Source organism: Aedes aegypti, chromosome 1 (genome assembly GCF_002204515.2).
Source record: "Aedes aegypti strain LVP_AGWG chromosome 1, AaegL5.0 Primary Assembly, whole genome shotgun sequence".
In the NCBI taxonomy this organism is placed as follows: Eukaryota; Metazoa; Arthropoda; class Insecta; order Diptera; family Culicidae; genus Aedes; species Aedes aegypti.
Genome location: NC_035107.1, coordinates 246,173,532 through 246,459,023, shown reverse-complemented (window position 1 = coordinate 246,459,023; position 285,492 = coordinate 246,173,532). Strand labels below are relative to the sequence as shown.

At 39.9% G+C, this 285,492-nt stretch overlaps 6 protein-coding genes across 8 annotated transcripts; 3 read left to right on the top strand and 3 right to left on the bottom strand.

The window, feature by feature from the left end:
• Positions 1-22,333: 22,333 nt before the first annotated feature.
• Positions 22,334-39,511, bottom strand: LOC5566480. Its single transcript, XM_001650817.2, has 5 exons — positions 39,390-39,511; positions 39,262-39,322; positions 38,203-38,568; positions 23,060-23,561; positions 22,334-23,001 (listed from the first exon to the last, which is right to left on the bottom strand). The coding sequence occupies exons 3-5, from the start codon at positions 38,411-38,413 to the stop codon at positions 22,533-22,535; spliced, it is 1,182 nt and encodes a 393-aa protein (XP_001650867.1). The 5' UTR covers positions 38,414-38,568; positions 39,262-39,322; positions 39,390-39,511; the 3' UTR covers positions 22,334-22,532.
• Positions 39,512-45,896: 6,385 nt separating this feature from the next.
• LOC5566481 (kelch-like ECH-associated protein 1) lies at positions 45,897-130,684 on the top strand. The gene is made up of 5 exons (XM_021837401.1): positions 45,897-46,033; positions 116,293-116,619; positions 123,926-124,183; positions 124,277-124,959; positions 128,646-130,684. Exons 2-5 carry the CDS (start codon positions 116,317-116,319, stop codon positions 129,760-129,762), a joined length of 2,361 nt encoding a protein of 786 aa, XP_021693093.1. The 5' UTR covers positions 45,897-46,033; positions 116,293-116,316; the 3' UTR covers positions 129,763-130,684.
• Positions 130,685-139,297: 8,613 nt separating this feature from the next.
• Positions 139,298-179,475, top strand: LOC110674056 (Werner syndrome ATP-dependent helicase-like). Its single transcript, XM_021837400.1, has 3 exons — positions 139,298-139,897; positions 162,494-163,288; positions 178,359-179,475. Exons 1-3 carry the CDS (start codon positions 139,516-139,518, stop codon positions 179,300-179,302), a joined length of 2,121 nt encoding a protein of 706 aa, XP_021693092.1. The 5' UTR covers positions 139,298-139,515; the 3' UTR covers positions 179,303-179,475.
• A 13,748-nt stretch (positions 179,476-193,223) lies between these two features.
• Positions 193,224-220,870, bottom strand: LOC5566482 (BTB/POZ domain-containing protein KCTD3). Of its 2 annotated transcripts, XM_021837399.1 has the most exons (7): positions 220,473-220,862; positions 206,698-207,023; positions 205,617-206,630; positions 203,194-203,313; positions 195,216-195,233; positions 194,410-194,678; positions 193,224-194,351 (listed from the first exon to the last, which is right to left on the bottom strand). In XM_021837399.1, exons 1-7 carry the CDS (start codon positions 220,526-220,528, stop codon positions 193,779-193,781), a joined length of 2,376 nt encoding a protein of 791 aa, XP_021693091.1. In that variant the 5' UTR covers positions 220,529-220,862; the 3' UTR covers positions 193,224-193,778. The 2 variants fall into 2 exon arrangements, with proteins under 2 accessions (XP_021693091.1, XP_001650869.2); XM_001650819.2 differs by lacking the exon at positions 195,216-195,233 and having other exon boundaries at positions 220,473-220,870.
• A 90-nt stretch (positions 220,871-220,960) lies between these two features.
• LOC5566483 (28S ribosomal protein S11, mitochondrial) lies at positions 220,961-222,643 on the top strand. The gene is made up of 4 exons (XM_001650820.2): positions 220,961-221,279; positions 222,042-222,273; positions 222,343-222,408; positions 222,466-222,643. Exons 1-4 carry the CDS (start codon positions 221,098-221,100, stop codon positions 222,571-222,573), a joined length of 588 nt encoding a protein of 195 aa, XP_001650870.1. The 5' UTR covers positions 220,961-221,097; the 3' UTR covers positions 222,574-222,643.
• Positions 222,644-226,620: 3,977 nt separating this feature from the next.
• LOC5566484 (protein CREG1) lies at positions 226,621-239,387 on the bottom strand. Of its 2 annotated transcripts, none has more exons than XM_001650823.2 (4): positions 239,244-239,387; positions 238,287-238,602; positions 227,087-227,446; positions 226,621-227,026 (listed from the first exon to the last, which is right to left on the bottom strand). In XM_001650823.2, exons 2-4 carry the CDS (start codon positions 238,501-238,503, stop codon positions 226,776-226,778), a joined length of 828 nt encoding a protein of 275 aa, XP_001650873.2. In that variant the 5' UTR covers positions 238,504-238,602; positions 239,244-239,387; the 3' UTR covers positions 226,621-226,775. The 2 variants fall into 2 exon arrangements, with proteins under 2 accessions (XP_001650873.2, XP_001650872.2); XM_001650822.2 differs by having other exon boundaries at positions 238,287-238,598; positions 239,244-239,375.
• Positions 239,388-285,492: the final 46,105 nt, after the last annotated feature.

The following is a 285,492-nucleotide window of genomic DNA, read 5'->3' as shown; positions in this document are numbered from 1 at the left end:
TTCACGGCATCTTACCGTTCTAAAGTTGTTTAAAATGCGCTCAAAGCAAGACATAATATATTTATTTATAACCAAATTGAATTTACTATTGATTCAGAAAATCTTTTCCTGGTGAAACCTAAATCTATGCTTTGATTATCATTGTAGTTCATTGAGATCTGAACGGGGCGTTCGAGTTCAGCAGTGTGCTCTGGCTCGGAAGTTCACTGTCTACTGCGTTCTCGAGCAAAATTTGAACTTGCTCCGTTCAGTTTTGGCTCGCGTTCAGTTCAAAATGCATCACTGCCATGCTGCAGCATTGCAGCCCACGCTGCATTCTTCTCCTCTAAAACCTCCTGGCACTCCTCGTCGAACCAATCGTTTCTTGAACTCCGTTCCACATATCCGACAATGCTTTCGGCAGCGTCGTTAATAACTGCTTTGACTGTCCTCCAGCGGTCCTCAAGAGGGGCCCTATCGAGCTCGCCCTCATCCGGCAACGCTGCCTCGAAATGCTGCGTGTACGCATTGGCGTCATCCGGTTGTTTCAGTCGTGGTAGATTGTACCGAGGTCGGTACCGTACATCGTTGATGACGGATAGTTTTGGGCGCAGTTTGACCATCACCAGGTAGTGGTCGGAGTCAATATTAGCGCCACGATAAGTTCTGACGTCGGTAATGTCGGAAAAGTGCCGTCCATCGATCGAAACGAGGTCGATTTGCGATTCAGTCTGCAGAGGTGATCTCCAGGTGTACCGATACGGGAGGCTGTGCTGGAAATAGGTGCTACGGATGGCCATATTCTTGGAGGCGGCAAAATCTATCAGTCGTAGGCCGTTCTCGTTCGTCAGCCGCTGGGCGCTGAACTTTCCAATCGTCGGTCTGAACTCCTCCTCCTGGCCAACCTGAGCGTTCAAATCTCCTATGATTATCTTGACGTCGTGGCTTCCCGAGGAGGAAAGAATAACTCGCCAATAACTTATGCATACCATATTTTGGTATCATACCAGAATTAGGTATTGTTCAGTTATCAATACCTCATTTTGGTATTATAATGGTATTTTAAAAAATGTTTAAAACAATTAAAAATACTTCATTTTGGTATTCGACAGCTATTGAGGACTGCTGGAGGTATTGAACTAGTATTGAAAAATTTCACTTTTATATGAAAATCCATCAAGTATTATTTAGGTATTACAATACCTGATCTAAGTATCAGCTTGGTATTTGTAGAATATGCAGAAGGTATTATTTGAGGTATTTTACCTCTTATGCAGGGCTCATTCATACCTCATTCAGGTTGTAAGTATTGGAAATTATCTGGTATGGAATACCTCAATTTGGTATTCAGTAGTTATTTTCTTCTGCTCGGGACGGTTGGCTTGCAGGGCCTGACACCAACCCTCTAGATTTCCGAAGGACCATTCCCCCTAAATGTTCGGAGGACCAGGCGTTGCAGAATTCGCTCTCATTTGAGAATGAAGCACGATCAAAGCAAGCAAAGAAAAACATCCCATCTGTTGCGGTCCACGATCGTCATTGTATCGCAAGGTGTAACAAGTCTGATAAATGGAAGCAGCGAGCGAGAGCCCCAACGAGAGAGCGATGATAAAATCCATTTTTCTCGCTTGTTTACCGTTGGGGATAGGTGTTTTTCTTTACTGGCACGATAAACAATCCACGAACTTCCAATAACAACAGTCTCCCCCAGGCTTGGAGCATGTTTAGAGGGGTTTTATCATGCACTACTATCCCCCCAATCTGATCAAACTTGTAGCAGTATACGATAAACAGTCTCTCATAATGTGCAGCATGTTATGATAGTTACAGAGAGCGATACGTGAGCGATTCTCTCAATTTTCTCAGGATTCAATCCCTGTCGGAGGACCATAGTGCGCAGTTTAGCTTAGAGTCCTTCTCTGGCACTCGGACGATGATCAACCGCTCCTAACATGGAGTACAGACGCTCCAGGTTTTCAGAAGCAAAAGAAACCCTCCCCCCCCCCCTTCCTTCATGTACGCGAGGTACCAATGGTACGCCATGCCCAGCCATTTACTGTGCCTTGTATCTAGTAAATGCTTGCAGTAGTGATGACATAGTCTTTTGTCAAACTACATTTAGTCTTTAAAGATTTTGAATTTAGAGACTAAATCTCCCCACCTAGACTGTGCTATACCACCTGCTTACGCAGATTGAGATAGCTGTGTATATTGAGGGGATTTGAGAGAGGGCCACAATTGAATTCTGAAACCCAGTAGGAGCGTAAGTGGAATTGTTAAGTATTGTACACTTGTTTTTAACACCTTCACATCCACCGTTGCATTCTAACCCCCTAGACATCATTACAATATAGTTTCTGCCTTTCGGTGCTTTCTTCCTTTCGGGTATTGTGATCTACTGACTACCGCTGCTGGTTCAGCCACGATTGACCTCGAAGATTGTCACCGGATTGGCAACAACGTGCAGGTCCTGTGCCGCACTGAGAGCGACGTACTCAGCTTCACTTGAATCACTTGAAGACAATGGCATGGTAGATTGCTTCTTGCTGCTCCATGAAACGGTGCACCCATACTTCTCGAAGATGAAGTTCAAGGTAGCACAGATCCGGCCTGATACAGAGCATTCTGTACATAAGGCTACCGAGCAGTTCCCGATAGGGTTTACCGGCAGCAGGCGTGATAATTGGAGACCCTTCTCCATTGGAGTTCTAGTCGGATTGCACCCGTTTATCCCGAAGGGATTCAGGACCTTTTCGATGCTCGATTCCCATGACAGCCACAGGAACCTTTCATTACAATTGTAGTCGATCCGTATCCCGAGAAAATGCCGCAACTCATCGCAGTCGGTCATTTGGAACACGGCAAGCTTCTTCTTGATCAAGCTGATGATGCTCAGGTTTCTTCCGGCAATCAGCAGATCGTCGACGTTCAAAATTATATACACCTAATTCTCGTCACGGTGTCCCACGTACAGGCAGTAGTCCCTCTTCGATCTTACGAAGCCCAGTTTCTCGATCTGGTTGGTGAACTTCTGGTTTCAACACCGTGGCGACAGCTTCAGGTCGTACAGGGACTTCTGCACGTCATTCTCGGTGCTGTCTTCACTTCGTCGGGGACGCAGATATAAATATGCTCCTTCAGCTCGTCATGAAGAAAAGCGGTCTTCACGTCCATCTGGTGGAAGAAGAAGCTCTCACGAACGCCCACCGCAACAATGATTCAGATCGTCGCAAGCTTGGCACGTCGTAGTCCAGTCATGGTCTCGAAAATTGTGGCGACGATTCGAGCCTTGTATCGCACTACCCGTCCGTTCTCATCATCCTTGATGGGAAAAGCCCATTCGGTTTTCAACGGCTTCACGTTGGTAGGGCATGGTATCAGCTGCCACGCCTTGTTCTTCTCCATCGACTCCAGCTCGTCCTGAATGGCTTTCAGCCACTCGTCATGGTCTTAACGACTCAAGCCCTCCCGGTAGGTCTCAAGACATCTACAGCAGAGGAAAATGCGGCAGAGGTTGCTCGAAAACCAGTGAAAAAGTCAAGCAACCCTACCTGGTAACTTGCAGTCCCGTCCGCTGCGCCTCGACGACTCGTCCTAAGCATCGCGTCTATCTGTTTCCGAAGGGAGCGCAGCGGTAGTTGGGATAGCAAGCTCGTACTCCTCAGAATCGTCGGTATTTTCCTGGTAGCTGTCCTCATCATCACCGGTAGGCTCTTCTGACACGGTGTATCTGCTGGTCCAGCTTTAATCACCAGCTCGTCTGTTCCCCCTCTTGCTCTTACCATGGTAGCACTATACTAACGGTTTCTCATTTTTCCTCATTTCAGAAGTGTGTGGGAAACAGTTCTCGTCGAAACGAGAGTCACGAGCAATCACACCCTTCCTGGATTTTCGGTTCCAAGGGCGATATCTGTTGAGAGCGTAACCGATCATGATGGCTTCCTGACCCTTTGCGTCTAATTTCTTCCGGAGTTGAGTTGGGATCTACGCGTATGCCATGCATCCATCCGAATATGCGCAACTTGTGGTGTCTCCCGGCAACTTTCCTGTTGGACAGCGGTTCACCAAGTTCACCGCCGTTAGTGCTGCTTCACACCACATGGCTTTCGGCATTGACGAATCAATTAGCATGGCCCTCACTTTTTCCACCAGTGTCCGATTGAATATTTCGTCTTTGATTGCATCGCTCGGCCACTTCATTCTGCTGGGTTGTGTAGGCGATGGCGGCTTCGATTTGGATGCTCTTCTTCTTGTAGAAGCCTTTCTGCGCTGTGGAACCATACTCATGGCCTTGATCTACGGTGAGTTTCGAGATCTCCAATCCAAACAGTGCGGTCACATTGACCGAGATGCTCCAGGCGACGATGCCACAGATCGTTTCGTTCTACCTGACACGCGTTTGCAGTTGCGCCACTCACCTTTATTTCGATCTCGTACAGGTTGCCCCTCATCGGTGCGATAGCGATGATTTCTCCATCCTTCTTTAGCACCAGCTTTTTCACCAACAGCAGATTGTCTCGAAGGTCCGACACGTAAAGTACTTTACCCATGTTCAGGGGGTCACCACAATTGCTCATGCCGTTAATCACGCCTTCTGCTTTTGCGATCAGACCTGCGCCGTTCTTGACCACGTTTATCACCACCAGGCACGGCAGCTTATCCACCACGTCGAAACACGTCTTAACATTCTCACCAAATGGTCGCCCGCCCCGGAGTCCAATTTGGAATTGATGACGTTGCGGCGTGGTTGGCGCATCGGGGTTGGCCATGAAACTTACACGTGGTAGCTTGACCTTCCTTCTTTTTGCAGTCCTTTTTCATGTGGCCGGTTGCACTTTTCCCTTGAATTTGCCACCATGCTTGTTCCACTGGTGGCCCATAAACGCCGCCGCCGGTCGATCCTAAACGGTTTCGCCCTGACGATCAGCACGTTTTAGCTCTTCCGCTAGGAGCCGTTCCTTAACCAAATCCAAATTGTGGTCGTCTTCATTATTGTTTTCCAGCGCCGTCACGAGGGTATCCTACGAATCCGGCAAGCTTAGGAACAGCTGGGACACCAGATCTCCGTCCTCCAGTTTCGCACCGGCCGTTTTGAGTTGCCTTACCGAATCGTCGAACGACAACAGGTGGGACCGCATCGATGCTCCCTCCTTCATCCGTAGGCGACCTAGCTGTTTCCGCAATAGCGTCTAACTTTTTGGCGAAATCTCCTTCGTACTGCCTTTGTCCTGGACGACTTCCAAAACCTCATCCGCCAGGAATCCGACGATGAAACTTTTCGCTTTCCAGTCAGCCTCGTCGAAAATCACTTTTGCTGCTTAGGCTTCTGGCTAATCTTCCGTCAAGGTCCGCTGTACACCAGCTGCACTTTGCGGTAAGCCTCGTCGAAAATCACCTTTGCTGCTTAAGGTGGCAATGGGCCACTACCCAACGGTGTTCGCGGAGATTTTCGCAATCACGAAATGTGCAAATGTTTGTTTGAAAAGGAACTATAAACATGCAAATATCTGTATTTTTACAGACAGTCAAGCGGCACTAAAAGCATTGAGTAGTTATAAATGCTCTTCAAAACTTGTCTGGGAATGCATTCTTTCACTGCGAGAGGTGTGCCAAGAAAACTCCGTAAATTTATACTGGGTTCCGGGACACTGTGGCATTGAAGGCAATGAGAGAGCAGATGAGTTGGCAAAACAAGATGCAAACTTACAATTGATTGGGCCTGAGCCTTTCTGTGGTATATCAGATTGTGTCATAAAAATGGAATTAAAAAGTGTGCTCAGTCTAAGAGATTTATAATTCCAAACCCTTATATCAGCAAAAAGCTACTAGAGCTCAACAAGAAAGTTCTATGTACATATACTGGCCTAGTAACCGGACACTGCCCGAGCAGATATCATTTGAAAAACATCGGCCAGCTTGAGAATGATATCTGTCGTTTCTGTAACTTGAAACGAGAAACCTCGGAACATCTGCTCTGCAGTTGTGGTGCTTTGTACAAGCGCAGATTCAAATTCCTGGTTTCAGGGTAGTAGTGAAATTTAAGGCTAAGTAGCCCGTCATTCGTTTTGGCAACAATGATGACTTTTCAGCTTATATTTTAAAGTGATAAAACTCAGTCTTGATAGTTTATATTGACTTGAAAAAGTATCACTGTACGCGCTTACATGCGTAAATTATGCTGATACTTTTTCAGCTGTGTCAGTGCAAAACCAACTGATTTTCTTTGATTTGAAATCGTGAATTAGCAACAATCATCAACGACGCATACACATTTCAATGACGGCCTACTTCGTCATCAAATGTATATCGTTGCCAGCAGCGTTGGTTGGTAAATGGCTGGGCATGGCGTACCATTGGTGCCTCGCGTACTTGAAGGTATAAAATAGACCCCTCTGTGCGGTCCTTAGCCTTTTACCCAGCAACTACTATCCCTACCTCCTCACGGTACTAGCCGGGGTACGAGTAACCTTAGGGAAAATCGGGTAACCAACCCCCGGTGGGAACTTTGGTCGTATGCTGACAGGGAAGGGGGGGGGATTGCTTTTGCTTCTGCAACCTTGAGCGTCTGTACTCCATGTTAGGAGCGGCTCACAACAGCGTCTGTTCCCCATGTCAGGGGCGGCTGATCATCGTCCGAGTGCCAGAGAAGGACTCTAAGCTAAACTGTGCACTATGGTCCTCCGAACATTTAGGGGGAACGGTCCTCCGGAAATCTAGGGGGTTGGTGTCAGGCCCTGCAAGCCAGCCGTAAAAAAATCAAGCAACGAATAATTAACGAGAGAATACGAACCGGGACAATTGGCGAAGACCACAGCGACGTAAAGGGACTAGCGATTGGAAGCTCGGTACGTGGAACTGTAAATCTCTCAACTTCATCGGGAGCACACGCATACACGCCGATGTGCTGAAAGACCGCGGATTCGGCATCGTAGCGTTGCAGGAAGTTTGTTGGAAGGGATGAATGGTGCGAACGTTTAGAGGTAACCATACCATCTACCAGAGCTGCGGCAATACACATGAGCTGGGAACAGCTTTTATATTGATGGATGATATGCAGAGGCGCGTGATCGGGTGGTGGCCGATCAATGAGAGAATGTGCAAGTTGAGGCTCAAAGGCCGGTTCTTCAACTTCAGCATGATAAACGTGCACAGCCCTCACTCCGGAAGCACTGATGATGATAAAGACGCTTTTTACGCGCAGCTCGAACGCGAGTACTACAGCTGCCCAAGCCACTACGTCAAAATCGTCATAGGAGATCTAAACGCTCAGGTTGGCCAGGAGGAGGAGTTCAGACCGACGATTGGAAAGTTCAGCGCCCACCACGTTCTGATTGATGGACGGCACTTTTCCATCATTATCGACGTCAGGACCTATCGTGGCGCTAACATCGACTCTGACCACTATGCTGCCCATAAATGCATACCAGTCTCACTAGCAAAACAGCGCACCTAAGAAAAACGCGATGGAAGTCGTGAACACTTTCATGCTTTATTCACTCCAATTAAATTGAAAATGCAATGTTTTCGCACCCGAATTTGCACTCAAATGGTGCAATGAACTATTAATTACAGTATTACATACATTTTGTTCAATAATTTTGTCAAATAATTAGTTATTATACGGGAAAATGTACGCGTGACTGATATGCGTTTATTTGCTCTTGAATGTACGAGAATAAACGCATAACAGTATCCGTGCCTACTATGATGCATCAGTCTGAATTATTGTTGTTTTGAAAGTTTGGTGTCCGCATTCAAAGTCGCGAAAATGCCTGCTCTCGATTATTTGAAGAGTTATGGTACTTCTGATTGTTCCGAGGATGAGTGCAGGAATTTGGCCGATGGCGACCCGTTGGACAATGACGCGGGATCTGAAGACAACTTCGCTGGCTTCGATGATAAGGACGGCTGTGACGGCAATGCTGGCGGCGACGGCAGCTTTCTGTTTCCACCGAAGACGTACCTGAGCATTGGGTAAGTTATTTAAAATCGCTGGAGGACCCTGAATATGCGACGGGGACTGATGAAATGGACTCAGACGGAAGTTATACGGCCGCAGATGAATTCGCCATAATATAATACCAGGCGGGCGGAAGGCAGCGCGATGTAACTCGACCCAAGCCCGAGGATGGAAAACAGCGCGCTTCGACGGCGAAGTATTCACTGAAGCCCTGAGGCGCGAACGGAACACTTTGGACCTAAACGGTGAAGAGCTAGTTGCTGTGATATCACGAGCGTGTGATGCTTCCATGCCGAGAAAAGCCCCTCCTAGAGAGAACAGGCCGCCGGTGTATTGGTGGTGCGAATCAATTGCAAATCTTCGAGCAATCTGCCTTCGGGCTAGACGAAGAATGCAACGCGCACGCACAGAAGCACAAAGAGAGGAACGCGGTGCAGCATTCAGAGAGGCAAAGTTGGATCTCAAAAAGGAAATCAAGAGTCGGAAACGGGCATGCTTTGAAAGCCTATGCGAGAGTGCCAATTCTAGTCCATGGGGTGACGCCTACAGAGTGGTAATGGCTAAGACCAAAGGAGCCATAGCGCCCCAAGAGAAATCGCCCGAGTTGCTGCGATCGATAATCGATGTACTTTTCCCGCACCATCCCATAAGCCCATGGCCCCCAGCGCCGTATGCGGCAGATGAAGAAGAAGAAGTGGCGAGAGTGACGAACGAAGAGCTGGCAGAAGTCGTGAAATCATTCGCGTCAAACAAGGCACCGGGACCCGATGGTATCCCGAATGTTGCCTTAAAAGCGGCAGTGAACACGGATCCGGACATGTTCAGAACCACGATGCAACGCTGCATTGATCAAGGAATCTTCCCGGATGTATGGAAGCGACAGAAATTGGTGCTACTACCAAAGGCGGGGAAACCACCAGGTGACCCGTCGGCGTATAGACCTATATGTCTACTAGATACGACGGGCAAGTTATTGGAGAGGTTGATTCTCAACAGACTAGTACCGTATACGGAGAGTGCGGACGGCCTGTCCAACAACCAGTTTGGATTCAGAAAAGGTAAATCTACTCTGGACGCCATCCAGTCGGTCGTTCAAACAGCTGAGGTGGCAATCGAGCATAAAAGGAGCGGCATCCGTTACTGCGCGGTTGTCACTCTGGATGTGAAGAATGCGTTCAACAGCGCAAGCTGGGAAGCAATAGCACACGCGCTTCACCGCCTCAAGGTACCGGTGCAGTTGTGTAAGCTTCTAGAAAGCTATTTTGATGGTAGGATTCTACTGTATGACACAGAGGAGGGGCGTTCGAATTACCGCGGGAGTACCTCAAGGTTCAATCCTGGGCCCGCTGTTATGGAATGCGATGTACGATGACGTACTGAGGCTGCCCCTTCCGACGGGTGTTAAGATTGTTGGCTTCGCCGACGATATCACCCTAGTGGTCTATGGTGAATCGATGGAGGAAGTAGAGTTGACAGCAGCGCACTCTATTTCCCTGGTTGAGGAATGGATGAAGTCTAGGAAACTAGGACTGGCCCGTCACAAGACTGAGGTGGTGGTGGTCAACAACCGCAAGTCCGAGCAACGGGCGCTTATCTCGGTAGGTGATTGCACCATAGAGTCCAAACGATCCCTTAGGCATCTTGGGGTAATGATTGATGACAAGCTGAGCTTCGCTAGCCACGTTGAATATGCCTGTAAAAGGGCATCTACGGCTATAGCGGCGCTTTCGAGGATGATGTCTAACAGCTCTGCTGTAATTGCCAGCAAACGCAAGCTGCTGGCAAGCGTGGCGCTATCCATACTAAGGTATGGAGGACCAATCTGGTCAAAAGCGCTTATAACGAGAAGAAACCTAAAGCGGTTGGAAAGCACGTACAGGATAATGTGCTTAAGAGTAGCAAGTGCATACCGGACGGTATCTAAAGAGGCCGTGTGCATCATAGCCGGGATGACGCCCATCGGGCTCATCATCAAGGAAGATGCTCAATGCTTCAACCAAAGGGGTACCAGAGGAGTCCGCGACACGTGTAATGAGGAAACGCTCAGAAGCTGGCAGCAGGAATGGGATAACTCCACTAAGGGTAGATGGACCCATCGGCTAATACCAAATGTGTCAGATTGGTATGGTAGAAGCCATGGGGAAGTGAACTTCCACCTGACGCAGTTTCTGTCAGGACATGGTTGCTATAGACAGTACCTGCATAGGTTCGGGCACTCAGAATCTCCTGCGTGCCCCAATTGTGCTGGTGTAGAGGAAACAGCGGAGCATGTCGTGTTCGATTGCCCCCGTTTCATTGTTGTGAGAGGTCGCATGCTCACTACATGCGGAGGGGACACGTCCCCCGACAATATTATAGAGAGAATGTGTGCGGATGCCGAGTGCTGGAATGCAGTAACTACGGCTGTCACTCACATTATGTTAGAATTGCAGCGTCTATGGCGCGCCGACCAAGAGTTGGCTGCAGAGGATTAGCCCTGCCGAGGCTGGTCCCTTGTAACATTGTTTAAGTCGGCTAGGAGAAGCAGTTTGCCTAGGCTACTTCTGCTACACGTGTTGTGCTATATGCACTGGTCCCTTCCCGAAGAAATACCGTAAGGTGGTTCCGGGGAGATGAGGGTCTGAGTCCAAGGGTCATGTCGATGCACTGTTCACCACTTGAGCAATTCTAAATGAATTGCTCAAGCACAGTGCATAGGCTGGTTTTAGCGGGTCGTCGTTGGTGCGTCATCCCCGCATTCCCTGAGTTATCTTCTCAGGGGATCTGTTTGCAGATTTCCCCCTTGTAAAAAACAAAAAAAAAAAAAAGATGAATTCGCCAAAAAACGCAATAGAACGAAAAAAGAATTGAAAGCGAGATACAACGCCAAGAAGCGCCGTTTATTGCACCAAGTAAAGCTTGTCGATTGTGGGTGTAAATTGAACTGCGGGATTCAAATCTCGAAGGAAGACCGTATTCGTCATAACACGGTGTTCTGGGCATTGGATTCACGAGAGCAAACCAGCTATATTCGCCAGAGCGTGCAACGCGTGGATGTTCAAAGACGGCGTCGCTACAAGTACGAGGAAGATGATCCAAAGAAATTCAATAGCTTTGTGTTTCATCTGGCTGAATCGAACGGTTCTTCGGTCAAAGTGTGTCGGAGATTTTTTCTGAACACTCTGGGTTATGCCAACAATTGTTGGTAAGTATATTTCCCTTACTTGGCTTATAAACACAATTTGAGATTTTTTACTTGTTTAGCAACATAATTTATCGGTGTGTTGAACAAGATTGTAATTGTAATTGTAATTGCTCAATCCACACCCTGGCAGACAATTGTCCGCCAATCTAGACACGGGCTGGGTGAGGACCTACCAAGCCTCCCCCGTTAACATGTCCTATACCGTTTAGCACACCGGGTTCTTCCACAAGCAGGCGCCGGAATTAAAGCGGTCCCACGAGTTTCAGATACATTAAATAGATATAGTCCCTCTGGCACTAAACCGAATAGCGCCCTCCACCTCATCACCAGCACTACCCATCCCGCACGCCAAACAAAATGCCGGAAGTGGCGTGCCGTGTAGCACATCAGATGTTCTACAGAGCACACCACCTCCGACACCATGCTCAACGTACAGCAAAGACAGCGCTAATAAAAGCGGAAGGCGCACCACTCGGTTCAGTGCCAGAGGGACTATAAGTATAACGAAGAAGAAATGAAAAGATAGTAGAGTTGGTTCGGTTGTTTGATTGCTGAAACGAAAAAAACAGAAACAAAGTGTTAACATTAAAACGGGGTTTTATAATTGATAAATGTATCGATAGTTTCTCATCTGTTACGTTTCCTTATCGTAGCGCTGTCGATTTTTTCCATCTCCAGGGTGTTCATCTCCGCTCGAGCAATGAGGACCATGATGAAATGAGAATATAAAAATATAAAAATGTGAGCATTAGTGTTGATCTACTAATAGATTAATTTAAACTGCTTTTCATGTGCTTTCAAGTCCCTAAGTAACTTGTAAACTCCTACTCAATTATGTTTTGTTGGCCTCCACGTTTTATTTAGACACAATTTTTATTTAGAAAACTATTTGGATCCGAGATTTTAGGTGCAGATTGAGTATGTTTAATAAAACAAGCATCCTGTTTTCCTGTTGATGATTCTGTTATTTATACCAGCTGTATACAAGAATTTATTAATGTAATATATGGATATTGAATAAGTTTCAACGCGCGATTATAATACTTCAGTTTTAGTGCTGTTGTATTGGTGTATGTAGTGGGAAACCAATCAGTTTGGTGATTCTAACGGTAACAAATAGCACGACGAAAGGAAAGTTGATAATCTATCATCATTATGATTTCAGTCCTAATTTCATAATCCGTTTAATAAATTCCGCGTATGCTTCGGCAATTTTAACAATTTATACATATGTATTCGAAGAAAACAGACTACGAGCATTTATTACCTTGCAACACATTCATAAGTGATCAGATATTTATCATTTTCTACAGCCTAATTTAATAATACCTACATTGGGTTGTAACAAAAAAAAATTGATCTTGGGATGTTGATTTGCCTCCTAATCATAGTTTCGACAATAGTCACATGCTTACTATCCCTTATGGCAGTGTTGTTGATTCTATTGTCTATCGCTCATCAGTTTCGCGCTACCCGGCAGGGACTTGGTCCTATGTACCCAATACTCTGCTATGTCTTAACTTCACGCAATACATTCTGTAGATGTGTGATACAGTTTACGGAATATTATGATTTATCACTTCATCCAGATGAAAAATTCTGTTATGGTACCATATTCACATATCAGATAACTCCCACCTGGAACGATGTAATACATCGGAGACATGTAGATTCAGATGTATGTAGACGATCTATGCCTAGTTCGGCTCTGATCGACAGGCAATCAGTGTATTCAGTTTTTCAACTAGCTTGAAGCGATGAACGTATCAAGACAAGCTCTCCACTATATCTGCTAGCAATCACCGGTCGTCGATAGACATTTCGGTTCTTTTCTGCTAAAGAAAGATCCAATTGTATGCCAAAGACTATGGCTCATGCTTTTCAATACAGCTGGAAAAACAAGAACTACACCCAGCACCAAATAGTACGTAACTATGAGGCGGACCGGAAGGTTTGATGAGCAATCCCCACCCCACAATTTGAGATTTTTTACTTGTTTAGCAACATAATTTATCGGTGTGTTGAACAAGATCCCCCAAAAACATCACAACGCGGAAAGTATAAGCGAAGCACGGAGAAGCGTGATGCAATCCAAAAGCACATAATGTCGTACGGTCCAACGGTTTCCCATTACCGCAGAGCGCACGCGCCCAACCGATTGTACTTGTCATCTGATCTATCCGAAAAAATATGCATCAAAACTTCCTGGACACGCACAACATTACAGCAACGTACGCTCTTTACTGCAGAAAAATGCGAGAAATGAAAATCTCGTTAGTAAAACTGGGAAAGGAAGAATGTGAAGTTTGTGTTTCTGCACTTCAGCATCGCAAAACCTCATCCCATCCTGAAACGATCAGCACAGACCCTTGTTCCACATGTACACGCTACGACAAACATTTGCGAATTGCTAAAATCTCTCGTGATGCCTACCGATCGGACGGCGAAGCAGTAATGGAGGATACCTTGGTATTGGCAGTGGATCTCCAAAAGGTAACGTTAAATAAAAATATAAGCCACTGTATTAAATAAATCTATTTTTTTTATTATTTTCATCTCCTAGGTCATTCAGCTGCCCAGACTCGATGGTCTCAAATCCATTATGTTTTCTCAACGGCTTCTGGCATTTAATCAAACATTCGCTCCCGTAGCGAAATATGCAAAATCGTTTCCAGTTATGGCGTGTACATGGGACGAGTCTACGGCTGGACGGTCGGCGAACGATATAGCAAGCACTTTTCATAAAGTAATCCTGCGATGCTACAAAAAGCAGATCATCCTTTGGCTTGACAATTGTGTCTCCCAAAATAAAAATTGGGGTTTGTTCCTACATCTGATACTTTTGGTCAACTCCAAATATACTCAAGTGCAGGAGCTTACCCTAAAGTTTTTTGAATCGGGACATACATTTATGGCAGCAGCTATCCATGCAGCTGTTGAGAAAAAAAAAATGAAAAGTAAGCCACCGGTAACTTTCCACGACTTCAAGGATGTGTTGTTTTTTGCCGAGAAGAAGGTAGAGGTACTTGAAATGCAACCGCAGGATTTTTTTGAGTCACAACTGCAAATCTCGCAATATACACTCAACAACCTGAATCCCCGGCCATACATGGAAAATATTAAACAGGTTGTGATTCGAAAAGGAAGCTTCGTATTGAACTACGCTGAATCGTTGGACTCGGATGCAGTATTGCATAGTGCCATGCTGTTCTCGAAAAAACAGCTTAAAATGGTAACATTGCCCAATTTCGATCTGGTTGCTGGTCTAAAATTTAAGCAAGAACCCCGAGGAATTGAGCCAGAACGGAAAACAGCTCTTCTGAAAGTAATTCTCCCAGTAATTGACGACGAAAAGAAGGAATTTTGGCGCACCTTAGCAGAGAAGGCGATTTTGAATGACTCTGATGATGATGATGATGATGAATATGATACAATCTAGAAATTCTTCGAACCTTTATATATGAAATCGACGTAAATCAATAAAACTTCCTTTAAATTTCTTTGCTTGTGAACTGCGACATTAATCTAGTAGCAATTCTTTTTTTTTCCTTGTATTAAATATATATATCTTGAGTCGCGAGACTGACATGCGTTTATTAGTAACGTGGGACAGACCAAGTTCGATGTTGTTTTCAACATTTCTAGAAGAAACTTATTATTTTCTCATAATATCATGAAAGTGCATGCAATTTAATGAAGTTTCCTGTAACACTGCGGAACACGTTTTTGTCTCCAGCACCAAAATACCGCTATTCACTTAATTAAGGGTTGCTGAATCCATTGCCGTTTTCAGAAATATCATAGCACGTCTAGGTTTTGAGATATCGACCGTTGAAAATGCAAAAAATGACTGTTTCAGCCAACTTGCATGCAAGTTTGACAGCTTGTACGGTAATATATTGGCTTAATTTACCACAGAATTCAAACTTTATGTGTATAACAATACTTATCATTAAAGTTTGTAATACTTTCGATACGGAAAAGTTATTTTTTGATGGTTTAGAGAATTGTTGTATTTTGCCATATAGAAGAAACGAAGAATTTTGTATGGAGACTGCAAGCATGTTGAAAAAATCGATTTAATCGAAATTTAATTGTGCAATTTCAATCGAATTATGTCTGAAATGAAAGTTCAAGTTCTATTTGGCATGTTTGGTGGATTAGATTACAAAAAAGTTTGATAAATTGTACTTTGAATTTCATGTAAACATTAATAAAACCAGTGTTTTATACAACTTTGGCGGCCTGTAGCTAAAAATTGTGACGTGCTGGAACATTTCTGAGAATGGCACCAGATTCAGCAACCCCAAATCTACTAGAAACACATAATTTGATCCTTGAGACACGCAAAAATGTCATTTTTGTTACGCTGTGTAATTAACTAAAAATTGACGAAAATTCACGTGGGACTGTTATGCATTTATGGGCAGTATGGGTGATGGTGAAAATGCGCCCAAAACTCTCCGTCATTAACAACGTACGGTATACCGACGGCCACCCCGGTATGACCTAGAGCGGCATAAGCAACCAGATGTCGCAACTGCGTACGCGCAGCACCTCGATGCTGAATTACCGAAATAGGGTGAGCTGGTTGAAGCCCCTCTTGAGGACTGCTGGAGAACAGTGAATGCGACCATCAACAATGCAGCTGAGTGAGAGCAACGTCGGGTACGTGGGACGGAGTCGACGGAACGATTGGTTCGACGAGGAATGTAGGCAGATTCTGGAGGAGAAGAATGCAGCGCGGGCGGTCATGCTGCAGCAAGGTACCCGACAGAATGTGGAACGTTATAGACGGAAACGGCAACAGTAGACCCGCTTCTTTCGGGAGAAAAAACGCCGCCTGGACGAGACGGAGTGCGAGGAGATGGAACAGCTGTGCCGGTCTCAAGAAACAAGTAAGTTCTATCAGAAGTAGAGATGTACCGAATAGCACTATTCGGCTTTCGGCCGAATACCAAATAGTTGAAATATTATTATTCGGCCAAACGAATATTCGGCCGAACATTCGACCGAATAATGACTCAATATTCGACCAAATAAAACCTTAAAATTTGACCAAATGACACCCATATGTTCGTACAATTTCCCGAAAACTATATTTTTAATTTTGATCTACAACAAAAAAGCTACTTTTTTCAATAGGAAATGCTCCCAAGGTGAAGAATTGAACGGAATGATCGTTTTATTGAGCTTTTAAAATCGTTTGAAGAAATTACAATAATCGTATTGTGTATTTCTTTCCCTACTGGGCTGCGAAGTGTGAAGTGTGGGGACGAAAGTGTGAATAAAAGTGCGGGATTGCATCGAATCATTTTGCTATTCTCTGATTTTTACGAAAAATAAGTCCCCCGAAGACACCTATCCATTTTGATGCCATTGCGCACTTTTAATAGCGTATCCGCACTTGTAAAAACTTTTGTTATAGTCTTAGACTAGTGGTGAAATAAAGTTCTGATGATTTGTTTTTCTGAAGTTAGGTTGTTGTATCTTATTATTAATTAACAATTGATGGTATTTTTATGCATTTAATTTTTTTTAAGAAACTCGGTTTGTACTTCACTTGATTCCTATAGAAATTGGAACAAATATACCGCAGACCACTGACTCGCATAAGGGGTCATGCACAAATTACGTCACGCTCCGAGGGTATGGGTTGAGGGGGGGTGGGGGTTGTAGGGGGTCAAGCCAAGCGTGACAAGCCTTACAAATATTTCGGAGGACTCATACAAAAAACGTGACGAAGGGGGGGGGGGGTGGGGGGCAGGGGGTCAAAAATGTTGAAATTTAGCGTGACATAATTTGTGTACCATCCCTAATAACGGAAGAACGTGATCGTGTGGGCTTCGTGGCCGTTTGGTTAGTGTTACCAAGCATATTGCCGTATCGATCCAAGGAGTGTGGGTTCGATTCCAGCTTCAGTCCGGAAAACTTTTCGACAGCAACGTTTTCCGACCGTTCCACTGGTCGTTGCATGCTAGTTTGTTGTCTCGTGTGGTGCTTCCTTCAAATGTTATGTCTACTGGAAGCATTATTGTGTTCGTGTCTTTGAAGTGTCGCAAAAAATATCAAAAGTATGGATAGCCCTGACCGTAGTCGCTTTAATGCCGTACGTAAAACGGAAAAATTCTTCATGGAATCCAACAAATTTAAATTTTTTACGTTTTCCTCTGTGTGAAATGTAATGTTTTCTTACATTTTATTTTATTTTGTTAATATTCGGGCACTATTCGGCCTATTCGGCCGAATAACGGAATTCACTATTCGGCAGACCGAATATTCGGCAAAATCAAAATAATCGAGATATTCGGCCGGCCGAATATTCGGTACATCTCTAATCAGAAGCTAAACGAGTCCCGCAACGGCTTCGTGCCGCGAGCCGAGATGTGCAGGGATAAGGATGGGAGCATTTTGACGGACGAGCGTGAGGTGATCGAAAGGTGGAAGCAGCACTTCGACGAGCACCTGAATGGCGTTGAGAGCACAGGCAATGAAGGACGGGACAACGAAGGAAATGCCTTCGTCAGTACTGCGGAGGATAGAAACCAACCAGCCCCCACTTTGAGGGAGGTTAATGATGCCATTCTCCAGCTCAAGAACAATAAAGCTGCTGGTAAGGATGGTATCGGAGCTGAACTCATAAAGATGGGTCCGGAGAGGCTGGCCATTTGACTGCACCGGCTGATAGGCACAATCTGGGAAACAGAACAGCTATCTCAGCGGTTTTTTTAACCGTCAGAATAGCGTCTACGGTGGACTTCTCTTTCCGGAAGCCGAACTGGTTGCTTGAGAGACCATTTACACCCTCAGTGTACCTCAACAGTCTGTTGAGGATGATCTTGTCGAGCACCTTCCCCGCCGTGTCAATCAAGCATATTGGTCTATACGCCGACGGGTCACCGGGTGGTTTTCCCGCCTTTGGCAATAGTACCAGGCTCTGCCTCTTCCACATATCTGGAAATACTCCCTCGTCCAGGCATATCTGCATAGCAGATCTGAACATCCCGGGAGCCTCCAAGATTGCGACTTTGAGGGCCAGGTTTGGAACTCCGTCCGGACCTGGTGCCTTCCCCATGCTGAGGGATTTTGCAATCCCTACAAGTTTCTCATCGGTTACCCTATCCTCATCGCCAGCCCCAATCCCTGGCTGTCCTAAGAAAGGAGGCTATGGGCTAGGGTTATGGCGCGGAAAGAGCCCCTCGATGATCCCCTTCAGCATCTCTGAAGATTGCTCTGTAGGAGCCATTGCACCTCTTGTCTTCGCCATAACGATCCTGTAGGCATCACTCCACGGATTCGCGTTGGCACTCTGACAGAGTCCCTCAAAGCAGGCCTTTTTGCTTGCCCTTATCTCGGACTTCAGCGCGACTTTGGCAGCGACACCGCCCGTCGTTCTTCACGCTCCTGCTCGGTACGGGCTCGCTGCATCCGCCTCCTGGCTCGTAGGCAGGCACGGCGCAGGTTAGCAATTGCTTGAGTCCACCAGTACGTCGGTTGTCTCCCATTCCTAGGGTGGACTTTACTAGCGAAAGCATCGCTACCAGTTCGTTCTCGCTTAGGCCGAGTAGGTTACGCTCACAACGGAGCGCCTCTCTAAGTACTTCGTCATTGAAGTACGATGTCTTCTACCTACGAGGGCTTGGCCTTGACCTAGCCGCTTCCTCAACCCGCTGCCTGCTGTTGTTGTAGTCGATACTGTAGCGAACCGCCAGGTAGTCACTGTGAGTGTAGTCATTGTCTACCCTCCAGTTCGAACTACTCGTTAGACCAGGACTACAAAAAGTAACGTCGATAATCGACTCCGCTCCGTTTCGGCTAAAGGTACTTTTGGTACCAACATTAGCCAGATCGACATCTAGCACGGCCAGTGCCTCTAGCAGGATTTGACGCCGCTGGTTCGTGATACAGCCCCATTCCACGGCCCAGGCATTGAAGTCACCCGCTATTACTACTGGCCTTCGCCCTGTCAGCACGGTCGTCATACAGTCCAGCATCTGCGTGAACCGCTCGGTCGACCAACTCGGAGGCGCATAGCAGCTACAGAAGAGGACCCCGTTTACCTTGGTGATCACGAAGCCCTCGTAGGTAGTAGACACCAACTCCTGGACGGGGTATTTACCCGTCGTCCATATCGACGCCATTTTTCCGGATCCATCCACGACCCAGTTGCCGTTGCCGGCGGGTACTCGGTATGGGTCCGATATGATGGCGATATCCGTCCCCCACTCAGCAACTGCCTGATACAGCAGTTGCTGAGCTGCGTCACAGTGGTTCAGGTTCAGCTGCGTTACTTGCTCTGTGACTTTTCGATTATGGCTCTTTTGAAAGTCGGACACCTTGAGCCTCCCGTTGGATGCTTGTTGTTCACGGACTTCCCGGAACAAATCAAGCACTTGGGAGGGTTCTTGCAGCCTAGTGCCTTATGACCTTCCTCACCACATCGCCTACACAACTTGGTCCTATCAGGGCCTTTACAGCCCCAGGACTTGTGTCCTGGTTCCCTACACCACCACCCAAGCAGATCACCGGTTGCTCATGTATGTTCAGTGAGCATACTGACCAACCAACATTGATCTTACCTACCTTAGCGGACTTATTTGCGTCCGCCACAGGTAGGTGTACTAAGGCCACCTGAATTCCTGCCGGACCTTTCCGTAGCTGAACGGCAGCGGTGGGCACCTGAATCTCGCACTGTTGCCACAGTGCAGTGGCGAGCTCTTCTGCGTTGGTGATCTCGTTAAGGTTCATCACCTTCAGAGTCACTGACTGCGTTAGAGCTTTCACCTCGACACCCTCGCCAAGGACCTCTTCCGTCAAACTTTTGTAGGCGGCGCCCTTGCGCTCCTTTTCGCGCTTAAACTCGAGGATCATTTCACCTGTACGAGAGCATCTGACACTGCGTACGTCGGCTCCTAGATCTGTGAGCTTCGCGTCACTGCGCATCGCCTTCAGGACTTCCGAGTACTTGGACTCTTCCGTCTTCATGATGATCGCATCACCCTTTTCGCGCTTGGCACCTACCTTTCTTTGGCCTGATATCCCTGCGCTCCTGCACTTCCTGCTTCTTTTTCTTCTTCTTCCGCTCTACGGTTGTCCAGGGGGCGTCCCCCCCCCCCTGATCCGCCCTAACCTGTGGTGATTGAGGACCTCTCAATGGTCGCAACCCCCTGTTCCCATCAATCCGTGAGGGGCCAGCCTTTTTGGGAGCACCCTTCTCGGCTTTCCGGGACGCCTGGCTGGGGTCCGATTTTCCGGCACTTCTGCCGACTTTCGGGGTTAATATTCGCCTGACCTTGCGAGCGCCGCCGGGTAGCTCCTCCCCTGACGGCTGCCTCGCACGCTTCTGCGATTGCTTGATGTAAGCATTTGCTTCCGCACTTTTGGGGCTACCCGCGAACACGGGTTCTGCCGCTGCCACAGTCGCCATGGGTTCAGCATGGTTCTGCTTGGCCGCCAACATCGACTTGCGAAGTCTGAACAGGGCCTGCTTGAGGTCCTTGCTGATGTTAGACTTCGAGGACGCAAAGTCAATGATGGAGTCAAGCTGCTGTGCAGCCACTTCCATCGCAGAGAGCCCATCTCTACTTTTATTGATGGCCCTCATCAACCACGCTCCATCCATAACCTCACCCAATGCGTTAGCCGGGGATGAAATATGGTGTCCAGCACTGGCACTACGTGCACTGCTGCCTCCTCCTGCTTCCGCTCTCCTCAACGGAGACCTAGCTAACCCACTTCTTGCGAAGGGGTTCGCTTCCCTACTACTGCTAGTTTGATTTGAATTTGTACTCATTTTGGATCCCACGAGTAGCACGGAAAAAAAGGTCCACCACGCCAGAGCCCTGCATTAACGCGGTAAGGGACAAATTACTGTGAGGGGTGCCCAGGTGCCCCACAGGCTCCGTTAATGGCCGAACATCTTTTTCACCCCCTCGACCACTCATTCCTCAGCACGGTTTTTCGCTTCACACCTTGAATTGGGATTACCCTTTTTGGTGGACTCTTACCACCGGAACAGGTCACCCGTAGTTCTATTCTATAAGCCGGAAACTACACAGCAAAGCACAGGCAATGAAGGACGGGACAACGGAGGAAATGCTTTCGTCAGTACTGCGGAGGATGGAAACCAACCAGCCCCCACTTTGAGGAAGGTTAATGATGCCATTCACCAGCTCAAGAACAATAAAGCTGCTGGTAAGGATGGTATCGGAGCTGAACTCATAAAGATGGGTCCGGAGAGGCTGGCCGTCTGACTGCACCGGCTGATAGGCACAATCTAGGAAACAGAACAGCTACCGGAGCAGTGGAAGGAAGGGGTAATATGCCCCATCTACAAGAAAGGCGACAAGTTAGATTGTGAGAACTTTCGAGCGATCACCATTCTAAATGCGGCCTACAAAGTATTATCCCAGATCATCTTCCGTCGTCTGTCAGCTGTAGTAAACGAGTTCGTGGGAAGTTATCAAGCCGGCTTCGTTGACGGCCGATCGACAACGGACCAGCTCGTCCAACTCTACGGCGAACCCAGTATCCAGAAGGTGGGCAAAGCCGGAAGGATACGATGGGCAGGGCATGTTGCAAGAATGCCGGACAGCAACCCTGCAAAGATGGTGTTCGCTTCGGATCCGGTTGGTACAAGAAGGCGTGGAGCGTAGCGAGCTATGTGGTCGGATCAAGTGTGCACAAAGATTGGGCGAAATGAGCATTCTCTACCTGCCAGTGGTGTTGGTTTGGATAGTTGTTCATTCATTTGCTCAGAAATAACGAGCTACACACGTGGTTACTCTCAGGTGGTTACCAATGGCTTTTGAGGCGTTATCTCAGATTATGCGAGATTTGTTCAGCATAATCTCTCGGTCTTGTTTCCCACAGGAGCAGAAAAAAATAAGGAAGTTATGGAATTATGATTATAGTGCCAATAGAGCATATCATTGAGCAAATAAGAAATCATCTTGCTTTAATCCACAATATTACTATTACCTATTTGCACAATGAAATTCAATGATATTCACTAATGGTGATAAGCTCCATCGAAGTTAATACGCCAATCGCGTATTATCCTCGATTTTACTATAGTAAAATCGAGGATAATACGCGATTAGCGTATTAACTTCGATGGAGCTTACCACCATAAGCCCCAATGAATCCTTTGCTACGAAGATGCTTTCCACTTGAGCAAGGAAGTTCGGAAAAGAAAATGGTCGTACTTATTAAGGGAGTTCATTGCATGTGTCACTATTTAATGTAGCAATAGATACAAAACGATCACTGTTTGGGATTATGTACACGCCGGACTATCAGTCCCGGAAACAACTATGAGATAATTTATTATAACCAAAAATATGTCTGTCCAGTAAAATCCAAACTGGAGTCAGATTAACTTACCACAAATTAAAATCAAACGATACTCTAATTCGCACTGTTGCTATCGGTCAGGATGATCGTCGGCATCATGATCAGGAATATGGTAGTGGTCACAATCAACCCGATGGTCGAGTTTAGATTGAACAGATGCCCGTAGTGGAACCGACAGTACCAACAGTAGGCAATCGCCGCAGAAAACAGAAACGTCCCGATATAGATGAAATAGGTTCCATACCGGGTGGAATTGTCGCGTCTGGTGGATTCGCCGGAAATGCCCCCACCGGTTCCGTAGCCACCACCACCGCCACTATCGGTGGTTCCGTTGTCTCCGACCGTGCCGGAGTCCTCCCCGGTGGCACCCATCTGAGGTTTGGGATTGTGGATCAGACAGTGCACGACGCAGTTGTCGAACAGCCCACACGCGGCCAGCGTCTTGGAATCCGGTTGCAGCACATGGCCGTTGAACACCAGTCGGACCAGCTTCTTGGCAGCGAGTTCGATGGAAAAGTTACGCCTGGAAAGAAGGAATTGTCTATAAATTAGCGTCTGGTCACAAAATGCAGACAACTTACTTTTTGAAATCTCCAATGCCTTCGTTGAGGTTGCCCTCCACCAGTTTGGAATCGTCGTTCAGATATTTCAGCTTTATTCTGATTTGCTTCGACGGTAGCTGCTCTTTAGGTTTGGCCGTTTCGCCACCCGCCAAAGTTGAGCCATCCGACCCTTCATTCGGAGTCGTTTGGCCTGGGTTACGGTTACGTAACCCGTTGGTATGTTCACTGCCTTGAGCCGACGTCGAAGCCGGCACGTCGTCTAAATCGCGATCCATTTGGCGTATGATTTCCTCGGGACCGAGATCCACCTCATCCAAGCTGCTCCGTCCTCGGCCGACAGCCGATGTGCTCGGGTACGTTTCGGAATCGCTGATGTCTAAACCGGTGGCCGACTCTGATGCCTCAGTTAGAATGGATTGTGTTATATTATCGATCGACGATGCAATGCTGTCGTTTTCCAAGTCCAACTCTTCCGTTTCCGTAACGTTAGAGATGTTGGACTGTTGTGATGAGCTTCGAACTGAAAAAAGAACACGAAATCAAACTTATTATTAATTGAAGGATGCTTTTGACATATTTTTCCGACCAGCAAATCGAAGCAGCCTCTAGCCCAGACCCTTCGATTTCAATGAGGAAACAAACGGTGTCGCCTAACGTGATCAGTTGTTCCGAATGTCTCCTGCCTTAATGGTGATCTTGAATTCCATTATTGGAATCAAGGTTCCCTTAAAGATCGTGAATCGCAAAGTAAAACATCTTCAAGCTTAATTTGTTCACTTATGACGATAAAACTGAACGTTTGTTCAAGGCCTCCTTGAAAAGTCTCTCAAGTAACTAAAAGTCGCCTGGACAGATCAATAATGGAAATAAATGATTTACTAGGATTTTCCCCAGTCTATGTAATCATTATGAAAAAGAGAATCCAATCTGGCATTCTTCGGAAAGGGCTTTCTCAAGAATATTTTTTAGTTCACTTTAACAAAAGTATAGACGGGGTTGATGGAATGGCTACCGCTTCTGCTTCATATGAAGAAGGTCATGGGTTCAATCCCAGGCCCGTCCCTTTCCTCGTACTTTGTACTTGTGTTTTACACTTGCTTCTATCTTCCACTCTCAATCTATCATACTCACACCCTACTCGTTCATAGCAAAAACACTAGAACCAGAAACGGACAAGAAACCGTTTCCCTACGATTCACTCTATCTCATCATTATAGCAAGCCTTTCCTTACGCTAGATACTTAAGCAGTCTGCTAACCAAAGAGCAAGCCTCTCTGCCATGCCTTTCCCCCAATCCATACACTCCCGCATGAATTGGCGTAGAACAAAAGCGAGATTTATGTTCGATGTTCCTGTGCCATGGGAATATTTCCAGAAACCTGGATGAGGTTTCCAGAATCACACTCTGAGCCGTCGGTGCCAAAATTGGGATCGTGGTACCAAACGTTGCCGCATGGATACTGAATGCATGATTGGCGGAGGTTCTTCTCACGCTAAGGACGTCTGTCCTGTGAAGGAAGATACCAAAAAGTTTGTATGCGAAAATTGCGGGGCAACCATAAGTCAAACTTTTGCCCTTCGCGCTAACGAATCGTTGAGGCAGATTAATGGCAACGTTTTTCGTAGCCGGAGTTCTCTAAGCAAAACCTCCAACAATTCTGTTTTTTCAGTTAACGATCGCTTGCTTCATAATCATACCCATCAGGTAAATGATCAGTTGTCAGCCAGCGCTCGATCGAGTCGGTCGGCTTTTTGCTTTAGCGCAAACATTCGGTAGTTAACACTGTGAAATTCCATTTACAATGGCTACCACACGAAAAAATACGATAGTCGTCGATTTCAACGTGCTTCCCGCGCGGCCAAGTGCAGGAGACATTCACAAGTTTCTGTGCAATATATTGGAAATTCGAATGGCTTCCATGAAAAATCTCCAAATACACAACATTCGGAATTGTGTCCTCATTGAGATGAGCGATTTAGAAACAGCAGAGAAAGTAGCTGCTTTACATCATTTGAAGCACTCAATGTCCTCAGAAAACAAAAAGTTCAACATTCCTATCTACATGGAAGATACTGCGACGAATGTCCGCATCCACGATCTCCCGCCAGGAATACCAAATGCAGTTGTCGCCGATCACATGAAGCAGTATGGGAAGGTAGTGTCCGTAGCTCGTGAATTGTGGAAAAAGTTCTTCCCCGGAGTCCAAAACGGCGTTCGTGTCGTGCGGATTGAACTTCAAAAACACGTACCATCATACGTGCGAATTCTAAACCAGCTTACGACTGTGTCTTACCGTTCGCAAATCCCCACTTGCCGGCGGTGTGAACGAAAGGCACATCCCAAACAAAAATGCTCTGAAGCAGCAGCAAGCGAAAAAGAACAACAAACTACAATGGAGTCTTCATGCGATACCCAACAAGCTGTATGTGTGGCTGACAACCCAACACAGATAGATGTCCCAGAAGAAGCAGACGCGAAATGTAAACGAACGCAACATCGGCTACAGCAGCAGACAAAACGGAATGTTCGTGAGCTGAGTCCATTGGATAACTCACCACCGCGAAAGAAAACAGATCCCAACGCAGAGCCCATGCCGGCCGTGTCTCGTGAAATCGGCAATAATGATAACGGAATAGAAGCAGAAAGAATAGTTGATACGAGTACAGACTCTGACTCAGGTTCAGATCCAGAACCAGATGATGTAGCCGGGTGGAGAATTAAATTCGACAAGCGGTCAAAACGGCAAGACAAATTTATTGCTAAGTATTGTAAATGAATTGATTTTTTTATGTATGAAATTGAATTGTGAATTATTGATTTTTACTCTGACACGAATGCACCTGTTTGGTGTAAAGTGTCGTTAATAAAACAAACAAACAAACAAACAGGTAAATGATAATCTTGCTCAATCACAAGCTAATTGGGTAATCTGGTAACCGTTCGAGTCTATTAACTTCGAATGGATTTACCCAAATCCTATGCCAATATTGCTATCATCATTTATAGGCGTATAAAACATCAACTTTTTCGTCATACGAAACTGTTCGTAACGGTAACGGGGAACGAGGTTGTTAGTGAACTGTAAATCCGGCGATGGGTCGAATGCAGTGGTCAGGTTTGTTCTCAAATTTCATAACGCCAAAAATGGCAACTTTCGACACCCACCCATCCCCTCGTAAGGCAGCGTCCATTTATTACGTAACGCTAAAATTGGAAATTTTTGACCACCTCCCCCCCCCCCTCCGTAACGCTTTTTGCATGAAAATTTTCAAATTTTTGTATGAGCGGTAACGTTTGAGCCTACTCCCCCTCCCCCTAGAGCGTTACGTAATTTGTGGATGCCGCCTAACGCATTTTGTATGAATATTTTTAACCCGGCTGTTCCCATTGCTCAACGAGTGGAATACCAAGCAGTTAGTTCAAAAGTTAATAACTACAACGTGGGTGTAGTGGTGCTGTACAACCCGTCTTGCAACAACCAACTACTAATCCAAAGATATGAAAGTCTTCTGCTTGACCTGCTTGAGTACAACCTCAACAGGGTCTACGTTGTCGGAGACTACAACATTAACGTTTCTTCCGCGCAACCTTCCGGTAATCGTACCGGTTTGCAACGACTGCATAACACTTTCAACCTGACTGTCCTGAATACTCCCCCTACTCGGATTACGGAAACCAGCTCTACCACAATCGACCTTCTGGTCACCGAGTCTCCAGACTCAATTGTGAAGTCTGCGACATCTACTGGAAACTCCATTTCTGATCACAATATTGTCTATCTTATCGCCGATATACAGGTACATAAACCGCCTGCACAAAGACGAACCTTCAGGAATTTTCGTAGAGTAGACCAAGTTTGCCTTCAGGCGAATTTTCAAGCAAGAGACCACCAACCCATTCTGAACTGTTCTGACGTCGCTAGTAAGGCGGAACTGGTTACTGCTGAACTACAACTTCTCCTTGATCGACATTTGCCTGAGCAAACGATCACAATACGTGATCATCGCACGCCCTGGATTAACAGCGACATCGAACAAGCAGTTAAACTCACAGACCTAGCATTCCAACTCTATTCGAGGAACCCCAACCAACCAAGAGGCGATATGCAATGGCAAGACTACTGCGCAAAACGTGACAGAGTAAGCACGCTGATCTCAGCCGCGAAGAAGAGGTATGCAGACAGGAATTTCTCTCCTGAGCTACCTGCAAAGAAACTCTGGCGTTTCCACCGTGTCGTTGAACGTGACATCCCTTGGCAATTGTGCGAGGATGTAATTTAGATACCGACTGTGGGATGTGGTATCCAATTTTTGCAGCAACAGCCGAACTTTGGCTGCGTCGTCCAAATGGCGTGCGTCGCTCTTGAAAAGATCCCTACATCAAGCGAACCACTTCACACAGCGGATTCAGGATACTTCTCAATACCCTGGTACCCCTACCTGTTTTTTTCTCTTCTAGAAACCCTTCTACGATTGATTTGGTCTTAACCGACTCTAGTCACCTTTGTAGCCAACTGATTACTCATGCTGATTTTGATTCTGATCATGTCCCTGCTACATTTCATATATCCCATGAAGCAATTCTCAATTCTATCAGCTACGTCGATAGTAATCTTGATGTCAGCATTTCTTTGCAACCAAAACTTGAACATTAGAAAATTTCATTGTTGAAGCAAGGGTATAATTTTAAACTCTTGATCCGATTTAAAAACGTGAGGAGAAGGCAATTTCAACACACCCGCAATCCTGCTATGAACATTATATGACAGGATCTACAAAAAAAAATTAAAAATGTTTAAATGTTTTACTCAATTAAGGAGCAATTCTCGCTGAAACCAGGCCGCCATCGGCACCCATCGTTAGAATTCCAATTTTATGTCACTGATCGCTAGCTTTCGATAAAACTTAAGGGTGGTCCTTTTTGTTTTCTCAAATTGGTGGACCCCTCGTACGCCAGCTAGCTAAACAGTTTGCAAAAAAGCCCATTTTTTGATAAATCTTGGGTATTTCTTCACGTGATATGTCTCATATTTCCCTTGGAACACATACCAAACATAATGGCATCGTAAAGAGAAAGGATATAGCTTTCATTTGAAGTTAAAAAAAATCCGGCGGCCATTTTGAATTTGGCCGCCATCTTGAATTTTGTTAGAAAAATCGTTTTTTCACCATTAGCGCACCGCTCGTTTTGAATTCTGAGATCACCATCAGAAAGCTGAGGAAAAATTGCGTAAGATAGGCTACAGAAACTAGGTGTGCAATGGTATTTACCCTATGAAATGAACGATTTTCTAAAACATGTTCCACGATTTTGACGTATATGGCGAGTACAATCAATGCAAACATCATTTTTTGTACAACAAAGATACAAGTTTTCAATAGTTGGTGTATTTTTCGAGTCAGATGAAGAATAGGAGTATTATTTAGAGTGATAAAATCTGGCGGCCATCTTGGATTTTGACGCCATCTTGATTTTGACTAGTAAAATGAATTTTTCACCTTGATAGCACTCAGCATGTCTAATTTAGAGGTTTTTCCTGACGTTACGTCCCTAGTGGAACCGAGCCTGATACTCAGCTTAAATACAGGTTATTAAATAGGAATTTTTAATAACAGAATAATTCTCGACATATCTTTGAATTCAGTTATTATGAATAAATAAATTTAATGAATAAAAACCGTCCAAAAACATTGATTGAAATAAACAAATATTTTTTTTTACCATATGCTTTTTTTGTCATCGAATGAAGTTTATAAATTGTTGCGACATTAGTAAGTTTTGTGGTAATATCTGTAGTTTTAACGTAAAACATTTCCGAAAGTGCATTAATTTAGAATGGAAATCTTAAATTTTTAAGCAAAAAATCCTTGATTTTCTGAATCATAAAGTATTGTTTTCACTAACACCCAACATGCATGTGAAAAATAGCGAAATTGAAAGGTGAGAAGCAGGCTTTGTTCTAATGTGGACGTGATGCCGAAACGCAGGTGAATCATTTTGAGTTTGGAAAATCTGGTGGCCATCTTGGATTTCGACGCCATCTTAGTTTTTAGCAGTAGAATGATTTTTTACCATCTCAGCGCTCTTCATGTTTAATTAATTAAAGATCTCCGTTAAAAAACAAACAGATTCTTTATTTCTTATCTTATTTTAGCTGTTCAACAGATTGTTCATTTCTATCAATGGTTTTAGACCAAATAAATGAAACAATTAATGCTATTTTTCAACTCGCAGATATGCAGAACAATCATTCAGGTGGCAAATAAGCGTTAAAAAATTCTACTTGTTAATTTATTTTTGAAGCTTAGGGGCTGGCTCTATTCCAGTAGGGACGTAACGTCAGGAAAAAAAAGAACAAGAAGAATAGTAAGTGCAACGGTGGCATTAAAATTCAACATGTTCAGTGTTATCAAGGTGAAAACTCATTCTACTACTTAAAACCAAGATGGCGTCAAAATCCAAGATGGCCGCCAGATTTTTTCACTCTAAATAATACTCCTATTCTTCATCTGACTCGAAAAATACACCAACTATTGAAAACTTGTATCTTTGTTGTACAAAAAATGATGTTTGCATTGATTGCTCGCCGTTCATTTCATGGGGTAAATACCATTGCACACCTTGTTTCTGTAGCCTATCTTACGCAATTTTTCCTCAGCTTTCTGATGGTGATCTCAGAATTCAAAACGAGCGGTGCGCTAATGGTGAAAAAACGATTTTTCTAACAAAATTCAAGATGGCGGCCAAATTCAAAATGGCCGCCGGATTTTTTTTAACTTCAAATGAAAGCTATATCCTTTCTCTATACGATGCCATTAAGTTTGGTATGTGTTCCAAGGGAAATATGAGACATATCACGTGAAGAAATACCCAAGATTTATCAAAAAATAGGCTTTTTTGCAAACTGTTTAGCTAGTTGGCGTACGAGGGGTCCACCAATTTGAGAAAACAAAAAGGACCACCCTTAAGTTTTATCGAAAGCTAGCGATCAGTGACATAAAATTGGAATTCTAACGATGGGTGCCGATGGCGGCCTGGTTTCAGCGAGAATTGCTCTAGATAAAAAATAAAATGTAATTTTCCCATTTTCACTCTGGCTTTAAGTTCTTTTTCGGATCTTTAGGTTTTCTTGTGAATTATCTAAAATTTTGAAAAACCTCAGGAGCCAATTCCGGCATTGAAAGAGTATAGGTAACAAAGTATTACTAACTAAGAAGTTCAAAAACTTGCAAAAACTTCAATTGAAAATCAAGTTTCTCAGGATTTCGGAAGCATTCGCAACCAAGAGAACGTTTTCAAAAATTCCTGGGATACTGATGTAATTATTTACATTCTCATCAAGAAACTTCCACAAAGTAGCTTATTGGTTGATATATTTAACAAATGTTTTCAGTTGGCATATTTTCGTAACAAATGGAAAATGCCAATGTTGTACCAATTTTAAAACCAGACAAAAATCCTGCACAAGCTTCCAGCTATCGTCCAAACAGCTTGGTTTCCTCCATCAGTAAACTGTTTTAAAAGGTCATTTTGAACAGAATGATGGTCCACATCAATGAAAATTTATTTTTTCGGATTTCGTCATGGACATTTGACCACTCATCAGCTTTTGCGTGTAACAAATGTCATTCGTTCCAACAAATCTGAAGGCTATTTTACTGGTCTTGCTCTTCTAGACATAGAAAAATCATTCGACAGTATTTGGCATGGAGGCTTGATTGTAAAAATAATCCTAAGCTATCTATCAAATAGGGCTGCAAAATGGTGAGTCGACGGAGTCCTCACAAGTTCCTACCTCATGCTTCCACGGGTCGACGGATGACAAATGACCGCCAGCTAAGAGTTGCGTGCTTAGCTGGTAGTGCAGCCTGGGTCCTGTAGTCCTTCTGACTTCAGCTAGATTGAGGAGGTACGTCCACCGAGCGTCTGTTCACCAAGGAGGTGCGGCTCAAACAGCGTCTGTCTGGCATCCAGCGGCATAATAAGAAATGCTCTTCCCCGGAAGCTACACCTAAGATGGCAGCCCCATCACGGCGGATAGGGAACCTTAGGCTAACAACCTACTGTCCCCGAAACATAAAAAAATGTCCAAGAAACCGATAGAGAAAGATTACGAACTGATTTAACGGCAACGACTTTTAGCGCGAAACAACGGACACGAATTGGAACATGGAATGTACTAACCCTAGCCCAGCAGGGTAAACTGGCACAACTCGCCAACGAGGCGTGTCGCATGAAGCTGGAGATCCTAGGACTGAGCGAAGTCCGTTGGCCAAACTTTGGAGAACACAGAATACCATCGGGACAAATTCTGCTATATTCTGGCCTGCGAGGTGAACACGCTCCTCGGCACCGTGGGGTTGGCTTTTTGCTCAGCGCCCAAGCTTACGCCGCGCTTATGAAGTGGGAGCCTATAAATGAGAGAATAATCGTCGCCAGATTTAGAACACGGGTCCGAAACCTTACCATAGTCCAATGTTATGCGCCAACCGATGCTGCCGAATTGCAGGACAAAGAGAACTTTTACAGTCAACTCAATGCTGTCGGGGATAAGATTCCGAAGGGTGATATCAAGATCTACATGGGCGACTTCAATGCGAAGATCGGATCCGACAACTCGAGCTATGAGCCTGTCATGGGACGCCATGGTCTCGGAGAAATGAGCGAAAACGGAGAACTGTTGGCAGAGTTTTGTGGCAATAACGACATGGTGATCGGGGGATCGCTCTTCGTCCATCCGTCCATCGTCTCCATCGTCCGGTTCACAAGGTCACGTGGGTCTCCCGCGACGGCTTTACCGAAAATCAAATTGACCACATCTGTATCAGCCGAAAGTGGAAACGGAGCCTTCTTGATGTGCGGAATAAACGTAGCGCTGACATCGCATCCGACCATCACCTCCTCATCGGCGAGGTGCGTCTGCGCATTGCGCGGATTCGTCGACAGGAGGAAAGAGTCGGACGTCGATTTAACACACGCCAACTGGAAGATGCCACAGTGAAAAGGTCCATCGTCGAAGAACTGGAGACTCGTGCTGCTAATATTTCGGAAGGTGGCAGCGTAGAAGAGCAATGGACCGCCATCAAGAATGCCTTCATCACTACCAGCGAAAATAATCTGGGTGAGCTACGCACTCGGAGAAAACAGTGGATTACCGATGAAACCTGGAGGAAGATAGAGGAGCGGAGAGAAGCCAAAGCCGCGATAGAGCGGGCGAAAACCAGAGGAGCCAAGGCACTTTCCCGTCAACGATACTCGGCTCTAGAAAGGGAAGTTAAGCGCTCATGTCGCACCCGGCCACCAACACCTCAGCATGATCCGCCTAGGGTTCGGCGTATTTGTCGCGTTAACACCGAAGCTCCATCACTGCATGAGATAGAAACAGCCATCCAAAGTATGAAATCCAACAAAGCCCCTGGGGTCGATCGCATATCAGCCGAGATGCTCAAAGCAGACCCCGCAATATACGCTCAACTGTTGCATCAACTATTCTCCGCAATATCTGGGACACCGCGACTTTTCCGGCCGACTGGATGCAAGGCGTGTTAGTGAAGGTACCCAAAAAGGGTGACCTCACTGTATGCGATAATTGGCGGGGCATCATGTTGCTATGTATTGTTCTCAAAGTTCTATGCAAAGTGATCCTAAACCGGATCAAGGAGAAGATCGATGCGACTCTCCGTCGACAGTAAGCGGGATTCCGTGCCGGACGATCCTGTGTGGACCATATTGTCACGCTCCGTATCATCTTGGAGCAAGTCAATGAATTCCAAGAGTCCCTGTATATGGTATTCATTGACTACGAAAAAGCTTTCGACCGACTCAATCACGAAAATATGTGGGGTGCCCTGAGACGCAAGGGTGTTCCTGAGAAAACCATCGGCCTCATCGAAGCGCAGTACGAGGTCTTTACGTGCAGAGTATTGCACAACGGGGTCTTGTCTGAACCCATCCGGGTTGTAGCTGGAGTGAGGCAAGGATGTATACTATCACCACTACTGTTCCTCATCGTAATTGACGAGATCCTGATAGGCGCCATTGACCGTGAACAAAACCGTGGGCTGCTGTGGCAGCCTATCACTATGGAGCACTTAAATGATCTCGATTTGGCTGATGATATTGCTATACTAGCTCAACGGCGCTCTGATATGCAGAGTAAGCTAGACGATCTTGCCGAACGCTCCTCAGCGGCAGGTCTCAACATCAATGTCAACGAGACCAAATCGTTGGATGTAAACACGGCCGGCCCTTCCAGCTTCACAGTAGCCGGGCAAACAGTGGAGAACGTCGAAAACTTCCAATATCTTGGTAGCCAACTGGCGTCTGACGGCGGTACCAAGATCGACATAGGTGCACGGATCAAGAAGGCGAGGGCTGCTTTTGCGAGCTTAAGAAATATTTGTAAGAACAGTCAGATTAGTCAACGCACCAAAATTCGAATATTCAATTCCAATGTCAAATCTGTGCTGTTATACGCCAGTGAAACGTGGTGTGTATCAGCGGAGAACACTCAACGGCTGCAGGTGTTCATCAACAGATGCCTGCGGTATATAATTCGGGCATGGTGGCCACACAACTGGATTTCTAATGCTGACCTCCATCGTCGGTGCCACCTGCAACCGATACAAACCGAAATTCGACAACGAAAGTGGGGGTGGGTCGGCCACACTCTACGTCGCACAGTGCTTCGAACGTATGGCACTTGGGGACAAAAGTCAGAACTGGATGTTTTATGCGGTTTTGCCCTACGAAGTTGAGGAGAAAGTCGTTATACACAAAAAATCTCATTATTGGCATGAATGACACATATTACATCAGTAATGGCATAAGTGGCTTATACGCCACGTTTTACATTTGACACCATAGAACAGTGCTCGATTTTGAATTAATGTTTAAAATAAAAACGCATGAAAAAGTACTTGAGTCGTTTGCATAAACGATGTATGTGGTATGCGTAAATGTAAAAGTGTCTCAATAACCAAATTTTTATTAACATATTAAAGCACGGATTATTCCAATGACTAAAATCAAACCCAATAAAAAAGGTTACATAAAATTTATTTTTATTAGCAATACAATTCATTTACTAGCTATTAATCATCCAAAAACATATCAATCGAATCATTATCTTCTTTTGTACAAAGAAAGTTGAAATGTCGTGGGTTTCTGTTTGATGATTATTAGAAACAATTTGATACATAGGCTACGAACGCGAGCTCTTCAGGTTCATTATTGTTGATAAGATATACACACTTAATTATCGAATTTGAGTTCGGTAAAGCAAATTAACGAACTCAGCCGGTAAATCACAAATTTACTGAGATCTCGTTGAAATTTGACACTTGATCAAAGTTGGCAGATGTGAAGTGCCGAAAATCGGTTATTTATATGTTTTACCGAAATTCAGTATTTTATTTTGCTACAGCATTCGGCAAACAAATGAGTTTACCGAGATTTGGCGAAGTGCATCTGTCAAAATGCTAGAACACGTGCAATCAACAAAAGGAAAGCCTGATTGGTCATGTAAGTTATTGGAAACGAATTTCGTTAAATATTTTTTGTTTTTATTAAAAGTTAATTGGAGCAGTGATGACTTTCGTTTCAATTACACTTCTCTTTTCAGATACAATTGTATTCCGAGCACTTAATGAAGGTCCAAACGCGATGCGAAAATTATTCTGTGGCATTCGGAGGATTTTTGCTATTGCCTTGCAGCTAGCATCAACACTGGCTGCGTCGCTTCGAGAATATTTTTATTTTGTTGAAAAACTCAAATAAAAAAGTTTTTATTTATGATCATTTTACTCGTATACCTATAAAAAACAACAATAAACATTTTCAGAATTTCGGTAAAAATATGCCGAAAATTTCCGCAGAGCTTTGCCGATCTGCTCAGCAAATTTTGACAGCCGGATGAGTTTTTAATTTTGCAGTGGTGTTTGGCACTTTGAACTTTTACCGAGATTTTCGCCGAGATCTCAGCTGTTGGGTTCTCGGCAATTTATTTTACCGGCCTCGGTGAAACAAATTAAGTGTATATATAGGTTTTTTATGAACATTCATTGAACGGTATAAAAGGCCTTCCCATGCCAGCCTTTACAGCCGAATTGGAAAACTCTGCATCGTCAATTTTCTGTTTGCGCGGAAGCAAAACTGGCTATGCTAATCAGTCGGAGTTTTGTTTCACAAAAATATCGTATGATCTTCAATATTTAGCCCATTTTGGTGTATTTTGTAGCAATAAAATTTACTAAACGTTTTTACTGCCCCTAAAGGCATAACTGCCCCATATTGAATTAGTAGGCATTGAGAAAATAACGCTCAAAGTTTGAGTTTATTCTTCTCATACAAATGTTCATAATTTTCTAGTACATTTCTACATGCAATATTCATTTAACACAATCGCACGAATAACTCTTTTTGCTTATATTGGTCAGCAAAAAATATAAACTTGAACACAATTCACGTTTTGCAGTTGCTATTTAAGTCAAAAGTTTATATAGAGACTGTTATGCCTTTATTTTTCAATATGGAACTGCATCAACTTCATATTTTTCCACAACTTTTTCGAACAAATTGTGTTAATTTTCATATGCATTGTAAGGTATGTATTAAAACATGGATGTTGCGACGAAAAAAGGTGTTGGATCGAAAATCCATATGGGACAGTTATGCTTTTATGGACAGTTTAGCTTGTTTTCAAATATCTGGGAGAAAGAATCATTGCTATAACAACCGTACATGAAATTCACAACATGATTTTTGCGAATACGTGGATTGGCAGAATACCATTGCTTGAAACAATCTTTATTGATGATTGTGGCAGCATAACCTAAAAATCATAAAATGACATACAATCGGCAAACATATGCAGCTGGAATCACTTTCAGAATTTGAAAAATATTTCAAATTTTATTTTAAAGTGGATTTCAGAAAGGTACTTTGAGGTACTTTTTTGTATGGGCTAGAAGAAGATAGGAGTTTTAATTTTCTTCTGTATTAAAGAGCTTATTGTTCAAAAGCATCGTTTTCTGCAATTTTTAAAATATATCACAGAAAATTAAACGGAATGACTCCTACTTACTAGTTTCAACACGATCCTTAACGGCTTTCGCTTTGAAAATGTGATTAGTATGGGAATAGAGCGTATTAAAAAGGGATTTGATTGACACAAAAACAATGAATTATATATAACGATGAAACCACTTGTCAACACGTGGGGTTTTGGTTTGTTTTGATAAGCGCACGAACTTTCTAGTATTTGTATTACACGCTCAAAACATATGTCAACATCATGGCCTACTTGATTCTTTCGAATATGAAAGTTGATTTTTTGACTTTTGTCCAAGGGACGAAGCACTGTGCGTCGGGGCGGAAACGAAATCTGCAAACAAGCGCTGGAATGGAATCCAGCAGGACATCGCAGCAGAGGCAGACCCAGAGGATCATGGCGGCGCAGCCTCAACAAAGAAATAGAAGAAGTCGACGGCAATTTGACCTGGCCGCAGGCCAAGGCGATAGCTGGTAATCGCCCAGGATGGAAATCTTTCACGTCGGCCCTATGCACCAGAATGGGTGCCCAGGACCCATAAGTAAGTAAGTAAGTATCTGTCAAATCGTGCATTTCAGATTCTTCATCGCAACTCCTAGTCTGAAAGACTCTCTGTAAGAGCTGGTGTTCCTGAAGGTAGCATTTTCGGACCAATATAATACAATATTTTCACATCTGGCTTACTTGAGTTACCTCAGGGATATTGAAAATCTTTGTTCGTGTATGATACCGTGGTGAATCAAAATCCGGACGGTACCAATATCCGGACACTTTAATTATATTAATTAATTACAGTTAAAATTAAGTGAATATATGTCTGGTTTTCATTCATCCCCTTTTAAATAAACAATGCTGATCATTTTACATTTATTTCTGATCTAGTAACCATTGCTAAATAATTAATAAAAATAAAAACAAATTATTTGTTCATGTTGGACGTCATTTCGTCGCGATTTAACTTCAACTCGAGTTGAACGATCGATGCACGCGCGAACGTTTGTTTGAAGTAAAAGTTAGTAAAATATATATTTATAGAATTTTTATCCAAAACTCTTCAAAAGAAGATATTTTGGAAGTTCGGTGACTCCACTATCATAAAATAAATTGGAAATATACATTTATCGGTGTGCAAAAAGACTGTCCGGGATTATGAGCCGGTGTTTTCAGATCCGGACATCGTGTAATGGACCACCGTTTTACTAGTGTAAGTGAGATTCCCGAAAGAAGAAATAAGTGAAAATTTGAAAAACAACTGTGGATAGTGTAGTGAGTATTCGGAGTGCAATTGATTATTAGATATATTGTATTTATCTTCAATAATAGCTGTTCGAGCCGCGTCGAATGCAGTTCAAGCTACGCGTGCTTTAGCTCAGGTAATCAAACCAGTTTAATTACAAACGTGTTATTTGTTTTGCCATTGTGGGACAATCGTGGACATCAAGTTCATTAAAGATTGTTATTTAATTGCGTGTTGACATTATTTTCATTGAAATTTAACGGATATTGCATGCTATAACACCTGATTTCGATCCAAAAGTGTCCGGAATTAAAGACATCATTTGTCTAAGGTGTCCGGATTTAAAGACAAGACATGCTTCAATATTTGATTGATTTTTGTGTTAAAATCATGATTTTTATCAAAAATTTCATCACTTTCATGAAGATCTGGCTTGAAACAATCTATCAAGTAATATTACATCGAGGATTTTCTAAAACAACACGCTCATATTGAAGTAAGAACATTTGTGGCACCTTAAGCGTCCGGGTATTGATGAAAAACGGTACAGGCCTCTCCGCCAAAGGACGAAGCCTGCGTCATCTGTAGTAGATTGCAAAAAAGTTTGGATATATTTTTTCATACTTGCAAAAACGAAAGATTTCTGCTAATGCTTCCAAAACCCAACTTATAATACTCCTACATAAACCAAAAGCTCTTTATTTGAAACTTTCAAAAAGGCAAATCTCAATAAGAGGGACCCCATTGATTGGCCAGATGAAGTAAAGCATCTATGACTGATGCTAGATAAAAATTAAACGTAACTCATAAAAAAATGAATGTACAATTTGAAATGATAAAAAAAAATATTGTGAAATAATTAATCTACTTACGAATATTGATGGTGACCGGTTGCTGAGTGATCCGGTTCAACCGCCTCAGGTTGTTTTCGATGACTAGAACGGCGGCCTGCGAGCTGGGACGATCCTCCCGAACGTACGTCGAGCGCCACGCAAAGTACACCACTATCAGGGCCAAGAAACCAAATGTCCAACTTTTGAGAAACTCTTCCGATTCTTCGTACAGGGGCAACATATTAATCATCTGTAGGTATCGATCCGGAACCCGTTGTCACCAGTCGCCGCCTTGTCCAACGATTACGTGAGTGGCCCCTCCCAGCCAATAATGTCCTCCAAGCCGAGACGGAACTACTGTTCGATGATATCCTGTTTGGGAGTGTCACCTGGTGTGACCATTCTCTGAAAGATTGGAAAATGCTGTAATCAGTTAACGAAGAGCTGATAGCGAAAGGCACTCAAGGTTTCCTCAAGAGTTCAGGATATCTTTTAGAGAACATTTTGGGAGATAATCAAGGGATATTTTTCAACTCAATCAGAATTCATTGAGAGTTTTTATAGAATTTTCTTCTGTTTAAAATTACCTCCCGGATAAAACCAAAAATTACATTATTTTTAACAAAAATCCTTGACATGTTCCTGGAGACACCTCTGAAAAAAATAATTGAAAAATCTTAAGAGAAATCTCTTGGGAAATTTCTAAAAGTATTCTTGCAGAAGTTTGTGATTGGAGGATTCCTGTTTTATTTATTTTTTCAAGCAAGAGGTCTCTAAAGTTCGTATTTTGGAGTCACTTAGTCGCCACTAGCCCTGCTACTGGAACAATCACTTTTCACTTCAAAAATCACTACAATGAGAAGAAAAATTGTGACTTTGGAGACCATTTTAGTTAAAATAGAGACTTGCTTTATAACATAGACCTAGTCTCTAAAAAGCGACCTGCTACCAGCCCTGGTTAACGTCATACAAAAAGCAGAAAGATAGCTGAACCAAATTCAAACCACTCCTCATTAGATACCACTAATCGCACCCATGGCCTTAAACGGGAACCTTCTGGACGAGGAAGCAGAATTTGAAAACTGAAAACAAACTTACATAATGCTGTTATTGCTGGTCCAAACATAAACAGCAACAATTCCACGATCCGCAAGAATCCCTGCAATCAAGAAAAGTATCGATTAGAATCCGCAAACAAACAAAAATCATCAAAAATAGTCACTCACCTGAAACTCTGCTCTGCAGCACCACGCAAATTGGAAAACAAATTTTTCCTTACTTTGATTTTTTGTCGTCTCGTCTGACGTATCCTCGCCTCGCGCATCACCAGATGACAACGGGCCACGCACGCACACACATTCACAGTGCACAGCGAAACGAAAGCAAGTTGTTACGAAAAAGCAGGGGAAAGGGAAACGATGATAATGCCACAGTTGACCAATCAGGTTTGGTAACCGAACGAGGGGTGATCATTAAACAAATCGAGAGGGATTCGTGATAAGGGCCTATAGCCTGATTTACTGCTAAAAAGGAATTTCTTGCCAATTCCTTTCAAAAAATTTCTACAGCGACTCCCGTTTGAACTGATATTTCTTTTCAACTGCGTACTAAGATCAGAAAAAGGTGCTTTCTTGATCGATTCCTTGAAGGAATTTCCCAAGCATCAAGATATGCCAAGAAATTACTTCAAGCATGATTTTTCAAATAGGCGTAACTAACATTCGGAAGGATTCGAGAAAAATGCAATGCAAGATATTGTTAAGCATTTTAAATCCTATTTAAAATGTTATGCATTTTTTCTATTACTGAATCTACTATAAGTTGAAAAAAAGAACATTGTTTCTAACCACTATTAAACAATTACGATTCGTTTTGAATTAGATTGAAAAACTGGTGAAATTATCGAATAAACCCTTTTGCTTTGTGCTGCTCACATACACCATGATGATTCGTCGATACCATACCTTGATTGATACATACACCTTGCTTGATGCGTCGGTTTGACAGTTCGTTTTTCACATGCGTCACGTCATATACACCAGTATTGTTTTGTAGTTGCACATACACCGGTTTGCAAATTCCCATAAAACTTAATAAAGTTAGTTCTTACGTTCAACTATACAACGAATATTGGTTTCCGAATGTTTCCAATTTCATCTTAACTAACAGGAGCACCTGACGGAGCCGTTAATAAGAAAAGTAGATGGAGAACAGTTCAACAGAAATTTGGTAAGAAATATTGTCTAGTACCGAATATTGATGGTGTTCCATATCAGTTTGCCAACGCGTTAGCTAGCTGCAGCTGTGGAAATCCGAATTTCTCGATTTCCAACATGTTTAGTGATTCCCAAACAGTATGACGTATCTGCTGATTAAAATTGTATGTATTGATTTTGCATATAGGTCGCTTTACTATGAGCATATGTACGGTGTATGTGCTAGAATGAAAAATGTTGACAGTTGAGTCGCTCTAGAAACGTAGGGTGTATGTAGCCAAATTAAAACACTGAGTAAAGTGCGCATAGGGCAGAATTGAAATTTATTTCAAAAAAGCGAAAAATGGTTTTAGGAATACTTTTGTAGGCTCAATATGTAGATTACGCGTTTGTCAAGCCCATGCGAAGCATATCTCGATTTGTTTATTTTTGCAGATACGTCGGATTGAAGAATTATGCTTGACTTGTCAGCAGCGAATCAGCCTTAAGCCCCAAACACAATGTGAACGGCAGCACGGTACAACGGCAAAAAGGCAAGACCATTTAGTACCGTGAACACCCGCTAAGGGCCCATTCACAAATTTCATAACGCTGAATGGGGTGGGTGCAGGTCCGTCCCACTCGGGCTCAAAATCGGTACCACTTCTAGTACTGCATTTGGTCCCTCGGTAGTGCAAAAGGTACCCAAGTTTAACAGATCGCAGTACACTTTGAACGGCATTCTAGATTACCTTATGAGCCATAAAATTTTGGGCAACTGCAAGGGACATGGGGGTCTTTAATTTGTCTTTGGTGGGTGGGTGTCCATGTGATGTAACGGCTTATACAAAATTTGTAAAATATTCATACAAAAAGCATTACGAGGGGGTGGGTGTGTGTCGGAAATGACCATTTTTGGCGTTATGAAATTTATGAATAAACCCTAATTTGAACGCCTCCTCATGCAAACCATCGGGGTTTGTTTTTAATTTGAACAACTGGTTACTGTTTACTGGTAAAACTAAATGACGTTTGAACCTGGGAGGGAGGCACCGATACTACACACGAAATATAGAACAAAGTTTGTTTGAACTGCAAGATAACTCCAGCTTGCCAACAACAATCAAGGCAGGCTTGGGAAAAGTCGCTAGTTTTCTTTTGTTGTGTACTTTCGATCTTTCCTGACAAACATGGAAAAAGGGCCACAGTTTTCTATGCACCAAATATTAATTTTCATTGGAAAAAGTAAAACCATGCGTTCTTCAATACTTTATATTCAATCAGTTGAAAGGTGCTCACGTGACATTACTTGCATTATGTGCATGAATTGATTTTCATTCAATTTTTGTCACTTTTGATGAAATGCGAAAGTGTGTTTTAATCAGTTACGCGCTTTTTCCATGTTAGTCCAATGTTTGAGATCTGGGCTCACTGTGACAGTTCGTGACAGCGGAATCCCGGCTCACTATGACGTACAGAAATTTTGAATTGGTTTCTCCCTCCCAGGTTTGAACCATTTTTAACACTTCAGTCCTCGCGCTGTTGTATTTTGTACAACAGTGGTGAAAAAAACCTCGCTTTCTGCACACAGCATCAGCGTGGTGGTTCTGACGATGGAAAACCGCTCGACGACTGAAGGATTAATCTGAACGACGTGCAAATTAGCGAGGTACAAATTAAAAAGTGTTCAGCTTAAAGCTAAGTATGCTGTTTCGCTCAAGAAAAGTAAAGAAATTCCTTGACTGAATGGGTAAAGAAACTTCCTATAGAGAGCCCCCTTTGAAGTGACATTTCTTCTCAACTGCGTACTGCGATCAGAAAAATGAGATTTTCTTGACCATTTCTTGGAAGAAATTTTCCACGCATCGAGATAGGCGATTCCTTTTCTTGTCAGTAGCAAACCAGCCTTAAAAGTGGTCAAACCAACGGGGGTACCCGGTATGCTATTCCGCTCTAAAGCCTGATTCGCTGCTGACAAGTAATTTCTTGGCCTATCTTGATGCATGGGAAATTCCTGCAAGTAACCAATGAAGAAAATTCATTTTTCTGATCGCAGTATGCATTTGAAAAGAAATGTCAGTTCAAACGGGAGTCGCTGTAGAAAATTTCTGCAAGGAATCTGCGAGAAATTTCTTTAGCGATTCCTGTTCAGCAGCAAATCAGGCTTAAAGAAAGTAAAAATTTCTGTCCAAGAAATGGTCAAGAAATTTCCTACAGTGGGCTCCATTTGAATTGACTTTTTGATAAAAGAAAAATGCTTTTCTTGAGCATTTCTTGCAAGAAATTTCCCACGCATCGAGATAATATTTTCAAAGCTAAACGATCACTTCGACATCTGGTGGCTGGTAGGAGAACCGTCAAAAAAGAGGTTGAGTTGAGAACGCACCGTGTACAGTATAGGAAGGAGCACACAATTTACATCTTTTCTCGGAATAGTTATTTTATAGACGACCAGAGAGCATTGAAAAACATGATTAACTTTTTTCCCTTCGAAAATGTACAGTTCCGGTCAGTGCTCATGTACGATTAGTGAGATTAGATTGGAAAATTGGTGTTTGGCAACATAGGTTATAAACTTCTGGATTCTTTGTTAGTGGTTGAATTTGTTGTGTAATCACGCGTCTCGTAAGAATAAAGGGTTAAAATGATTATGCCATTGATAATGACCTAATTTTTGTGTTGAAAAATTGAATTTTGGACGTGAACAAACATTTTCAGTGACATTTCTCGCCTTCTTCCCCTGCGACCTCTATGATGGTGGCGCATTATATTTGCCTATATGCGATTACTTTTCTGTTGAAGTGCGTACAATTACAATGAGAAAATTACCAATGAAATTCTCATGTGAAATTTTTAATCCCAATGGATTACCTGTTTTGCTCTTGTCCACAGTTGATTAGCAGAAGTTTTCTCGTTCCATTTTGTATGGAGAAAGGCATCTAACTTCAAATATCTCGTAATTTGAAGCATTAATCGAAAATAAATATTTGGTAGGCGTGATAGTCATTATCATTACGTACCACCGGTACCAAATATTTTTTTCAAAATAGTTCCCAATTTTGAGAAATAATTCGTTAGATGCATTTCGCCATACAAATATTTCTACACACGATTCTAAATTTCTCAAACCTTCAACAGAAGGGCTTATTCACAAATTTCATAACGCTGTAGGGGTGGGTAGTAGAGTGGTTCAAAAAATCCACAATAACTAATTACTGGGCGTCCAATTTAAAAACAGTCTTCGGCAGAGTTGCAGCTGATTACTGTATCTCACAGTATCAACATAGTTCTAATCCCCACGAGCACATGGGCAAAAATAATGACCAATTGGATGAATTGGGTCCTAAAATTTGTAATGAAATCTTGTTTTTATTTAATAACACGAAAGAGCATGTTACTGTAACTACTTTAGCAATTTTTCCCGCTCAAATAATGGCTAATCATGTTTAAACTTTAATTTAAAAATTTGATCTATTAATGAACCTTGACACTTTTGATCATGTTTGACGTTCGCTTAGTCGACAAAAACACCACAGGGGTTTTAGTTCGACCACTAGGGTTGTTCCTATCTGACATATCGTAAGGAACACGGAAAACAAAATACACCCAATATTTGAGTTTAAGCCAAAGGATGTGACAAAATCTAAAAAAAAATTTTTTTGATCTTAAACCAACGGAAAACATTAGAAAATTGAGTAAACATGTGTTTTTGGCCTAAACTTAAGCGTTTGGCACTAAAATTGGGACAGGTCTTTAGGACCCTATTGCTTGCTTTTCCCATAGTAATTCCCATATAAACTTTAAAGGGCTTTTGCAGTCTCAGTTTTCATCCAAATGAGCTCAAATTTTGGGAGGACACTCAGAATTTGAACTAGAATCGAATGAGCGGTGTGGAGCAAAAACGATTTTTTGAACCACTCTAGTGGGTAGGTGTCCACATGTTGTTACGGCTTATACAAAATTGGTATAACTTTTATTTCCTAATTTTATTTTATTTCCATTGCAACATCCATTCAAAAAGTGTTACGAGGGGGTGGGTGGGTGTCGAAAATAATCATTTTTGGCGTTATGAAATATGTGAATGAACCCCAAGCGCATGGAAGAATGGTAGTCGAAAACTGTCAAAACGTATGGAAAATAATGAAAAACCTAAATTACTTGCAATTTAAAAACTGGATCGGAAAAGTAGTGATTGAAAATCAAGTGTAATTTGAATATATAACTTTTTGTGTTTAGTTTATCTTCCGTGGTGCTTTCTATGCTTCATAATTTCGTTTTTACTACCATTGGTAAAGAGTCATCTATTGCCTTTTCAGTTTTGAATATAGCCCTATTCCAAACCTCCGGGGAGTCTATTCTGGCACACACAAACTGGCTAAGCAAGAAATTCGATTTACAAACGAAATCTCGACTGATAGCTAAAACTAATCACGGATTGTTTTTGATTAAGAAAAAACAGAATGAAACGAAACGAACCGGCTAGACGGTGCACTATGACAGATGATGACGCGTATAATACAATACTTATATCATGGTATTTTTTATGTTGATTAGTACAATCTTTATAAATTTAGTGATTTTAAAGCGTACTTGCGCATTGTTTTCGCTATCTTATGAATGTATTCGGGGAGGATTGAATTCTGAGCGATTATAATGGAATGCTCAATATCAAAATTAAGATATAATGCGCAATAAAATCGTGTTACACTTAGAAAAATGTGCTCTTTCAATCAAACTACAAAAAACTGTGAATTTTCCATCACTACATAAAAGACCGAATTGTTAATGAAGCAAGATATAGTGATTCTTCATCCTACAGCAGAGCACGTGTTAGATACGAAAAGATAATCAGTTTTCTGCAATAACGCAAAGAGAGCAACGATTAAGAGAAATCGATGAATGCAGATAAGCCCTTATGCATAAATAATGTGGTGGTTTTACATCAGTGTACCTTTAGGGTTCATTCAAATATTACGTAACGCAAAATTTGTTAATTTTAGACCCCCTCCCACCCCCACGTAACAGCTTTTGTATGGAAAATTTTAAATTTTTGTATGAACCGTAACACTATGTTAGACCCCCTCCCTTCCCCTGTTGCGTAACGTAATATTTGAACGAACCCTTAACTCATTTTGTTTGTCAGTTACGCCGCTACGAAAAAACGTACAGATTTCGTAATCATCCATCGAATATTTATCTACTGATTGTTCAGCCGGTGAATGTTCGTTCACCGGATGTTTGTTCAGATGTCATTTAATGTAAAACATGGCTCGCATTTAGAGCGGAAAAGAAAAAGAAAGTTGAAAATAGAAGAAGACCGTGAATAAATCCATGCATGGAATGCACCTTCACCTTAACTACCCCTCGCTCACCTTGGTAGCGGCTGGCTACCAACTTACGCAAGCTGTCATCCACCCATCTGACATTTCGCTTTCCCCTTTCGCTTTATCGCATCGTCCTTTTGTCGTTTTTCGTTCGCCCGACACGAACCACGGTCCGATCGGGTTTCGGCAGCCGAGTGTGTTGAGAAAGATGCGTGGCCATCTCGCTCAGTTCGATATTTTCAGTGTTGCGAAAAAGGTGTAAACAAGAGTGCTGCTTCCCGGGCGCATATATTAAGAGCCTGTATTTTGGATTTGATCCAATCACTCGTGCTTCACGTTCGATCCGATTCAGTAAGTATTTCGCTAGTACTCAGGTTTCGATTTCGGAATTGCTCCTGGTTCTCGGAAGCATGAGAAAAGCAGATAATCGAAGCTATTTCGCTTATGCGAAGGAATTGCGTTTGCATGGAGGGAAATGGATGACAACTTCCGCCATGAGTAAATTTTGCTCCCCCCGGAAGGCGATAAATCGGCAATAGAGAAGACATCAGTGGTTGTGGTGCTTGACGAGAAAAGAAACGAGAAATTATGTCAGTGAACGAGAGCAAATTTAGCCCCGGTCGTCTACTTCTTAATGTAAAAATAGAGTGGCAAGAAAAGTGCACCTCTAAGCGAAATCTAAGCCACTCAAATCGGGGGGAACTTTGGCAGCAAAAATGACGGTGCACAAAATGTCCGCGTCGAAACGAAGAAAGAGATATCACCGCGATGGGGTTAAAGTCGACTGTCGGGTGGCCATTTCTGTGTGTGACCTACAAAAGACGCACGAACAAGTGACCATTGTGTCTGGCCGCCGTTTTGGAAGCTATTGTTTCGAATCTTTGAAGAGCAATGGCCGGAGGTTCAGGAAGATTGTCCTCCCCGATCGAGTTGAGAAGACTGTTTACATTCAACAACAGAACTCTGTGCAATAAAACCACCTTTTTCGTCTTTCGGGCGTTATTACGAATAACAAGACGCAAGTGGATGGCCAATAATTTGACCACCTCACGCTCATTCAGTAATTTTTTCGATTTTTTTTTTGCTGTTGCTTATTTGCTAAAAAGTGGATGGACAGTAATGCAAGCTCCTCGATCCAAGTAGGTTTCGATTTTGACAGAGGATTATCAAGTTGTGACGTTCACACGTAAATTATTTCGTCATCTGTGGTTGCTTTGACCCAGGTTTAGTCCAAAAGCTCGAGCAGAAATTGATCAATCGTCTCTGCTTAGCCTGCTTAGTGCTTATACGTAGGTGCTTATCTTAACCAGATGTGTAAACATGTTGGTAAATAAGAAATTGCAAAATGTTGTGTTCACACGGGAGAACAAACGTAACTTTTGCTTTACTTTGTTTATTTCGCGTGCACAATGTTGCCGCCAGCCATAGTCGTTCATCATTTGATCGTAATGAAAGCATTAGACCTCATTAGACACCCTTTCTAAAACTCTAGCATTACATACCTAAAAATTGGTTACACATCACTCAGTCTAAGCGATCTTAGCTGTGTCAATTTTCAATTAAGTAACTCGGTTGGTTACTTGGTAACGATGCCGGTTTCACGCGTGTAAAGTTACTGGCCGATGCATTCAAGTGAGCTCCATTCGAATTATAAACAGCGTACTATGATCAGGAAAAAACGTCTTCATGATCGATCACTAGAAAACAAAAATTATTACAGCCTAAAAAATACAGAAAATATCAGGGAAATTAAAAACAATCATGAGTTTAAACCTAGTGTGCTAGATTTTTGTCTATTTATCCAGAAGATTTGTCTATTCATCTATCCAAACAATGATTTTCCTTTTCTATTGTTTACCTTACCGGTTTCTCACATAGGTGATACACATCGATTGCTTGCATCACATTTGAATTTATAAGCATAACGTGCTTAAGGGGGCAGGATCCGTCATTGATTTCGGAATTTTCAAAAGCAGTTTTTTCGTTCAAAATCAAGAAAATTTACAGGAAAATGTGTTCACTGCATTCTGTCCCCCTACCAAAACACATTTTCATCGAATAATTTTTAGTTTTGAACAGAAAAACTGCTTTTCAAGTTTTGATGATGACGATGATTACGATGACGGAGCGTTGATCGTTAACAGGTGTCATCTATCGATCTTGTGTATTTTGATCTTTCTGGGCTCTATAGCAACTAATTATGTTATTCATAAAGGTCCATCAATCTGGGAAGATGGGAAAACTACAAATGACTTTGAATTATAGGGGAACCGGGTATTTGGAGAACGCACCGGGAAGTTGTATTTCAAACATTTCTATGTTCGTTACTTTATATCGAAGCATTTCGTAGCTAGTGGTCCCGGCAAACTCTGTCTTACCATCAAGTAGGCTGTTGTAAGACGATATTTATTATTCTCTCATACAAAGTGACAGTTTGTTTTTTTTTTCAACGGAGACTAATCCTTAACCCTGGACGAATGTGACACAATCAGGTAAATCTGTTGACTCGTTCTTAAGCCATTTCATGATATACAAACATCATTCAAATTTTATTTACATAAATTTTGTTCAACGGGTATTTTTTGATGGGAAAATGACTATAAAATTAATGTTATTCACCTAGCAGGCGTTTTCATTCTTTCTTACATTTCTTTTTCCAATATTTTCTCTGTTGCGCCGTCCACAAATTATGTAACGCTCTAGGGGAGGGCTCAAGCGTTACGAATTATTTTGTCATTCAAAAATCGTTACTAAGGGGGAGGGGGGAATTGTCGAAAATTGTTAATTTTAGCGTTGAGCGAAGTATGCACTTCAACAGAAAAGAAATCGCCTATCTCGATGCGTGGGAAATTTCTTGCAAGAAATGCTCAAGAAAAGCATTTTTCTTTGATCGCATTACGCAGTTGAAAAGAAATGTCAATTCAAATGGAGCTCACTGTAGGAAATTTCTTAACCATTTCTTGAACATGAATTGTTACTTTTCTAGATCGGAACAGCATACTTAGCTTTACGTAATAAATTGACGCAGCCTGTTCTTTTTATTTAATTATTTCTGGAAACTTATTCAAATAGTCTCAAGTCAAAAAAGTGAACAAACTTACTTTATTGCTCCTACGTGTTTCATAGACGAAATTCCACACGTTCCGGTCTTTACCCAACTAGATTTTTCACTTTTAGAACGTTTAATTGAGGAATTACAAAACGGTGTAAGTAAGAATTTAAACTTTCGCTACCCAATCGCTACTTTCACCGCTCCGTTGTGGAGAGACAAAGTGACTTAACCACGAATCAAAACAAAACACTACTTGAGCCGATTTTACACTGGTACAAAAACGTCGAACGTAACTGAATGAAACGGCTTATCATTTTGTTATATTATTTTTTGTGAGAAATAATAGAAACTACCGTTCTGATTCAAATTCCGGACAGCTTTTAATTCCGGACACTCAACTTTGTATGGGAAAGGTTTCACTTGAAATTTTCCAAAATTTCCCGTTCAAAACTTCCCAACTTTCAGGCTTATTTTAATAAACATTTTCTATAGCAAGCCATGAAAAATTATTATACGCATTTAGTTTTGACGTTTTTCTAACGCCCTCAGCCGTTCAATGTGTAATTTTACTAGCTTAATTTTGGTTTTCGTGTGCTGTCCGGAATTCGAATCAAAATGACCGTAATTTGAAGCAAAAGTAAGTTTGCGTCCAGAATAAAAATCATGGAAAAAACATTAATTTCTTTTTATTTTAGGTTATTTGAGCTGCGAAACCCAAATTTTCATTCACCATTCGAAAGTTAAGTGTGTTTGAAGCTTGATAATGCAGATGTATCATACAGAAAGTGTTAATTTTTGTGCTTTTTGCTCGGTTATACTTCACCGCGGCCTTAAGTGTCCGTAATATGAATCAAAACGGTACCTAGTTTTTGAACGCGAGCTGATTGTATGAAAAAAAAATAAGCGATATACACGGCGAAAAAATGTTAAATAGTTGGTTCATTTTAAAACAGTTTTAGAAAACAGGTTGTGATTCTTCCGAATTAATTTTCTCAAAAGTGTATGAAAGTTACTTAAGTCGATTTAAAAAGTAATCGAGATTTTATTTTTTTTAAGCGTCGCTAGGGTATCCGTCTTATTACAGTATATTCAATGCCACACAATGTTCCAGCATTGAAATTATACTCTTTTCATGTTAATGACATTGCACGGTACTGTCAGTTTGTGTGACTTTGGACGTTTCTATAAAGAAAACTAATTCTCACGGTTAGTATCATACAGGCGTATCTGCAGTGGTAGATTTCACTTCGTCGATTTTCTCTTTAGATTAGTACACGAAATTCAATCGATTTTTATAACATTTTACGGTGCTGCATGACAAACAACGATTAGAGCCTTCTATTGAATCAAAAATAGCAGTCAAAAATATTCACTCGGCCAAGTTATTAGCTAAAGAGAAAAACGATGAAGAGAAAAAATCGGTCATTGCAGTTACGCCCTTATGATACTGAACGCGAGAATTGATTATATTACGATTCGAAAACAAATCAACAGAATCGAATGATTTTTGACCGGTTTCGTCTCTTCTTCCATAAAAGTTGGACAATGTTAATGAAACTAGACTAGGCTTTTCCATCTGAGACCACTAATCGTTAAGGTGAAGATGAATCGAAGCCAAAACTCAAATTTTCAAGAGCACAAATCTGGAGAAACAAACATCTGTTTTAGCTGAAAACTTAATAGATTGGTCACTAGCTGGTGATGACCAATCGATTAAGTTTTCATCTCAAACGAGTGTTTGGTTCTTCAGATTTGTTCTTTTAAAAATTTGAGTTTTGGCTTCGATTTATCTTTACCTTAAACAAGAAATGAATTTGTTGACTTGAGTATTTACCCTTTGATTTCGGTGCCTTTAAATATATTTTCCACCAATTCAATGTAATTTTAAAAGATTGCTTCCCTACGATTATCTTGTTTCATAGTTTTTCAACACAGTTTTAGCATGTGCACTGATTTTCAGTGCATGGTGATTCGTTATTAATACATTGTGTACAGTTGAAATATATTTGTAAATAAAAGAAACAACAGAGTAAAGATACAGAAAAATCTTTTGTCTGGATGAATAAGTGTATGAATGGCACAAAATAATGTCACAAGATTAGGGGCGATCCATTAATTACGTAAGACAATTTTGGCGGTTTTTAGACCCCCCCCTCCCCCCATAGTAAGATTTTTTGTATGAAAATTAAAAATAATTTGTATGGCGCGTAAGAAATCTCAAACCCCCCTCCCCCCATAAACCCTTACCTAATTAATGGACGACCCCTTATATGTTTTTTCTCAAAAATATAGTCACAGATAACAGACGTTGGAGTCCGATTGTAAAACTATGTAAGACAATTCTCGAAAACTTATTCAAACAGACTCAAGTCATAAAAGTATGCAAACTTACATTATCGATTCTACGTGTCTCGTAGACGAAATTCTACACATTTTGCTCTAAACCAACTCGATTTTTCACTTTTAGAATGTTTACTTTTCGGATTTACAAAACGACGAAAGTAAGATTTTCAACTTTCGCTACCTAACCACAACTTTCGCCGCTCCGCTGTATGGAGAGACAAAATGACTTAACCACAAATCAAAACAAAACACTACTTGAGTCGATTTTACACTGATACAAAAACGTCGAAAGTAATTGAATAAATCGGCTTATCATTTTGTAATAAAATTTTTGTGGGAAATAACAGGAACTCCCTAGTTTTTGTATGCGAGCTTACTGTATGCAAAATTTAAGCAATGTACATGGCGGAAAAATGTCAAAAAGGGTATTCATTTTAAAACAGTTTTAGAGGACAGGTTGTGATTCTTCTGAATTAATTTTCTCAAAATCGTATGGAAGCTACTTACGTCGATTTGAAAAAGTAATCGAGAATTAATGGTCATTTTGAATGGCAACACAAGTAGCAACATCGTTGTGGCGTTGTCATCGCTAAGTTCCCATGACGATGTCAGTGGTGAATATGAAATATTTCAAGATACTGATATTCACCACTGAATGACGCAATTCGCTGTGTGGCGGCGCTAGTGATTGCAAGGAGTTTCAAATTGAATATTTACACAGATTTTCAGATTTTTTTTTGTTCTAGCATAAACATCTGTTATCTGTGATACAGTATTTTTCTTCAAAATTCAGTATCTATGTATGTAATTACATCCATCATGAACTGATAGAACTGCAGCATGTAATTGTTTTGATTCAAAACTAAAAAAATACGCTTTTGAAATCCATTCCGAAGATAGAGGGACTGGTTAAAAATATAGGTTCTTCTTTATGCATCATTTAAAACTATTCTTCCTACGATCAAAATCGTTTAATTTGGAAAGCGTTCATTTAGTTCACCTTGCGAATATTATAAGCCTTCATTCATCATCAATAATAACAGAGTGTCCGATTATTAATAAGGGTTTAATTCTTATACCGCAATAATGACAAATTACCCTATTAGAACAGAGCATATTTCAAGGCGAGTTAGAGATTTTTGGAGTATCATTGGTGAAACAGCTTGGATTCAAAATTCAATAGTGGTTTCTGCGCTCATGTACATACACGGTACATGTCACCAACACTACTTAAAAATTGCTGGTGGAAAATATAAACAAAGATTAGTTGTTCCCAGCAAAATCAAATGACAGTATTTTCAACCAGCAAATTTGCGCTTGTGTTCGTAGCACTGCTCGGCGAGAGCTCAATAATGTACCAAAACTTTGAAGGCACATATTTCGCGAAAGAAGCATCGAACTACAGTGCAATTTTTATTTTAGTTAAAAATAATAAGATCGACTTTGTACGTTAATTATTTTAGCAGATTAGTGCCTTTGAAATCGTGAGTAGGGGCACAAGCCGGCCATTGTGTCAGCCATGTTTGGATTCCGACATTTGTCACCTTGAAAAAATGAGTTGCAGCACTCCGGGAAAAACCCTTGGAGGAATCTTTTACTCGAAAAAACATTAAGAAAAATACCAAGATGAGGTTTTTCAGGAATCCTAAAAGGTTGATGAGCAGCCATGAAAATTGGTAGTGCATTATGGTCAACTTCGACCAAATGTATTGATTGGTTCTCTGAATAATTTGCTGCATGAGTCCTGGAAATAATTGTGAACGAGTCAATTAAGGAGATTCAAGAATAATATAAATTCATGCAAGAATTCAAGGTAAAAAGATCAGTTTTTGTAGAAAACCCTGAATGTTTTTGTAATATAAAATTCCGTGAACAAACCTCTGGACAACTATTTTAAGAATTAAGAACCCAATGAGAACTTTCTTAAGAAATAGCTGTTAGAATCAATAATTAATAGTGTCCACATGAACTCATTGAGGAAATTCAAGTAGTATTTGATTCTTGGATAAATCCTTGGAGTTTCTGCAGAAATTCATAATGAAATTGCTAGAGATATTACGAGATGCCTGATGCCTGATAACACTATCTCGGATCATAACTAATTGTTATTGATTGTTAGAAAGACAGTTAATTATTCGACAGATTTACGTGGATTTACCTTACATATTTTTATCTATTTTTTGTGTTATGGATTGTACATTTCTGGTGGCAAGATATTGAACAAATTTTTAAGGAAATCTTATGGAACGTTACCATTTATCGCCAATTTCTCATGAGATCTATTCAGGGATCCTTACGGGAGTTTTTCTATTCTTCCATCATTATAACACGCCTTTCCTTACGTCTGATACATAGGCAGCCTGCTAACCAAACAGCAAGCCTCTCTGTCATGGAATTATCACCCCATACACCTTCCCGCATGAACTGGCGTATGCGCAAGGGTATATCCGGTCTACTGTGGACCGGTTATGGACACTGTGCGTATTATGGACACCTTACAGAAAAACATAAAATGAACACTCAAACCAATCTTATTTTTATGAAAATTCACCGGGGGAACTTCGATTGCATTGTTAGTTAGCAGTTTCAAGCAAAATGTTTGGTTTGAGGCGCATAAATACAGATATTTGAACAGTTTTGTAAATGAAACCACAAAAGAGGGTCCATAACTAGCATTTCCAGGTGGGTCCATAAAATGCACGCCGGCAGCGAACCGGATGGAAATCAAATGGAGGGCCCATAATAGGATACGTCAAATTTGTAAACATTTCTATTATAGACCCCCTGAAGGGTTTCACATTTTCAAACCTGAAACCGACCCCCGTTTTCGAAACCCCGAAACCCGACCATCTCTAGGAATTAATGAAAAAGATCGCATTGCTGGCAACATTGCTCGTCCTTTGGTGCTGGAGGAAGACCAAAAACCAAAACAAAACAGTGAAAGACAAAGGCAAAATCAGTAGCAGATGACTTTTCATGACATTTCTCCTTGTCGAAATGCTGTCAGATCGCAAAGTTGCACTATGCCGTCACACTTTCAAAGTGTGCTGTTCGATTTGGTGTGAACAGCGCAATATGATTCGTCTGCTAAAACGCACAACTTACTAGGCGAGGTTCATGCAAAGATAATGAAACTGTGTGTTGCAAATAAGAGGGTCGACAATTATTGGGTTTTCAGGGGTACCCGATTGATAACATATTCTTAATCTACGTTACAAATCGAACAACAATTCTAGATTACTTTTTCAAATTGACGTAAGTAACTTTCATACGGGTTTGAGAAAATTAATTTAGATGAATTACAACCTGTCTTCTAAAACTGTTTCAAAATGTTTCACCTTCATTCGCCGTGTACATCGCTTACATTTTGCATACAATCAGCTCGCGTTCGAAAACTAGGTAGTTTATATAATTTATATTTATAAAAAATATGACAAATTGATAAGCCGTTTCATTCAATAACTTACGACGCGTTTTAGTAACAGTGTAAAATCGACTTTTGTTTTGTTTTGATTCGTGGTTAAGTCACTTTGTCTCTCCAGATAGCGGAGCGGTGAAAGTAGCGTTTAGGTTACGAAAGTTGAAAATCTTACTTACGCCGTCTTGTAAATCCAGAAATTAAAATTCTTAAAGGGAAAAATCGAGTTGGTTCAGTACGGAACGTGTAGAATGTCATCCGCAAAACACGTAGGATCGGTAAAGTAAGTTTTCCTACTTTTCCGACTTGAGACTGTTTGAATAAGTTTTCGAGAATTCACATTTTAAACATATTTATGTCCTAAAAGTCTTCTCAAAATGCGTTTGAAAACTACTTTTGAATGACACGTCGGCGATTTTTTTCTACGGAATCAGCTATCATTATGTCAATAGAGCAATATTTAAAACTGAAAAGGCAGTAGGGTGCCGGTGCCATTCGTAGACTACCTAAGCTATAAGAAATCATAACAAAATAACGAAAAGCCATAACAGAGATCTTTTGGCCTCAACAGAAAGGTTTTAACCTCTACTATATGGAAAAAAATATAAAAAGAGTGATAAAACTATTGTTTTAACATAAAATCGCTTGAGCCACTATTGGTACACGTGTTCCAGTAGTTGCGCTAGTGCTCCAGTAGTAGACGTTCGGGAATGATACAAAGAATTTTAAATGGTAAAGTTTTACACAGGTTAAACATTTTTCCCTAGGAACGGCAACTAATATCTTTCGAATGAAGCATAAAGATCATCTCTGGGGCTTTTCTTCAATTTTATACATCCATTTTAAAAACTGCTTCCATACGTTGATCCACTACTGGAACACGACGACAACTACTGGTGCAAGGGAGCAAATTTTTTGCATAAACTTAATTATTTATAGAACTTTTTGACAAAATAAAAAGCTGAAATTTGGCAAATCGTCTAAACTAGAGACGATCTATCCAACAAAAATATCACATGTCGTTTTTATCGAAAAATGTACGTTTTATTCCATAGTCCAATCTACTAGTACATTACAACCATTGGTACCGGCACCCAATATGGCTTTTTTCAGTGGCAATTAAAACGAAATTAGTAAGCAAAGAAAGCACCATGGAAGATGAACTAAACACAAAGTGTATTATGTATTCACATTACACTTGATTTCAAGGCACTACTTTTTCGAATAATTTATGCAAATAATTTACGTTTTTAGTTATTTTCTATACTTTTACGGCAAAATTTTACAATTTTAGCGTTACGTAATAAATGGACGTTTTTGCCTGTGTTGGTGAGCCAATTTTAGGCTATCCAGTACTTGTGTATTAAGGACATATAGGAAGGAATCCCTGTCATGGCAGTGAAGATGGCTTCCTCACATATACAAACACATTTCTGGAAGTCCAAATCATTTCATCAAAATATTTCACTTACCTACACTAAGTCCATTCCCAAATTGCTAACGAGACATCAGAACATTATTACCTTACAATTTCCATAGTTTTAACACTAGTAGCTAGTAGAAATTTCAAGAACCGTGCTAATTTTCAACACGGACGTTTAATTTTGCTACAAATGTTTACACATATCAGCCTGCGAACGAAGAACACTTTTCGCCGAATTTTACCACTTTTGCTAATCGTAGAACTTACAACACAATTTACTTTCACTACTTGTTCATTAAAGAACAATTACTGGTTGATTTCTGATGAAAACAACTTAAAATTTCACCAAACCGTGCTAAAAACAATCACTTGACCACAGCATTTCGCTTTTTTATTTTCCTAATTTTACGCCGGCTGCTCGCTTGCAGGGCTGTCAGTACGTTGATGGTTACGTACGACATCAAGCAATCTTATTTATTCGAAGGGCGATTACTGGCAACAACGTCTTATCAATTAAAATTTCACTATTACCAACAATTAGAAGAATATTTTTTGTGAACCACTACTTTTATACAGTTGTTAGTGGATTCAAAGGAGTTTCACCTTAAAGTACGTTGGCCGGCTCCAACTGTTAGCATTTAAGAACGACGTAAAAAGTCGTTACCCTATTATGGTTTGTTTAAACTTTTTTAGTCCCGTCTTCAAGTCATCTAGTCAAGCTTCATTGCCGTCTTTAAACCAGTCTAATATTGGTCGTAGTTTTTTTTAATCACGGTATTTTACAATACTGCATGGCTCATAAAAATCGTATCTGAGGTCGTACTACTAATCCGTACTGAAATGTTAAGTTAGGTTTAAGAAGTTGCACATGTTATATTTAAGAGTTATTCTATCACACTATTTTGTTATCTTTGCCAACTTTAGATAAAGCGTGCGTTATAAAGTAGCTGTGAGATTCCTGCTATTAAATCATTATAATAATGCGGCACTTATGGACACTTCATGGTAATACCCTTCTCGATTGTAAAGATAAATTAAATTCGCGATAATGATAATGAATTGCGCAATCATAACTAATTCACATATGGTCGGTGTACTTGTAGTAGTCAGTCCCCTATAGCCGCACTAGTGGTTCTTTGACTATAATACCCACGTATTTTTGTACATAGGACATGTCCTACCTGTCCTATCCACTTCTCGCGACACTAAGAATGATACTAGATTTCCTTTGGATGGTCAACTATCAGTACTAGCGATTTGCTTCCCTTTATGAAATTTATGGAGGGATTATTAGAGTATGTTAAAAAACATTATTTGAACTTTAACACTTCACTTTTGCAAAAGAAAAAAATAAAATACTTAAAATCACTAGTAAGATGAGCAAATACCTTTAAAGTTTAATATATAGTTTATCTTGACAGATAGGCCTATTTCCAGGCCCGGATTTGGGGGGGGTGCCAAGGGGGAAAATGCCCCGGCCCCCCCGATTAATGGGGCCTTCCGAGCAACCAAAATTAAGTACAAAACACATTTTAAAATTTCCTCTTTAGACATTTGGACATATAATTCTAACGCTAAAGTCAACTTTCCAATATTCGAGTATATTTTTTTTCTTCATCTAATATCTGAATCTCACAGTTTGGTTTGGTCAATTATTATCCATCAATATTGTCTGTTTCGTGGATAACAAAACGCGTCGCCAACAGAACGACAATATCGTTGCCAGCAAACTAACCAAAGGAGATGATTCACCGTTCATCGCGTTCGATAAGTTGCAAAATTACAATACATTACAAAAAAATATGAATGTTACGCAAAAATTCGTCTCTAACTAGTTTTCGAAAAATGTTGAAAGAAAAAATGCGCTTAACCCTTCTGCAGGATCTTAAACAATACGGTTAAACCTTCAGTGCCTTAAAGGTTTAGCCATATTTTTCATAAAATTTATTGGGTTCCTAACAGAACTTTAAAATTTAAACATATTTGCAATTCTATAAGAAACTTGAAGTGAAGGTGAAGATGAATCGAAGCCAAACCTCAAATTTTCAACAGCACGAATCTGGATCTTTGCAGTCGATTATACTTATCGTAAATTGTTTGTTTCCAAAATAGCTTAGTATAAAATTTTGGGCATTTTTGTCATTTGAATTGAATTTGATGATTTATCCAAACATTCAATTTGAAGTTACAGTCATCTCTCCCTTACTCGATATTTCGTATCTCGATATCGAGTTAGAGAACCATAGTAAAAGTTGGTTTTCATGGCTACCTCGATGGTCCCTTGGATCGCAGTTGCATTGATTTTGTGTTCTGTAACTCGATACCTCCCTAACTCGATGGTCCCTTCAATATCGAGTAAGGGAGAGATGACTGTATTTGCAACATGCAATTCAAATTGCAGGTCAATTGGTTTGCTAGAAGCAGAGATGCGGGTCTCCAAACTTGACCAGTTTGTATGAAAATCAGGCGATTGTTGCTTCTATTCTATTCTTGCTAGTACTGTAATTACTTTTTTTTCAATCAGATACAAATTGGAAACTTGTACTGAACAGAATCAAAAGAAGCTTTGGAGAAAATGACTTTAAAGATTTTTCACTCTATACAAATTATATATAAGCTTAAAAACGAGCCAATCTTCTAGGAATTGTTATATTTTTCCCATTGGACGAAAAAATCATTTAAAACACTATTGAAAAGCTGGAAAACAGTTAAATGATGTATATAGCTCACAACCGAAAATGTCAGTTGCACCACTTTGCATTTGGGTCCCTCATATCTTTAGACCGACCATCTTGTTCAAAACTCAAATTCAATAGGTAGTTTGTGGAATCCCAAACGTGCTGAGTTTTGTATAAAAGGGCCCCCTTTATGACATCTGACCCGGGCCCCCCGAAGCCAAAATCCGGCACTGCCTATTTCGTATGCGACTTAAAGACTTTTTCAGTGTTGAGCACTCGGCGTCTTCGCTGAGATAAAAGTTTCTATGATACGATTAAATAGTGGGATCTCAATCAACTTTTCAAACAATCTCTTAGGAATCAAACCACGAACGGTACAGAAATCGATACTTCTCTTCCTGTCTATGGACATGGAGTGATGCGGTATGCATCACAAAAATACGGAAAATGCTACAGTAGTTCGAAATAACGGTCACAGTGGCTCATCCAAACAGCAGAAAAAAATGCTCCATCTACAAGAATTGCTTCGAATTAGAGTGTTAGAATTTCCGAACGAACATCTTCCTAACTGCGATATTTAAAGAGTTATCTCAGATCAATGTCGTCTTCTACCTGTAATAAACGAATTCGTGGAAAGTTATCTAGCCGGCTTCGTCGACGACCATCGACAACGGATCCGTTTTTTACTGTACAGTCAATTCTTCAAAAAGTGTCGTAAATACCAGATCCAAACGCATTACTTTTTCATCGATTTAAAAGGGGCATACGATAGCATTAATCGAGTTAACAGCTTACCCTTCCCGGGAAAGTTAGACTAATAAGAGCAATGATGGTTAATTGGAAAAACTGAATGAAAGTAGTCGAATATCGCAGAGAAGCAATTTTCAACCAGTCCAGTCAACTTGTTTGCTTCGCGGATGATATGAACATTTGAAAAGGTGGCAGATCTGTACATCCGCCTGGAATGTGAGGCATAAAAAGTCGGATTTGTGAAAAAATCAGGGGGGAATCAAAAGACGATTTCTTCGTAGCTCACAACAAAAACACGTTGAAGATAGTTTCTCCTTTCATTTAGTGGCTTACACAATTGTTTACTCATTTACTTGCGTATTTCTAGAAATCGTGTATTTTTTTAGCAATAACACACTAAAATCAATTTCGTCATTATGCGCCTTACCCAGCTTAAACCCACGTTAATGAGTAGTTGTAAGTTAACGTGCACAACCCAAAATTGTCAGATTTCCCAAAAGTGTCAGATTCCCAAAAATGTCAAAATCATGTTGGCCACGGTTCATGTATATGTGGTTGACAAGCTTGAAGGGCCCGTGGAAAAAATAGAGTGCATGGCAAAATTCTAAAACATTACTTGAGCCAAATAGTCAATTGTCATTTCCTTTGATCTCGTGAAATATAAAAATAAGTTCAACATCAGCAAAAATTCAGACTCAGCCTTTTATTTTTGAGGATTTTGTATGGAAAATCGTAAAAGTTGTATTATTTTGTCCAGTAATGTAGGAGTAAAAGAAAATTTAAAATATTACAATAAATTGACAAAGCGAAAAACGCTTCTTGTTTACAGATATTCGTCACGAATAAGCATGCAGTTTGAATGGTTAAAATTATCACTAGTATGCTACTGTTCGGATACGTCATCGATTAGGTACGCACCAGAAACCTTCACTGGACGGGTGCGAAAAAGATTCATATTCTTAGGTTGCATTCAACGAAATAGAGATGAAGTCATTCTAAATGACATTGGTATACAGCTAGAAAATTTAAGACACAATTCCAAGAAACAGAAATCCCTTATCAAACACTATACTTTCCACGCCAACATAGCGATACATTCCACCTTTCTGGGACCTTGCATACGTTAGTCTAGCCACGTTTCTTGCACTCGAGACAGTGACACCTTGATACTTGGTATACGCAGCAGCGAAGCGACGACAACGGTGGCGGTGACCGACGTCCTCTCCGAAACAGTCGTAGTCGTCGTCGTCGTCGTCGTTGCTTGCTTGCCCATTTAATGTCTGATGAATCAGCATGATTGATATTTCTCGTTCCTCTATTCGCAGTGCCGGTCAAACGCCAAACGCAACAACCGTTCGCTACACATACACTGAGCTAAAAGTTAGGTACGAATTTCATAAGAGAACGCTTGTGATTTGATTACTTGGAGGTCTTAAGATTCAAATTCTTTTTTTTCAAATTCTAAGAGCAATTCTATGGATACATCAGGGTGTCTACTACCTGGAAAAACCTGGAAAACCTGGAATTATCAGGGAATTTTATTCAACCTGGAAAAAAAACCTGGAATTCTCAGGGAATTTTGATCACAATCAGGGAAATTACTTTGAGGCAGTAATTCATGATAAAATATGTTCACGACAATGGATTTTTGCGTCATAATCCAGAGCTACCATTATTTGCCAGAAAACTCTCTTCATTCGAAAAAAATTTCGGCTGCGCCGCTCTCATGAGCACTATATGAGCTATTCAATGAAGATCCTTTTAAGTATGAATTTTTATCAGCTTACCATGGTTGATGTTTTTAATGTCTCTTTATTTATTTAGTGAAGGATTAACATATCAAGGACTGGTAGCAGGTTTATTTTAGATGCCATTTTTATGCAAGTCTCTAAAAAGTCTTTATTTTTGATAAAAGGAGTCTGAAGTCTCTATTTTAACCAAAATAGTCTCTAAAGTCTCTTTTTTCCATTATCTTGCTTGCAGATAATTAAGATACCAAATTTCTTCTCATAATTCTCGAGAACAGTTCCAGGAATTATCCTTGTGGTTGCTCCAGAGATTTCATCATTCCTCTACCAATTTCTTCAGCAATTTTTCGTAGGATGCTTACAGGAATTTCTCCAGAAATTGCTTCAGCATTCAGCATTTCAACGTTACTACTTCTAGTAATTTTCTCAGGGTATTCCCTGAGAACAAAGTCTATCCTAGAACTTCTTCCAGATACTTTTTCACTAACTTTTCAACCGAATTCTACAGTCGTTAATCTAAGAGATATCCAAAGTTTCCCACAGAATTTCTTCCAAGAAAACCCGACAAGAATTTCAACGCCATTTCATCTACGGTTATTCCAAAGAATAGCTCCAAAGTTCCTCGAGGGGTTATTCGAATGAATCTATTAAGAACATTACAAATAATTCCTTATATTCGACATTTTTTCATTATTAAGTTTCTTAAGATTTCTTTCCAGCGTTTATTTCAAGGAATTTTGGAGTTCATCCAAACGTTTTGAATGAATTCCCAAAAAATTCCCATGGAATATTGAAAAGTTCATTTAAGGTTCCACACCAGTTAACACTCCAACATTTTTTTTATAAGATCCTACGATTGTAGTAATTCCTTCACAGTTTTTTTAGGAATTTCGTCCTCTTTTTTTTCAGGAGATCCTTCACAATATCCTGCGAGATTTGATTTTTTCTTTTAATTTTTTCAATTATCTTAGCAATAATTTAGCAATAAGAGTTGTGTTTCATCCTTCGACCTTGACGCTTGCTCCTGCCGTGGCCGGCGATGAGGACAGGATCAAACATGTCGCGCGTCGATCGAGTAAAGTGAAAAAGTGCCGCGTCGATCGAGTAAAGTGAAAAAGTGCCGCTTACGATTAGTTCTTTTTGATCTTCCGACATTGACGCTTGCTCCTGGGGAGTGCGTCAAGAAAGCCCCAGCAGTCGTCAGTTGTTTTCCCTCACGGGTTGCGCGCCTATTTTCTCTGAGTGCTTTTATATAGCTGAGCAAACGAGTGAAGCTGAAAGAGGATTGTTGCTGCTCAAGGATGACGGATCAATTGGTGAGCTCGTTTCATGCTATTGTTTCTAATCCATAAAATATGTATGACTGCACCATTAATCGTTAAAACAGTGAGACGTAAATATGATTTTTCAAAAAAATATGAATGGTTCGTCACTGTAAGTGTCGACATAAACTCTGATTCACAAATTATTTCTGCCTAAATTTTTTTTTATTAAAAACACCTTCTTCTTTTTACCTTTAATAGCCATGTATAGGCATATTTATATCTCACAAATAATTATTTATCATGGTCTAATCCCTTATCAAAGTGAATCCTGTGACCCAACGATCCTTCCCATTAACAAACATCCCTCCCAGTAACCTTTGTGGAGATGCAGAGGCAAACACGGTCTCCAAATAGCAAAGATTACACACTAACAGTCCTTCCCCCAATCCCACCTGACTGTAAGGACGTGGCCGGCGCCGTTATTGACCATGTATAAATAGAGGCACTGAATTATGCACACTGAAGAAGATTATGGCCAATCCCGGCCAAACTTCTAGTTGATTCTTTGTGCATTTTCACTGACTTCGGTCAATCACGGAATAGCAACCATTGATATGTGCAGTCAGTCTAAGCTAAGCTAAGCTAAGCTAAGCTAAGCTATCTTAGCAATAATTTAGCAATAATCTTGGAAATCTTCTAATAGTTCTTCAAGAGTGACTCTTTCTATAAACCTTTTTCATCAAAGGTGACCTAAGAAATTACATAAATAACTGTAACAGAAGGTACCCTAAAATTTGCTTTAGGAATACGTCACAAATTTTTATCAACAATTTCTCAGCATACTGGAAAATTTCATTCAAATTTCCACGAAGAAAACTCCTGGAAGAATGTTCGAGAAAAAAGTTGTGAAAACTTCCTTGAGAAATCTTTTAGAATTAATGGAGGAATTTCCGAAGAAATCTTAGGAGCAATCTCTGGAGTAGTTCCTGAAGGTATCTTCAGAGAAATATGCTGTTAAATTCTTTAAGCAAAAATCTAAAGAACAATGTTGTAGAAATTCTTGAGAATTTGGAATCATCTGGAGAAGTTTCTAGTTGAATATTATAACATGTTTTAAACGAGAGTCTTGAAGGATGTTTCTAGATGGATGATTGGAGAATTACCGGATAAAATCCTAGAGGACTAAAGGCTTTTTCGAAAAATATCTGAAATAATGGAAATAAATATAGGAATTTCTGATGGAAGACCTGAGGTATTGTATGTGATATTTTTTTGGAAAAATCTTGCTTCTATTTTGAGAGACCCAAAACAAAATATTTGGAGGAATTCCTTAGGAAATTTTTGGAGAGTGAAAATCTCAAATAAAGATATCAATCAATCCCCATCGTAATGTCGTCATAATACATGTTTGTCATTTACTGGCATATACCAGATTTGTTGGTCACGAGAAATTTGAAAAAAAAGTTTAAAATATTCTCCTGTTAGGTCTCGTTTTGCTTTTTGATTACTGTTTCGTCTCTTTTTGACTACCTTTTAGTGTCTTTTTTTCTGGAAAGAGGTTTCTAAATTTCCTATTTTCAAGAAACTCAGTCACCACCAGCCCTGCTTCATGCACAATTTTTAAAATTATTGGAAAACATTCGATTTTAGAACAAACGATTTTCGAAAAGAATTCTGGAATTTGTACAACTTTAATCTTCCAGTCGTCGCGCGGTTTGCCACCGTCAGAACCACCATGCTGCTGTTGTGAACGAAAAGCGAGGTTTTTTCAGCGGTGTTGTACAAAATACAACAGCGCGACGACTGAAGTGTTAAATTGAAAATTTCGTAACAATCATGAATAATTAAGAACTTTTCCGAAGGAAATGCGAAAATTCAACATTTATTTCAATTATCACAGTGATATGTTATACGGTCGAACGCGATTACCCAGGGGCTTGATAATTCGTGTTTCTATTTCCGAAAAAAATGGATCGAGATCCAAAAGTTTTACGAATTATTTGTATTAATTTAGATGGGTATATGTATATCTACTTGAATATGTAGCAGATGATCGTGTTAATGTTAAGATATTTTAAAGAATTTGGCTTTTATGCAGATCAAAACTGTATGATTGCTTGCTAATACATCGATAAACTTAGTATTTATTGTAAAATATTACCACAAATCCAAATAAAGTTTTACTTTTGCGCCCATGAAGTTGTCTTAGTTTTTTTTTTCTATTTCATTTATTTGAGGCTCAATCGCGTTTAACGCTTTACGGAGCCGAAATTCATTTTTTGTATTGTTTACAAATCATTCACTTTTTTGTACTAAGATTAGTATGGGATGGAGCCAGGGTACTCGTGGCAACTCGAGGTTAATGGTCACAATTTTTGGAAGGAAGGACATGGTGAGGATTGGGTTTAGGGTTTTCTGCAGCACATCCGGGAGGTATATCGTGGTATCGCGATGAACGTGTAGTGGCGTTGGTACCAATTTCTTGCCGGTATTCGTCTGCCGGATGGCCAGGATCCTCAATCCAACATACAGGGGACAAAACACAGAGAAAAAAAAAAAAAAAAACTGGAGAAGAGAACACAGGAGAATTAAACTTTTATACTGGACAAGCGAAGAAAATCGTAAATTGCGACCATGTAAATGAGATCGCGGGTGCCCAACACATCTCTAACAGGAACATAGGGTTGTCTACCTCGGGCCGCAAGGGTATCCAAAAGTTGCGCTCTGGAGGCGTCCATATCCGGGCATTTCCAAACTACGTGATCGATGTCATCATAACCATAACCACACCTATTACAAACATTGCTCAGCGCGAGGTTAATCCTGTGCAAATGTGTACCTAGCGAGTAATGGTTGGACATGAGTCTTGACATCACGCGAATGAAATCTCGACCTACATCCAAACCATTCCACCACGCTCGCAAGGAAACTTTAGGAATTATGGAATGTAACCACCGTCCCAATTGGTCATTTAGCCAATCGCTTTGCCAACCGTGAAGAGAACTTTGACGTACTAAATGAAAAAATTCATCGTGTGAAATTTGTCTATCATAAATCTCACCTTCCTCAGCGCCCACCTTTGCGAGAGAGTCCGCCTTCTCATTGCCATAAATTAAGCAATGTGAGGGGACCCATACAAAGGTAATCTTATATGATCTTTCGACCAGTGCACACATCTGCTCTCTTATTTGTGTAAGAAAGTAAGATGCATGCTTAACATGTTTCATCGATCGAAGTGCCTCAATAGAACTGAGGCTATCCGAAAAGATGAAGAAGTGGTCTGCGGGCATGTTTGAGATCATCCCCAATGCGAAGTTGATTGCTGCCAGCTCAGCAACGTAAACCGTGCAAGGTTCCTGAAGTTTTCGGAAGGCGGAAGAGTTTTCATTGAAGACACCGAAGCCAGTGGATCCATTGATGCGGGACCCGTCAGTGAAATATCTCCTGTAGAAATCGACATTCTGGTACTTTGCGTTAAAAATACGTGGAATCGTTATACATCGAAGTTGATCTGGGATTCCATGAATAGCTTGTTTCATGGACAGATCGTATTCAACAGAGGAACTGTCATTGGTGAAGCGTACACGTGGAGGGTTATAACATGGAAGACTTATGTCAGATGACATGTAGTAGAGATAAACTCTCATGAATTTTGACTGAGTATTCAGTTTGAGCATTTCTTCGAAGTTTTCGATAACGAGTGTGTTGCTCACCCCACACTTAATAAGTATTCTTAGCGAGAGCTCCCAGAATCGGTTCTGTAGTGGTAAAACCCCTGCCAGCACCTCCAGGCTCGCATTGTGAGTCGAATGCATACAACCTAGGGCGATACGCAAACAACGATATTGAATTCGTTCCAATTTAATAAGGTGGCTGTTTGCTGCTGAGAGAAAACAGAAAGAGCCATACTCTAGAACAGAGAGAATTGTTGTTTTATAGAGTTTTATGAGGTCTTCCGGGTGAGCACCCCACCATGTTCCGGTAATTGTTCGTAGAAAATTGATCCTTTGTTGGCATTTTTCCGTTAAATACCTAGTATGGGTTCGCCAAGTGCCTTTTGAATCAAACCAGACCCCAAGGTATTTTGAAGTCAAAGACTGGTCGATGTCTGTTCCCAATAGCTTAAGCTTTAGTTGGGCAGGATTCCGCTTCCTTGAAAATACAACCAGTTGAGTTTTTTGCGGCGCAAACTCGATCCCTAAATTTCTAGCCCAAGTGGATAGATTATCAAGGGAATTTTGCAATGGTCTTTGCAAGATTTCCGCTCGTGGGCCCTTCATAGAGACCACAGCATCATCTGCAAGTTGTCTAAGCGTGCATGGTTCTTCCAAACAGTTGTCAATATCTTTAACATAAAAATTATAAAGCAAGGGACTTAGACATGAGCCTTGGGGAAGACCCATATAGCTAATTCTGGAAGTTGTCAGTTGACCGAGAGTGAAGCTCATGTGTTTTTCTGACAACAGATTGTACAAGAAATTATTCAATATTCCAGGTAGTCCACTATTGTGCAGGCTTTCTGACAATATCTCTATGGAAACTGAATCAAAAGCGCCCTTAATATCCAAGAAAACCGAAGCCAATTGCTCCTTGTCCGCAAAAGCTAGTTGAATATCTGATGAAAGCAACGCTAGACAATCGTTTGTTCCTTTGCCCTTGCGAAAGCCAAATTGAGTACTGGAAAGCATGTTGTTTGATTCGACCCAGTGATCGAGTCGGGATAGGATCATTTTTTCTAACAATTTCCTTAAACATGATAACATAGCGATCGGGCGGTACGAATTATGATCAGACGCTGGTTTCCCAGGCTTTTGAATAGCTATTACTTTGACCTGTCTCCATTCAGATGGAACAATGTTGTGCTCCATGAATAAGTTGAACAGGTCAAGCAACCGTCTTTTAGCGATATCAGGGAGATTTTTAAGAAGATTGAACTTAATCATATCGCGTCCCGGAGAGGAGTTGTTTGATGAAAGAAGAGCCATAGAAAATTCCAGCATAGTGAATGGCCTGTCCAACGCATCGTCTCTCTGGGTTTCCCAAAATGGCGGTTGAGCTGGAACTGAGTCTGGACAGACCTTTTTTGCGAAGTTGAATATCCAACGATTGGAGTATTCGTCACTCTCATTTGAGGATGAGCGGTTTCGCATGTTGCGAGCCACTCTCCAAAGCGTCGTCATTGAAGTTTCTCGTGAGAGGCCATCGATGAAATGTCGCCAATAGCTACGCTTCTTCGCTTTAATAAGATTCTTCAGTCTTTTTTCGAGCTTCGAGTACTCTAAATAAAGTTCTGAGGTACCGTATCTACGAAAAGCTTTAAAGGCATTAGATTTTTCTCGATACAACTGAGTGCATTCATCATCCCAACCAGGTGTGGCTGGTCGTCTTTTGAAGGATGCACTTGGAACTCGTTGCTTTTGGGATTCTAATGCACTATTATAAATCAATTCTGATAGGAATCGATACTCATCCAACGGTGGGAGAGTGTTGAATGATTCGATACCGAAAGTTACCGCTGATGCAAATTTTTGCCAATCTATATTCCTAGTGAGGTCAAAAGGAACCTGAATTGACTGTTCTGACCTTTCAAAATTATTTCTGATATAAGTTATTATGGGCAAGTGATCACTACCATGGGGATCATCGATAACCTTCCACATGCAATCGAATGATAGTGAACTTGAACCCAAAGACAGGTCAAGGCGGCTTTCTTTGCCGTCGGATGAAATACGTGTCACTTCACCTGTGTTTAAAATATTCAAGTTGAAATCATCGCATAAGTCATAGAAAATAGCCGCTCTATAATCGTCATAAGATTCGCCCCATCCAGTACCATGGGAGTTCATATCACCCAGTATTAAAACCGGGAATGAGAGCATAGAGACTGCATTCCAAAGATGACGGCGGTTTATTGAAACTCTTGGAGGAATATAAACAGAAGCTACGCAAAGATCTTTACCCTTTACGTTTATTTGGCAAGCAACGATTTCTATGCCTGGATGAGTCGGGATGGGGATTCTGTAGAATGAATGGCACTTTTTGATCCCTAAAAGCACACCCCCGTAATTATCATCTCGATCCTGGCGTATAATGTTAAAGTCGTAGAAGTTAAGATCATCTTCAGAAGAAAGCCATGTTTCACAGAGTGCAAATATATCACAATCGGAATTGTGAAGCAAAAACTTAAATGTGTCTAATTTAGGTTTTAGACTATGACAGTTCCACTGTAGCACAGTGATCATATCTTGTACCTCACTTGATGAATTAGCCATCGAAAGATATGATCGAAGCAAGGAGGGGCCACGAGATAGTCAATTCTCGGAGATAGTCTTCTATTGCGGGGAGAAAAAGGTCGAGTATGCCTCTGAATGAGTCTGAAACTCCGAGAGCATTACATATGCGATCCACCAGGGCCCTAAAAGTTATCAGTCCTCGCTTAGCCCGGGGCGTTTTCGAGGAAGAGCGAGGGACTTCAGTAGCATTTCTTTTGCTTTCTTGTCTAGAGCTTCTTTTCGAAGTGTATTTTATCTGTGGAGGCGGGGGCGGCAGATCTTTACTGCAACACGGAACGGAAGCATCAAAGACCTGTTTCTTCGGGTTTTTCAAATTTGCCCCACCTCCTTTGGAATTAGGCAAACTTCTGAGGGAAGATTTCAATACCTTACGGCGCAGTCCCGGAGAAGATGGAGACTTTCTTTTACCGGGTGCGTGTACCTCCGAAGAATCTCCCCCATCGGTTTCGTCGTCGTTCGCTTCATCGGAAGACAACTCTTGAAAAGAGTTACCAACTGGGATGGCTGATGAAGACTCTTTTGCAGGCGGATTCAAAGCTTTCACCATTTCCGCATACGTCTTCTTGGAGCGCTTCACAATTGAGCGACTCTCATTTCGAATGCGCTTTTTGTATGCCGGGCATTTTTGCAAGTCATGCAGATCCTTGCTACAGTAGCTGCATTTTTCAGCTTCCTGTGTGCAAGCATCTTCCAAGTGAGCTTGGTTGCATTTGCCACAACGGGGCTTGTTGTCGCAAAAGCTAGCACTGTGGCCAAGCTGCTTGCAGTTGGTACAATTGAATACCTTCGGCACGTAAAGACGCACTGGGTAAAAAACACTATCAATGCAAACAAATTTCGGGAGGACGGAACCAGGAAAAGTCACTCGAAACGAGGCTGACGGCGAAAAAACTTTCTTATTTCCTTCCATGGAAACTGATTGCAATTGTTTGCAATCCAGTATAGCCACATCAGGAATTGACCGGTTATCAAAAACACCTTTGCCAGTCTTAATGTCCTCACATGTCAGACTCGCGTCGATGATTTTCCCTTCCACCTCGACTTCTCGTGCCGGAATGTAGGTAAAGTATTCCACAGCAAAAGCCTCATGCTGAGCAATCTCATTCGCTGCTTTGTAACTAGGTGCAGTTACACGCAGCTTGGATTGCTTCACTTGGTGAATAACGGTCCCTGGATATTTACGCGTCAGCTCTCGAGAGATCGAGAGCACGTTCAAAATCTTATTTTTGCGCCGGAAATAGACAACCCAAGGCCCAGCCGAAGACGGTTGGTAAAACCGCGTTCGAGCAACGAGATCTTTTGGAGGCGTATCGCCTCCATCCGAATCGTCCATGCGGGAATAAATCCAACCGCAACCAAATCAACAAAAAATAAAAAAATGTGGAGAAAAAAAAAACGTTTGAAAAATATTAATTAATTAGTGGACTATTTTGTACACACCTCCCCTATACGGGCAAAAAATAATAATACTAATTAAAGAAGAAAGAAAAAAATATATAAAAAAAAACTTAACCGATCAGTGGGCTATTTTGTACAAGCCTCCCCTATACGGGCAAAACTTGCACCGGGAGAGAGACAGAGGTGAAGCGAAAAACAACCTTGAACTTGTTTGTTCGGAAATGTAGAGCAATTCAATAGATATACAAATTGATACTTATCCGTATAGCAGCAGAACGTCCAAGCACCGTAGGTAGCAGACTGACCGAATCGCCTTCTGCTTCGATGTTGCTCTCGGTGCGGGAAAAAAAGTCAATCACCGTTGTGCCGGTGGTGATGACTTTTTTTTTGCGGTGGAACGATACTAGTTACACTAGTTCGCTTCCTTCGCAAAGCGCGATCGCCTAAGCACTTAAATGCACTAATAAGATTATTATTAACCGTCGAAACTAGACCAAAAACCCACGCGGTCGGTGGGAGAAAAAGGCCAAATAAACTTTGCAACTTTGTGCCGTGCGATGAGACCGGGAACCTGTCAACCGACTCGTGCAAGCGCTAAGCAAGGAATGAAGTTGTCTTAGTTATCTAAACGACCGATGGAAATGATATGTACCATTCATCTGTACTAAAAATACTTTCAAGAAGAAGCATACTGATGTACTTGAAAGTTTCGTTTAGTTCACGGAGCTCTAACAAACGAAATATAATACATCATCATTGGTAAATACAATTCATTTGAATAAAATTTAAGCTTTGGTATTGTTAGCATGTTCATATTGTAATATTGGATATTGGAATCGCTTCAGCATGCTTTAAATAATGTTCAGAAGTGTATAAATAGCCATTAAATTGAAAATATTTTAAAATTTGTTTGTTTTAGGGCCCTTTTCTTCACCTTCGTTTAACCCGTAAACCACGTTAAACCCATATAATAAAACTAGATTTAAGACCTAAGTGGGGGTGAAAAAAATCATAGACATATAAAATTAGAGTATTTCTGGAACCTGGATTTTTTTTTGTAAAACCTGGAAAAACCTGGAAATATCAGGGAATTTCATTTCGGTAAACGAGTAGACACCCTGTACATAATAATCCTAAGAAATTCAGTAAATAATATCTTTGATTCTTCATAAAAGTAGATATCTGATTATATTCTTCTTCTTCTTTTTGATATTACGTCCTTACTGGGACAGAGCCTGCTTTTCCGCTTAGTGTTCAATGATCACTTCCACAGTTATTAACTGAGAGCTTTCTTCGTATATCGTGGTGGCAAGTAAAGTTTCTTTATGAAACGATTCAGCATGGCTTTGCTTTGTAGCCGCGGACTCTATCCACACTAAAGTATCATTCCACTGATACTTTAGTAGTGATAGAGTGATGTTTTCGGTCGGTTGTGGCTCGGTGTGTTCATCCGTGGTAGGCACCTAGCACTTCCACGCACACCTTCACCGCGTGGTCGATCGCAATGATACGGCTAAAACTGCAGAGGCGCGGACACAGCTGATAGTTGGTTGGGTTCATGTGATCGGTCTGATAGTCGCTCGCGAATGACGCAGTGACTGGCTGCTAATCCTTTTTCGCACCGTCTGTGTATCGGATTCTTGCCTTGACCATAGTCGAAAGCAGAGTATGTATACCAATGTACCATGTTGAAAGTGCTGAGATGTCTATTGCGCAGTGCCATGACCTATGATACCATCATAAATTATTGATAATTAGTTCCAGATGATTGAAGCATTCGTACTTAATTCTTAATAATAAATTGAAAAATTTACAGTATTGGACAATAAATTATAACCTTTTATAAAACTTTAGAGTTATTTACCTTCTGTACCTCATTTATGAGTCATTTCTCCAATCACAATTTCAGAAGCCCCTGGGCTTGGAATTATATATTCCAGGGAGTGATAATTTTGGATATTTGATATTTTTTTTAAAATTTCGTTATTAGTATCATTCCAAACATTACATACATTAATTTCTTATATCTAGGTGATCTGTGTAAGAAAACACTATCATCCTAATATGGTAAAACTAAATTAAGCTTTTATTAACTTTTTTAACAACATATTATATTTCACTTACCATAGCATTTCAGAATTCTTACAGGTGAGTTGATATCACCTGCTTATAAGAGAGAAAAAAAACGCTTTTAATTAACTTAAACTAGATATATAACGCATTTGATAAAGACATCTTATATATTTGTTACATTTGGCTTGAATGCTCTCAATGTGATTTTTGTCAATTCATTCACTATGCACGTATGCAATGTAGTTGTAGTATTTGATGTGTTGAACCCTCCCGATCACGCTTACGCTGACGGTCTGTCTCTCTACAGCATATTTGTCTCGATAAACACGCCGTTTATTGCCGAGTCGCGCATTACCTCACGCCTGATGGGTGAATTAAAGTCTGTTTGCAAAAAAAAAAACGAGATTTTGCCAACATTGTTGCGCTTCGCGCTCTTCATTGGCTGCATTCAATGGTTGCTGTTGATTTTGTTTCGTCGCAAGATGCATGTTTATAATACTTGGGGAATTTATTTGCAAATGACAATCGAGATTCGTCTCCGAATGTAGAAACGTACCATATAAAGCATTGATCGTTTGATATCGTCTTGTATTCAGCCTCAATAATTGAGATCGTTTTCATTAGTTTCGTTTTGATTTACATTATCTCTCTTTGGGTATCCACCGAAATAGCGGTCCGTAGCATTTTGGCATCGTTCACATATCTATCTAGCGGAGAGCGTCAGTGTCATGTTTTCAGTGCATGTGTACTCGGAGAGTATGTCTGAGTCGGCACTCGAAGTAATGTTCACTATGATTTCCGATGGAAAGGTATCTAAACTTCTAAAAGTGAAATTTGCCTAAAATGTGTACTTGTTTATAACCTAATTTAGCCCACCTTTGTAAGGTCAACGAACTTGAAGCATTTTAATGTTTATGACACACTTAAAAAAAATACGGATTACGGTGAAATTTCACCGTAATCTCAACAGCTGAAGCTTCGGTGAAAAATCACCGAACAATCTGTACAATATTTGAACAAAATCATAAAGAAAAACAAGAAAACGGCTCGGACCGAGGAGCGATCTCACGACCTACCGATCAGGAAGCAGACTTGCTACCACTAAGCCAGCTTGCACTGCTTGCTAGTGGTGTGCAAAAACTGAAACAAAAGGAAGCTCATGCCTGCCTGAGTGACTGTCACACGATTTCACAGAAGTTCGGTGAAAATAATGATGTTACCGAACTGTTCGTTAGTATTTCACAGGGTTACAGTAAAATTGTTTGTTTCACGGTTTTTCTCCGGTAAAATAGTTGATTTCACGGATTTTGTCGGTAAAATAGTAGATTTCACAGGAAAATCTGTATTTTTGTTGTTTACAGTTCAATTTCGGTGATTTATTTCACAGTATACTGCGAATTATTTTAAGTGTGAAGTATTTCATTAGGTTATTATCTGAGAAAGAGGAGACAGCTCACTGATAGTTGGCATGTTTTCTTGCTTTCTTTGATTCTTCTACACCATTTTAATTACGTGTACTTGAATTTTCATGGGTTTTCACGCCCTGCGCTTCCAATGTGCGGTTTTCTAGTGACAGTTGATGACAGGTTCCCCTGACTTTTGGGAGCTCGCAATCTAAGCCAGCTGTCTCCTCTCTCAGGTTATTATTACCTTTTTGAGGTTATTATTACCTTTCGAGTATTACCTTTTTTCTATTTAGATTGCGATTTCTTCTAAAGGCGGCATAAACATATGTTTTACAATGTTTTATATGTTTATTTGTTGGTCATAGAATTAAAATTACTTAAAATCACAAATCAATCGCAAATGAATCGCAAGTCAGTCCCATCTGTAAAAAGTAGGCATTGAGAAAATGAATTTTAAGTTTTTGAACTCATTTTCCATACGAATATTCAAAAATTCCAGAAGAATTAAACATGTTTGAATTTCAATGAACAGTAGTGTTAAATGTAAATTTCATCTAAAACCAAATTATGATCTAAAACTAGACGCTAGACTAGAATTCCCATTTTCGCATAGTCGACGTAAGCGCCCATATGATAAACAAGTTTGAATTATATGAGGAAAATGAATTGACATGAGTACATACACCAACTTATCCCAACAAACACGCATTTTGTCTAGCGTATAAACCTGGTTGCTATGATAGTGATCTGATGTTTACATCAATACATGCATATAATCGTTCATCAAACTGGCTGTTTGGTCGGATTCTGAGACGAAACTTGCGGAGACGGTCTTCTTTTTCTGCGATTGCTGAGTTTTTTTTCTTATTCTACTCAGTGTGTACATCAATTTTGCGCAAGCCGTTCAAGCTCTCACATGACCATCTCAGCAAAAAACTATTGCGTTTGCATCACACCGAAGCATAAACAGAATTTTGAGTCAAATTTCGTATCAGCATCTGTGAAAAAACTGCTCCGTTGACTGAGGTTTTTAATAATAGTTTATTTCGAATACAATACTTATCACTTTTTCAGCCATAGAAATGACGGACTGCATTTAACGTTTCGCGACAGCGGAATCTGGGCTGCATATGACGTTGATATTTTTCCTCTTCGCGAGGTCGGATTAAATTATGTAACACTGATTGGAATGACCAAGTCCAAATCAACATTTTTCGAAGAAATATTTTCAAAATATGAATGGTGCTTTTCGTTTCTGATCTTAAGAAAATTAAGTTCTGCTCATGCGTAATGTTTTTAATTTTTGGAATCAATCATTTCCATGATTACGGACTACACAACCGAAGATTCATGCCTATGCTTTTACTAAAAATAGCATTTCCGAAAACGATAACGTTGCACAATGGTCGGAAAAAAACGAAGTTTGGCCAAAACTATTTTTATCGCCTTAATCGATGAAATATGTAATCTTAAAATGTTATTTGGCATTTTTATTGTTTCAGAAGGGGTTATTCACACATTACGTAACTTATTTGTAAAAAGTTTTTTTTTTATTAGAAATACAATCAAATTTGGCTGAAATCACACATTTTATTTGTATTTTAACGAGTTTGATCAAAATATGTATGAAGAGTGGTTAAATATATTTTTTATCAACTTTGTATGAAAAATATCGTCAAAATGTATGAAAATATTGAATTATTCAAATAGCTGTAACTTGCAAATCAGCAAATTTCTGCAAAAAATTTAAACGTTTTTTGTAAGATCTAAGGATGCATTTTAAAGTGCAATATTCGAAATGGCGGCGACATGACGCGAAAAGAGTTGTTTTTCATGTTCAAAATCATCAAGATTACTAAATTGTAATATTGAACAGTATTAAAGCTTCAACAAAATATTTGTTTCCATTCTTATGCTCGATAAAAGTGTTGAACCATAAGCTTTCAGATAGTGCGTAACTTTGGGAAAATATTGCATTCCTTAAATATGAATTTTGTACTTTATTTTATTGACACATTTTTCAATTTTTTGACTTCACTCAGTTTGACGTCATGAAAGTCAAAGAAATTCAAATTTTAGTTTAATTTCAATTAGGAATCATAATAATATAATACATGAGGTATATTATAAAATGATAAAAACCATAAAAATCTCAAAAAAGTGTTTTGGTAGTTTTGGCCGCTCCTTTATATGGAGCCCGACCATTGTGCGTTGTTAAAATTCTTATAAGTGCGTTAGAATTCACGAAATTAACGTATTTCCTTAAAGCAAGCAGAACTCTCTTAAGGGATTGTCTACCTTTAGGCGTATTTCGCGATTTATCGTGTTTTGAATTTCAAAATATCTCAAAAAGTTTTAGAGTTTTGTTTTTTAAATTCGACATTAGAGGTCATGATTTTAGTGAGTAACGACATTTTCAATATAACCAAACATTGTTTACATGGGTGTTCAATGTTATCCCATATCAGTAAAATAAAAAAAAACCACTCGAAACATTTCTTTGAAATATGATTAACAATTTAGGAAATCAAAAATCAGTATACAGTCACAAGCGATGGGTACCAGTACTTGTTTTAATGAGTTTTTTGACGTAGAAGTACGTCTTTCTTCTCTATACAGGAGTGAAATTGGAATTTCAAAACCAAGAGCGTTACGTTGGCATGAAATATTTTAAACGTTTATAACTTTGCGCTGGCTTAACGAAATTTCTTGATTAGCACCTCAATCGAAAGCCAAGACATCAAAGCTTCATGTCGTTTACTTACTGAATTCCACATACTTGTCCAAATAGTCTAATAACTGTTTTAAAAGAGAACGTTGATTTCAAGCAAATCTATAAATAGGGGTGGCTAGAGAAAATTTCACGTCATTTGCTTTTCACTCTCCGATTGGCTCGCATCTCAGCAGGCGACAGATCGGCTTGCTCTGACCGGACGTGCTTCTCAGGCACAGACATCGATAGCGAAGGACGCCCCCGTTTGTCTTGCTTCGCTCAAATCAAACTGTCGAGCGAGCGAGAGAAGATGCCGTCCGAAGCTAAAGCCATCACCGCTGCCGCCGCCTAGAAGAAGAAGAAGAAGCAGTCGGGCGAGTTATTCTCGCTTTGTGGTTCACCGCTTGTTTGCGTTCACCCAGCCATCGTCATCGCCGCCGCAAATTTCATCGGCCAAGGAGCTGTTGGCCCGCACTTCAAGATTTCGACTCGTGATAAAATCAGCATTGGTGGTCAAGAAGCAATCCCGTTAGGAGCAAATACCAAAAGCCCCCTGAGTTTTGCTGGTCCGAGCAGTGTTAATTATCCGTAACAACATCGAAGCTAACAAAGCCATCGGTTCTTTTCAGAGCCATCAAATTAGTGGAAAAGAGTTAAAAGAGAAATATTTCCGATTTTATTTATAACTTCTAATATTCCTAAATCAATTTCACGGCTTCATACAAAATTTCATTTGTCACGAATAATCTATGACTCAACCATTTGAGATTGTACTCGCGGACGCTGCTGCAGTGCCGTCGGGGTGAGTGTTCAACATTTCACAACGATTGCAAAATAGAGTGGCTTTTCCAACAGCGCCTTTTTTGTTCCATATTTTATGGGAACACTTAGATTAGGAAAATTATCCCATGTGACAAAATTGCGACATATTTAGAATGCTTTTGAAAAGACATTCTCATTGAACAATTGTAATAATTTTGGCACCCACTAATCAGAAATTTACCGTCATAATAAAGAAAACTATTAATTATCAATAGCTCGTATTGAATATTTAGGGAATGCCAATCATTCCAACAATTCATGTTCGACCAATTTCTCACGTATTAGTATTCTCCGCAATTTTCAAGTAATTCCAAGCCCAACACATTATTGGCACATACCCATTTCCCAGATTGGTCGATCAGAAAGCGAAGAGCACAAAAGGGAGGAGCATCATCTGCTATTCCAAGGTTATAAAACATGCTGCCTTCGTTGGATTCAGTTCCATTCCATTTCCGCTTACGAGCTAGTAAGAGCTCCTCCGAACTTGCTTAGCGAGAAGTACCTCGCTGCTAGAAGCCTGCTGAGCTGGTAATCCAGAATCGCTCAAGATTTCAAGATTGAGCTACGTTTCCAGATTTAAACTAAATCCCTGTGATCCGCTACCCTGTTGCTGTTGTGCACCCATGAAATATTCAGCTGGTTTATCGAATAAACAGAGAACTTATTCACATCTTCTTCTTCTTGGCATAACGTCCTCACTGGGACAGAGCCTGCTTCTCAGCTTAGTGTTCTTATGACACTTCCACAGTTATTAACTGAGAGCTTTCTTTGCCAAAGTTTTCATTTTTGCATTCGTATATCGTGTGACAGGTACAATTATACTCTATGCCCAGGGAAGTCAAGAAAATTTCCATTACGAAAAGATCCTGGACCGACCGGGAATCGAACCAAGACACCTTCAGCATGGCTTTGCTTTGTAGCCGCGGACACTAACCACTCGGCTAAGGAAGGCCCCAACTTATTCACATGCATTTGCAACTTTTTCTATTTTCCATACAAAATGACCAACTTTGGTAAGTTAGATCTCAGTTATTTATGGAAATATTTTCGAATGAAACTTTCACAGAACATCAGATGTAACTTGAATTTTAACATATATTTTTGAATAATTTTTCCAATCACAAGTTTATAAGTAATAACGGTTTGACTAAACTGTAATTTTCGACGAAAAATTCAAAACTTTTTATCTTAAAATTTGATAGCCTTACACAAAAACTTCAGCAACCTTATTCATCTCGTCAAAATCTACAACTTTGCTGAAGATACCATGAAGCTATTCCTTCAATATGTTTAATTATATCAATCATAAAAAAATCGTCAAAAAATTCACTTTAGCCGTAACTGCTTTTCAACGTGTGATTGGAAAAATCACTCAAAAACATATGTTAAAATTTAAGTTATGTCTGATATTCTGTGAAAATTTCATTCAAATCGGTCCATAAATAACTGAGATATAGTTTATCAAAGTTGGTCATTTTGCATGAAAAATCAAAAGAGTTACAGTTTTTTTTTCTCAGCGAAGAATCACACCATCAATGAAAATAGCGCGAAAGCAATAACCATGCGAGTAGCGAGCGGAGTGACGAAACAACCAAGCGAGAACCCCACCACTCGCCATCGGTGAACGGAGCTCGAGCAAATAAAACCACTGGTTGTTCTGCTCCCAGCTCATTCACAAATCGAACGGCATAACGAACGGATCAAGCAGCGGAGCAGCAAAGAAGAGCGCGTGAAAGCCACAGCAGTGTGCGAGTAGCGAACGGAACCAGAGAGCGAAAGCAACAACTGAAAATCATTCAGTGGACGGATTAGTAGTCAGCGCCAACCGGCGACCTGTTGGAAAGTAACGCCAGCGAAATATACACCATCTGCCTCTCCTTACCATTCATATTCTTGTACATGATGAATTCAATGAAATGGTTTGGTTTGGCGATGGAGCAAAGAGTTATTAAGGATGATTTTACTTAACAAAGAGTTGTTGATAAATATTCCAATCAATAAGAGTTGTTTTGAAAAAGTTCACTTTTATCAGAATTTTCCTCGGAAAATTTCTGCTTTACCAAAGAGTTGTTAATGAAATTCCTGCAGCAAAGGGTCGAGTTTCTCCCCACGAATATTTCCAGCCAGGACCAGTCATGGAGGACAATCCATCCAGAGCATCACGGCCCCCGCTTCCAAAATTCTCGAGTACGGAAATTGGAAAATTTATTAAAATTGCGACATTAAAATCAATAAATTGTTTCTTGACCAATTATAATGAGCAACTATTGATCTGAATTGATTTTTCTACATGTTGTCTATTGCGTTAATCTGAGAAATAGGCTATATGAAATTGATGTCTTGGCAAGGGATGTACAAGATGAGCATTATGCTGTTATTGCATCCCGACGGCACTGCAGCAGCGTCCTCGGAACATCCTCAAATTGTCGTATTGTCGATTATTCGTGATAAATCAGATATTGTATGATGCTACGAGATGAATTAAGAGATTATAGCAAGTTTGTAGTAAGCACATTAAGAAATATTACTAGCTATACTGTGTTTATCACGAGAAGTTCTTACTATCTCGAAAGTGTAAATGAAATGAACCGAATCCTGTTGTTGTTACAGAGGGATTTTAATCCGAAGGTCATTCGTCCCTTAAATGAACCGAATCTGTCGAAGATAGTATGTTTTACATAATTTGAATTGCAGTCGATGCTCCTCACTTTCGTATTCTTCGCCTTCTTCTGATTGACCAATCTAGGATAAGGTACATGAAGTTGATGTCTTGGTTAGGGATTTACATATCTTGGAAAATTCACATGCGCGTTCGTATGGACAGTAAAAATATCAACATTATTTTAATAGCTTACAATAAATTAAAATCACGCATGATATTCAATAGTTATCTTTATTATGACGGTAAATTTCTGATCCATGGGTGCCAAAATTATTACAATTGTTCAATGAGAATGTATATTCAAATGCATTCTTTAAATGTCGCAATTTTGTTACATGTGATAATTTTGCTAATCAAAGTGTTCCCACAAAATATGGAACATCAAAGACGCTGTTGGAAAAGCCACTCTATTTTACAATTGTTGTGGAATGTTGAGCACTCACCCCGACGGCACTGCAGTTGCGTCCGCGATTACAGTCTCAAAATGTTTAGTCATAAATTATTCATGACAAATGAAATTTTGTATGAAGCTGTGAAATTGATTTAGGAATATTAGAACTCATATATAAAGTCGGAAATATTTTTTTTAATTCTTTTCCACTAATTTGATGGCCCTGAAAAGGACCGATGGCTTTGTTAGCTTTGATGCTCTTACAGATAAATAACACTGCGGGATGTTATCAGTTGATTGCCATGGTCAAACGGGGAATCCTCAACTCAAATGTATAAATTTGAGCAAGTTATTTGCTTATACGACGAACCGAAAGATTCGTGGCGTGGATGACGCACAACAGTAACAGGTAGTGGATCACCGGGCTTAAGTCGAAATCTGATGATGGCGGCGATGACGATGGCTGGGTGAACGCAAACAAGCGGTGAAGCACAAAGCGAGAATGACTTGCCCGACCGTGTTCACAGTTCGACCGCAAATTTTCCTGTGGACTGCTTCCTCTTCTTCTTCTTCTTCTTCTTGGCGGCGGCAGCGGTGATGATTTTGGCTTCGGACGGCATCTTCTCTCGCTCGCTCGACAGTTTGATTTGAGCGAAGCAAGACAAACGGGGAAGTCCTTCGCTATCGATGTCTGTGCCTGAGAAGCACGCCCGGTCAGAGCAAGACGATCTGTTGCCTGCTAGGATGCGATCCAAGCGGAGAATGGAAAGCAAATGACGTCAAATTTTCTATAGTTTGCTTGAAATCAACGTTCTCTTTTAAAACAGTTATTAAACTATTTGGACAGTTATGTGGGATTCAGTAAGTAAACGACATGACCCTTTGATGTCTTGTCTTTCAATTGAGGTGCCATTCAAGGAATTTCGTTAAACCAGAAAACAGTTATAAGAGTTCAAAATATTTCATGCCAACGTAACGCTCTTGGTTTTGAAACTCCAATTTCACTCCTGTATAGAGTTTTTATTTTACTTTCAAACTGTGCGGCATAATCAAATGCAAACGCATTCAGTTCCCGATGGCCTGTGCTTTTACTGTTCATAAGTCGCAAGGTGGAACTTTCCCCGAGGTCGTGTATGACTATGACAAAAGCCAGGATCAGCAATTGGTATATGTTGGTTTGTCGCGGGTAACTTCACTGCAAGGGCTATTTTTGACAAACTCTTCCAATTTTTTGACGTTGGATAACGTCTTACGGCAACATACTGGGGTACAATTTCGAAAAACGAAAAATCGCTCGCGTCACGAAAAGTGGTTAGATTTTGACTGTTAATAACTTACTAACGCCCGGATAGATTTTCAAGATTCTTGCACCAATCGATTGGAAAAATTTCGAATCTACTCCAACAATGAAAACTATTGATTATCATGACTAAACTATTGAAAAATTGGGAAATATCGAAGCATGTCTTATTTTTCATAGAAAAGCACATTTTGTATGTGTAATCCTGACACAGACATCATTGCGCGATATCTTAGCCACTTTCGTCATTCAAAGGGAAACTTCTCTTACTTACTCTTACTTCTCTTTATTATCTCGTGTTCAGTCGAAGCCAACCAAACTCGACTTCACGCGCGCATTAGTCAATCGTTGACCAGCAACCGGAGAAGGACTCATATCGGAATAAAATTTACACGTTCGTCGCTGCTGCTGCTGTTTATTCCCAAGCTAAAAGCTGCGGGTTCCGTGTAATCGCTCATCATGGCCCTTGGCATCCAGCTAGCCCATAGAATTCGTGGAGAATGCGTCCAGAAACCTTGATAATAACCGTCGGAGGAGTGAGCAAACCATCGAATACTAGGATGGACAAGGAAGCACAAAATTACCGACCGCATTTTAATTTAATCGTTTTTGGTGATCTTTTGGTGTGTTTCTGTCTAACAATGGAATGAAAACCCAGTTTGATCGTCACCGTACCACCAACCGTCCTTTTCAGGACGACAATTTCATTTTAAAAGAGTTGTGAGAATTTTCCACCGTGAAGAGCGACATTACTGATGATTGGATGTGATTGATTCAGATTTTGGTCAGTCATTTGCACGCAACCATAAATGGGAAATAAATTTCCCATTGTGCGCGCGCGGGGCGATCCTCGATAGTGTGTGCATGAGTCGGATAAATTGCGAACGGCACTTGAATGAAGAATCCCTCCCGGTATGTTTCGCATTTAGAGATGATCGCATAATGCCGTTGTCGCCGTCGCTACCTAAATGATACTAGAGCGATCAGTATCAACTCGTCGAACACAGAGCTAAAACTAATAAGCAACAGCTTTGTTGACGTTTCGATTTGGTAAGACATTGTCGATCGAATGGAAATACGCACACAGAAAAGACTGCGAAAATGCTACCGCCGCCCGACCCGAACGACGGGAACCTATGTTAAACTTTGTTTGCCATTTATCTCCGTTGAAAACTAATCGAAATCCGAAACTATAATTGATAACTAAATAAATTATTTAATCAATTGTGGCCCTGAAAAGGGCAGTTGTTTGAAATTGTGCTTCAATGCAATTTCAGCACGTTCGCCACGGATACGACGAGTATCGAAAGGCTTCGGAACCCACTTAAGCAATCAATCTTAGTGGATCATGCGTGGACCTTCAAGCGGAATATTTGTTTGTTGAGCAAAAGTTATCGCTTATGCTTCTTCTTCCATCGACCGGTTGAAGAGTTAATCGAACCAATTAAATAATAACACAAAATGTTCATAAGGTCAACAATGGCATGCAACAAATAGTGTGAAAATTGATTAGAAGAGCACTTATTTTCGACCTACAAGAATTCTGTGCCAATTTTCGGATTTTCATACAAAGTAGGCCAAAACCGTATCAAAAATCGGTCGAAAGTTAGTGTTGGGTCGAAAATTGGTGCTGTTCTCTCAGAAATCTTTCATAAGTTCGTGACGGTCTCAAGCCAGGAAATAGAAGATGCTAATGTTATCCAACGTCACTTTGGCGGTCGTATCTCGGAAACAATCTCTTACTTTTTAAGTTCCATCACGCCAAAGGCAGCAATTCTCCCAAGAGGGTTGACTTGAGGAATGAGCTGCAGCGCTCAGGCAATTATCGATTAGTGACGCTTTGAGACGAACTGCGTGAAATACTGGGTCATAGCGGCCAAGCCTGCATATTGATGAGTATCAATGTACAGAGCCTAAATGCTCATGCAATGGATATTGCTACAGACCAAAGCACTGGACCGATTCTATCGATTATCACGATCGAAGCACCCGAGCTATCAAACATCTAATCTACTGGAGGAGTTTGGCGAACTACAGCTGGAGCCAGAAACCGATCACCCAACCAAGCAACACAAGGAAGCAACGACCAAACAAACAAATTCAATCATCTGGCATATTCCTGGAACACCAAACACTGGTTCTCGGAACCACAGAACGACAAATGGTTCTTTTCAGGACTACCAAAATGAATCCAAAAAGAGTTAACTTCTGAAAACTTCATCCGATCAATAACAACACAAAACTAGTACACTTACAAATTCATACACATGACAAATCAAATTATTAATCATCGTAGTTCTACGTCAACCCCGCGGTAATGTAATAGACATTACCCACCCCAAATTTTTTTTAAAGAAATTTAAAGCATGGCATGAAAAATATCTCCCCCAAAAATGCACAACTTATTGAATCTAAATAGTTAACGGATACAAAAATGCAGCCGGGAACACGTAAACGCAGTTTCACAGCAATGGTAGTGCTGGTGGGCAGAATAGCGGTAATATACCCCTTCTAGCACTAAACTGAATAGCGCCTTCCGCTTATTTTACTTTCCCTGTACGTTAAACCTAATGTTGGAAGTAGTGCGCTGTTTTGATCATCTGATAATCTATACAGCGCACTACTTCCGACATTAGGTTTAACGTACAGGTAAGACAGCGCAAGTAAAAAAGCGGTAGGCGGTGTTAGTTTAGTGCTAGAAAAGCTACATATCCTTGCGTTGACGATTTACAGCCGACCTCAAATTCTTTCGAATACTGGAGCAAGCGTAATAACCTTGAGCTCTGCGTAAGGAAATGCAACTCAACCATTTTTGTCTGGTCAAACATTGGAACGTAAAAACGAATTAAGGATCTCGAAGTGACACTGGATAAAGAGCTGACATTCGGGCCACACTATGAGGACTTTCTTTCTACAGCAAACAAGCCGCTTGGTTTTGTCTTTAAGATTCGCTCTATTTTGGAAGTTGCTGTAATAGTTTAATGCCCGTACAATAGAGTTTGGATCGATCGTTTCGAGGCTGTATAACGGAAGTTCGTGCGATTAGCTCTCAGGAATCTTCCGTGGCGTGATAGAATTCATCTTACTCCGTATGAGCACCGATGTATGCTGCTTGGGCTGGATACTTTGGAAAGTAGGAGAGTTTCAATGCAATCAAGTTTTATAGACAAGATCTTGAATGCCGAAATTGATGCTACAGCTTTACTCTCCGAATGGCGTATATATGTCCCAAAATGCCCTTTGAGACGACGCAAATTTCTCAGCATGGATTAGATAATAAGTTTGCTTTCCTGTAATTTGTTGTGTTACTTGTTTACAAAACGACTTAAGTCAGATTTTCAACTTTCGCAACCTGACCACTTATTTCACCGTTCTGTCAAAGTGACTTCGCCATCAATCAAAACAAAACACTACTTGAGTCGATTTTACACCGAGAGCATGTGCATGAGCATGGATGACCGCCTCGTAGTTGCACTCCGTGATTGACCAGAACAATCGAAGTTGCACAGAGATTTAATGAATGCGGCTTAAGATTAGCTCAATATGCACAAATTGAGAGTTCAAAGCTTAAAAGTCAATAACGACGCCGGTCACGCCCAATACGCTCATCGGGGAAGGGAAGGAATGTTAGTTGGACAACACTAGAGACCGAATATACCTCTGCATCTCCACAATTGTCATATTCATTAGAATACAGGGATGAGATGGAATCCATGATAAAATCACGCCGAACCGGCGATATTAATTTCTCGAATACGCATTGCATACCAACCGAGTGTGCTTCTGGTCCAATCGCTCGCTCCTGCAGGAGCAAGCGATACAACTGAAGGACCAAACACTACTGACTCGATTACGACTGATCCATATTGAATATCCATATTGAGTCGATTTTACACCGGTACGAAAACGTTGTAAGTAACGGATTGAAGCGGTGTATCATTTTTGTCACAAAATATAATAGAAATAATAGTAGAAATGTCTTAGTTCATAAACGCGAGCTTATTGCATGCTAAATTTAAGTGAATTACACGATGAAAAAAATTTAAACAATTATAGATGACATTTTGTGGTACTTCTTATTTATTTTTTTCAAAATCGTATGAAAATTAGTTACGTCGATTTGAAAAAGTTATAAAGAATTTGAAATGCGCATGAACATAGATGACCGATATATGAACTAATTAACGAGTTCGTTGATTTGACGTTTGAGCGGTTCGTTTCCATGGTTTGCGTTCATTTCTTTTCATGGTCAAGTAAGTAACGCGACACCTCTCGAACGTCAATGAGCGAACTCATGCCTTGGTCCCATTGATGGTTTTCAATAATGGCATGGATTCTCAACCCTCCATATAACTCCGTGGGTCCCAACCTCTTTGAGACTGCGGCCTCCTTCAATCTACAAACATCTCGCGGACCATCAAAAATGGATGTTGTCGAAATCTTCAAAAATGGATCTTGATCAGATCGATCAAAAATGATGCAGCACAAGAATTTATTTCTGAACCATGATTCACTTTGTCTTTGATGATCGAATTGTTTGAAACTCGACTGTGAGATGCATTTCTATACGGGGCATCAGATACGTCACCATACTGGGGAGCACTGTAACAACGAGTTCACTAATTTGACGTTTGAGCGGTACCATGTTCACTATTTACCATGGTCACGTAGATAACGAATGAACTCGTGCATCGGTCCATACCGCCAGAAATTCTACAAACATATTCCCAGGAAAACATTTTTTTTAATGCATGAGAATCGAAAGGTTTGCTTAAGTAAGGTTTAAACTGAAAACCCTAAAGAACCTTCCAAAACAATTCTTCAAGAATACTCCAGGTTAGGTCAGACCCTTTGAAAGCAGCTATGAATAATGGGCTTCTCAATAAGGGGCCGTCCATAAATGACGTAGCATTTTTTCACTGATTTTTTACACCCCCCTCCCCCCTCATAGCATTTCGTCACAAATGCTGGTACTCCCCCTTGGAAAATACGTAGCACATCGAGTAACCCCCCCCTCCCTTCAATATTTTTTTTTATTTGTTTTCCTTAGTGACTGGGTTGAAACAAAAAATTGGAATTCTGAAGTTCAATACAAAGTTTGATATTAATTACTGACTGAAATGTAAGGATACTTTAATCTAACAGTTTGATATACAGTAGCGCTCAAAAGTAATTTGGAAAACAGATTTAAATAAACATTTTCGTGTTTAAGTTACATAATTTTGGTTTCCAGTTTCATATAGGCTAAATATTGCTGATGTTACCATAAAAACCAGGTTACCATAGAAAGTGTGAAAAAGTGTGTGATTAGATTGATGAAACTAGTTGCTGTCGGTGCAATACTTTTTATAATATATTTAACAGAAATTTCGTTATATTACAGTATTGTTTTCTTTAATTATTTGTTTTAGGAAATAGATTTCAATGAAAATGATCAACAAAATATATAAATTTGAAATGAATTATCTTCATTATTATCCAAATTCAAATCCATTTAGTAATCAGTGGCCAGATATATAAAATATTATACTTGAAGTATTTAGAATGTTTAGGAAATTTTAGCGATTATTATACAGATTAATCATATCTATTAATATTTCAGTTGAACTTCGTTATCGTTTCCATACTGAAATAATCTTACACAACCTAAAATGAAACAGTTAAATAATAAAAATTCTTCAAATTACCGAGTTATTAAGAAAATTGAATGATAGGGTAATTTCGATAACACTCGAATATGTTGTTCTCATTAATATTCATGCTATTCCATCAAGAGATATCAATGCTCAAATCAAATCGATGAGTTGATCGGGAGGAGATCTCCTGCAACATCAAATGCATAATTCACGGAATAAATATCTTGTTTTAATGTAGTATTTGCCAAAAAGAGCCTATTAAATTCTCTTGAAGAAATAAAGCCCCAACAGAAAATACGAACAAAACTAAATCGGCTGCTTTATGTCTTGTTGACAAAAGGCAAAACAATGTACTCCAAGAAGTTAAAGCATTGATTTTTAAATATTTTATTAACTTATTTTGTTTATTTATAAATTTATTAATTTAGACACGAATATAATATAATATTTACATAATTATTTAAAGCTTCAAAACATCTTGTTTGATTGCAGAAAATCTAAAATTTCATAGATATTTTTTTATTCCTGTCATATGAATGAATACTCATTTTATAACCCAAGTTTTTCAGCGCCTCTCTTTTTACTGACTTGATTCAAAATGCTACGTCCACTTGTTAGAACCCCTCACTCCCCCTAGTCACAAATTCGTGAAGCCCCCCCTCCCCCTAAAAAGCCACATCATTTATGGACGACCCCTAACCAGTTATCGGTTGTAGAAAAAAATCGACCAAAATTTCGTCACTAACTTTTCGAATACCTGGTCAGAAATCAAGGGACCAAAGATCAGAATTGCAAATCTAAAAATCAGTATTACAAAAATTCTTGAGATTCCGTTGTTTCGTTCGGGTTTCGTTCTACTTCGTCGTAAGCGCTATTATTCGTCGTATCAAACTTATAATGTTCCAATACGGTGGATATTCCAACTTATCTGCAACATAGATTCATTTTCCAAGTGTAATTTTGTGGAAGCTCTTATGATTCGTACACTTGTACACCAAAAATGCAATAAAACTATGTATTTCGATAGATAACTTCAGTTCAATTATCCACTTTGCGCTTTTTCACCGAAATCGCATGGACGAACACAATTTGAAAGAAATGCTTAGCGATCGACAATGAGCTACACCACTTTATGAACAAGTTTCTTCCCGCACCCTGTGTGACTTATTCCGCCGGCACAGATTTTCACTATCGAAAACCTTCGTACTTCTTCACTAATGAATTTCATTCCAATCACACGCCGTAAAACTTCTATAATTTACGAAATTTCTCGAAAACTTATTCATACAGACTCAAGTCAAAAAGTATACAAACTTACTTTATCGATTCTACTTGTTTCACAGACGAAATTCTACACGTTTTGCTCTAAACCAGCACAATTTTTCACTTTTAGACCGTTTAATTTCCGGATTTACAAAACGACGAAAGTAAAAGTAAGATTTTCAACTTTCGCAACTTAACCACCACTTTCGCCGCTCCGCTGTATGGAAAGACAAAGTGACTTAACCACGAATCAAAACAAAATACTACTTTAGTCGATTTTACACTGGTACAAAAACGTCGCTAGCAACTGAATAAAACGGTTTATCTTTTTGTCATAATTTTGGGAAATCATAGGAACTGTCTAGTTTTGAAAGCGAGCTCATTGTATGCAAAATTTAAGCAATGTACACGGCGTCAAAAAGATGATTAATTTTAAAACAGTTTTAGAAGACAGGTTGTGATTCTTCTGAATTATTTTCTCAAAACCGTATGGAAGTTACTTACGTCGATTTGAAAAAGTATTCGAGATTTTATGAAATTTCCTCAACGATCGCGTATAATTGAGAATGTAAACAAAGTTCAATCCGTTGTACTGAAATAAAAAGCTAATGCGCATCAATGTGTGCGCGGTGCTCGGCGTAAAAACCGATTTTTTACTGTGTTGTCAATGTCATCATTTTTCGAATGTCATCATTTTTCGATCAAAAGGAATTGTGTTTATATGTTTGAGCTGAATTTTAATGGCGAAAATGAATTTTAAAGAAAATTAATATATTTCAGCATGCTGAAGGAATGGAGGGAGATGCCCATAGATCTTTATATTCTAGTTAAACATTCTATAATAGCGTTGATGTGTTGTATTTTGACCACTCACTATGTCACAGTGAGTCGTAAGTTGTGAGACGAATCTGAAAACTGACTGCGACGGAAAGGAAAACGATACGACGAATTGAGAATACGGCAAGATGCAATAGGGCGATATTCAAAACTGAAAAGGCAATAGATGGCTCTTTTTCAGTGGTAGTAAAAACGAAATCCTGAAGCAAAGAATGCACCATGGAAGATGAACTAAGAACAAAAAGGTATCTATTCACATTACGCTTGATTTCTAATCACTACTTTTTCGATCCAGTTTCCTAATTGCTAGTAATTTACGTTTTCCACTATTTTCCATGTGTTTTGACAGCTCTCGACTACCATTCTTCTATGCGCTTGTGTTGGAAGTTTGAAAAATGTGAGAATCCAGCGTAGCGCGATCAGTGAGTGGAATACAAACATCAGTGTCGCTGCTCGGCGGCCAGTGCGAGAAACTGAATGTTCGAAAGGTTGTTGTCTGTAGTTTTTGACGCTGGCGCCAACTGTTAGCGCTTATGAACAAAAAAAAAACAGTCCTTACCCTATTGCATCGCATTATTTCCAAAAAGACGATCAAGATTTATCAAAATCGTATTGTACAATGCGAAAGCCGTTTTGGAAAAGAATTGTTTGGCATCGGTTTGAATCAGCATCATTCACCGCAATCCTGGGAAAATTGCTGGTTTTCACTGATCAAAGCTCAATACGATGGATACTAGCGGCGAGTGGTTTGAACGGAAATAATTTCAAATTTCATCAATTTTGTCGATAACTTACAGGTTCCCAATAAGTTTATTGAGGATCTCGCCAGAAAGCTTACTAAATCATAGATGGCTGATTAAAACATCTAGGAACGATCTCACATCCATTTTTAAGCTCACACTACACAAACTTTGAGCAACTTCGGTGAGGTAGAATTAGAAAGGCTATAACGCAGTAGAGCGCCGAATTATTATACCTTAATACTTGCAATCTCACATTGACAGAATGATATCAAAACTATTTTTTGCAATTTCTCATCGTATTAGCGTAGCGAGAAAGTTCTTAAAACACACACGATTACTTCATACAAAACTGCCTTTCATTTAATTCTCATTTAATATAATTATTAATTCAACTTTACAAATTTATCTCTTAACACTCTGATTCAAAAAACTTGTACGGTATATTGGTTAGTCCACTTCAATGACGTCACACGGTGTTGCAGCAGAAAGAAAGCTTCACCTTGTGTCAGTCCATCTTTTATACCCAAGATAAGGCGGAAGAAGGTACAACGCCATTGCACCTTCATTGGTAGTATTCTGGAGTTTTGGGCAGGTATGACCAATAAAATATATGTATTAAATACGTCTGAACTAAACTACAAAGACTAAATTAAAAATAAATCACAATATTTCCATTAAACTTATTATACCAATAGGTACATACCAATATCTAATGCTTCTAGTTTTCCGATCTGACCCACTGCGTGGCGTTGCATCTTTTATGGGAAAAACCGAATGACAAAAATCAACTTTGGGTGCTGTAAACGCGTCTTCGCGCCATGACGCGCACAATTCATATCATTCTAGCTGATCGAAACGATTACAAGCTGGAACTATCGAGATTAGTTCAATTTCGTTCGGCAGATAATACATTGAACTTTTGCGTAGCGGAGCAGAGAAGTAGGTAAGCCACCACCAGAGAAAGCCCCACTTTTTTTTCGAATCGGCCCACAATGGCGCTTGGCAGAGTGTGAACATTGCCTGTCTACCTAGTGCCTATACCTGGCTGGGTGTGGGTCTTTCACGCGCGCCAACGTGATCCACCTGATTGCCATAGTGGCGCGATTTCATACAAAGATCGAACAAGAGTTTACTATGCTGTCTTTTTACGTTACCCAATGAACAAACTGAAAATTGGATTTTCTGGTGAAATTTATCCAGAATATTTTTTTTTTTCATCATATGAGATAAAAAGGCTATTACAGACAGTTTTCTTTTACCGTAATCCGGGGTAACATTGATCATTTTTTTGAATATTTCTTAAATATTTTGTTTGAAAATTCAAATGTTGCAAGTTTTATATTTTGAAAATAAGTACTGCCACCCATAGCTCGTGACTATATACTGCATTTTGTTTTTTGAAAGATTTAAGTATGCTTAAAAAATGTTTCAAGTGATTTTTTGATTTAGCTGATATGGATATTGATCACCTATGTAAATAACGTTCGGTAATATTGAAAATATCGTTACTCACTTAAATCATGGCCCCCGCAGCCGAATATGAAAGCCAAACGCTTACAAGTCATTTACTTTTTGAGTTATTTTAAAATTAAAAACAACTCGAACCACGGAATACGCCTAAAGGTAGGCAGTTTCTGAAGGGAATTCTATATTCTTTACAGTAATTCGTTAATGTTGCTCAACTGAGCATATTTATGAAAGTTTTGACAACGGAATCGTTTTCAGCGATGCCATTTTTAGTAAAACCGCATTTTCCTTGCTCATATCGTTTGCAGAACTTATGTGAGACATGAATCTTCGGTAGTGTCATCCTTACCCATTGAAATCATTGTTTCGAAAAGTTGACAAATTTACGGATAATGTTAACGGAATTTTCGCAAAAATCCCCACTTACATTAGTTTATGAATATAAGAAAGAGAAGCACCATTCGTGATTTGGAAATGTTCCATCAATATAGGATGATACGAACTTTTTACGAGATGAGTCATTCCGATGAATGTTACCCCGCTGATCAATGATACCCCGGATTACGGTACTCGATATTCAGCATCTCGATAGCGAGTTAGAGAACCATAGTAAAAGTTAGTTTTCATGGCTATCTCGATGGTCCCTTCAATATCGAGTTATGGAGAGTTTAATATTACAAAACATTTGCTTGTACATACCTAAACTTTAACTAGAGATACAAATTCAACTTTTTTTTTGTAATTTCAGTTAAATTTTAAGGAGTTATGAAACAGAATGCAAACGGAAATGAAATTTTCACCTCTTAGGGCCAGTGTTGATCAGACTCATTTCCCCGAAATTCGAATTGTGAAGCCATGAACTGTTATAACTGTGCGTTGTATTCCTGAGATGGAGGGGGAGGTGGTTGGGCTTGAGTGTTGCACATGGGATCCGACAGTTTCGATCTCGGTGGGCCGCAATTCAAGTTTCGGTGAAATGAATCGCACTCACTCACTCACTCATTTCATTTCACCGAAACTTGAATTGTGGCTCACTGGGATCAAAATTGATCGATTTTGTGTGCAGTACTCAAGCTTAACCATCTGCTTTTCTATCCTAGGAGGATAGATCATGGTTGTAGTAGATCGTGGCTTCGTAGTTCGGAAAATGTTATTTTCGGGGAAATGAGTCGGAACAACACTGCTTAGGGCAAAAAGGCACAAGAAAAACTTCTGATCTTTTGAAAGTATGGATAATTTGATGTGTAATGACATTTTCAGACAATTTTTCACATAAAACAGATGGTGTTTGAAAAAGATTGTGAAATAAAACTTTTTTTTTGTATAAACTACAACTTTACATGTTGACATGTTCAAATACATGTTTTAGAACTAAGTTTTTAAATAAAGCCTATTGTCTGATATCGGGTTTGATTTCGTTGAGATGCAGCTATCTGAAGTTTGCTAGATGAACTACAGTTGATGAATTTAAAGAACTCCAATTTTGCTGACTTCTCCAAACTCAGATACTGCCAAAAATCGAAAGCAATACGGATCAGTCGCAAACTTTGGAAAATTGTGTATCAAAGGGAAATAAGTCTATACCAAATGTTAACAAGTGATTTAGTGATTTTGAGAACACAAGTTTTTGAGGTTTTTATCCATCCATGCGCCACTGTGAAAACGGTGCAACATATGCGCGGCGCAATGCTAAACCAAACCGTCGACGGCGGCATTAAAAGTCAGCATGACTTGCAGAAACGAATTTTCCAAACGAGAGAACGCGGCAGCACGCGGCTATTGGCTGGTTGCTGGGCTGGGGCAAATTCAACCACCGCGCAACGGCGGCGTACTCGTCGTCGTGCTTATTGCTGAGGTCCTCCCATCTATAGAAGCAGAAGCAGCGAGCGCCCACGACACGACAGAGGAGACACTCGGTCGTGGTGTACAGTGCCGGATGGAGGTGTGGCGACGACGCTTGATTCTGTGCTCGCTAGTGGGTGGGAAATATTTGATTTTCTGATATGATCGCAGCAAGGCAGGCGCTGGCCGTCGAAGGGATGGTGGAGTACCGATAGATATACAGTCAACTCTCGAATACTCGATATTCTGTAAATCGAAATATCCTCTAACTCGATGGAATGCCTGATCCATTCAATCCTGTGCAAACTTTGACTTCTCTTTAAATCGATACATGTCTAACACGATGTTCCCTAACTCGACGCTATGTTTTTCCTATGAAAGTTTACCTCTATAACTCGATATTTTCTTGAAAAGTTTGAAACATCGAAAATCAAATGTTAATAAATTTCATGAATTTGATTATTGATTATGCTACCACTAACATTAAGGTTGGTAATCCATTTCAGGGTTATACAATTTCAATTTTTTTAGTAGTAAATGTGTTTAAGTTTTAATATTTTTCACGTAAAAATTACAACTTTGAAAGCCTTTGTTAAAATAATGAATTGTACAACAAAATTATTTATCATAGTTCTGCATGTGTTCTGCATCTCGATACCCCCCTAAAACTCGATGGTTCAGTTCAATATCGAGTAAAACTTCTTCAATTTCATAAACTGAGAAAGATCAATGGAGTACTGGTTTTGTCGAAATCTGTTTGACAATATTTGAATTCTGAAGGATAACACAACAAAAAGTTGTAAAATAGTGATCAATTTGCCCCCGGTTTACGGTACTCGTTCGTTTGACCTTTTGTCGAAATAAATGAAAATCGAATAAATCCAAAGCACGCTGTAATCCAACGATGGCACATTGTTGAATGAGGTTCTTTCGTTGAAATGGTATCCTCAACATCGTACTATTTCGCAATGCCCTCTGACGAACATTTCTCGATTACTTTTTCAAATCGACGTAAGTAACTTTCATACGGTTTTGAGAAAGTTAATTAAGGAGAATCACAACCTTTCTTCTAAAACTGTTTTAAAATGAATCCCCTTTTTAACTTTTTTACCGAGTATATCGCTTAAATTTTGCATGAAATCGGCTCGCGTTAAAACCCTAGGTAGTTCCTATCATTTCCCACAAAAAATGTATGACAAAATGATAAGCCGTTTCAATCGATTACTTTCGACGTTTTTGTACTAGTGTAAAATCGACTCAAGTAGTGTTTTGTTTTGATTCGTGGTTAAGTCACTTTGTCTCCCATACAACAGAGCGGCGAAAGTAGTGGTTAAGTTGCAAAAGTGGAGAATCTTACCTTCCTCGTTTTGCAAATCCGGAAATTAAACGTTCTAATAGTGAAAAATCGAGTTGGTTTCGAGCGGAACGTGTAGAATTTCGTCTGCGAAACATGTAGGATTGATAAAGTAAGTTTGTGAACTTTTCTGACTTGAGTCTGTTTGAATAAGTTTTCGAGATTTATTCCTATTGAATTCAGAACAGCAGGAATCGATCATGCCGTGTAGCATATCTTCAACAACCATTGCTCGTGCGACGTTTCTGCGTAACCGGAGACTTTCCAGCTCAATTAACTGGCAGAGACTCCTGTAGCTTGGTAACCGGAACGGATCACACCATGGTTGCCGGCGAAGCGCAAAACGGATAAAGCAGCGTTGAACAGATTTGATCCTTTCTAAACCGTTTTGATTTTTTTAAACAGTACAAATTGCTGAAGTCCTCAGAAATACGGAAGATAAAGCCAATGATTCTAGAAGCCTTCTCGATTACATATGAAACATGCTGCTTAAACGTCAATTGAAAGTCCAGCACAGGTCTGTCCCCGAGCTAACACGTTGAATTACAGTTCCATTCAGCTCGTATGCGAAGATAACTGGATCCCGAATCCGTGCAAAGATGACGGAGCATTTAACTGGATTGACGAACACCCTGTTTAACATGCACCATTCCATGAAGATATCCAGATCTTGTTGAAGGTTATTTGCATCTGAAGTAAAGCGAAATCTTAAGTAGACCTTAAGATCATCTGCAAATGATAATCTGGGGCCTTTAAGTAAGTTGAAATAGATAAGAAATATTAAAAGACCCAAATGACTTCCTTGAGGAATTCCAGAGGCTGACAGGAACTCATTGGATTTGAAAACTCCGACGATAACGGTCAATATACGAACGACGAGGTACGAACTATGCCAGCGCAGCAGAAAACTAAGAAATGAATTGCGTTAACGCAGAGGGGTTCATCAATCTGCGTTGAAACCAAGCAATTAGTCCGATTTAACATTTTCTAACCACGGAGATATTTCGATTAGCGAGCGGTGAGAGAAGGAACAACATCAACAGCAATATATGACTATCAATGAAAAATATCTTCTAGGAATAGTGAAAGCAAGATTTGGTAGCAAGACAAAACGTTCACAAACACAATTGGGCTTTATTTAACAATTTTGACTTAGATGTCCTACCTAAACGGTATCACGTAATTGGGAAATTATTCAATGACTTGTTTTTGACATATCACATGTATTTTTAAAACATAACAACTTACCACGACTTATGCGGACTAAATGCATTACGACGAATGCTTATTTTACCATAAAATGACAATACTTTTCAGTTACCCTCGGTTGAGTGACAATCGTTCTGATATGTAAAAGGGCTCCTCAATCACGCCAGCAACTTCTATTGGCTCGTTACTTTGCTCGACAATGAGTTTCTTCCCTCGCCTTGCTTATATATAGCATTACATCTCGCCTGATCAACATGAGTTCTTTCCTGGAAGATGTACTTGAACGAATTTGATAAACTTCACAGCAAGGTTCACATTACACTGTATACGACACATGGAGATTCTTCTGGAGTGCCTCAAGGAAGTAATCTTGGGTCAATACTTTTTGCCATATTTTTCAATGGTGTTTTATTTTTCTACTTCCTGCTGATTATAGATTAATATATGCCGACGACTTGAAGTTATTCTTAGCTGTGAGTTCAGTCGAAGACTGGAAGAATTCCAAAGAATAGTGGATATGTTCGTGGACTGGTGCACACGCAATCGTCTGATCATCAGCACATGCGAATGCATGGTTATTTTTTTCAGTAGGGAAAAGCAGCCGCTCGCTTGGAACTACAGGATCAATGATGAATCACTACAACGAGTATGTACTGTGAAGGATCCGGGCGTCCTCCTCGACACAAAGCTTCTCTTTAACAAACACTATGCCAGCATTCTTGCAAGAGCAAATCGCAACCTGCGAAATTGAAATTTACTAATGAATTTAGTAATCGCTATTGCTTGAGATCTTTGTATTATTCGTTGTTGCGATCAATACTTTAATCTACGGCATCATTCTGGAGTCCTACATCGCTTATTTGGATAAGAAGTATCGGAGGTGTTCAGCGAAAATTTATAAGATTTGCGTTGAGCTGATTTCCTACCTATCCTGATCGCTGTCGATTTTCAGGTATGAACATTCTTGAGAAGAGGAGAAACATCATGAGAAATGTGTTAGTAGCTTTAATGAGAAATCGACGCACCAGCCATTCTAGAGGTCCAATAAACATCAATATACCAGTAAGGATTTTAAGGAATTCTATCTTTAAAATTCTAGATCACCATCATACGGACTATACTCAAAATGAGCTGATTAAAGCCATGTGTATAACTATGTACCTACGAAAACAATCACTTATTTAATTTTAATATTTCGACCAATGTTTTTAAGAAAAGGCTTGTCTTAAATGATATTGTATAAGTTAAGTGTGTTCAATCTTAAACAGGGATTGGACCTGAGAAAATTTATATAATCTCTCACTTATCGCGCTCTGTAACAATCATGATATGCAGAACATGCTGTCGGATGTTCGTAAATTGTTTATCGTGCTAGTAAAATAAAACACCTACTCCTAATGGTAAACAAGCGAGAAAAATTGATTTTTTCATCGTTCTCTCTTTAGGGCTCTCGTTCGCTGCTCTCATTTACTTCTTAAACTTGTTACAACTTGCGATATTTTGCCGATCATGCCACACATGGGATGTTTTTCTTCGCTTGCTTCAAAACCGTGATCTGAAAATTTATGTAGTCAGTTTTATGTACACTCAAAGGAGACCAAATGAAGTTAAGCAAAAATTCAAATACAAATTTTGTTGAAATATGCATATTCTCAGAGAATAAGGGGGTGTCCATTTTTAATTATCCCCCTAAACCCCCTACGGTTTTCTCATGGTGCAGATCTGATGAAGGTGGCTCGATACCATCGATGCACGAACAATGCCATAACTACGTGATAGCGACGCTTGTTCAACCACAGATATATGTGCTTCAACTGGAGGTTCGTTAAACCGTTGAGGCACACCGGTTGAATAACCAAGTTATGAACGGCGAACAACATAGCATTACAAATGTTCACATTTGATAACACTAAACAGCTTTTAAAAACATTACAACCTTTTTAAAGAGGGTAGCATACTATAGATTTTTGCAGCATGATCAATGCAGTATAGTTGGAGCATATACTTCAGCAATTCTACGTTCTTTAGTTAGTCAATAAAATTACCACATAGTTTTACGCTCCTCAAATCCGTTAACTTGTGACTATCCTTGATTGATATGCTAGTTAATGCAATGATTGCAGTAGTGTCTGCTGGTGTGAAAATTAAATTTGAAAGCATCCAGAGAAGTTTACTTAACCCCTCCAGCAGCAGCTTCATTTTTTTAACCACAAAAAATATTCAACTCGCGATAACTTTTTTGTTTGCACTATTTTTCCACAAAAAAAACTCGTATATTTTCAGAATCTATGTCGGTATTGATCATTGGCCATCTGGTTTTAAAGATTTTCCGATGTTCCTTGGGGAACCGACTGGGGTCAGGCTAAAATTTCTTTGTCAAAATTTTGTTGTATTCAATATATTAAATAAATTTAAATACACAATGTCAGGTAATTAGGAGCCTCTGAAAAAAATCATACAAATTGGTTGAGTTGTCGCCAAGAAATCTTTAAATTACAATATGATGTTTTTTGAAGTATTCAAGATCCTAAGAGATCGTTCAAATGTTACGTAACGCAATATGGTGAGGGAGGAGTCTACCGTAGTGTTGTAGCATTGTTTCGAAAAGTGAATAATCGAACTAGGAAAAAATCTGTAGGCTTTGATATTTACGTGGGTGATTGCTACGCGTCGATCCCCCAAGGAATTTAGCAATATCTTCGGAGCTAGATGACCAATGATTAGTATTGACGCAGATTTGACGATTTTTTGAAGAAATCCGTATGAAAATGTCTTGAAGAATAATAGAAAAAATCATTATAAAAACTTCTGGAGGAATGCTTTTAAGGTGAAGATGCATCGAAGTCAAACTCAATGGTCACTCGCTGGTGGTGACCAGTGAGTTAAATTTTCAGCACGATTGTCTGGTTCTCTAGATTTGTGCTCTTGAAAATTCGTGGTTTGGTTTCGATTTCCTGGAAAAAAAGTACTAAACGAATTTTCTCAATAACTATGGAACAAACCTTAGGGATTTTCTTGGACGAACGTCAGTAGGGATTTTTGAATGATCTAGTCTAACAGTCTAGTCTGTTGGTGAAATCGATAAAAGAATTGATGAAAAAATCTTTGGATGAAATCCTAGCAAATTCTGAAAAAAAATCCTATAAACATCACTTGAAAAATCTGGACAAACTCCTATGAGAATTAGTAGGGAATCTGTAGAGGAATTCCAGTATCTATGTACATCAGATTACTAGAAGAACCTTTGACGCTTGTCCTTGAAAAAGCTGAGAGTAAGTTCCTGTAGAATCTGTGTAACAATCGTGTAAATGTCTGAAGATATCTGTGCAGCCTCTTGAATTTTGCACTACGATTTAATAAATGGTAAAAAACAATTTTAGAGACCATTTTGGAAGAAGAGATTAAAAAGTCTTTCCATCGAAAAAAGAGACTTGCATTAAAATACAGTCAACTTTCCCTTTCTCGATATTCCGTATCTCGATATCGAGTTAGAGAATTACACAGCTTAAAAAAAAACTTCATTTGCCCCGATGGACTTTTCCGTAACGTATTCTAAACATTCATGTAATCTTTATGCCAACGCAAAATAATCGTATATTTCAATGATTTTATGCATCGTATGTACACATCAGATTGAGACAAAATTCTTTTCATCGTTGAATTTAAAATTACATTAATTTATACACAGAAAAAAATCCGTTCTCGTATCCGTGAACAGCAGGCGTGAACTCGTCAACAACAAAAATACACCGTGAACTAGATCATGTATACGAGACCAATCATGGTAGTTCACGGTGTATTTTTGACAGTTCACGTTTTCCAGAACGCTTTTTTGATCGTGTACGTTTCTTTCCGTCCAAACGCTAAATGTTGAATATATCATGAGATATTACTATACAATGCGAAATATTATTTGAAAATCTTAATCATTTCAAAATCGTGGTCTCATACTTTTGCCCGGTACTGTTGTTTGCTGTCACGATCAACTAATACGTTCCAGAACACAAAACAAAACAACTGCGACCAATACGTTTGGATGCCATAGCACGTGCACTCTCGTACCTCGCCCGCACAGTCACAAGTAGGTACACAGCGGTGTAAGTGCGATCTGCAGCGGCTGCTTAGCTCAATGCTAACCGGCACTATCCACAGGATGAACTCTGTCTGACCAATGGCCATGCTGTGGAGCTGCAATGGAAGGCGTGAGCAAAACCGGTGGTGATCTCGGGAGTTTCGGTAATGCGATGGTACATAAGTGCTCGCGTACTTTAGCCACGACGCAAATCTGAGTTAGGCCTTTGAAAGGTGAATGAGCTTTATTCGCCCCTTTTATAAGATTATGCCAGATCTAAGCAATCGTGACGACAAACATCTTCTGTATCATCAATCGAAACAAAGACGAATTAAAGACAAAGTAGTCGGTCTCAGAATTGATTACACTTCTAATACAGTCAACCCTCCCTAAATCGATATTTCGTATCTCGATATCGAGTTGGTTTTCATGGCTACCTCGATGGTCCCTTGGATCGCTGTTGCACTCGTTTTGTGTTCTATAAATCGATGCACCCCTAATTCGATGGTTTCTTCAATATCGAGTTATGGAGAGTTGATTGTACTAAATTCGGTCCCTTGATACCCAAAATTGAAAGATCACAATAAACTTTTCCCAGCATTCTAGCATATGGATCTATAACCTTGCGCGCCATAAAATTTTGTGTAACTGTTTGGGGCATGCCTTTTTTTCGTATTTGATCGAAGGTCAACCGAACCAATGATCATAACGATCATTTCTTCGCACATATCTATTCATTCAAATGAGAGAAGAGCATTTTGTCACGTAGTTTGGGACGAAGCGCTAAAATCAAGTCGCTACTTCCACATTTATTGATTGAGTTTCGAAGCCTATTTATCGGTAACAAGCTCCTGTTCGATTCTTCTCAACAGGTTCAAAAAGTTCACGATTTCTACTTTCTAGTGGATAAGCCAACTCATTTGTCCTAGAATCTACAGCCATACACACAACGGAGATAAAACGTTAAAGGTTAAGGCTGTAGTCATTCTTGAAACGAATCTACCTTAGATAACGCCTATCACCATACATCAGTTCCAATGAAATGGAAATCAAGCAAAGAAGGAGACACTATGCGTAACCCACTTGGCGTAAGGTCATATGGTCTCCGCCCCCCATTGTATATATGAAACATCCTTCCTTGATCTTTAATTCTCGAACATTTGCCCTCTCCGCTGGCTTGCTAAAGGGTACGTGCGTCTCATATCGTGGTCGACGTCATTTGCGAGGCTCGTGGTCATCCGTCACGATTACACAGATTCCCAGCGATGATAAGTTGCAGCTCTTAAGCGTTTGTTTGGGTTCCCCCGCCAGATTCCGCTCGCCTCTCTCGTACGATAACAACTTTCGGATATTTTGCCGACTCACGCTTATTACGGATAATGGACGGCGTAGTGTGAAAGCCCGATGCATAAGCCGGTCGGTAGCCGTGTGTACCCATGGGCATTGGTCGATAAATTATCGCGATAAAGAACGTAAGTTCTGGTGACGATTTTGTGTGTGAGATTGCTTCTGAAATAGACATATTAGAATACAATGGAAACTTCTTGCAAACAACGAGAAAGGTAAGATAATATGCATTCATATTCATGGTCACCAAAGTGCGGCCCGCGGGCCGCATGCAAGTACTCTTGAATCCAAATAGAAAACATTTACAGACCAATGATTTCTGAACATCCTATTGTGTTTGACTATCCTTAAAATTTGAAGAGGTATCTCAATCTTCTTGGAGGGAAGTTCTAATATATCAGACATTTCCTTAAAGCTCTTATTTTCAAAAAATAACTTTTTTCACATAATATTGAAATTTTACCTAGGTTAAAGAAATCTCTAAAATCAAACTCAGGTCTTTTTAAACGCTGGGGATACATACCACGTGAATTCAAGACTTGGTTCAATTGCGTGAAAAAGTTTATGTGGTTTTCAACGATTCATCTGAAAACGAAGACCTTCTGTTTTTTATATGGTCCGCGTAAAAATAGATTACTGCACTATTTTGACCATGATATCCTCCTGGAGAGGGCTTTGCTGATAGATTTTAGCAATATTATTTTGAGCCATTAATACTTATCACTAGGCTGATACACATATTAATTTTCTTGTATACCAACCCTTCTTTGGAAAGTTGATAATTTTGAAGGGAAGAAAAAAAAAAACAGATCCACTATTTTCTTGACTTACCTAATAGTTCATATAGTAAAAAACTGGTAAAATGATGATCCAGAGGACGATGGAAAATAGCGCAAAAATGAAATCAAATTCTAAAATTACCGTTTTTATTTTCGTTGTTTTTTTTTGTATCCCCTCCCCTTGTACCTTCCAACTGGTTTAAGACATTAAAGACAGACATTAAATTAATATTTATATCAGTCTTACTAATCTTGTGGCCCGCGCCATGATTTGAATGCATTGAGATGGCCCGCCCATTAGGCTGAGGACCACTGGATGTATATATATCGCAATTCTCTCACCACTAATCTATCGCAGAAGTTTTTACAAGTGCGAAAACGCTAATAAAAGTGCGCGATTGCAGTAAATTGAGTCGATATCTTCAGCGGACTTATTCTTCGCAATCCATAGAACTAGTGCTCTGAAGATACCAACATGATTCAATGCAATTCCGCACTTTAATTCGCATTTTCAGACTTACTTAAGTAAAATAAATACTCAATATGTATTTTGTTTTAGATGGCTTTACATTACAACTGGGTAACAGTCTGTTTATCTGATTGATGTTAACATTCTTCTTCTTCTTGGCATTGACGTCCTCACTGGAACAGAGCCTGCTTCTCAGCTTAGTGCTCTTATGAGTACTTCCACAGTTATTAACTGAGAGCTTCCTTTGCAGAAGTTGCCATTGTCGCATCAGTATATCGTGTGGCAGGTACGATGATACTCTATGCCCAGGGAAGTCAAGGAAATTTCCATTACGAAAAAATCCTGGACCGACTGGGAATCGATCCCAGACACCTTCATCATAGCTTTGCTTTGTAGCCACGGACTCTAACCACTCGGCTAAGGAAGGCCCCTATTTAGATGTTAACATCTTGAATCTTAACATCTTGAATCTAATTATGAAGTAAAGTGATGAATATTTATGCTCATACTGCCTAACAATACTTATACAATCTGAAATTTCTTTGAGTTTTCTATTACCATATACACATTTTTATCAGACTATTTAAAACAATTCACGGTGTCTTCCAAACGCATGCGATGAACGAGTGCAATGCCCACGATTTTCTCAACATTTAGGATAAGATGTCCGTTTCGCACTATTAATCTAAACTTGTGTTTTAATTCGACCTATGTTTTGGGCGCTACTCAACCAACAAATAAACCTGCCCAATTATTTCAGATATAGACACTTTTTCCAATAACTGCACCAGCCAAATCTAAAAATTTGCGGAGACGATAAAAACGTGACAGATCAATTTTCAACACATCCATTCGCGCGCGCTGCCTACTGCGTTCCTCCCAAAATATGAACTCAAACATAAATACAGTACATCAACAAATAGCCATAACTGTTCTCAATATATTTGTATGATACTTGTAGTGAAAGTCTCTTACTTGAATAGCATTCGAACAATCTTGACATTTTTAAATTTTGTTTTGAATTGGGTGACAACTCTTAAAAAGAAACTCTTGCTCCACGCGAACTTTCGCCCCACTTTATTCTACTTGTTTTTTGGCTTCACAGTAGGGTGCGGCTTATTTTTCAAAAGTTCTCAAACCCAAAAATTCGTGTGCTCTACTGAATTCAAATCACATTAAAAGAGAAACCTCAAAATCTGAACTAAAAAAATATTACCATTTAGAGGTAGCGCTAGCGTCTTGAAAGTGAATTTTCAGGTTATAAAAAATGACCTTCAGTGAAGTAAACATAACTTTGTTATGTTTCAACCGATTTTAAAACTTTTAGCATCAATACCTTCAAAATTTCAAATTTATTCAAATTTATGAAAACTTTGTAGAACACCAAATTTGTCTAAAATCAAAACAAGTTTTAGTTAAAAGTAATTTATTCCACATTTTTCCTCATTTTACTAAAATTTTCAACTTTGCTTGACCATAACTTCATGATCACTCAACCAATTCCAAATATTTTAACATACTTTTGAAGCTAATTCAATTGTTTTCAAGCCTTTCATACATCATATTTCACTAAAAAAAATATCTTGACCAAGTTATTCAGCAAAAACTGCACAAAAACATGATTTTTAACGAAAAATGTTAGTTTTTTCATTTTTTTTCCAGTTAAATACTATCTCTAAAGCTGAAACTGGTTTTTCTCATTTGTTAAACCTTTAGGAAAGACTTTGCAACCATTTTTAAATAATATTGAAACAAAATTACGTTTGAAAATTTAAAAAAAATATATGCACTATTCAACTCGTAATTAAGGCAAGATGCTTCATATATTTAAGTTTTATAGAAAAAAATGCAGCTTCCGTCGAAAAAAACTTAAATAATCCAAAGAAATTTGTTTTTTTTTTTTCATTAAAAAATCATGTTTTTTGGGTAGTTTTTGTTGAATAACTAAGTCAAAACAATTAAAAAAAATGTGTTGTATGAAAGGTTTGAAAACAACTAAATTTACTTCAAAAACATGTAAAAAGATTCGGAATCGATTGAGTATTTATGAAACAGAAACTATTTTTTTAGTAAAATGAGGAAACATTTGGGTAAAAGTATTTTTAACTAAGATTTGTTTTGATTCTAGACAAATTTGGTGTTCTACAAAGTTTTCATAAATTCAATTTTGAAGATAATGATGCTAAAAGTTTCAAAATTGGTTGAAAAATTATAAAGTGTTTACTTCACTGAAGGTCATTTTTTATAACCTGAAAATTCACCTTCAAGACGCTTGCACCACCTCTAAATGTAAATATTTTTGGCTCAGATTGTGAGATTTCTCTTTTAATGTGATTTGAATTCAGCAGAGCACACGAATATTTGATTTTGAGAATTTTTGAAGAATAAGCCGCACCCTCACAGTCATTAAAACAATTGGCGACAAATTTCTTTGCCTGTCTAGTGTTAGTAGTTACCAACACTACAACATGTAGCCGTTTGTGACCAGGACGTTAGGCAACGATTTGTCGTTTCGATTGTGTTGTTCACACATATGGCCCTCTGTTAAAACACATTTTCAACTTCTATTCATTTCTCTCGTCGCTCGCTTGCGATTCTATCTATCTTGTCATTTCATTACTTTCGTTACTCCCTTTCACTCTGAGTATAGGTATCGTATTCACCGAAAAAAGCCAATAAATTTTCATAATAATAAAGTCATCCGGTGATTAAACCTTATAAATGTATTATAAATATATAAAGGTATATTTATGTTCTACAGAGCGTTAAGATGCATCTGATTGTCAAAGGTTAAGGTAATGCATCTGACCAACATGGAATAAGGCCAAATTACTTCAGGGCTTTGATGCAGCTTGGAATTTTCAATTGATGTCCTACAAAGCATTGAGATGTTTGAGGATGCTCCTGATCTACATGGAATTAGGTCAAATTAATCCAGGGCGTTTATACATCTGGATCGATTGATGTCATACAGGGCGTTAAAATGCATCTGATCTACATGGACTAAGGTCGAATTACTCCATGGCGTTGATGAAGCTTGAAATTTTCAGTTGATGTGCTATACGACGTTAAGCTGCACCTGATCTACACAGGATAAGGTCAAAATGCTCCAGGGCGTCGATACAGCTCGGAAATTTTGATAGTTTGTGAAGATGCTCCAGATCTCGTAAATATCTGTGTAGAATAAAGTCAAGCTACTCTAGGGCGTTGATACAGCTTGATCGATTGATGTCATGTCATGAATTATATGCTATTCTGTCGAGTTGTACTGTTTCAGTTATAACTGTCAAAAAATTCGACGGACACAACTGTATTGAGCGAAATTCAAAGTTGACAGCGACTTTTGACGAGTAATCTTGAAAATAAGCCCCTGCATCACTTGTCTGTATTAAATCTTATCAGTATTACAATTTCCAATAAGAGATTTGTCTTTCTTTTAATAATCGGATATTCTTGCAAAGTGATAGTTGGCACATAATTATTAACGTTTTTAGCAGTGTTTTTTTTTTCATCTTTTATCATCGACTGTTCTTTAGTGCGGTAAGAAAATTCAGGCTTATTGTCCGTTCGGGAAAATGGTATTCGGTATAACGGACTATTCGGGGTAATGGATTTCGGGGTATTGGTATTCGGGATGATGGTATTTGGGGTAATGGTATTTGGGGAAATGTTATAGGATCCAGGGTGTTTATACAACTTGGAATTATTAAATGATGTCCTACAGGGCGTTAAGATGCAGTAGATCTATTTGAGACAAGGTCAAATTACTCCGCGTTTATACAGGTTGACACTAATTTCTATTGATGTCATACATGGTGTTGAGTCGTATGTGGTCTTCATGAAACAATATCAAATTACTTCAGGTCGATGATACATCTCGAATTTCCATTTGAGGTCCTACAGCGCGTTAATAAAATATGTGAGTTTCTTAGTCGTCAACTAAGAGCAACTAAGCAGGACGACAGGGCTGATTAGGAGTATGGGAGCTATAATTAAGAAAAATGAATTATTTTTTTGGTTTCGAATAAATTCGGACGTGTAAATGAATGAAGCTCTCTCATGTAAATGTGATCCTCTTCTGCTTTTTTATTCTTCTTCTTATCCTTGGCATCATGCCCTCACTGTGCCAAAGCCTGCTTCTTAGTTTAGTGTTCTTATTAGTCCTTCCCCAGTTATTAATTGAGAGCTTGTGAATGTGATCTACTGAACACAAAAGGTGCGGACGTCACCAAGTCCATTTCACCCCCATTTCATGCAAATTTAAAATTTACGAGTTCTTCTAATGTTCTTCCATGCTGCATATGGGAGGTACTATTTTTCCAAAATAAAATAATTCATTCATCATTCCACTATGCGTCATGCATTGCCATAGGTCATTCGTCGTGCATTCTTCTCCTCTCTTCTGATGATAATCAGCGAAACGCTTTCTAACGATCCAGTTTGGGAATATGTATCGGGAAACAAGTCATGCTAGGCAGCATGACCTGTCGTTTTTTTTTCCTACGTCGATGGTCACGTAGCTACCTACATTTAATTGATGAAGGAACGCACTGTACCTACCTAGATAGTGGGGAGGGGGGAATGTTTGGACACTTGCTAGCTTAAAAGTAATGACAGTAAGTGCGCTATGTTAGTTCGAGGTGGATCGTTCCGTGAAGTTATCAATTATTGTGCTGTTCTATTTTTCGGTTAATTAATTTTGGGGCATAGTTCGATGTAGCAGGTGGAGCTGTGTGAAGTGCTAGATACATATATCAAAATTTGATAGAAGTGTAGTGCAAAATGATGATTGGTGTGTCTATAAAAATGCACAATGTTTATTTCCAAATACACCAATCCTTTGAAGTAAGTATCTGTAGTTTTGTGTGATGTTAAATTTTGCATTGTCATTTACAAATTTTGTTGTAAAGTTGTCCATCAAACGATTATGATGTGATTTTTGAAATTTTTTTTATCTAGCATGAGCCCTATCTGACCAATTTATTGGTACCCCTCTCATCCTGACAACATGTCTAATTGAAGGTTTCAAATAAAGAGCTTTTGGTTTACGTGGGAATATTATTAGTTGAGTTTTGGAAGCATTAGGAGAAATCTTGCATTTTTGCAAGTATGAAGAAAAAAATATCCAAACTTTATTGCAATCGACTACAGATGACACGCAGGCTTCGTCCTTTGGCGGAGAAGCCTGTGTCACCCGCAAACAAAGATTCTTGACATCCCTGAGGTAATTCAGGTAACTCAGATGTGAAAGTATTGTATAATATTGGTCCCAAAATGCTGCCCTGGAACACCTAGCTTTTACCGGAAGTCTTTCAGACCGCAAGTTCTGATAATTATTCTGAAGTGTACGATTTGACAGACAACTTTGAGTTATTCTAACAATGTATGTTAGAAAATTAAAGTTTTTTTTTAATGTTACAATCAAGCCTTCATGCCTAACACTGTCGAATGCTTTTCTATTTCTAGAAGAGCAGAACCAGTAGACTAGCCTTCAGATTTGTTGGAACGGATCAAATTTGTTATACGTAAAAGTAGATGAGTGGTCGAATGTCCATGGCGGAATCCGAACTGTTCATCGGCAAAAATTAAATTTTCGTTGATGTGGACCATCATTCTGTTCTAAATAACCCATTCAAAAAGTTTACTGATGGAGGAAAGCAAACTGATTGAACGATAGCTAGAAGTTTCTGCAGGATTTTTGTCTGGTTTTAAAATTGGTACAACCTTGGCATTTTTCCATTTATCAGGATAATATGCCAACTGCAAACATTTGTTAAATATATCAACTAAAAATAATAAGTTACTTTCTGGAGGTTTCTTGATGAGGATGTAGAAAATTCCATCATCGCCAGGGGCTTTCGTATTTTTGAATGTTTTTAATAATAGTTCTCACTTCTTCCAAATCAGTCTCCCAGGAATTTTCGAAAACCTTCTCTTGAGAATGTTTTCGAAGTCCTGAGTACCTAACTTGATTTTCTATTGGACTAGTAAGTGCTAAACTGAAATTGAGCGCGCTTTCAAACTGCATAGCAAGTTCTTTCAATACCGGTATTGGCTTCTGAGGTTTTTTCAAAATTTTAGATATCTTCCGAAAGGGCTTAGAGCCAGGATTCAATTCAGAAATCTGATTTTCAAAATTTTTGTTTCTTAAGTGGAAAACGTTTCTTGATTTCTCTCTGCAAATCCTGCCATATAATTTTCATAGCAGGATCACGAGTGCGTTGAAATTGCCTTCTCCTCACGTTTTTGAGGCGGATCTTGAACTCTTGATCATCGTCTATAATCTCGGATTCAAAATTTACTTCACATTTTGGAATTGCAATGCTCCGGGCTTCAACAATGGAATTTGTTAAAGTTTCAAGAGCATTTTCAATATCAAGTTTTATTTGTAAAGAAATGTTAACATCAAGATTAGAGACAATATTTGTTTCATATACATTCCAGTCAGCTCGAAAATAATTGAAAGTGAAGCTGATAGGATTGAGAATCGCTTCATGGAATATTTGAAATGTAACAGGGACATGATCAGAATCAAAATCAGCATGAGTAACTAATTGGCCACAAAGATAACTAGAGTCGATTAAGACCAAGTCAATCGTAGATGGATTTCTAGAAGAGGAAAAACACGTAGGGCTATCAGGGTATTGAATTGAGAAATATCAAGTCAATTTTCGCAAGTCAGTTTGGAGCAAATTAACTTGCTGTCCAGAGCATTGAAAATGCAAATAGGCAGCTATGAAAGTATATTTACCAAGCTGTGTTTCAACAGAAACACCCGAAGTTTCAAAAACTTTGGGTTTGAACAACGAAAAAAGTTGATGTTTTATATGCCTATGAATGATGATAGCAACTCCCCCACATGTCCCATAACGATAAACAAAAAAGTTTGGATCTCTTTTGCGTTTGGACCCAAGTTACAAATAAGTTTCAGCAATAATTGCTATATGTATGTTATTAGCTGTTAGAAAATTAATCAGCTCGTCCTCTTTACCATTCAAAGAACGAGCATTCCAATTTAAAATATTTAAATTATTATTTATTAGATCCATTACAAAAACGTAATCCAATTACAATTTGATTTGTAAATTTTACACAAACTTGACTGCTTTAGTCATAGCGGTGGCTTTGAACATTGCATCAATCATTTGATTCAATTGTTCAGTTAGAAAAAATAAAATCAGAGGAAGACATATCACTTGAAGTGGGTACATTATCCGATGATTTTTCGTTAGAATTTTCGGTAGACGAAGAGGCGGAGTAGAAGTTTCCTGTGGCGGCAGGGTTTTTTTTTCATTTGATTTTAAACAATTAGAACGGGTACTCGTAGTATGAAAAGGGGAGGAGTTCATATTACCTGCTACGATATCAACAAAGGATTTTCCTTGGGTAGATACATTCGAAATTAAAAAATCCGAACGGCTTCCCAACGGATTAAAATTAGTTTGTGAATGAGCATGATTATGAACTTCCTGATGGGTATTATTCTTAATCAAGCGATCGTTAACTGAAAAATGAGCATTGTTCGATACTCTACCAGGGTAATTCCGGAAACGACAAACATGACCATTTATCTACCTGGCATGAACGTCGATGAATCGCCTACGTGAAGGGCAAACCCAAAAGTTTAACTCATGAGGGCCCCCGCAATTCGCGCATTCAAACTTTGTGGTATCATCCTTCACAGGACTTAACGTGAGAAGAACCTCCGCAAATCATGCATTTAGCATCCATGCGGCAATCGTTTGTTCCATGACCCACTTTTGGCACCGACGACACTAAGTGGGGGTCTGGAAATATCCTCCAGGTTTCTGGAAATGTTCCCATGTCACACGGACATCGAACATAAGTCTTGCCTTTTCTAGAGCTTTGTTATTATTCAGATCACTTTTGTTAAAGTGAACTAAATAATATTCTTGAGTAAGCCCTTTCCGACAAATGTCAGATTGGGTTCTCTTTTCCATAATGATTACTTGGACTGGGAAAAATCCAAGTAAATCATTTATTACATTTTTGATCTCTTCAGGTGACTTATAGTCACTTGAGAGAACTTTGAAGACGACATTGAACAAACGTTCAGTTTTGTCGCCATAAGTAAAAAAAATGTGCTTCTTCTCTCCAAAATGTTTGAGAAGAAGTTTCCGGCAAAACACGACAGTCTCCTTTCTTCGATTTGGAAGGAGACCTTGATTCCCCTAATGGAGGGATTTCAAGATCTCCTGCCTAAATCCCGCAAATTCGGAACAACTGACCACGATAGGCGGCACTCTTTGCTTCCTCACTTGAATCAAAGTGCCTGGGCTAGAGACTGCTTCGATTTGGTGTTCGGAAATTTTGTCTAGAACATCGAACTGATTGCTCATTTCGATGCAATCATCAAAAGGTAGAAGGTACTCCAATCTAATTTTAAACTTTGGAATCATTCGTAATACTTATTTTGATTTAAGTTTAAACTCAGAATGAATCCAGTATGTGGGAAGAGAAATAAGAAATGCATACTCTACACCGCAAACAACACCTCTGAGGTTTACAACGTCACCGCTCGTTTCATGTATATGAGTCTTTTATCTGTGCTCAACGCGTTGACAAAACCCCCAAAATATTTGCCAACATCAATCCGTATTTTGGGTTTATTTGCCAACCGGACCTGACCAAATATTGTATGTCAGACATTATTTCCTTCAGACTCACCGAGCTAAAATAGTTTTATCTGGAAGGCGGCTGTAAGGGTTTTTTTTTCTCACATGGCTTCCGTGGCCGGGTATTAATCGTCGTACGTCGTCAGAATGACTAAGCGTTTCGCCGCGCCGCGGTTCAAGATAAGATTAGCGTGTTGTATATGTAGCTACAACAACTGAAAGCCATCGATACCGGGTCGCTTCCTTTCTCCTTGTGCGAGTCGATTTGTTCTTATGAAGCTTGAAGCTTGGAACAGATGCTTCTAAGTTAGGCTTAGAGATGGTTACTTAGAACTGACCAGGGATGGAATATGCAGCTTAGATATTACGTTCCTAAGCGATTTTGTATGCTGCAATTGCAATGTTCGATTTCGTCATAATCATAGCTTGTTATTCAAAGTTAACGAATGGATGAGAATGAGAACCTGTTCCAATCCGATAACGTCATGTTGATTACTACAGTGTACAAATTTGGATTTGAAGAATTACGATTTCGTTACTCCTACATCAAGTAGAAAACAGAACGAAGTTTTGAGTGAGACACTTAATTTCACGTGATCATTTTACGTCGTTAGTCACATTTCATGGACCGTTTATTTATATTGTCTCTTTTAACTAAAATTTGATAACGTAAAAACGTAACAAAAGAATCGTTTCGGTTCTACGCAGGTACCACACGTTGATGATGCCATTTTACCCGCCACTAGTACATGTATTACACTGATAAGCAAAGTATGAAACTTCCTTGGAAATTTCTCTCTAATGACCGTTCGGGTAAGGTCTTTTGATAAGAAACAAGAGAACGAAGAAGCCAGCACTGAACTGTTAAATTGCCTGGAAAGCGTATTAGCGCAGCGCCTTCGTCGCATTACGCATATGGCAAACATCAGCAATGCTTGCGTTTTAGCACTAATGTTGTTTTTCGTTTTTGAACCTGGGTTAGTGCTAACCTGACCCCAGAATAAAAAATCGTTTTCAGGTTCATCTGTCAAACGGTATGTTGGTGTGCGTGCCATCACGTGGTGTTGTTTAGAGAGCTGTCAAACGTTGTTTCGCTGTTTACTATTTTTCTCCAACCTGTGTTTTCGCCACTTTTGCTCGCGGTAGCATAAAATACTACGAATATGATATATTTTTCGCGTATTCTGGTCAAAAAATTACTAATCGCAGGTTGCGCAAATCTCTCAACAATCATTCCAGCTGTTGCCTATTTAAGGCGGAATTTTCATCGAAACTAAAATGAAAATGATGTACCACCCTGTACCACGGGCCAAATAGAGTCGGCGGTCCAAATGTTTCGATGCAAAGACATTTGAGTAAAATCAAACAAAAGTCAGTAAATGATGCATATTTTATAGACATCCTGCTGAATGTCGTAAGAATGCCTTCCAGCTTAGTTTAATAATCATGCCCAGAATTTTTTGAAGACCCTAGCCCAATTTTCATAAAAAAATATCTCTACAGTAAGGTCGTAAAGTGTTAACATCGAACTTTCACGCATCTTATGTTTCTTAAACGTTCAGCATTTAGTAAAGGTTTCGTAATTATAATATTCGTCAATTGTCAGTTATGTCACAAAAAATTGTCTAGATTTTACATTACAATTACGAAAAACTATAGCTATAGCTAAATGCTGAGCGTTTTCGAAAAAAATATATTAGATACAAGCAAGTGAATACTTATTATAAAAATAGTAATAATAAAAATGCTAACGATATTCAGAATTCCATGTATTATTTGAAAATCTTGCATAGGATACTGTGCGAATTATGTTCTAGAATCCTTCAAAACCTCTCCCATTGATAATTTTGAAATCCTATCTTGAAATGTTTGATAATGCTGTCCAGGATCATCAAAGAATTATGCTCATAATCTTATTATCTTAATATATCTAAGATTATGTGAAAATCCTTCCCAGGATTAACTATGCCCAGGATGTTACAAAATAACTGCTTGAATTTATTGTTAAACATGACAAGAAGTCTGTAAAATCCTTTTGAAGATCAAAATCTTCCATATTTATTTGAGAATTATGAACAAGCTTTTGTGAAGATTCTGCCAAATTGTTAATTCCAGGTGTTCTAAGAGTAAAATTGGTTATGATTCCATGAGACTGTTTTTAAAAATTACACTTTTTTGCAAAAATTTTTGTTCAGCCTTAAAAGGCATTTAGTTTTGTCTTTCAAATGGAGAAAAAGGTAAATCAATTGCTCTAATATTATAAGATAAGGTGATTATAGAACGAAGCCACAACTCGAATTTTCAAAAGCACAAGACTAGAGAACCAAACAGCGCTCCACATTGAAAATTTATCCCATTGGTCACCACCAGCAAGCAAGCAATTTGATTGATTTTCAACACGAACGGTTGTCAGATTCTCCAGATTTGTGCTTAACCCCTCTCGGCAGCTTCATTTTTACCGCAAAGTTCAAATTCAAATCGTTATGACTTTTTTGGTTTTCAATATTTTCGCACCACTTTTTCATAAGTTCTCAAAAAACTCTTCTAGTTCTAGGATCTGTGTCGATATTGATCATTGGTCATCTGGTTTTGAAGATATTCTAAAATTCCTTGGGGGACCTACCCGTAACTAGAACCCCCCGTTAATATCTCAGGCTACAGAATTTTAATCGTATTCGGATATTCACTCTTCGGAACAATTCATTAATGAGAGTATGTTGTGAAAAAATAAAGCAATTTGGTGCAGCCGTCTCTAAATAATGATCATTTAGGTTTCTGGAACCACGCTGGCCAAATAAAGATCTTAAAAACTTCAAAAAACATCATATCGTAATTTTTAGATATCTCCATGAATACTGAACCGATTTGTATGAGTTTTTCAGAGTAGCTCCTTATTACCAAAGACAAATTAAAGACCTTCATGGTCCTTGCAAATGCCCAAAATTTTATGGCTCATAAGGTAATCTAGAATGCCGTGAAAAGTGTACTGCGATGTGTCAAACTTGGGTACCTTTTACACTACCGAGGGACCAAATGCAGTACTAGAAGTGGTACCTAATCTGAGCCCGAGTGCGACGGACCTGTTATTACCTGGCATTATATAGCCCACATTTTATTTTTTTGATGAATTGATCAAAAACAAAATTATCGCCAATGACATTTTATATGGAAAATGTCGGTCCCCAAAGGAACATCGCAATATCTTTAAAACCAGATCACCAATAATTAATATCGACACAGATTCCTAAACTAGAAGAGATGTTTGAGAACTTGTGAAAAAATGATGCAAAAATATTGAAAACCAAAAAAAGTTATAACGTTTTGAATATTTATTTTGCGGTAAAAAATGAAGCTGCCGGTAGAGGGGTTAATATTATTCTATTCTATTTAAGTGCTAGAATATTGTAAGATTATTATTATTGAATAACAATTTTTCACATCATGAACGTGATGTTCTCAAGTTACATCTATGTGTAGTACAATTTTCGTCATTATTTATAGTCTAAAAATAAGTACTTAAAATTTAGCTGCATGTTCTAACTCCGTACTCTTCTTCTTCTTGGCATTACGTCCTCACTGGGACAGAGCCTACTTCTCAGCTTAGTGTTCTTATGAGCACTTCCACAGTTATTAAATGAGAGCTTTCTTTGTCAAAATTGCCATTTTCGCCTTCGTATATCGTGTGGCAGGTATGATGATACTCTCTGACCAGGGAAGTCAAGGAAATTTCCATGACGAATTGATCCTGAACCGACCGGGAATTGAACCCAGACACAGGGTTGCCAGATTAAAATCTGTAATTTTTCTTTGAATTATCTGTACTTCTGTATCCTTGAAAAAATATCTGTATTTTAAATCTGTATCTAGAATTATGGAGATATTTGTGATAATTTTACAAGATTACGATCAATGCAAAACTGCCCCATCTCAGCTTAAAGTTTAAAGTTTTTTTTTGTAATTGTAATTGTAATTTTATTGTTAACGTCACGTTTTCAAAAATATGTAATTTTTTTTTTGTCCAAAAATCTGTAAAAATCTTTATAATTTTGGCAAAATTCTGTATACAGAATCTGTATTTCTGTTTTGATTCCTAAAAACCTGTAATCTGTATATACAGATTCTTGGTCACCAATTTTTCGAGAAAATCTGTAAATTACAGATAAATCTGTATATGTGGGAACCCTGCCCAGACAGCTTCAGCATTGTAGCCACGAACTTTAACCACTCGGCTAAGGAAGGCTCCTGTTCTAACTCCAATTTGGTATAATTCTCAACGGGCCAAGAGGAAGAATTTTCGAAGTCTTCGCAAGCTGTATAAAATGAAGTAACGGGCCGAATATGACCCGCGGCCGTACGTTGGGCAGCCCTGAAAGATAAATAATGGCATATAGGTACTACCTCTTTATTCATGTAGTTCTCCCTCATATCGATAAATAATTGCCAACACGCTTTCGTTTACTTCTCGTTTTTTTCGAAAAAAAAAAACAGATAAAAACAAATTTTGGAAATCCAAGTCAGAATGTGATTCAGATTTCTAATAATTTGACTGCAGCGAGCGTAACCGCAAGCGAAAACTGTTGTTATTACAATTATGACAGTTCGGATGCAGTTGTATTGGTGAACCCAATCATGAAACCGTGATTCAACACAGTGCGAACCTATCGGATTTGGGGTTGGAACTAGTGCGAAACTAGGTCCAACCTGTGCAAATAAAAAAACGTTTTGACAGCAGTTAGGTTGGAACTAGTGCGAACCTAGGTTGGAACTGAACAAAAACGAATTCGACATAAGATAAGACAAAGCAATCGTTTACTATGAGGATTTCTTATGCATGTTTACATTTTATTTGCAGCAGCGGTTCTTATTTTTAAAATTTAAATTTACGCATTTCAACAAAATTGCTCCAAATTCTATTATTGCTATCGGAGTAAAATAAAACAAATGTCTCCAATGGTAAATGATAAATAAGCGAGAGAGGGCTCTCGTTTGCTGCTGGTTTTTATCAAGCTTGCTACAACTTGCGAAACCCTAGCTGATCATGTATCAATACAGTTGTGAAATTTTCCTTCGCTTCCTTTGATCGTGCTTCGAAATCAAATGAGAATTAATTCTGCAATGCGTGATCACCAGGATTAGGAAGATACAATACTAACAAGGATCTGTGGCACCATTCTCAACTAATCTCATTTTTTACATTCTCCCACGTTTTTTTTTTCAACAGAGTTCGGTGCCAAAGCCGTTGGCAATGGAAACCGCTACGGGCATCATCGATGGGCTGGGCGATACGAAGGGTGCGGCGGACGAAAAGACGAAGCCCCCGGAGGTGCTGGTCGACAAGACCTACCACATGTCGAACTACGCCAAGGAGGCACTGAAGATGATGTTTATGATGCGTTCCCACCACATGCTGACGGACGTGACATTGGTGATAGAGAAGGAAACCTTCCAGGCCCACAAGGTGGTCCTCTCGGCGGCCAGTCCCTACTTCAAGGCCATGTTCACCTCGGGACTGAAGGAGAGCGAAATGTCACGGATCACGCTGCAAGGGGTAAGTCGAGTTGGTTCCTGATGGATCCTTATTCTGTGTTCTGTGGTCAATATGACCCCAAGAGCACTTTGAAGGGCTGTAACTTTTTTATAAGTAAACCGATTTATAATTTTTGTTTCACACGTGGGTGCGTTCCCGAGAGTTTTTTGTTTTTATTATTTGCGCAAGGATTTTTTTTAATTATATTGAAAGATACATTTCTAGACTAATTTTCATAAAAATCGTACGTTGTCAGTGCCTGGGGCCATATTGAAATCCAAATCGCGTTACCTTGCGAAATTTAGACGGATTTTCCGATTTTTCAACAGTTCTGGAAAGAATATTTAATTGAGTTTTTCTAAAAAATGAGTATATATCAGAAACAGTTTTATAAAGAATTGTACTTTCTTCGGTGATGATTTGCTACAGTGAGAGGGCTACTATAGTACGCACTGGTTAGTTGGGAAATCTACTGCATGATGGCGCAAGCTCAGAAAATGTTACTATATGGAACCTTGTATTAGTCATGGCGTTCTATAGCTCAAAACACTGAGGATTTGGAAAAACGACCATTTCCGCAACGTTGCTCATTGAATGAATGACCATATGCTGCGTGTCTGCCTAACTCAACAAACTGCCACTAACAGACGCTGCTGAGCATCACATATTTCGAACTTATATCTCAAGTTTGAGTTATTTTCTTTGGAAAAGTTGTGAATTTGTTCACAGGGTACAAATTTCTTGTTTAGGCTAGTGTTTTCAGTAGATTTGCTGGTTAAGCCATTAACATACTTGATTAGTATGCAATAGTGCCACTAACGGATGTTAAAAAAAGAGTTTTTACATAATGCATAAAATCTTATACGAATGCAGTATTTTTTTATTGAAAATATAATGTTTATTCTTCCAAAAAACGTCCATGAAAATTGGAGAAGGGGCTTCGAGCTGTTTAGTAAAAAACCTATAAGTAGATGAAAAAACCGAATTTAGTACTATACCATTTAATTCCACTAGAGTTTGTATCCTTTGACAGATACGCGTATTTCGACCTCAACTGTAAGTCGAGTCTAGTACACGACACTGAAGACGGCCTTACTGTTGAGGTCGAAATACGCGTATCTGTCAAAGGATATAAACTCTAGTGGAATTAAATGGTGTTTGATCTCGCCATCGGCTTCGGGCTCTACCCAATTTGAATACCCCAATTGCATTAAGAAATGCCCCCCGACAAACGTGATCCACATTACACATACCAAAATTGTACGCACACTCTTTCACCACACATTGTGACCATATACTTTTTATTGTAAATAGTACGTATAGATAAGAGATCAATTATATTTTTGTAGTCAGTATTCCTCTGTCCGAATAGGCAGGATGCCTTTTCGGATCCAATAAATTTCTGGTGAAGTATCCGTTTCCCTGATTCCCGTTGCTGCTGAAGGATTCCGACGACACACAGCGTAGGGTCCGGTCCCCAGACGAAACATGGTGCCGTGACCAGGATTTACCAGGACTGGAATTCTTCACGTCGACGGAAATCCACATCGAAGAAAGTAAGGAAGCAGTCTCGTTATTGTTCTCAGTTCCTTAGACAATAGCGAAAGAACCAACGACGCCATTCTCCAAATCCCACTATGGTATCTACGTCCTGAGTTGAACGCCATTGCAGTTGCTTTGTCACCAAGAACGGAACATGCAAAAATCAGTCGATATGGAACCAGAACCTATCCTCTTGGCAAGTACGTAATTCCATCGGATCTCGTTTCATTTGTCGATCAACTACGGACTCCTCTTCTTGAAGCGGTTCGTTCATATCCTGGACAAGTGAGTGATCCTTCCGAATTGTTACATCGAAATACTAGACTACGATGCCATCCATCTGGACCAGTTCGTCCATCTGCTGGTCAAGCAAACCTTCCTTCCGGACCGGTACGTCCACCTTCCGGACTGTCATGTCCCCTTTCGGGCAATGTTGGATTCATTTGCTCGACGGTCAAATCCTACTACTGCATCAGAATATCATCCTTCCGGGCCGGTGCATGCCCCTTCCGGACCAACGCGTCCCTGTTCGTGCATCAAATTCCCGAATGTTCGATGGCCAATTCCTTCTGGATAAGTTCATCATCTTTCCGGACTTCCAACGTTCCAGTCTGTGTCCAAGGTCCAGTGAATTCAACGGTTGCTGTGAATTTCTTCGTCGCAACTAGCGACACAAGTGTTTCCAAATCACTAAGTGCATTCCATTCAAATTCTATCCCTAAAATGTAAAACATTCGTTTTAGTGGGGCGGGATGTTTGATCTCGCCATCGGCTTCGGGCTCTACCCAATTTGAATACCCCAATTGCATTAAGAAATGCCCCCGACAAACGTGATCCACATTACACATACCAAATTTGTACGCACACTCTTTCACCACACATTGACCATATACTTTTTATTGTAAATAGTACGTATAGATAAGAGATCAATTATATTTTTGTAGTCAGTATTCCTCTGTCCGAATAGGCAGGATGCCTTTTCGGATCCAATAAATTTCTGGTGAAGTATCCGTTTCCCTGATTCCCGTTGCTGCTGAAGGATTCCGACGACACACAGCGTAGGGTCCGGTCCCCAGACGAAACAAATGGTATAGTACTAAATTCGGTTTTTTTCCCATACGCACGATGCTCCTTCAAGATTGGCAGAAGAATTTTCTTAAGACACTTCTCCTGGTACACATGTCGATTGATGGCCAGACTGCTCGGCTTGAACCACGGCTTTGAAATCCCTTTGTCCGATATGGCCTTGTATAGCATTACTTTTGTTTAAATTTATGCTTAAACTTACATTTTACTTCGGTAGTGTGGCCGACTTGTCGTTGGAATAGTAGCTGTCATTTCCTGGAATGTGGGTCTTTGAGAGCGGAAAATATCTTTCGTCATCTAGCATAAACGACGTCTCGCGGTAGTTATTCGTCATTGGCGCGGTCGCTATCTGCACGTCCGTGTACTCGCGGGACCGAGTCTTCTTCCGACAGATTATGCCCTCAATCTTGAGGGTTCGGTGAATCAAGGTATAAGCCATTTTACGAGACGTTCGAATGACGTTTTCTGGCGGGCCGCTCATTGTTGTTGTTCAAAAAACTAGCATGATATCTGAATGGCGCTGGTCACATTTTTGTTGCCGATGACTTCCCCGTCTCTTTCAGCGCATGTTTCTGCCCGGTTTACATGTATTACAGGTAACGTAGATGAAAAATATCTTCCCTGCCTACTGATTTAAATTTTACATGCGAACATTAAAAACTGTGTTGCATTTCCACCAGCGCCATTATTGAATATGCTCCTTCCAAATGTAGCGCTAGAAGAAACGTAAATAAATCGGCCCGCCAGAAACTTTCAAAGCTGGTAAACAAACGGAAACCATATGATTCGAAACGTCTCATAAAATGGCTTATGGGAGCAGTGATATTTTCAGGCGACGTCAGGCAAACTCGTTCCGTCCTTGTTGTCGAACAGCTTTTTCAACGCTTGCTTCTTCTTCTTCGTCATTATCTTCGCCGGACGACCGCTACAGGATTACGTACTCACGGGCACGTTTTCGTCTTGATCGTGGAAAAAGTTTACGGTAGACTATACATTTCGTAAAACCATACAACACGGTCGAGGAGTGCTTGCTGTTTCTACACCATCTTCGAATGAACTGACAGCACCCGAGCGAAAAGAAACATGCACTGATAAAAATCCACACGCTCGATCTGTGTGTTTAAAGTTATGGATCGATTCATGAACGTCCATATCGATTTGCTATGATTTTCTTGCAAACTTCGTGTGTGTTACACATTAAATTCCTTTGTTTTGCTTCATGGATTGATTCATCAACCGACAACAGCGATTCCATATTTTTTCCACATAAGTTCCCGAAGCTTTCTCTTCAGATTCGTATGTGTCAACCTATGGACGCATAGATCATCACTCCAACACGGATTCAGTGTGTTTTGCTTATGGTTATCTTGTGTCATAATCATCATGTTCAAGTTGGTCGATTCATTGATATGCGCAATGAGATTGTTATGATGAAATCCATGAGCTATGCTATCGAGTTCCATGTTCAAACCTTCTAAATTGTTTGTGATCAACCCATGGGATGCATAGTGAACTGAATTGCGGTTGGACCTCGTGTCGAGCGACAGTCATCATCATGCTTCCAAAGAGAAGAAGCAAATTTTGAAGCTGAAAGTGTTAGATGAAAATTTGTGAATTCGATTTTTCTTTTATTAGTGAAGTTGACCGATATACGAGAATTCTACCTTTCCATAAGAAAACATTGATTATAATGTATAGTTTAGTAGAAAAATCGGATTCCACTAACAGATTTTCCTGGCTTTCAGTTTCGAAAAAATGGAATATGCTTATCCCTGGCTTCCCAAATTATGGATTTGCGGCGCCCCGCTTGTTGCTGGCTCACGGGCTTGAAAAAAAAATCAAGAGAGCTTGCGACAAGCAGAGGAGCCTCGGATCCATATTTTGGGGAGCAAAAGTTCTTCTACCAAATTTCTTCTTTCAGTCCCATGACATTTATGTTCTATCACACATGAATATCTAAAGCTACTACATTTCGAATTCAATAAGCAAATCAGTTGGTTTTCATGATTTAATATTTGGAAACTCATGTTTGTTTCACATGACAAGCTAATGTTGATACACATGTTATTATACCGTGAAATCAATGATGAAATTCATATGGCTACCACACTCAAATCATGTGGTTTTCCTCATTGCGCAAATCTATAAGTAAAACACACGACCTTGACGTGTAGATTTTTCTCAGTGTGCCACCCATTTTTATGGGAAGTACGCTGTTCATAAGTACTGTTCTGAACGATAGGATTTCCAATTTTAGCGTTACCTAATAAATGAACGCTGCCTAATACATAGAACATTTGCGGAAATCCGGTTTCTGTGTATTAAGGTACAGTCGAATTTTGTTCGTTGCACTATCTTTAAGTGGGTTTCGTTTTAATTGTGCTCCCGATAAATGGGTAAGCCCACTTAGAACGAAGACAAACGTCACTTCTTAACATAAAATTTGATCATTGACAACAGGACCAGTACCTGTCAAAATTGATGCGTGACGTCACAGTGCAGTGGAGTATTGTATTTGATAATTTGACAGCTGTAAACACAGCCAGATTAGTTAAATGTGCTTATTCTGCGCGGCGTGTGAGTCGACACGAGTATCTCTCACCTCGAGTGACGTGTGACAACTAATGTGAATCAAATGGGAGCGAGTCGACAATTGTCACTCCATTCGACTGGTCACACAAAAGTCTTTCACTAAATGGGCTGCCGGTTTTGTGGACGAACGAAAGTTGACTGTGATCCAGAGAGCAATATTCTCTTGGAGAGGAAATATTTACGCTCTGTACTTTAATAACAGAAAGGGTTATGAAATCTTGAGCATCTAATACACTGATAAAAATAACACGCTCGATCTGTGTGTATAAAATTATGGATCGATTCATGAACGTCCATATCGGTTTGCTGTGATTTTCTTGCAAACCTCGTGTGTGTTACACATTAAATTCCTTTGTTTTGCTTCATGGATTGATTCATCAAACGACAACAGGGATTCCATATTTTTTCCACATAAGTTCCCGAAGCTTTCTTTTCAGATTCGTATGCGTCAACCTATGGACGCAAAGATCGTCACCCCAACACGGATTCAGTGTGTTTTGCTTATGATTATCCTGTGTCATAATCATCATGTTCAAGTTGGTCGATTCATTGATTTACGCAATGAGATTGTTATGATGAAATCGATGAAGTTTGCTATCGATTTCCATGTACAAAACTTCTAAATTCTTTGTGATCAACCCATAGTGAACTGATTTGCGGTTGGACCTCGTGTCGAACGAGTCATCATCATGCTTCCAAAAAGAAGAAGCAATTTTTGAAGCTGAAAGTGTTAGATGAAAATGTGTGAATTCGATTTTTCTTCTATTAGTGAAGTTGGTCGATATACGAGGATTCAACCTTTCTTTAGGAAAACATAGATTATAATGTACGGTTTTCTGAGAAAATCCACAGAGGTTTATTTCAAAGTTATTGAAAAAAAAAATAGTTAGGAAAAAAACCTGCAAAAATTACTACGCCTGTTCATGCGGATTTCTTCTGGAATTCATCCACGTTTAGTCCCAGAAATCAAAAATTCCATGAGAGTTTAGGGGTAGTCGGGGCGATTTGGCCAATGGGATGGGATGAGCACCCCTTGAAAACAGCATAAATTTTCGAAATTTTATCTGAAATAATATGCAACCCCAAAACCTATAAGGAAATGAAGCAATAGCCATGTTATAAGTCAGTGTTCAAAACACAAAGAAAAAGGAATAAATAAATAAAAAACTACCCATATTGCCCCGAATCGCTCTTTCAAATTTCGTCATTTCAGAATGATGATGTTTAACTGATAAAATGTTCTTTAAAATTTGATCTTTCTGCACGGAGCGTTTATGAATGCTAATAACTTTCAAGTGTAGTTCAAAAAGTAATTGAATTTCTAGATAATATGAGATAATGTTCCAACCAAAAATAGGGTGCTCATATCACCCCATAGGTAAAAAATCGGCTCGAAAAATGACAAATTTTGAAAAATCATTCATTCATTCGTAACTTTTATAAGACCACAGAAATCATTCGGATCTAGTGTATTCATCTAAAAATAGTTGGAAATCATGCACAAATCCCAAAATTGCATAATATTTTCAGCACTTTTATCGACATTTCTTTAAGGTGGCCAAACTGCCCCACTTTCCCCTATTCGACGAAATCTATTAAGAAAATTTCGCAATAAATTAAAGTTTTAGATAATAAATTATCTAAAAAAATTAAAAAAAAAATTAGATAAAAAATTATCTAAAATAATTTTTATTAGAAATTTGAAGTTAAGAAATCCGAAGCAAGTCAGAATCAGCTTATTCAGTTTCCCGAAACATAATCCAACTTTTATTCCTAAATTATGTTTCCTTTTTTTGGGGTTCCTGTTAGACGACAGGTCTCCTATTTTTGAAGCACTTGGTCGCTACCAACCGTTGAGATATAAGCGTCCAAATATGCTAAATCTCGATAGTTTTGGACTTTTTTCTACAATAACCCCTCCCGCGAGTAACCCCCCATTTTTTATATTTTTTAGTAAAAATAAACGAAATTTCTTTACAGAACAGCAAGTTTTGAAAATCCATTCATTTTTTGCGTAGTTATTACAATTTAAAATTTGGGCCCTCAAGGCCCAGATAACGTATTTTTTTGTCATCGACTAAACACTTATTCAAATGATCTCTACCAGGTTTGTCCAACGGCTATGGCCCGAATCTTGTTCTTTATGTACACCGGTCACATACGGGTGACGGAGGTGACGGTATGTCAGCTGCTTCCGGCCGCCACCATGTTCCAGGTGCCAAACGTAGTCGACGCGTGCTGTTCCTTCCTGGAGCGACAGCTTGATCCCACCAATGCAATTGGCATCGCGAACTTCGCCGAGCAGCATGGGTGCGAATTGCTGCTCCAAAGAGCCAACCAGTTCATCGAAAGAAACTTTAATCAAGTAAGTTCTCGGCCATCATCGTCGTCGCTATCGTTATCTGAATCGCATTACTCATCTCGTCTAATGATTACAATTTGTGCGCCTTGTTTACAGATCTGCCACGAGGAGGAATTCCTGCAACTATCTGTGATTCAACTTATTTGCTTGATTAAAAGAGACGAACTAAACGTGCAGTGTGAGCGGGACGTTTACGATGCCGTACTGAAATGGGTTCGTTACGACGCGGAAAACCGATACCCCAAGATGGAGCACATTCTCTACGCCGTACGGTGTCAACTGCTGACGCCGAACTTTCTCAAGGAACAAATGTCCTCCTGCGATGTTCTGAAGCGAGTGCCGGCCTGCCGAGAATATCTGGCGAAAGTTTTCGAAGATCTTACCCTCCACAAACGGCCCTCGGTAAAGGAACGCAAACCGAACACAACTCGAATGATTTTCGTAGCCGGTGGATACTACAGACATTCCCTCGACACGCTGGAATGCTACAACGTTGACGACAACGTGTGGACAATGCTGCCCCGTCTAACGGTACCGCGCTCCGGGCTTGGCGCTGCATTCCTCAAGGGTAGATTCTACGCCGTCGGCGGACGGAACAATACTCCCGGCTCGTCATACGATTCCGACTGGGTTGACCGGTACAATCCGTTAACGGAGACGTGGCGACCGTGCGCGCCGATGACCGTTCCCCGCAACCGCGTCGGAGTGGCGGTGATGGACGAGCTGCTGTACGCTGTTGGCGGTTCTGCCGGCTCCGAGTACCACAGTTCGATGGAATTGTAAGTATTACCCCGAAAGGGGATTTACATTGTTTGACCGAAATTGATCTATGCCAGTATACTAGATGCCTCCCTGTCTGCAATCGAGATCTTTCTGTCCTCTAAGCATCTTCTGATACCGAGCTCCTAGCAGCTGCCCTGCTCCACCTAGCCTCGATCTCTTCTAGGTGAACTGCACCTTGTTTCAAGTTCCTCCTTCTAGCCCTGCCCATGCTACCTTCTCATTCGAACCCTACCTCAACGTCCAGGCCCCTCCTTCTCCACCGAGGTCCTGTATCCTCGTCTAAATTCTACTTCTCTCTGGTATCTAATCGAATCGGCCGCAGCATCATCCCCAGGGCGTCCCTGGGCCCATAATCTGTTGAAACTACTAACACTACAGAGAGGCAGCTTTGTCACACCGCAAGTTACTGATTGATATCGCTACCAGCGTAACACCTCTTATTTATTTCATGTCTGGGTATTTACAATTTCATTTGATCACGGCACTCTACCTTTACAAGTTCCAGACATCTATACTACAGCTTAACGCTTAAAGCGAACACCATCTTCGCAGGGTTATTGGCATTCTTATAACATACATCTCAACACTTATACTTTCAACGTCATGGTAAGTTCGTCGTTGAGTCTAGCGAGCTCGTGATTCATCCTTCTTCAATCCTTCTTATAGATCGCCTAAAAACACGACTCCAAGTTCTTGTAGTCAACGTTTCATGCCCGTAGAAGAATCCGAGAATCCGAGGTAAACGAATTCTTCGACCACCTCATTACGTTACGGAACATTATCCCCGTCAATCGTAACGCTGATTCCTAGTTCTTGTTTTGTTCGATCCCAACCCGGGTTGTACCGGGTGTACCGATCTGCCACCGTGCCAAACATTCTACCGAGTATATCTACGTCATCAGCAAAACAAACAAATAGACTGGATCTTTTGAAAATCGTGCATCAGTTGTTCCAGCGATAGCTTGTGACCGGCAAGTTGTTCGAATTCGTGATGCATAAAGGAATCAACATCTGTTTTACAAAGGTGGGCGTGGGGTTCATGTACCATCAGCCAACTTCATCAAGCTACTCACGCAAAGCGGTGCCTGACCCTCCAAAAAGTGAATGACGTTTTCACCGAGCAACTACATCGGTCCTTGCGGGGGCATTCAAGAAACGGAACAACTCTAACACTCAGCCACCATTGAGTCCTACGCACCATTCCATTCGAGTTTCTTCATATCGGAAGCGATACCCTTTCGTGGGTGTTCGACTGCAAGTTCCTATGACCAACTTCCGCGTCCCGAAATTCCATAGACAAACCCAAAGCCTGCTAGAAGCTGTTTCTAGGCTTGTGATATGCTTGGAGGTTATGAAATCGTGCAGACTCCAGCGTGATTACTCTCCTTGTTCTCTTTGAAGTTTTCGACTTGTTAATGATCATCGACGGTTCCAACACTTTCTACTACGGACACTACTCGAGCGCCATCGACAAAACCGCTCTAAGTCAAGTCGTTCAAGTTAGGTAATGAACGCTTAACATTTTGCGCATTCCAGCTTGTCCAACTCCCATACTATGCTTATCCGGCTGCCTTGTTGTTCTCGAACTATTGAATGACATCCTTAACTTCCATCAAAGTGGGAACCGATGGGTACCTTTGTCCATCGTTGTACCATTTCTTCATAATCCTCCACATCTAGGTGGTTGCTTTCGCATCTGTCACTCATCTCAGTCGATCATCACACGTCTACCAATGCGAGCTCTATTGCGCTCGGTTTCTCCAGCCAGCAGATATTTCGTCTTCGACGTATTTAACCCGGTCTGCTTCACGTTTCAGCCTGGTGGACTGTTCAGAAACCACCTGGAATTTTCTTCCGACAATGTCCACGTCGTCAGCGAAACAGATGAACTGGCTGGATTTATTGATCGTGGCTCGCAAGTTGAAGTCCGCCCGTTTCATAACACCATCTGACGCAATATTGAACAGGAGGCAGGATGACGCACCCATAATCTTCTCACAGCACTGTACATTACACTGCGGAACACGTTTTTGTCTCAAGCACGAAAATACCACTTTAACTTAATTAAGAGTTGCTGAATCCATTGCCGTTTTCAAAAATATCATAGCACGTCTAGTTTTGTAGATATTGGCTGTTGAAAATGTAAATTTTGACTTTTTTGTCAACTTGCATGCAAGTTTGCCAGCTTGTATGGCAATTTATTTGCCTAATTTGCCACAGAATTCAAACTTTATGTGTCAAACAACACTTATCAACAAAGTTCATAATTCTTTCAATGCTCAAAAGTTATTTTATAACGATTTTGAAAAGTATTGTATTTTGCCATATAAGAGAAACGATGAATTTTGTATGGAGACTGCAAGTGTGTCGAAAACACCGATTTAACCTAAATTTAATCATGCAATTTCAACCAAACTACAGTCACCCCACGCAGTTGAATCACCCACAATTTATGAATCAGCTGACTTCAAATGACAAAATTATTATCAAACTTGTCACAAAACATCACAGAATTATTTTTACTGATAAGAAACTATGTGTAAAAATAATTCTGTGATGTTTTGTGACAAATTTGATAATAATTTTGTATTTTGAAATCAGCTGATTCATAAATTGTGGGTGATTCAACTGCGTGGGGTCACTGTATATCTGGTATGAAAGTTTGAGTCCTTTTTTGTAAGCTTCGTGAATTAGATCACCGAAAAAATGATAATGTACCTAAAAACTGTGACGTGCTGAAGCATTTCTGAGAACGGCATCGGATTCAGCAACCTCAAATCTACTAGAAACACATAATTTGGTTCTTGAGACACGCAAAAATGTCACTTTTGTTACGCTGTGTTATTCATCGTTGCCTTGATCAATCTAGCAAGTGCCCAGGAAAACCGTTCTCGTCTATAATTGTCCATAGCTCTTCGCGGTCGATCGTATCATAGGCCGCTTCGAAATCGAAGAATAGGTGGTGTGTAGGAACTTTACATTCTTGACACTTTTGGAGGATCAGCCGCAATATAAAAATTTGGTCTGATGTCGAAGCTGCTTTGTTGTTCTTGAGCTGTTTGACAGCAACCTTAAGTTTACTTATTGTGGGAGTTGGCACGTCTCTCTCATCTGCCGTACGTATGAAGACATTCCTCATGTTGCTTTGGTTTTCCTCCTCTGTGCCATTCCAGTGTTCATCGTAGTGCTGCTTCCACCGTTCAATCACGTTCGTCCACCAAGAGAGGGGCTCTTGGAAAATATTGCTCGAGATGCAATTCGTATGCAACATCCGACTACTTCAATGACATTTGTATCTTAAACTACTGGACAATAAAAACAAACAAAACTGGCGTAGACATTTCCTTTGTTGTCTTGACTGTCATTGCCTACGCTCCAGTACCATTTAAGTGTTCAGCGAAGTGCTGCTTCCATATTATTATAATCACCCGTCTGTCAAGATGCTGCTACCCTCATCTCTGCACATCTCGGCTCACGACACAACGCCTTTCGCTGGATGCGTTGAGCTCCTGGCAGAACTTCCGCGTTTCTTAAGAACGTCACAGCTGCTTCATCTCCTCGCACTTCGCTTTCTCCAGGTGCTTTTTGCTTTCTTTCGGTCATACAATTGCATGTTTCCCAATATTTATACCTAATGCAAAAGTTCACTAGTCTCTAATCGAATCTTTCGTTCCCCGAACAGCTATGACCCGGAACTGGACAAGTGGGCGCTGGTGCAGCCGATGCACTCGAAACGCCTTGGTGTCGGTGTAGCCGTGGTCAACCGGCTGCTGTACGCCATCGGAGGCTTCGACGGCCAGGACAGGCTCACCACCGTGGAGTGCTACCACCCGGAGAACAACGAATGGACTATGGTGCCGCCGATGACGATCGGACGCTCCGGCACGGGCGTGGCCGCTCTGCATCAGTACATCTATGTGGTGGGCGGATTCGACGGAACGCGGCAGCTCGATTCGGTCGAACGATTCGATACCGAGCTTCAGACCTGGGACACGGTTGCGCCAATCAAAGTTGCCAGGAGTGCCTTATCTTTGACGGTCCTGGACGGGAAGCTCTACGCCATGGGAGGTTACGATGGGACGAACTTCTTGGGCATTGTGGAAGTGTATGATCCCGCTACTAACACGTGGCAGGATGGAACACCGCTCACCACGGGACGAAGTGGGCACGCTTCGGCGGTCATTTACGCGCCATGCATTACCAATGTCATGGAAAATCTCACTATAGCTGAAGGAGACTCGCAGGGTGGCAAAGATGAACGGGGGAAGGACGGAGATAGCGGGTTTGGCTCTGGCAGTGGCGTTCAACCAATGGAATGCGAAGCTTCTAGCTCAAGCGAACCCTTGGGCGCAACCGGAGGGTCATATCGCACACATTATGATGGAATGACAATCTATGAGAGTAGTAGCATCCCATTCGCAGATTGCGAACTACTGAAAACACTATGCGAAGAAACACCTTGCAATTGTCCGATCATATCAAATGGGAGGTACCGCACTATCAGAGACGTACGACGGAAAAAGAGCATAGCCAAGCCCGCCAAAGAAGCTGATTCTAGTCAAAACCTCGTGAGACGACAAGCTCCACGAAATGTGAGTCGCCCGGCGATTAGTCCCCGAGTGGTCCTCCGGGTAATGTTCCTTCTTTGCCCTATGTTCCATGGCCACCACCACCAACAAATACAAGAAACAATATGGCGCCACCACGTAATCCTAGTAATAACCCATCAGATAACACTCGACCGGCAAGGCGCGACAATTCCGGCCGCAAAAGCCCGGATAATTGCAAGGGAAAGGTGAAACGGAAAGCATCCAGCGGCTGGACCGAAGACAACTGCGCCTTCCTGCGGCTCAAGCGACAAATCACCTCTTTTGTGTCGTCCATCGTATCCCATTGCCCTGCCGAACCGTGCCTTGCCAATGTGGAAAATAGGGCATTGCCTCCTCCTCCTCCGGCGCCGCCTTCGCCTCCGCCTCCTTCTCCGCCACCGCCTCCACCGGCACCTGCGCCAGAACGTCCAGTGCTCCCTCACATTGTGGTTCCACCACCTCGCTATGTGCTACAAGGTCGCCTGAACCGTTCGTGTCCTATGTAGCCCGATCTTGGCCGTGGCGGATGAGCCATCCGATCCAATCCCTTGACAACGGTGTGAGGACCTTAATTCAACAACTTCCTTAGTTCCATTTCGAGCAATTCAAAATTACCCGAATGAGCATTCCTTTCCTGCTAGTTTTCGTATCCTAAGTAGTAAATTATTGCCTGTACCAGCGGAAAGAATTAATTTTTCCGGTGTCGAATTAGCAGTTAGATATGATTTTACGCGGTAAACGGTGGCATTCATACTATGTATGAACGCGCCGTCTAACTTTAGTGGTATCTGTTATCTCACTTTTTATCTGTGCACTCGTACATGATAGTGTATTTGAAGGACGATCCTGGTTACACCTCTTTTTACGTCCCGAGTAAGATTTAACTCTTTGATTGAACTTTGGAATGCTGTCGGTAATCCGCATGATGTAGAGATCAAAACTGCGTCCACAATGCAGACGAATGAAGAATAACCAATAGTTAAGGCATCACTTTGAATCCACTATTCTAGGGACCTAGCTTGTGAAAAGTGTCATACAACTTGTGTAAATATGTCATACAGAAATAGGTTTATATTATAATGACGGTCAAAATACAACTATTGTATAGAATACAGAAATCAGAGAATTGTTTTGTTCAAGTTTTTGTACTGAACTTCCTTAAGTTCGCTTTCCATCTATTTTTATATCACAGCGACATCACAGGTCCCTGTCCCTTAGGCATCTTGGGGTAATGATCGATGACAAGCTCAGCTTCGCTAGCTACGTTGAATATGCCTGTAAAAGGGCATATACGGCTATATCGGCGCTTTCAAGGATGATGTCTAATAGCTTCGAATTGCCAGCAAACGCAAGCTCTTGGCAGGCGTGGCGCTATCAATACTAAGGTATGGAGGACCAATCTGGTCAAACGCGCTTAGAACGGGCAGAGACCTAAAGCGGTTGGAAAGCTCGTATAGGATCATGTGGGCATGAGGGCACACATTGTCCTTCTGACATCAGCTAGAGTGAGAGAAGGTGCGTCTCGAGCGTCTGTCCACCAATGAGGTGCGGCTCAAACAGCGTCTGTTCTGGCATCCAGCGGCTGAGTATGAAATGCTGTATCACGTCAGCTACTCCTAAGGTGGCAGCCCCACCATTGTGATGTAGGTATCGCGACCCTGGTAAGGTAGCATATCAAATTTCTTACCTACCACGTGTAATGGAGAGATAATGAACGATATTTTCGGCAACCGACCTGGCAACGAAATAAGGACTATGATTGGAAACTTGGTACCTGGTATCAGGACGTTAAATGAACCCGGACGAGTGAGTCTTTTGACTCGTGAATTGCAGAAGGTTGGAGTGAGCGTGGCTGCTATTCAGGAAGGAAGATGGTCTAGATCTTAAGAACGTGAATACATCGCCAGTACAGGTTTCACGTGGATCCCATCGCCAACACAGCTTTCAAATACAACATCTACTATAGTGGCAGCGATAAGGCAGAACATGGTGTCGGATACATAGTGATCAGGAAGCAGAAGAGGCGTGTTATAAGGTGGAAACCGATTAACGAACGTACCTGTATATTGAGGATACGGGGCAAATTCCTCAATTATAGTCTGATCAACATCTATGCGCCGACACACGATAAACCCGACGACACGAAGGATGCGTTTTATGATTGTCTCGACAAGACCTACGGAGAATGCCCAAAACATGACGTGAAAATTGTTATCGGAGATGCCAATGCTCAGGTTGGAAGAGAGGATTTTTTCCGTCCAATAATTTATACGGAGAGCCTTCACTCCGCCACCAATGACAACGGCCTAAGATTAGTAACTTTCGCCGCAGGTAGAGGGATGGCCATTAGCAGCACCTACTTTGCACGCAAAGACATCCGAAAGCACACCTGGATGCACCCAAATGGTGATCTCTGTAACCAAATAGACCACGTTTTGGTGGACGGCCGGCATTTTTCGGATGTCATCGATGTGAGAACCTTCAGAGGTCCAAATATCGACTCTCATCCAAACATCTCTATCTCGTTGTCAGTAAGATTCGCGCACAGTTGTCTACCAAGGCGAACACAAAAGTACAGCGAACGTTGCGTTTTAATATTCAGCGGTTATCAACAGACGGTGTTGCAGTTGTATACCGCCGGAAGTTTGATGAGCGGATAGATGGAAACCAACGTAGACGACAACCTCAGCAATCTGTGGAAGTATATCCACGGTGGGATGAGCACAGCAGCGCAAGAGGTGATAGGTACTACTCAGAGACGACCTAGGAACGGTTGGTTTGATAAGGAGTGCCAAAAGTTGACAGATGAGAAGAATGTTGCCAGAAGCCGGATGTTAGTGTCTGGTACCGGCAAAATAGGGAGCGGTACAAGGAAGCGAGAGCAGCCGAGAAAAGAATCCATCGCAGAAAGAAAAAGCAGAACAGCATGGAACAAAACGATATGCGGAGATTTAACGAAACTGTCAATGGCTTCAGTAGCGAACTCGCCAAGGGCGAAAAGCCACTCAAAAAAAGATGGTGGCTGCCAGGTGGAAAAAGTACTTCGAGCATTTGTTTAACGGAGGGAACATCAGCACGTCTCAGAACAGATTAACCATCAGCGACGATGAACAAGCTGTGGAGCCTCCGACGCTAGATGAAGGTAAAAGGCAATCAGAGAGTTGAAGAACAGTAAGGCTGCTGGAAAAGACGAGCTCCCGGCCGAACTTTTCAAGTATGGTTAGTGAGCAGCTGTACGAAATACTGCATCGTAATCTGTTAAGAATATGGAAGGGAGAAGAACTGTCTGCTAGCTGGCTGGAAGGCCTCATCTGCCCACTGTATAAGAAGGGACACAGACTGGAGTGCGACAATTACCGAGGAATAACGCTTCTCAGTTCGGCGTACAAAATAATGTCACGTATTGCGGCGCTTATATTAAATCCACAGGGTGGCCACCGAACCGGGAAAAACGGGAAAAGCGGGAAAAAGACGGGAATTTGAATCCGTCGGGAAAAACCGGGAATTTGAAGGGTCACCGGGAAAATCGGTTTTGAACAAACATCTTTGAGCTCTAAACTTACAAATCATTTAAAAAATGTTTATTTAAAATAACAGCTTTGATTGTATTGTAACGAAACATCTATGAATTTGTACAAATAGGGCAAACGCTTTCTTAAAGGAGGTACTTGTCGTAACCGGCTTAAGCTAGTTCCGGCTTACAGAACTCTTCGTCGAAGTAGTGCTGCTGCAATTAATTGATGCCGACGGACAGAGGGCGATGCCACTCGCTTACTCATCCGTCGGACATCAAACCACCGCTTACCAAACCGACTGCAGTGAGGGAAACTCTTAAAAACCTCACTGCTGTCCGGCTGTGGATGGCCGCTTGCATGAAGCTCTTCCGCTTTGGTCCTGGTCCTGGGTCTGCTGCTGCTGCTACTACTGAACTGTTCTGCTTCCGTCAATCAACTGACTCGCACATTGTTTTTTTTATTTTTTTTTTTATTAATATGTCTGTATTTCATTTTTTCTTATTGAAACAATCATTTTCCTTACATTCTAAGTGATACCGCTATAAGCTTTTCAAACTTTGATAGTTTTCATTTAGTTATTACTAACTTGTTTAAGTTTTGTTGTTTGAATATTATTGATAATTTTTAAACATTTCATTGTTTTGTTTCATTATAATCTAAATCTAAACTACTCCTAACTATTTACACTATTTACAATATGTACAAAGAACCCATGTTAAACATAGATGTTCCTAATTATTGGCCATTCGGATCGAACAGTTCTGTTTCTATGTTTCAAAGCTACATTTTCCAGCCTTACCGCAATTGGGTCAAGATTTGCTAGCCGATGGACCTCGGCCGTCCTTGTGTTCCATGGGAGCTTCAGAATCATCTTCAGGTACTTGTTCTGAACGGTTTGTAGCTTCCTAATGTGGGTCCGGGCACATCCCATCCAGACCGGGGAGCCGTACAGCAACATTGGAAGGACTACCTGTTTGTAGATGGCCAATTTGTTGGTTCTGGAGACCTTAGATCGGCGATTGATCATCGGGTAGAGCCTTTTCAGCGTGGAAGTGCTCATTAGCACCCTATCGTCGACATGCGGTAGAGCCGGTCGGTAGAGCAGCTTGCTGCCCAAGAAACATTTGCCTTTTTTATAATCATTTATTAAGCAATTTTTCACAACTACATACTGAATAGTTGCTTTATTATATTACTTTGCAGCTGCTACGCACACATTGTTCAAGCAAATCTGGCGAAATTATTAAGCTTCTTATCATTTAGTGTCTGTAATCATATATTGTAATGATGTTTATCCAGGTTTCACTTAGCTTAATAAGGTTTGATGATTTAACAACGCTAGTTTAACAAACTACATTATGGCAGTTTAATTCAGCATCATGTTTAACAACATTTTAATTATTTCCAAGTGGAGCCTTTGTTCAGGCGTTGTTCACACAAAATTGGAGAAGTTATAAAGCGTGTCGTTGTATATTGACTTTATTCTACAACTTCAAAATCGCTTTATAAGCATTCATCTCAGCTTTTATTCAACTGCCACAAAATTGATTGACAACAAATAAATGACTAAAAATAGCTAACGCTGTATACATCAAATGCAGTGGTACCTTAACCATGAATTAATAACCACACTTTTAATAATTACCTGAATACTGGATTCAAACTCGAAACCTTCCCATCGTCAGCGGTTTACCTTGCCATCTGCGCCATCCTTGAATTCATATATCAGCCTTCCAGTGCCCAATATAAACCTCTTGTAGCTGATTATTGATCATGCTTGAGCTTCTATTCAACAATAACTAATCAACACGTGCTATGCTGATCAACAACTGAATAAGCGCATTACTTTTGCTGCTGTTCAGTACTGATGCGAGCTGAACTCAGTCGGCTATTTATAGCGCACAGTGTGAAACTTTATTTCAATGCTGGTCAAAATAAAGTTTATTCACAAAGTAAAAACAGTTTGAAATGATTAATCGAATTTCATAATAAGTTTTAACTTGTTAAAACTTTAATTGAATTGTTCATCTAACTATACTAAAATTCATTTATTAAATGTATAATATTTCTACTAGGTTAATATTTTAATTATTTGCCATACTTTTTCCATCTATTAAACATTATACAAATATAAAATATATTTCAATCAATAATCCTATGTCAGAAGACTGATTCAAAATATTTTCTAAACATAATTGAATATTGTATTGAGAAAGCATCACCCAACTAACATTTAGTGCAAATGTAAACATTCTCTAGGCCCTTTTTATACGACTTTATGCTGAGTAAAGGCGCTGTACATACGAACGAAAGCTTCTATGCGATCCTTTTACCAACAAATCTGGCGAATCTACTCAGCTACTTTTAAGTTGTGTTGGCAGCTCTTATTCATACCGATCATTGCTCTATCTCGACAGTTATACGACAAGTAGCTGTGTAACATCTTCGGAAAGCGCTTTCTCAACCATTTCGCAACTGTTGAATAATTATTATACAGCTTCGCTGTATTATCGATTGAATATTATTTTCAAGTTGTTTCACAGCTTCCGGAATTCATATCATAAGTATCTGAATTTATTGTTCCCAACGTTACCTGCCACCGCATGGAATCGAACTCACGATCTCTGTATCCACAAGTCTCGACGCTGTCCTTGTTGCCACCACAGTCTATATCGAAAGGCAAAGAAAACACACCGTTTTGTTCTACATCGAAAACGGTTCACACAATATTTTATAATGATCGTAAAAGATGCCATAGCCGCGCTTACACCACTTTATCAGGCTGTAAAAGGGTGCGAAACGTCAAACGCAATGTTTACATCCAACAAGCTGAGTAGAAGCGCCACAAATTGTTGTTTTACAGCATACTGCTGTATGCTCGCTGTATAACTAACGACAAAGCGCTTCTTAAATATATATTGAGCAGCATAACAAATCATATTGTATAGAAGCAGCCGGATTGATGATGGCGAGTTTTATTCCACATCATTAGGTTGCTATCTTTTACGGTGTTGAGTTACAGCTTAGTGAAAGCAGCAAAAGCGATAACTGACGAAATTTATTCAGCTAAGATTTGTAGCTGCAAAACGTTTGCGTTACAGCTGTCTTAACGCTAATCGTTCTATTTTTGACAGCTTTAATTTTTTGCTGCGTTCGTTGCTTCAATTCAACTGTTATACAGCACAAAGCAAATAATCTTGGCTTATAGCGCTAACATTGTTAGTTGGGCAGTTATTATTGTATCCAACATATTTTTATATATTAGTAAGTTAATGGCGAATTCGCCAAGGGCGAAAAGCCACTCAAATAAAGATAAATAATAATAATATTAGTAAGTTGAATATTGCAATACATTAGGAACACAACGAAATGTTTAGATATTTTGTCCATTTTTCAAAAATTTGGCTATAGTGTGACCTCTTTTGTAAGGCTTCTTTGTTGCTGAACAATGTGTTTAGTAATCGTTATTTTGGACTTCTTTGGATGACCTGCTCGGATGATATATCTATGTTGTATTAGGATTTTATTAAATACCTATTCAGCTTTTAATCATGTTCATGTTAAACATGGAAACAGCTGAGGTGCGAAGTAACCAAAACGTTAGTTCGTCTCCTGTACATTTGTTTACACAATTATATTTGTTTGGTGGAATATTGGCTCTTCAATAGAAGGAAAAATGACTTGTTCAACTCATTAGTAAAACCATCTTGACAAGTCGGCAGAGATTCTTTGGAGAAGTTTAATAAGTGTTGATTCTACTATTATTCATTCCAATGAAAAATGTTGAACATTGACTTAAATTTGGATCTAAATACCATCTTCTCAGCTCTTTGTAGGGCATTTATTCAGCTGTCACCATTATTCAACAATAATTAACTATGTATGTTTATTTGTGACACTTGACTGTAAGTTGGGTAACCATTTTCATGTAACTATTGTTAAATTATTATTTATACTTCGATTACCATTAACAATGTTATGTTTAGTAACTTTTTCCGATATCAATAACGTCGCAGATGATGATCACCACATTTGGAAAATTTAAATAAATTTTGATATTTTTAATCCAATGTAATTCGAACTTTACCCTCGTTGATCCATTACGTCGCCATTACGTCCATTACGTTAATCCATCCATCGCATACACGTCTTGGATTTGATTTGAAAAACATTTGAAACATTTGAAAATAACATAATATGTTTTGCTTGAATAAGAGCATACTCATATACTGTTATTCACATTGTTTATAAGTTTTACTAATCATGCTGGTCAACATTTTAAGTATTAGACACTGAAACTTTTGTACAATTTGTTGTTAATCAAATGTTCAATATTCTACTAAAATGATGGCTACAACCTATAGAAGCTTTTAATCAGTCAATTGCTAAACTTCTTATGTGTTGTAGAACAAAAGCTACTATATTTGCGTTTTCGGAGGTTTATTCAGTTCTTTTTCAAAACACAAACTGCAAGTGGAATAACAGCTTTTTTATAAGCGGAAATGAATTTTATTCAATTAATGATTCAACTAAAAATTCGTTCAGCAATGGTTGCTGCTATGCAGCTGGTATTAAACAGGTAAGTATCTTAAAAGCTACCAATTGTTCCTTGGGTGTCCATCAGAGGACCCAGGTATCTCACCACGTCAACCCAGTCTACCTCGTTGCCAAGCACTTTTATTTTTCCGTTCGGTTTGAGGCGGTCCGTATTCCTATGCGGGAAAACAATGACTTGGGTCTTGGTGGCGTTCACCCGGATCTTCCAATTTTTCAGGTACTTAACGTAGGCATCAAGTCCTTTTTGTAGTTTGTTCACTAGCGCTCTGATGACCCGCCCGGTGTAGCTAATCGCTGAGTCATCAGCGAACAGCGATAGGGAGCCTCCAGCTGGAAGCGGGGGGATGTCCGAAGTATACAAGTTGTATAGTATCGGACCAAGTATACTGCCTTGTGGCACTCCGGCTGGGATAGGGTACGGACTCGAGAGTGTACCGGAAACGCTAACCTGGGATCACAGACAAACAGACGTCACACTCTCACCATTGGCCATCGACAACCTTTTTAACGGTCGGTTCAAAAATATGGTAGGTGGCCGATCCACCACCCGCAGCGCTCGCATCGTTTTTGTTCGTGTTTGACGTTTGCACACTACCGCCTATCGGCCAAACACACCAATTTTAGCATTGGGCGTACATGTCCTCGTGACTATGATTTTGATCGACATTTGTTCTAAGTGTTACGTTTGTTTGTCTGTGGTTAAGTCCCAAGCACAATGTGAGCGGCGGCGCGGTACAGCGGCAAAACGGCAAGCCCATCTCAGTGATTGAAATGCAGTTTTATCAGGTCCGTCACACTCGGGCTCAGATTGGGTACCACTTCTAGTACTGCATTTGGTCCCTCGGTAGTACAAAAGGTACCCAAGTTTGACAGATCGCAGTACACTTTTCACGGCATTCTAGATTACCTTATTAGCCATAAAATTTTGGGCAACTGCAAGGGACATGGAGGTCTTTAATTTGTCTTTGGTTTTATGCTCAGAAAAGCAGTGTGACTCAAATATGCTAACGACAAGCGCCCAACTCCATATGTTCGGATGCAGTTGAGGTAATAGAGCCAAAAATTTACAACCATTTCATTAACGTAAGCATTATAGATCACATTCATGCATGTAAATGTGACATAAAATTAAATGAATATGCACTTATTATGGATCTTGATGCAGTATTCCATATTCCAAAGGCGCTGTCCGGATTTTGATTCACAAATGTCCGGATTTATGTACAAGTAATGCTTCTGGTGTCCGGATTTAAGGACAATACAAGCTTGATTATTTCGATGATTTTCATGATATTATCATAACTTTTATAATATAATTCAATTTTCTCATCAAGTTCTGTTATAAAACTACTTGTAGCAATAATGAACTCAATTCTAATTCGATGAAAAGTAGTTTAAAACGGAGTTTGAACATATGTCTCAGCTTAAGCGTCCGGGTATTGATGCAGCACGGTAAAGTGTAGATCAAGATGGGCATGCCGTTTTGCCGCGTTGCCGTTCACATTGCAATGCATTGTGCTTGGGGCCTTAGCCCCTCAAACATTCTCAAAAATCCAATTTCAATTCCTTAATGGGTCCCGAATACGACCGTTACCCTATCGTTCACAGTTTGTTTACGCGTAGCAATGACGCAGCCAAAAGGAATCACGTGCGACCCACGCGTTTCAAACCGTTTCAAACATAAGTTTCGCAGTTCAGTTGTGTTTGCGTCGTTTTTTTTTTTTGCGCTTAAGATTTTCCTTTCATTTTCATTTTTCTGCTTTTCCCGAGTTTTTCCATTGAAATTTTCTGTGTTTCACTGTTTGCATAGTTGTGTTTTTATCGTTCGCTGCCGTTTTCGGGAATGTGATGTGGTAAATCTTCCGTGGGAATCCAAATCACAATCAGAATCATGTCACAGTCACACCACTTGGATCCGACGGCTTCCCATTTGACGCTGCTCGAGGCTCGCTTCGGCCACAGTTCGTTCCGTCCGTTGCAGTGGGACATCATCCGGTCGTTGCTGGAGGAGAAACGAGACAATTGTGCCGTGATGGCCACAGGATACGGCAAATCACTCATCTACCAGTTTCCGGCCGTGTTTCTGAACCGACTGACCGTGGTCATTACGCCGTTGATTTCGCTCATGCAAGATCAAGTGCTAGCCCTGAACACGGCAAACATTCCGGCTTGCTTCCTGGGGTCGGCGCAGACTGCGGATGTTATCCCCGGCATACAGGCCGGCAAGTATCGACTGGTCTACATGACGCCGGAGTATCTCTTTGAGGACATGGGTGAGTGTTGTGTATTCTACAGGGCTGGTAGCGACTAGGTCGATATTTTCGACCTGATCACTAAAAAGTCTATTCGAGCATGAGCATTGATGGGCGTGGCCACTCCGTGATTGACCTACAGAATAATTGAAATTGTACAAGGACAAAACAGACGGAACTTTTTTTACAATGGGGAGTTCTGCAACGACGACCCACTAGTCCATGCACTGTACATGAGCAATTCTCGCTGAATTGCTCAAGTGGTGTACAGAGTGCACAGACATTATAGGGTGTCTACTATCTGGTGAAACCTGAAATTTTCAGGGAATTTAATTCAACCCGGAAAAAACTGGAATTCACAGGGAATTTCGATGACAATCAGAGAAATTATTTTGAGGCAGTAATTCATGGTAGAATATGTTCACGGTAAAGAATTTTTGTGTAAAACACTATTTGAGCTATTCAGTGAGAATTCTTTCGAGTATGAAATTTTATCGACTTACCAAAACATAATAGGGTCCTAAAGCCCTGTCCCAATTTTAGTGCCAAACGCTTAAGTTTAGGTCAAAAACATATGTTTACTCAATTTTCTAATGTTTTCCGATGATTTTAGCCCAAAAACATTTTATTAAGTATTTTTTTAATTTTGTCACACCTCTTGGTTTAAACTCAAATTTTGGGTGTATTTTGTTTTCCGTGTCCCTTCCGAAATGTCAGAAAAGAACAACCCCGGTGTTAAAAAGTTGAACCCCTGTGGTATTTTTGTCGACTAAGCGAACGTCAAACATGATCTCAAGTGTCAAGGTTCATTTATGGATCCAATTTTTAAATTAAAGTTTTAATATGATTTATCCAATATTTGAGCAGGAAAAAATGCTAAAGTAGTTGCAGTAACATGCTCTTTCGTAATATTAAATGAAAACAAGATTTCATTAAACATTTTAGGACCCTATTGACGTTTTTAATATCTCTATATTGAATCAGTAAAAGATTAATATATCTAGAACCGGTAGAAGGTTTCTTTTTAGAGAATTGGTCTTTATTTCTACGCAAGTCTCTGAAAAGTATCTATTTTTGATGAAAGGTCTCTGAAGTCTCTATTTTAAACAAAATGGTCTCTAAAGTCTCTTTTTTCCTTAAAGGCTAGTTTGCTACTGAAGAGAAGTACCGTGAAGGCCCCTAACTCTGCGCAGCTCCTAATTCTGCGCACTTTCACCAAAATCTGGTAAAATACTTAAATTTTTGTTCAATTTTTTTTTTTATATATTGCTACAATAGTAATTAAAAGTACGCGAAGAATTTTCTTGACAAATTTACGTTTATTACTTTAATAAAAAATAAAATAGCTTTAAAAATATTGAAAAACGTCCATATTGACTGCCCGTTAGCAATAATGCTAAGGGAGTACCTCATCACTCGAGTCATTTTAAGCAAGTTAAAGAGAATATATTTCAGGTTTTTAGTACGTAGGTAGTCACTAGTTTATTTATCGAGCAATCATCACTGGTGAAGTGCAACTTATTTTCTCTTCATTTTCTTATTTTTCTTAAGAGCGCATAGTAAGGAACCATTTTTCAACTATGTTCCTTACTATGCGCAGCAGGTATAAAACGTTATTTTCAACATACAATCAACCCTCCAGATGTCGATATTGAAGGGAACCATCGACTTGTCGAGACCATCGAGATATGGAATAGAAATGCTTTGGAAAATTGTTTGAGGGGACCATCGTAGTAAGGGAAGATTAAAAAATTACGTCCATCATATTTTAAGGATTTCTACACTCCGTCCCCTCAATCCCCTGTCGCGATTTTACAGTACCTAATGAATGCATTGTCACATTTTCGTATAGTGGTTATAACGCCCAATGGTATGGGTGCCCTAGTGTAGAAGTAGTTGTGAACCTTAGGGGAAAACAATATGCACTCTGTCTCGAAAAACACCCAGAATCCGGGTGTAAATCTTTCAAATTGGGTAATATTTCCATATGCATTTTGATGAGTCTGGAAAGCGTGTGCAAGTTTCTTTGAGGAAAACAAAAACAAACTGTGTATGACGAGCGTATGCTACACTGTAAGGTCAAAGTACCCTTTAAAGGGTAAAAAAGTACCCACTTTGAGAGAAACTAGTTTAACTCATAAAAAGAGTAAAGGGCCTGTACTCTTTAAAGAGTAAAGGGCTTGTACGTCAAATCAACGAGTAAATTTTATCCTTTATTCAAAATAAGTTGTTCAGCAAAGAGGGTAAAATTTACTCTGTTTTATTTGTTCATAATTTCATACTTCTAAACCAATTTTAATTATAAATTAAAACTACAAACTCTATACGTTAGGCTTATTTATATGTAGATATTTATTGAATGTTATTTGAAAAATAAAAAAAAACTTTGATTGAGCTTCTCTTCTTCGAAGGAGGTATGCTTTTCCTGGTAAATGCTGGTAAATTTCGTCAGCTGGGAGCAAATCCGAAATGTCGCTCTTAGGGTTGTGTCCTGCATCATTTGGTTACTTGAGGGCTGGTCAATGTAGTCCCATTGCAGGCGTTCCCGTTGAAAAAGCAGGAGATCTGGTAATGGGAGATTTGTTTCCTCCTAAGTTCGTCTTCGATCCGAAAATTTTTACGCAAAACCAAACGCTTCCTGAAAACAATCATTTTTGTCGATTGGGACTTATAGTTTTAGAATTCAGTAATTTTACTTTCATTTGGCAGTATCGTTAATGCTCTTTCCTTTATTTTCCCTTCACAATTTTCGCTCTTGAGGCATGAATGATTTATCTGAATCTTTCAAGAAAATTTTCACTCTTTAATGGGTAAATGTTTCGAACTTCGAAATGGGGAAAAAATACCCTGTATTCAAAATTTAAAAGTACTCTTCGTTTTGACATTTCCATATATCAAGAAGGGGCCCAAATAGCCGTAGCGGTAAACGCGCAGCTATTCAGCAAGACCAAGCTGAGGGTCGTGGGTTCGAATCCCACCGGTCTAGGATCTTTTCGGGTTGGAAATTTTCTCGACTTCCCAGGGCATAGAGTATCTTCGTACCTGCCACACGATATACGCATGCAAAAATGGTCATTGGCATAGTAAGCTCTCAGTTAATAACTGTGGAAGTGCTCATAAGAACACTAAGCTGAGAAGCAGGCTCTGTCCCAGTGGGGACGTAACGCCAGAAAAGAAGAAGAAGATATATCAAGAAAAAATGGGTATTTTTTCCACATTAAAGGGTAATGTCGAGTTTACAGTGTAGTCTACGTGTGTTCAAATGTCACTAAGCTCTATAGGCCTATTCACATGACGTCTCAAATCAGCTGATCGGGAAGCACTTTGACAATTCTTCTATGAAAATGACAGGCCCGTGTTAGCACCGGTCCTCCACCGATGTAAACAAATGCATAGACGGATCTGTCACATGAAAAGGCCTATACTCCTTCTCCCCTGAACGATGGACGTAATTTTTGAATGCTCCCTAACCATGTACACAATAATTTTGATTTTTTATATAGTTTCATGAGTCAATATCGAGTAATGGAACATCGAGGTTTAATCGCTGGTTTAGATTTTAGAAAACTAAGTTAAATAGATGTTTTAGAAAACATATGATGATTTCGATTGTTTTGAGTGTTGCACTTAATGGCATTCAATTGAATTATAGATAAAATTCACTTCACTTAGTAAACTTGTGTTAGAGACATTCCACGCTCCACTGGGGACGTAAAGCCGTATAAAGCAAGAAAATGAAGATTAATTCGGAGTTTAAATGCTAGTAATGCTTTTAGTAAAATACTTCAACTGTTATAAAGAATTTATCGAGTGCGCAGAGTTAGGAACCTAAATGCGCAGAATAAGGAGCATTGCAAAAATGAATGCGCAGAGTTAGGAACACGAACACCCTTGAGGAAAATTAAAAAATTGGTATACAAATCATTACTTAGTGAAGCAGTATGCAGTTGAAAAGAAATGTCATTTCAAAAGGAGCTCACTGTAGAAAATTTCCTGACCATTTCTTCCGCAGAAATTTTTACTTTTCTTGAGCGGAACAGCATACTTAGCTTGACAAGAAAAGGAATCGCCTATCTCGATGCGTGGAAAATTTCTTCCCAGAAATGGTCCAGACAATCACATTTTTTATCGCAGTACGCAGTTGATAAGAGATGTCATTTCAAAGGGGACTCACTGTAAGAAATTTCTTGACCCATTCAGTCAAGGAATGTCTTTACTTTTCTTGAGCGAAACAGCATACTTAGCTTAAACCGGCATCCACAAATTACGTAACGCTCTAGGGGGAGGGGGGAGTAGGCTCAAGCGTTACGACTCATACAAAAATTTGAAATTTTTCATACAAAAAGCGTTGAGAGGGTCAACAATTTCCAATTTTAGCGTTACGTAATAAAGGGACGCTGCCTTATCTTGCTTGCAGATAATTGAGATGCTAAATTTCTTCTCATTGTTCTCAAAAACTGCTCCTGAAATTATCCTAGTGGTTTCTCCAGGGGTTTCATTTAAAATATCAGGAACTAATACAGGGTTCCCTCCATAATTTCTTCAAGAAATTCCTCTACCAATTCTTTCAATAAATTTTGATGATGCTTAAAGGATTTTTTGTAGAATTTGCTTCAGGAAATCCTTGAGTACTTCAATGTTACTACGTCCAGTAATTTTCTCAGGGATTACTTTGAGCAATTTTCCGAAGATTATGACTTCCTCCAGACATTTTTCACTAACTTTTCAAAAGAATTCTTCAGTCGTTACTTTAAGAGATCTTCTAATGATTTCCACTTTTTTTTCCTAGAAAAGCAACAAAGATTCATTCCACAGTTTTTGGTAAAATTCGTTCAAGGAGTTTTTGTTTTTTTTAGAAACTTGACAAGAAATTCTACGTAATTTCATCTAAGGTTATTGCAAAAAAAGCTCCAAAAATTCCTCGATTGATTATTAGAGTGAATTGATTAATAACATTTCAAACAATTCCTTAAATTTTACCTTTGTTTCATTATTGAGTTTCCATACACTCAAAATAATCCAAACGTCATTGTTACGTGAAAACATACGTGGTTTTTTTCCATCGCACTTTCCACGTAGCTCTTACGTTAATCATAGGCTAAGATAAGATCGGACACCTGGCTTCTTTTATTTGTTCTTCTTTTCATCCATGAGCCCAGTTGTGAATTTTCCACCCTTGCGTGTTACGTAAAAACAGTGTTGCCATTTGTATGGAAGACGGTACACTATTTCACAAAAAATATTCCTATTTACTATTTATTTTTTAATTGTATTGATTAGGTGAATTAAAGTGTATTCTTCTTCTTGGCATTACCTCCTCACTGGGACCGAGCCTGCTCTCAGCTTAGTGTTCAATGAGCACTTCCACAGTTGTCAACTGAGAGCTTTTATTGCCAAAAGTGGCCATTTTCGCATACGTATATCGTGTGGCAGGTGCGATAATACTTTATGCCCAGGGAAAGGAAATTTCCATTGCGAAAAGATCCTGGACCGGTGGGAATCGAACCCAGACACATTCAACATGGCTTTGCTGTGTAGCCGCGGACACTAAAATTTGTTTTTTCAATTTGTTTTTCAATTCGAATAATTTCAATCGATTCAATTTTTCATATATTTACTTTAGACATATTACGGCCTTCCTTAGCCAAGTGGTTAGAGTCCACGGCAACAAAATAAAGCCATGCTGAAGGGTTCTGGCTTCGATTCCCGGTCGGTCCAGGATCTTTTCGTAATCGAAATTTTCTTGACTTCCCTGAGCATAGAGTATCATCTTATCTGCCACACGATATACGAATGCGAAAATGGCAACTTTGGCATAGAAAGCTCATAATTAATAACTCTGGAAGTGTTCAGTGAACACTAAACTGAGAAGTAGGCTCTGTCCTAGTGAGGACGTAATGCCAAAAAGAAGAAGAAAAAGGCATATCTATCAAAGGCTAAAGTTCTGTCACTTCGCCTTGTGCCTTGTGGAAATGTTACTATTACTTGTAGTTTTGCAACATACAGTTTCAAATGTTTTATTTATTCCGATCTGATTTCGTTTCACTTTTTTGTTAGGTTTACATCAGTCGGCTACGAACTTTTATGCATAACCGCAAAAAAATAACGACCCAATATAGTAATCCGGCAACACGGGCAAAACCAAAACAAACGCATCCGATGGTAACTTTCCACACGCAGCTACACACTCGCAGACATCAAATTCAACCAATCAGCGACTGGATCACAAACTGGATTCAATTTTATTCCCAGTTGTCCTATCTTTATCTTAGGTATTTAGTAGAAATGTTCGGGTTTCACATATAACAAACCAGCACCAGGTTCTTATTTATTTTCTTCAAACCCGGATCCGACCCGAATCGAGACAATAATTTGATACCAAACCCGGACCCGAACCGAATCAAAGAATTTTTTTGTTTTATATTTGCTAGTGAAAATCCGGGGAAGTGTGTATTGAATAAACATTCTAAAACTTCTTCATCGGAAGAAGTAAAGTCACCATTAGGTAAGCGAATTTCGTTCACTGGGAAATCCTTAGATTTTGCAAGGATTTTGTTCAGCCGACTGACTTCACTCAAACTGGAAACATTTGTACAAAGGTTTTTCCAGCCGGATCGTTCAGCAGAACGAAGAGCCTTCTTGTAAGCCTTGCGAGCCGACTTGAACGACTCTGATCCAGCTGAACGGCGTCTGTTCCAACTCCTTCTACATTGTTTCCTGAGTCTAGTCAGATCGGAATTCCACCATGGGGTCCCTCTTGTAGTCTTTACAGACCGCAGAGGACATGCTTCTTCAAAAGCTTCCATAATGTAGGATGTTGTAGTATCAACGGCATCATCCAGATCACTTGGATTTTCAATGGACGGAGAATATCCATGAAATTTGGTCGCAACCAATTCAATGTAGAGTTCCCAGTTTGTTGACCGGGGATTCCTAAAACGCAAAGTCTGCGCAGTTACATTTGAATGTTCAAAGAAGATGTAGCGATGATCAGATAATGATTCCTCATCGGATACATGCCAACTCGTCAACTCGTGACTGATTCTATTCGAGCAGAGCGTTATGTCTAACACTTCTTCTCTATTAGAAACCATGAAAGTTGGGCGATTGCCTATGTTAAGTAATCCAAGGTCTGTACTACTTAAGTATTCCATCAGACTGGAGCCTCTCAAATTGATATCCGAGCTGCCCCAGATGATGTGATGAGCATTGGCATCACTGCCCACAATCAGCGGAAGGCCTTTTGTTACGCAGTGTACGACAACTCGTTTGAAGTCATCCGTTGGGGATGGTTCATCATGTGGTAAATATACCGAACAATAGACGTATTTCCTGTTGAGGTCACCAACAGAAACATCAATTGTGACAGCACATACATCTCTGGTCGTCAACTCAGAAATGAGTGTAGCAGCGATTGCTTTATTTACGAGCACGCATGCGCGGGGCATGGAGCGCGAGTTTGCCATTTCAAGCTTGCTAAAAGTAGCAAAAACTGGGTCCACAAGGTTACCTAGATAGAAGTTCCCTCTACGAAAGTAGGGTTCTTGAACTAGCGCCACTTGGGCTGCACCATTTTGCATGAGTCTGCAAAGATTGATCGTTGCTGTTCTTTTATGCTGAAGATTGATCTGAGCTAACCTAACCGTAGCCACTACCCAAACTAGGCAGGATTAAGCTTTTTGCAATCTCAGCACGAAAAAGACCAGCAACGAAAAAACCAGATCGGTATCTATTTAAAGTCGCCAAAGGCGAAAGAGCACAGAATACACTGTGTAAAACGCATAATGCGAATCCATATAGGTGATAATTTAAATTAAATGTCAACATATTCATAATCCCACCCTTATTAAGCCTCAAGATAGAGACTGAAGAAGGACAGCCGATTATCTCGGAGAAACACAAGGTCACCTGCACCATTGCTCCGGGTAGCACAGGAAGGACTCAATACTGTGGAGGGCGCCCTGGTACCCCACAGGCTCCGTTTGCGGTTAGGTTTTATTTAGACCCCCCTAACCATTCATTCTTAGGCACGGTACGCATCACACCATAAATTAGGGGTCACCTGTGAGGTGGACTTTTACCACCGGAACAGGCAGTCCGTAGTGTTAATTCTTAGCCAGTTGAAACAACCGCTACCGACACTACGCGGCTATCTAGGCTGCTCGGGAAAAGGAGGTTAATATTGATGATTAACTCCTGACGTGCCCAAGCAGCCATTACACGTTTTAATTTAAGGTCTCTAGAATTTGAAGAATCCCAACTATGCGAAATCCATTACCCACTTGCCCCACGGTACCTTACATGTTTTGGAAATCAAATGATGATTTCGATTGTTTTAAGAGTTGCACTTAATGAAATTCAATTGAATTATAGATAAAATTCACTTCACTTAGTAAACTTGTGTTAGAGACATTCCACGCTCCACTGGGGACGTAAAGCCGTATGAAGCAAGAAAATGAAGAGAAATTCGGAGTTTAAATGCTAGTAATGCTATTAGTAAAACACTTCAACAAAGAATTTATCGAGTGCGCAGAATAAGGAGCATTGCGAAAATCAGTGCGCAGAGTTAGGAACACGGACACCCTTGAGAAAAATTAAAAATTTGCAATAAAAATCATTACTTAGTGAAGCTTTTATATTTTTTCCTTATACATAAGATCAATAAGTATTTTCTTCCAAAATTTCAGAATATTGTTTTTTTTTTTCAATTAATTACAGCTGTTTGAAATTTGAAAAGCCTTAAGTGCGCAGAGTATGGGGCATTCACGGTACTTCAACAAATAGGGTTGCAAATTGGCTAAATTATTCAAAATCAGTCCATTTATAGAATCATATTTATGTAACTGATTTATCTGTATTTATCTGATTCAGTTTGTCTTAAGTTTGTCGAAAATCGACGGAGCCCTTGAGCTACCATGGGAAAGAAAACGTTAGCTTAGCTCTTTAACATTTACGAATGAAATGTAACAAGCATACTGATACACTTGAGTATTTCTTGAACCTGGAATTATTTTGTGAACCTTGGAAAAATCTGCCTTGACTCGATGCGGCTAAATGTTTTCTACCGCACAGCTACGAAGCCCTCAACTTGTTACCAAGCCTTTTACAGAATGGATGACTGTTAAGAAACAGTTCACTTGAAATATTAACCCTCTAATACCCAGTGCGCATCGTACCTTCGTGCTGTGCGTACACGAATTCTCTCTGCTCTTGGAAGTTTTCTTAAAAACTACCTAAAGCAATAAAACAGTACTTTTCAGTGCTACAAAAACAGTACTTTTCAGTGCTAAAATTAAAAACGGTACTTTTCAGTGCTACTAAAACAGTACTTTTCAGTACTATTTTTTCTACTATTGATCCCTTTACGATCCTTGTTTGGACCCGTGCCTTCGATTTTTCGTTGGACCCGTTGGCGAAAGCTAGCGGTGGTAATCCTTCTTGGACACCGTCTAGGGAAAAAACCTCTCGAAGGTCACGTCTTCTTTCGTTTATTAACTAAACATGGTATCAACAACAAACAAAAGGAAGGGTGAATCTCTGAATTCACTACTTCCTTCCAAAAAAATGGGTTTTAAAACTGTCACTACACGTGGCAAGAATGGAAGAAAGGACGTTTCCCCGGAATGCGAACTTTCTTCCAAGGGTGAAATGAATAATTGTATCGAAATGAGCAATCAGTTCGATGCTCTAGACAAATTTTCCGAACACCAAATCGAAGCAGCCTCTAGCCCAGGCTCTTTGATTCAAGTGAGGAAGCAAAGAGTGCCGCCTATCGTGGTCAGTTGTTCCGAATTTGCGGGATTTAGGCAGGAGATCTTGAGCTCCATTAGGGGAATCAAGGTTTCCTTCCAAATCGCAAAGAAAGGAGACTGTCGCGTTTTGCCGGAAACTCTTAAAGATCGTGAACTTCTTCTCAAACATCTTGAAGAGAAGAAGCACAAATTTTTTACTTATGACGACAAAACTGAACGTTTGTTCAAAGTTGTCTTGAAGGGTCTCTCAAGTGACTATAAGTCACCTGAAGAGATCAAAAATGGAATAAATGATTTACTTGGATTTTCCCCAGTCCAAGTAATCATTATGAAAAAGAGAACCCAATCTGGCATTGTTCGGAAAGGGCTTTCTCAAGAATTTTATTTAGTTCACTTTAACAAAAAAGAACTAAATAATATTAAAGCTTTAGAAAAAGCAAAACTTTTGTTTGATGTCCGTGTGACATGGGAACATTTCCAGAAACCTGGAGGAAATTACCAGAACCCCACTCAGTGCCGTCGGTGCCAAAAGTGGGGTCATGGTACAAAAAATTGTCGCATGGATGCTAAATGCATGATTTGCGGAGGTTCTTCTCACGCCAAAGACGTCTGTCCAGTGAAGGAAGATACCACCAAATTCATATGCTGTAATTGCGGGGCTAACCATAAGTCCAATTTTTGGAATTGTCCTTCACGCAAAAAGGTCATTGAGGCTCGTGCCAGGCAGATGAAAGATAATATCCGTTACGATAACGGTCGTTTCCGGAATTTGCCTGGTAGAGTATCGAACAATGCTCATTTTTCAGTTAACGATCGCTTGATCATGAATCAACCCATCAGGAAGATCATAATCATGCTCATTCACAAACAAATTTTAATCCGTCGGGTAGCCGTTCGAATCTTTCAATTTCGAATGTATCTACCCACGGTAAATCCTTTGCCGATGTCGTAGCAGGAAATTCGAACTCCTCCCCTGTTCGATCCATGGGTACCCATTCTACTTGTTTCAAATCAAATGGAAAAAACCCTACCGCCACAGGTAACTCCGCTTCTTCGTCTACCGGAAATTCCAATGGGAAATCACATGACATGTCTGCCTCTGATTTTAATTTTCTAACTGAACAATTGAATCTAATGATTGATGCAATGTTCAAAGCCACCACTATGACTGAAGCAGTCCAAGTAGGTGTAAAATTTACAAATCAAATTGTTATTGGATTACGTTTTTCTAATGGATCCAAGTAATAATTTAAATATTTTAAATTGGAATGCTCGTTCTCTGAATGGTAAAGAGGACGAGCTGTTTAATTTTCTTACGGTTAATAACGTGCATATAGCAGTTATTACCGAAACGTATTTAAAACCTGGATCTAAACTCAAAAGAGATCCTAACTTTTTTGTTTATCGTAAAGATCGACTTGATGGGGCATGTGGGGGAGTTGCAATCATCATTCATAGGCTTATAAAACATCAACTGTTTTCATCATTTGAAACTAAAGTTTTTGAAACTTTAGGTGTTTCTGTTGAAACACAGTTTGGTAAATATACTTTCATAGCTGCCTATTTGCCTTTTCAATGCTCTGGGCAGCAAGTTAATTTGCTCCAAACTGACCTGCGTAAATTGACTCGCAATAAGTCAAATTTTTTTGTCATTGGTGACTTTAATGCTAAACATCGGTCATGGAATAATTCTCAAAGTAATTCCAACGGCAGAATTTTATTTGATGAGTGCTCTTCAGGATATTTCTCAATTCAATACCCTGATAGCCCCACATGTTTTTCCTCTTCTAGAAATCCATCTACGATTGATTTGGTCTTAACCGACTCTAGTCATCTTTGTAGCCAACTGATTACTCATGCTGATTTTGATTCTGATCATGTCCCTGTTACATTTCAAATACCCCAAGAAGCGATTCTCAATCCTATCAGCTCCACGTTCAATTATTTACGAGCTGACTGGAATATATATACAACGTATGTTGACTCTAATCTTGATGTTAACATTTCATTAGAAACTAAACTTGATATTGACAATGCTCTTGAAACTTTAACAAATTCCATTGTTGAAGCCCGGAGCATTGCAATTCCAAAATGTGAATTAAAATTTGAATCCGTGATTATAGACGATGATCTTAAACTTTTGATCCGTCTTTGTTCACCGCAACAGCCCCTCGTAAAGGACACCCCTGCCAAGAGCCATTGTGAGCCATTTGGCCCAAGTGTGGATTGACGTTTGAGATGATGACGGGCAAGCTGATAAGCGATATGTCATAGATTGATAACAACGATGATAAGCAAAGTTGATTGGTCGGCTATTGAAAATTGAAATTGTTTTGGATAAATTACGGTTTATTGCGAATATTTATATTTACACTGTAAGTTGAATTACATATATCTTATGAACTAGGTCAATAAAAGTGTGAATTTACAGATTAAGGAATTAAAATACGTTTGAACAAGTTGTGAATTGGAAGAGTAGTTGTCGGAGACTGAATTGTAAGTACAATTAAAGTAAAGCTGGTTTGTAAACTGATCCTAAATAAAAAATACTTTTAGCTTTAAGCTGCTTAACACATATATCGGGACGTGTTTTCTGCTGAAAGAACTCCGGAATTTCCAATCGCAACAATTCTTAAAGAATTCAACCGGTACACGATGAGTTCACAGCCAAACGTGAGACAAACCCGGTCACAGACAAGGGCGCAGCAGGCGAATGCTAACCCCAACGTTGGTGGTGATGATAGGGTGTCGAGTCATTCATCGAGGAATTCATTCATCCCATCTATGATGGATAACGACGGAGGCGAATTACGTGATTGCGGCGGCTGCAACCGGCCGAACAACTCGGAGCAGTATATGGTACAGTGCCAGAAGTGCAGTATCTGGTTCCATTTCTCCTGTGCAAACGTCAGCACGACCACGGTACGTACCATAAGCTTCGTGTGTGGGAAATGTATGCCGGGTGGGGATTCCGTACCGCAGCCAACGCCGAGCGTAATTAGCGGCATTTCGAGTTCGTCGAGCATCCGTAGGGCGAGATTAGAGCGGGAGCTACAGCTTATGGCTGATGAGAAGAAGCTAATGGAGGATCTCAGCCGGGAACGGATTGATATGGAACGAGAGCTTCGTGAACGAGAACTTCAAGAAAAGTTGGAGCGTGAAAAACAATTCATCGCTCGGAGGCACGCATTGCTGAGTCGGCAGGATCATGACGAGGAGAGAAGTGTGCGTAGTATGCGAAGCAGCCAGAACTCAATACAGCGCACGGAAGATTGGGTAAGGCAGACGGGGTCGGGCGTTGTCGGTTGTGGAGACACCGTTCAACAAATACAAGCCTCAACGTCAGCGAATTCTGGTCATCCGGACGAGGCAAGTCTGGTAAACGCGCAGGGAGTACACCCCTCTTCGACCCCCCTAAGAACAGCAAACGAGTCGCCTCCACTCGGTGATGCACCTATGGCGAACACGGGATCAGAGGTGAGATCGATCCCACAAACCGTAGAAAGCATCACAATTGAAGATTCGGAGGATTTCGCGGAGGGAGCCGTCGGATTGAATCTGAACAAGTGTGATCCGAGTCAAAATCCGTCTAATTTGCCTCTTGTGGACCTACAGCCCTATGAAGACATCCTGAAGCTGGAAGAGGTGCCGCCAACCGGCGCGATACCGAAAATCAATCGTTTTGGTGGGCACTGCTACAAACGCTGGAGTGCTGAAACCGGAGAGCTGCGAAAGCAGAACGCCCTGCTACATCACCAACAATCCGAAGCGGAACTAAGGGTCGTCCACGAGTTGATGGTGAAACATAGAACGGATATGGACACGCGGCGAAAGCGTGAGATGGAGCTGGTTCACCAAATCGGCAGTTTAGATAAACAGCACGCTGATGAGCTGAGACGAGTTCGTGAATCGGAAAAAGATTTGCACACTCAGATCGAACACCGAGATTTAGAGAAAGCCACACTAAAAGCTAAGATTGAGACCCTGGAAACGCAGCTCGTCGAGGAGAAAGAACGTACTCGCAATTCGGAAGCAGATATGCGGGTCCAACTCATTCGAAGCGAGCGAGAATGCGAAGCGCTTCGGCTTCAACTAGCCGAAATGGAGAATGAACTCCAGTGCTTACGCGAGATGGAACATCAATTGCATGATCAAATTGAAGCGGCTCGTCGAAGCGAACAGGAAGCCGTTCGGCGGTGGAGAGAGGCCGAAAAGGAATATTGGGATTTGCACGACCAGGTGGAACAGGTCATCAGTCGCAACGTAGATCGTTCAACGGACAGCGGCAGTTCTCCCCCGTTACCTCCGCCCCCAGCGTCGTGGTTGGAACCAAACACGCTGGGCACAGAATTATCTTCCGCTAGTGAGTTAAACCCCTCTTTTCCTCCACCCCCTCCTTGGGTATCGGTCAATAATGTTCTGTCGGGTGACGGCCGAGAATTCGCTCCGTTATCGGGACAGACTGTTGGTGGGATGATCAATATGAATCCTCCTATTCATTGTGATTCGAATATGATTTCTTCCGGTTCAAATATCCCTCCGCAAATGTCGTCTCAGTTTCTGGTACCGCCTTATGCAAGCGGCCTCGGCCCTTCGCCTCAGCAGTTAGCGGCTCGACAGGTTGTGACCAAAGAGCTTCCAATTTTCTCCGGGGATCCAATCGATTGGCCGCTGTTTATAAGTAGTTACCAACATTCAACGGAAACTTGTGGGTACAGCAACTCGGAGAACCTTTTGCGGTTGCAGCGCAGTCTGAGAGGTAGTGCTAAGGACTCTGTCAGCAGCTTTTTACTCCACCCGTCGACAGTACCTCAGGTCTTGTCTACTTTGCAGCAGCTATACGGCCGCCCGGAACAGATTGTGAACAACATGATCGCCAAGGTTCGGGCAACTCCTGCTCCGAAACCGGATCGGTTGGAAACTCTGGTCAGCTTTGGACTGGTAATCCAGAATCTCTGTGGGCACCTGAAAGCAGTTGGCCTAGAGCGGCATCTGGCGAATCCAATCCTTCTTCAAGAGTTGGTTGACAAACTACCCGCAACAGTCAAGTTTAGCTGGGCGCTCTACCAAGAACAAGTTCCGGTAGTAGATCTAAACGTGTTCAGCGACTACATGGCAAAAGTATCATCAGCAGCGAGTGGCGTTACTCAGCTAGTTAACGTGACGCAAAAACCGGCAAAGGAGGAGCGAAATCGACAGAAAGAAAGATCGTTTGTCAACACCCATGTTTCCACGGACCAGCCCAAAGCAACTTTGCGAGAAAACGCAGAGAAAGTTGGAACAAATGGTGGGAAACAAAAGGAAAAGGATGTCAGCAAGAACAACAGCAGATTTTGCGCCGTTTGCAACGTTGACAATCACCAAATCGAGAGCTGCACCTCGTTTAAAGGTCTCGACTTAGATGGCAGATGGAAAGCAGTAAAGTCACACAGGCTTTGTGCTCGTTGTCTCACATCCCACGCGCGTTGGCCATGCAAAGGGGAAGTTTGTGGAATTAATGATTGTCCTAAGCGACATCACCGTCTGCTCCATTTCGATCCACCAGCGGAAACTAAGACGACCAATGCCGTTGTAACAGTTCATCGTCAATTGTCGTCGTCCACACTCTTTCGTATCCTACCAGTCACTTTGTATGGAACAAAGGGGCAGCTCGACACCTACGCATTCCTAGATGATGGATCGTCGGTGACACTCGTGGAAAGGTCAATAGCAGATGCTCTTGGAGCCAGAGGAGAGACGGAGACGTTGCGTATCGAATGGACTGGAGGCATCAACAAGACGATTGCTGGAACAGAAGTCGTCATGATGGAGATATCCGAAGCAGGTGGCAGTAAACGACACAGATTGTCCGAAGTATATACCGTTGAGAATCTTGGCTTGCCACAACAGACAACGAACTATGCTGAGCTTTCAACACGGTTTGCACACCTCAGCAAACTGCCGGTCAAGAGTTTCCGCTCCGCTGTACCGGGAATCTTGATTGGACAGAGCAATTCGCATTTATTAGCTACGTTGAAACTACGTGAGGGCAAATTGACTGATCCGATTGCAACGAAGACCCGAATTGGATGGACAATAAGTGGTAGTCTGCAAAAGCCTACGATGCATAGACAACTCCACATTCATGCGGAGTCAACAGACGCTGATCTACATGAATACGTTCGCCATTTTTTCGACGTAGAGAGCTTAGGTGTAGCGGTGGTGCCAGCGGTGAAAGGCGTCGAGGAGCAACGATCCTATCGGATCCTAGAAGCGACAACGCGGCGACTGAGCGACAACAAGTACGAGACGGGCCTGCTCTGGAAACATGACTACGTGGAATTCCCAGACAGTCGACCGATGGCCGAGAAACGGTTCAAGTGTCTCGAAAAGCGTTTACAACAAGATCCAGTGCTTTACGACAGCTTTCGTAGGCAAATAGCGGACTTCAAGGTCAAGGGCTATATCCACCAAGCAACGACGGATGAACTTGAAGAATACGATCTTCGCCGTACATGGTACCTGCCGATTGGAATCGTTATTAACGAGAAGAAGCCTGGAAAAGTTCGCGTGATCTGGGATGCAGCAGCAAAAGTCGACGGAACATCGTTGAACTCCATGTTGCTCAAGGGCCCGGATCTTCTAACCCCGCTATTGTCCGTAATGTTTCCATACCGGGAGCGGCAAGTAGCAGTGTCCGCAGACATTAGAGAAATGTTCCTGCAAATATCGATTCGCAAGGAGGATCGTAGTGCGCTGTTGTTCCCTTACAGAGACTCCCCAGATCTGCCGATGAGCACCATGGTATCCGACGTAGCGATATTCGGAGCGGCTTGCTCGCCCGCTCACGCGCAGTATATCAAGAATATGAATGCGGACGAACAAGAAGCAGTATTCCCACGAGGAGCAGCGGCCGTTAAAAAACGGCACTACGTAGACGATTACGTGGACAGTTTTGATACGGCAGAGGAAGCAGTTCAAGTTGCAATGGAAGTGATAGAGGTACATAAGCGTGCAGGATTCCATATCCGCAATTGGATGTCTAGCGACAGCACCGTGCTCGAGAAGTTAAGCGAAGCTAATCGGAAGCCATCGAAAAACATGCTATCGGAACAGAATACTGCATTCGAGCGGGTGTTGGGAATGGCGTGGATGCAAGAAGACGATGTATTTACGTTTTCGATACAGTCTTGGGAGAAAGTGCGTAACCTACTGGAGGACACCGCGATTCCAACTAAAAGAGAAATGCTGCGTTTGGTTATGAGCATCTACGATCCGTTGGGATTGATTGCGTCGTTCGTAATTCAAGGGAAGGTTATAATCCAGGATGTGTGGCGGACAAAAACTGACTGGGATAATCAAATTCCGCCGGAGATTGCTGAACGATGGATGGAGTGGATAGCGGTACTCAAGCAGATGGACGGACTGCGTATCCCTCGGTGTTATTTTCCGGGATACGACCCAGAGAGTTACAAAAACGTGGAGCTACATGTGTTTGTAGATGCTAGCGCTCAGGCTTACGCAGCCGTAGCTTATTTCCGCATCATAGACCACGGTCAAATCAGAATAGCGCTTGTTTCGTCGAAAACGAAGGTCGCACCGCTTCGAGAAATTTCGATACCACGGCTGGAATTGATGGCAGCGTTGCTAGGAGCACGCTTGCGAAAGACGGTTGAGGAGAATCACTCGTTAACGATTCAAAGAACCCATTTTTGGAGTGACTCGTCTACGGTGTGTTCGTGGATCAAATCGGATACACGACGGTATCGTCAATTTGTCGCCTTCAGAGTAGACGAAATATTGAGCCTTTCAAAGGTCGATGAATGGCGGTGGATCTCCACAAAGCTCAACGTGGCTGATGAAGCTACCAAGTGGGGGAAAGGCCCTTCATGCAACACAGATAGCCGCTGGTTCCAAGGACCAGAATTCCTGTACAGCAATCAAACGAATTGGTCGACGGTTCCAGAAGACAACAGTGATGAAAGCAACAGCGAATTGCGAGAAACGTACATGTGCAACCATCAAGTCAGACTGCCAATAGTGGACGTGGAAAGGTTTTCTCGATACGATAGAATGCTGCGTGCGGTAGCGTACGTCCACCACTTCGTTGATAACCTACGCGCAGTCAAAAGTGCCAGGTCTGCAGATACTGTTGGAGTGACAAGCGAGGATTTACGAAAAGCAGAGCGGACGTTGTGGTTGATCGCACAGAATGAAGCATTCCCGAACGAAACTGCAGTTTTGAAGCGTAATCTGGAACTTAGTACGGCGTGCCAGAAGAAAATAGAAGCATCTAGCAGTATTTGGAAGCAGTCACCATTCGCCGATGAATTCGGAGTATTGCGAGTTGGCAGTAGAGCTGCTAATGCGCACGCATTGGTCTACGATACGAAGTTCCCAATTATTCTGCCCAGAAATCATCGAATAACGGATTTATTGTTGGACTTCTACCACCGGAAGTACGGCCATGCCAATGATGAAACCGTAGTTAATGAAGTACGTCAAAGATTCCACGTGCCTCGTTTGCGTGTAGAAGTTCGCCTAGCTAGAAAACGTTGCATGTGGTGTCGTGTGTACAAGTCAACGCCTATTGCTCCAAAAATGGGCCCGCTTCCAGCAGTGCGATTACAGCCATATGTACGCCCGTTCACGTACGTTGGCGTAGATTTATTTGGGCCTTATTTAGTGAAGATTGGACGAAGTGTAGCGAAACGATGGGTTTGTCTTTTTACCTGCCTTACAATCCGGGCCATACATCTTGAGGTGGTCACAAACATGTCCACTGATGCGTGCAAGAAAGCTTTTCGAAGATTCATAGCAAGGCGTGGAGCCCCCCAGGAAGTTTACTCCGATAATGGCACAAATTTTGTAGGAGCTAATCGAGATCTACAAACTGAAATCAGCAAGATTTATACTGAATTGGGCAGCACATTCACGAATGTCCAAACACAGTGGCGGTTCAACCCTCCTGCCGCTCCTCATATGGGAGGTTGCTGGGAAAGGATGGTTCGCGCCGTGAAATCTGCACTAGAGTGTGTTCCCGTTGAACGGAAATTGGACGATGAATCGTTTGCTACCGTGTTGGCTGAGGCAGAGAGCATGATTAACTCCCGACCACTAACGTTTATCCCGCTGGAGACGGCTGACTGTGAATCACTGACTCCTAATCACTTTCTGCTGTTGAGCTCAAGTGGCGTGCGAGAGCCGGAGAAGTTCCCTACAGACATAGGAATGGCGCTAAAGAACAGCTGGAATTTAGTGAAGCACACTTTGGATAACTTCTGGCGACGTTGGGTTGTAGAATACCTACCAATCATCATACGCCGGACTAAGTGGTTCCAAGACGTAAAACCGATAGAGATAGGAGATCTTGTCTACATAGCGGATGAAAATGTCAGGAATCGGTGGATACGAGGGCGAGTAGTCCATACGATTCCGGGAAAGGATGGAGTAACGCGCAGAGCGGAAGTACAAACATCAAGTGGTGTTTTGAAGAGACCTGCTACGAAGTTGGCTGTGCTAGACGTGGCAAGTTCTGGTGACGACCGTCCGGATGTTGGTGCGACACGGCGGGGAGGATGTTCACCGCAACAGCCCCTCGTAAAGGACACCCCTGCCAAGAGCCATTGTGAGCCATTTGGCCCAAGTGTGGATTGACGTTTGAGATGATGACGGGCAAGCTGATAAGCGATATGTCATAGATTGATAACAACGATGATAAGCAAAGTTGATTGGTCGGCTATTGAAAATTGAAATTGTTTTGGATAAATTACGGTTTATTGCGAATATTTATATTTACACTGTAAGTTGAATTACATATATCTTATGAACTAGGTCAATAAAAGTGTGAATTTACAGATTAAGGAATTAAAATACGTTTGAACAAGTTGTGAATTGGAAGAGTAGTTGTCGGAGACTGAATTGTAAGTACAATTAAAGTAAAGCTGGTTTGTAAACTGATCCTAAATAAAAAATACTTTTAGCTTTAAGCTGCTTAACACATATATCGGGACGTGTTTTCTGCTGAAAGAACTCCGGAATTTCCAATCGCAACAGTCTTAAAAACGTGAGAAGAAGGCAATTTCAACGCACTCGCGATCCTGCTATGAAAATTATATGGCAGGATTTGCAGAAAGAAATCAAGAAACGTTTTGCTCAATTAAGAAACAAAAATTTTGAAAATAAAATTTCTCAATTGGACCCTGGCTCTAAGCCCTTTTGGAAATTATCTAAAATCTTGAAAAAACCTCAGAAGCCAATACCGGCATTGAAAGAGGAAAACAAATTATTACTAACTAATTGCGAAAAAGCTCAAAAACTTGCTATGCAGTTTGAAAGTGCGCACAATTTTAATTTAGGACTTACTAGTCCAATTGAAAATGAAGTTACTCAGGAGTTCGAAAATATTCTCAATCAAGAGAACGTTTTCGAAAATGCCTGGGAGACTGATTTGGAAGAAGTGAGAACTATTATTAAAAAATTCAAAAATATGAAAGCTCCTGGCGATGATGGAATTTTCTACATCCTCATCAAGAAACTTCCAGAAAGTAGCTTATCATTTTTAGTTGATATATTTAACAAATGTTTTCAATTAGCATATTTTCCTGACAAATGGAAAAATGCTAAGGTTGTTCCAATTTTAAAACCAGACAAAAATCCTGCAGAAGCTTCTAGCTATCGTCCAATCAGTTTGCTTTCCTCCATCAGTAAACTTTTTGAAAAGGTTATTTTGAATAGAATGATGGCTCACATCAACGAAAATTCAATTTTTGCCAATGAACAGTTCGGATTCCGCCATGGACATTCGACCACTCATCAACTTTTACGTGTAACAAATATGATCCGTTCCAACAAATCTGAAGGCTACTCTACTGGTCTTGCTCTTCTAGACATAGAAAAAGCGTTCGACAGTGTTTGGCATGAAGGTTTGATTGTAAAATTAAAAAACTTTAATTTTCCAACATACATTGTTAGAATAATTCAAAGTTATCTGTCAAATCGTACACTTCAGGTTAATTATCAGAACTCCAGATCTGAAAGACTTCCTGTAAGAGCTGGTGTTCCTCAAGGCAGCATTTTGGGACCAATATTATACAATATTTTCACATCTGACTTACCTGAGCTACCTCAGGGATGTCAAAAATCTTTGTTTGCGGATGACACAGGCCTCTCCGCCAAAGGTCGAAGCCTGCGTGTCATCTGTAGTCGATTGCAAAAAAGTTTGGATATTTTTTCTTCATACTTGCAAAAATGGAAGATTTCTCCTAATGCTTCCAAAACTCAACTAATAATATTCCCACATAAACCAAAAGCTCTTTATTTGAAACCTTCAAGTAGACATGTTGTCACGATGAGAGGGGTTCCAATAAATTGGTCAGATGAAGTTAAGTATCTAGGGCTCATGCTAGATAAGAATTTAACTTTCAAAAATCACATTGAGGGCATTCAAGCCAAATGTAATAAATATATAAAATGTCTCTATCCCCTTATTAATAGAAAATCAAAACTTTGTCTTAAGAACAAGCTTTTGATATTCAAACAAATTTTCAGGCCAGCCATGTTGTATGCTGTACCAATATGGACTAGCTGTTGTAATACCAGGAAGAAAGCTCTGCAGAGAATTCAAAATAAAATTTTGAAAATGATTCTGAGGCTTCCTCCCTGGTATAGTACCAATGAGTTACATAGAATATCCAATATTGAAACATTGGAACAAATGTCAAATACAATCATTAATAATTTCAGGCAAATATCGTTACAATCTTCTATTGCCACGATTAATGCGTTATATGTTTAGGTTAAGTTAGGTTAAGTATATTAAAAAGTTTTTTTTTCTCTTATAAGCAGGTGAAATCAACTCACCTGTAAAAAAACTGAACTGCTACGGCAAATGAAATGTAATATGTTGTTAACAAAATGTTAATTAAATCTTAAATTTGTTTTACCAAATTAGGATGATAGTGTTGTCTAATAACACAGAACACCTAGATATAAGAAATGAATGTAATGTTTGGAATGATACTAATAAAAACATTAAAAAAAAAAAAAAAAAAAAAAAAAAAAAAAAAAAAAAAAAAAAAAAAAAAAAAAAAAAAAAAAAACGCTCTAATACCCAACCCCGCCTTTAGACGGGGTACACTTTGGAATTTTGTGTATTTTTTCGTAGCTCGGAAATCAAAATGATTTTAGTTTTGGCTTGAATCTTGACTCATAACACGCATATTAGAAAAGTTTTTTATGACTTTTGAAACTTTTTTGTATTTTTTAAAATTGTTTCAATAATTGCATTCTTATATACCCTAAAAATGCCTGGGGTTCATTTAACGTGTAAAATAAAAAATCGTACCTTTTATATTTTTCTGCGATCAACCTATCACAGAAGAAGAGCCTGGTGATATCAAAATAATTCCAAACCTGCTTTTCCGTTAATTACACGGAAAATAAAAAACATCTCAGAAAAAAAATTAAAATTTAATATTTTTAAAAGTATTGTAAAAATTTGAATTTTTATTATTGCAAAAAATCAATAACTAGAAGAGGCTTCAAGAAAAAATGGAAAAGGATAGGAATGTTCAAAAATAAAAATTATAAAAATCAAAAACCAAAATTCATAAATTTGCAAATAAAAATAAATCATTGTCCAAAACGTGTTTAGAACGATTTTAGATAACTCAAAATGATGTTTAGATCGAAAATTAAAATTTGGGTATTAGAGGGTTAATTATCGTTTTTATGCATTGGTCGACTATTGTTAGTAATTTTTATGTAATTATATGGTCACAATTTTGATTGATTCAGTTACTATTATTTGGCTGCCTGTCTGCTACCAGCCTTGACGTTCCGATTTAAGCTTCTCTCAATTACTGAAACTTTTATCTGCTTTTAGGAAAGGTGTTGCTGGAATCAATTCTTAATCAGCTGGTACTGATTGCAGTGGACGAGGCACACTGTGTCAGCAAGTGGAGTCACGATTTCCGGCCGGCATTTGGCGAACTGCACAAGATTCGAGATATCTGTCCGGGCGTCCCTATGCTGGCCCTGACGGCGACAGCCACTCCCACCGTTCGCAGAGACATTGTACGCAATTTGAAGCTCGCGTCACCTCAGATGACATGCTCCGGATTCGACCGACCGAATCTGAGTTTCCATGTCAAGCCCAAGGGTTCCGTTAATCTTGTGACTGACATCGTGTCGCTAATCAAGCGCAGCGCCGGTGGAAGCGTAATCATCTACTGTCTCACCCGGGCGCAAACGGAGATTCTAGCAACACGGTTGAAAGTCAAGGGCATCAACTGTGAGTCGTACCATGCCGGAATGGAGTGGCCGAAGCGTAAAGAAGTACACGAAAGGTTCGTTCGAGATCGGCAGAAGGTGGTTGTGGCCACTTTTGCCTTCGGCATGGGCATCGATAAGTCGAACGTCCGCGTCGTAATTCACAATGGGGCCCCCAGAGACCTGGAGAGCTACTATCGGGAGGTCGGCCGGGCCGGCCGAGATGGACTGCCGTCATGCTGCGTGATGTACTGGGATGAGGAAGACTTCCGCAAACACGAATACTTGCGTGAGAAAAACGTCCACGGAATGGATGAACGGGAAAAATTGCTGGAGCTTTCCGCTAAAATGCGCCAATTTTTGAAGAGCAACGTCTGTCGCCGAAAGTTCCTGTTGGACTATTTCGAAGGTAGGATTAATATTGATAGTTGAATTAAGTTGTCCGATATTTTACAAGTTGTACCATTTCGCGATGTATCACCCTTCTTAGGTACGTGTGCTATTGTTTTGAGTTACTCACATTTACACATATTCACATATGCGTGCATACACGCATATATTTATGAATGTGCCCTTCTTAGGTGGTTGAACTAAATTATTCCCATAAGTTTGCATGTTACTCATACCTAGATACCTTTTTATACCTCTCCTGTTACTTATAGCTAGATATACGTATATCTGCTCTCACACACAAACCCGGGAAATTACAAATGATCGGGAAAAATACGGGAAATACCAGGGAATTTGAAGAACAACCCGGGAAAATATTAATTAGTAGAATAGAGAGAATAGTTAACGGATAAGATCTTTGGAAAATTTCTAGAAGGGTACTTAGGAACTCCTGGCAAGGTTCTTGGCAAGATGATTGTTAGGTATTCTTTTTTTTTTTTTTTTTTTTTTTTACTAGTTCGTTTATTTGGGGCTCAAATGCGTGTAACGCTTTACGGAGCCGAAGTTCATTTTTGTACTATTTACAATTTATTTACATTTTCATTACCAAAGTTAGTATGGGATGGAGCCAGGGTACTCGTGGCAACTCGAGGTTAATGGTCACAATTTTGAAAGGGAAGGACATGGTAAGGATTGGGTTTAGGGTTCTCTGCAGCTCATCCGGGAGGTATAGCGTGGTAGCTCTATTATCGTGTCATGGCGTTGGTACCAATTTCTTGCCGGTATTCGTCTGCCGGATGGCCAGGATCCTCAATCCAACACAAAAGGGACAACACAGAGAAAAAAAAACTGGAGAAGAGAACACAAGAGAATTAAACTTTTATACAAGACAAGCGAAGGAAATCGTAAATTGCGACCATATAAGTGAAATCGCGGGTGCCCAACACATCTCTAACTGGAACATAGGGTTGTCTACCTCGGGCCGCAAGGGTATCCAAAAGTTGCGCTCTGGAGGCGTCCATATCCGGGCACTGCCAAACTACGTGATCGATGTCATCATAACCGGAACCACACCTACTACAAATATTGCTCAGCGCGAGGTTAATCCTATGTAGATGTGCATCTAGCGAGTAATGGTTGGCCATAAGTCTTGACATCACGCGAATGAAATCTCGACTTATGTCCAAACCTTTCCACCAGGCTCGCAAGGAAACTCTAGGAATTATGGAATGTAACCACCGTCCCAGTTGGTCATTTAGCCAATCGCTTTGCCAACCGTGAAGAGAATTTTGACGTACTAAATGAAAAAATTCATCGTGTGAAATTCGTCTATCATAAATCTCACCTTCCTCAGCGCCCACCTTTGCGAGAGAGTCCGCCTTCTCATTGCCATAAATTAAGCAATGTGAGGGGACCCATACAAAGGTAATCTTATATGATCTTTCGACCAGTGCACACATCTGCTCTCTTATTTTTGTAAGAAAGTAAGATGCATGCTTTACAGGTTTCATCGATCGGAGAGCCTCAATAGAACTGAGACTATCCGAGAAGATGAAGAAGTGGTCTGCGGGCATGTTTGAGATCATCCCCAAAGCGAAGTTGATTGCTGCCAGCTCAGCAACATAAACCGTGCAAGGTTCCTGAAGTTTTCGGAAGGCGGAAGAGTTTTCATTGAAGACACCGAAGCCAGTGGATCCATTTATACGGGACCCGTCAGTGAAATATCTCCTGTAGGAATCGACATTCTGGTACTTTGCGTTAAAAATACGTGGGATAGTAATACATCGAAGTTGATCTGGAATTCCATGAATAGCTTGTTTCATGGATAGATCATATTCAACAGAGGAACTGTCATTGGTGAAGCGTACACGTGGGGGGTTGTAACATGGAAGGCTAATGTCAGATGACATGTAGTAGAGATAAACTCTCATGAATTTTGACTGAGCATTCAGTTTGAGCAATTCTTCGAAATTTTCGATAACGAGTGTGTTGCTCACTCCACACTTAATCAGTATTCTTAGCGAGAGCTCCCAGAATCGGTTCTGTAGCGGTAAAACCCCTGCCAGAACCTCTACCGTGTACGCACCTAACTTTGCGCAGCTCCAAACTTTGCGCATTTTAAAGAAGCACGAAAAAATGATAATTAATCATTGATTTTTTTAACAATTAAGTTTCAGCAACATGTTCGTTTATGTGAAATAAGTATTTGACATACATTTGTTTACTAAGAAACCCTCGTTAATGTTAGTAAATAAACAAAAAACCTTATCGTCATACGCCTAAACGTGTACTTTTACACCGTCTTAGAACAAGCGCTAAGGAGTGGCTCTGCAAAATATCAACATTTTTATGAACAAAACTGTGTTGTGAAAAGTATATTTGCGGTGTATTTGCAAGAAAGGTAATATTCTAGTAATTCCATTTATTTTCCATATAATATGTTGAATTTTTATTTGAAAAAAGCGATGCGCAATGTTAGGACCCATTTTTTACACGAGGGTCTTAATTTTTGCGCACTTCTAGCAATTCGGAATGGCACGTAAATACATGTACGTCCTTGCAAATGACAAAATCTGTCGATCTTACCAGGAATGGTCACTCAATCCATAAGGCAGCGGCTACATGTAATATTCTTGAAAGTACCTTTTGTATGAAGCTGAAGACAAGGTGTGCATTGAAAAATCTCGGAAAATCCACTGTATTAACACAGGAGACTATTACTGTAAACTTGGATAATTGATAGCGCAAAGGTTGGCTTCCCAGTTGAAGGACAATGATTCAAGCTCCAGTTGTCTAGCAAAAAGCGATCAATTATGGAATATCCGTACTGGCGGCAAATAGATAAAACATAATTGATCGCGAGAGATCAACGATACATCTCTCAGTTTGAGAAATAATAAAAAAAACAAGAGAATAAGTCATATAAAGCAACGTACGATAACAAATAGGCATAAGCTGCGGCTGTAAACTACATTGCTCAGATTGTAATCTTGTGAATATATGTATTATAAAAAAAATAAGAACAGAGTAAATTACTATTCTTGGGCACTCTATGTTTAAGGTGATTGAATAAATTAAATTGAAATTCACGGAAAAAACTCTTGATGAAACTCATATTAGTTGTAACCTTTTTATTTAATACAAAACCAGTAAAAAAGTAAAATTATTTAGAGTAAACGAGCAATTTAAGGCATGCGCAAAGTTAGGCACATCATGCGCAAAGTTAGGAACAATTCAGATTTTGTGCGCAATGTTAGGCACAAGGTGTTGCATCACCTTTTGCATTTTTTTAATTTTTTGTGAATCATTTTTATTTTTTTTAAATCACGCGTTCTACTGAAGGGTTAAAAGCCTATCGTTGGCAGAAGTTTGAATAAAAAATTACAAATTTTAGCCTTATTTGAAGCAAAAATACGATGATAATTTCTTAACTGCGCAAAGTTTGGTGCGTACACGGTAGGCTCGCATTATGTGTTGAGTGCATACACCCTAAGGCGATACGCAAACAACGATATTGAATTCGTTCCAATTTAATCAGGTGGCAGTTTGCTGCTGAGAGAAAACAGAAAGAGCCATACTCTAGAACAGAGAGAATGGTTGTTTTATAGAGTTTTATGAGGTCTTCCGGGTGAGCACCCCACCATGTTCCGGTAATTGTTCGTAGAAAATTGATCCTTTGTTGGCATTTTTCCGTTAAATGCCTAATATGGGTTCGCCAAGTGCCTTTTGAATCAAACCAGACCCCAAGGTATTTTGAAGTCAAAGACTGGTCGATGTCTGTTCCCAAAAGCTTAAGCTTCAGTTGGGCAGGATTCCGCTTCCTAGAAAATACAACCAGTTGAGTTTTTTGCGGAGCAAACTCGATCCCTAAGTTTCTAGCCCAAGTGGATAGATTATCAAGGGAATTTTGCAATGGTCTTTGCAGGATTTCCGCTCGTGGACCCTTCATAGAGACCACAGCATCATCTGCAAGTTGTCTAAGCGTGCATGGTTCTTCCAAACAGTTGTCAATATCTTTAACATAAAAATTATAAAGCAAGGGACTCAGACATGAGCCTTGGGGAAGGCCCATATAGCTAATTCTGGAAGTTGTCAGTTGACCGAGAGTGAAGCTCATGTGTTTTTCTGACAACAGATTGTACAAGAAATTATTCAATATTCCAGGTAATCCACTATTGTGCAGGCTTTCTGACAATATTTCTATGGAAACTGAATCAAAAGCGCCCTTAATATCCAAGAAAACCGAAGCCAATTGCTCCTTGTCCGCAAAGGCTAGTTGAATATCTGATGAAAGCAACGCTAGACAATCGTTTGTTCCTTTGCCCTTGCGAAAGCCAAATTGTGTACTGGAAAGCATGTTGTTTGATTCGACCCAGTGATCGAGTCGGGATAGGATCATTTTTTCTAACAATTTCCTTAAACATGATAACATAGCGATCGGGCGGTACGAATTATGATCAGACGCTGGTTTCCCAGGCTTTTGAATAGCTATTACTTTGACCTGTCTCCATTCAGGTGGAACAATGTTGTGTTCCATGAATGAGTTGAACAGGTCAAGCAACCGTCTTTTAGCGATATCAGGGAGATTTTTAAGAAGATTGAACTTAATCATATCGCTTCCCGGAGAGGAGTTGTTTGATGAAAGAAGAGCCATAGAAAATTCCAGCATAGTGAATGGTCTATCCAAAGCATCGTCTCTTGGAGTTTCCCAAAAAGGCGGATGAGCTGGAACTGAGTCTGGACAGACCTTTTTTGCGAAGTTGAATATCCAACGATTGGAGTATTCGTCACTCTCATTTGAGGATGAGCGGTTTCGCATGTTGCGAGCCACTCTCCAAAGCGTCGTCATTGAAGTTTCTCGTGAGAGGCCATCGATGAAACGCCGCCAATAGCTACGCTTCTTCGCTTTAATAAGATTCTTCAGTCTTTTTTCGAGCTTCGAGTACTCTAAATAAAGTTCTGAGGTACCATATCTACGAAAAGCTTTAAAGGCATTAGATTTTTCTCGATACAACTGAGTGCATTCATCATCCCAACCAGGTGTGGCTGGTCGTCTTTTGAAGGATGCACTTGGAACTCGTTGCTTTTGGGATTCTAATGCACTTTTATAAATCAATTCTGTTAGGAATCGATACTCATCCAACGGTGGGAGAGTGTTGAATGATTCGATACCAAAAGTTACCGCTGATGCAAATTTTTGCCAATCGATATTCCTAGTGAGGTCAAAAGGAACCTGAATTGACTGTTCTGACCTTTCACAATTAGTTCTGATAGAGGTTATTATGGGCAAGTGATCACTACCATGGGGGTCATCGATCACCTTCCACATGCAATCGAATGATAGTGAACTTGATCCTAAAGACAGGTCAAGACGGCTTTCTTTGCCGTCGGATGAAATACGTGTCACTTCACCTGTGTTCAAAATGTTCAAGTTGAAATCGTCGCATAAGTCATAGAAAATAGCCGCTCTATAATCGTCATAAGATTCGCCCCATCCAGTACCATGTGAGTTCATATCACCCAGTATTAAAACTGGAGATGAAAGCATAGAGACTGCATTCCAAAGATGACGGCGGTTTATTGAAACTCTTGGAGGAATATAAACAGAAGCTACGCAAAGATCTTTACCCTTTACGTTTATTTGGCAAGCAACGATTTCTATGCCTGGATGAGTCGGGATGGGGATTCTGTAGAATGAATGGCACTTTTTGATCCCTAAAAGCACACCCCCGTAATTATCATCTCGATCCTGGCGTATAATGTTAAAATCGTAGAAGTTAAGATCATCTTCTGAAGAAAGCCATGTTTCACAAAGTGCAAATATATCACAATCTGAATTGTGAAGCAAAAACTTAAATGTGTCTAATTTAGGTTTTAGACTATGACAGTTCCACTGTAACACAGTGATCATATCTTGTACCTCACTCGATGAATTATCCATCGAAAGATATGATCGAAGCAAGGAGGGGCCACGAGATAGTCAATTCCCTGAGATACTCTTCTATTGCGGGGAGAAAAAGGTCGAGTATGCCTCTGAATGAGTCTGAAACTCCGAGGGCATCACATATGCGATCCACAAGGGCCGTAAAAGTTATCAGTCCTCGCTTGGCCCGGGGGGTTTTCGAGGAAGAGCGAGGAACTTCAGTAGCTTTTTTCTTGCTATCTTGTCTAGAGCATCTTTTCGAAGTATATTTAATCGGCGGAGGCGGGGGCGGCAGATCTTTGCTGCAACACGGAACGGAAGCATCAAAGACCTGTTTCTTCGGGATTTTCAAATTTGCCCCACCTCCTTTAGAATTCGGCAAACTTTTGAGGGAAGATTTCATTACCTTACGGCGCAGTCCCGGAGAAGATGGAGACTTTCGTTTTCCGGGTGCGTGTACCTCCGAAGAATCTCCCCCATCGGTTTCGTCGTCGTTCGCTTCGTCGGAAGACAACTCTTGAAAAGAGTTACCAACTGGGATGGCTGATGAAGACTCTTTTGCAGGCGGATTTAAAGCTTTCACCATTTCCGCATACGTCTTCTTGGAGCGCTTCACAATGGAGCGACTCTCATTTCGAATGCGCCTTTTGTATGCCGGGCACTTCTGCAAATCATGAAGATCCTCACGACAGTAGCTGCATTTTTCAGCTTCCTGTGTGCAATCATCTTCCAAGTGAGCTTGGTTGCATTTGCCACAACGGGGCTTGTTGTCGCAAAAGCTAGCACTATGACCAAGCTGTTTGCAGTTGGTACAATTGAATACCTTCGGCACGTAAAGGCGCACTGGGTAAAAAACACTATCAATGCAAACAAATTTCGGGAGAACGGAACCAGGAAAAGTTACACGAAACGAGGCTGACGGCGAAAACACTTTTTTATTTCCTTCCATGGAAACAGATTGTAATTGTTTACAATCCAGTATAGCCACATCAGGAATGGACCGGTTCTCAAAAACACCTTTGCCAGTCTTAATGTCTTCGCATGTCAGACTCGCGTCGATAATTTTCCCTTCCACCTCGACCTCTCTGGCAGGTATGTAGATAAAATACTCCACAGTAAAAGCCTCATGCTGAGCAATCTCATTCGCTGCTTTGTAACTAGGTGCAGTTACACGCAGCTTGGATTGCTTCACTTGGTGAATAACGGTCCCAGGATATTTACGCGTCAGCTCTCTAGAGATCGAGAGCACATTCAAAATCTTATTTTTGCGCCGGAAATAGACAACCCAAGGCCCAGCCGAAGACGGTTGATAAAACCGCGTTCGAGCAACGAGATCTTTAGGAGGCGTATCGCCTCCATCCGATTCGTCCATGCGGGATAAAAATCAACCGCAACCAAATAATTATAAAAAAAAAAAAACAATAAAGTAAAAAAAAAAAAAAAAAGAAAAATAATAATAATAAAGTACAAAAAAAAAAAACAAAAAATGCTTAAAGTTATTTTGTACACACCTCCCCTATACGGGCAAAAAAAAAAAAATAATACCAAAAAAAAAAAAAAAATATATCGAGAAAAAAAAACTTAACCGATTAGGGCTGTTTTGTACAAGCCTCCCCTATTCGGGCAAAACTGGCACCGGGAGAGAGACAGAAGTGAACCGAAAAACAACCTTGAACTCAACCTTGTTTGTTCGGAGATGCGAAAGCAATTCAAAAGGATGTGGAGTAGGTATACAATTGATACTTATCCGTTCCCGTTCGATGACCGCAGCTGGTCTTCTACACCGTAGGTAGGCAGAAAAAACGTGTCGTCGTTTTGCTGCTGATGCAAACGGGGAATCCAATCACCAGGGGATGATGGTGACAATATCTTCTCGTGGCACGATACCAGTTGACCCTTGCCAATCTGGTTCGCTTCCTTCACGATGCGCGGTTTAAAGCACTACGGTACAATACTGCACTGGTAAAAACCACACGGGCGGTGGAAGAAAAAACCAAAAAACTACCGACTGCCAAAAACTGAACTGGCTTGTTCAAGCGCACAGCAAGGAATGAGTTGTTAGGTATTCATTCAAATTTATGGCATATTTTTAATGAGATCTTTGCTGGTGTGTTAAGATTACTTAGAAGAAAAAATGGATTTATGTTAGAAGTTTCACTCAGCTTCATAGGAGAATACTAAAATGGATTTGGAGACGTTGAGTTTGAATCGAAGTGAAAATATACTTACAGCTATGAAGCTGGTCAGTCGTACAGTTGCAAGACCGTGTTTTCTGCGCCAACAGACTTTGTTTCTGTTAAAATTATTTTATTTTGTATTGAACAACATTTTCAGCAGATCAAGAATTTCTTCATGAACCAGCATAATTCCTAAGGCATTCTTAATAGGTAATGGATTAGCTATTGAACTTTGACGTTTTGTGGACGTTTAGATATACAGAGCTGTTTATATGATTCCGAAACCTCTCTGAACTTCCTATGAATTCTAGGGGGTCTTTTGGATATTTCATTAAATATTTTATTTGCCCAACACTCTTTTGAATATCAAATAGTTTTGAACTTGCAGTATTTTATAAATTTAATTGAAAACAATTCATAAATAAGGCAGATCACGTCCTTCAAACCTCATATTGTATTAAAAATATATATTAAACTAAACAATAATGTTAAGTCGCAGGATTATTTTGCAATATGTTTGGTAATTTCTTGAGCATCCGGGAATAGAAAAACTGATTTTGAATGGACACCTATCGATCTTACATTGTGTCCCGGCCCATCGCTGGCGGGCAACATGAACTGGAGGGTAAATAAGGGGTATACTCATAGCGATCACCAGGCAATCCGCTACACTATTGGCATACGGATCTGCGCGGCAAAGCCTTTATGTCGAAGCACTTCGTCTAGACAGCGATATCCCAGATCTCGATGCGGTGGAGCTGACAAGGACGATGGCCAGGGCATGTGACATAACAATGCCGAGAAAACGCAGCCACCAAACCACCGGTGTCCCGTATACTCGTGGAACGAGGCACTCAGCACTCTTCTCACTGCTTGTTTTATCAGAGAGCGAGACACGAGGAAGTCCGAGAACAGCGGAGATATATAGCTGTGCCGAGCAGCTGATGCTAACCCTTTGGGGGATCGAAATGTGTGCGGACAAAATGAGAATCATCGTCGAGGGTATATTTCCAAACGATGTGGCCTTCAATGTGTCCTGCCACACCATATGTCAATGAAGATGTAGGAAATGCCGAAGCTCGTCAGGTCTCCAACCGTGAGCTTATCGCTGAACAAGGCTACGGGTACGGTTCGGAGTCCCCAACGTGGCACTTAAAGCAGCAGTCCTTGCGTATCCTGATATGGTTAGGAAGATTATGTAGAAATGTATGGACGAAGATCAATTTCCAGAAATATGGGAAATTCAGAAACGGTACTGTTGCTGAAGCCAGGAAACCCGCCCAGGGAACCAGGATCATATAGGCACATATATGGATTCACTCGGTAAACTCTTGAAACGGGTTTTCCTCAACAGGGTGATGAAATGCACAGAGAGCGCGAGCGGACTATCAGAAAGGCAGTTTGAATTTCGCAAAGAAAAGGCCGGCGTTGGGCGCATTTCGGACGGTGCTGGAGAGGACCGAGAAAGCATTGAAACAAAAGCGTAGAAAGGATCGTTACTGTGCCGTGGTCACGATAGATGTGAAGAACGCGTTCAATAGCACCAGCTGGGAGGCCATTGTTATAGCGCTGCAGAGAATGCGGGTGCCGGACTACTTATGTAATATTTTGAAGAACTTTTTCCAAAACCGAGTACTAAGATATGAAACCGACGTCGGCCTAAAGAAGTTAAGAATAACGGCTGGAGTTCCACAACGTTCCATACTGGGTCCAACACTGAGGAATGCGATGTACGACGGGCTCCTATCGCTGGAGCTACCCAGAGACGCAGAAGGAAGTAGAAATGCTGGCAACGGAGGCAATTGATCTGGTCGAAGATTGGATGGAGAGAGTCAAGCTGAAGATAGAGGTGCTACTAGTTAGCAACTGCAAAGCAGTCATGGACGGCGAGATAACTGTCGGGATGCATGTCATAGCATCACAGCTGAAACGTTGAAACACCTGGGCGTAATGCTAGACAATTGGCTGAACTTCATAAGTTACGTCGAATATAATTCGGGGAGGCAGTGAAGGCGAGCAATGCGCTCACAAGAATTATGCCCAACATAGGTGGTCCACGAAGCAGTAAGAGGCGTCTTCTGGCTGGCGTATCAACATCGCTATTAAGATACGGTGGATCAGCCTGGGGCGCGGCGCTACAGGCCAAGCGGAATCGAGAGAAATAAAACAGCGTGTTTTGACTTATCAATATACGAGTGGTGAGCGCGTACATGACTATATAGTCGGATGCGGCATGTGTAAACGCTGGGATGATCCCGATCTGCTTCATCCTGACGGAAGACTTCGACTGATATCAGCGAAGAGAAACCAGGCAGGCGAGGAAGTTGGCAAGTATTCGTTCGCTGGCTAAGTAGCAGCAAGAATGTGATTCTAGAATGGAAGATGGATCCATAGGCTCATCCCTAATCTATCGGCCAGGGTGAACATGAAGCACGGATAAATAAACTTCAACAGTTTATGTTAGGTAACGGCTGCTTGAAGCATTGATTTGGCCATGCATTCTCATCATTTGGTCCTGAGTATAGTTAGATTGAAGAAACGCCAGAACATGTTGTCTTCGACTGCTCGAGGTTCAACATAGTGAAAAGCACGATGGTGGCTGCTTTAGGTAGGTACTGCAGTGTAATACTTCAACGTAAACGGAATGATAAGCGATCCCGATCTTTGAAATATGATGAACAACATGATGGTGCAGATAATGTCCGGATTACAGCGCAATTAGCGAGCAGAGCAGTGAAACGAGACGCAGAGAACAGCGCTTGACGTCGAATAATCGGGGCGCCGATGAACCGGCAGCCAACCTCCAACCGGAATAGTCGGACCGACCTCGGCACTCGACAAGTCAGTCTGTTGAAGAGAGAGCATGAAGGAGACCATCGGGCGCTATCGGAGTAGACTAGATCCTCCGCTGGGGACTAGACCGAGTAGAACGAGCGTAACGTAGTATTAGAGTTACATATTTCTCAGGAGTACATAAATGTGCTAACGAGTCTCCAACCAAACCGTCTCTCAGCTCAACGGAATTGCAATGTGCTGCGCTAGCAGGGGGTCACGAAAGCGCGCGTTAGTTAATGTGTTCCCGAGGAGACTCGTCTCATGCGATGCTCGCCATCAGTTGGGAAACAACGTTATCCAAGTTGTAGAACAACTGCTTAGTAACGAAAAGCCTCTACATCAATTTTCGCCTCATTATGAGAGCCTAAAAGTTTTGTTAACATTTCAACTATGGCGCTGACTTTTGAACAGTACATGTGACGGAGCGCATGAGACCGTGTTGAAACACATCTCAAGAAAAATAAGGCGCACCGATAAAAGTATCACAATGTACAGCGAGCCCGTGCGCTTGCAAGCAATGAGGCTCTTGCACATAAGGTTACTGAACGCGCGCAGTAATTCTACGTTTTATCGGTAATAAGTCATCAAGGCGCCTACAAACTGGAAGTCACCCTTCAACCATAATTGCAGAACCGACCTTGGCACTTGGCCGACCACCATGAAGTCGGAGTAGGCTAGATTCTCCGTCGGGGACTAGCTCTAATTCATATTAAACGTGACGAAATCGATGTGGTCGAAGAAATCATGTACTTGTGCTTATTGGTGACCGCCGACAACGACACCAGCAAAGAAATCCAGAGACACATCGTGGCACTAACTAATGCAACACACCGAGTGAGCTTTCAGCAAACCAGCGGGATACAGGCTTCCTGAGTCAAGTGTTCCTACCTCGAGCACTGACCTGTCGCGTGAGAAGTCGGAGTTGTCGGAAGTAAAAAGTAGGGTCGAACTTCATGAGTTCGGCAAAACCAAGAACAATGTTCACCTCAGTATCAAGCATGTAGTTATGAGCATCAATTCCGCCGTTACTGTCGCAGAATGCGAACAGAAGGAACTGCGGCGTAGAGTGGAAAAGCCGGAAATGCCGGTGAAAGCAACAGCCGTTCCACAGGAGACGTCTAGGAGCAATACGAACATCCGCTCGGAAAAAAGCACGAAGTAGACTTCAGGTAAAAAGCAGAGAATCTATCAGAATTGCGTCAGCGAGAAGAATAACGCAGTGATTGGCGCAACGTCAAAAACTTGAAAGAAAAGAGTGCAGTACGAAAGATGTGGAACAGAAAAATAAAGGTACCGTAAAAAGTGACGGTCACTTCGTGAGAAGTTCGTTGTTGTCGCTAGCAACCTACGTGACGATTCTAAGAAAAATGAGGAATTATCCAGAGCTGAAGAAGCTGGGTGAGAACAGGTTGAGAAACAAGCGCAACCAGAAAGGAGATGTGTTCTGATCAAAAGTTCAGCCTACCGGGAGCTCGTTACGCAGTCGCTGGAAGACAAGTGAAGCGAGTGTGATAGCCTTATCCCAAAAGGCAGAGGTCGAATGCAACCTTGCAAAAGCACCTTAGTCAATTTGGCTGAGGAAAGCAAAAAGGGGCATGTAAATAGTTACTATCCGATTGACAGTAAAGTTGGTAGAGTGATGTTTCAGATGCATGGATTTTGGGCCTCAAGAAATGAACTGCACAGGCTCGTACAGGTCTGAACTCTGCAGGAAATGTGATGGATAAGATCGCGTTGAAAGGGGCTATTTGAAGACGCTGTGTAGAGCGTAGGATGGTAACGCCTTTACGACATATGGCTTTCAATGCCCCAAATATCAGTAGGCTAAGGCAGGTCAGTAATGATGACGAAGATAACGCAAGTGAACCTCAATCGTTGTGACGCCGCACAACAACTGTTATGGCAGTCGTCAACGGGAACAAAGTGCGACGTTGCAATCGTTGCAGAACCATATCGGGTTCCTCTCAATAATGGCAATTGGGTCCAAGTAATGGGTCGATTCCCCATCCAAGAAGTAGTCGAACGCTCATACGAGTTTCATGATCGTCAAAATCAACGTAATCTTTGTGTGAAACTAACCGACAAGCTGATCGGTCGAACGCCGGTAATCATCGAAGGAGACTTCAATGATGGGTACAATGGGGTCTAACCAACGCGAGAGGGTACAGTTTGCTGGAAACTTTGGCGAAACTCGACGTAAGGCTGAAGAATCCATCATCCGTTGCTGATTAACAGTACGAACTGAGGAGTTAGCGAAGAATACGCAGTGACCATCAAGTGATCCACTACTGCGTTGACCAGAGAAGTTGTGCAGTATGGCAGAGGAGGAATGGAGAACGAAGGTGGACGACGAAGGATTTCGACAAGGAACTTTTTACGAATCTTTTCGTCGAAGCACTCCGAGCAGTAAGCGACGCTTCAAATATAGGAGAGCTGACAGAAGCGTTGGTGAGAGCCTTTGGCGCAACTATATCGAGAAAATTGGAGCCAATGGATCAGCGGCGTCCTGCATACTGGTGGAACGACAGACTGTAGCCTGCTTAAGAGCCAGGAGACGCAAGCAGAGAGCTAAATCGGAAGCCAGCATTGAAGAGCGTAAGGTGACCTACCGGTTGGTCAGAGTCCCATTTGAACGGGAGCTAGCGACGAATAAATCGAACTGCTACAAGGAGATGTGCCAAGAAGCTGACGCAATTCCCTGGGACAACGCCTATTGAGTAGTGATGGCGAAGATTAAGGGCCCAGTAACACCAGCGGAAATGTGCTCCGACAAACTGAATGTGATAGTCGACGGTCTCTTTCTGACGTATGCAACCACCGTGTGGCCGCCCACACCGTACGCTAACAAAGATGAAGAAAATGCTAATATTAAAGTTTATAACGCTAAGCTAATAACGGCTGCAAAAGAATCGATGCTGAACAAAGCTTCTGGTTCTGATATTATCCTAACGTAGCGTAGCAATCTTAGCGTTCCCAGATATATTCAGGACAGCGTTACAAAAGTGTCTAGAAGGAAGGTGCAGAAGCTGGTGTTGCTGCAAAGACCGGGAAAACCGCCAAGAATTTCTGCTTCATATAGACCATTATGAGTATCCAGCAACTCTTGGTAAACTTATGCAGAAGGTCATCCTCAGCAACCTGAAGATCTACACGAAAGGCGTGGAAGTTGTGAAGGAGAAAATGGGGTCGTGACGGACTTTGGTTTCAGGTTGGCCGATTGCGCTGCAGAATCGTTACCCGTTCTGTGGCGTAGTTGGTTAACACGCCCAGTCTAGCGTATAGGGAGTCGTGGGATCGAAGCCCACCAGAACGATTCTATTATTTTTCACAATCTTACATCTCAATTTGTCCAAATTGACTTTTGTGTCTACGACCTTCAGGTATTTTCAAAACACCGTCGGCTGGTTAAGCCGTAATAGACAACCCTAGTTGAGTGAAGAGATTGTCGAAAAGGCAGTTTGGATTCCGGAAAAGACTTCGACGGTAGATGCTATTCGGATGGTCATCGCCTTGCGCGGAGAAAGCGTCCAAGTAGAAGAGGAGAGGTAATCACAGTGGTAACGATAGATGTTAAGAACGCGTTTAACAGTGCCGGCCAGTTGGGAGGCTATCGTCGCAGCCCTACACAGAATGCGGATTCCCGAATGTCTGTATAAAGTTCTGCAAAGCTACTTTCAGAACCGGATACTGGTTTTCCACAGTGATCCATGCTAGGTTCAAAACTGTGGAAAATGAAGTACGGTGGAATGCAAACATTGAAACTGTCGGATGAAGTAAAGATCGTCGGGTTCGTGGATGACGTCGTTCTTGCGATAACGGACAAGACTGCTGAAGAGGAGGATAGGTGGATACCTGGAGTCAAGCTACGGTTGGCTCGTCATAAAACGAAGGTTGTACTGGTCAGCAACTGCACGGCTCCTCAGCAGTTCAGAGGTCTACGTCGGAGGACACACAATCCCATCAAAGCGATCTCCTAAGTACCTCGGCGCAATGATCGACGATTATGACTTTTCAACTGTAATAGTTTTCCTGGAAATGTTGATTATTCCACTGAAGTCGAACTTTTACTCTCACCCAAGTTACCAAAATGGTACACCACGAATTGTTATACAATCGTTAAATTACTAACTCACATCACCTTCCTTTGTCCACAGGTAGCGTCAACACATTGCCGGCGCGTCGGGACTGCTGTGACATTTGTGCGGTTCGATACAAAGGACTTTCGTTGGCACCTGTTGCAATCACCTCACCGTCATCACTTCCAACATCTTACTCTAAAGCTAAGTTCACTGAAGAAATGCTTGAAGCCATTAGAACCATACGCGATCAATTGGCCATTTCGCACGGCTGCAAACCGCACGTGGTCACGTCCCGCAACGCTATGCGTCAGCTGACCCAGTTGCGTCCCCTGACCATAGACGAACTGAAAGCCGCCAAAATCGCTGGATTCTCGGATGTTAAAATCCAGAAGTTTGGGCAACCATTCGTTGACTGCATTCGGGCAAAAGTCGGGGAATTGCCAACCATTCAGCAGGTTCTGCAGCAATACCCACTCATGAAGGACAAGATAACGTTCTTCCAGATCACGACCTGGACGTTGTTCAAAGAAGGGCGTTCTGTTCAGGAGATTGCGAAGTTCCGACGCCAAACAGAGATGCAGATCTATCAGCAGCTGGGGGATGCAATCCGGCACGGGCTCAATTTTGGCTGGTCGGATTTCGAACGGGTCGGTTTGTCACGGGGACTGTACGAGGAAATCAAGGTGAAGCTTCCTCGCGTGCCGCTGGGAACCGTAGATCTGAACGTCGTGAAGAAGGACTGTTCGTCGAGCATTTCGCTGGGGCAGATTGCGTTGGTGCTGGGATATGTTCAGGTTCGTAGTCATCTGGATGGGAATCAGCTTCTATACCGGGAAGAGACGTCAAGCGAAGTAACTCCGCCAACGAGAGTTTCGAAACAAGAAAGCTCTAACGAGAACGAAGCGGATGACGATGCTATGTCGGCTAGTCTGGACGCTGAGGGTGATTTTTATGGATTCTCAAGTTCTGCGCTGTCGGATATAGTGATTGCAATCGTCTCGTCGGACGATGATGAGTAAGCGTGGCATACCTAATTGCATAGGTAAGATACGTTATGTTTTTGTTCACAGTGTTATTCTATTAGTTTTAGCGAGTTGGTTTTCATTTTTCTGTTGCTAAACGAAATTTATCTTGATCACATATTGATTTGTTAAAACGGTTAAAGTAATAAAACAAATACATTAAATTTGAACTATTTTAAAGCACTACGGAACAAATAAGTAAAGTGAGTAAGTGAAAATATCTTGATTATTTCAGTGAATATATGTAAATAATTATCATCTGGTGGCAATGTTGCGCTACATACGTTTATGTGCCAGAAGGCCTTCAGAAGACGAAATAGTTCTGGAATTTTGATTAGCATTCTGAAATGTTTGTATCGCGTCTCTGTGAATCCGGTAGTCATTCTAGGATTCTTGTTGGAATTTTATAATTTCGATGAAAATTCTGGGATTTAGATAAATAACCAGAGGTGCTTAATATCAATCATATCAGCTGATGGCTGATGCACTATCAATATCACTTTGATTAGGGCCCAGATAGCCGTAGCGGTAAACGCGCAGCTATTCAGCAAGACCAAGGTGGGGGTTCGTGGGTTCAAATCCCACCGGTCGAGGTTCTTTTCGGGTTGGAAATTTTCTCGACTTCCCAGGGCATAGAGTATCTACAGTGATACCTCCATGAGTCGATATTCCATGACTCGATATCGACTCATGCGAACCTAAAAACAAAATTTCATGGTTACTATGATGGTCCCTAGAAACAGCTTTCCAAAGGATTGCTGTTCCATGACTCGATATTTCCATGAGTCGATGGTCCCTTCAATATCGACTCATGGAGGTTTCACTGTACGTACCTGCCACAGATATATAAAGCTCTCAGTTAATAACTGTGGAAGTGCTCATTGAACACTGAGAAGCAGGATTTGTCCCAGTTGGGACGTAACGCCAAAACGAAGAATCACATTGATTTGACAACCAACAGCAGTGATGCGACATCGTACTCTAGATCATAATCACCGCAGAATTATTGATCACGTAGTAATCAGGTCCGTCGCACTCGGGCTCAGATTGGGTACCACTTCTAGTACTGCATTTGGTCCCTCGGTAGTGTAAAAGGTACCCAAGTTTGACAGATCGCAGTACAATTTGAACGGCATTCTAGATTACCTTATGAGCCATAAAATTTTGGGCAACTGCAAGGGACATGGGGGTCTTTAATTTGTCTTTGTAGTAATTATCCATGCTTTCAATGCTTTTCAGTGACCAACACGTAGTTTCAATCTGTCACTGCCCAAAATATCGTACTGATAAATTGCCATTTTATTTGCCTAATTTAAGGCTAAACTTAACCCATCAGTGATACCCATAGTCTATTGCCATCAATGCACTGGCGATGGAGTAGAGAGCAGGATGTTGATGTGATATAGATTGATCCGAATGGATCAATGCACGAGTTCACTAATTTGACGTTTGAGCGGTGCCGAATTCACTCGTTGCCATGGTCACATAAATAACACGGCACCGCTCAAACGTCAGATAGTGAACTCGTGCATCGGTCCATTGTATCGCAGTCGGCCTGCACAAATTTAAGCGTTGATGGTGACAGCGAGCAACTCTGTAGACAACACGTATTCAGGGTGTCTACTACCTGGAAAAACCTGGAAAACCTGGAATTATCAGGGAATTTTATTCAACCTGGAAAAAACCTGGAATTCTCAGGGAATTTGAATTACAATCAGGGAAAATATTTTGAGGCAGTAATTCATGGTAGAATATGTTCACTTCAAAGGATTTTTGCGTCAAAATCCAGAGATTACCATTACTTTCCAAAATACTCTCTTCAATAAAAAAAATCGGCTACGCCATCTATCATAACGTTACTTAAGTTATTCAGTGAGGATCTTTTCAGATATGGAACTTTATCGCCTTATCTAAACATCAAATATCTTCAGATATATTTGATCAGTATTGGATTCACATATCAAGGGCTGGGGGTAGGGTTTTTTTCAGAGACTTGGTCTCTATTTTTATTAAAATCTCTTATAAGTCTCTATTTATGATGAAAGGTCCCTATTTCAACCAATATGGTCTCTAAAGGATCTTTTTCCCTAACTTGCTTGTTGTGAATTCTGATGCAATATTCTATAAGGCCTCGAGAAACTTTCAGAGCTTGTTACGAGACTATTCAACTAATTCTTTCAGAAATTTTTCACATATTTCTAGAGAAAATATTCCAAGAATTTTCCTTGTGTTTTCTCCAGATATTTCATCTGGAATACTTTCAAGGACTAATGCAGAATTCTCTCCAGGAATCTCTACCAATTCTACCAGCAATTTTTAAGGGAATGTCACCAGTTCTTAAGGGAATGTCACCAGAATTTGATTCAAGACATCCTCGAGCAATTCAACGTTACTACCTCCAGTCATTTCCTTAGAGATTTCTTCAATTTTTTTCCAAAGACTATTCTAGGACTTCCTCGAGATATTTTTTTCAATAATTCTTCAACCGAATTTTCCAGCCGTAACTCTATCAGATCTTCCAAAGATTCCCACAGAATATCTTCCAAGAAGCCCGCAAAGGTTGATTCATAAGCTTTCAGTTTTTTTTTTTAAGAATTTCTACGCCATTATGTCCACATTCACTTCAAAGAATTGTTACAAAAAATCCTCGAGTTATTAATCAGTAAATCTATTAGGAACATTTCATATTCGACCTGTGTTTCGTGGTTCAGTTACTCTATTATTTATTTTTGGAATTTCCTCTGCATTTCAACCAAGGATTACAGTTGTCCCAAACATTCCTCAATGAATCAAATAAAAAAATACCATAGAATTCTCAAAAATTCATCTAAGATTCCACATTAGTTACTACTACAACTATTTTTCCAAGAAATCCTTCGATCATTCCTACCAATTTCTTAGCGATTTCGTTCTTCAAGGAGTTGCTTCACAGAGATTCAATATTGATCTGTTTTTTTTTTTTTCAATAATTTTAGCAATTACTCTTAAGTTTTGTCAAGAGTTTCTCTAAAAATTCCTATTTATCAAGAATGACTTAAGAACTTGCACAAGTTTTTTTTTAGAGGTTACTCTAATATTTGCTTTGGAAATTCATCACGAAAAACTTATGGAAGAATACTGGGCAAAATCTGTGAAAACTTCATTGAGAAATTTCTTAATTTTACAGAAGGAGTTACTGATACTAGAATTTCCTGGATTTCTTGTTACTGTACTTTCCAAAGAAATCTTAGAAGCTTTCTCTGGAGTAATTTCTCAATATATCCTTAGAGAAATTCGTAGTCAAAATCTTAAAGAAATTCTGAAGGACAATTATGTAGGAAATCCTGAGAAATCCCTGAAGGCATTTCAGGTTGTATATTGCAACATGTTTAAAACGGGAGCCTTGGACGATGTTCTAGGAAACTGATGGGAAAATCGCCGAAAAAAAACCTTGAGGACTAGAGGTTTTCTTGAAAAATATCTGAAATTATATATGAAGTAAATCCTGATGAAATCTTCGAGGTAATTCCTGTGATTTTTTTTGGAAAAATTCAGGTTGTTATTTAAGATATCCAAAATAAAATTCTTAGCGAAATACTTTAGGAAAATTCTTGAAGTGATTTTATGGGAAATAATTACTAAATGAAGTCCTGGAGAAAAAATCAAATCTCACAAATTAAAATATGTGTCCATTTATCTAATTTGAAGAAATCTTCAGAGTTATATCTGGATGTTTGGCCAAATACCTGAGATTATTTCTGATGAAATTCCCTGGCCACGATCACAGGGTTTGACGGTGCCAAAGTAAAAGGTGCACCATAATAATACCCGTCTGTGAAACATATCACCTTCCCAATACTTTGGCACACCTCCAACGGTTCATGATTTATCATGAAACGGCTGCATTCAGGCGGAGGATCTGTTAATACGTTTCGGCATATTATCAGGTCCTCTTCGAACGGAGGGACCGCCAGGGCTCATTAGTTACTTATAAACCAGTGCTGGTTGTTGATGGTTCAGTTCGTTTACCACGAGCTGTAGCATCCTTTGTACTAATCAGTAATGGTTGTTAAGTTTCGAAGCTAACGTGTGATCAATCGTTTTATAATGCAACATAAGAATGGGTGTTTGGTGGAACTGTGCGTTTTACTCGTCGTTATTAAATTTAGTGATTGTGAAGGTGCTAATAGTGATTTTATAATAAAATCTATGGTGATGAAAATTTGAAAATGAAAGTGGAAGTGATTCTGATAGTTTTGTAAAAATATAGTAATAATGATGTGAACTCTACTAATTTAATAATGGCCATAATACATTGTGCAATCATTTCTCTGAATATAAACTTATTGCTTAGTTGTACCTAGTTCTTCAAACGTACATGATAAAAAAGTTAATAATGACAGCGAGTGCAGAAGAATGGATCGAAGTGATTTTTTACTGCAACTTTCTTGATCGTAGTGCTAAATCGTAGTTCGAATAGTAATGGCTCAACAGCAACAAAAATAATGAAAAATGTCAATTGATTATCTTTTAATTACTTAGTAATGATAACAGATGGTAAATGGTAAATAATAACAATGAATTTATATGAAAATGGTGTGCTGTGAAAAGTGATGAGTGATAATCGGTGTTATACGTGATAGTGTCGAAAATAAAAGTGTCAATAGTGAGTGATGAAATGAAATGGGGAATGAGGACCTTTTAATAAAACTATTTCGTTCTTCACTTTAACCACTCTAGTAGCATTTCAGGCCTTATCATAGTTTGATAGTAGTCTGAACTACTACACTGCAAAACTACGGCAAGGGCTGATTGCTGCTAGCGTACACAGTGACCATTTGAGCAACATTGCTTACACGGGAAAAAATACTGTGGTAAAAATTACTATTTTAGCTGACTACGCCCATTCTTGAAACTACCATGCAATTTCAGACCAATTTACTATGTTTACGGTACATCACACCACATTACTGGTACATTTGACAGAAATAATTAACAACAATCTGATTTCGACTACAGACATGGTAAAATCAAGCGCATTTCTGGTCTGCTGAAAATTGCCGGTGCGAGCGCTTAAGTTAACCCCCTAAAATGGTAGTTTTTACCGCACAATTTTTTTGCGTGTAGGAACGTCTGTGTGATGAACGCAATAGAGGCTTATAAAAGCAAATGCTGGGAAGGAGCTTAGGGCAGATTAAGAGTGTCAGTACTACCCCTATCGCTACCGACAAAAAAAAAAAAAAAAAAAAAAAAAAAAAAAAAAAAAAAAAAAAAAAAAAAAAAAAAAAAAAAAAAAAGATTATTTCTGATGAAATTCTTTGGAAAAAACATTGAAAAAGCAGTAATACAAACACTATTATTTGTCGTAATATCTCAAGGAAGTTCAAACAAAAAATTATTCTCAGAGAAATATCAGGTCTGATTCCACAAAAAATCAAACTCTTTTCTCCTGGTTCCCGTTGGGTTCGATTTGTTTTTTGATTACTGTTAGGTCTCTTTTTTCAAGCAAGAGGTTTCTGAATTTTCTATTTTCAAAACACTCAGTCCCTACCAGCCATGTTTCATGAACAAATTCTAAAATTATTGGAAAATATTCAATTTCGGAAAAACCGATTCCGGATAAGTTATCTGGAATTTAAACAACTTCGAATTATTTTTTTTAAAATCATGATTCATTCAGAGCTCTTGAAAGTTTTCGAATGAAATGCAATCAACTAATCATTTACCTAAATTACCACATTTGTAAATGATATACTGGTCAGATTCGATAACACGGGAACTTTATTATCCGTTTTCTAAACACGATGATAGACAGAACTTTTACAAACAAAATAAAAAAAAAACACCATCATTATTTATTACAATTCACATGAATATTCGAATTAGGCTTTAATATTGTTAGCACATTCTTTTATAATGTCTAGAAGAGTGAATACACTTTAAAACACTTTTTAAAATTGTCATTAGTTTGTTTTGGTCATATAAAATTAGAGTATTTGTTGAACCTGGAACTAATTTATAAAACCTGGAAAAAACCTGGAAATATCAGGGAATTTCATTTCGGTAAACGAGTAGACACCCTGGTATTCTTAACGTTCAAGAGACTGTAGCAGGCAGTGGTCATCAACGTTGCCAAAGCCGGAGAACTTTGGAAGTAAAGGTTACCGGAACAATCGCAGGATACAGAAATTGAAGAGTTCCCCTACGTATGCAAGACGTTCTTTTGGTTCCGGATTTGCGTGACAATCTTATGTCGTTTAAGAAGTTCGCTAATTCAGTTGTGGACGTGCTGTTTACTGGTTCAGTAGCGTTCTTGAAGAAAGAAGGCAAGGTCATTGGTGTTGGAGAGCAGGTACATCACACAGTGGAGATGTGTATGGGTATGAATTGTAGAGGTAACGCTTAGCGAAAAATATTGTTAATATGCGTACCCAGACATGAAATAAAAGAGAGGAGCTGGCTGGTAGCGTTATCAGTCAGTAGCCTGCGGATGGAACGGTATACCGCTACCAGGCCTGGTTGTTTTGTAGGTTATTATTTTCAACAGGTTATGGACCCAGGAACTCCTGGACGACGCTGAGTCGGCTTCAATGGAAGCACCTGGACGAGGAGACAGAGTCTCGCTGAGGAGGTAGCGGGACGGGAGGTGGAGTCTAGACGAGAGGTGGCTTGGACGAGGTGCTCATGAGTAGGAGGCCAAGATGCTGAGAACGAGGCTGAAGGTACGGATGCTGGCTGATCGGAGAGGTCGAGCTCGGAAGGATGATGGTGCAGCTGACCTGGACGAGCTCCACGCTGGAGGAGCTTTTAAGACAAGTGTCCTTTTGGCAGATGTGCTATGAATTTAGTATAAAACGCGAAGATAAAGCGTATTCCATCACACACTGTTTGATTCGATGGGTTCTGCTTGTTTGGTGCCACTTCGATCTGAAATCAAAAAAATATAAATGTAAAATTGCTAGTGCTAGCAGGTTCTTTTCGAAGCTGAAGCCTCAGAAAACTCAACGATTGCTGAGAGTGAAAATTCAGTTCACTGTGATTTTTATAGCAACACATTATAAAACAAACTGTACCAGTCAGTGCGCCGAAATGTGCCATAGTTGCGCAAGGCACAATGCGTAGAGTGACCACCTTCTTGATCCACCGCACACCAGCTACTTCTTGCAACACTTCCAGAGGAGTATGAGCCTATGATCGTGGCGTTGGAGAATTCCGGTCTGGTTATCTCCGGGGACAGCATCAAAACCAAGCTACTTCAAGAAGTCGAAGCGAGGACGGACAAGACCGCTTTTGTAGGCCGGAAATTGTTCCCTTTAAGGCAGAAGAAAGGTGTAACCGAGGAAAGGTCAGCTGAACAGCCGAAGGGACCGAAGTACAAGCGATGTTGTAAGTAGGGACAAATAACCAGGATCCGATTTCTGTACAGTTCCTGCTGTGAATATTGGTAATACGGGCGACAGCTAGATTTTCAATTAAAGTGCTTCGGATCATTTCATGAAAAATCGAGAGTGGCTAATCTATGATCTAGCGGGGAGCGGTGTGGTGATGGCGGCCAATAAAGGAGCGATGAACATCGTAGCTACTGGCAGCGTGAATTTGAAACCGAAATATTGGCCTGAAAGTGCAATCGCAGTGAACAACGTGAAGTATATCCCTTCAATACCGCTCAATCTACTATCATTAAGTCAAATTGTCAAATTATGGACAAGAATGGTTTTCTCGGGAATCTGGCTAGACTGATCAAGGCAACAATGGATAGTGTACAGTTCTTGCAGAGTAAAGTAAAACTCGACTGTTCTGGTTGAACGTCTAACTAATAATGAAAATTTATTACTAATCAACAACCTACGTTGCTAAGTGTTGCTATGGTATTGCCTAGGTGGCTATGCTATAGTACATAAGAGAGTGGGTACATAAGAAGGTATTCGTTGGTTACAAATTCAAATAATCATGGATTGCTTCGATTGCAACACTCCTCCTTAAGCAACGAATCCAATTAACTTCTTATTCTCTTCCAGTTTCTGATTTACAAGGGCCTTGGTGAATCCGTCGGCAGGTTGCTGCTTTGTGTTCACGTAGCCCAGTTCGACTACTCCTTGATCCAGCACATCTCGGACAAAATGGTGCTTAATGTCCATGTGCTTCGTTCGTGGATTGTATCCTTGGTTCCGTGCGATACAGATGGCTGATTGATTGTCGCACCGGATGGGAATCGCTCGCACGCCGAAAATCTGCGATTGGAAGTGGTGCCACCAAAGTGCTTCCTGGACCGTGCGAGAAAGCGCAACGTATTCCGCTTCGCACGAGGACAATGCAACTGTTGGTTGCCGTTTTACGTTCCACGACACAGCTCCTCCCATGAACGTGAAGACGTATCCGGTGGTGGACTTCCTGGAATCCGGCTCTCCTCCCCAATCGGCATCTGTGTAGCCAACCAAATCCGCGCAACGTTCTTTGGAGTACGTCAGTCGGCTCGATCGGGTACCTCGCAGGTACCGCATAATGCGCTTGACAGCATTCCAGTGGGTACGTCCGGGATTCGCGTTGAATTGGCTAACTTGGTTGACCGCGAAACTGATATCCGGCCGCGTCGTTTGCGCCAGATACGTGAGACAGCCCACTGCCTCCTGGTAGGGTACCTCCTTCATTTCGCGCGTCTCTTCCGGTGTCGTCGGGGACATGGACTTGTCCAGTTTGACACTCGCCTCCGCTGGCGTGGAGACTGGGTGGCAGTTCGCCATGTTGAACCGCTGCAAAATGCTGTCGACGTAGTGCTCCTGATCTATCCACAGCTTGCCATTCTTCCTGTCCCGCGTGATCCTCAGTCCCAGGCAGAAATTCGCTTCGTCGAGGTCCTTCATCTTGAAGCAGTTGTGCAGAAACGATTTCAACTTCTGCTTCAGCTTGGCATCGTTAGTGAAGATCATGAAATCGTCCACGTAGATTGTGACGAAAATCATATTCTCACCGTCGATCCGGAAATACAGGCACGGGTCGACCTTCGATTGCTCCAGTCCGAATTTCTTCAAGGCCTGGTCCAGCTGGTTGTTCCAGACACGGCTCGACTGTTTGAGCCCGTAAAGTGCCTTTCGCAACCGACACACTTGCTTCGAGGTGCCAGCAAACCCTCTCGGTAGCTCCATGTAGATGACCTCGTCCGATAGTTCCCCTTGAAGGAACGCAGTGACGGCATCCATCTGCTCCACGTCAAGGTCGTGCTTCACTGCCAGCGCCAGAAGGTATCGAATGGTGGAATATCGTACCACCGGGGCAGGCTTTATTCTGCTCATCTTGATCTGATAGATGAAGCGACCTCGTACGCTCATAACAATTATGAACCAGCATTCGCTGTTGGTTGAATAATCCGTGGCTGAGAGAGTGGAGAGAAACGTTGGCTCTATCCAAACGCACATCTTCCATTTGACAGCTCTAGCTTACTGCGAGGCTCTGCAAACACATCATCATTGCTTTTGGGATGAACTGAGGTTGGTTTCTCCGTCAACACAAGAGCATGATTTCGCTGTCCTCTTTGCCCTTTTGGGGGCTTCTTCGTAGCTTTGCGGGTTATCGAACGACGTCTTGGGGCACATCGGGGTGGACTGGGGGGAAACAACTTCGCCAGAAAACGAACTATACGTAACGTAATCAGAATACTTGGCTGGTGTTCGGCGCTCCCGGTCGCTGCGCCTAAGCCCTTGCTGCTCAACAGCTGGCCTATCAAGTTGCGACGGGAGCGCAGGCTCATTCTCGGAATCCAGGAGGTCCATGAACTCAAGATCACTTGAGCCGCTATCGGATGCAGCCGACTCCTCAGAATCGTCTTCGTCGACATCGTCGTCGCCGACACTCGGTTCCACAACCGGGTGTTGTCCGCCACTTGCGTTCGGCTCGTCGACTGTGTACAGCTCCATGAACTGTATCTGCTGCTGTTCCTCGCTGATTCCGACCAAATTTTGCGGTTATCCCTCTTGAACCACAATCGCGTCACGGCTGATCTGGACTGAACGCTTGACCGGATCGTACGCACGGTTCCCCTTGGTACCATCGGCATATCCTACGAAAACGGCTTTCCGGGATTTGGCGTCGAACTTCTTCCTTCGTTGCTTCGGGACGTGGACTAGTGCTAGCGACCCGAAAATGCGCAAATGTTGCAAATCCGGCTTCTTACCGGTCCAAGCTTCTTCAGGAGTGGTCTGGAGTGACCTCGTCGGGCTTCGGTTGACGAGGTACGCCGCCGTTGAAACCGCCTCGGCCCAAAATTCTTTTGGCAGGCGCGAATCGTTTAGCATGCTTCTGGCCTTCTCGATGAGTGTCCGGTTCATTCTCTCCGCTACCCCGTTCTGCTCAGGGGTGTACGGACAAGTCTTCCAGTGCCGCACTCCATCTTTCGCCATGCTGGTCCTGAAGGTCTTGTTGACGTATTCGGTCCCGTTGTCCGTCCTAAGAACCTTCAACTTCTTCCCTGTCTGGCGCTCGGTCATGGCCTTGAAATTTTCGTAGGCCCCAAACGCTTCGTTCTTTCGTTCCAGGAAATAGAGGAACACCATTCGACTCGCATCGTCAATGAACGTCATCACATAGCGACTGCCACCGACAGATGGAACTTCGATGGGTCCGACCAGGTCCGAGTGGACTAAATCCAATAGCCCTTCGGCTCGCGACTCACTGGAAGGAAAAGGATTACGTGCATGCTTACCCTCGATACAAGCGATGCACTCGGGGATGACGTCGTTTGCCAACTCGATGCCGTCTGCCATCGCCATCAGCTTCCGCAAGCTCTGACGATTGAGGTGACCAAGCCGTCGGTGCCAGATACCGGTGCTCGGTGTAAGCATTGCCTGCTCGTGCTTCCGGTTCAGCTTGTACAGGCCGCCTGACTGCGTACCGGATGCGATCACGATCCCATCGTGCTCACGAACCTCACACTTGTCCGCGTCGAAGACCACCTTCAGCCCCTTTTGGCAAATCTTGCTGATGGATAGGAGATTGGTGGCCAGTTCCGGAATCTGCAGCACTTCCTTCACTTCGATCGGGCCTTCCGAGAGATCCAACTTGACCAGACCCTTCGCGACTGACATCATGCTGCCGTTGTTCGCCGTTGCCACCGGGTGCGCCATGCGGTGTTGCTTGACGAAACCATCGCCACTCCGAGACATGTGGCACGTGGCGCCGGAATCGAAATACCACTCTTTATCGCTTACCTCGCCCATCGCAAAAACGCTGCACAAAGCTTTGCCAGCCGTTCTTGGTGAGTTTTGCTTCTGTGGACACTTGGCTGCAAAATGCCCCCGCTTCTTGCAGTTGTGGCACGTGTCATCCTTCTTCGTAGGACCATTGTTGCCACCACGCCGCCTCGATTTTGGGTTCGAGTACAACGCTCCGTCACCGCCGCTGGTCTTGGGTCGGCAGCTTCACGTCCTGCAAAATTTTTGCCTTCACCGCGTCCGACGTTAACGCAGTCCCCGACGCCTCAAGTCCCATAATCATGGGTTCGTAGTTCTCCGGAAGTCCCATCAGCAACAATGCAGCAAGCCATGTGTCGTCGACCCTGAAGCCGATTCCCACAAGTTTATGCGCTGTGGACATCAGCTCGTCGACGTACGATTCCACGCTGCCGCACTCGTCCAGCCGAATGGATGTGAGCTTCCTCAGCAACCCGATTCTCCTCGTCAGACCGTTGTCCTGGAAAGCATTCCGCAGCTTGTCCCAGGCCTCCTTGGCATCCTTTGCGTCCTGGACGAGACTGTAGTTCGTCGTCTCCAGGCTCAAGCAAATTGTGGCCAACGCACGCAAACTGACCTCATCATCGATAGCCTGGCCTTGGGCTGGCAACACCGTGTACCAGGAACCTTCTCGAATGAGCGTCATCTTCATGGCGAACGCCCACGTGGTGTAGTTTTCACGCCCCTTCAGCTTCTCGATGATCGGTAGAGCGACCGCATTGATCCGACCGTTTCCTGCGGCCGGCACTCCGGCTCCGCCTCCAGCGGCCGGCAGTCCTCCGCTTCCAGTGCCCTGCGATCCAGCTCCGCTTCCGTTCACCTGCTGACCGTTCGTCATCTTGAACTAACTTCTTCCACGTGGCTTCACTTCTTGAGAAAAAAAAAAAATTTCTTCTTGGCTATGGCCAATACTGGGCCCATAACCTCTTGCAGAGTAAAGTAAAACTCGACTGTTCTGGTTGAACGTCTAACTAATAATGAAAATTTATTACTAATCAACAACCTACGTTGCTAAGTGTTGCTATGGTATTGCCTAGGTGGCTATGCTATAGTACATAAGAGAGTGGGTACATAAGAAGGTATTCGTTGGTTACAAATTCAAATAATCATGGATTGCTTCGATTGCAACAACAGTGCTGTGTGAAGATATCGGGTGCGTTATCGGACCCGTTTTAAACACGCAAAAGACTTTGACAAGGCGATGGTCTTTTCCTGCCTCCTGTTCAATATTGCGCTAGAAGGTGTTGGATTGAAGATAAATACGTCGAAGACGAAATATTTGCTGGCTGGAGGAACCGAGCGCAATAGAGCTCGCATTGGCAGACGCGTGATGATCGACGGAGATGAGTTCGAGGTGGTGGACAAATTTGTCATCGGTAACGTCGGATAACAACTGCAACAGAGAAATTCGGAGGCGTATTATTGCCGGAAGTCGTGCTTACTACGGACTCCACAAGACCTTGCGGTCTGGTAACCTTCACCTACGTACTAAGTGTACCCCATGTATAAGACGCTAATAAGAGCGATAGTCCTCTACGGGCATGAGACGTGGACAATGCTCGAAGAGGACATGCAAGCGCTAAGAGTTTTTGAACGACGTGTGCTTAGAGTGATCTTTGGCGAAGTATGTGAGAACAGAGGAAAAAATATGGAGGAGAAGTATGAATCACGAACTTGCGTAACTCCACGGTAAACCCAGTATCCAGAAAGTCGTCAAAGCTGGAAGGGTACGATGGGCGGGAACGTTGTGAGAATGCCGGACAACAATCCCGCAAAAATGGTATTCATCCGGCCGATACAAGAAGAAGAGGAGCGCAACGAGCATAGTGGTTTGACCAAGTGGAGCAGGATCTTGGATCGATCGAGAATTTGGAGGCTACCAACCATGGACTGAGTTAGTTGGCGTAACATTGTGGTGCGGGTCATGGCCTGAAGGACATAGCGGCATCAAAAGTAAAGTAAGTCAAATTGACCGACGCGGTCACGAGGTGAGGGGAGTGGAAGTGATAGAACCGGAGGGGGCAGTAATCGCAACTGGCAGCCACGACGTGAAGAACGAATTGCTCATGTTTCGTGGACACGAAGACCGCAGGGCGCTATCACCTGCGAAGTATGGCACTGAATACGATGAAGTCGTCGCACCGTTCGCGAGTGGAACCAGGAGGTGGATTCAGTGTTCAAGTCCATAGGCTTCCAGCAATCTAAGCTGGATCCGTGCCTATCCATCCGTCAGAAGAACGGCAGGATAACGTACATCCTCATTTATGTCCTGGGAATTGAGGTGGAGAAGAGCAACGCCGGATGCAAGCAGAATCGAGCGGCGTACATCCGGAAGCTCGTACTTAGGTTCGATATGGAGAACGCTAAGCGATTGGACTCCTTCCAACCCGGGCTATTTTCAGCAAAAACAAAAATCAGTAAACAGATTAATTTTCAATGTTTTTGGATCGGCGGTTTCTTGACGCGGTAAAAAGCAAACAACTATAGCCTTTTTATCGAGCGAAACTACATATATATAATCGAGCGGTGCAACAGCTAAAGCCTATCGATAGCAAGGTCCCTGGTTCAATTCTAGGTTGCCGCGAGAACATTTTTAATTTTGGTTTCATAAGGCAAAGCTATGAGTTTCAACCAGATTTATTGTGGCGAATTTTCAAAAGTGGTTCGTATGTACTTCGATAATTCATTTGTCTGAGTGTAGAAAAAAAAACAAATTCTAACGTTTTCGAGATTTTATTAAAAATATAGTTCTTCTCTACAGGATTGACTATGTTTAAATATTGATAACACGAATAGTATTGTAGTAGCAATATTGAATTCATAGAGCGCAAATATCACTTTTTGTCAACTTTTCCACAATCAAGATTGCTCTTGTAGGTATGAATAGCATATAATCTATCTCATTTTAGACCTGTTCTACGTCATTCCATTGGCTGAATCGATTTTTGCAGGAAACTTTCCGAATATTTTCGAGTCTTCTCATATCGCACGCAAATCTATCAAATCTATGTTCTTCATAATTGTATTTCTCATACTTGATATTGATTTTTTAAATAGTGATAAATGATAGGATTACACAGTTTGGGAAAGTTTTCTTTGAAAATTTATCGAATATCTACCGTTCGAGTACGAGAACAATCAATCGATTTTGATACAAGCATAAAATCACAAATACAGGATACCTTAGAAAGATTGCCTAGAATCGTTCAATCATACAATTGAAGATAGCAGCATAGCCACTTTCAAATTCCTTGCCGTCCCCTCAGCCTAGATCAGTTCGGTTGGTCCGGATTCGGCTGAACACATCCCGGACCAGCGGCCGCGGCTGCCGACTGATTCAGAAATGCTACGTTGAACGGTTTCAGTCTGGCAACGTTAGCGGCGCCCGTTGAGATCGCTGATGGGCACGGAGACATGCAGGGCGTTGAACAGTGACTATTGCTAAGGTCACACTGATCCAACAGCCGAATCAGTTCGTCCGCCGTGGGTCCTCCGATCAGTTTTTTGTTCTGATCCTTCTTTTTGAAGATTTCCAACGCCGTCGTGAGGTCCCACATCTGGATGGCCCCATTACAGTGGCCGGACAGGATGAATCTGCGGGGACGAGATCCCATCCGAGAGGAACCTTCACATTCGTGAACACAGAACGACGTGATGGTGGTACCGTCGACAGAACGAATCAAGCAAACGCGCTCTCCGTTCGAGGCCAGCCGCACATAGAGCTGATCCGTGTCCGGAACCACCTTCTGCACAAAGATCTGTTCGTCGTCCTGCTCGCCGAAAGGACCAAAGTCGTTGCCAGCCGAATAGCTGTACGTTGAGTCTACCGCTTCCAATGACACAATCTGGAATTGAAATAGAAAGGTCTAAGTTTATGGAACAGTTCGAAATTCAAGATCTTACCTTGAAGGAAGCCTCAGGAGTTGAGCCTGGCTGAGTGGAGATCATGCCTCGAAAGCGAGTGACTTCCCAGGTGCGCACATGGTTGTACTCACTACAGACCGAGATGAGAAATTTCTCCGACAGGGTGACCTTCGTCACCGGACTCTGGTGCACGGTAAAAGTCTGGAACAGCTGGGGTCCGTGGCCGACGGTTTCCGGGTGCTGCACGATCACTCGAACCGAGCCGGACTTGGTACCGTAGGCGATCTCAATCCAGTTACCGGACAGACCTAGGTGATATCGGATCATGTATCAATGAGACATCAGTTGATTGAACAATTACTTACAGAGAGATGTACAAAACTAAAGAACAAGACAAACGCACACAAAGGTAAGGGATGCTGTGAAGGACACAGGAAACACATGCCAGCACCACTACTTGAAAAATTTGTCAAAATGAAACCAAGCCTCTCTCGCCATAGGTTCAGAAGTAATGTTGCATCTCGTGTTATATCGGTACCATGAATAGCGCAGAAAGAAAGTGTTGAATGATCGTCCAATGATTGAAAGAATGAAGAAGCAATGTATAAGAAGAACAAGACGGAAAAATCGGTGATCAAAATCAGGTTTCGAATCGCTTTTAGCATCAAGCAAAGGTCGCACATTTATGAAGACAAAACTTTACGAAACACAGAAATTAAAAATTGTGGCTGCAGTTAAAATAAGAGTAAGCTTCAACGAAATGTAGAAATCATATAAAAATTTTTTGTCAATTGAGATGATTTAAATTGAAAAACATATTCAACCATCAGTTGAAACTGGTTTACCTTCTTTATCTCCCGGTGCTAACATGTTCAAATCAAGGTAAGAATTGTAAAAAAATGAAGTAAATCAGACGTTTAATAAAACCAACGGGCGATGATCATGGTGAGTAATATTGTTCGGTAGATGTGTCGAAAAAGCCACGAACAAACCGTACGTTTACATCGTATTTGATGCAAACGTAAATGCCACGTGTCGGTAGTATCCGTGGACCAAATTCTGGTGCATGATTTTTCTTGAGTGTAGTTTGCCAGTAGTGGTGTTGGATGTGCTTTTTGCATGTCTAAATGGTGCGATAAAATTACAGGAATGTGACATGTGATGCGGAAAGAAGATGTAACGTGTATAGATAAAAAGTGTAGACAATGGAAAGAAAATAGTTTGTTAGAGAAAATTGGCATTGTTCGCTGTTGTGACAAGCTGGTTAACTAGGTTTGGATACTTTCGAAGATTACTCAATGATGAATGATGATTATTCGTAAACCTCGTCAAGCTACCTGTATCATAATCAAGATAACGACTCTCCCAGTCTCCCATACCTATATATTTAAGCATCATTTCTGTATTAATGCTGCGGCTTTGCGTTTTTCAAGTGTTTATCGCAATGTCGCTTTCACCTTTCAATTGTTTGACATTCATTTGTTAAGCAAATCTGATAGCAGGTCTCTTTTAGATACTTGGTCGCTATTCCAGTAAAAGTCTCTAGAAAGTATATCTACAGTATATCTCGATATTGAAGGGACCATCGAGTTATAGAACACAAAACCATTGCGACTGCGATCCAAGGGATCATCAAGGTACCCATCAAAACCAGTTTTGACTACGGTCCTTCAACTCGATTTCTAGATATGCACGGGTAGAAATCAGAATCCAAAAACAAGATTATGGCTCATGATATCATGATTCCGGCGTGTTTTCATCTTATGAAAATACACCATGATTTGGACTCATGACATCATGAGTCATACTGCCGTAACGCAACACATGCTGTTGCTGGTTGCTCGGAATCATGATTCCAGTGCCAAAAAAGCTGAGTCGCGCATCCGTTTATGATCGACAAAATAAAAAAAAATAATAAAAAACAAAAACTGAGAATCGGACCACGAACCTTTCGATTAAGAGTCCTGTATTATACCACACTACCACTGTATCATGTTGAAGTCGAGGTGATCGAAACGAATGAGTTGAAGCAAAGCGCACCGCTTAGTGTTTTCACCCTGAATGTTACGCTAATGAAGAATCATGATAATGACTCCAGGAACCATGATTTGTGATCCTGATATTATTTATTTATTTATTTAGTTGGTGTTACATCAATTAATTTGATAAAACCTCGTTAACGATGTTACGCCAATTTACTCGGTCCAAGGCTGTGTCTCTCCAACCTCGATTTTGGCCTGATATTATGACCTATCCAATTTATGAATTTCATGATTTGTAAATCATGGTGTGGGGATCAGATTTTTATCCGTGTGGAATATCGAGTAAGCGAGAGTTGACTGTATTTTCAATAGGAGGACTCTTAAGTCTCTTTTTTAAGCAGAATTCTTAAAATTGGATACCTTTGTGATAATCAATGCCTAATCTTAGAACGCTCCTGATTCCAACGTCGATTACGAGTTTCTTCAAAATCCCGTTCAGGCTTATTTAGCTACCGCACAAGCCGAGCTTTGCAGAGAACTGGTCTGTCGTTTCCACATTTTCTTTAGTCGGAACAGACACTTTTATTTCAGCGTAAATTTCATAGAAGATAAAAAATACATAAATATTTTTTGTAATGTCACGAAGAATATTCTATGAAATTGTTAGAAGTGCTTTCAGGGATATGTCCGCCAATTTTTTAGACACTTAAGCTTGATTCGCTGCTGACAAGTAATTTCTTGGCCTATCTTGATGCATGGGAAATTCCTGCAAGGAATCGATCAAGTAAGCGCTTTTTCTGATCGCAGTACGCAGTTGAAAAGAGATGTCAGTTCAAATGGGAATCGCTAAATAAATTTCTCATCGATTCGTTGCAGAAATTTTCTACAGCGTCACCCGTTTGAACTGACATTTCTTTTCAACTGCATATTGCGATCAGAAAAAAGGCGCATTCTTGATCGATTCCTTTCAGGAATTTCCAATGCATCAAGATAGGCCAAGAAATTACTTTTCAGCAGCGAATCAGGCTTCAATCGCTACCTGCCAAGTTCATTTTTTTGTACACTCAAAAAAATCCAAACGTCATTGCTACGTGAAAAATCACATAGATCATTCCAAATTCATTTTGCCTTCACTTCACCTGACTAAGATAAAGATCACTAAGCCATTCATAACCATCAAATAGTGAATCGGTAATTGTTACTGATGTTACCTATCGCACTTACGTGAAATTCACGTAGGTGCCTAAGTTCATTTTGACATCTGCATGTTGTACGTACATTCGGTGTTAAGCGCAAATCCTAAGATGGCGCCCACTTGATTTTTGCAGAACTTCAGAAGCTGCTGAAGTTTAAACCCTGTGTTAGATTGATTTTAAGGTAAAAATGCTATGAATACCGAAGAATCCCTGCATTACTTCATATTTTACATCTGATTTATAACCTCTATCAATTATTAGCATGCGAAGGCTGCAACAACACAGAAATACTCACAACATTTGGGAATGATTCACAATGCTCAGATTGAATATAAAAATATCACAATCTTTTAGATTTGTTTACATTTTCCAATTGGGAATTAGTTTTCTTCCAAAGCCTATTAGAGTGAAAACTGCGATGGAAAAAAAACCACGTATGTTTTCACGTAACAATGACGTTTGGATTATTTTGAGTGTATTAAGCTTTGATTACACAGTGGGTGCAATGCACGAACATTTGTGCAAGACTCCTTGACTCGATGCTGCAAAATGCTTGGCAACACTCACCAATAGAAATATTAGTAGTAGAACGCTAATGGCGCTGTTCTCACAAAACTGAATTAGTTTATTATCACCTTTAACTGTATCTTTTCATAGTTTGTTCGATGCCATGTTGTAGTGAATGATTTAAAAATTTATTTGACACTTTGAGGACTGGTACTCAAGCTGCCAGCGCGTGGCAAACTAGATGTTGGTAACACGAACAGTAGCGACATTAGCATTCTTAGGTTAATGCTTCTACTCACTCACCGCACTGCTACGAAGCCCCCTTGGAGAAATTTCTGGATACATTGAAAGGGATCTGAAAGAGTTCCTGAAAAAATTCCTGCAGGAATTATTAGCCTTCCTAGTGCATTAGGAAAAAGTTACAGTGAGGATGTACTCGATGGGGGTCCGCTACATGGAATGACTCGATGGTGGAATGTTCACTGGTTGGCAAATATTCCAACTAAAAAGCACTCGAATGTCAAGAGTAGATGTCAAACTGACTTTGACGTCTGAGTACCGTCGCATAGAAGTCCCCATATGGAACAAATGTGGGACAAAATTTATATTATCGCTCCAGTCCACTTTTTGGATTGCAATTAGGTCCCATAACAACTGTGCAAAATTTCAGCTCGATCGGAGAAACTATATTTTAGCGCCAGCCGTTCAAAGTTTGTATGGGAAAACTTACTTTTGCAAAGAAAAATCGCCAGAGGTCGTCCATTGACCTCTATAAAAATTCCGAGCACAGACCTCGATAGGTATTTTTACGATGAAGAATATTGCCGAAGACCGCGAAACAATCCGACACTTGTGAAAAAAGTTATTCAATGAAAACCTATTGGCAAGGCGACGTTGATTAACACGTAAAGGAATAACAATAATAACAAAATTGGGCAAAATTTCCGAACAGTCTATCTTTAATAACTTTTTTCAAAAGCATCGGATTGCTTTGCGGTCTTCGACAATGTTGTTCATCGTAGAAATACCTATCGAGATCTGTGTTTGGAATTTTTATAGAGGTCAATGGGCGATTTTTCTTTGCAAAAGTAAGTTTTCCCATAGTTATTCACATACAAACTTTGAACGGCTGGCGCTAAAATATAGTTTCTCCGTTCGAACTAAAATTTTGCTCAGTTGTTATGGGACCTAAACGCAATCCAAAAAGTGGACTGGAGTGAGAATCTAAATTTTTCATATAATCGTGTCCCAGGCTAATGTGCATGGATATGTGCGTGTCAGCTGTCAGTCGCTCCAACTAACGAGTCGGATTCGCTAGTTGGAAGGCAGTCATGTTCCAGCCAGCGAATCCCCGCTGTACACATCATGCATTAATGGTCAAAAATGACCCATGACTTTGAAACACTCTCAAAACTCCATTTTTGAACCGATATTTGTTCTTTTAACTTTCTATAATAGATATGGATCCCTAGAGTAGAACTCTTGACAGCTTTTGTAGGTATAGCCATTCTGGGCACAATGGCACTAAGACACCTGGAAACTGTTTCAGAAGGAAATGGTACATATCATAATCAGTAGTTTATACGCATGTATGGTACGACGGGTCAAATTTCATGGTTTTTCATTCTGCTTTACAAGAGCATCAAGAGGACCAACAACTAGTTTTGGCCGGATTTGGTCGAAGTATCCCGGAACCGTAGGGTGTGGTGTGAACATTTTCAGATCATCATACAGTCCCATCATGCGACAGCTCAAAATTCATTATTTTTCATCCAGATCTTAATAGATCCATGCCAAAAATCAAACATAAAATTCTTCTCTTTGTTTCTGGCGATACGTCCCAACAGGAATATAGCCTATTTCTCAGCTTATTAACCTTCTACATTTATTTACTGTGAGTTTCCTTTGCCGATTGACCATTTTTGCATGTGTATATCGCGTGACAGGTACAAATGTACTCTATGCTATGATAATTTGGGAACATTTCCAAAAATGTCCTCGACCAGTGGGATTCGAAAAAAAATCCCATAAAGAATTGGTATCATTCGACATTATGACTTGTCATGTTTTTTATCTATGAGTAAAACGACAATTTATCGCTAACGAATTATAACTTTTGACAGCAATCAAATGACTAGTTCAAATGGGCTCCAGGTGTTCCTTCAGGAAAACATCCAGAGATTCCTTCAAAAATTCCTCTCGAAATATATTCAGAGATGTCTTCAGGAATTCATTCGGTGTTCCATCCAGGGATTTTACCAGAAAACTCTCCAAGATAACCTCTCCTATAATCTCTAAAGAGATTTCTCCAAGGCTTTACCAGAGATTTCGCCATGAGATATTTTAGATCGTTTCTGATAATGCTCCAGGATTACCTTCAGCATTTCCTTCAAGGATTATTTCAAGATTTTTTTGCAGGGATATTCCTACAGGGATTCTTTTATTTAGAGATTTCGCAAGAAGTTCCTGCAGGAACGTCTCCAGTGATTTCTTTATTGATTGCTCCAGTAAAATCTTTACTGTACTGGGATTCTCCAAGATTTCTCCAATGATTCCTTTAAGATTTGATTTAGGAACACTCCTGAATTTTCACGGAGGTATCTCCAGGGGTTTCCCAAGCGATTTATCCTTGAATTCCTTCAGAGGTTTCTCTAGAAAATCTTCCAGAGACTTCTCCAAGGATTATTCTAGGAAAATCTTTACAAAGATTCTAGCAAAGATATCTTCAAGGCATTCTCCAGGAAAAATCTAGGATAATCTCTGCAAGCATTGCTTCACTAGTTATTTCTTCAGAGTTTCCTCCACGGATACATACAAAGATATCACCAAGTAGTCATTTCGAGATTCTTCCTGGAAATATTTCGAAGATTTTTTCCGTAGTTCTTCCACGACTTGCTCCAGAGATTTTCCCAGGAAATTCTCAAGGGATTTCAAAAGGAATTCCTCTAGGTGTGCTACAACTCAAATATTTCATCCAGGAATTCTACTACAGTTACTACCAGGAAAACCGCTGCATGACTTACTCCAAGGATCTCTCCAGATACATAATATAGGGATTCCCCTGAGATTTCTCGAGAGATCCGTTCTGGGCCTCCAAAAAACATCCAGGTTTTCCTCTAAGAGATGCTCTTGGATTTCTTCCAGAGATTCTCCCATGAATTCCTGCTGGAATTTCATCAGAAATTATCCTAACATTTTTTCCAGGAATTAGTAAAATCCAGGAGATTCCTCCAGGAATATCTTTACAGCGATTCCCGCAGAGATTTCTCCAGTTTTTTCAGGAATTCTTCCAAGGCTTCAGGAAATCACTAATGGTTTCTTTTTGAAATGGTTCCACTGATGAGCTGGTAGAGAATCGACTGTATATTTCAATGAAATTGCTTTTCGTCGCAGTTATTAAAAAATTATTAATAAAAAAAAACGATGAAAAAATAAAGACGGCGTAGCCAAAAAGCATGTTTCATGTTTCAGGGATTTCTTCAGGAATTTCTCCAGAGTTTTCCTCGGGAATCGTTCCATAGGCTCATGCAATTTCTCCAGATTTAATTTTTTCAGCAAAGGAGTTTCAGGAGAATCTTTAAAACAATTCTGAATGTAAATCTGGAGGACTTCCTATTCTATTTGATGAAAACCCTAGAGGAATTCATGGTTGAATCTCTGTAGAATTTATAAAGGAATCCCCGAAGGATTTTTTAAAAGCCCAGATTTTGTAAAGCCCCAGAGAAATTTCAAAGGGAATACCTGTAGGATTACCTGTAAAAATCTTAAGAATAATTCATGAATGTGAGTAGTAGTGAATTTCCTGGGAAAATTCCAGAAGGAAACTCTTGAGGAATTTTTATAAAAATGTATGAAGTTATTTCTTATAGAATCCTTAGATAAATTATCTGTGAAATCTCCGGAAGAATTCCTGGTGCGATCTATGGAGAAGTTCTCAGAAATAATTCCTAAAAAATATCGAGAGAACTACTTGAGAAATTTCTGGAGAAATATCTGAAGTAATTCTTTAATATATTGTACCTGGAAAAAGCCTTGAGAACATCTCTGCAAAAATTTATAGAGATTTTTGTAGAGAAATTCTTAAGTGTTTCTGGAAGTATTTTTGGAGGAATATAAGGAGAAATCGCTTGAAAAATCTTTGGAAGGATCTCTGAAGGAGTAATAATTCCTGGAAAAGATTCCTGAGTTTTCCTTTGGTTTTATGAAGATTTTATTAGATGAATCTAAGGTAGAATCGCTGGAGGCATGTCGCCAGTAACTCATGGCAAAATCGCTATAGGAATCCCTGCAAAATTTCCTGAAATAACCCTTGAAGGCATCCCAGTGGAATTCCTTAACGAGATGCTGGATGTATTTCTGGAGCCCTATCGAAGCCAGTCTAGAAAATCTGGTACCGAACAAAAGTTCTTCCTGGAGAAATGGGTTTCGGAAGGAATCAATAAAACATTCAATGAACGATATCCAGGAGAAAATTTGAAAAATCAGGAAGTTCTCGAGTTTTCGACAAAATTTCCAGAGGCCTCGACATTTTTATTGGGTCATTCCTGAAGACAATTCTTAATACTTTTGCATTGGTGTTTGCAAGGGCCTTTGAAGGAGTTCATAGGAGAATTTTAAATTAATATATGGAAATAAAGAAGGATTAGTTGAGAGAAATCGTTTGTTTATGATATACTTTGATAACAGCAACAGAACGAACAATGAATACACCACATTAATTGCTACGACCAACAGTCATGGAACCAAAAACCTGTTAGTTCGAACTGTGCAATATATGGGCGTACTTACAGAACCCTGTTCGAGGTTCGTGCAAATATTGAACGAATTCTTTGAACGAACGTTCGTGCATTGCACGCACTGTGTAATCAAAGCTTAAGGCGCATTCTATCTGTCGTATTATGATCATTCCTATCAAAATGAAAAAAAAAAAAATAAGTAAAGCACACCTGAAGGAAATCAAATCGTTTCAAGCCAATAACAGAATCTACGTATCCAAAGATCAAATCTACTCCAGCGAACACTGCCAACTTCTTTCTAATGTGAGACTTCATGTTGCATATCTATCGTAATGACTACAAAGTAGGTGAATAGTACCCAAAAAACGTGCCAGAAACCAAAATTACTAAAACGATACTTACTTGTGGTCTTCGGCGTCAGGTACACCGAGATGGCCGTTATGGAGTCGTTTGAAGGATCCTTGTACAGCTCAGTCACCAGCAGATCATTGTCTTTCATGCGCAGCGGAAACTTTTGCATATCTGTGGGCATATTTAGAAAAATGTAATCAGCTTTCTAACTCAAAACTTGTATGATCCAATCAGATCTTGTCCGTTTGGCATATAGTCATTTGGCATTACAGTTGTTTCCTTAGATAGCATAAACCATAATGCAGGGCTGGTGCTGGTAGTGGCCAGACAGCAAAACAATAATGACTGAAATGATCAAAATAGTGACTAAAAAGTTAGATCAAAATACAACTATGAATCCAAGAAAATGTAGAAAAAAAAAAATCTTCAATCCCATACAATGTAACGTAAAATTGAAAATGCGGTAAACTTCAGTGCTTTAGAATACTTTCTAGGTTCACATTCGAAAGGGTTTATAAGCCTCGTTGTTAGAATTCAGGCCACTAAATTATAATTGGTATGATAAATCATAATTGGAAGTGTGCCTAGAAGATGTTGCTTTGGCTATATCCCTCCATACTTTCCAATGGCATGAATGTACGGAGCTGGTAGCGGGACACTTTTTAGTGACTTGGTCCCTAATAAGCCACTACAGTTATTTATTGCCGGCAATCATGTTTGTAGACCGTTACAGAGAGTTTCTTATGCACTTAACTATCCCTTACTCGATATCGAGGTTGAGAACCATGGTAAAAGTTGTTTTCACGGCTAACTCGATGGTCCCTTGGGTCGTATTCTCTCGTTGATTATTCGTTGCATGATTTTTTTTATGGCTGGCTTGTAGGGCCTGACACCAAGCCCCTAGATTTCCGAAGGACCATTCCCCCTAAATGTTCGGAGGACCATAGTGCACAGTTTAGCTTAGAGTCCTTTTCTGGCACTCGGACGATGATCAGCCGCCCCTGACATGGGGAACAGACGCTATTGTGAGCCGCTCCAAACATGGAGTACAGACGCTCAAGGTTTGCAGAAACAAAAGCAAAAGCATTGGGTCGTATTTGTACTGGTTTGCTGTTCTGTAGCTCGATACCTACCTAACTCCCTTGGTGTATATTGAGTAGCGTCGTAGGTACCTATTTGAAAATTTCTAGACTTTCTAAATCCGTTTTCCAAAGTGAACACATATTTCGCAAAATTTTGACATCCGCCGTCGTAATTGTATGGCCCTCTGTGAAAACATGTTCTGCTAACTTGGATTTGAAATCGTGAGTCATCCCCTTGCCTATCGTCTTCCGAGCTATGCCTATATCCGCTAAATGTTCCTTGAATCTAACATCGAGAGACCGCTTTTTTGGGCCAACGTAGCCCTTGCTGCAGTGACAACTGATTTTGTATTTTCCAGTCATGTTCAGTGTGTTAACCGGATTGATTGTCTTTACTGAAAACATAAAATCAATTTCAAAATTCCTTAGCTTTGGGCGGAGCTGGTTGATGATTTGTCTTTTGTATGGGATGGAGACTCTCTTCATGGCTTCGGCGATACGGTGAGTGTCGTCAAAGTACTACGAGTATACTATCTTTCCTTTTTTGTCGATGATGGCTTTTATCGTTCTTTCCTTGTATCCGTCGATCCTTGCCGTCTTGAAATTATATTTCAGATCCTTAATTTTCCCGTCTTTGCTGAGGGGTAGGGTCTGCATGAAGGTCTGCATCCTGTGGACCATGTGGTGAAACGCTGCAATTTTATGCTGGAAAGAATGATTCGATGTGTAGCGGATGACTCGCTGTGTTTATTGGCTTCCTATAGATTTCAAAACTGAACGATGAACTTTCATCGATGATGACAAGTAGATTCAAAAACGGTAGTTTTCCCTCCATCTTCTCCTCGTGGGTGAACTTGATATCCTTGTGTATGCTGTTGATTGTATCAAAAATCCTAGGTAGATCCTTCCGCTTGATAAGTATTACATCCGCTGAAAATGTCGCCGACGTATCTCCACCTTTTATCCGGTAATACTCTTTGTTTCTTGATTGTTTCCTCAAGATTCACCATAAATAGCTTGCACAAAAACAGAGAGAGAGAGAGGGTTCCCCATAGGGGCTCTTTTCGTCTGTTTGTAGAAGTTTCCTCGAAATTGGAAGTAGTTCTCGTCCATGTACAATCTTGCCAACCTCATGTATGTCCTGATCTTTTCTTTCCTTTACTGGAAAGCTAGGAAAAAGAGCTGCTACGTCAAAAGACACCATCATCTCGTCATCATCGATGTTTTCTGACTCCAATAGTTTCTGGGAGAACTACAGGGTATTTTAAACCGATCTAGATGTTGATCAAATTCAATGCCTTTCAAAATTTTACCAATCGGCTGTTATGCTACATGGAAATCAAACCAAGCGACTGTCAGCCAAACGGGGTAGACCCGATCCCATCCACTTACCAATATAGTAAATCGAGCCATTGTTGCAACCGAGCAGCAGAAACGACCCGGCCGTGTCGAACGACAGGATCGGGACCAGATCTTGAATTTGCCAGTGCTGGGTCATCGCGTGCCACACGCCAATCTTCCCCGACGACGACAGGGCCACCAGCTGGCTGCCGATGAAGAACAGATACTCGACCCGGACGTTCAGGTTGAAAATGCCAACATCCGTCTTGCTACCGTCTTCCGAGATTCCCCACAGTCGGATCTGACTGCCGTATGAGATTGCTACCATTTTGCTGTGAGACTGCTCGCCGGCCGACGTGGCCAGACTCATTTTGGCATTGATGGCTATCCGCTCGATCGGATGCTCCACGTATGGCGAAACGAAAATCTGCTGCCATCCGCAGTAGTCCTTCAACCGATAGCACGTGACAAAATGGGCGTAGGCCACCAGTATCCAGTTGTGGTGAGCTTTGATGATTTGAACACGCATCGGATCGGACCACCCGGACGTCTGAGGTCCGAAGACCAGCCCAACATCATTGCGGATGTATTTGTTCAAATCGACCGATGAGTTTCGAGAATGGTGACGCATCATGTCCAGGGAAGCCGTTCGAGAATGTCCGGGAGCCCACTGTGAGTTTCTTCCATTTCCGTTATACGAAACGCGGAGATCCCACGATGAGTTTCGAGAATGACCGGCATGACGAGAACCACTAGCGCCTCCTGTGCTGCTACCGGACGAACCCGAGCTCTGAGAGAACTCAGGGACGCGTACCATCGATCCGGGTCGTGGGTTTGACGGTGGATGGCAAACACCGCTGCCGGAAGCCATTGATAGAGGAGGCACACTGGCCGACTGTTGGGGCATCGATGATTGAGCGGAAGTGCCAGGTTGGGGTTCATGTTGGGACTTGGATTGAGCTGTTTGTGTGGAACCATTTGACCCGGATGATGAGTTGGAAGCGACAATACCGCTTACGGAACTAGTTGTGAATGAAGGCAGCGTTACCTCTTGTAATGGAATGTCTGTAAAGTACAAATTGGACATTTCTTGTAAGCAACATATTTGAACATTCTACATAGACCGGCATACTTGGAGCAGAAAGATATCCGTAGAACAGCACATCGCCGCAGCTGGACTGGTCCATCTCTTCACACAGCATGAGCCGCTTGATGAGCGGAGATATGTTGTAGAACTCAGCCTCATGTCGCAGCACTCGGATATCGCACGACTTTATGTCAATCTCCTTGGTGCGCAGGTAGTTCAGTATGATGGAGAACAGCTTAGGGTCCCGGTCGATGAAGATGGCGTCCGTTTCGTCCCGGAGGCTCGAGATCCGACCATTCCTCTCGGAGTTCAGTAGCGACGTGAAAAAAGTGTCCGGGACCCATGTCAGGGTTTGACGAGATGTTGAGAATCTGTTGGAGATGAAGAAAAATAAGTTCCGATTCAGAATTGCTTGATAATTTTGATTGTGTATTTCAAATACCTACTGATGAAAATGAAATGAACTAATATTACATTGAAGGTTTGAAATTTAACGAGGCGATAATGTTTCTTTCATTTTAGATTTGACCTTCTTCTTTTTCATTCTAACATTACGTTCCGATCATAAAAACTTTAGAACAAAATAAACGATTAAAAATCATTGAACACTCTTAAAAATAATGAAAATCATTCCGGACGTAATTCACATTATGACTGAATGACATATGATGTAAGTGATAAAATGACGTAAAAATGGGTTCTGGAAGATGTATTGAAAGAAAAATGTAATTTTACATGACGAAGGTCATGAAAACGATGCCGCTATGATTGACATTTGCCGAATCAGACACCATCGTATTTAAAATTAAACGCAAATTCACGTCATTTGGTTCGCTTCTTTTATGTGCATCCAAAAGACGTAAAATCGCATGATTTTTTCGAAGTGTGAAGGTATTGTTGATCATGCTAAAAGTTAATTATTGACTGAAGTTTATTACCGTGAATGGCATGTCAGTGTCATCTGCATTTTGGTCAAAATTGAGTTGATATCACTTTTTATTATATCTTCTAATGATCTTTCAGCTGCACTCACGAGAAATCATTTTTTGTTCAGTAAAATTAGGACAGAGTCTATATTTGATTTTTTTTAACCAATTCGTTTATTTGAGGCTCAATCGCGTTTAACGCTTTACGGAACCGAGATTGATTTTTTTGTATAATTTATAATTTATTCACTTTTTTAGTACCAACATTAGTACGGGATGGAGCCAGGGTACTCGTGGCTACTCCAGGCTAATGGTCACAATTTTTGGTAGGAAGGACATGGTAAGGAATTAGTTAAGAGTTCTCTGCAGCTTATCCGGGTGGTATTTATATCGTGGAAGCTCGATTATCGTGCCATCAGGTATCAGGTATCAGAAGGCCGGCTCCAAAGGCACGTTCCCCACCAGTTGGGAGATTTGTGCCATCGCCATATTTGAGCCTATTTCATCATCTACCCGATGGGAGAGGAAGGGGAAGGGAAAGATGGGAGGAAATAGGAGTGGGGTCCCTTGAAGAGAGAAGATCGCATAAGCGAAATGAGAGCATGTAGCTCCATACCACAATGGGTTCGAACAGCGCCCTAAAAAGGGCACTGCAAAACGCATGAGCGTAAAGAGAGCCTATAGCTCATTACCACAGCGGGTTAAGAATAACAGAATGTCCTGAAGATTCAGGCTTCTGAATTCAGTTTCACTTAATAAGTGTTTACCAAGTAATTGGAATCGCATTTGCGCAAAAACTGGACAGTTACATATCAGGTGATACGAAGTTCCATAATCGGAGTCACATCTATCACACACAAATGAGTCAGCACGCTGAATATTTGCCATTGAGTCGGCAGTGGCCTGTCAACGCTCTGACCATGAGACTGCAATTCTGCTTTGACAGATTTGTTAAATACTTCGCCACCCTTGGAGATGGCTCAGTAATGTACAATTTTGTTTGACGACATGACTCCAAACTATTCCAATATTGCTTGTGCTGAGTTGCCGCCCAAGAGTTTATCTGAAGCTTCACCCAGCACTTCGAAATTGGAATAGCCGGCTCAGGGCCGATGAAGTCATGCGATGCTCCATCGCGAGCTAGCTCATCAGCCAATTCATTTCCAACGATGGAAGAATGGCCAGGTACCCATACAAGGTTTACAGAGTTGACTGAATTCAGTTCCTCAATTTGAGTTCGACATGCGATAACAAGCTTCGACCTTGAGTTGGCCGAAGCGAGAGCTTTTATAGCAGCTTGACTATATGAACAGAAGTATATGACTTTACCCATTACGCGCTGTTAAGGGCAAATATTTCCGCTTGAAAAACGGTGCAGTTTCTACCAAGTGAGTAAAACTGATTCAGCCTTAGCTCACGATAATATACTCCTGCACCAGCTCTACCTTCAAGAAGGGAGCCATCAGTGTAACATACTATATTGTTTGATATACTTCTTTCCAAATAGCCAGACGTCCACTCTTCCCGTGAAGGGAATTGTGTGATAAATGTCCTGTAAGGAAAGTGACAAGCAATTGTGAGATCACTTGGAGCAAGGACAATTTTGTCCCAATTCACCAAAAGTGGAAACAACGAAGTGTGTGTAGATCTACGATTCACTGGATTTTTCTCCAGTAGATCCAGTACCCATAAACGGTAAGAGCAAGAAATTGCTTCTTGTTTAAGATATATGTGTAGTGGCGCAACGTCGAAAATGGCCTCGAGCGCTGCTGTGGGAGTTGTAGAGAACGCACCAGACATCGCCATCAAGCACATCCTTTGAAGATGGCCCAATTTTGATTGGATTGTCCTCACTTCGCCCTTTTGCCACCACACGAGACATCCATATGCCAATATTGGTCGAACAACTGTTGTGTAAATCCATTTGATATATTTGGGTTTGAGGCCCCAAGTTTTACCAAAGGTTCGCCGGCATTGACCGAAGGCCATGCAAGTTTTTTTGACTCTGAAATCAATGTGAGGTGTCCATGAAAGTTTGGAATCTAGAATGACTCCGACATACTTTACTTGATCAGTCACATTAATCTCAGTGCCAAAAATACGTAAAGGTCGAATTCCATCGCGGTTTCGTCTTTCCGTAAACATAACAATAGATGTTTTATTCGGGTTAACCGAAAGGCCATATTGGCGACACCAACTCTCGACTACCTGAAGAGCACTTTGCATCAGGTCGAATAGGGTGCTTATGCACATACCAACTATCAGAGCTAGATAGTCGTCGGCAAATCCATATGTTGGAAAACCGCTATTATTGAGTTACCTCAATAGCGTATCTGCTACGAGATTCCACAAAAGTGGTGACAAGACTCCCCCTTGAGGGCATCCGCAAATACTCAATTTTCGAATCGCTGCTTGACGCAATGTCGAGAAGAGATGTCGGTTTTTGAGCATTTGATGAATCCAATTGGTAATCATTGTAGGTAGCCCATGGTTTCGTGCGGCTTTCAATATGGCATCGAAAGACACGTTATCAAAGGCACCCTCAATATCCAAGAAAACACCCAAGCAGGATTGCTTCTGAGCGAATGCTTTCTCGATATCGTATACAACTTTGTGTAAAAGAGTCACAGTGGACTTTCCAGATTGGTAAGCGTGTTGATTCACATGAAGAGGCATGTTTGCCAAATAAACATCACGGATGTGATGATCGATAATGCGTTCCAGACATTTCAGAAGAAAAGAGGTCAGACTGATTGGTCTAAAACTCTTCGCTTCTTCATACGACGCACGTCCTCCTTTCGGGATAAAATTTACAGTAATATCACGCCAGGATTTGGGAATATACCCGGTAGCAAAACTGCTTACAAGTAGCTTTTTCAAAACATGTTTGATAAACTCAAACCCCTTTTGGAGCAGAACAGGATAAATCCCATCCGCTCCTGGAGATTTGAAAGGAGCAAAACTATTAAGTGCCCATTGAATCGATTCAGTAGTTACGATACTGCGAGCCGAGGCCAGAGACTCGTAACTACATGAAAAGACATTTGGTTCATCCGTAGATGCTATGTCCACACATCCGGGGAAGTGTGTATTGAATAAACATTCTAAAACTTCTTCATCGGAAGAAGTAAAGTCACCATTAGGTAAGCGAATTTCGTTCACTTGGAAATCCTTAGATTTTGCAAGGATTTTATTCAGCCGACTGACTTCACTCAAACTGGAAACATTTGTACAAAGGTTTTTCCAGCCGGATCGTTCAGCAGAACGAAGAGCCTTCTTGTAAGCCTTGCGAGCCGACTTGAACGACTCTGATCCAGCTGAACGGCGTCTGTTCCAACTCCTTCTACATTGTTTCCTGAGTCTAGTCAGATCGGAATTCCACCATGGGGTCCATCTTGTAGTCTTTACAGATCGCAGAGGACATGCTTCTTCAAAAGCTTCCATAATGTAGGATGTTGTAGTATCAACGGCATCATCCAGATCACTTGGATTTTCAATGGACGGAGAATATCCATGAAATTTGGTCGCAACCAATTCAATATAAAGTTCCCAGTTTGTTGATCGGGGATTGCTAAAACGCTAAGTCTGCGCAGTTACATTTGAATGTTCAAAGAAGATGTAGCGATGATCAGATAATGATTCCTCATCTGATACATGCCAATTCGTCAACTCGTGACTGATTCTATTCGAGCAGAGCGTTATGTCTAACACTTCTTCTCTATTAGAAACCATGAAGGTTGGGCGATTGCCTATGTTAAGTAATCCAAGGTCTGTACTACTTAAGTATTCCATCAGACTGGAGCCTCTCAAATTGATATCTGAGCTGCCCCAGATGATGTGATGAGCATTGGCATCACTGCCCACAATCAGCGGAAGGCCTTTTGTTACGCAGTGTACGACAACTCGTTTGAAGTCATCCGTTGGGGATGGTTCATCATGTGGTAAATATATCGAACAATAGACGTATTTCCTGTTGAGGTCACCAACAGAAACATCAATTGTGACAGCACATACATCTCTGGTCGTCAACTCAGAAATGAGTGTAGCAACGATTGCTTTATTTACGAGCACGCATGCGCGGGGCATGGAGCGCGAGTTTGCCATTTCAAGTTTGCTGAAAGTAGCAAAAACTGGGTCCACAAGGTTACCTAGATAGAAGTTTCCTCTACGAAAGTAGGGTTCTTGAACTAGCGCCACTTGGGCTGCACCATTTTGCATGAGTCTGCAAAGATTGATCGTTGCTGTTCTTTTATGTTGAAGATTGATCTGGGCTAACCTAACCGTAGCCACTACCCAAACTAGGCAGGATTAAGCTTTTTGCAATCTCAGCATGAAAAAGACCAGCAACGAAAAAACCAGATCGGTATCTATTTAAAGTCGCCAAAGGCGAAAGAGCACAGAATACACTGAGTAAAACGCATAATGCGAATCCATATAGGTGATAATTAAAATTAAATGTCAACATATTCATAATCCCACCCTTATTAAGCCTCAGGATAGAGACTGAAGAAGGGCAGTCGATTATCTCGGAGAAACACAAGGTCACCTGCACCATTGCTCCGGGTAGCACAGGAAGGACTCAATACTGTGGAGGGCGCCCTGGTACCCCACAGGCTCCGTTTGCGGTTAGGTTTTATTTAGACCCCCCTAACCATTCATTCCTAGGCACGGTACGCATCACACCATAAATTAGGGGTCACCTGTGAGGTGGACTTTTACCACCGGAACAGGCAGTCCGTAGTGTTAATTCTTAGCCAGTTGAAACAACCGCTACCGACACTACGCGGCTATCTAGGCTGCTCGGGAAAAGGAGGTTAATATTGATGATTAACTCCTGACGTGCCCAAGCAGCCAGTTGGTACTAAGTTCTTGTCGGTATTCGTCTGCCGGATAGCCAGGAACCTCAATCTTACACAAAGAGAACAACACACACAAAAACTGGAGAAGAAAACATCGTATCAAATGGCTACTCCAAAAACCGTACCTGAAATAATTATTGGAATGCTCCCTTAAATAATTCCTTCGCAAATCTCAAGCAATTCCAGGAGAAATTTCTTAACAAAATTGGAGAAAAGTGGTAAAGATTTGTGAAGGAATCGTTCGTTTGTTTTTTTTTGTAAAATCCTTGAATACATTTGATTTAACAATTATTAAAGGAATCTCCCTGACCGTAAACTGATTGATTCAATAAAACAAAGGAGAATTTTGGTGGCATACACCACAGTTTTCAACATGTTTGTAGGATTGCCCAAATAATTGTTTGGAGCATTTCTAAGAGTATCCCTGAATAAATCCCTAAATAAATGTCTGGGTCTTCCCTCATGAATAACCTACCGAAGATTTTTTTTTCAGGGAACATTTGTGGAAGAAGTTCCTTTAGAAATTCATGGAAAATATTACGAAAATCTCAAGTTGAATTTTGTAAAGAAAAATAATGTATGCATCCCTGTTCATGAGTGTGTACTTTGTTTCTTCTTGTGGTCCCCAGCTTTTTACTATGATTCAGCGGCGTTTCCCTTATCTCCCTGTCCCTATATGTCTCTATTCAACGGATAGATTATTTTTTTTTTGAAATGGATATTCTCTGAATGTTGATTTCGATCATTTACTTTATATTGCGCATTTCTTTCACTACTGGACTATCGCAGAAGTTTTTACAAGTGCGGGAACGCTAATAAAAGTGCGCGATTGCATCAAATCGAGTCGGTGCCTTCTGCGGGGTTATTCATCGCAGTTCAAAGAATAAGTGCTCTGAAAACACCAACAGGATTCGATGTAATTGCGCCCTTTTATTCGCATTTTCGCACTTCGCAGTCCAGTAGTGAAAGCAATACACACTATGCATTGTCTTGTAAATTTGCCAAAAAGATAAATCAGGAGATCGCAGTAAGCTTTGCTGTCGACAACTAGTCGATGTTTATTTCCTGTCACGGATTTTCTCACTAGCGTAAATTAAGGCTAAGTAGCCCGTCATTTGTTTAGGCAACGATGATGACTTTTCAGCTTGCATTTCAAAGCTCAGTCTTGATAGTTTATATTGACTTGAAAAAGTATCACTGAGCACGCTATCATGCATAAAGTATGCTGATAGTCTTAGCCGTCCAAGTTACACCACAAACAAAAAAAAAAGTATGCTGATACTTTTTCAGCTGTGTCAGTGCAAAACAAACTGATTTTTTTTTATTTGAAATCGTGAGATGAATCAGCAACAATCATCAACGACGCGTACAAATTTCAATGACGGCCTACTTCGCCTTAAATAGTTTGGTATTTCGGCTGATCAATTTTAATATTAGGTTTTATGAAAGTAACTTATGTCGTTTTCGTTTTTAGGAACTGGGTCGGTGATCAACACATAAATAAACCAACGTCAAGTAAAATGTGGTTCGGTCGAACCTGAACCGGGTTGGGTTTGAAACTGTGATTCAGAACGGGTTGCGCCAGTTCCAACCTAGGTTCAAAAACGAATTCGACATTAGTTGAAGTGATCAAATGTGGATAGTGTTCAAACTGAACGAAATATGTGTACAACAGTCAAAACCGAAGCAGCGCTGAAGGGGTAACAGTGTGTTGGTAGTATCAAGCTTGGTGACTTCAAGAAAAAGCAGTAGGGGAAAAGCACTAATTTTCGACCTACAAGAATTCTGTGCCAATTTTCGGATTTTCATATAAAGTAGGCCTAAATCATATGAATGGGTCGAAAATTAGAGCTAGGGCGAACATTGGTGCTTTTCCCCTAGGGCTTGTTCACAAATTTCGTAACGCTGAAGGAATTTGTATACTATTCATATAAAAAGCGTTACGAGGGGTTGAGTGGGTGTCCAGAATGGCCATTTTTGGCGGAATATGTGAATGAACCCGTAGGACTAGGGTTTCGATGAATGGAGCATTCACCCCTAGCGGATGTGATTGTACCATTCTGTTCAGACACTCCAAAGAGTTCGGTGAGAGCTTTCCATTTAACATTCTTTAATTTAATTTACATATTTCAAATGACAGCTCAATAGGAACGGTCCACCAGATACAAATTTTTACTTCCCAGCCCTTCTTTGACATAAAGTAGAAAAAGATCTCTCAAAAGGCCTAGGGCCTAGGGGTGGGTTATGTTAAATTGTGTTGTTCTACAGATCGTACGAAAGGATATCATGTTGCATGAGTTGTTCAATTCTGAAGCTGGTAAATGCACAAACGAGCATTGATTTTGTTAATGTTGCTGTTGTTTAAATTTTCGAGGGTGGAAATACTTGTGAATGGAAATAAAACACTTGCATAGTGGTCAAAGTCTGAGCAAGGAATGAGCATTTATTACAACTATTTATCCAGGAATACGACGGTTACTAAGGTTGCTCCTAGATACAGTATTACTTGGATTACAGGTTACTACTCCAACACTCCTCCTTAAACTTCGATCCCGGTCAATGCCTTAAATTGATTGTGCTTCTGCTTTGCCAAAGCTTTGGTAAACCCATCCGCTGGATGTTCATTAGTAGGAATGTGGTGAATTTCGAAGTTACCTTTCTCAACTTCGTCCTTCACGAATCGGTAACGGATGGCCACATGCTTCGTCCGGAAATTACAACCGTCGTTCCGGGTCATACATATTGCGGATTGTAGTCACAAAAGATAGGTATTGGCTGCTCACCACACATCTGCGAGAGAAGTTGCTGCCACTAGAGCGCCTCTTGTGTGGTTCGAGATAAGGCGATGAACTCCGCTTCACATGATGATAACGCCACGCAAGGTTGTCGCTTCATGCTCCACGAAATGGCTCCTCCCATCATCTTGAAAACGTATCCGGTCGTAGATTTGCGCGTAGCTGAGACTCACCAGATCTCGTATACATCAGTTTTGCGTCACACGTGCCGCGCAAGTAACGCACAATGCGTTTAACACCCTCCCAGTGTTGTCGTCCAGGATTAGCTGAAAATTGGCTTACCATGTTCACAGCAAATGCGATGTCCGATCTTGTAGCTTGCGCTGCATATAACAGAGACCCAACTGCTTCTTTGAAAGGAACATCCTTCATATCTGCAACTTCATCTGGCGTCTTTGGGCACATTGACTTGTCGAGTTTGATGCTTGGGTACATTGGCGTCGCAACTGCTTTTGAATTTGCCATGTTGAATCTCTTCAGGATATATTCGATATACGGTTGTTGATCTAGAGAAAGTTTTCCATTCAATCGGCAACGACTTATCCGCAGTCCCAGACAGAATTTTGCCTCTCCTAGGTTCTTCGTCTTGAATCGAGAATTCAGGTAAGTTTTCAATTTTTCCTTAACCTCTGCATTGTTCGTGAACACCAGAAAATCACCCACATAGATCGTCACGAATAGCATCTTGCCGTCTTCTTGGAGGATATAATACAAACAAGGATCTACACTGGATCGAATTAGCCCGAACTTCTTCAGAGATTCGTCCAGCTGAATATTCCACATCCTGCTCGATTGCTTCAGTCCGTATAAAGCCTTTTGTAACTTGCACACCTTCGTGGGATCGCCGACGTAACCTTCGGGTTGTTCCATGTATATCTCTTCATCCTTGAGTTTTCCTTGCAGAAACGCTGTAACCGCATCAAGCTGCTCGATGTCGAGATCATGTTGTACTGCTAACGCCATGAGGAAGCGAATGGTTGAGTATCGCACTACCGGGTAATATACTTCATTGTAGTCGATACCGGCTCGTTGAGAACATCCTTTTGTAACAAGCCTTGCCTTATACCACTCTATTTCGCCATCTACTCCTCGTTTGTTCTTGAAAACCCATTTATTCCGAATCGCTTTTCTCCCGTGTGGTAGATCAGTCAGGACCCAAGAACCATTGTCTTCCAACGCTTGGAGCTCCTCTTGCATCGCCTTAGTCAAGTGACGCTTCAACGTAACTCGTCGTCGGATCTACTCCGTCGTCATCAATCGCTTCGTCGTTGGTATCATCAAGATCGAACTGTTCGGAGAAATTCTGGACAGCATTTAATCTAAAGCATACAAAATCAAAATACTTGCCCGGGAATACGCGCTTCGGATCGCTGCGCCTCAACCCTTGCTGCTCATTAGCTGGTCTTGTAAGTTGAGGTGGGAGCGCAAGAACAGGCACCACGTTGCCCGAAGAACGATTGAAAATGTTGGCCTGATTGGTAACATCTTCGTTGGCTTGATCGGACGGTACCATTACTTCTTCTTCTTGGACCCATGGTGGACTGCCAGCTTGAAGATTATCTTCAGTTGTTTCAACCCAGGAGAACAGTTCTGTAAATTCAACTAATTCTTGTTTTCTCGGAAACTTCGCTGGTCGCTCTTCATCCACAATGACTACATCTCTAGTGATGATCACGTCGCCGGAATCGAGGTTGAAAATACGAAATCCCATCGAATTATCTGCGTACCCAACAAAAATGCCTTCGTTGGACTTCACATCGAATTTCCTCCTCTTCTGCTTTGGGACATGGCACAGTGACTTGAACTGCTCGTATACCTCTGTGACTTGACCTTTTGACTCCAAACAATACACGAAAACCTTCCGAGTTGCTTCATCGATAAAAGTGACGAAGAACCGGCTTCCTCCAAGCGACGGAACTTCAACCGGACCGCAGACATCCGAATGCACCAAATCCAGTACGCCTTCTGCTCTCGAGGAACTAGAACGAAACGTGTCTCGAGCATGCTTACCTTGAAGACAAGCGATACAATCTTGAATAGCTTCCTTCTTCAGCACGATTCCATCTGCCATCGACAAAAGCTTCACCATACTTTTCTGATTCAGGTGTCCTAATCGCTTGTGCCAAATGTAGGAATCCACCGTTAAAAACGATTTCTTTGATCTCTGATTCAGCCGATATAGTCCATCTTCTTCCGTTCCTGACGCGATTACCGTGCCAGCATTATCCAGAACTTCACATTTTGACGCCGTGAAAACAAGTTTTAATCTTTTCTTGCAAATTTGGCTGATTGATAACAAGTTTGTGGCCAAATCAAGAACAAGCAGCACGTTCTGTACTTTGATGCTTCCTTCTTTGAGATCCAGCTTGACAAACCCTCTGGCGACCGACTTGATGGACTGATTTTTTGCTGTATCTATCGAATTCACCACAGTTTCATGCTTCTTAAAGCCATCCTCGCTTCTGGTCATATGGCTGCTTGCAGCTGAGTCAAAGTACCAATCTCCTTCTTTTCCTCTGCCCACAGCCATCATTGCACACAACGCCTTACCTTTGCCTTTCGTTGGCTGCTTCTGCGGATATTGTGCAGCAAAGTGTCCAGGTTTCTTGCAATTGAAGCATGTTCCTGTTTTCTTATCAGTTTTCGCGTGTCTTGGTTTATGATTCCGCTTGGTGTACAAGGCGCCCTCCGCTCCGGAACCTTTTAACGGCCACTTCACATCTTGAAGTATTTTCGCTTTCAGAAGGTCAGCCGTCAGCTCGATGCCCGAAGCTTCCATTCCCATTATCATGGGGTTCTAATGCTAATGGCAAACCCTTCAATAAAATCGATGCTAACCACTTTTTTTTGTCGTTTGCCTTGAATCCAATTTCGCTCAGGCTCTGCGCCGTGGTTACCAACACGTCGACGTAATCTTCAACGGAACAGATTTCCTCCAACTTCGCTTACGTTCACTTGTTCAGCAATCCAAAACGTCGAAGCAGTCCGTTATCTTGAAACGCCTTCTGGAGCTATTTTCATGCTTCTTTCGCTGTTTCAAGGTTTTTTACCAAGCTGTTTTTCTCTATGCTCAGACAGATTGCGTCAATGCTCGTTTCGACAGATTGCGGCCAATGCTAGTTCAGACGTCTCCGGATCAACTGCCTGCCCCTCTAATGGCTTCACAGCTCGCCAGGATCCTTCTCTAATCAGCGTCATTTTCATAGCGAAGGCCCATGATGCGTAATTTTCCCGTCCGCGTAGCTTCTCCATGTTTGATAGGTTCACAGGGTTTCCGTAGGCACGTACAACACCTCCTATGCCGCAGACCATCGCCACCAGTCGGTAATCCTACGCCACTAGATACCGTTCTCGTACTTCCGCTCGTGCCGCTTCCACAACCAACGGTTTGCTCATCGCCTCTCGGGATCATGGCTTCCAAATCGAAAAATCTCGTACTTTTCAGGCTATGACCAACTCTGGGCCCATAACCACTTGCGAATGGAAATAAAACACTTGCACTTGCGTAGTGGTCAAAGTCTGAACAAAGAATGAGCATTTATTACAACTATTTATCCAGGAATACAACGGTTACTAAGGTTGCTCCTAGATACAATATTACTTGAATCGCAGGTTACTACTCCAACAGAAAGTGGAGCAATGTCGAAGACTAGTGATAATGGTTTAAGGTTGATGCACAGATAACAGATGTTTATGCTAGCACAGATTTTTTCTGAAAACCTGTGTAAATATTCAAACAGAAACTACTTGCAATCACTAGCGCCGCCACACAACGAATTGCGTCAATCAGTGGTGAATATCAGTATCTTGATTTATTTCATATTCACCACTGACATCATCATGGGAACTCGGCGATGACAGCGCCACAACGATGTTGCTACTTGTGTTGCCATTGAAAATGACCTTTAATTGTATTGCTGTTTGCATTTGAGATGCAAATCTTGGTCTAAACGTCCTCCAAATGCGGTAACACAAAACAATCAAAGGACACCTAGCAACGATTACACAAATCACCGCCGCCGTAGCAAGAAAAATCTATCTTTGACATCGCATTACTTGTGGAAAATCTTACCCGCATTTGGTGTTCCCGCATTTGATATTTGCATTTCAAACGCACACAGCAATATACACAGTTTAACAATCGGACTCCAATGTCTGTTGTATGTGGTTGATTGATGATTTTTTAAATGAAACGGTTGGTACGGTTTTCCCCCAAGGGTGGAGGGCGGCTGTCAACTGGGAGTAAAATTGAAAAGCCGCCAACCTAAGTCCAGAACAGTTTTAAGGCTTAACGCGGAAAAGTAAAAATCATTCTTCGCAAAATTACAGGTAATCAATGCGCTTGAAAGAAATTGTTTGCAAGCAGTTATTTGCTACGTGCTACTGCAGTGCGCTGTTGGCAATTTAATCAGAAAATTCTGCTAAATTCCCTAAATATATGTTTGCGAGAAAATTGATTACACCGTCACCATTGTTGGTCGTTATTTGTATGGTTGTTTACATTTTAGAACCAGCGGACACGTCGGGGTAGCAATAAAGAGCGCCAGTTCCACCCTTGTTTTCCCCGTTTTTTCCTCCGTTAAATTGCAAAATGTTCGTCTGTCACGTTATTCATTCGTGGATAATTTGATCGGTCATTTCGCAATTACCTTCAAACCTAAGTCTGCACAATGGGCCTGGCCATTTTAATACTTGTACAATATACTGCGATATGCTGCAAATATTGATGCTGACAAGAAAATACTAGAAGAAATTTTGGTGTTAACAAGGATGCTTTTCAATATTGGCTGTGTAAGCACTTAGATTAGATTAGATTGCCTTTTACATTTGCCAAGAAAAACAATTTCTAGCATTGGTAGAGAAATGGAAGCAGCACTACGATGAACACCTGAACGTTAAAGTGGCCCACCAAGAAGCAGGAGCTTCTAGTCTAGTCAATGATATACAGTGAATTCTGCATAACTCGACATTAATTTCTTTGATTTGTTTCCTAAATCACAAACTCAATCACCTACAGTGACTAATTTCTCCATATTCATGACTGAATATGAACTCTTTAACATGATTGTTTTCTCAGTGGTGGGTAAAGTAAAGTTCAATATAAATCTGATAACGCAATAACAGATCCCCTATCAACAACACATATTTGCTTTTAATGACCTATTTTTGGCCGAACATAATTAGGCTAATAAATGCTATTTATCAATCCGCAGATAATGACCCTATTGCTAATTACGTACCTAGTTCCGCCAACATTCAAATTGACGATATCGCTGATGTGGCTGGAAAAGGCCATCTTCTTTTTTCCTGCCTAGCAATTTTCCTGGCCTGGGTTTTGGGGCTGGGGCTACTGGCTACTCGTCCTCCGCCCCACAACGAGTGTGGTTGAAAGAAACCAAAATGTTTGCTATCCGATTATCGCACAAATTGTTTCCCTCGAAACGCACTAACAGCCCCAAACGCCGAACGGATTCCCCGGTGGAATTCGTCACAGTGCCACTCTCAGAAAACGATGGTCATCGTTTTTAGGACCGTCTGTTCGGAATTATCGCGAATTTTTGGAATTAAATTTCCACCAGCACAGAAATCAACACGACGTAAAATTTTCACAACATACTGATGGGAGAGAGACAGCAACGAAGGAGGAGAAAAAAGGCTGACAGCGCGACGTGTGATGTTGCACAAGTACGCAGCCACCTTGATACGGAGTGTCAAATTTGGACGTTCACTGTACCCGGTTTTGACAACTTCGGCCGTCGCGTGAGTTTGTTTTGAACATTGCGTAAACATTTTGCAGATCTTGCGGAAAAATCAAAGAATTTTAGATAAATTAGTAAAAAAGATTAGTGTTTATCACCATTAAAAATGTTCCTGAGACCTCTGGAGATGCTGTCCAACGTGCTGCGGGTGGCTTCCAAGCGAACCATCCATCAGAGCGCGGCTTTGCTCAAGGTGGAAGACCGCAAGGCCATGCTCGCTTCGCTTCCCGGCAAGGACGAAGGAACGATTGGCGAACGCGCTGTGGACATCGATTCCCTGATTACCAAGTAGGTACATTAATATCAAATTTAATTCTGATTGGCGAGTCACTTTTTTAATCCGGTCACTTAAAAGTTTTCTTATAAGCATTTAACCAAATTTTATTGAATATGAATAGGGGTAGACGAGGCAAAATAAGCACCCTAAAAATTATCTCGATTAAGGTCTACTTAAACGTTCTTGTTTTGGTAAAATTAGTAGTTAAACTATCCTTATACTTGACATTATCAGGGCAATTGGCGTCATGATGTACACACGACGGAGCAGAATGTACACCCCGTTAATCTGCTTACTTCATCAAAATTCCATACAATGCATGAAATCTGTATTGTATTTGAACTGTTTGACGGTAAATAGAAAAGATTATTTCTTGCTTCAATTCTCCTTTGACTTCAAGTTTTTCTCAGCTTCAAATCTGCATAAAGCATGGCGGTGAAAGATTGCCAATTAAATGGATGTAGCTTTCATTTGAAGCTAAAAAAATCATGTGGCCGTTTTGAATTTGTAATAAAATTGTAGTAAAAATTGATTTTCAATAGCACTTGCCTAGACATCTCGAATATTTTGTTAAATACTTATAGTCATAACCAGTGTAATCGAACTGAAATCAAACTGACTCTGTTTTCATATTCTAGTCACTTCCTTCGAACAATAAATCATTGTGGTCACTGTTTTCTCAAATCTAGTCACTAAAATACCTATTTCTAGCACAACGCTCAGGCGTGATATCTTAATATTTGGAATTTCGTTCTCTCAAAACCATTCCCCAGAAAAGAGCGTATCTTTCCCGATGCCAACACGCCGACCACCCTATTTAACGGGATACCCTTCAACGAGATTCCGATCTGTAACATTAGGGTGTCGCCAAATAACACCATCATCACGATATGCGACGCCAAGGGGACGCCCCAGTTCATCCGCTCTTGCGGCATCGAAGGGTTCAAGAATACCCGCAAAGGAACGAACATTGCCGCTCAAGCCACTGCCATCAGTATCTGCTCGGTGGGTGGTTCGAAAAGATGAGATTGACCACTCCAAGCAATGAACTAATTAGAATGCTCTATTTTACAGAAAGCGATCGAACGTGGGTACAAGCAAGTACGGGTTACGGTACGGGGGTTGGGTCCGGGACGAATGGTAATATTATAATATCGAAAATTGTGGAATTACCCTGAACCCATCTCTTTTTTTCAGTCTGCTATCAAAGGTTTAGAAATGGCCGGTATGAATATCGTTTCAATTACAGATACGACTCCTGTGTCGTGGAACCCACCGCGGCCCCGGAAGCAACGCAAGCTGTAGATAAGGTATTGCGTAGTTTATTTGTTACCTCGTTGCAGAATACGCATTCTATTGTACAGATGAAAAACTAGCAGCTTGCTTGTGTGTGACTTAAAACATATCGAAAGCCATGGCAATGTCATCTTTCTTATGGTAATCCCATCCTTTCTATGATAATCCCATCTTACCTTATAAATTCCTTAATAATACATATTCAGATCAATCTGATGCTTTCAAAGTTCAAAAATTGATCAATAACGGCGCCGGTCACGTCATTACGGTCATCGGGGAAGGAATAGAATGTAAGTGTGACATCTGTTGTTACTAAAGACCGAGTATACCTCTTTATCTTCATGGTTGTCACGGGAAGGAGCTTTGTTACTGAGAAGAATTCATAAGTTAAAAATCAGGATTCACCTTGGTCAATACATAGGGTAATACAATCATAGTAGGAGGGGCCTTCCTTAGCTGAGTGGTCAGCGTCTGCGGCTACAAAGCAAAGCCATGCTGAAGGTGTCTGCGTTTGATTCCCGGTCGGTCCAGGATCTTTTCGTAATGGAAATTTCCTTGACTTCCTTTGGCATAGAGTATCATCGTACCTGCCACACAATATACGAATGCAAAAATGGCAATTTAGGAAAAGAAAGCTCTCAGTTAATAACTGTGGAAGTGATCTTAGAACACTACGCTGAGTAGCCGGCTCTGTCCCAGTGAGGACGTGAATGCCAAGAAGAAGAAGAATCATAGTAGGAAGGATTGAAAAATTACATCATCTGGATTCTAGATTCAGTAAATTATTATTATTATTTATTGAATCTATGACAAAAGGTCGAAAGACAAAAGGTCGAAAGGACAGAAGGTTTAAAGACAAAAGGTCGAAAGGACAAAAGGTCGAAGAACAAAAAAGAAGGGACAAAAGGTCGAAAATCTTTTTTCAAAGAAGGAAAAATTTCCCACCATGCAAATCACTTTCGACCTTTTGTCCTTTCGACCTTTTGTCTTTCGACCTTTTGTCCTTTCGACGTTTTGTCTTTCGACCTTTTGTCCATAAACCGCTTAAATACTATCTAACAATTTACATTTTTTAAGAAAATGAACTAGTCTGTCTTCATTTGACTCGTTGTTGTTGAGGATATTAGTGATGTCCGAGTCCAGATTAGCTTCTGATCTTTCTGTGTCGTATACTTTCTGCAGTCAGCAAGGATATGCGAGACGGTTGTATCGACCCCACACGTACTGCAAATGTTGTTTTCCCGAGTGAAAATCGTTCGGTGTGAAATGTTGGTGTGTCCAATCCGCAGTCGCGTGATTGCCCGTCGTTCCTTGTTAGATTTCCTGTCCTGCCAGGAAATGATCGTATTTTTTACCCTTCGCAAGAAACTTTGGTTTGTGTTTCTCCATTTGCTCTCCCAGCTCCATCTTCACTAGCTTTTTGGCATCCGATACTGGAATCGGAATGTTGGGGACAGGGTCATTCCGTCCAGTTGCGGCTAGTCGATCCGCCTTCTCATTTCCTACTATTCCTACGTGGGCTGGCACCCAACACAGAGTGGCATTTTTAGACCTGGCAAGTTGTTCAGCATGTTGTATCCAAGGATGATTTGAATTCCCGTTTTCTATTGCAGCTAAACAGCTGGCAGAATCAGAGAAGATAACGGATGAATTTGGGCCCAGTGTCCATTGGAGGGCTACCACTATTGCATGAGCTTCTGCCGAGTATATCGAACAGCCATCGGGGAGCCTTCCGTGAATTTCATCGTTATCTGTAGATATTCCGAAGCCTACCTGGTCTTCTACAACCGATCCATCAGTGTAGATTTTTGTTCGATCTCTGTATCGTTCGAATGCTATTTCCGAGAACAGTGCTTTCCCTATTTCTGGTTGTTCACCTGCTTTAAACCGTGCTTTCAATGTCCAATCGATGTGAATCCAAATTCGGTTGATGATGTTAAGGGTGCATTTTGTAGTGAAGGGTAGGCGTCGCAATATTGGATACCCAATCGAGTCCTCCCCTACCGATTTACCGTTGCCTTTGTCCAGCGCCCACATCAATTCGTCGGTTTGAAAGTCTTTGTTGATGGTGTCTGTTTCTCCTTCTTCTATTTCGATTTCAATTCTTTCCGCAATGATTTTCCTTTTTCTGAAAGCGAGGTTGTAGTTCTCTGTTGCTGATGTTTCGTAGAAGTGGTCAGCGAACAGTTCAGCAATTTCTTGAGGATTTTCGACTGTTTTGTTGTTGACTTGTATTGGGGTGTGTCGCAGGTTCCCTTGACCACGGATCCTCGAGGGAATTAATCTTTCTCCATAGAGATGCAACAGGTTCATCTGGGTTGAAGCTCGATAGAAAGTTGTTCCACGATTGATCTTTTGCCTCTCGAATAGTTTTTCTGGCGGAATTTCTGACCATTTGAAAATCCTCTAATTCTCTTTTTTTCCTGGCGTCATTTTCTGGGATGCGCTTTAGTGCTCGTAATGTTTTCCTACGTTGACGGCATCAGCGACGTCATTGTTCCACCAAGGCACTGATTTACGACCAGGTGTGTCGCTTGTACGTGGTATTGACCTTTCAGCTGCGTTCCTGACTATATCTACAAATTCATCCAGAGAGATGTCTTGTTGGATTGGTGTAGATTCCTCGACAATATTTTCAAAGGCTTGCTAGTCCGCCTCTGTGTACTTCCACCGGCGCCTAAATGTTATTTTTGGTGTTTGAATAGCGCTAGAGAGGATTATGGGAAAATGGTCACTCCCGCATGTGTCTCCATTTACGCACCATAGAAAATTAGTTGCTATTTGATTGGAGGTAATCGTCAAGTCGATCGCTGAGGTTTTCCCTGATGCATTATCCAATCTCGTATGATCACCATTATTCAAAAGCGAGAGATTTTGCGTGACCAGAAGTTCTTCTAATTTGATCCCTTTACTGTCAGAGATGGGACTGCCCCATATGGTGGTATGGGCATTGAAATCGCCCATCAAGATGACAGGTTACGGTAATTCTTGCAGTAGGTTGTTGAGATGATCTTCGAACTCACTAGGCGTGGTTTGAGACGACAAATACAAGGATACGAATGTTGCTGCAACGGGATGCTTCATGGTGATTGCGACTGCTGGTAACGGCGTTTGCAGATCCAAAAACGAGAACGATGAGTCACATCGGACGGCGAGGGACACGATGTTTCTGTGCCGCGAGAGTTGGTCTTCCCGAAAACGCCATTCGTAGTTTTTCAGGAGATTTTGTGTTCGACCGTCGGAGCCGGAAAAGAGTGTCTCTTGGAGTGCGATGACTAGTGGTTGGTGCTTGGTAACTTCTAGCTAAAGATCGCTGTAGTTTCGCCAGAGTCCTCTCATATTCCATTGTAAAGCAATGGTACTCCTGCTTGTCGAGTGTTCATCAGGTGGTGCGCTGTAACTTTGATATCGATCAGGAAGAGAAAGTTCACTAGATTTTTTATACTTGCCGTGAAAAGCAAGCTGGAAGCCCCCTTCTCCTTGTCTGTTCTCTAGTCCGGGACGATTTTTAGCTTTGTGAGATTCAGTAAATTATGTGATTCATGGAACATGAATTTAAATAGTCTTATATCACTCTTTGAAGAAAACGTCATCACTGTGAAGTTCCAGTGTGTGTCATCCAGTGTGAAGTTTTTGTGCTTCTACGAAATATAAATTATAGCATGTGATTGACGAACCATTCATTGTTTTTTTTTTCAAATTAATGTATAAACTTAGCATTCATACCGTTGTCGCAATAAAACATGTGTTAGCATATTTTACTCTTTTCTAATAGTAACATGAAACGAGCTCACCACTTTATAATATATTGTCGAGAGAACAGCTACCAATAGCTTTCCATTTCGTCATCGACACGACTAATACACACGGAGAAAATGAACAACCATAACCTCATAACCAAGCACTAGCTCAGAAAAATTCGCGAAAACCTGTCCGGTCCCCGAGCATCGCGACTAATATCTGAAAAGTGCGCTATATTAATAAAAATCGTATATATGAGGTCATTGCTCCGTTAGTTTCGTGATAAATTCTTTTTTGTTCGTATTTACCAAAACCTTTTTTTTATTTGTATCACAATCTTCACATTTTATTTCCGAATCAATTCCATTGCTAACGGCTCAATTTCCTATTTGGCACCGAAAAATCACAAATTGAAACCATCCTAAACAGTCTTATCTCATTGCTGAGCATATGTATTACTATTGCCTCAGTTACACCTCCAGGTTGATGTGTCGCACGGGGGAGTCTTTCTTGATTTTAATCGTGATGGTTCTGTCACTGTCCGAGTTGGAAATAACCTGTGGCGCATCGAAAGCATCCCGTTGGGCCAGTTGGGATTTTGCAGAACGCGTATCGGGATTGGCGTTCATGTATTCCTCCACCGTGACGTAGTGTGGTCCTCCGTAATAGTCCAGCACGGCTATCTGCACGATGTCCAGCTTGCACAGGAAGAAGTTGTGTTCTAGAATGAAAATTAATTTCAATCGTTTTTCTGACATATTCGCCCGAATTGTACACTTACCATCCAGCCAATGCTTTGCAGCGGGGTGTCTGCTGAACATGGCATTCTTGCCGAACGTAAATTCGTCAGTTCCTTCCTCAAGCCGGACGGCTCGTCCCGAGATCATAATGCGAGCGCAGGTCGGTTCCATTGGGTCGATACCTTTCTTGCTGCATTCCAGATCCTGATCCATCGAGAGCAGTACCGTCAGGCGGTTGTCCTTCTTCAGATCTTGAGCCGTGTAGTCCAGCATGGTGAGATAAAAGTAGAGCGTGCCGGTCGATGGGGCATCACGTGCACTGTCCGCGGCGGCAATGATGTTCACCATTGGGTAGCCCTTGATGGCTTCCACGGTGGACAGAGATCCCATCGAGACCCATTCTGTAAGAATAATAAAATAATAATAATAAAATAATAGTAATAATAATAATAATAATAATAATAGAATGAGAAATCAGTTCAATGCTTTGGACATTTTTATAGCAGCAAATCGAAGCAGCATCTAGCCCAGGCTTTTCGATTCAAGTGAGGAAGCAAAAGATGTTGTCGATCGTGGTCAGTGGTTTTTTGAATAATAGCCTTTTTATCCGATTGAGGGGCCTTCCTTAGCCGATTGGTTAGAGTCCGCGGCTACAAAGCAAAACCATGCTGAAGGTGGGTTCGATTCCCGGTCGGTCCAGGATCTTTCGTAAAGGACATTTCCTTCACTTTCCTAGGCATAGAGTATAATCGTACCTACCACACGATATACGAATGCGAAAATGGCAACTTTGGCAAAGAAAGTTAAATAAATAACTGTGGAAGTGCTCATTGAACACTGAGAAGTATATTCTGTTTCAGTGAGGACGTAATGCCAAGAAGAAGAAGAAGATCCGATTGGATGAAAAAACTTAATTTGAACAAATTACTCTAGAATATCGAATTTTCAATTTGAAGGTTATTTCCACCGGGTCGATATCGGTTATCAAAAATAATTATTAGATTACCATTGTCAAGCGATTTGAGACGTATTTGAGGTTTTGCCCGACCATTGAGCAGCAGGATTGCATTCCATAAAGTTGCAATCGTCATTCATAGGCGTATAAAACATCAACTGTTTATAGTTTTTGAAACTGTCAGAGGCGTCGCGTGGCCTAATTATCAACCTGTGCACTTCTGAATAAGTGTTATTTTATTTTTGCCATTATTAGGTAGGGAAATGTGGGGCAAGATGAGCACCCGGGGCAAGATGGGCACCCCTAGTTTGTGTCGTTCCTACCGATTTTTTTCAATAAATTATTTGGGGTTCTGATGAATATCATTAAATTGATGCGATGGTCGTAAATTTCAGCTAAAAAATCAACAGCACAACGTAAATATTGTCAAAAATACATAGAAGTCCAAAAATTTACTTTTTCATATAAGATTTGTTTATTTAAAAGTGGTATCTTTGTTGCGTAAACTATTTAATTCATACGTTTTTGGCCGTATAGTTATAGAATAATCTTCTGTAGATAATCAGGAGCAAAACTTTTATCAAATTTAAAAAATATTTCAATTGTTTTAATTATATAAATAAATTTACATCCTTGGGGCAAGATGAGCACCATGTTCAAAATTAAGTAAAAGTGTGAAATTTTAGAACCGCATTTACCTGTGGGCTTGACTTACGGTATCCTCTTTGCACAAAACATTTTTTTCTAAAAAAATATAAATCTATATAAATAAAAATGGAACGTTGTTTGTATGTCACGAAATAACTTGAGAACGAGTCAATGGATTTACCTGATTCTTTCACAGTTAGGTTCTTGAAGTGTTCCGATGTGTTCGTGTGTTTTAGAAACTCAATATATACACCGGGAAAGACGAAAAAACGAGAGTGAATATAACTGTCATTTTGTATGGGACGTGGCGTTTTTCAACAGCCTACTTGATGGCAAGACGAAGTTTGCCGGGACCACTAGTAATCAATAAATTTAATCGATTTTTAAATAAAATCTTAGTAATCTATGAAAAGTTATTTATTTTTTGATACAAGTTTTAAAACTAAGCTAGTTGAAGATAAATACTATCAGATATTAAAGATAATATCTTGGGATATTGCAAGCATTGGAAAATAATAGTTTTCTTTAGTAAATTGCATCTTTTTATGTGGGTGCCCATCTTGCCCCGCAGTTTTTTTGACCGATGATAAAAAAGCTATTTTTTAACGTATAAGGCGGCATCCACAAATTACGTAACGCTCTAGGGGGAGGGGGGGAGTAGGCTCAAGCGTTACGGCTCATACAAAAATTTAAAAAAATTCATACAAAAAGCGTTACGGAGGGGGGGGAGGGGGTCAAAAATTTCCAATTTTAGCGTTACGTAATAAATGGACGCCGCCTAATTTGGAAAACTATTTATCACTTTTTAAAACTTTTAATGGTTGGAGGTCAAAGTAATAATGTAAAAGATAAGGATGGCTACCAATTTTACCAAAATAAGAACGTTTAAGTAGGCTTAAATCGCGCTAATCCTTAGGGTGCTCATCTTGCCCCGCCTGGCCCTATACCTTGAATTCAAACTATTTTTTAAGTCAGTAAAAATGTATTAAATACAAATTTTGAACACGAAGGTTAGTAATCACTGGTACCTTCGTGTTCAAATATAGTTTTCTTCTAGTCTTTCAGTTGATTCAAAACGTTTACGATGACATCTGCAGATGCAATGGCGGATGTTTGAACCTATCAAAAATGATTAAGAATTTGTTTTTTCTTATTTTTTATGAGAAATGTAGCAACATTTTGAAATTGATAATATTTTATAGATATAGACACTTTACTCTTTTACTATTAAACTAATTAATCAAACATATTTTAATTTTTTAAGTAGTTTTTTATCAGTAAACAAAAACAACATCGTGAATACTGAGTGTCAACTTGAATACCATCAGCCGCCTGAAAAATCACGCCTGCACTTCAAACTTCAAGCATCACCACGCTGTAAGCGCGAAGGCCAAAAGAGAGAAAGCAAAACGGATCAAATTCTCTCTCGTGGATTGATTTCTCTCCTGTCTCCTCATCCGCACGCTCGCACTGATCGATGCAGCAAAACTGTGCACCGGCCAATGTTGACGCTTTGGCTACTTACACACTGGCATTTATAGTTCAAAAAGCTTTCTACCACATATATAGGATTGCGTGTACGATACAAGACAACGCGTTTACCGATGAGAGTGCACACGTTGGGTTTCATCGTGACAGCAGCAACGTGTAGCGTGGAACAAAGTGTTGCACAGCATACATCGCGCTGAGCGTGTAGAGAATATTAGATCTGAGATCGCGCGTCGCACGAAACAGCTTATGCATTTAATTTGTTTAGCAAAACTTTAACAAATAATAGGTGCAAAATTGCGTTGCAAGCTATCAGCAATAGATATAATTAAAATGGGTTTAAGTTTGTTAAAAGAATTTTTAAATTAAACTTCAAAAGTAGTACATATTATAGGTGGTTAGGATGAACCAGTTGCCACCTGTGCAGTGCACATGTTGTATATGTGGACGCGACGCCTCTGGAAACTGTAGGTGTTTCTGTTGAAAAACAGCTTGGTAAATATGCTTTCATAGCTGCCTATTTGCTTTTTCAATGCTCTGGGCAGCAAGTTAATTTGCTCCAAACTAACTTGCGAAAATTGACTCGCAATAAGTCAAATTTTTTGTCATTGGTGACTTTAATGCCAAACATCGGTCATGGAATAATTCTCAAAGTAATTCCAACGGCAGAATTTTATTTGATGAGTGCTCTTTAGGATATTTCTCAATTCAATACCCTGATAGCCCTACATGTTTTTCCTCTTCTAGAAATCCATCTACGATTGATTTGGTCTTAACCGACTCTAGTCATCTTTGTAGCCAACTGATTACTCATGCTGATTTTGATTCTGATTATGTCCCTGATACATTTCAAATATCCCATGAAGCGATTCTCAATCTTATCAGCTCCACTTTCAATTATTTTCGAGCCGACTGGAATATATATGAAACGTATATTGACTCTAATCTTGATGTTAACTTTTCTTTAGAAACTAAACTTGATATTGACAATGCTCTTGAAACTTTAACAAATTCCATTGTTGAAGCCAGGAGCATTGCAATTCCAAAATGTGAAGTAAAATTTGAATCCGTGATTATAGACGATGATCTTAAACTCTTGATTCGTCTTGAACGACGTGAGGAGAAGGCAATTTCAACGCACTCGCGATCCTGCTATGAAAATTATATGGCAGGATTTGCAGAAAGAAATCAAGAAACGTTTTTCACAATTAAGAAACAAAAATTTTGAAAATAAAATTTCTCAATTGGACCCTGGCTCTGAACTCTTTTGGAAATTATCTAAAATTATGAAAAAGCCAATAGGCATTGAACCGGCATTGAGAGAGGAAAACAAATTATTACTAACTAATTGCGAAAAAGCTCAAAAACTTGCTATGCAGTTTGAAAGCGCGCACATTTTTAATTTAGGACTTACTAGTCCAATTGGAAATCAAGTTACTCAGGACTTCGAAAATATTCTCAATCAAGAGAACATTTTCGAAAATGCCTGTGAGACTGATTTGGAAGAAGTGAGAACTATTATTAAAAAAAAAAAACAAAAATATGAAAGCTCCTGGCGATGATGGAATTTTCTACATCCTCATCAAGAAACTTTCAGAAAGTAGTCATTTTTAGTTGATATATTTAACACATGCTTTCAGTTGGCATACTTTGCTAACAAATGGAAAAATGCTAAGGTTGTACCAATTTTAAAACCGCACAAAAATCCTGCAGAAGCTTCTAGCTATCGTCCAATCAGTTTGCTTTCCTCCATCAGTAAACTTTTTGAATGGGTTATTTTGAACAGAATGATGGTCCACTTCAACGAAAATTCAATTTTTGCCAATGAACAGTTCGGATTCCGCCATGGACATTCAACCACTCATCAACTTTTACGTGTAACAAATTTGATCCGTTCCAACCAATCTGAAGGCTATTTTACTGGTCTTGTCCTTCTAGGCTTAGAAAAAAGCATTCGTGTTTGGCTTGAATGCTTGATCGTAAAATTAAAAAACTTTAATTTTCCTACATACATTGTTAGAATAATCCAAAGTTATCTGTCAAAACGTACACTTCAGATTAATTACACTGCGGAACACGTTTTTGTCTCCAGCACCAAAATACCACTATTCACTTAATTAAGGGTTGCTGAATCCATTGCCGTTTTCAGAAATGTCATAGCACGTCTAGTTTTTGAGATATTGACTGTTGAAAATGCAAAAAATGACTATTTCAGCCAACTTGCATGCAAGTTTGCCAGCTTGTAAGGTAATATATTGGCTTAATTTGCCACATAATTCAAACTTTATGTGTATAACAATACTTATTATCAAAGTTTGTAATACTTTCGATGCGGAAAAGTTATTTTTTGATGGTTTAGAGAATTGTTGTATTTTGCCATATAGAAGAAACGAAGAATTTTGTATGGAGACAGCAAGCATGTTAAAAAAATCGGTATAATCGAAATTTAATCGCGCAATTTCAGTCAAATTATGTCTGAAATGAAAGTTCAAGTTCTATTTTGCATGTTTGGCGGATTAGATCACAAAAAAATTTGACAAATCGTTCTTTAAATTTCATGTAAACATGAATAAAACCAGTGTTTTATACAACTTTGGCGACCTGTAGCTAAAAATTGTGACGTGCTGAAACATTTCTGAGAATGGCACCAGATTCAGCAACCCCGAATCTACTAGAGACACATAATTTGATCCTTGAGACACGCAAAAATGTCATTTTTGTTACGCTGTGTTATAAGAACTCCAAGTCTGAAAGACTTCCTGTAAGAGCTGATGTTCCCCAAGGCAGCATTTTGAGACCAATATTATACAATATTTTCACATCTGACATACCTGAGTTACCTCAGGGATGTGAAAAATCCTTGTTTTCGGATGACACAGGCCTCTCCGCCAAAGTGCGAAGCCTGCGTGTCATCTGTAGTCGATTGCAAAAAAGTTTGGATATTTTTTCTTTATACTTGCAAAATGGAAGATTTCTCCTAATGCTTCCAAAACTCAACTAATAATGTTCCCACATAAACCAAAAGCTCTTTATTTGAAACCTTCAAGTAGACATCTTGTCACGATGAGAGGGGTTCATGGTCAGATGAAGTTAATTATCTAGGGCTCATGCAAGATAAGAATTCAACTTTCAAAAATCACATTGAGGGTATTCAAGCCAAATGTAATAAATATGTAAAATGTCTCTACCCTCTTATTACATTCATAATAGAAAATCAAAACTTTGTCTTAAGAACAAGCTTTTGATATTCAAAGAAATTTTTCTGGCCAGCCATGTTGTACCAATGGACTTGCTGTTGTAATACCAGGAAGAAAGCTCTGCAGAGAATTCAAAATAAAATTTTGAAAATGATTCTGAGGCTTCCTCCCTGGTATAGTACCAATGAGTTACATAGAACATCCAATGTTGAAACATTGGAACAAATGTCAAATAAAATAATTAATAATTTCAGGCAAAAATCGTAACAATTTTCTATTGCCACGATTAATGCGTTATATGTTTAGGTTTAGTTAGGTTATGTATATTCGAAGCGTTTTTTTTTCTCTTATAAGCAGGTGAAATCAACTTATCTGTAAAAAATATGAACTGCTATGGCAAATGAAATGTAATATGTTGTTAACACAATGTTAATAAAATCTTAAATTTGTTTTACCAAATTAGGATGATTGTGTTGTCTAATAACATAGAACACCTAGATATAAGAAATGAATGTAATGTTTGGAATGATACTAATAAAAAAATTAAAAAAAATGGTCCAATTAAGATAGTGTGTTAGAAGAAAAGGAAGCTATTGTAGTGAGGAATGGTTGCATGAGCATGAGCATGAGCATGATTGACCGCCCGCTGTAGTAAGGAATGGTTGCATAGAAAAACACACGCTTCTTTTTTTTTTTTGAAAAAAAAAAACAGAGATGTTTGAGAACCAATGAAAAGTATCGCCTTAAATTTGAACATATTAAACAGAGGCGCGTCCACGTTCGAATCTATGGGTAGGACAATCGTTGGCATATATTTTATGCACAGTGAAACTAAGAAAAATTTCAATTCTGGACTGTAAATTGAAAGTTACTATATTTGAGGAGCTCAATTTCGGTTGGGTTTGAATTTAGTCGAGAAAACTCTACTGTTCCAATGATATTTTCAGGTGATTTTTCCGCCTAACAGGAAACATGACATTATGACAAGTACTACTGTATTTGTTTATTCACTATTTCAGAAATCATCTAAAGAATTTGGTTCAGAAATCAGGAATTTCTAGGAGTTTCGTTTTAATTTATTTTCAGGATTTATATAAGATTGCAACTAGGAATTTCTCTGAAGATACCTTCAGCAATTGCTCCACAGATTCCTTCTAATATTTCTGCAGAAATTCCAGTAACTCTTTGGGTTTTTCTCAAGTAAGACTTTAAAGTATTTTGTTACGAATTCTTCTAAGAATGTCTCCAGGGAAATGCCTAGGAAATTTTTCTGAAATACAGGGGATAGGCAAAATGATTGAGATAGGCAAAATTTTTCCCAATTTGAAATGATCATAACTTTAAGAAAAAAATGAAATTAGATGCATCTGGAAGCAGTCGACGGGAAATTTGGTCTAGTTTCAGCAACTTGCTCGGCCATGTATATTGGCCACCGGACACCGGAGATGTTCCGGATTTTCCGAGGTCATGTCCAAAGGACATTTTTTCTGTCGCTTGTATTTTTGTGTTTACAATTTTCCTAGAAACTAGAACTAATAGGAAGTTGAATGCCGCCGGACGCATTAAGATTCGTTAAAAATCTTCATAAATATGACCATTTCCGTAAACATGTTCCAGAAAATATGGTCAGCAATGCTTGTATTTTGAATTATGTATATACCACAGACAAACAGACGTAACACTTAGAACAAATTTCTTCAAAATCCATCGCCCAGTTTACACCATCATCATCTGGGGAGTATGTTACACGAAACACTGTTTCGTGCAACAAGACCGGCAGATAGCGGTAGTGTGAAACGTCAAACGCGAAGAAAAACGATGCGCGTGCCTCTGGTTGTAAGATTTGTAAGATATCGAATTTGAAATGATCGTTAAATGCGTGGTCGATGAAAATTTCGACAATGTTACGTCTGTTTGTCTGTGTATATACTATCTGGAGCTATATCCAAGCGGGCATCAAACTTCAAAATGATGCTTCCAGCAGCATATTTAGAACCAGCAGATGCACTGACCACTTTATAGTAAGTTCCAGATGCCCTGGGGGATGTGGCCAATTAGGAACATTTTCGGAACCATATCAATATGGGCATCGAACTACAAGATTTTCAAAAACGATGCTTCCGGAAGCATTTCCAGAACCACCGATTGCCATGAACACTTTGTAGTAGGTTCCAGGTGCCCCGGGGGATGTGGCCAGTTCAAAACATGTCCGGAATTACATCAATATGGGTATCAAATATCACGATTTTAGTAGGTGATGCTTCCGAAAGCACTTTTAGAACCACCAGCTGCCATGCCCAGTTTGATACTCATATTGCAATGGTTCCGGACATGTCCTAATGGGCCACTTCCTCCAGAGCACTTGGAACTGTTATCGAAGTTATCGAAGAAATTAGTTGCTCTGTAAATGCTTCCAGAAGCATCACTTTCAAAAATCTTGATGTTCGATACCCATTACATCACCCCGGGGCACCTGGAACCTAGCCTAGAGTGGCCATGGCAGCCGGTAGTGCTGAAAATGCTTCGGAAAGCGACACCTTTGATAATTTCAAAGCAAAATTTTGCCTATCTTTATCATTTTGCCTATCCCCTGTATAGAACCGTGAGGTATTGCTAAATAAAATACTAGAGTAACCTTTTATAAAACCTGGATAAGTTTCAAAGTCACCTTTGACGAACAAGGATCTCTAGAATAACTCCTGCACTCATGAGGAAATTTTAGAAGATTTAGTAAAAAGTTTGCTAAGATAACCGAAACAAAATCAATCAAATCTCGGCATAGTATTCCGAAAAGTTGGCTTTTAAAGAATTTATCGAAAAAGAAAACTTTTGAAGATTGCATGGGAATTTTTTGAGAAACTTTTTAAGAAATGTTTGGTAAAATTACAGGAGTACTACTTGAAAAAAGTGCCGGAAAAATCCTGAAAAAAAAGATTTGTTCGAAGATACCCTCAAGGAATTTTGGATTTCTGAGAGGAAACGTGGATGAATTTTTGAAGGAATCCACATGAACAGATAGAGGAATTCTTGCAAAGTTTCTTGAAAAATAACCTCAACACTCTTCATTGGAAGAAATTCTTTGGGAATCTTTGGAAGATCTCCTAGTGTAACAACTGGAAAATTATGTAGAAGGATTAGTGAAAAAAAATATCTGGAGGTAGTTCTAGAATAGTTTTGGATAAAAATCAAAGTAAGTATTAGCTTTGTAGTTCTCAACGATTTCCTGTGGCAAATCCTGGAGAAAATCTTTTAAGCATCTTTTCAAAAATTGCTTGAAAAATTTCTGGTAGAATTGGCAAAGGAATCTCTAGAAAAATTTCTGGAGAGTTCTCTAAAGATTTCTTTGGCGCCTGTACAATTTTGCATCAAGGTTCACTGCAAGCAGAATAAGTAAATAAGAGACTTTAGAGACCATTTTGGTTAAAATAGATACTTTAGAGTCCTTCCATAAAAAATAAAGACCAAGTCGCCAAAAAAAAAAAAACTACTACCAGTCCTGTCTTTGGATTGGATCAACTTTCGTTATTATTCATATCAACAAATATTTATGCCCTTTTCAAATCAATTTTTAAAACAAATTTGACAAAAATAGACCAAACTGAACAGTAAATATTTTTTAAATTTGTGCAGTTTTTTTACTTTACAATTTTAGTCTAACATCTCCTGTCCCCCAGTTTCGAACAACTTCATTTGTTACATGATATCTTTGTATTTTTTGCACCAATGTCTTCAAATATATTCATTTTTCATGGGTATCAAAGATGCAATAAAAATAAGAGGAATAAAAATTCAGAACAACACGTAAAATTTGCAATTTTTCATCATATATGAAGGAGGTTTTTTGATGCACCACTTGCACACTAAGGGCCCTATTTTATAAGTCGAGTCGATCAAAAACAACTCGACTGGAGTCACTGTCGACCAAAAATTTCGCTCGACTAGCCTCTGTCACCCAAGTTTATCGACAGTTGTCACTCTACGTGACTGGGAGTCGACATCTGAAATATGCATGCTTACTTCAAACGAGTCACGTAAATTCGCTCGAATTACAAAATAAACCCCTATGTAAAACTCAAATTGCTCTTGTGAATATTGCAAATTCATTGAATTGGCAGTAAAAGACGAATGTTAGGGTAAAAACACTCAATAATGTACAAATGATGTGAATTCGAGGCTTTTCCAGATTGTGTCCGGTATTGGGTACCACCTTTTAATATTGGTCAATTTGGCACTGAAATACATCTTCAAAATGCAATGCCAAAATTCATATTTATATTGTAAAAATTATGTTTGTACGCTACAAAAACGATAATATGTATCATATATAGGCACCAAGACTTTATACAGTAGTTTTTGAATAACGAATTTAGCGGCTTAGGTGTCCGGTACTGGGGGATCTCCCTCTAAAAGAAAACAATCAGATTTTGTTTTTTTTAGATGATGCGATACTTCTGATTATGAGCCCCAGTCGAAAACATTTGATATGCCTATTACTGGTTCTCTATTGCATTCAATTAATTGTGAAAAATCCCCAACTAATCATATATGTACTCTTTAATAATAAAGATTTAAATGCTGAGTATTTATGCGCCAATCCGACCAGCAGCTAACCTTTCATCAAGTGGATGTGTAATGGCACATTCTACGCATTTAATTTTGTGTCAGATATGCCATATTCACCTATTTGTATGAATTTCTATTCTTCATATAAAGTGACTGCAAAATTCAACCTATTTCTGAACCGAATAGATTTTATTCTATAAAAAAAAGTTACGAGATTATAATTTGATAAAGTGAAATGATAAGAGAATGATAATGCACCACAAAAATATCATTAAAAAAAGTTCAAGACCAATATTAGATTTGAGTGAGTGACAGAAAATCTAGTCAAACTTCTAAGTTTGCGTAAATGAAACGCAACGTCCAATTCGAATATTAAGCAATTAACCTTACCTGCTTTGTGCACCAGGTACCGTGCCATTTTGGCGTACTCCGTATAAGGTGGTGGGCTGCTTTCGGTCAACTCGTTACCGGTTACCTCGTTACCTGCGCCGTCAGGTAAAAATGCATCAAACTCCTCATCGACCCGATACTGGCTCCTGGTTTCGATGCCACTGAGCACCACCAGCACCAGAAGTATCCCGAAGAATATCCCACAGAAGCGTAGCATTCTGATCAGGTGTCCAACGCTGCCCAGATGCTGTTGCTGAGGCGGCGGATCCAGCCGTTGGTAGATTAACTTGTCGAAGGGTACCGAGGTGCTCACTGGCTGGAATGAAAGCATTTCGAGAGTGTTAAGTAGGGGTGCGATTTGCCGGCAGTTGCTGGAAAGCTGAAGTGGATCGTGCGAAAGTTAATCCATAAGTAAACGTCGCGATGCGCAGCACGATAAGGCTGAACAGAGTATATGCAGTTGTAATCCTCCCAATGTCAGCTTTATCGGTGAATCACACTTTCCGCTAATCATTACGTTTTATGACAAGATCTACAAAGTTTCTCAGATTGCATGTTTGACATCAAATATTTAGTATTATTAAATTTTACTGTTTTGAATAATTATATCTTTTGAGGGTTTCCTTTTCGAAATGAGATAGCGTTTGCATGATGATCATAAGCCACATCCATAACCCTGCACTAAGCCATCCGATGCCAGGCTAGATTCTTTGTTTGCTGATTTTAAATAACGACGTACGACTAACCAAGGATAAATTCACGCACAACTCAAAACAGGTTTATGTGCATCACTTTACGCTACATGTGATAAGAGTTTGTTTGCAATCCTCTGTTCTGATCGTAAATGCGCAAATACTTAAGCGGTTGGATAAAGACAACGCAGTACGCTACACTGATCGATTTTTGCAATACGATGGAAGAAAGTACATCTAGTAGCTTCAAATGTCTTGAACTTACTTTTGGTTACTTTCTTGTCTTGGTGGGATTCTACAGGGCCAAATTCGCGAGTCACTGATAGGAAAAAACACTTGTTGGCAATGTTGTTACTGTAGAGTTTGCCTTAAGACTGAATGTGAATGAACTGAGCCAGCTGTTTTTAATTTCAAATTGAATGAACGCTCTACATCTACTTATGAATGATGTCTGTGATAAGGTAGAATGCGCATCAGAAGTTCAACTGGTGTAGTTGCACAGGTATACGATTGCGGTCGTTTGTAGATATTGGTGAAGAAATCTCAGAAGATATTTTAATATTTGTGTGGATTTTCAATGGTTTGTGTCTAGGGAAAACGCTTTATCTAAAGGTATAAGCTTTTTGTAGGTAATTATCTGTATGAATCCCATGAGTCGACTCGCATGAGGTAAAAAGCATCATGCGTCTCCATTTTAATACAGACGGTAATGGAATGGAGAAAACTATTGATTTTGACAATAAATTATTGAACATTGGGTGTTACTGGAATCTAACAGTTAAATCAGCCCTTTTCATGAATAACTGACAATACGGCAAATTGAAATTTACGGTGGCATGACGATATCGATGACTGGAGCACTTATCCGAACGGAGAGCTCCTCGCTGTCCTTAAATGCACAAACCATTACATTCTAAAGCTAAGTATGCCGTTTCGCTCAAGAAAAGTAATGCAATTCCTTAACTGGATGGGTTATGAAATTCCCTACAGAGAGCCTCCTTTGAAATGACATCTCTTCTCAACTGCGTACTGCGATCGGAAAATTGTGATTTTCTGGACCATTTCTGCGTGAAATTTTCCACGCATCGAGATAGGCGATTCCTTTTCTTATCAGTAGCAAGCCAGCCTTAAATTATAACTAAAGGAAGGCTGCAATTATGGCAATTGACTAAAAATTAAATGCAGCACATGGCGTAGTTAACGTCATGCGGTCGTGTGTTGTACACAACCCCCTCTGATTTTTTAACTACATATTCATATCAGACTGTACCAGAAGCCCATGTTAAGCTATCTTTTGATTTGTTTTTCAACAACTAATCTATAGGCATGCTTCTAAAACATATCTAAATTTTCATGTATGCCTTTTTAAAAAGTTGCATAGCTACTTATTGCAAAAATACACAATAGAGTGCAATTTTTGGAGTTGAGATATTTAACGAGATCACATAAAAAAATGTGGGATGTCTTGATGAGTTTCCTCAGGAATGATCATAATATTCTTCAAGTGTTTCAGGAAACATAGAATGGCTCCCTAAACATATCCACAATCTATTTCGGAATTCTCCCAAGACATTACTTCTTCCAAAATCAACAGCAAGATCAGTAGAAAGCTTGAAAAATAATTTAAACTTTTCAATATACATACAAACTTGATCAACGTCGTATTATTCCTATGGAGTAGACCTGTGCATATTTGAAAAAAATGTCTGGAAATCTTCCGGTCAAGCAGTATTCTGAATTCTTATTCTAAGAACAATGTCTTGTCAAATTTTCAGCTCATTTGATAAAGATTACAGATTGCTTCAAGTTAAAACTGTATTTTTAGGCTTATTTTAAGGTTTGAAAAATCATAACTCAATTCTCATAAATCAAAATCTCTTGCTATTACCACCTATTGAAAGCTAATTCTATTCTGGTAAAGTTTGTCGAATACGCCAAAAAGATTAAATTAAGTTTAAACATTGTTTGATCGAGATTTGTTCTCCACGGTACCCAGAAATCACGGTTTTCTGAATATTTATTCTATAAAAAACACACATTGCCATTATTTTTCCAGGCCCTAGGCAACAGTAAACAGACATAAAAAATATATGAAATCATTAATATTAACAGCTTCCATGTTGCTTTAGGAAATAAATTTAAAAAAATGCCCAAAGATCGAACAACCCATCCCAACCTGATGATAGTTATATCGTGCATGAAACATGTACCGTCGAATGAATGAATTGAACAAGTTAGCACTGCTTTTTCTTTTCGAATAATGATTGTTTTGATCGTATTTCACTGACTATGAATCGATGCACGAGTTCACTAATTTGACGTTTGAGCGGTGCCGAATTCACTAGTTTCCATGGTCACATAAATAACACGGCACCGCTAAAACGTCAAATAGTGAACGCGTGCATTGGTCCATTCAGAACGATTTGAAAACAATCATTGTCATCGACTGTGAAAAAGCAGTGCTAACGTGTTCATTTTTTACATTCCTTGAAGCTCATGGTGGTGTTCTTGGCTCACCCATAGCGGATTTAAGGCTAAGTAGCCCGTCATTCGTTTTGGCAACAATGATGACTTTTCAGCTTGCATATTAAAGTGATAATACTCAGTATTGATAGTTTATATTGACTTGAAAACAGTATCACTGTACGCGCTAACATGCATAAAATATGCTGATACTTTTTCAGCTGTGTCAGTGCAAAACAAACTGATTTTCTTTGATTCGAAATCCTGAGATGAATTACCAACAATCATCAACGACGCGTACAAATTTCAATGACAGCCTACTTCGCCTTAAGAATGTGCTTCCTAATTGCTTATTTTTTACAATGTATTTTATTAATATAAAAGGTATCTTTAAACGGGATTGAGTTTTAAAAATACATAGTCATCATGTTCTGGAAATTCAAAAACAGAAATTTTCATACAGGTATGTTTTTCAGGGAGAACACTCCCTAAAATAGTTATTTTCAAGAACCTTGAAGCACAAACCTCAACTAAACTATGTTTAAACTTGCTCCAATCATAAAACCGTGTTCGACAAAAGTTCGTAGAATTGAATAATCTACTATGTAGAGGTATTTTCGATAAGTTTTAATGTTCCGTTCAGTAGTTCAATAGTTCAATAGTTCAAAAACACATAATTGATTTGAAGCACTTCTAAATTTTCTCCAAATTGACTGAAATTTTGACCAGAAGTTCATTTTGCAATAAAAAATCAAAATATTGGTTGATTGAGGAACTTCCAGACATTTGAATATTTGATATATCAAAAAAAAAAAAACCCCTGAAGTTATACCAAAGACAAATTATACGTAAAAACATCTCTATAAAACCCTGACATCCGATGGATCCAGAAATAATATCTAAACAAATTTATTGATGTATCCCTGGAGCAATAAAGGAAACTCTAGAGTAATTCCTAAAAAAATCAAGGTTAGGATTGCCTGGAAAAAAATCCTTGAGCAATTCTGAAACAGTCCCTGGAGCAACTCCCGAGGAATTTCCTGCAGGAATTCCTTGAGAAACCAATGGAGGTCTCCAGAGCAATCCTATTACTGCAGGGATCCCCTAAAAAATCCTCAGAAAGAATTTCAGTATGAACATTTCGGCATTTCTGAAACGATGCAAGAACAGAATCGCTTCTTAGTTTTAGAGATACTGCAGGAATGCCTTCTGCAAATTATAACTGGAATGCATGATCTAATATCAATTCTTATTGCACTTGAAATTCAAAAATTATGGTTGGCCATAATTTTTATAAAAGTCTGAATCAGAAATTTCTTCCACGACCACAAATACAAAGAAAGTTATAATCACGTATCGATTGGACATTGGGCGGTATGAATAAAATGTATCAAAGTTGAGTTTACTACATTCTCGGTAGTAAACGCTACATGTGGAACACGAGTGGAACATGTTTGTGTCATTTTCCTTTTCGAACATCAATTTTAATAATTTTAGGGGAGACCCTCATTGAATTCTTACGACTACCATCGGAGTCACTACAATTTCCAATAAAAATCTCTATATTCTATATTCTATAAACTCCAAGGAAACTATCAGGAACCCCACCGAAATAACGAGAGTATCACAGAAACACTTAGATTTTCCGGAATTCAACATGCTGTAAGAAAACACGAGGCACCTCAAAATTCTACCGCTATTTTACCAGAATCTCAGTACTGGTGCAAGGAAATATGTGGTTCCTAGTTTGATAACTGTAATCTCAAGATCTCTTCATAGATTTTAAGCTAACATTCAAAAATTCATCGAACTCTGGCGTTGGCGAATACCGAAAACCACCCAGAAACTTCATAAAATTATACACATAAAGAGAATACGAATACTAATCGTAAAATTACACTACAAATATCGTCAAACTACAGCACCTTCATGAACTTGTGCAAATTGTCGCGTTATCGATTAGATTCCATGCATTTCCTTCATATGAATGATTATATTAATTTGAGGCGTCACTCTGAATGGATTTTTCTTTACATGCATGTTCGAAAGGCTTTTTATTCACACCAAAAGTGTAGTAAACTTTGTGGATTTCGTTTTTAAGTAGATGCTACATGTAGTAAAGTTCAACGCTTTCTATTCATACCACCCATTGTCTCGTAGATGGGCTACATCTCGTCTGCATCAACATGATCCAGATAATTGTGGATTTTTTTTATCATGACATATTCTGAAAGGAGACGAGCACTGTCCTGTACAACTCTCCTGAATACAGTACCGTAAAACGGGGTAACTTTGATAATGCGGGTAACTTTGATAGTGCAAGGCCCACAACATATTAAACGAAATAACGAAGTTTCTGCCAATCAGTTAAGAAAAATGAATACCAAAGTAAAGAGTATTTGTATGACACTTCATGTCAAAGCTATTTTCGTTGGAATCAAGCGCATTTGAGGATTTGTATGCAATTATGAAAAAATACAAGATTTAACCATTTTTGGAATGCTTACAAACAATCTGTTCTACGATCACTATTTGATAAAGTCATAATAAGTTCGTCACTTATCCATGACAGCCTAGTTATAGTAGAACATGAATTCAGTCTCAAATCTCTTAGCGAAAACCATTTTAACAAACTGGGACCATTTTTGTAATCTAAGTCCGAAATTTCCATATAGCGTTAAACGCCTAGAGGTATGCAACGCCCTATAAATGTTCCATAATTCATTCAATTTTGTTCGACTATCAAAGATACCCCAAAACAGAAAACCGACTTTCGATTATATGAAAAATTATATATCCATACAGAATAAATCTTTTGTCAATCTGTCAAGTGCAATCGATAGCTAGGATGTCAGTACTTATTTTAAAAATATAAATTGTAATTCTTTGAAACAGGACGCATAAATATTGAAGTTTTCTTCGAAAAAACTATCAAAGTTACCCCGTTTTACGGTACCCATCTAAATGGTCGAATCCGTCCCCAATAATAATAACTAACTTACACGGAACTAGCTGGAGATGGGAAAATTTTGTGGACGGTTCTCAGCCATGATTGCATACAATTACAATCTGTCTTCTTAAAACACTTATCAACTGAGATATCGTAGTGGATAGTTTACCGTTTACACCGTGTTTGACCCTGTCGATAGTGAACATGTAAATTGCACCTCACTTCTCTATAATTATCCACGCACAATGCGTGGATGCTTCCAAGATATTGGTAATTCCAACCAGTGGTTCGAATGATTAGTAGCGGAACTTTGCCCGTATTAATGTCATGTTCATTTGTCCTGATAGAGATCGATCAACATCATTGAACACGTGGATGTGCCCACGCGCTTGAAAATCTCATCTCAGGAAGCGTTGCATAGCTAAGTTGCTTCACCAACGCGGACAGAAATTTTCTAAGTCCGAACCGTAAACAACAAGGCCACGAAACGTCAAACACTTAGAAATTTTTACCTTAGCAACCGTGGCGTGCAGTCCCCTTTCCTTTTATATCAGGATTCAATCCTTGATATATTATTTGCTGGCGAAAATATCTAGTCAGCATTTAAATTTCTGTCTGACAAGACACTTTGAATGTGAAAGATGTAAGCATGCACTGTTGGTTCTAGTGAAATGTGATCTGGAGATTAGCGGCAGTTTTTGATTGTCTTTTGACCTGCATGAATGCAACGTAACTCTCATAAAGACGGAACTCCTAAACAGGGAGGAGCATTTTCGCTAATGTATGTTTGGTAGAAGTAAAAATATGACTGTGACGGACAAATCCTGGCTTTAATAAATTTTACCGATTTTGGTAATGACCTCCAAGTTTCATTTTGATACCATATTTTAACCGTTTCTTATGACCGATTTAATTTGATAGCCTATCTTACTACACCGCATCCCGTTCGGTTGTTCTAATTCCCTATGGAACGTCTAATTTCTATATTCAAGACAAGGAGAATTTTATTATCATTCGATTGATTGCCTGTGAGCTCAATGACAGCGATTCAATCATGGGATTGAATCTTGCACAAATCGCGCATGCTGAGATTTGAAAAATCAGGATTCAAAACGATCCCGCTCATTGGGATGAATTCAAAGCATGCTTATTTGAATCTTGGAGCAGAAGGATGCTTTTTGAAGACTGGATGGAAGAATCGATATGGTTTTAATGGTTTTCTCAAGCCTAGTAAAGCGTGACATTATTTGTTCATGATCCCCAAAAGTTTTGGCTCGTGAGAAGAACAATTGAGAATATATATAATGGAAATTCTGGGAAACTAACTGTAATTAATGATACAATAAACTTCTATAACCAGTAGAAAAACAAGAGGCTCCTATGGCATTTCTGAATGAATCAATGATTTTTTTTAACCATCTCCTGAAATTCTTCTAGAAATTTATCTATGTACCAACTTTCCTAGAAATTCTATCAGTAATTTTTTAAAGGATGCATAGAAGAATTTCTTCAGAATTTGCTCCAGGAAATTCTTGAGAGCTCCAAAACTACTACCTCCAGTAATTTCCTCTGGTATCGCCGGGTGGTTGTGGGTCACGGGGGGCATGCGCCCCCCCAAACTTCAAATAAAAATATCGTTTATACTCAGTTTTGATCACTTCATTGCACAGAAGTTACATTATTAGAACCAAATAATTCATAAAAACATAAATGAGTCTATTTTGGTGCCAGAAGTTACATTATTAGCGCCAAATAATGTACCGTCAAACGGGGTATCTTGCAACAGGGGTGAGACTTGCAACACTTCGACATGTAACCGAATAGTCGTTTCGTTCAGCATTGAGTTGAATTATTATGATTTATTCCGCCGTTTGTTGACCTTAGGTATACAACAGAAGGTTTTGACAAGGGTTTGGGTATCGTTTCTTTTTTGGTGAGTTTGCTGGAGGTGAAAATCATATTAAAATTTGGATTGTATAAAACTAATCTTGAAAAACGTTCTTCGTACCACACAAACGGTAGAAATATGTTATTCGAGGCATTTGCTATCAGTTACCGTACTTAGTAGTGTACAAATTGACAACATAAAAGTTTTGATAAGGCCGGAACAAATCTTAAAATCTTCTTTTGTCACCTTCCATCAAAATGTGTCGAGGTGGGGGACAATAAATAATAAAATGGAAATTCAGGTGAATTTAGAATTATTTTATTCTCAAATGCTTTGAACAATAATCATATCAATTTGTTTATTTTGCATAACATCAAACCATAACTTTTTTATAATTTGATTTTTCATAACAACAATCTCAGGTTTTTGCCGTCTTTTTTCTTGAGTTTTGGCGAGAGAAAATATTAAACTATTAAATTGTGTTTAAGCTAATCACGATTTTAGGAACATTGCAGAAATGCTACACTTAGATGCAACTTTAAATTCAATTTATATTATATTAATTCGATTTAACATTTTGTTTGCAATTTTCCACTAAGTTTGAATAAATTTGAAGGAAATTGGTTCTGTGATATACACTTCCGTGCATAAGTTTGGGTTCACCCCCTAAAAAACATGCAAAAGTGTTCAGTCCATATCTCTGTGATTACACGTCCAATTGTAACTCTCTAAGCCGCATACGAAAGACAAAGAGTTATTCTGACTTCGTATGTATTTTTCCAAAAACATTCTTCGAACTTTGTATACTAAATTTTTACTTAAAGTTATGACATTTTTCAAAAAACACACTGTAAAAACAAACCTTATTTCCTCAGCATTGGATCGACCAAAATTTTAAAACAAGGTTTCATTAGAATCGTAATCTTATATTCTTTGAGGTAACCTTACGAAATTTTGGCGGAAAAATCTGAAAAGTGTTCAAAATCAATGAAACAGTCAGTCAAGTCATCGTGCAAAAGTTTGGGTTCACCCCTCAGTATGGTGTATCGTGCAAAAGTTTGGGTTCACCTGAACTTACTCAAATCTGTGAAATCTCAAACCAATCATGTACGCGCTATTATTTGCGCTCAAAAAAGCTTTAAACTATGAAAATCGGTTGAAAAATGGCGGAGATATTGACAAAATTGTTGTGTGAGCGGCTCAGGTGAACCCAAACTTTTGCACGATTTGCATCATTATGAGGGGTGAACCCAAACTTTTGCACGATGACTAGACTGACTGTTTCATTGATTTTGAATACTTTCCAGATTTTTCCGCCAAAATTTCGTGGGGTCTCCTCAAAGAATATAAGATTACGATTCTAATGACACTTTGATTTAAAATTTTGGTCAACCTAATGCTGAGGAAATTAGATATGATTTTTCAGTGTGTTTTTTGAAAAATGTCACAAGTTTAAGTAAAAATTTAGTATACAAAATTCAAAAAATGTTTTTGGAAAAATACATACGAAGTCAGAATAACTCTTTGCCTTTCGAATGCGGCTTAGAGAGTTTCAATTGGACGTGTAATCACAGAGATATGGACAGATCACTTGTGTATGTTTTTGAGGGGGTGAACCCAAACTTTTGCACGGGAGTGTATATTGCCTTCGATGCCCTCTTGTGCCATGTTCTTTGCATATCTTAGCAACTGTGAGATAAATATGCATAGGTTGTCACATCAAAGGTTAAATTATAAAGTTTTCAAAAATAAGAATTTTCATTTTACTCACAAATCTGTATAGTTTTGGCTTGATTATGTGTACTGAATCTGTATATCTGTATTTTAACGAAAAATCTGTAAGCTGTATATACAGATTCTTGGTCACAACATATTCGAGAAAAGCTGAAAAATACAAATAAATCTGTATATGTGGCAACCCTGCATAGGACGGCAATATAATAGGTTGAAAGTAGGGACAATGGAAATTTGCAGTATTCTCGAAATTTCACGGGTGACAAAGTTGATGAAACTAAAATTTCTCTGCTTTGTCGTGGCCCCATACTTTTGGTCAAATTTTGCACTATGGTATATATTCTCAGTGAAAATACATTTTATATGTGTAAGCTCAACGATTTGTTGATAATTGTGATTTGTATTGCGCTGTTCCCACCAAATCGAGCAGTACACTTCGGAAGTGTGACACTTATAAGTATACGGCGGAGTGCAACCTCGCGATCTGACAGCATTTTGACAAAGAGAAATGTCATGCAAAGCCCCGTGATACCAAATTTGACTTTGTCTCTCTCGGTTTGGTTTTGGTTTTTGATGTTCCACCACCACCTAAGGGTGAATAAGCTTGCCAGTTATGCGATCTTTTTCGTTTATTCCATTGAAAAAGTTTGCTTTTGAATGAATTTGCGAAATTATTTTTGGCAACCGCCTTCAATCAAGAAAAAAGTGTGATCAACGAAGTGCACTGAAAATCCATATTTCAAAGCAACCTGCAATATTTTACGGATCAAGATACTAAGTTTATTACCAGAGTGGCAATTTAAAATTTAAAACAAAACAAGCAATCAGAAGAAGTCCAAGATTAACTGAAAGATACGAAAATTGTTGGAGGAACCTTGACTCTAAAATAAATAAACCTTTTTCATAGGCAAGAAACTGAAAACTACTGCGATTTTATATAAATTAAAACAATCAAACGCATTTCACCGGTTTTCCTGAATTTCGAATAAAATAGAATCATAAAATTTATACCAACACAATGAAGACAAGGACATTTGATACGCAGCTTGTGGATGATGATCACGCTTTCAATATTTATACATCCAGAAGAAGAAAAACCAACTGGGAAAACATGTATTCAAATAAATTTAAAGAGAAAATTGCTGAATTGATTTGTCAAATTGATAATAAATCTTCGAGCTGTTTAGTAGAATACCTGATAGATACCAAATTGATTGTTCATTGAAAGTTCATGGAAAGCACTACAATATTCTATTCTCAAAGGCTACAATGTTACAACAAACTTAATTCTAAAAGAAAAAAAACGTTTAATAAAAATCCAACGAACAGATTTAGGACTTATAATCCAATAACACCTGTTATCTCATGTAATATCGTAAGGATGAATTACAAAACTAGCTTAAAACACAAAAACAATGAATACCAACACTGAAAATAAGAAATTTTATTTATTTCCCCCCTCTGACTTTTTGGAAAATTTGAAGGGGGGGGGGGGGGGGGGTGGGTGACAAAAGTAAAATTTCAAATTTGTTCCCGCCTAATTTTTTGCTTAAACACTATAAAAATTCAAAAATGTTTTTGACTACCCTTGTGGGGTAACTTGCAACAGCAATTTTGATCTCAAATGTTTGATATTTCCTGCCGTTTGTCATCGAAAACACATGAAAAGGCAAAAAACATATATTTGTACAGTAACATTTGTACCTCAATCAATTCAATACACTGTTTGTATTAATTTTTGAAAAATTTAAATAAATCGTATTATTATTAGATTTGGTCTTATTTTTTTTCATGAAAATAAAGAATAATTTAAAAAATCTGCAAAAAAAAAATAACTTACAGATCAGTCATTGGGAACTCTCTGCATGAAATATGATGAAAGTTATGTCAAACCAATTTTACATATCAATATGTTATACGTTGCTTTGATTTAAATATGTCTAAAAAATAAGTTTTGTGAAGTTAAGCCTAAAATACCATTGTATTTGTAAAAAAGTTCCATTAAAACGTTTTGATGGATTTCCAATAACTGTCAAGACTTATAATATGCTAGAATTTTCCAGTGTGCTCACCCTATGCAATGCCATAATACAATCGATAATAAGGCTGATACAAATATTTATTTTCTTTTATGTCCGAGACCACTTGGAAGGTACAAGGGGGGATAAAAAAAATAAGGAACAAAAATATAAAAATAAAAAAAAAGTTATTTTTTTGAATTTTTATTTTTAACGATAGTTGTTAAATTTTTATCAATTGTCATCTGAATTATTATTTTACCTGTTTTTTGCTTTAAAAATTAAAAAAAAACTGAACTGATGTCAAAAAAATGATGAATCTTTTTTTTTCTCCTCTTCAAAATTTTCGGAATTTTGAAGGGGGGTTGACATAAAAGAAAATTAATATTTGTATCAGCCTAATTAGTTTTCTAAGAGAAAAGCAGCCTGTTTCTGATAATTGTCATGCTTTTACTGTAGAAAATTATTAAATGACCATAATAACACAATATAGGATAAATTTTTAATAGTGTACCTCAGGTACCATTGTGTGTTGCATGTTACCCCACATAAGGGTTAGCATTAAAAATGCATATTTTTCGTCTCTCCTGATTCCAGAAAACTAAATACTGATAAAATTAATACCGCGTGGTATTCTTTACGTAGCGATGGCTTTTGCATCATCTGAATCCTCAATTTTTTCGTCCATATAGCTTTGAAGTTGAAAATTATTGCAAGTTACCCCGTTTGACGGTACGCCAAAATACTCTTAAATTTAGACTCAAATACACATTTTTTTTAATGAACGGGGCCATTCACATGTTTCATAACGCTGAAGACACTTTTTAAGATGTAACAGATCATACAAAACTCGGAAAACATTCTTACAAAATGGGTTATGAGGGGATGGGAGGGTGTTGAAAGTTGCCATTTTTGGCGTTATGAAATTTGTGAATAAACCCAACCAGGCTGCATTGGGGTAGTAGAAGCATTAACCTAAGAATGCTAATGTCGCTACTGTTCGTGTTACCAACATCTAGTTTGCCACGCGCTGACAGCCTGAGTACCGGGTCTCAAAGTTTCAAATTAATTTTTAAAAACATAACAAATCATTATCTACAACATGGCAGTGAATAAGCAATGAAAAACTACAGTTGAAGGTATTTATAAAAAAAATCAGTTTTGTGACAATAGCGCCACTAGCGTTCTACTACTAATATTTCTATTATTGGGGTAGACAAACGTTTATACTTAGTTTTGATCACTTCACTGCACAGAAGTTACATTATTGGCGCCACATAATTTATAAAAATCATAAATGAGTCCTTTTTGGTGCCAGAAGTTACACTATTGGAGCCAAATAATTTATAAAGAATTTAAATGAGCCCGTTTTGGTACCAGAAGTTCTGCTATGTATACCAAAGTACTATTAAATCTAGACTCAAATATACATTTTTTTTAAACCAACCAAGCTGAAGATGACAAGCTGCTCCTAAGCTACATCAAAAAACGAAATAAAGACCTGCATGTTCCTTACAGTTGCCCAAAATGTTATGGCAAAAAGGTACATAGTAGAGCAAAGTCTAGAATGCCGTGAAAAGTGTACTGCGATCTGTCAAACTTGGGTACCTTTTGCAGTACCAAGGGACCAAATGCAGTACTAGAAGTGGTACCCAATCTGACTACTATGTCTCTATTCGTCTCTGCTACATCTGTCGTTTCCTTGAGCAACTTCGATCATTCTGGTCAATCACGGAGAAGCAACTACGAAATGCTTATGCTTAATCTATTTTTAGTAATAATTTCACCAGCTTTTCATCCAAGATAAAAAAAATCACAAGCTATCTTCAAAAGTTTATTTAAGTTTTCACACCAGGTAAGGAATACTACAGCTTTCTGTGCAATGATTTTCGTCAAATTCCTTTAGAAAATCCTGTTAAATACTCTCCCGAGATTCGATCAATTTATATTTCGATCATCATAATTTGGGTTTTCTAAAAAATCGTTTGAAAATGCAAACGTTGCAAGTTTAATATACTTAAAACCAGTGCTGGAAATGGTAATACTAGTAGGCTTGAATTTCGCGAAAATCACGTGGCTCTTTCCAGTACAGTAGGGTAGGTGTACCAATTATGGATGCAATATGTCAACAGTATGCATAAAAATCAAATTTTAACCGCGTTTCCAAAACGTAAGCATGACGTGTTGATGTTAATTACTAGTTTTAAGCCTTACAAAACAGTTGAATTAAACAGTTTTAGTACTAAATTAATTTAAAGCTTCTAAAAATTGGTTTTAAAAAGCGTTGTCTTTGTACCAATTATGGCTATAGCGTTCCTATCATTCGACATAAAAGTGTACCAATTATGGACTATCGAATATTTGCACGAAATGAAGTCAAACGCCTTCCAGAGCGAATGATAATGCAACGCTAATAAGTAATAAAGTGATTGCTCATAAATGTTTCCAAAAAAATTGTGTTAAATAGATGTTAAATCAATTTATTTCAATGGGTTCATGGGAGAAAATGAATTTTCGAAGAGGAGTCAAAATGTAGTGAAAATGCAAAATATGATACAAAAAAAGCATTAATGAACTCACATTGCCTTTCCAGCGCCTAAATTTAACGAAAAAAGAGCGAAAATTCAAAAATCGAGTATTGCTGAAAACCCCTCTCTACCATGAAATTAGCATCTCCCGCTTGTGAACGTTTTCGAACGTGTGATTGAAAAATCTAGGTAATTGAGTACAAAACATTAAGATAATGCCTTACCGAACCGTCCCGTCGTGGAAGTCACCCGTAAAATAAACCGCCTCCAGAGTATTGCCATAATTGGGCTCTCATACACTCTTTGTACCATTTATCGACATAGTGGAAATAACACGATTTCCAACTTAAAATAGTAGATTTAGTTGCTCACCAGCTAAATTTGTTGATTTGTTCTCACTAGCCAACATACATTTATCGGTTGAAGCAGTTTAACCGGATGAAAACATAAATTTCGTGACGGGTGTTCCTTAGCTAACTGCTAAGAAGGTAACATATGTGTGAGGCAATTTTTTCAAATGTTCATTTTTCAAAGCATATTGCACGAATGTTCTTATCAAGGCTTAGTTATCAGAAAAAACAATTAGGTTTATCGTTCCTGTGAATATTAGCTGTTATATTCTATTAAAACAATAAGAAAAATCTCTTTTTGTTCACACTATTGCCATATTTGGTACTATAGCCATAATTGGTACTTCTACCCTAGTTCAAAAACTTGAATCTCATCAAGTAGCCTATGGTGGATGCATGAATTTTCTAAATCATTAGTGCCATGGACCGATGCACGAGTTCACTAATTTGACGTTTGAGCGGTGCCGAATTCACTCGTTGCCATGGTCACGTAAATAACACGGCACCGTTCAAAAGTCAAGGGGTGAACTCGTGCATTGGTCCATTGAGGCTCTAAATGCGAGAAATACAGCGGAAAATAGAACATTTTTCTACAGTAATTTTGGGTTGCCCTTAGCAACGGGTGTTTAGCTATTTTCAAGGCTTTTTACCTACAGCAGCGATGGTCGTGAATTTTACTGGCTTGTTGTTGTTGTTGTTGTTGTTTGTGAGGGACTTTAACCCGAAGGTCATTCGTCCCTAGGTTTACTGGCTTCTCTGACTGTGATTTGCTTTGCTTGGTTACTGTAGAGTGAATTTCAAGATTTTTCCCAACCCTGCTTAAAACAAGTACTTGCACTCATCGCTCGTGGGACCTTCCTTAGCCGAGTGTCTGCGGATTCAACTAATTCAACATTGAAAACTACATCCTGTTTTATAATTCTAAATAGTGCACTTCAAAGAAGTGACAAATCTGACAAATCGGCTTACTTCGATGGGTAAAGAATTTATGGAACACTGGGTGGTCACGATGCTCTTTCGAGCCTTCCAGAATCGTAGGGGAAGGGGTGGTAAAATGAACACCTTTAGGAAATCATCTTGTTTCTGGTAGAAAAACAAGGAATTTGTATAGTTCTATCGCACAACATCAAAAATAAGGATGTAATCTATAGCAGCGACATGGATTCAGACTGAAATAGCTAAATTTTCACATTTTTTCATCGATATCAAAAAGCGATGCAAATGTTCATTTTACCTGCACTATGTGGGTAAAATGAACAGCGGTTGGTGGTAAAATGAACACCACGCAAAAAACGTGAGCAAAACAAATATTTCTGAAAGTTTTCATTGCCCTACCGAAAATACATCCATTAATGATTGTAACCCATTCAAAAAGAATTCTAAAGGTATCAGATTTGACATCATATCATAACGATATTCACCTCACTGAAAAACCTCAAGTCTTCCGAGCTTAAAGTTACGTCAGTTCTAATTTTCAAACGTGGTTTTCTAAAATCTTAGTTTTCGTTGATATTTTCACTTCAATTGACCTCCGTATCAACTCGAACACTCAAATTTATGCTCTAAATCGTCCGTGCGTGGTAAATAATCATCGAAATTTGTTTTTTCTCGGTAAAAGGAACGGTGTTCATTTTACCACCCCTGTTCATTTTACCACCACTTCCCCTACATCAGTAAATACGATTGGAGTACGTCAAGGGGAAGCTTCTGTACGAATAGAAGCACCGCATCGAGAATCACTCGGAGGACAAAGCTTTACATACCGGCAATACATCAGCGTCAGCAGAAAAATCTAAAATTACAGGTCACTATTGCCATACGGAAGGACACATTCGCCGAAAGTGTAAGAAGCTAGCCAAGGACCGGAAGCAGTCAGAGAAAAAAAGTCGAGATACGCCACAGAAGGTCATGATGGTGAAGAACAACTCATCGTAGGTATGTTTTGCGATCGGGAATCGACATTGGCGTAGCTAGGATTTTTTTCTGGAGGGTGCCTAAGGGGGGCCTAGCAAATACTTGTTTTTCAAAAGTACTGTCAACAGCAATAAGTAGGATTTTCACAAATTTCATAATTTCAACGGATTTTTATTTATTTATTATTTTGTTTCATTTCACGGCACATCAGTGATATTTGTTACTTTCAATTTTCACAACGGAAAAGATTCATTCTTTTTGTAATCCAGTCAAGATTTCTAGAAAAAAAACTTACAAGGAATGTCCTTTGGGATTCTTCCACGAATTTCGCAAGTATTTAAACATGTGCTTTGAAGAGATTTCTCTGAGAATTCCTACGGAGATTTGTTCATGAATTGTTTTCGTAGTTTTCAGTGCTTTCTTAAAGAACTTATTTTTTAGTTTTCACTGAGTTTGTCCTGGGATTCCAACGGAAAATCATTTCCAGGCTTTCTGATCTCACCAGAAAACTTCTCGAACAAATTGGATTAAAAAAATCTCTTGAAGAATTCCGTCAGAGAATGCATTAGAAATTCTTTTAATGATTTCTCCTGGAAAGTCCTCTGCATACTTATTACATATACATTCCAATTATAAGTTCGAAGAATACTCCAGCAGTTCATTTAGAATTTGTTTAGGATTGTTAGAAATTACTTAGAATTTCGCCAAAAAATAGTACAAAAAAATCTAGGAGTCTCACCAAAAATGTCTTCAAGATCACTTAGTAATCCTCCTCAATATTTTTTTTATTTTTTCAAAAATTTCATCTCTAACATTCCTAGGAAGTTCCTAGCGGAATACGTTCAACTGTTCTTTCACTCTTCCGCGAAAATACCCAAATTAGTTCAGGAATTTCTTAAAGAATTATATTATTGTTTCACTAAGATACTTCCGAAAAATTTACCAGAGATTCTTCCAAGTATTTTCCAGAGATTTTTTTCTTTACATTTTCTTTACCAAATGAGAATTTTCAAAGAAAATTTTCATCAAAGTTACAGTTCCATCAAGTATTTCTTCGGGCTCTAGAAATAACTCCAGTTTTTTTTCAAATGGTAATCTCAGGATTCTTCCTTAAATAACATTCAAAAATGTATCCGCTATCCATATTAATTTTTTTCAGTGATTGCTTTACAAACTCCTCCTACGAATCACTCCATAAAAAATAAACAAAAAAAAGAATTGAAAGAATTTTTTTGGTATTTTTTTTGTTTTTAATAATTGCAGCTTAAAACTAATTCACGAAAAATTACTAAAAACCTGTCGTAAAATTCAAGTAATACATCGTAGAATTTCTGATATTTGTTGACAATGTATTTCAGAGAAAAAATGTCCATGCAGGATTTAGTACAAAAATTTTTGCTCTTTTTCCTTCGTCTTCTATAACAGAAAATGATTGGTGTTAAAATGGATGGAATTTCAACTGAAAGTATTTGTTACTAAAATCTTACGTAACATTTTGTATGAACTCGACAGTTTCATGATACTATATTGAACATATTAATGTAGAGCCCATTTTCCTAACTTTAGAAATTCCAAGCAAACTTTTTAAAAGGGTATATTATCGATTATTTTGTAGTACTGTAGAAATTAAAGGGAAAATATTGCCGGTATTTTTTTTTAAGAACATTACGGAAGATATATTGTGGTAAAATTCGTAATGTAAGATTTTAAAGAATTTAAATCTTTGGGTAAACTTTGCATTACTTTGAAAATTTGTTGAGGAATTCCTGATGGACTTTGAGAAATCCAAAACTATACGTATAAGAATTCTGCATTTTTTAAACTATCATAATTAACCTTTTTATAGATTCTTTGAAATGTTGGTTTTTGTAGTATGGAAAGATTTTTGTACGAAGTTTCTTAAAGCGTCATGGGAAGGAAGAAGAAACAACAAATTGTTGAAGCAGGTAGAACAATAGATGGGCAATGGTACAATGAAAATTATGTTAAGGATTGTTCATTTTATGTGTGGACATCTTGTGCATGCTGTATCTTAATAATTTATCAATGAAATTTCAAGCGGTTTTCTGCACATCGTACGACTAGTATTGTACAATGTTGTGATAATAAAAATTCTCCAAAATAATTAAATTTCACACGAATATGGCACAACGATTAGAACGGTCGATTTTTGTAGGTTATCAAAATTAATGATTGTTTGGAGAATTCGACAATTTATATTTTTTATTTTCAAAAAAGGCTTGTTCTTCGAAAGCATTATCAATCAGAAGCCTGATGGAAAAAATCAAGCTATTTTTGGAACAATAATTTTACAGATAGAATAAAATCATTTTTACCCTATATTTTTCAGATAAAACAATTTAAAATTTGAAGGGAACTGATATGAGTAGAATTTTTTGGTTAAAGGTATGTCCTGACGGAAGCCCTAATATAGTATTAATATGAAAAACAACTTACGCCTTCATAAAGTTACTTATCTAGTCCCCACGTCACATTTAAAGAACATTAGAAACACAATTGCTTTATTCTTAGAAGACCTTTCAAATTACAATGACAATCATCAAAATTGGCTACACTGCTGTAAAAAAATCGATTTTATTTTCCACATATTATTTTCATAGTATGTTATTCTGAGATTACCAATTGAAATATTTGTAGAAAACCATTTACAATTTGCTGTAGATCGATAAATATGCGTACACGATTTCAAAAGTATAAGACTATTTGGTAAAACTACCTTGACTTCTGGTTTTCTGGAATTCTGCCAAAAAGCCTCCTAAAATTCCGCCCTCGTATCGCTGAAAAATGCAAACCAAAAATATGGATTGTGCCAAAAAATAGTAAAATTATTTCTGAAGAAGATTTTTAAAGGAAGATCAATACAAATGTCTTTATGAATATCTTAATCAATCCTCACTCCCTTCCCTGTTATTATTTTGTTTTTTTTTTTTATTTTATTGAAAGCAAAAATTTCCTGGAGTTTTTCAACTAATTTCCTCCGAAGATTCGCAGGCAAGAGACATTCCAAAAACAATTTTCTTTCCAATTCTTGCATAATCCGGGGACTTGAAGCAAAATTTCTAGAAAAGGAAAACATAAGAGAATTTTTGACGCAATTTTTTTTATGTATTTTAGAAATATTTCTCAAGGGCTTTTGATAAACTTCGTGAAAGAATTAGTAATCAATTTTTTGTAGAAACTATTTGAAGGAACAGAAGAATTTCTTATACAACTTAGAGGAATGCTGAACTTTTAAAAGATTAGATAACATTTTTTTTTGGTAAATCCGGAATTATATTCCGGAATCAGTTTTCTAATAAATAGTAGACATAGAACGAATGCCCATCAGGAAGAAATTGCTTTGACTTTTGAAAAATAAAAGAGCTGTGTGTTTTTTTTTTCATTGATTTGTATGTTTAAAAAGAGAAAACTGATTTTTCTTTTGCATCATTTTTACTTGAGCCTTAAGCACAAATCAAATTATTTAAAAAATCTGTGAATATTTCTTATCTGAAAAAGAGAAAGTATTATACTCAGGGCTGTTAAAAGTCATGAATTTCACGTGACTTTGACATTTGAATATTGCTTATATCATCGCTCCTAGTGGAAAAAGTCATCGGAAAATGTTTTTCCCGGTGACCTTTTCCGAATTACTATCAATTGCCAATATTTACTGATACGATATTTCGCATGCAAGAGTGCCATAAGCATTTTATTTTTTTCAAAATTTTGACATTTAACAGCACTGATTATACTTGATTCCAAGAAAGATAGTAAAAAGTTCAAACTCAAACTCGTTCCCAGCAGGCAAGCTACCAGGGTTGTAAATTGTTTCATTACGTCAACTAAAAAGCACATTCCCCTTTCGTTAATTGAAATAAATAGGATCTTCAGCGTATTTCCTTCGCTGCACAGCATTACTTTCAGCAGCACGAAGCTGTATGCTGCACACTAATGGAAGTACCATCCGAGCGCCAGGGACAAGTACTCAACTCATTTATGCAATCTCTTGTGCGCCCGTTTTTGGCTGGCACTTAAATTCAATGAAAAATGCATAAATTTTAAATCAAAACTAGCTTTATCCCTCTCAGCAGCTGTAGGGTAAACGCTCCCTTAGTAGAGGTAGTTCCAATAGTGGATTTATTGAGTTTGGATATGTTTCTTAGTCAATTCTCAACCGTTTTCGGCCATATAGGACCATTGTAACCACATGGTCATCTAGTACAGGTTTCGTTAGGGAACATAAGGGGACATTAAGGGAATATTACATTTTGGTAGCCTTCGACGGCTCAAAGTTCATGATTTTTCATATATGAGTAAATAGTCATGGTGTCATAGACCAATAGCAGGAGATGGCCTTATCCGGATTTTTCGATTTCTGTTCCGGTAGACTTCAAATGGGACACTTACAGACTTTTGACTTGCCGAGACTATATTCATAATTTTTAATATTGTATTGGAGATGCATAAAGGCACAAGTCAAATGGAAGATTTGGACCCATCTGCCCAGGTAACAACTAGCCCGCTAATTCGGCTTTTTGGCCTATTATACGACTAATATAGGGCATATCAGCTATATTATAGCCCTAAATTGGCACGCAGGGTGAATTATCCCTATCCTTTGGTTCAGAAAGGGGTATGGGCGCGTTCTGCCAACTCGGTCGAGGCAGATTTCTTGTGTGAACAAGTTACAACATGGACGTTCTAAAGTGCCAGAATGAAGTGTTGTGCTTGTGGGGAGCACTTGAAGATGGGATGGAAGGTCATTACTTCGCGTTCGTGCTTTACTCCTGCTTATCTTAAAAGTTACATACAATAACCGACCCTAAGTTTAACTATCGAAATTAACAGTTGCTAATGCAATAATCGTTCTGAATTCACTAACATGTCGTCGCGTTAATTTTATCATAATGATCTTTTATCTCCATCCGTCGAACCATTCTGAATGGCCGTTGTGAGAATATCACCAAGAACTTCTCACATGCATTTAAGCTGAATTGTCCTACATTGAAACATTGAGGTTTTCGCTCTTTTGGATTCATTTTTTGTTGTTCGTCCTCAGTGTTGTTGAGATGTCCTGAATGCCGCACATGGCGTACAGTGATCATTGCCATGGAGTTTCTCGTAAGCTGCATGGGGATTGTTATCATGGGAATCCAAAGAGCGAATTTCCTATGATTTCATTGTAGGCCAATACAGCAATAAAGCATGTAACAATCACTAACATTTCTTCTCTCTTTATCCTTGTTTTCATATCTAACCCGCCATTACAACGAGGAAAAATCCTTTGGAGAGGAAAGACATGGCAGCGTATAGGCCGAGAAAAGATAAGTATCATATTTTTGTAAATATTTTTATTACTGATTGCAAGGTGAATCACATTAACTAAATTTTTAACTACCTAATAACAAACTTGTTCCACAGAGCTATTTACAAAACACCACACAAAATCCCTCCTTTCCCATATCCTTAGGGCCTAAGGCAAAACACTTCACTACCGCTATATGTATGACTGATTCATGTTCTTTTGACCTTGTATCATTCATACGTGTATTAGAAGTCAAGAGTAGAAGCAAAACTTAAAGAACCTTCTGGTCAAAGATGTTGCGTTGCCTACTTCCCAAACTCCAAAACCCCCCGGTGTATTATGGACGGTGTGAGTTTTCAAACTTATGCTGGAGACTTGGCCCCTGACCCCCTTGTACATCAATAAAATAATATAAAATTAAAAAAAATGGCACGCAGGGTGAATTAAAATGCTGTTTGGTTTCTTGGGTGGGTATTCTGAAGTCGATTGTGGTAGGACTCAAATAGAACATTTTTTGAACCGACTGTATTGGTACCTTGCAACAGCTTAAAATACATGGGTTTTCATAAAGAAGAGATTTGACATAGTAGTTCGAGTAGTAGAGTAAAGAACGATGTCATACTTGTCGAACGCTACAAATATGTTAAATTTCCTAAGTGTCTCCTAAGGTTCCCAATCGAAACTTATTTGTGTATTCTTGTACATTTGAATGATAAACAAATATAAAATCTATCGATTGATTTGTTAAAATACCATACATCTTGATTTTATTGGCATATTCTGTCTATTTTCCGTATTTGCTCTACTCTTGGTACACTTGCCCTCCTACCATCGTCGTGATGCGGTTCTACACTGACGCGACGATCGTGGTGTCGTCATCGACCATGCTCGGTTCGGTTGAGAGTTCTTATGGCTTTTCATCTGGGATGGTGCAAGGCGCGTTTCAAGAGAAAAAATCACCAACCGGTACGGTAGAGGGGCGTAATCCTGGAAGCCCGATTTGTACCATACTCCCGCGTTTGCATTGGACGGTGGGTACCTAAATACACGGTAAAATGCGGCGGTAAAACTTTGCTCAACTCAATGAGAGAAAATGTAAAGCACAAGTACACGGACTGCAGGTGTTAACAGTCAAAGGAGAAAAGTGCCCAGAGTGAGCTATAAATAAATTAGCATTGCCATGGTGGAACCGAGCAGGTGTGAAAGTATGCCATTTTTCTGTAGTGATTTTCCCACTTCTCCAGGGGCACAGATTACGCGGTCTGATTGCAGTCATTTAGAACTTCTGCAAATTTAAATGAGGTGAGTCGGAGCTGAAGAATTCTGCATCTGACGAAGTTCGTAGCACAATTTCACATTGATTTGGCAGAAAGGTAAATTCAGGTTAAAGAACCTTATTAATATACATGCATGATAGTATTGCATAGCGATATATTACTAGGCCCATACCAACTATCCAAGCTAGTTTATTGTTGACAAAACTATAAACGCTTTGCTCCAATATATGCTATTAAATGCCACACATTTGGTAATAATTATCCCCCTTGAATGCATCCGCAAACATCCAATTTTCAAATTTTAGTTTGACGCAATGTCGAGGAGATAAGGTACAGTGGGGGAAGTGTAGCAGTGGGGTAAGTGGATCATTTGTCAATATAAAGCATAAATACTTGAATATGTTGAATGTTTTCGCACCATTGCTTCGTTTTAGGTTATATTCCTACGCCCACACTGAAACTATTGCAAAACTGGTACTACACGTACACTAACACAAGCAAACTTGTTAGCTGCAAAAAGTAATCAATTTGAAAATCGTTTTCCATCAATCAAAAATTCATTGTATCTCTGTCTAAAATCGAATTCTATTATTTTTTTCGACACATGGTGAGCATTTCAGTTCTAATTGAATGAATCACAATGAAAAATATGTCATGTTTATAAATAAATACAAATATATTGGACATGGCACACTTACCCCTACTTTTTAATGGGGTGGGGTAAGTGGTTCAAGAATAATTATCATTTATAGGCAGACTGCTTACGCGAAATTTAATAAGCTATAATATCCGCAAATGTTGTTTTCCTTTATTTTGTTCCATTCCCAGCTTGAATTTCTCAAATTGGCCATAGAAAATTTGAATTAATCCACCTAAAAGTTTTTTTTAACCTTTCTTGTATAAAAAAAATATTAAAAGAATAATAATTTCAAAATTCACACGAAACTTTCCGTGGTTTATCTAAGCTGAATTGTAAAAAAGCAAAATATACTTATTTTCCAATCGAAAGCATAGTATCGTACCTTATTTGACCATATAAATTGTTCTAGACAAATGATACACATATATTCATAAATAAAATAGAAGGATTTCAGTTTGTTATTCAAAAGTAAATGTAACTAATGTTTTTAAACCATGAGTGTTTTTCGAAAACATCTTTAAGAATAATCCTACAATACTTCTGTATAACTTATGCGTATAAAAGGAAGAATTTTCTCCAAATTTTTCTAGTTACAATGTTTTTTTTTCTGTTCAAATTAGTATGAATTAATATATACATACTTTTTATAATATTTTGATTTAATAAAAATACTTTTTAATTTAAAGTATTAAAATGTAACATAAGTAGCACTAGTAACAAGAGCGAGGGTAATATCATTCTTATTAAACATAATCACACTACATTTGTTTCGAGAACAGATTTTTTTTAAAGGTGATCCACTTACCCCACCATGGTGGGGCAAGTAGATCATTTGGCGCAAATTTTGAGGTCTCTCATACTCAAAACATAACAATTAGAAAAATCGAAATAATTGACGATTTGAAGTATAATAGTCCCTTATTTGTTATCCACAGAAAAAAGTTTGAGTTACATTATTCACGTTAGCTGTACATAATAATGAAGTTAACTATTGATTTTTCTGTATTCACTTACCCCCCTTATGTCTTGTTATGAGCATCTGATGAGCCTAATTGGTAGTCATTGTAGGTAACCCATGATTTCGGGCAGCTTCCAATAAGGCATCGGAATACACGTTAAAAGGCGTAGATCACTTTTCGCTCATATCTTTTGACTCAATTGATCAATTCTTAAAATTTTAACAGTATTGGGTAAGGGATTGATTGCACCTCCAAATGCATCCACAAAAATTTGAGTACCGGTGGCCAATCCGGATACACGGTCGGAAATGTAGTGTAGAGTAAGGTGGGTCAAAAGTTCGACCTTAGTGGTATAATCTAAGTTTCCTAGAAAAAAAGAGCAGTTGAAACAATATACATACCATACAGTGAAACTTCAATACATTGGCTAAAATTTTGTTGAACAAACCTATGTCAAAATATTTACCCATTTTTAGTTATAACAGTTTCAAAATTGATTGTCTTAAACGAACTTTTACCCCACCGGTGGGGCAAGAGTTCGAATCTAGTATGGGGCAAAAGTTCGCTGGCTAAAACACAAAATATCGATACTTTTATGAGAGGCATACTTTATACCAGTCGTAAACTTTAGTTTGACGAAAAATACACACTAAATTGTCATCAAAAAATTGCCCAAAACAGGGTTAATTGTAATACAATCGCCTCTCCACATCTCGATATCGAAGGGACCATCGAGACAAGGAGAGATCGAGACAAAGAACAAATTTTTGATGAATACTAGATTGAAAAACACTCCGTTGCGCTCCTAATTTGTTTTGAATCCCAAAACATTGGTCTAGTAACCTTCGATAATGGTCATATCGACATACGGAGAGAAAATTGAGAACGAAAAATCATTAGAAACACATCGAGATATGTAGATATCGAGATAAGGAGGATATCGAGGTATGGAGAGTGAAAATGTATGCAGACTGAAGGGACTTATGAAATCATCGACATAGGGAGAGATATCGAGATGTAGAACATCGAGATGTGGAGAGTCGACTGTATACTCAAAAATAGCAGTTTGTCGCAAAACTAAGTGGAAATGTAAAATTTTGGTGGCATTTTCCGCACGATCAGAAAAATTTTGCTAAACTTGAAGATAATGTGTGGATTTTAGGCAATTTGCAATTTTTTCCGTGAGTTTATACATGGGTCGAACTTTTGCCCCGCTGATTCGAACATTTGCCCCACTATGGGCTAAAAATTGTTTTCAAGCATTTATGCAAAAACTAATACACCTCAAAGCATCCTTATGATAGGCCTAGAAACGCCCTTATATAAAATATTGAAAAAGATTTTATCTTCAATAGGGTCCTAAAGCCCTGTCCTAATTTTAGTGCCAAACGCTTAAGTTTAGGCCAAAAACACATGTTTACTCAATTTTCTAATGTTTTCCGTTGGTTTAAGCCCAAAACACATTTTTTTAGATTTTGTCACATCCTTTGGATTAAACTCAAATTTTGGGTGTATTTTGTTTTCCGTGTCCCTTACGAAATGTCAGATAGGAACAACCCCAGTGGTCGAACTAAAACCCCTGTGGTGTTTTTGTCGACTAAGCGAACGTCAAACATGATCAAAAGTGTCAAGGTTCATTTATGGACCAAATTTTTAAATTAAAGTTTAAACATGATATAGCCATTATTTGAGCGGGAAAAATTGCTAAAGTAGTTACAGTAACATGCTTTTTCGTGTTATTAAATAAAAACAAGATTTCATTAAACATTTTAGGACCCAATTGGTTCCATGCAACGAAATTTTGACCAAAAATTACAATATTCTCGTCGAAAAACGACAAATAGCCATAACTTTTCCAAATCTCAATCGATTTTTATGATATTTGGAGTGAAAGTCTCTTACTTGAATAGCATTCGAGCCACCATGACATTTATAAGTTTTGATTTGAATTGAACTAGAAATCTTAAAAAGAAACTCTTGCCCCACTTTACTCTACACCTTCTATTCCACCAGTGATTCTTGGTAAAATTTCAATATATTTCAATATATTTTTATGTGAAAGTATATGAATATAGTATGTTTCAAGTCTAGTCAAGTGTCAAGTCATGCTTAACTATTTTGATTACTTGGCCATTTGACATTTTCAGATACATGAGACCGGAAGTCTTAGTATGTGATCTCAGAGAATGTTGATCTCCATACTGTGTCTTATAGCCCCGGTATTTGGTTTTGAAATTCAAATGCATATGTTAGAATATATGAATTAACACATAAATGAAGACTTGAAGAAAATTCTCATCATTAGAAATATGAAATCCAACTGTTTCGTAAAGGTATTTAGTATTTTGGATTTAATGAATCATTGTGCTGAAACTCAGGTTAAGTTCCAATGGTACATTTTTGAAGTTTTGATTACTTTGAGAATTGTGGGAGGAAGCATGATATTCCTAAAGCTTTTCTGATGAGTCTTCTCAGGGATCTCTTAGAATCCTCACCAAATTCTCATCGGTATCCTTTCAGTATTCTTATTGGATTCCTCGCAGGATTCACATAAGATTCTTCGTGGGATTTTGATCAGAATTTATTCATGCTTCTAATCAAAATTCTCGCGGGATTATCATCAGAATCATCGCAAGATTCATATCAGATTCCTCGCAGGATTCTCTTCAGAATCTTCTAAGAACTCTTACCAGAATCGTCTTAAGATTTACATCAGAATCTTCTTGGGATTCCCATCAGAATCCCCCCAGAATTCACATCAGACTTGTCTCAGGTTTTTCTTTGAAATTGTTTAACAATTTGATTTGAAATTACAAGATTCTCATTATTATTATCAAAATCAGAATGAGAATTATCAGAATCCTTCCAGTATACCCATTAGAAGCGTTCCAGCATTCTCATCAGAATTGCTACAGGATTCACATCAAAACCTTTACATTTTTTAGAATACTTACATACTGCCCATAAAGGCATAACTGTCCCATATGGAAAAAGTAGGCATTGAGAAAATGGCAGTTGAAGTTTGAAGTTTGTCTTCTCATACAAATATTCATAATTTTCTAGAACATTTCTACATACCATATTCATTGAACAGAACCGCTCAGATAACTCATATTGCTTCTATTGATCAGTGAAAAATATAAACTTGAACGCAATTCCCATTTTTCAGCTGTTATTAGTGTTAAAAGTTCGTATAGAGACTGTTAGGTATGCCTTTATTTTTCAATATGGGACTGCATAAACTTCACATTTTTCCACGAAATTTTCAAACAAAGCGTGTTAATGTTTATATGCATAGTAAAATATACATTAAAACATGGATATTGCGACGAAAAAAGGTGTTGGCTCGAAAATCAATATGGGACAGTTATGCTTTTATGGGCAGCATAGTTCTCATCAAAATCCTTCAGGTTATGTATTCGAAACAGATTCCTTCCAGGATTTCTGTACAAATCAATCCAGGGTTCGTATCAGAACCTTTCGAGAATTCTTACCAAATGGAAGGATTATTTTTTTCTGGAATCTTATCGGATTTTTTTTTTTGGATTTTCATCATAATTCTTCCAAGATTCACATTGAATCTTTCCACAATTATTACACTGCGGAACAAGTTTTTGTCTCCAGCACCAAAATACCGCTATTCACTTAATTAAGGGTTGCTGAATCCATTGCCGTTTTCAGAAATATCATAACACGTTTTTGAGATATTGGCTGTTGAAAATGCAAAAAATGACTATTTCTGCCAACTTGCATGCAAGTTTGCCAACTTGTAAGGTAATATATTGGCCTAATTTGCCTCAGAATTCAAACTTTATGTGTATAACAATACTTATCATCAAAGTTTGTAATACTTTTGATGCGGAAAAGTTATTTTTTGATGGTTTAGAGAATTGTTGTATTTTGCCATATAGAAGAAACGAAGAATTTTGTATGGAGACTGCAAGCATGTTAAAAAAAATCGGTTTAATCGAAATTTAATCGCGCAATTTCAATCAAATTATGTCTGAAGTGAAAGTTCTATTTTGCATGTTTGGCGGATTAGATCACAAAATTTTTTGATAAATCGTACTTTAAATTTCATGTAAACATGAATAAAACCAGTGTTTTATACAACTTTGGCGACCTGTAGCTTAAAATTGTGACGTACTGGAACATTTCTGAGAATGGCACCAGATTCAGCAACCCCAAATCTACTAGAGACACATAATTTGATCCTTGAGACACGCAAATATGTCATTTTTGTTCCGCTGTGTTATCCAAACATTGTAGGAAATCATCGGGTACTGTCTAGGATGTTTTTTAACATTCCAGGGATTTCATTAGAAGCCTTCTAGAAATCTGATCAGAATTAGTTCAGGATTCTCATCAGCTTTCTTCAGGATTCCCAGAATAACAGGAATTCCAAAAATAAAGATTTGATTTTCCCGAAATCAAATGTGGAACTTTGTTACTCAATCTGATTTCCGGCATAACATTCGATGCTATCATAAATATTCTTTTTTAGCTTCCGATAGATTAACCTTAGAGGCCCAGATAGCCGTAGCGGTAAACGCGCAGCTATTCAGCAAGACCAAGCTGAGGGTCGTGGGTTCGAATCCCACCGGTCGAGGATCTTTTCGGGTTGGAAATTTTCTCGACATCCCAGGGCATACAGTATCTTCGTATCTGCCTCACGATATACAGTGGGCCCAACTAACAATTCAGAGCCACAAACAAGCATGCATGTTTAATTATTGTTCAATAATGATAATGGCAGCTGAATAAAAAATTTGCCCTATAAAGAGCTGAAAAGGTGCTTTTTTAACACAAACTTAGATCAATGTTCAACGTTATGCATTGGAATGAACAAAAGTTGAATCGCCACTTATTAAACGTTTCCAAAGATTCTCATTCGACTAGTCAAAATTGTTCTACAAATGAGCTGAACAAGACATGTTTCCCCCAATTAAAAAGCCAATATTCCACTAAACAAATGTATATGTATAAAAGGATATTCAGAAGACGAACTAACGTTTTACTTGCGTCGCACTTCAGCTATTCCCACATGTTTAACATAAGCATGAATAAGAGCTGAATAAGTATCTTATAAAATCCTAATTCAGCTTCAGTATATTATAAGAACAGTTGATCCAATGACGATTAACAAACACATTGTTCAGCAATAAATAAGCCTTGTAAAAGCGATCACACTATAGCTAGATTTCATAAAATGGACAAAATATCCGAAATTCGTGTTGAGTTCCGAATGCATTTCAAAGCTCATAAATTATGCTTTCTTAAAACTTTTGAAATAGCTGTTCAGAAAATAAACATGGTCAGTCTCCAGAAATGCAGAATTATTGTGAAAAACAAAAATAAACATTTAAGCTCAGTATTCCGAGTAGGAGAAAAGTACTGACAAACAAAGCGTGATATTGACTTGATTGACATAAGAGATAAAATATCTGAAGACAATATCAACATTTTGTTCCTGGAACTTCTAAACCTATAAAAAATTTGATGTACGCAGATCTAATGAATAGCTCGCAGCCATTGGTAAAATCTTGCAGAATCTAAATATGACATGCCAATTTTGTTCTAGTAGTTTATTTTAGATATCATTTCCAGATATTTTATATCATATATCTATCAAGTTAATATCATTTTAAGCTATCCATATTATATTTTCTATTGCTAAGCTTTTTTCGCCTGCTTGGGATGTTTTTCCGTACAAGAAAAATGGAAATTTCTTTGACAGAATTGATTAAATTTCTATAGCCAGCTACATTTGAAATGACATTTCTTCACAACTGAATAAATACTGCGCTCTAAGAAAAATGATTTATTTGGCCATTTCTGAAATTGAAAATCGCATCAAGATATTCGAATATTTTTCTATTCAGCTGGGTTCTGAGGACTAACCCTTCAAATCATTCAAATATATTCATACAGAGAACTTTTACATCAATGTATACAGGGTGTTAGGTTCGTGAGTGCAGACATTTTAAGGGGTGATAGAGGACCATGTTAGATGAAAAAAATCGTTCTACGGATATGGTCAATTCTTAACTGTTACCGAGTTATTAAACATTTAATGTTTTAGGATATGTTTGCCTTTAAGTGGTTATAACTTTGGAATAGTTCAACGAATCTCAATTCTCTTACTTCCATTTGAAAGCTAATTAAATTTCCAATCTACTAACAACTTTACATCTAATGGGTTTTGCAAATAAATTCATTTTTAAGAGCAAATAAGTTCAAAGGTAGTGATTTTTCTCGTGTTTTTGTCAGTTTACTTTAAAAAATGCGTAATAAATTTCATGCTTGTCTTAAGCAAAGTTGTGTGCTTCAAGCTGCTCTACAATTCGTTCTTTGACACCAAACTTCTATCTTTACGCGTTCTCTTGCAATTTTGATTTGAACACGCCACTTTGGGTCATAAATTTTGGTCCGTAAACGCAACAGGTAACAGTTCATTTCACCCCACTGTGTTGCAAAACTTGACGCATTGTTTGCATCCGCGCACAGCACACTTGATCTCAGGTTTAGACAACAACAGCTTGGCGCGTATGATTAAGCACACGCTGCTGTGCGTTCTTTTGCATGCTGTTTGAAACTTAAAATAAATCGTTTTTGTCCGATGGAAATCAACTTTTCAAAATGTTGAAGGGGTGTAGTAAAATATTGATCGGTTTGTTATTTTTCTGTTGATGATTGATCTGAATTGTAAGCAATAATTGTCATTGCTCGTAGAGTTAATGTTTCAAAGTACTGCATAACAGTATTGATGAAACAACATTGAACATACAGAAAATGTTTATCTGGTTGATTCATATCAGTTTATTTGAAGACTCTGTGTAATGTTCCAAAGACTGCAAGGATGCTGCTAAACATTTGGAAGCAGTAACACGCTTACGATACTTAAAAGCTTTGAGTGTATCCCAGTCCCAATTTTACTGTGAATCTCATTCAACTGTTAACGCCAGGAGTTAAATTGTTTAATGATTCATTCAAAAATAACCTAGATACTTTGCTAGAAGTTTCCCCAGCCCTATTAACTATTCAAGAATATCTCGAGAAATTAATTCAGGGATGCATCCAGACATTTAAAAAAAGTGTTCACACCGAGGAATTGTCAAATAAACTCTTCTATGAATTTTTCAGCTCTTCTTTAAGAAATTGTTCATGGTAACACTCACCAAATTTGTAGTGGAATTCGTTTAAAAGTGCTTACTAAATTCATCCTGATATTTACTGAGGTATTCGTGTTGAAATTTATCTAGGGATTACACCAGGAATCTCTCAGGTTCTCTTATAAAAGCAGGATAATCGTCAACATATTCAAACTGGATTTTCTCCAGATATTTTTTGAGGAATACATGTAATTTTCAATTCAATTCTTCTCAAATTATCCAACAAATTCTTCATAGAGGTGCTGAAAAATGTTTGAAACAAGAAATCTCATGAGGATATCGATGAATGAGTTGATGCAAAAATTGAATTCCAGGAATCCTTGAAAAAATCTTCAATAGACTCGATGGAAAAATGTCTGATAATATTCCTTGAAGAACCACTCGAAGTTTGGTTAATTGTGTTTACTTTAAAGATCCATTCCTCCAGAATTGATCTGGAAATTCCTCCAGAGTTTCTCCAGGAATTTTTCTATACATTCTTTCATCCGGGTACTCTTAGGGAGTTTCTTCTGGAATTCTTTCGAAGCTCCACTGATTTTTTTTTTCAGACGTTGCTTTCTAAATTCCTCTGGAATCCCTCCCACAATTTCTCCGGAGCTCCTCCAGGAACTGTACTGTAGTTCCTTTAGGAATTTACACGCGAGTTGCTTCAAGAATCTGGCAGCTTCACCAGAAATTCTACCGCAGTTTCTCCAGGAATCCTGCCGGTTGTTCCTCCGAGAATTTTCCAAGAATATACCCGAGAGTTTTCTTGGAAGGCCTCCGGGAGTTCCTCCAAAAATTTCTTCAGTAGTTCTTGCACAAATTCCTTTGAGAGGTCCTCCAAGAATTTCTGAGGATTCCTTTCCCGGGAATTTCTTCAAAATTTTCATAGGGAGTTCCTTCAAGAATCCCTTGAGACCTCATCCTAAAATTCCTGAGTTCGTAGGAAGTCGCTATGAAGAAAATCCAATGGAATTCCCTGTAGAGCTCTGGAGGAACTCCGGAGGATATGCTGGATGGAATTCAGAAGAATTACTGCAACAATTTTGGAAGAATTTCTTGAGCAACTCCGGAGGAATTACCGTTGAAGCTACGAAGGAATTATCGGAGGAACTCTGAAGGAACCCTGGACAAATTCGTACAGAACACTTAAGGAACTCCTTAGCCGAGTGGTTAGAGTCCGCTGCTACAAAGCAAAGCTATGCTGAAGGTGTCTAGGTTCGATTCCCGGTCGGTCCAGGATCTTTTTGTAGTGGAAATTTCCTTGACTTCCCTGGGCATAGAGTATCATCGTACCTGCCACACACGATATACGAATGCGAAAATGGCAACTTTGGCAAAGAAAGCTCTCAGTTAATAACTGTGGAAGTGCTCATAAGAACACTAAGCTGAGATGCAGGCCCTGTCCTAGTGAAGACTTTAATGCCAAAATGAAGAACAAGACTAAAGGAACTCCGAAAGAAAACCAGGAGAAACTCTTGAAGAATTCGCGGAGGAACTCTGGGATACTTCGCGGAGAAAATCTAGGAGAATTTCCGGAGTAACTCTTGAGGAATTCCTAGCGGAACTCTGGAGGATTTCCGATGAATTACTGCACAAACTCTGGAAAATTCCTGGAAAAACTCCGAACTTTGGCGGTAATTCGAAGAAATACCTGCTGGAAATCCAAAGGAATTTCCGGAGCAAATCTGAAGGAATTGCTTGAGGAACTTCGACAAAAATTCCATGAGGAACTCTGATGAAATTCGTAGCGGACCTCCAAAAGAATTCTTGGAGGAACACCGAAAGATTTGCCGGAGGAACTGCGGAATATTTTCTAGAGAAACTTCGAATCAAAATCCTGAAGGAACTATGGAGGAAATCCTGGAGGAATCTGGTGGGGTTTGACTGTAACTCTTAATCGTTCTGATTTAACGGCTACGCAGTCTTTCAGAAAATGAAACGAGGTTTATAACTTGCCCAACGTTTCGAACCGGGGGTGGTGTCTTGGAACTTTGGAGATATTTCTGGAGGATCCTTGAAGAACTCCGAGGATTTTCTGGAGGAACTCCGAAAGAATTCCTAGATCCATAAAGGGATTTCCGGCAAAAAATTTGAAAGAATTCTTGGAGAAATTTCTAGAGAAACTCTGAAAGAATTCCTGGAGAAAATCCGAAAGAACTCCTGGAGAAACTTGGAAGCCCGGAGTACTTTGAAAAATTCCCGGTGGAGCTCTGGGGGATTTCCAGAAGGAAGTCTGCAGGAATTCCTGGATGAATGCCCAAAACAGCTCTGAAGGAATTCCTGGAGGAACTCTTAAAAAATCCTGGAGGAATTCCGGATGAATTGCTGGAGGAACTCCGGACAAATTGCTGAAGGAACTCCAGAAGAACTGCTGGAGATCTGCTGAGGAATTTACGAGGGCAATCTGGAAAAAATCCTGGAAGAATTTCTGAAAATACTACGGAATAACTCCAAAAGGAGCTATGAAGGAAATCCAATGGAATTCCCTGTGGAGCTCTGGAGGATAAGCTGGATACAATCCAGAAGAAGTACTGGAAAAACTCCGGAGGAATTTCTGGAGCAACTCAGAAGGAATTATCGTTAAAGCTACGAAGGAATTCTCGGAGGAACTCTGAAGGAACCCTGGACAAGTTCCTAGAGAATCTCCAAAGCAAATCCCGGAGGAACTACGGAGCAATTCCTGTAGGAATTCGAAGGCGTTCTTATAGAAACTCCGGATGTGTTTCTTGAGGAACTGCGGAGGCGTTTCTAGAGGAATTTCTGGAGAAACTAAGGAGGAAATTCGGAAAAGTTAGCGTTGGAGCTCCAGAGGAACTTTTCAGGAATAACTGGATGAGGAATAGCTTGAGTACCTCCAAAGGATTTACTGAAATAACTTTGCAAGAATTTCCAGTGGAGAATTTTCCGAGAAGTTGCTGATTGAAATCCAGATGAATTGCCTGAGGAAATGCGGAATAATTTTTGGAAGGATTTGAAAAAAATCCTGGAGGAACTCCGGAAGAACTTCACGAGGAACTCTTGAGGAATTCCGGGAAGGAAGTCTAGAGGAGTTTCCGAAGAAACTCTTGAGACATTTCCTGAGAAATTCTGCAGAAATCCTCGAAGGGAATGTAGGGAATTTTTTGAAGTAGCTTCATAAGAATTCCTTGTGGAAGCATTTCCAAGGAATTATTTGAGGAACTCTGGATAATTCCTGGAGAAATTCCGAAAAAAGGAGGAACCACGGAAGAAATGCGAAGGAATTCCTTGTAGAGCTCCAAAAGAATTCCCGGAGGAATATTTGGAATTTCTCCAGAGGCATTTCTGAAGGAAATTCCTGAAGGAAATCCTCGGCGAGGAATATCTAGAGAAAATTCCCACAGAAATTCCTAGGAGAAATCCCTGGATGAATTTCCTGGAGCAAATCCTTGGAGGAAATTCTGGATGAATTTCTGTAGCTAATCTCCAGAGCTATTAATGGAGGGATTTCGGAGGAATTGATGTAAGAAATCCCCGAAGAAAATTATGAACAAAATCTCTGGATGAAATTCCCGGATCAATTCTTGGAGGAAATACTTAGGTCTTAGACGAGTTCTTGGAGGAAATCTCCGAAGGAATTCCTAGGGAAAAACCCCGGCGGAATTTCTGAAGATATCCCTGGAAAGTTTTCTGAAACAAATTCTGAAAGAAATACCCGGAGAAATCGCTATTGGGAATTCCCTGAGGAATTCGTTGAGAAAATCCCGGAGTAATTCTTGGAGGATATCTGATGCAAATCCCAAACATTTCCTGGAGGAAATCTCTGGAAAAATTCTCAGAAAAATCGCCGATATAACTTCTGAAGAGTGAGAATTCATCCACAGAGGAATTCCTAAAGAAAATCTCCGGAGGAATTCTTGGAAAACATTTCCGGAGGAATTTCTGGAGGAAATCCCAGGAGGAATTTCGGGAGGAAATCCCCGGAGGTGCTGCTTGAGGTACCTCTCGTAGCAATTTCTAGAGGTAATCCCTGGAGGAATTCCAAAAACAAATTGCTGGAGAAAATCTCCGGGGGAGTTCTTGGGGGAATCCCCGGAGGAATTCATAGAGCAAATTGCCAGACGAGTTTCTGGAGGAAATCCTCGGCGGAATTGCTATTACAGATCTCCTGGGGATTTCCTGGAGAAAATCTCCGAATGAGTTCTTGAGGGATATCCCCGTAGGAATCGTTGAAATTGCCGAAGAAATTCCTGGGTGAAATTTCCGAAGAAATTTCTGTGGGAAATCTCCGGATAAATTCTCTAAAATAATGCCCGAAAGAATTTCTTGACAAAATCTTTTGAAGAAATTCCTGGATAATATCGCAAAGACACTGTCAGCTATTCGCAGGAATTTCTTAGGGGCTTCTTTTGGGGACTTTTTCAGTCAATTTATCCGGGACCTGCTCCAGAAATTTCGCTGGGGATTTGCACCAGAGATTTTTTTCAAGAATTCCTCCGGTGATTTCCATCAAAAACTCCGGTTATTTTATCCAGGAATTTCTTCAAAAGATTTTGTCAAGAAATTCTTTCGGGCATTTTTTCAAAGAATTTATCCGGAGATTTCCCACAGAAGTTTCTTCGGAAATTTCACCCAGGAATTTCTTCGGCAATTTCAACGATTCCTACGGGGATATCCCTCAAGAACTCATTCGGAGATTTTCTCCAGGAAATCCCCAGGAGATCTGTAATAGCAATTCCGCCGAGGATTTCCTCCAGAAACTCGTCTGGCAATTTGCTCTATGAATTCCTCCGGGGATTCCCCCAAGAACTCCCCCGGAGATTTTCTCCAGCAATTTGTTTTTGGAATTCCTCCAGGGATTACCTCTAGAAATTGCTACGAGAGGTACCTCAAGCAGCACCTCCGGGGATTTCCTCCCGAAATTCCTCCTGGGATTTCCTCCAGAAATTCCTCCGGAAATGTTTTCCAAGAATTCCTCCGGAGATTTTCTTTAGGAATTCCTCTGTGGATGAATTCTCACTCTTCAGAAGTTATATCGGCGATTTTTCTGAGAATTTTTCCAGAGATTTCCTCCAGGAAATGTTTGGGATTTGCATCAGATATCCTCCAAGAATTACTCCGGGATTTTCTCAACGAATTCCTCAGGGAATTCCCAATAGCGATTTCTCCGGGTATTTCTTTCAGAATTTGTTTCAGAAAACTTTCCAGGGATATCTTCAGAAATTCCGCCGGGGTTTTTCCCTAGGAATTCCTTCGGAGATTTCCTCCAAGAACTCGTCTAAGACCTAAGTATTTCCTCCAAGAATTGATCCGGGAATTTCATCCAGAGATTTTGTTCATAATTTTCTTCGGGGATTTCTTACATCAATTCCTCCGAAATCCCTCCATTAATAGCTCTGGAGATTAGCTACAGAAATTCATCCAGAATTTCCTCCAAGGATTTGCTCCAGGAAATTCATCCAGGGATTTCTCCTAGGAATTTCTGTGGGAATTTTCTCTAGATATTCCTCGCCGAGGATTTCCTTCAGGAATTTCCTTCAGAAATGCCTCTGGAGAAATTCCAAATATTCCTCCGGGAATTCTTTTGGAGCTCTACAAGGAATTCCTTCGCATTTCTTCCGTGGTTCCTCCTTTTTTCGGAATTTCTCCAGGAATTATCCAGAGTTCCTCAAATAATTCCTTGGAAATGCTTCCACAAGGAATTCTTATGAAGCTACTTCAAAAAATTCCCTACATTCCCTTCGAGGATTTCTGCAGAATTTCTCAGGAAATGTCTCAAGAGTTTCTTCGGAAACTCCTCTAGACTTCCTTCCCGGAATCCCTCAAGAGTTCCTCGTGAAGTTCTTCCGGAGTTCCTCCAGGATTTTTTTCAAATCCTTCCAAAAATTATTCCGCATTTCCTCAGGCAATTCATCTGGATTTCAATCAGCAACTTCTCGGAAAATTCTCCACTGGAAATTCTTGCAAAGTTATTTCAGTAAATCCTTTGGAGGTACTCAAGCTATTCCTCATCCAGTTATTCCTGAAAAGTTCCTCTGGAGCTCCAACGCTAACTTTTCCGAATTTCCTCCTTAGTTTCTCCAGAAATTCCTCTAGAAACGCCTCCGCAGTTCCTCAAGAAACACATCCGGAGTTTCTATAAGAACGCCTTCGAATTCCTACAGGAATTGCTCCGTAGTTCCTCCGGGATTTGCTTTGGAGATTCTCTAGGAACTTGTCCAGGGTTCCTTCAGAGTTCCTCCGAGAATTCCTTCGTAGCTTTAACGATAATTCCTTCTGAGTTGCTCCAGAAATTCCTCCGGAGTTTTTCCAGTACTTCTTCTGGATTGTATCCAGCTTATCCTCCAGAGCTCCACAGGGAATTCCATTGGATTTCCTTCATAGCTCCTTTTGGAGTTATTCCGTAGTATTTTCAGAAATTCTTCCAGGATTTTTTCCAGATTGCCCTCGTAAATTCCTCAGCAGATCTCCAGCAGTTCTTCTGGAGTTCCTTCAGCAATTTGTCCGGAGTTCCTCCAGCAATTCATCCGGAATTCCTCCAGGATTTTTTAAGAGTTCCTCCAGGAATTCCTTCAGAGCTGTTTTGGGCATTCATCCAGGAATTCCTGCAGACTTCCTTCTGGAAATCCCCCAGAGCTCCACCGGGAATTTTTCAAAGTACTCCGGGCTTCCAAGTTTCTCCAAGAGTTCTTTCGGATTTTCTCCAGGAATTCTTTCAGAGTTTCTCTAGAAATTTCTCCAAGAATTCTTTAAAATTTTTTGCCGGAAATCCCTTTATGGATCTAGGAATTCTTTCGGAGTTCCTCCAGAAAATCCTCGGAGTTCTTCAAGGATCCTCCAGAAATATCTCCAAAGTTCCAAGACACCACCCCCGGTTCGAAACGTTGGGCAAGTTATAAACCTCGTTTCATTTTCTGAAAGACTGCGTAGCCGTTAAATCAGAACGATTAAGAGTTACAGTCAAACCCCACCAGATTCCTCCAGGATTTCCTCCATAGTTCCTTCAGGATTTTGATTCGAAGTTTCTCTAGAAAATATTCCGCAGTTCCTCCGGCAAATCTTTCGGTGTTCCTCCAAGAATTCTTTTGGAGGTCCGCTACGAATTTCATCAGAGTTCCTCATGGAATTTTTGTCGAAGTTCCTCAAGCAATTCCTTCAGATTTGCTCCGGAAATTCCTTTGGATTTCCAGCAGGTATTTCTTCGGATTACCGCCAAAGTTCGGAGTTTTTCCAGGAATTTTCCAGAGTTTGTGCAGTAATTCATCGGAAATCCTCCAGAGTTCCGCTAGGAATTCCTCAAGAGTTACTCCGGAAATTCTCCTAGATTTTCTCCGCGAAGTATCCCAGAGTTCCTCCGCGAATTCTTCAAGAGTTTCTCCTGGTTTTCTTTCGGAGTTCCTTTAGTCTTGTTCTTCATTTTGGCATTAAAGTCTTCACTAGGACAGGGCCTGCATCTCAGCTTAGTGTTCTTATGAGCACTTCCACAGTTATTAACTGAGAGCTTTCTTTGCCAAAGTTGCCATTTTCGCATTCGTATATCGTGTGTGGCAGGTACGATGATACTCTATGCCCAGGGAAGTCAAGGAAATTTCCACTACAAAAAGATCCTGGACCGACCGGGAATCGAACCTAGACACCTTCAGCATAGCTTTGCTTTGTAGCAGCGGACTCTAACCACTCGGCTAAGGAGTTCCTTAAGTGTTCTGTACGAATTTGTCCAGGGTTCCTTCAGAGTTCCTCCGATAATTCCTTCGTAGCTTCAACGGTAATTCCTCCGGAGTTGCTCAAGAAATTCTTCCAAAATTGTTGCAGTAATTCTTCTGAATTCCATCCAGCATATCCTCCGGAGTTCCTCCAGAGCTCTACAGGGAATTCCATTGGATTTTCTTCATAGCGACTTCCTACGAACTCAGGAATTTTAGGATGAGGTCTCAAGGGATTCTTGAAGGAACTCCCTATGAAAATTTTGAAGAAATTCCCGGGAAAGGAATCCTCAGAAATTCTTGGAGGACCTCTCAAAGGAATTTGTGCAAGAACTACTGAAGAAATTTTTGGAGGAACTCCCGGAGGCCTTCCAAGAAAACTCTCGGGTATATTCTTGGAAAATTCTCGGAGGAACAACCGGCAGGATTCCTGGAGAAACTGCGGTAGAATTTCTGGTGAAGCTGCCAGATTCTTGAAGCAACTCGCGTGTAAATTCCTAAAGGAACTACAGTACAGTTCCTGGAGGAGCTCCGGAGAAATTGTGGGAGGGATTCCAGAGGAATTTAGAAAGCAACGTCTGAAAAAAAAAATCAGTGGAGCTTCGAAAGAATTCCAGAAGAAACTCCCTAAGAGTACCCGGATGAAAGAATGTATAGAAAAATTCCTGGAGAAACTCTGGAGGAATTTCCAGATCAATTCTGGAGGAATGGATCTTTAAAGTAAACACAATTAACCAAACTTCGAGTGGTTCTTCAAGGAATATTATCAGACATTTTTCCATCGAGTCTATTGAAGATTTTTTCAAGGATTCCTGGAATTCAATTTTTGCATCAACTCATTCATCGATATCCTCATGAGATTTCTTGTTTCAAACATTTTTCAGCACCTCTATGAAGAATTTGTTGGATAATTTGAGAAGAATTGAATTGAAAATTACATGTATTCCTCAAAAAATATCTGGAGAAAATCCAGTTTGAATATGTTGACGATTATCCTGCTTTTATAAGAGAACCTGAGAGATTCCTGGTGTAATCCCTAGATAAATTTCAACACGAATACCTCAGTAAATATCAGGATGAATTTAGTAAGCACTTTTAAACGAATTCCACTACAAATTTGGTGAGTGTTACCATGAACAATTTCTTAAAGAAGAGCTGAAAAATTCATAGAAGAGTTTATTTGACAATTCCTCGGTGTGAACACTTTTTTTAAATGTCTGGATGCATCCCTGAATTAATTTCTCGAGATATTCTTGAATAGTTAATAGGGCTGGGGAAACTTCTAGCAAAGTATCTAGGTTATTTTTGAATGAATCATTAAACAATTTAACTCCTGGCGTTAACAGTTGAATGAGATTCACAGTAAAATTGGGACTGGGATACACTCAAAGCTTTTAAGTATCGTAAGCGTGTTACTGCTTCCAAATGTTTAGCAGCATCCTTGCAGTCTTTGGAACATTACACAGAGTCTTCAAATAAACTGATATGAATCAACCAGATAAACATTTTCTGTATGTTCAATGTTGTTTCATCAATACTGTTATGCAGTACTTTGAAACATTAACTCTACGAGCAATGACAATTATTGCTTACAATTCAGATCAATCATCAACAGAAAAATAACAAACCGATCAATATTTTACTACACCCCTTCAACATTTTGAAAAGTTGATTTCCATCGGACAAAAACGATTTATTTTAAGTTTCAAACAGCATGCAAAAGAACGCACAGCAGCGTGTGCTTAATCATACGCGCCAAGCTGTTGTTGTCTAAACCTGAGATCAAGTGTGCTGTGCGCGGATGCAAACAATGCGTCAAGTTTTGCAACACAGTGGGGTGAAATGAACTGTTACCTGTTGCGTTTACGGACCAAAATTTATGACCCAAAGTGGCGTGTTCAAATCAAAATTGCAAGAGAACGCGTAAAGATAGAAGTTTGGTGTCAAAGAACGAATTGTAGAGCAGCTTGAAGCACACAACTTTGCTTAAGACAAGCATGAAATTTATTACGCATTTTTTAAAGTAAACTGACAAAAACACGAGAAAAATCACTACCTTTGAACTTATTTGCTCTTAAAAATGAATTTATTTGCAAAACCCATTAGATGTAAAGTTGTTAGTAGATTGGAAATTTAATTAGCTTTCAAATGGAAGTAAGAGAATTGAGATTCGTTGAACTATTCCAAAGTTATAACCACTTAAAGGCAAACATATCCTAAAACATTAAATGTTTAATAACTCGGTAACAGTTAAGAATTGACCATATCCGTAGAACGATTTTTTTCATCTAACATGGTCCTCTATCACCCCTTAAAATGTCTGCACTCACGAACCTAACACCCTGTATGTAAGAGGTTTATGAAAAATACAAATAAAAAAATAATTAAACTATAATTTATAAAATTATTTAAGTTAATTAATCAGTTTTGAACAAACTAAAACTTATTATGAAATTAGATTAATCATTTCAGATTGTTCTTACTTTGTGTAAATAAATATTATTTTGACCAACATCGACATAAATTTTCTCACTGTGCGCTAAAAATAGCCGACTGAACTCAGCTTGGATCAGCACTAAACAGCAGCTGAATAATATGCTTGTTCAGTTGTAGATTAGCGTACCATGTGTTGATTAGACGTTGTCGAATAGAAGCTCGAACATGGTCAATATTCAGCTATGAGAAGTTTATATTTTGCACTGGACGGTATAATCATCAATTCTAGGATGGCGCAGATGGCAAGGCATACCGCTGACGATTGGAAGGTCTCGAGTTCGAATCCAGTATATAGGCGATTTTTAAATAAGATTGTTATACTATCATAATAATAGTGCACACTACATTTATAAAACGCCCTAGAAAAATATTTTTTTGTTTTTATTAGTCTTTAATTATTTTTAGACCAGCCGTATAAAAGCTGAACTAAATGCTTGTAAAAAGTTTTTAAAGCTGCAAAATAAAGTTGGTATTCAACTACATGCTTTAAAGTTTCTCCAAATTTGTGTGAACAATGCTTTAACAAAGGTTGGCCATGTAAATTATTAAAATGTTATAAAACATGATGCTGGATAAAACTGCCATAATGGTGTTTGTTCAATGAGCGAATGTTAGTTGGGGGGATTCGCTCGTTGGGGGTCCGCTACATGGAATGACTCGATGGTTGGATGTGCGCTGGTTGGAAAATAGTCCAACTAAAAAGCACTTAAATGTCAACAGAAAATGTCAAATTGACTTAGACGTCTGAGTACCGTCGCGTTGTAGTCTCCATTAGTGATCCTTTATAGGATTATAAAGGATTACTAGTCTCCATATATAGAACAAATGCGTATGTATATGTGCGTTTTGTGACGATTTACACTCAAAATGCGTTAGTGTGGAGCATTTTCACCAGCTGTCAGTCGTTCCAACTAACGGATCGGATTCGCTAGATGGAAGGCAGTCGTGTTCCAACCAGCGAATCCCCGCTGTACACATGCAAAAAATGGTCAATTGGCATAGAAAGCTCTCAGTTAATAACTGTGGAAGTGCTCATAAGAACACTAAGCTGAGATGCAGGTTTTGTCCCAGTTGGGACGTAACGCCAGAAAGAAGAAGAAGATTAACCTTCACGAAACAATTGTACTTCAAATTTCTCATGATGAGAATATACTTCAAATTAGCATTTGATTGACTCTTTATTATGGGGAAATTCAGCCTGAGATTGGTCCATCCCCGTCCAATCCCGATTAGCATTTTTGTACCACAAGATAATTCTTTCTTTAAAATATTTGTGTTCCGGAACTAAATACCAGAGTTAGTGAACACAAGTGAACAAAGATTTAAGGCCCAAGTCAAAACAAAAAAAGCAGTTTTTTCCTTTCCGTGTATCCGGATTAGCCACCGATATCTAAATCTTTATGGATTCATTTGGAGGTGCAACTACCCAACTAACATTTAGTGTAATTGTAAACATTCTCTAGGCCCTCTTTATACGGCTTTATGCTGAGTAAAGGCGCTGTACATACGAACGAAAGCTTCTATGCGATCCTTTTACCAACAAATCTGGCGAATCTACTCAGCTAGTTTGAAGCTGTGTTGGCAGCTCTTATTCATACCGATCATTGCTCTATCTCGACAGTTATACGACAAGTAGCTGTGTAACATCTTCGGAAGGCGCTTTCTCAACAATTTCGCAACTTTTGAATAATTTTTATACAGCTTCGCTGTATTATCGATTAAATATTATTTTCAAGCTGTTTCACAGCTTCCGGAATTCATATCATAAGTTTCTGAATTCAATGTTCCCAACGTTACCTGCCACCGCTTGGAATTGAACTCACGACCTCTGCATCCACAAGTGTCGATGCTGTCATTGTTGCCACCACAGTCTATATCGAAAGGCAAAGAAAACACACCGTTTTGTTCTACATCGAAAACGGTTCACACAATATTTTATAATGATCGTAAAAGATGCCACAGCCGTGCTTACGCAACTTCATCAGGCTGTAAAAGGGTGCGAAACGTCAAACGCAATGTTTACATCCAACAAGCTGAGTAGATGCGCCACAAGTTGTTGTATTACAGCTTACTGCTGTATGCTCGCTGTATAACTGACGACAAAGCGCTTCTTAAATCTATATTGAGCAGCATAACAAATCATATTGTATAGAAGCAGCCGGATTAATTATAGCGAGTTTTATTCCACATCATTAGGTTGCTACCTTTTACGGTGTTGAGTTACAGCTAAGTGAAAGCAGCAAAAGCGATAACTGACGAAATTTATTCAGCTAAGATTTGTAGCTGCAAAACATTTGCGTTACAGCTGTATTAACGCTAATCGTTCTTTTTTTGACAGCTCTCATTTTTTGGTGCGTTAGCTGCTTCAATTCAACTGTTATACAGTACAAAGCAAATAATCTAGGCTTATAGCGCTAAAATTGTTAGTTGGGTAATCCCGTATCCAAAAGATATGAGCAAAAGTGTGCAAAATAGTCGTCCACGCCTTTGAAGGGTCAAAGAAAACCAACATTCAGGATTGCTTTTGAATTAGTGTTTTCTCATCGTTTACAACTCATTGTTAAAGAGCCACAGTAGTCTTTTCAGATTTGGTTCACATTTCCTAAGAAAAGAGGTTAAACTGATTGGTTTAAAACTCTTTATTTCTTCAAATGGGGCGCGTTCTAAAGGGAGACTGGGTAGACTTTATTCCCGGGTAAACTTGATCGCACTCAATTTATCACAATCTAAAATACATAGATAGTTTTATTATAGGACGGCTTGATAACAATAAGCCATTTTATGGGATGTTTCGAATCAAATGTTTTGAGCCTGTTTACCAACTTTGAAACTTGCTGGCGGCGCTGGCGGGCCCACGTTTCTTCTAGCACCACATTTGGGAGGAGCTCATTGAATAGTGGCTTGCAAAATAATATTAAAATCAACAAGCTGGGAAGAAATTCTTCAATCTGCTGACAACATCAAACTTTTAACTGGGTGAATAAGAAACATATCCTTAAAGAGACGGGAACATCTAAACCAACAAAGATGTGACCGCCATTCATATATCAAGCTAGTTTTTCGAACAATAACAAAGAGCGGCCCGACAAAAAATGTCATCGGAACCTGAGAATCTGAACGTCCCGTAAAATGGTTATCTGACACATGCCAATTTGTCAACAACTCGCGTTAAGTCGCTTAGCTGTAGTTATCTATACCTACTTAGCCTATTACTTATTGAGAAGTAGATAAAATTTATGTTTGATGTCTCTAACAAAAACATTATTCGTGATAACACGAGCTAGTAATTTGTTTGGAAATAACAATCACAGCACGAAATCACCAGCAGCAAATGAACAAGATTGATCTTTTGATAGACGCCAACAGCAATAATCGCAGAATACACTGGATAAATGACATAGTGCGGATCTATATACCGTGAACCCCCGTTAATTTGAACGATACCTCATTCAAAACATCGGGATTCATTTTTAATTTGAACTTCCAGTCACCCTACGATACACAGAAAAATGTATTTCTGGTTACCCTGTTTTGTTTTGATTCTGATTTTATTTCACGATGTTCCATTTCACTTCATTGCGTTCCATGAGCTAAATGACGTTTGAACCATTTTTAATTTGAACGATGTGCATACTAGCGAGGGTCAAATTAAAGAGTGTTCAGATTAAATGCGGTCAAAGCAACGGGGGAACCCGGTACCAGGTGTCCCTGTCTATGTATTAAACACTTTTTAATTTGACCCCCGCTAATTCGCACATCGTTTAAATTAAATACTGTTCAAACGTCATTCAGTTCAAACGCAATGAAGTTCAATGGGATGATGTGAAATCGGATGCAGAATCAAAACAAACCAGCTAATGGGGTGGCCAGGAACACGTTTTTTCATTGTGCGCATGGTAACTGTAAGTTCAAATTAATAATGAATCCCGATGGTTTGCATAAGTTTCCGTTCAAATTAGGTTCCGTTCAAACTAACATATACCGTGCAGCCGGTATGTGTTAGTTGTAGAGTATGAACCGTTTCACCGAATCTTTTAACTTTTAGTTAAAATTTGACACCTCGATAGTTATCCCCTCCGGTTAAAATAACCCTGGGCACTTGACAGTTCGAAAGTTATTATCTGCTCCCGTGAATTTGAGAATAACCAACCGACTGTCAACTTGGTTCTGAAATAACTACTCGACTGTAAAATCTCAAATGGGTTGACCGCAAAGTTCAATTTAACCATTTGAGGCGAAAATAACTAACGAAATGTCAAATTTTAACTAATAGTTAAACGAATTAGCGAAACGGTTCAAAGCTTTAGTAACACCAGGCATTATAACATTGCACGTATTCTACTCCATATCTACAATACTGATGCGACATTGCTTTTATTCGACAAATTACAAGAGTTGTCAAGCAAAAGAGCATTAACGCTACATTACAAATGTATCAATAGGGCGGTTCAAAATTTAAAAATGTTTAAGAATCCAATCTCCCATATGTTCCTTACGATCTTTACCATAAAAATAGTGTTTTGTTAAATTTTCAGCTTTCCAGGTGGTGATTTAAAGGTGGCCCAAAGACAAAGTAGGTTTATATGGAAATTACTTTGGAGAAATTTGGAGATATGTTCCAAACACGCTAGTACTGTAATGTAAGTACTAACTTTTTATCCCATAGTATAAACTCATTCTTCAAACCATAATAAAGAAATTTGCTGAAGAGTGAAATTCAATCCGACGGATAGCAGAAGAGATATTCATGAGTTTGTTTGCTATCACAGTACTAGCGTGTTTGGAGCATTTCTCGAAATTTCTCCATAGTAATTTCCATATAAACCTACTTTGTCTTTGGGCCACCTTCAAATCACCACCTAGAAAGCTGAAAATTTCACAGAACACTATTTTTATGGTAAGAATGCTAAGGAGCATATGGGAGATTGAATTTTAGAACTTTTTTTAAAATTTGAACCGCCCTAATGTATCAATGCACTAATTTTACTTTATGAATTGCTTGGTTGCTTTATAAACATTCTTGCATTAGTTCGACTATATCAGGGCCTTTTTCCACTTTTGAATTACTTTAATGGTAGGCTTACGGCAATGCAGCTGCTTTATATAAGCAATGATATAATGCTCCATGGTTACTTGGATCAGCACGGTCTTGCTGGATCCGCTGCAGCTAT

Excerpts from the sequence above, each read along its gene's own strand:
- LOC5566482 (XM_021837399.1), bottom strand. The coding sequence starts at position 220,528 with ATGGCCTTTTCCAGCCACATCAGCGATATCGTCAATTTGAATGTTGGC. Across the intron at positions 207,024-220,472 it reads TTGAATGTTGGCGGAACTAG|ATTCTCAACATCTCGTCAAA; the intron begins GTACGTAATTAG and ends CATCTCCAACAG. Across the intron at positions 194,352-194,409 it reads CTCCTGAGGCTTCCTTCAAG|ATTGTGTCATTGGAAGCGGT; the intron begins GTAAGATCTTGA and ends TTTCAATTCCAG.
- LOC5566483 (XM_001650820.2), top strand. The coding sequence starts at position 221,098 with ATGTTCCTGAGACCTCTGGAGATGCTGTCCAACGTGCTGCGGGTGGCT. Across the intron at positions 221,280-222,041 it reads ATCGATTCCCTGATTACCAA|AAAAGAGCGTATCTTTCCCG; the intron begins GTAGGTACATTA and ends ACCATTCCCCAG. Across the intron at positions 222,409-222,465 it reads GGTTGGGTCCGGGACGAATG|TCTGCTATCAAAGGTTTAGA; the intron begins GTAATATTATAA and ends TCTTTTTTTCAG.
- LOC5566484 (XM_001650822.2), bottom strand. Across the intron at positions 227,447-238,286 it reads GTACCTGGTGCACAAAGCAG|AATGGGTCTCGATGGGATCT; the intron begins GTAAGGTTAATT and ends TTATTCTTACAG. Across the intron at positions 227,027-227,086 it reads TGCAAAGCATTGGCTGGATG|AACACAACTTCTTCCTGTGC; the intron begins GTAAGTGTACAA and ends TTTTCATTCTAG.
- LOC5566480 (XM_001650817.2), bottom strand. The coding sequence starts at position 38,413 with ATGATTAATATGTTGCCCCTGTACGAAGAATCGGAAGAGTTTCTCAAA. Across the intron at positions 23,562-38,202 it reads ACCGGTCACCATCAATATTC|TTCGAAGCTCATCACAACAG; the intron begins GTAAGTAGATTA and ends TTCTTTTTTCAG. Across the intron at positions 23,002-23,059 it reads GGCATTGGAGATTTCAAAAA|GCGTAACTTTTCCATCGAAC; the intron begins GTAAGTTGTCTG and ends CCTTCTTTCCAG.
- LOC110674056 (XM_021837400.1), top strand. The coding sequence starts at position 139,516 with ATGTCACAGTCACACCACTTGGATCCGACGGCTTCCCATTTGACGCTG. Across the intron at positions 139,898-162,493 it reads GTATCTCTTTGAGGACATGG|GAAAGGTGTTGCTGGAATCA; the intron begins GTGAGTGTTGTG and ends ATCTGCTTTTAG. Across the intron at positions 163,289-178,358 it reads CCTGTTGGACTATTTCGAAG|GTAGCGTCAACACATTGCCG; the intron begins GTAGGATTAATA and ends CTTTGTCCACAG.
- LOC5566481 (XM_021837401.1), top strand. The coding sequence starts at position 116,317 with ATGGAAACCGCTACGGGCATCATCGATGGGCTGGGCGATACGAAGGGT. Across the intron at positions 116,620-123,925 it reads CACGGATCACGCTGCAAGGG|GTTTGTCCAACGGCTATGGC; the intron begins GTAAGTCGAGTT and ends GATCTCTACCAG. Across the intron at positions 124,960-128,645 it reads TACCACAGTTCGATGGAATT|CTATGACCCGGAACTGGACA; the intron begins GTAAGTATTACC and ends TTCCCCGAACAG.